The sequence below is a fragment of the Maylandia zebra genome, linkage group LG20 (assembly GCF_041146795.1).
Source record: "Maylandia zebra isolate NMK-2024a linkage group LG20, Mzebra_GT3a, whole genome shotgun sequence".
Lineage (NCBI taxonomy): Eukaryota > Metazoa > Chordata > Actinopteri > Cichliformes > Cichlidae > Maylandia > Maylandia zebra.
The window spans coordinates 2,910,182-3,160,827 of NC_135186.1; the positions used below are offsets into that span (position 1 = coordinate 2,910,182).

The following is a 250,646-nucleotide window of genomic DNA, read 5'->3' on the forward strand; positions in this document are numbered from 1 at the left end:
TGGTTTAAAAAGTGATGAAGTGCCTACGGTACTCTAAAAAGCTACTGGTCCTGAATGTGGGGAAATTATTCACAGAAACAAGATTTGGGAATTTGTGTGCAAACTTTATTTTTACAGCACATTTGGGCCTTCTTGTGAACTTTAAAAACATTTTGTGCAATGCACCAATAATTATGCATCATCTGAAATATTGCCCACCTTTTTTAATCTTGATCATTTCATGTGTAATATCAGACTTTATTGATTATTAATAAACATAAAGGTGGTTAGTAGTTTGCACAGATTTTTGTGGTGAAATTAAAAGCTACTGATCCACTTAGATAACTTTTAAAAAAGCCCTGGAATCCCATTTACTTTAATTCTTTATGTGATTAAAAAGAGATCGCATATTCTTTTTAATATGATTTTGGTGCTTGTAGGTAAGAAAAAACACCAGGGCTGAGATTTTCAGTCTTTCAATCAATAGACAGAAAATTCCAAAACTAATCACTCGAGTAATTTCTGAGGCAAAAATGCACTAGTTCCAGCTTTTCAAATTTGAGCGTGCATTGCTGCTGGACAAAAATAAGACATGAAATGATGCGTCTTTAGGAAATTTCGATGGGTTTCAATGTTTTTTTTCTTGGGTTGAGAATATAAACAGTAATGAAAATAACCGTGAGTTTGATTTATCAAATATTTGAGGTGAATGAGTGAGGGAATTTGGTAAACATGTTTACAATAGCATTGTACCTTAATTATAAATAATGTGTCCTGATATTTCATGATAGTCTCACATAAAGAGACCAAAGGGTATAAGTGTGTGGGACTGGCATTGCTTATTTTGCATGGACTCAAATATTGTTTGCATAATAAAATTATTATCTTCCTTACAGGGACAAAAATCTAGTGTCCAAAATGTAAATAATTAAGTTTTACACTTAAAGGTTAAGGTTTGGGTTAGGTGAGGAACAGAGTGTCTGTGTGAGAGAGTGAGATTTGGAGGGAGGAAGGGAAAGAGAGAACGAAAGAGCCGAGTATGACATCCATAAAATCACTGAGCTGCAAGAAGTAAATTCAGATTTCAGCCAATATTTGCAAAGACAACAGTTGTATATTTTCGTTAATGGTGAGCTTTGTGTCAAAAGCATAATAGATAATTGTCAAGACCAGTTTGGATTGTTTGCACAGCTGATTCTACATTTAAATGTATACATTACCTGCATGTAGTGGAGCCTTTTATAAGCTGAGGTCAATATTGTCAAATATTTGTTTGTGTCTTAGTGTCTTAACATATATTGGAAATCCACACTGAAGCAGGCTGCCATTTCGATTTTGACTATAGGTCCACGGAGTCATGTCATCTACTCAATTCAAGTCAGTCCAGCTGGTCAATTCAAATAAAAATAAAAAGGTCGTGTGCGTGTTTATGAGTGTAGGTGCCTATATTTAGCACTGACCTTCACCATGCCAAAACAACATGCAAGAACACAGAAAGTGTAGGTATAGATATTTTTAATAGCAACTGTCAACTCAAATGTTTCAATATACTTCATAGCCCATCCCAAAATGACTCTTTTACATATGGTGATTCTTTGACAAGGTATCTCAGACATGGCAGTGTAATTCTAGTAAGGTGTGAAATGTACAACCTTTAATGAAAATAAAACACTGGACTTGTCAATGTTTCACCTCCCCAGTATCTTACATGATTTATATATCCACTCACACATATTAACATGCCCACGTACTCACATACACGCACGTGCTCTCAAACACACACAATATAATGCACTTGGCAATTAAAATTTCAGTACACAAAAGTGCCATCGATGAAATGCATTGTGATATGTTTCCTTGCAATGTTCAGATGCTTTCTTTTGTCCTGCCAAGTGACATTCGGCGCCATAATCAAAAGAGAAGAGAGGAGTCAAACATCTGTTTATTCAAATGGCCTCGCTTTAATCAGTATCGTCCCAATGCTCGCTGAATCACAACAGGGATTTAATTCATTTCAATTGGTGTAATTCACTTTGAAGCTTAGAGGAAAGTATTTTACAATGATGAGTTGCAAAATGTATGCAGGCCATTCAAACAGATTGTTGGAAAGCGGAGCAGAAATGTGTAAATAAATACTGTGCAGGTAAAGATTGGAACACGTTTGTCTCAGCTTTGTTAATTAATGGCACCCTTAACACCATCATTGCAGCACGACAGCCAGACTTATGCTCTTTCATTTATTCTAGTTTGCACAGTGTCATTTAATATATAATACATTACAATTCTTTAGATATTTTAGAGCCACAATGTAGAATTTGAATTTGCACCTATACTGTACATATTCTGAAATTCATATTTGTATTCAAAGGGCACCAATAAAGGACTATTGGCACAGATTGACTTTATTCCATTTTTCTCTGATTTTCATTTATTCCTTTGTTGTACGCTGCAATTTCAAAATGTCTTTATGCAGATATGTATGAGTGTGTGTGTGCTTGCTTGTATTCATCTATGTGCATATTTTTGTGTGTGCACTGCATTTCTGTGTTTGTGCATTAATTTGCATATGTATATGTCTGTGTAAGTGTCAGTGTGTCTATATATATGTTGGTGTTTTGTTTTATTTATTTTTATTGTTCGCACTCTGCGGGGATTAAATTCAGTCTGGGTAGATGAGGAAGCCGGAGAAGGTGCTGTACTTATTTGTGTTTCCTCCGTGGACCTTCCCTCCGTCCAGCTGCACACACACCTCATCACCTACGTCCAAATGCAGGATCACACTGTTGGAGGCATAGTCGTAATTCTGATCAGCATCCTGAGCAATGGCGCTTGCTCTTACCTGTCACCGACAGAGGACATACACATTGACAATTAGAACACGGACAAAACTGCACAAACAGCTGCCTCATAGTCAGCGAGAGCTCCTTGTAGCAAAAAGTGTCATGCATCAGTCTCCACATTCATCACATTATGCTTATTTTTAAAACTGTATTCTTTAAAAAATATTCATTTATTTTAGGATGGGTTGTAACTCATTATTACAGCCTATACCTCAGAGTTACCTCCATCAATGATGCTGCTTAAACACATGGATGGGACACTGACCTGTAACCTCAGAGGTGAACACAGCTACTATGTCTTTTATTGATCAGCTGCTCGTGGGACTTGAGGGCAAAATGCTGAGTGATGGAGAGCTGCATGGTGGTGGAGACAAGCGGACTAACTGGAGACAACGTTTTGTCTATGGGGAAAGTGGTTCAGCCGAGAAACAGCATCACTATCCACATCATCTATTGACCTGTTGCTTATGATGCTGGACCAGCTCAATATGCATGATATTGAGTGGCTATGCTTAAGCTAGACAGTTTCACATTTGCATGCTGTGCTTGAGTTTGGTATTATTGAGCAGGCAGCAGTGGATCTTTACTTGTTTGTTAACACATTTAATTGGATTTGCTGTGTGTGGACAAATACACATGCCTAGATTGAGTTACTGCTGTACAAGAAATAGGATTTGTATTAAGTGTGTTATTTAAACTTGCATATACATGTAAGGGGGGCAGATAGTAAGTATATACCTTGCAATATGAATAATCTTCAGGCAATCCAGAGTTTAATTTAAACAATATTAAAGCGGTTTCAGTGTTTAAAAATGCACAGAACATCAGCACTCCTTAAAAAAATAAAATAAAAAAGAAAGAAAGCCCTCTAAGTAGGATGTATCAATAATTCTGTTGTAGCGGCTCCAATCATCAGACACATGTCAGCCATCAGTGGCCTTATGTCTGGCTCAGTGTCCATCTACAGTGGGAGCACTCAATCTATGTCAGCAGCCAGACAAGCCACGCACATATCCATGACAGCCACAGAATATGATCTGCAACTCAACTACCATCATGTCATTCCCGTCACCGGTGCCTCTTTCTCCCCAATGAGCATGCATCAATTCGAAAACAGTCAATCGCAGAGCAACACGGCTCGAATTACTGTAACTGAAAAAATATGCTTGTTTCCCACTGCACCAATCTGTTTTTCCCTTAACTGAACATGCTGTTAACCATCTGTCCAGCCTGGAGTTGGATTGTATTGCGGGAATAATATCTGTAGGTGGTCCTAAATGAGACGATACTGCATGTTGGTGACCAGTTGTTAAGCATGGCCCTGTCCGTTCTAAACCAGATTGATTAAGGAGCTGAGAAGTCAGTCTCTGGGGGCTCGCAGCATAAAAGACACTCAGTAAAACTAACCACAGCTATTGTTAGGCTACTCCAACAGTCTTGTTTCATTACATTAGATGCCCTGATGGAATACAGGTATATTCTCCAGTCCACCAGGGAATGCTTCATATATAGTATGTGGTTTATTGGGGTATTTTTACATTAAGATGACCTAAAAAGACTTTTATCTGAAAAGCTTGTTCTCACTGTTTTAGATCTATTCATATTTCTTAGCATGTGTTATTTAAAAAAGATGCATTTCAACACTTTGTTTCTTTTCATTTAATTCCTTTCATTTAAGCAGCTAGCCTGCTCCTATAATGTTTGCATTTTCCTAAATCTGTGAAAGATTATCTCAAAAAGACCTAATAACCAACCAACTGCATGCTTCTCGTAAAGCTAACTGAGTCTTACATTCTTTAAATTATTATCTGTCCATGTTAGTGCTATCTTCTCTATATTCAAAGCAATATCAACAAAAGCAACTTTTCTCACATGTATTTTTCATCATCACCAGTTGATTCACATTTAAATGCCTAAAAAGAAAAACATTTACATCATTTAGAAAATGTATATTAGGCATTTAGCAAATAACAAATACAATTTTTGTTAAGATTTGACCCGTACTTTTTTTTCTAATTTTAGAGACCCTTGTGCTAACCGGCCTGACCAATTAGTTTAATTAAACATTAGTTGTAATTTACCCTTTCTTAGACCCTCAGAAGACCATCTCTCAAACAACAAAACCAATACACTGTCATCCATAAAGGTTATATTGTTCTGCTTGACATGTGTAGTGACAGCCAATAAAACATTTGCATCACTGGCTGCTTCTGACAGTGATGCTGTTGTTGTGACTTCCTATTGATACCAGGGATATGTCATCCAGCTCATTATTTTGGCCAAACAGTGTCATGGAAAGCGATGCGGGGAGTTCTGTTCATCCCTCAGGCCATCTCATATTCTAACGACTTTTATAAAAATAAATTAAAATCTATAAATAAGAATAGCATTGATCACTCAGCAAATATAATTTAAATAGTATATGACATTATGTGAATAGATACTTCAGCTTGTGTTTCTGTGCTTGAAGGAATAATACAACCCATCCAGTGATGCAGATACCAGACAGAGAGGCATGAGGGAGACGTGGTGGGATTAGGGCAGGAAGCCGGCAGAAGAGATGGATACGGCTGGAGGACACAAACTGATCCTTGTGAAGCAGGCAGCATACAGTGCTGATCCTGGAGTTGGAAGGGTTGTGAGCCGTGAGGCAGGGGCCCCCGGGGCTTGCCTGTGGCTGTCTCTGTCTCTGCCTAGCCCTTTCATTATAGGGCCTCCAGTAAACACGCCTGGGAGCTGAGGGCCACGGGCGAGAAAGAAGGAGGGGGGGTGTAAGGAGCAGCTGCAGTGTCATTTTCTATACAAGTGGAGCCGCAGCACAAAAGACAGGCAAGGATAGACAAAATGAAGGGAGAGTGGAGAAAAACAAGGACCAGAGAGTTGAGGAAGGGGGGCCTAGAGTAACAGACTGATCAAGCGAGGCTATTTTGTGAGACCAGGGAGATGTGGGGGTATATGAAGTCTTGTTTTTATCTGTGGTGCTTTGCTCCACTGGTAATAAAACTGACAGGATTCATTCACTGTGATATACTGACCTCTTAGAGCGGAGACAATAGAAAAGTAGCTGTTAAACTTACCTAAGGGACTCCTGCACATGGCAGGGGTGTTGGGGTGGGGGGCACGATGTTGTGGAAATAGATTATTTATTGAATAGGTTTTCCCTCTCCTCTGGGAGCCCAGGGATTACATGGCGACAAGGGACTTAAGCACTGAACCGTGCCTTAGCTTGCTGTTACCTGCCATTCTGCATTGTAGCCAGTGGTCTGTGGCACCTGTGTGCACTGTGACTTCTTTTAATTATTGTGTTTAATCAGGAGCATATAAGCAGATTTTAAACAAAAATCAGAATTCAGACAGCAAATCTTACTGTGTATCAATGTCTTTCCCTCTTCGCCTCCTTCTGTGGGAGTTAATTCAGGTACCGGTCATTACAGCAAGTGATGACATTTTAACATTACCGTGTGAGATAACTTGACCTTTAACTGAGCTATTAAAAGAGCCTGTGTAAGATGAAAATACAAGGGAGAGATAAAATGAGAGTCGAAGCGGTGTCTATTTGTCTACATTGCATATTGCACCAAGAAAGTTTAATACATAGATATGTACAGAGTGGAGTGTTATAGAATTGTAAATGTGTAGGTGAGCAGCTCGCATATCAGTTAATGAGGGGAAAGGAGAGACATTCAGTGGTGTATTATCATCCTTCACAGCATAAAGCATGCCAACATTAGCAGGGTCTGTACTAATAGCATTTGTTACCAACCTAGAATATTAACTAGAATTTAACTCTTATATTATAGGCAGTGATTTGACGAAGGAGGGATTCAACCCATTTATAAGAGCGCTGTCAACAATGAGAAGGGCTTGTTGACAGTCTTCTGCAGAGCAAGGCTGGATGCATTGAATCGTTAAGTATCTTAATGATATAATAGATATCTAGCATATTTACCAATTTTTATTTCTTGTGTTCAGTGCAAATAATATAAAGGGCAGTTAGTCAGCTGGGCAAGAAAAGTGTTAATCAAAATTTCACGTCGTACTTTAGAATTAAACTCTAAGTCGATTACAAACATGGAAGCAGCTGAAGTGTGACCTCCCTCCTTCAATCACAAATCCCTTGGCTCTGAAACGGTGTCATGCTGCAATGATTTGTGAAAGTTAGATTGAGGTGTGTGCAGGTAGGCTTTACAGGGAGGGGATTTATTGAAGGTAATAGGTATTGGATCTATAGGAATCCCATGGAAGCCTCGCCCCAGTCAGCGCATCCTCCTGAGATCATGTCACATGACACACTCGGAGACTCCATGCAGCATGCTAGTTTTAAACATTATCAGTTGAGATAAAAGTGAAGCTATACAACTCGAATGTTTCCAGAAGGCATTTATTGGCATTCTGAATTAATTAATGCACTCATCTTAAAGTGTCTCTAACAAGCATTACATTTGCTCAACTAGTGCATAAACAGAGCTCGCAAGACCTGTTTTTCTCTCTCTCGCTCGCTCTCTCTTTCTCTAGTCGACCTTGATCACTTGTCAAGTCGAGACGTGTTGAGTGGGAGTCCATTGGTCATCATGCCTGATCTCATCCTGGCCTTCACCACCAGCCTCCCAGATGCATCGTCTACCAGCCCACTGTCTCCATACCTCCATTAAGTCATCTATCTTCCTCTGCTCCACCCCTGATCTTGCCATCAACTCACTTGTCTTGTTTTGCTCTCCCTTTTCAGAGTCTTTAAATGGACGTCTCAGCATGTCCCTGCCATGTCCGGTCTCTCGTGTTTCATTCATTCTTGCTGAATCTTTCTGAGATTATTCTCCTGGCCTGGCTGCCGCAACACAACATATAAGGTTATAAATGACCTTACCTGTTAGATAGGTAACAACACAAGTTGAAAGGCAAATTTGTGGCAATGGCAATTCGATCGACTAAAAAACAGAAAAAAAAGAAGAAGAAAAAAAGCAGCAGGCAGAGAAAAATATCCAATAAAGCTTCAGCACCTACGGCAATGGTAAAACAGGCTGTTTGATTCTATAGCCAGGAATGCAACCTGTCAAACACAGTGCCCTTTTAGTAAACCCTAGCCACTGACTGGCCTCAGGCACAATACCCGCCTGCCTCAGGGCTTCAATAACTCCAAACATGATCAGGCATTCTGCAGAATTTCATTTACACTCCATTTCCATCTACAGGCAGCTCTGTTTGGGTAGATCCCTGTTAGGTGAGTGCTCTATTTAACAGAACTGTTTAAAGAGGCCAGCTCACGGGTGTCAAATGGACCTGGGTGAGGTTAAATAATTGAGTTGAGTGAAAAGATAATTAATGGAGAATCAATGAACAAGCTGGGAAGGGGTTAGGAGAGGAAAGTATAGCGGGTGTTCAGGGGATCTCATCTAAGATGTATAAATTATTTAGCAGTCTAAAATGACTTGAATGACAATATGGAGCATTAGGCAGACAGCCTTAAACACATATTCACCTTTGTGGTCTCATGCATATATAACAGTGTATCAAATATCAAACATTGGGTGATGAATTATTTTAAACAATTAATTTTGCATTTTCAAAACCAAGTTTTAATCATCCTACTTTAGTACAGCTGCAATGATAAAGTAAACTGTACGCATGAACCAGCACTAAGCCATGTTGACCGACAGTCCTTGATACACTACATGTCTAGAGAGTAAGTTCAGAGCAGAGTGCATTTGCATTCAGAGTCCTTGATGAATGAATGAATGCGTAAAAAGAAACTTGAAGAATGTTTCTTGAATTTGGAGTTCTCTGATAAAATCCCTGTGATTTATCCCACCTCTCCTCTCCCCTCCCCCCGTCAGCCCCTCTGTCTTTAATTAGTGTCTGGGGAATGAAAGAGGGGATGAGTGGACTGTCAATTTTACATTCATTATTTATTTAGCTGAGGTGTAAACTGGCTGGTCCACATTCTGACAGACATTTCTCTTGTGCTCTTTTGCACTTCTGTTTAGGCGATAATCAAGTTCTGTGTATGATACTTACTAATTAGACTGTTCCTTTCGGCGGCAGCGGCTGCATTCTGCCACTTGTCATTTAGCCACAGTACATGTGGGAATGCAAATACCTGTAGCCGCAGTTTTAGACTGTATAGCATGAATTCGCCTTAATGAGGAGAAAGACTGCCGTTTCATTCTTTGGCTGTCATGTTGCCACCTGCTAAGTGGAATGTGCTCTGAATCTGAAGAGCTGAATGTTACAGAGGTGAATATGAGTCAATGGTAAGACGGGATGGTCAGCAGTAAATAAAAAATAAATAAATCTGCTGCATGGTCATGTGTGTGCATACATACAAATACATACTTATACATTCTCTATTTCAGCGTCTTCATGCATGCGCATCCTCACACACACACGCACACACTTGTACTCACCAGTCCGTTCTTCTTCAGGTCTGCCCACATGCTCGTCCCGTCACCACCTCTCATTAGAACATGGTAGGTGAAGAAATAGATGCCAGGCAGTGGGCAGGTGAATTTGCCGGTGCTCGGCTCATAGTAGTTACCAACATTTGTCACCACATCATCAAACTTCAGTATTTCATTGCCTTCGTGTTGCTTTCGTAGCCCTGCGTAAAAGGCAATTTTGGGAGTGTAGAGTGAGGGAGAATAGCCACCGGGGCCTGGACCTTGGGGACCCTGTGGCCCTGGTTTTCCTGGCTCTCCAGGGGGTCCACGTTCTCCTGGAGGCCCAGGAATCCCTGGAGGCCCTCGAAGCCCAGACTTTATCTTCTTTCCAGAGTAATCCTGGGGGGGTGGAGACGCAGCTGTCAGCTCTTGGCCTGGCTGAGACGTGGTGTAGGGATCACATACCATCCTGCAGCTTCCAAGCATTTCATAATGGCTCCCTGCATTTCCAGCATTCCCTCCTTTGGTTGTGTGGACCAGCAAGGGAATGGCAACCAAGAGTATTAGAACCATTGCTACACCTACAGCAGCTCCAATGACGCGTTTCCTGCGGCTGAGCCGTGAAGCGGCCAGCGTCAGGAAGTCCTCTTCCCCCTTGGCTGGAATAGTGCCGGCCAGGATGAAGCCTCTCAGAGAACCAGTATGATTTGCAAAAGAGACGAGGAGGACTTGGGTGTGTGTGGGGGAAACAGCGTATCACTAGAGCAACTATGAATGAGAGGACAAAATGGCAGAGAGCCACGAAGGAAACAACCAAGGGAGAAAATCCAAGAGAAAATTTAAATGTCCAGGGTTCAAAATATTATGACTATATGACTGAAATAATACAAACTTCACACGCCACAGTTTTTAGAGAAGTAAGCACAAGAATCTCGATGTCTCAGATTTGTGGTGACATGGTACAAAAAACACAATTTAATTGATTAAGTCTGCTTTGCCTTTTTCTGACTTCTCCTGGAATCCTAGAGTTCTGTTCAATTTTCAGCATCAAGCAGAAACGGTAGTTGGCAGTGAGATGGTGATTGTGAAACCAGAGCTTAATTAGAAGTATGCTGAAATGAGAGCTGGTGCCAAATTCATCTCACTGAAGAGGGAGTAGAGGTTTGTTTGTTTTGTTGGATGAAGAATAATCTACAGTTTGTGTTTTTAGTTTTTGTTTTTTTCACTGAAAAATCTTCTTTTAAGTCCTCCCTCCAAAGCAGAGGATTTCACTTCATGTGTATATCTCACTTAATGCCATGGCTGAAAGTTTAAAAAAAAAGTTCATCAAAGATCTCTGGCTGACACAATCATCCTATGACCTCCCACTTTTATCTGTTCACATTAAAAAGATGTTTTTCAGGAAACCAAAAGCGATTTTGTTGACTTGGGCGTGCTTTTCAAACGTTCCTCTTCTGGCTATAGCTGGATCTAAAAAGGATGGTAAAAAGAGCAGAGACACTCAATAACTGATTTGGTCTGACTTACTACACACATGTACACAATTTAAATGAAGCACAGCATTAAAAGAAAAAAAGTAAAACAATGAAATTAAAATAAAGTGATGGAATTGAAATGTTCAGTTTAAAGTAAATATAGGACTCATTTTTGTAGAAATATGCCAAACATATATAAATATTTTTACAGGTGATTATTTATTCATGCAAAATATCTGCAGCGAGTCTGTGGTTAAAAGTAAATTGCTAAATAAAACTGAAATATTATAAACTCACCATCGGCTCTTTATAATCCCTTAATTTCTGAAGGACAAAATCTGTGTGACTCAGTGTACTTCACGCGTCCCATCAAATGACTGAAGGACTTTGGACCGCTACCGTGCCAAATGGAGAGCTGGAGAGCCGACGGGCGCGCAGGAAATGCCAAGAAAGTGAGTTTCTCGATCAGAGCGTAATCCCCTCCTTTCTTTCCAGGTAGAAAAAAAGTCTAAACGATATAAACTTCGGAGGAATTTAAACCTTGCAAATATTTGCTTGAACACTTTTTTTTACGCAATTCCAAATGAAAGCGCACGCCGGTCTGACGCTCCTATCCAGAGGGTCTGTCCACTGTACCGCCTTTCGCAGCGCTTGGTCCATGGGCAGTCCTAGTCTACACCTGTTAGATTTCTCTCTCTCTCGCTCTCTCTCTCTCTCTCGCTCTCTCTCTCCCCCCCCCTCTCTCTCTCTCTCTCTCGCGCTATCCCCGTTTTGTTTTCTCTTTTTTCTTTTTTGGTTTGTTTGTTTTTTTGCTAAAACGGATGTTTTTTGTTAAATTCTTTTTTATACACACTCACAATAGCAAATATTATTATTTCATTATTATGGCTGTTGTATTATGTTGCTGTTGTTCATATTGTCATTATGCTGCATTTATTTACCTTCAAACTGACACAAATGTGGACTCAATCACACATATTGTTCCATCTGTATCTCGCTAGCCCGACATTCACCTGTTGTTAGAGGCAAACTCTTTGCAAGCAAAATGTTTGATAGAGTGTTGCAAAAGGAAGGCAGATGTTTTCATCTTCTGTGTGCCAGGCAAGGGAGGACAGAGCATGGTGACTAAGTAAAAGCTGCCTCGGCATGATGTGTGAGGAATGGAGAGGAGACACTAAATGTTCCCCAGACCATTGTCTGTGTGTGTGACTCGCATCCCACTGCTATAAAGCCTCATTAGTGAGACACCCTGCCCCAGACATTGTGCTGCTCTTTTTCTTTTACCTAAAAACTCACACACAGGCACATATAATACCTCCACTTCAGTGTTTATACACATGCATCCTAGTGGATGTACGGACAAAGAGATTTTACACCATTAATTCTGGAAAGGCAAGTTTTGCATCCTTGTATCAGCATTCCCTACAGTTCTAGTTACCACGGCATCACTTTCACTGGTGGTCACATTTCATTTCAGAAACATATTGGGCAGATTTTTAGTTCATATCATCATTTCCTTGGAGTCTTGTGTCACCTGTCTGACAGGCACAATCACACATCTGCGAGTTTAAAGTTTAATGGCCGAAGCAGTGGCAGCAAGGGGAATAGGTCTGCATTCAGTATTGATGATTCCCTTTTCATCAACCCCCACCTCCCTCGACCTCCATCTCCTCAAATACGATGACCACTATCTGGTAATGTAGGGATCATCACCTTATCCCACCGGACATGGAGAGATAAATAATCACCAAGTTTTAAGGTGGCTTTCTAAGGATGGTTTGGACTTAGTGGGAAATTGGTAAAGTGTCGGAAAGGTTTGGGGAGCGATATCAGGCAATATTTCTGTTGGGAGATGTTGGTGCAGCTGGGCAGCACCGGGACGAGTTAAATGCTGTGTCAGTCCCAGTTTGCAGGTCAGTCAGTCTGTCCCACTAGAACAGTGCTCAGAGCTCCTAAGCAGCATGGGGAAGATAATCATTGCCAACAGTCAGAGGCAATATGCTCAGGATTGGATTTTTAAAGCCTGTTAAAATATTACTGAGGTGATTAATATTGAAATATGTGCATGTCTTTCAGCTGTCTGTTCCCTCTCTCCCTATTCTCCTCTTGATTCATTCCTCTGACTATTCGCGCTCACCTAAAATTTCAATATTATGCATTATGTTGATGAGGTGTGTCTTCTTTTTATTCAGTGCAATTGCTTTATCATGTTACCTGTTCTGATTTCACTGTGACTCACACAGAATTGACTGACACCAGCAGCAAAAGGGCCATAGGAGAATAAGTACTGGGCTTTTTGAGTTATTAGTTTGTTTAATAATTAATTTCATATATTATGATACACCAAGAATAAATCTCTGTCTTTTGTGCACACGCCTGCATAATCCGAGCACCAGTTTTTCTCTCGACTCCTCTGTGTAAATAAGTAAGAGCGAGGCAGAAACGTATTTATGGCCACATTACTCACGTTATGTTTCTCTTCCGCTGTTGCTCTTTTGTCGGCATAGTTTCTTAAAGACATACTAATTCTTCAGTGCAGCGATCCATAGCAATCATCAAATAGTTTCACATTTACAAAAATGCTCGCAGACTAGGAATCAACCAGGAATAGATACGTTGCATACGACACGCGATACGTTTTGTGCAAACATCTCATACTGAGCATCAGTTCTTTCATGGATGATGGCATAATGTCCCCAAGAGGTGCATAGCTGTAGGAGGACTATTACTCCCTGGGGAACCACCATGCACATCTTCCATAGTTAACACTGACAGCTATTCAGCTCTCAAGGTCCTGTTCTTTGCTATGTAGATTGTACTCTAGTGGATCACTTTAGAGGTCATTAGGGGCATAAAGGTGGTCCGGGACAAGTGTTAAATTGTACAGATGAAAAAAAAATGTATAGTGAGAGAAGTCTTGTCTTTAAATCAAAAGCAACATAGATCAGTAATATAAAAGGGACGCTTTAATTTAGTCTGTCTGTTGAAAATGTGGTTCCAGTTGGATGTATGTTGGAGTAAAAGAAAAGCGCAATGCAAAAAACATGGAACAAAATGCATTTGAAAATATATGATGTGTGTTTATTTTTTGGCTAACTATCTGGAAAGCGTTATTTACTTTATTTCTTACCTGGGAGTGTGTGTTGTACTGTATTGAAAGGGTAGGCTTATAAGCTTAGCGTGGATGAGTGTGGATGTGCCTACATCCTGGTGCTCTGCTGTTTCATTAGGCTCTGATTATGGGGCCTGATGCAGAGTGACAGTGTGCAGATTGAGTTGCACAGCCACTCTAATTCTCTCTATTAATAACAACCCTCCACACTGCCGTCCTGAACCACATTTATTAATCACAATTTGTCATCTGTCCGATGCTCCACCCTCTCCTTCTCCCTTCCGAATACCCTCCCTCTCTTTATTTGTGTTCTCCTCCAGCCTCCCTCCCAACAGGGCCAGTTATCCCTTGCACCGCTCCACCTCCGCCTCCTCCCACCCTCTACACCAGCTCCATTCGCCATCAACTCAGAGACATGGTCCAGCATACAGAGGGATGTTCTCACACTCTCCACTCACTTTAATTGCACTCTGGATTGAGTGTGATTAATCAAAAGCTCTCCAGTTTTAATTGGCCAAATAACAGTTAACAACTTGGATTGTGTGGACTGTTTTAGTAACAATTTACTGAAGATTATAATAAATTGCAATAAAACAAACCTCAATTTGCAATTAGTGAGCAGTTATGATGCACGTTGCTGGACTTGCAACACATCCAAACCGTGTACAGTGTAATGCATCATTATATGGACGTTCAACCATTCGGTGAGATAGCGTGCAATGGCCTTTTGGAAAACATTGATTCTTTCTAGCATTAATCCCAGCCATCTGAAATTTCTATTTGCACAAATGCTGGCATTTAATCAATATGTATGCTGGAGATATGCACAAAGTATTATTGCATTATAGGTGCGAAAAGATCCTCATAACTAAAAATCACATTTCTGCTCATGTCTCATTCAAATGGCCCTTGACCCCACAAAGAAAGATGATTTATGAGTCAGCCGGTCCCCTAGGTCTTGCTCTGCCATTCCAATTTTCAGCGTAAGGTTATGCTCATTATATTGACACTTTTAGGATATTCATTTACACTGAAGTCCAATTTTACCACATATTAGAACTTTTCTCCTAGTTTGTATCTCCAAGAGTTACAGACGTGTGAAATCGGTCTGATTGTTCACTGCAGCAGATTTAAAAAGCAGTGCCTCCACTGCTGTGCAGCACTGTTCTTCTAATTACACCGCAACCAAACCAGCCCTACGCTGCTCAGCGCTACACCCTCCAGAACCAAGGTCCCTCTACTGTTTTCTTTGAGCAGAACCGGTGTTTGGGGGAAACAGAGGCGATTTTCATGTGCAAATGTCAGTCAGTCAGCTCCCAGCAATCACAGCCCCGTCTTCTCCAGAGATCGGGGCTTGAGACACAGCCTGAATAATTTAACAGCTCTGTGCCAGCGTGCTTTAGGGTCGCAACCTTCTAAAGTGATGACAGAAAGACGTTGGCTGACTTCCCCTCCCATTCACTCCCATTACCACTTATTTACCGTTCATGATTCCAGGCAGACAAAGCAAAAGGGCCACACTGGGGAAGAAAAATCATTGGCGCTGTATAAACTGTGTCATAAAGCGGAGCGCAACCAAACAATGACATTTTCAGAGCATCCCCAAGTCGGAGGCGATCCCCTCCTGTGCTACACTGTGAAATAAACACACGCCACACACATGATCACCCAAGCCAGCAGTCGCAGACAAAAGAGATGATGGACACACACAAAGAGAAAAGGTCGTGAAGTGACACACAGCAGGGACAGATGTCAGAGCAAAAACCTTACCGGTGTATAGGTGTGGATTAAGATTCAGATGGTCAAAGAAAACACACACACACAAAAACACACACAAATCTTTTATTTCAGGAGAGGAGAGATTACAGTGATTTTCAAAGTATGACAGAAGAAAGAACAGAGGAATAGAGGACATGTTGAAAGAAATTGATCCGTCCATCTGTACGGACACATTCTACATTTCTATCATTCAGAGGGAGACAGACAGCACCCGGCCTGACAAGGGTGGTCATCACTCGACTGCAGCAGAACTGTGACAGCACTGTGACGAGGATGAATAGACTGTCCAGTCACTCAAAATACCTGCTGTCAGGGAAATTATATATTTACCCACTCCATTTATTTCTTTCATTTATACCCTTTACAACCTTTATTTAATTATCTTTTCAGCCATAAAAACTTAATAGCTTTGTGTGGACTGTATGCAACATTTCCTTCCATAAGCACGTCTTTGTTGTTGTCCACTGACAAACTGTGCATTGGTCCACTGTGTTTATAACAGTACACATTTGGAAATGCAAGACATCATCAACTCTTAATGCTTTCACGGGAAGATATCATTGGTGTGAAAGGAAGCAGCGGTGGAATGTGATACAGTGGGACGTTCCCATGGAGATGTCAACTGTGATAGCCTATTAGTCCAGTTGCTGAGATGCAGGACTGCTGGGAGGCATGAACAACATTTCCTGCTTTTTCATAAACCCCTCCCCACCCCCAAATCTGTTGTCTTGCCCTGTTGAAATGCAGCCAGTCAAGTTAAACGTTCTGCATTTACAGGCAGCTTAAAATGTCTGTGTGGCCATGTGGTTTGACCTCATGTCATGGGAATGCTTTACAAGGGCAGGCACAGGGGAAGGGAGGACAGGAGAGAGCCCTCTGAATTATTGAGAGTGATTATTTGGTGACTTATGGCTGGTGGCTGTCAGGTACGGTATGACAAACTGTGCCAAGCAAGAATTACACTTTCTCATTTCTACAGTGTCTATTTATCTGCCTTTCTCTCCCTGACCACCCTTCCGCTATTGAACACTTATCCTACTAGCTTGTCTGTCCTTGTACTTGTGAGTTTTCAGACCAACTTTAAGGGCATGTCCTCAAAAGTCCTGAAGCAAGGCGGCATGACAACTGCAAGGTTTTCTCAGGCGTGGGCATGTTTTTTACGCATAGCGACATGGCTGCAGATGGCAATTTCCATTAGTATGGTGGGTTAGTTGGTGCACTAGTTAAGGCTGAAATATCTCAGCCATGACATGATATATATAAATATCTCTTTCCCTCAAATTTCCATGTAGTGTGTTATCAACTGGTGTTTGATTTTGTTTTGATAGATCAGTTACTTTGTGAAATTGGTGTCCCTGACTCAGGACTCACACCTGCTATCGTACCTGTAGATTTTTTTAATCTATTATTAAGTTACAGTTTAGGAAATCTAACTGATGATCATATGTACTTTTGCTTCCACTCATACAGCTCAGGGTTGCAGTGGGGCTGGAGCCTTTCTGAGTGGTCACGGTTAGAGAGGCAGGGTACAGCCTGGACAGGTCACCAGTCTGTTGCACAGTTAACACATAGAAACAGTTAGATAGTCAAATTTATGCCTACAGTTTAGAAGCACAAGTTATTCTCTCTTCGAAGGCAGAGAATGGAGTTCGATGGCAAAATAAGACCAGGGGAAGGACAGCTCAAAGGCTGTTAGGGACTTTTGCATATAGCCTGCCCACTAGAGCTCACCAAGTAGTGAGGAATTTAATCAGACTCCAAAAAAATCAAAACAAATGTGACAGCCTTTAAAAAAGAAAAAAAATGGCAAAAGATGGGGGTAACAACGATTAGGCAGCCAAATCAATCTGAACAAGCACTGGGAGCTGCAAGAAGTCTTTTTGATAGAACAAGAGGAGGCACAAAGGAAACGATCAGAGCTTCAACATGGAGCTGGTCTGACGCAGTGCAAGCTGTGTGTGGGGTCCACTTAGTGAATAGACAAACTCATGGATGATGAGTGGACACAGTGTAGGGACAATCTTGACTTTGGCTGAACCCATTAAGGCTGAGAACTTCTCTCTCAGTGAATAACAAAGTTTGGAGTTCTTCAAGACCTTTCATGGCGTTCGCTATATTTGTGCTTCTCCTTGAGTGGTTTTGTTTTTCTTTTTATTGTGAACATACCAGGAGACCCATTTTCCCATTTCTAATTGACATTCCCAGTTGCATAATGTTTCTAACTGACTGATCAGGTATCAGAGATGGAGTTCTTTGTGTAAATGCAGTCTGAATTATTCATACAGGGCTGTCAGAAAAAGTGAGAGCGAGCGAGAGAGAAGGGGCATTTTAGAAATCAGCTCGATAGGCCCCTGACCATGAATAATTGATCTGAACTGATTAAAGTTTGCAGTGATTACCCCTCACCTCCCCAACAGATAAAACGCCACATCTGTGTTTGCTGTCTCTTTACTAATTCTCCTCTTTCTTTCGCTCCTCTCGCTCAAACATGTTTCAATTAACCACACGTGGTCCTGCTCTGTGAGCTGGAATGCACCAGTATTCTTTACTACTTGTGTCTTCACAATTTTCTCCGGTTTTCCAAACAATATGCTGAGTTGCCTCTTCTTGTGTTTCTGTAAAGAAAGCAATGTGTTACGTGTCCATGAAAAAAAAAATGCAATCATCTCATTGCAGTCTCAAATATTAGACCTTGATTAGTCACTGAAGTGCTGAAAAACACATATTTTCTCCTCCTCCCCCCTCAGGCAGTGAATCCTCAAATAGCAATAGACTCTGTCTCAAATACAAGTGTAATTGCAATAGGCATAACCGTCTGATGCGGTCTAACACTTACTTACTTAAGATACTGTGCTCCCAGCAGAGCTACCCTCATCAGCTTCACTGCACATCATGCACAAACACACAAAGCACACTCATTGTGCATCTGGGTCGCTTCTCACTTTCCTCAACCTTCAAGGTCCAACTAAGGATGGCACTTTGATCCGTGTTCCAGAGCCAAAGAAAGAAATGCGTGACAGAGAGCGATTCGAAGGAGGAGAGAAGCGGGAAACAGGAGGGAGTGCAGAAGAGTGACAGCTAATGACAGTAGCTACAAGCTGTGACCTTTAGCGCAATCACACAAGCATGACGCACCAGGCTCAAGGTGACAGAGGATCTGGCTACTTTGGAGGGGGATATTAAGAACAACAAAGCTTTGTGTGTTTGTGGTTAAGCAGTCATGGTCCAGCAGTGGCAATGGAGATTATAGCTACACAGGTGATCGATAGCCATGTTATTTTTGTCAGAGGACCCTGGCTAACTGTGTGTAAATGCACTTAAAGGCAAAATAAACATACAATACAAGTAAAGTCCAACAGTGCACACACGCTCCTTCGCATTACTCAAAATACACACTCTGAAACATACACACTTTGTTTGCCACTAATTTTCTTGGTAATTACTGAAAGGTAAAGAAAAGAGAAGGTTCTGCCTTCAGTTTCCCTCAAATCCCCTCAGGATCATTTAAGTCTGTCTTTTTTTCATGTAAACCTGGATTAACGTTTTCAAGACACCCCAAAAATATCACTGCATGTAAAGAGATAAAAAGTTCAGATTTGCATAACATAAGAAACCAGTCCACTTGTCAGAGGGTGACTGTTAGGTTTTGTATTGTTGATTGTCATTTATGCTTAGAAATATTTAACCATATATGCTTAGAGGTGTATAATCAATTGTGTAGTGATAGGATGTATGATCTTTAGCAGGCTGCAAAGGCTTGGTGTGTATTCCACACTGGAATGCACACCTACATCCTGGGAGCATGGGAAGAGGTCGTACCTTGTCTTATTGTTTTATGGCAGGATAAACGTATCTATATCTGTTTTAGGTTAAGTGCCTTTTGTTTAGATGAACTGTTGGACTTCCAGACCAGCAGGTTTAGGGAAGTCATTTATGGGGTCACACTCTGACCCCACACACACACACACACACACACACACACACACACACACACACACACACACACACACACACACACACAGTATTCTTTGTTCACATGTATACCTATGTAAGATGTTATATGTTAATGACCCTATGCATATTCATGTAACCACAATAAAAGGAGTGCTATGGGGAACCTGGCTGAGAGTCTGACGGAGGTCAAGTGGTGGAACGACACTTGGCTCCAGGCAGGTCTCCCTCATGCATGAGTAACAAGAAGAACTTTGCCTACTTCGTGTCTTGCTTGCTGTGTAATTATTTTGTCTTCAACATTCCAGCGAATAGGTTCAAGCTACAAACCTATCAGTGACCACTTGTCAACCCTCTTTTAAATATTCTGTAGACATGTGTAGTGCTGTGAAAAAGTATTTGCGCCCTTCTGATTTGTTAGGATTTTGCTTATTTTAATATTAGCCAAAGATAACATGAGTGAATACAAAATGCATTTTTTGAATGATTTCAAGCTATCCAAATGTATCCCTGTGTGAAAATGTAATCACCCTTAAATCGTGAATTAAGCATATTTTTTTGGAAAGCTTAGTTCACCTTTTCTAGCTACGCCCATGCGTGTTGTTTTAATGATAACTAGTATAAATACAGATTAAAAAAAAAATACATGTGACAAAGTGAAGTAGGCTATAAGATCTCAAAAAGCAACACATCATGCCTCTGTGAGAGATCAAGCAGGAACATCTGACCTATCACTTTGGAAAGGGTTACAAAGCCATTTTTAGGGCTTTGAACTGCAGAGAATGATGGTGAGGGCCATCATCCACAAATGGAGAAAACTTGGAACAGTGGTGAACTTTCCCAGGAGTCGCCACCCAACCAAAAATTACTCCAAGAACACATTGATGACTTCTCCAGGATGTCACAAAAGAACCCAGAACAACATCTAAAGAAATCTGAACTTTTTGTCAGGTTTGCATCCCGTTGCATCTGGCGTAAAACTAACACAGCATTTCATAAAATGAGGATCATACCAGCAGTCAGACATGGAGGTGGCAGTGTGGTGGTCTGGGACTGCTTTGCAACTTTTTTCCCTGAACAGCTAATGTTCACCCCACTGTGTTTGCATTTGTGTAGTCTACAGTCATGCTAGCAGCACTTTGAAGCAAACAGCACCTACACACTATGTGATTTTAGCAATTTTATGCTTTTCTTGCAAGCCACATCATGTAATAACAGTGTGGTACATACATAAAGCAAACATTTACTTAATATATGTACAATACCTACTCAAAATTAGGATACAACACATGTCTGCAACTTCTCTGCCTTTTCTTTTTTCCTGCTCAAATACAAACATTGCATCAACATTTTTATGATTGTGGAAACACTCATTTTTAACTTCATCTGTTCCATCTGGATTTGTTTCTAATCTTTTCAAAGGAGCCAGTATGTCATTTCATGCTATGCTGTTCATACATTATTAGCATTCTAAAATGCTCATGATGACAGAGTTCATGATGACTGCAAAGCAGATCTGATTATGTTCACCATTTTAGCTTAGCATGCTGTCCTGCTAACATTGGTTACCTGCAGAAGTGCCAACAGCTGAAGCAGGATGACATTTTCTATGTTGGCTGCTTGGTCATAAACCAAAGAACTGACAGGTAGCAGTAATAGTATTGCACTAACTTGGTGTTAGATGAAGAGTAAAGGGGATGACCACAAATGACACAAACTCACATGCAAGCAGTGCTCCTGTATTCCCTGAAACCAATGAGAGCTTATATTAACAGGCACAGGTTATATCTAAGTGAACATCTCGAATAAATATTAAGCATCTTCATTGCAGCCTTCTTCATGAAGAGATCTTAATTATGTTGCTTGTGTTAAGGTTCAGATATTGAGGAGGGAGAGTACAAACAACCATTGGTCCAGAAGATCTTGGTCAAACAATGATTTTAATGAATACACACGTGTGGGAAGACACTCTGTACGTAGACAGCAAGTGATCTTCGACTTAATCAAAGCATACACAGATTTTATAGCATCAGGGTTTGATTTACTGACGCCCCCTTCATGCGTCACAGACAGGATATATACATACGTCAATATCAAAACAACAATGACTTTTAGATAGTTCAAAAGAACATCATCTTCTATTTTCATGGCCGATTCCTCCGGTCAACCTTTTGACTTCCCGTTCAGCCACCCATTGGGCAAGACCTCGTTCCTTATTTTCAGAGACACCAAGGGATGGTTCCTCTTTTTATAGAGACACTTTCGCAGTTCGAACCAGACATGACTAACCTCTTTCCTATAAATAATTCATCTGTGTGTGTATGTGTATGTCACCTCTCACTGACTGTCTCTTGTCCTTAAATGCTCTTTCTCAATTCACCTGCTGCACTTCTGACCTTTCACCAGACCAGAGGCTTACTGAGACTATTTATATGTCATCTACTAAATGTTCTAATCAAAAACCTCTAATGAAACCTTAATATAAAATGATCTGATATATAAGTGTTTTGTAAGCATGTACGCAGTTTTAACCTTCTATAGCTCCAAGTCACTTGCACAATAGATTGTCCGGACATCGCGCCGAACAAAGCTTCCAACCCCCAATTAATTGACTGAGCTCCAACTCTAAGCACAGATATGCATTGTGTATAAAAAATACAAAGTTAACATCTTAAGGCCTTCTTAAAGCTATCTGTTACATTGTTAAAGCAATGATCGTCTTAGCCTGCTGCTCAAAATAACTTTCTGCTTTCACTTCTGCAAACTCTCTGCAACTTCCTGTCAGCCTGCAACTTAGTCTTTCTGAAAGACACCCACTGTTTAAACCTCTGAATGCAATATAAACTACAGATTATATTTATTATTTAACAATAGCAGTAAAATAATTTCCCTGCTCCACACTTGTCCGCCACACCTTCCCTGGTTCATCTGCGCACTCTGGTTCAGTCAGAGAATAGACAACCTGCACAGTTGACCCCATTGATCTACAGGTTTTCTGCGGGGGGGGGAGGGGAGGAAAATGGGGTGTACAGATAGGATGTGTCCAGTTCAGGTCCCTGGTGGAGGTTTTCAAGTGGCTGGGTGCTCTGTCTGTCCTGTCAGCCCTGAGCAAACACCCCATCCTAAAAGGGAAGGAGGGAAAAAAGCTCTCAGATAGCATCACACACGGCTGGCCAGGGCCTCACTAGTAGTCCACTTGTCTGCTCTCCCCTCCGCCGAGCCTTCGCAAGAGATGGGAGGAATACTAAGAGAGCAGGCATAGATTTTCTGCTGGAGTGGGGGCGGGGGGGTGGAGTTGTGGAGAATGAGAGGAAGGCTGCTGGTGGGTGGTGGGCTTGACTGCCCACATCAAACTCCCCTCCTTTTCTCTCACCCCTCTCCCTTTCTCCTCCTCTCCTTCTCATCTGCCTGACTCTGGAGGGACCCTGTGTTTGTCAGCCAGGCAGTGGAGCGTCTCCCTCTAACCCCACCTCCTCCTGGTTCTCTGTCTTTTCCCTTTTCTTTCGCAGTTTCGCTCTCACTCTATAAACCTCCACCTCTCGCTTACCCCGTTTCCCTTGTCTTTTCACCATCCCTGTTTTCTGTTTTCCTCACGTCTGGTAAACAGCCTCTCTACTCCTCCATTAAAAGAAGGCCTGCGATGAAGTCTATAAAGACCAGAAAGGGAATGAGATATGACAGAGGCTGTTAAATAGGGTGGGCTAACTCAGTTTCACCTAAGGGAGTTAAAGAAAAACACTGAAAACAATCACTTTATGCTTAATATTAAGGAATCCCATTAAGGAAATTTTGGATGTAGAGCCCTTTACTGCCCTGACTGCAAATTAAGTCGCACTCAATCAATTCTGCACATGAGAATCTATTTTTCAGGTTTCATCTGTAAGTGTACTAGTGCACATGTGAAAAGAAATGGTAGAAATCCTTTAGTGCTTGCTTGATAAACAGAAGTTTTTTAAGCATATTAAGTTCATTTTACTATTTCATTAAAAATTTTAGCTCATTTTGAATTTGACGGCAGTAACGTATCTCAAAAAGGTTGGGACAGGGTCGTGTTTGCCACTGTGTAGCATCCCCTTTTCTTTTAATAACAGCCCATAAACATCTGGGAGCTGATGAGAGCAGCTGCTGGATTTTGACAGGGTACCTTTGCCCCATTCCTGCCTGATTAGGATTCTAGCTGCTCGACAGTGCGGGTCTTCTTTGTCATATCATTCATAAAATGGTATGTTTTCTCAGTTTAAACATTTGATATGTTTTCTATGGGTTTGTGAGATTTGTGAATCCTTGCATTCTGTTTTTATTTATATTGTTCAGAAATCTCCACATTTTCAGATCAGCGTTTGTAACTTAACTGCAGACATTTCAGGTTGACTCCAGGCGTCTATTTGGCTTTTAAAAGCTAGATCGAGCTCCAAACCTACATCACGCTGATCAAACATTGGATTTGTACATTATGAAGAAACACATTACATTATGTCGGGATGAAATATTATTTTATATTCATAATCTATGTTACTATGCATAATCCTTATTATTACTGTTTCACCATTTATGATTTATCATTGTTATCATTTCATTGACACATTTATTGAAACTGGTGAGGTTATATTAAAGTCTGTATTTCAGGTGTTAGCATAAGCACATAATCTTTCATTGCAGGTGCAACTGTAACATGTTATACACATATTGCATAAGTAAAGGGTTGAAGCTTGGTCAAGTTAATTAATGGTTTGAAGCTACGGGCAGCGCGATGTCTGGCCGATCAATGGAGCAAAGTTCAAGCTGGAAGGATTGCTTATATATATATATATATATATATATACAATTTAACAAATGTTTTCTATGATTGTTTAAGAAAGGAAATAAAGGCCGTGTGCCCTGTGCTGTGGATGTTTGCCTGGTAACAGGCGATGTAGAGGAAGGTCATGCACTTAGATTAACGACACAGACACATAGCCTGTCTGGGTGAAAGGATTGCAAGTGTTGTTTAAGTCTAGACAAGTAGAACAACAGGATGCATCTGGAGGAACTGAAAGAGGAACTGTTCTGTTTTAGTGACGCGAGGTACTGGTCATCATAAGTATAAATATTACAACCACCTATTGTTAGGGGGGAGATGGAGTCTGATGTTTTACAGAGTCTATCTTCACCACATATATGTGTTTTAATAAAATAATTTGTGTTGACCCACTATGGACTTTCAGTCGTATGTCTCTTCCTCAAAATTCGAACCGCGACAATTACTTTCCTATTTTTGAAATATTTAATTGATTTCTGTCATTTCCTGCACTGACCCTACACCATCCTACATTTCCAACAGTCAAGATGACTGAATTTTATTTTTGTATGTAGTAAGGCACTGAAAAGTAAAGCTAAAACACAGTTTATGTAAATCTATCTTTAGATCATAGCTGCAGAACTCACTGCCAAAGGCTTCACAATATCATGAAATGTTTCTTCTTCAACAGTGAGTTTTGTGGGTCACATGAGAAGCATTTCTGTAATTGTTAATGTCATAATAAACCTAATATGCTTCCACTGTACTGGTGTGAAAGGAGAAATCTAAAACCAAATCAGTCTATACTAATAAAATTTGAGGCAAATTAAAGAAAACTATGTGCTCAACAATGTGCAGACACTTAACATATATAGCTTTAAATGTAACTTACTTAGCTCATGTCTCATTTTCCTTACTGTCACCTTCCTCCATCTTATCTTATTCCTTTACTCCTCTCTCTCTGCTCCTGCCGCCGTCTCTGGACGAGTCATCCAGAGCTCGCTCCATGTGTGTTGAGATTAGTGGTAGAGTGTGGGGCTCTATTGATTTCTGAAGCTGTGAGATGACAAGTTTGATTCTATATCACAGGGTTTACGTCTGATTTGTTCCGGGCAGAAAGCACCAAACAAGTTACTCAACCGTACCGCCTGTGAAGACATTTTTACTTTATATCGTTTATGTCTCGAGAATAGTTTTGTTTGTGTATGTGAAAGTGTCAGTGGCAGTCCGTTGTGGCGCACCACTGAGCTGCCAGGTCACATTGCAACAAATGCCGAAACAAAGGAAGATGACTCACGGTGACATTTGGCGAAGGAGGCCCCCTGTGGATGAAATCTATCATGCCTCCAGATGTGGCCTGCAGCTGGGGTAGGTAGATCACAGACTGACACAAGGAGATGGAGTAAGGGTGTGGCAATGTCTGTATCACCTCATTAGGGAAAACTTATCACACAGAAACCTCTGTCCCTACCGTTTGGAAGGAATGGAGTCTCCTTCCAAAGGAGCTGACAAAGTTTTCTGATCATGGAATCGCTTTGTCGGGGAAAAAAGGCTCTTGGTGACTTTTGGCTGTTTACCTTCCTCCTTCTGTTTTGAGCTTACTCTGAAAGAAGATCCACATCGATATCTATAGCTGTGCTTTTTGCTGACTGACGTGTGTGTTGTGTTTTGCTCGCTGACTTGATCGGCCAGGTGCCTAACATTTTTTATCTATAAGGATTCTATGCATCGCTGGCTCTATAAATCAGTCTGGGGGGCCTTGTCACTTAAAGTAGACGTTAATAGCTGACAGTTTATTGACCGGCCTGCCTGTATTTGTTAAACCAGCAGGCTGTTTTTCCAAGACTACAACCTAAATTGCATCCTTATATACCAACAACAAACTTCCTTCCTCCCCCGCAGCTATTTATCTACCTTTCAATCCATGTCACCTTTCATTTCTTGCTATTGTTTTCAGCTGTCTGCTTGCCTGACCCCTGGTCTCCCTTGAAAGATGCGTGTGGATTTCTGGCAGCTTGCTGTTTTATTTATCTTTTTTGACCAATTCTGCAATTGGCCTATGAAGCTTTCTTTGAAGTTTCCCTGCATCTCTGCAACATCTTGTGCAACATCAAAGACAACACATTACACGGGGGCAGAGTTCAACCGAGAGCCACTGCAATTCAAGCATCATCGGCATGTTTCTCTTTTCTCCTTCTGCAGGGGTGCAGCACTGCTGAAGGAGAGGAATAGCGAGTGGTGGGCGGGTGAGTGTGGGGACAGCTTCCCTTCCTCCGTTTGTGTCCATCATGTGTCATGGCCGCTCTTGGCTTTCATGTTCTGTCTGGCTGAGTTTCCTGCTCCAGCAGTCTCTGTTTCCTTGCTGAAAATCGGTGTCCCTCAGAGGCAGGAGAGACTCCCTCCTCTGCATCCATTTCAGCTCAGCTCAGCGTAGCCGGGCTCGGCTCTCACCTTGCTGACACCAGCTCCTCAGCAGACACCTTTCCCCCTGCATGGGCTCAGCTGGCTGACAGGCAGCTGTCCGTACAGATAAAGCAGAGCAGGGCACACACTGTACTCTGAGTCACCATCACTGCTTACTGCTGTAACACCTTTGCTATTGACACCTCTTTTGGTTACAACATTTCTCTAGCAAGCATCTCACGCTACCTCCAAAAAAGCAACATCACTGAAACTGATAACAGGCGATTTTTATCTTCTATCTCTGACTGAAGATCACACAGAGCTTTTTTTATTTAAAAAAAAAAACATCCTGTAATTTAATAATTCTTTGATATTTTTTTTTTCCTGTAACTTCAACAGGATCAAACTAAACACAAAAAATGACAAGTATATTTCACATGTGGTCAATATTTAGACCTAATGCAGGGGACTTTGAGTGAAACACCTAAGAAGTAGTCTTTGTTTGATTACCATGGGAAAGAAAAATTCAATTCCAGGGGCCCAAAACAAGCCAGTGGCTGATGAAGACAAATGTGCAAACACATGTTGGCAGAATTGCTTTTTGGTTGACTGTGATCGGCTACGCTCAGGAGGGCGGAACCAGGAGTTGTGATTTATAGTTTTGCGCTGTCCCTGGATCACCACTGTCTGCTACCTCCCACTACTGTAATTACCACGTGTGTCCATTAGAATAGTCCTACTGCCCACAATGCATCACCTCAGCGGAGAGGAGAGGAGAGATATCGCTTCAGAGATAGTCTTGTTATTCAAACAGTGTTCTCTCCAAAAGCATGATACAGAGGAGGGCAAAAAGACACTGCAGATGATGTGATAAAGGTCAAAAAGAAACATACTGAAAGGTTGAGGGGTGTATTGAAAATGCTAGATTAAGGACAAAAACCTGTAGATCCTATAGGTGAGTCATATAAGGTAGGTATTTATCTACAGTGCTGCTGCAGCTGTTTAGCTAATAATTAATTGGTTTTATGTAGCTCTATCTTTGAATTTCACAATATATTTTCTCTTGTTTTATTTTATATGCCCTATATCGTATCCACATTGCTCCAGATCCAAGTCTGCTTTGACTAACGTCTGCTGGTCGAGTTTGCTTTGCCTTGGGCCTTATAGCATCTCCTAGTGGGCAAAGTGCCTGATGCTTTCAGGTCCCTGGAAAATGAACGCTTTGAATAATGTGATTCAGTCAATACTTTCAGGTACCTTGACAAGTAAGAGAACTTGACACCCTCTGATGTTGTTTATGAGTTGAATTTCTCTGCAGTGTTTCCATTATGGATCATTTCCCTTTGCTGTTTTATAGTCAGGCTGCGTTCGCAGTTCACCGGCTAAAGACTTTGTCAAAATATTTGTATCTGCCCGCATCAATTACAGTGCTTTTTTTTTTTAGTTGAGTGGTAATAAACCACTTTACATAAACAACTACATTCATTTTTCTTTCCTAAATGAATATTTTTTTTACCAAGTCTACCCAAAGAAGAACTGAATCTTTTCCTTTCTTTTTCTTAAAAAGTCTGAACTGATAATGAGACCTGGCACTAGGCTCTGGTCAGTGTCATTTATGCTGTAATTGGCCTGGGGATTAAAGGGCAGCCATGCATCAGAGAAGATGAGAACTAAGTGGCTTACAATGACAGAAGTGAGAGAATGAAATATATTATAGACAGCTCGCACAAATCACCATCTAAAGCGTTTATTAGTCCAATTATGACGGAGATCATTACACGAATGAAGAAGTACATGCATGAGTTCATGAAGTAATCAATTGAGGAATCAATTAAAAACCAAAACACACTTAAAGCATTCAGAACTAACTTGCCAAGTGTATCAACAGCAAAAGGTCATTGACAGCATAAAAGACATCACCAGCCTAATATTGTCTGGGTGAAAGGTTTTCTCCACATAATCCGACCAGTTCTTGTCTTTTCATAAAACTAAACCTGCTCACTGTAAATAAAAATAAAACAGCAAAATTTAAATTTCTGACAAACATAAATGCCCGTGAAATATCACCTGTTAACTCCCACCCAAGAAAACAGCATCGTGGTTGGCATCTTTCAGTAAAAGAGTGGAAATCTTTTTTAATGTGTTGTTTTTTAAAGGAAGAATTTGAAAATAAGTAATTTGTACAGCATGAAAAAATGAGTACAAATATGGATTTCAGGGATTGCTTCTGTTGTCTGTGTATTTGTTTCACATGATTAAGTCTCCCATCACTCATATTTTTTAGGCGTACAAATAGCTCAACAACAACCTTGTAGGCAGACATAAACTGACTGAGTTCACGTCCTTTGTGAGACTGAAATCCCAGCACTCCAAATCTCCAAACTATATATAGAATAAACAAGTTCTTGGCAGCATTGCAGCTGATTTAAGTGGTTGAATCACAGGTCACACGAACGACAGTGTTTACACACAGACGGCGCTCTGTTGTTCACGCTGATATCGTAGCTTATTAGAGAAACAACCACGGTCTCGATTGATCTATATGACCGAAAGCTCAAGAGGTTCAGGCTGAATTTGTGAGTCATTGATTTCTGTGGCTTATTAAAGGTATGAGTAGCTTACTATACAGAGAGATGTGAAAGCAGGATTACCAGGAAATAGGGGTATTGATTGGGTCAAGAAGCTAAGACTCATATTTCAAATTCCAAAATGGAAACTGGATTTGACTCAAGAGCAGTGTTGAGTGAAACAATATAAAGCATCCTTGATTATTCTGGTCATTAAAAAAAAGATTAATAAAGGCTGCTTCATGTATATTATACATATGATTGCTATTTGGAATTATGCATCATTGATATATCTAATTTTTAGACACATTAATATTTAAGCATTATTTTAATGTTGTAAGTGGTCAAAATGTAAACATTTCATAGCTGAATTGCTTATTCTATCATCTGCAGTTCTGGAAATACCTACAGGCAGGTTAGAATTACCAGAGAACCTAACTCCATGCATGTCTTTGGACTGTGGGTGGAAGCTTAAGTACCCGGACAGATCCCCTCGCAAAGGCCACTCAAAAAGGCTTCAGACTGGATTCAAACCCAGGACCTTCTCGCTGTGTGGGGGCCGAACTAACCAAACTAAAACAAAACAAACAAACAAAAAACCACAGAAAACCCTCTGTTTCTCCAAAATATGCTGCATCTTCTTTTTCTTTCTGGTAGCTTCCATCATATTCAATAAAATGTGCAAAGCTTGTGACTTTTTGGTAACTTTCTTTGATGGGTATGACATCAGACAGGCTGACCTTTTTCCTTTTTCTGTCTATAATTAAAAAAAAGTCTTCCCTTCATATGCAACTAGTAAAAGCCAGACTTTAGAAAAGCGCATGTCCTGCAGAACCAGTCAAAATGTGAGACACTGTCTAAAGATATGTGTGCGTTTGTATGTGGGGGTAAAATGCTGTGCAGTCCCACATAAAGAGGGACAGTAAGTGATTATAATGTAACCTGCTTGATAAATATGCATTTATTTTATTGTACTTCTTATCTTGTCCAGAAGGTGGCGCCGTCTCTGCGTCTTTGCTGTCGGATTGTTTTCTTCATGTGTGACGAGTCCGGAATAAGGAAGGACAAAATTCATTTGGCGATCTTTGCTCTAAACAAAGTGAGAGCACACTTTCAACCTGAATGCAACGCAGAAACAGACGTTTTCCTCACTCTCACAGCGGAAGTTACCGCGTTGCGAGCTTTGTTTCTTCAGTTTTTACGACATTTCGTGTCGTGGATTTCCTGCCTTGCAGTGCTAGCTAGCTGCTATATTTTGACAGAGCCTTGCTGCTGATCCTTCAGTCGTCGTGCCAGTTGTTTTGCCTTTGGGGAAATGTCGTGTGGTTGGGGAAGATCCTGGATGTTTGCTGCAGCCGCAGTGGTGACCGTGTTTCTGCTGGATGTTGTCGTTTTTGCTCGAGCTAAGGTAAAAGACCTGCTGGTACCCAGAGGATCTGTGTTTGTGGATTAAATGTCATCAAGTATCGCTTTGTTTATGGGAAGATGTTCAGTAAACTGCTCAGTTTTATTCAGTGAAATATAAAGATTGTATAGTTAAATAACGAAATGTAAAATAATAGTTCAAGGGCGATATTGTCAGCACAATTATGCAATTACATCTACTTAAACAATACCTGTTTATGTTAGTCTTACATTATTTTATCTAAATAATGATTATCTTGATTAAAGTTTTTGTCAGAATTTTCCCAAGTGCTTTTTTAACTAAACAACATAAGAATTTTCTTTAGAGACTATAAATCAGTTTTATTTGCGCACAGAAAAACATTATTAGGGTAAATATTATTATAATATAATATTATCTCTCTGAAAGATTTCAAAGACTCTGGAAAGAAAACTCGTGAGAGATGTGTCTAAATACCCCTGAACCACTGCCAGGACACTCGTGAATTTCTTAGCCAAGTTGGGAATTGTAGTCTTAAAGAAGACAATCAACTAGAAGTAGGAATACACTGCGAGGTTGCAGACTAACACAAACTCCAGTTCTGCAGAAGAGACGCCTTCAAAGCAGACTGAAGTCTGCCAAGGTCAACCTGGAGAATGAGTGTGCATAGAAAGTGAGTCCTTTGGTCAGATGAGACAAAAGGGAAAAGGTGTACAACTCACTGGGAATCTCATTAAGGTAGAAGGTATCATAAAAGATGGATACGTGAAGTGTTTGAAAGAAAACATCAAGCAGTCAGCAGCAAAACTGGGTCTGGGTTATGCTTTATTTTTCAACACGATAATCACCCAAAACATGCGTCACTCCTGTGAAGAGCTGCCTCCAAAACACCACCGAATTTGGAGGCATTTGAGAAATTGTCCTGGGATCACTCAGGAGGTGTGTGTGAGACTCGTTGGAAACTTCAAAAGTATAGTATCGTAGGCTAATAATTTTGGCTCTGGTATTTTTTGGCTAATGTGAAATAATTTTGTTTCTGTGCCCAAATTAAAATTATGTAAAAGAAAAGAAAAGCTGTGTTTTTAAACTTCTTGCACTGTCAAACAGCACTTAAATGCTCCAAAAGATAAAGTTTTCATAGAGGATCTCAAAATTTTGTCCTTATCTGTGTGTTTGTGCCATTTGACTTAGAATAACTTGAGTATATGTCAGAGTGTTTGTTTGTATAACTGCTTGTGTTAATAACAGAGAGACGTCTGAAGTGGTGCTGTGGGGGAAAGATGGGCTGAATCTGGGCCACTTTTACAAAAGTTCCTTAATTCTTGCAGAGCTTTGAGGATGTCCGCTGCAAATGCATCTGTCCGCCCTACAGAAACATTACCGGTCACATCTATAACAGAAATTTCTCCCAGAAAGATTGGTAAGAAGAATATTTTTATTTAGACTTTCATGGATTTTTAAAGAAAAGGCGTTACTCTTTCACTGCGCTAGTGTTTTTAGGGGTTTTCTTTCTCTTAGCTCAGTAGAAATGACAAACGTTTTCATGTTTTTCACAGCAACTGCCTGCATGTAGTGGAGCCCATGCCTGTTCCTGGCCATGATGTGGAAGCCTACTGTCTGCTTTGTGAGTGCAAGTATGAAGAACGAAGCAGCAACACAATTAAGGTACAACTGACTTTCTCTTGGATATGACGACATATCTTCCTCAGCTTTGATTCCCAAGCAAAGCGGGTTCATTGTGATTGTTTGTCATACAAGATGAGTCGTTGAAAATCTTGCAAAGCCTTTCTAGTTTATTGTTTGTTTGTTTTTTTTTTAAAGAAAAGATTTGTAAGAATAGTTTGCAAAGCTTATATGTTGGATTCAATGAGTTACTCTTGCTAAATATCGCAGGTGACCATCATCATTTACCTGTCAGTCGTGGGCGCCTTGCTGCTCTACATGCTCTTCCTGCTACTGGTTGATCCTCTTATCCGCAAGCATGACCCGTACACCCAGCCGCTGCACAATGAGGAAGACTCTGAGGTAACCATTCAAGAAGACAGCATCCAAGCACACTCCAGTGTATTTATTTGGGTTCTGTGGAGTTTAAAGTTCTTGATTTCAAACCGTCTCTGGTTTGTGTTCAGGAGATGCGTCCGCAGGCAGAGAGCAGCAGCCAGGCCAGAGGAAACACGGTGCTGGAGCGGGTTGAGGGAGCACAGCAGCGCTGGAAAAAGCAGGTCCAGGAGCAGCGCAAAACGGTCTTTGACCGCCACAAGTTGTTAAGTTAAACCTTAAGGCTGACCTTAACGCCAAGTTTAGAGTGCGTAACCTTCCTGGGCCGTCTGCTATTACACCAGTGGCACTGTCACAAAACCTCTTGTCATTGCTGTGCACCGCATCTGCCGAATTAATATTTAAACATTACACATCTACTACGACAATGTTTAAACTTGGTTTATTTACTAGATGTAAAAACTTGAGATGGGCAAAGCTGCAGTTTAAAGAAAACTGATGCTTGAAGCACTGCTGAAGACCTAAAGTCATCTCAGCAAATCCTTTCAGCAAATTGCACATCAGTGCAGCTTTGAATGTCTTAATAAAATAATAACTTTTCCCATTTTGCACTGGCTGTCAAAAGCATTTCAGCTTATTGTGTGTTAATATTTATAATTGTTTTTCCTTCAAGCATAATTTATGATGTGATCTCAGAATAAGCTAACTTAATTAGGACTGCTCTGTCTATACAGTTGCAATGCTGTTGCTATTGTTTTGGCACTAATTATTTATTGGTATTTAAATCTGGATGAATTTAATGTATGATTGTTGATTTTGGACTTTGTATACTCACATCTGAGCAGCGCCCCACTCTGTGCCTTTTCTCTCTTTGTGTGGGAGATCGTGTTTCTCCCAACTTTACAGCTTTCTAAAAATAACAGACGGAAAGGTCAACTAAGAAATTTCACCCATTGTTAACTAGTGCTTGCATTTGTATTAATTTTATTCTTACATTTTCTGACTGAACCCAGCACCATAGCCATGTGTGGGGTTTTTTTGTTTGTTTTTTTTGTTGTTGTTTTTTCTGCAGCACAATTTGACGTAACACTCTTTTCATGCAAAGAGAGAAAAAGAAAAGGAGGCATTTATCAGAGTTTTAAAGGGACTCTCAGAAAAATCACAGGAGAATGCATTAAACCACTAAAGCTGATGATAATGTGGCAGAATCCAGATGCTTCGTGGCTTCAGGGCCTTGTGTGCATCATTATCTGTCAGTGAATTCCTGCTCACATCCTATTACTGAAGCTCCCAGTTGGGAAATTATTAGTACAGCAAAAACAGGCACACTGGTTTGCATTACTGTACCTCATACACAGTATGATCTACTGAAGTTTATTGGTTTCTAATTTATCTTTTTAATTGATTTTTGATTAGTTGATTTGTAATTACTGTTTAATATCCCTTCTGTCAATGTATTATATGCATCTCTGGCCTAAGTGTGCTATAGAACCATATGTTTAGCTTGATGTGAAATAATAAAGGAAAATTCCTCAAAAAAAAGGTTTTGGAATTTCTTTCTCCTGCAGTTACTTTTCTCCTTTCATATCTGCTGTTCCTGTTAATGGCGCTAGAGGGCGACAAAGTACACAGTAAGTGCGCGTTCTTGCACTGGTCTGTGGTGCTTGAAGATTGCTCACATGTTGAGTGGTTTTCAGCTGCTGGGAAAACAGTCACCTGTGGCATGTTTAAGACATTTTGCCAGTTTGAAAAGGTGTTTTGAAATGTGTAACTACAAACGTCCTGGTTTGGGAATTACACGTTTTGAAACGGATACCTATTGTTCATTATTCCTTTAAATACCAGCCTTCAGTTATTATTTAGAAATGCCAAAAAGCTGCATTATAGTGGGGTTTTTTTTTAATAACTACAAGTCTGTGTACTACTTATGAATCCTAAATACGAGGTTGACATTAAAGTAAAACACACACACACACACACACACACACACACACACACACACACACACACACACACACACACACACACACACATATATATACACATACACAAACAAAATCACACAAAGACACACAGTCGTCGTCGTCGTCGTCGTCCCCCCCCCCCCCCCCCCCCCTCACTCTACCCTTATAATCATCCCCAAGCATGGCCTGCTGGTGGTTCATAATCTAAATTTAAACTATACCAAGGCCAACTGCTCCTCCAGTCACTCTGGGCTCCTGCTGTTTTTCCTGGACGCGGTGGGCTTATTTTGTCAGAGGCCCTCAGCCAGGCAGAGAGGCCTGTGGCTCTGCCCGGGTGAGATCGACAAAGGAGCGAGGAGGAGGAGAAGAAAGAGGGTGCCAGGGGGAGCCTGAGGAGGATCTGCTTTCACAAAGGGGAGACATACTGGACCTGAGTTTGGGATTTTACAATAAACGTTAACTTTCACAGGAATTTGGAGCCTGTCTAAGGTGAAGGCATCAAGATGGCGTCCAACACAGAAGCGGCCAAGCCGGTCATCATGAATGAAGAGGAGCTGAAGAGGAAGCAGAGGGAGAAGCTTAAGAAACTACAGGCCACTGGAGGAAACCCTCGACCCGCGAGATCTCTCTTCTTGCTCAACCTCAAAAATCCCTTCCGCAAGGCCTGCATCAACATAGTGGAGTGGAAGTATCCTTTAGATCTTTCAGTCATTACACACACGCCTCAGACAACTGTGTGTATTTTAGCAGAGATTTCAGTTTAAATATTTCTTTGAAATTCAAGGATATCAAGACATTAATACAGTCAGCGCAGCATGGAGCGCCGTTTTAAAAATACTGACAGCAGGGCAGGGAATTAATAGCCTTGTTCACCTGTGGTCAGCATGCTCAAGCCAGGTCTCTTTCAAATGTGTGATGAGATGATCCCTGAAGTGTTAAGACTTTTGTAATGTTTCTGATCTGTATCAAAGTCAAGTTTGCAGCCTGTGGAGTTTCACCTGCTGTTAATCTGAGATCAGCTGACAAAAGCAAGGTAGTCTCATTCAACTCGCTCCTTTTTTTTTAAATGTCCAAGTAGTCATTTCAGCGTCCAAGTAGGAGAAGATGAAAGAGCACAAAGCAGGCTTTTGATAGAATGTGGCCCCTCTAGGGAATTTTCTGCTTTTAGCCTCATGTCCATTCCTGGATCCAGACTGGAATGAGTTGATCATACCAATCCAGTGATAGGAACCTCTTGTTCACAGCGTTTAAACGCAGATACACAGACTTTGAGTTTAACAGTGACCTCATTTTAAAACGTGATGATGTGTAAAGATCTGTTCTATTTGACATTTCATTCTGGTATGTTGGACCACGTCATGAGTCATTCCTCCGGCACAGTTTAATCACATTGGTATGTGGTTTGGTAACACAGGGCTTAGGTGCTGTATACAGAGCCAAATTATGGAAAATTACTAAAAGTCTGAAGGCCAAAAACAAAACTGTCCTCATACATGGATCACAAAATTTAAAGAGCCGCTTTTTTCTTTATTTCTTTCCTGGTTAACAGTCTGTGTTCAAATGGTTTGGTCATATTCTTGGGCTCTGCAGCTGTCCTGTGGCATCACACTGAGACATGGTGCTGACCTGGCAGGGGAATTCTCACACAGAGCCCCCTAAGGGTGAGAATGAAGCAGCACAGCAGGCAAGATTGCATTAAAGTGGAACACTTTTCTGGCTACCCGGGGGGGCTGTTTCAGGGATGATGTTTCAGGCAGCATTTAAAGGCACTAGTCAGTGCCTGCAGAGCTGATGCAGAGCTGGATCCCTTACACTGAATCACAAACGTAAAATAACTTAGTCAGATAAATAAACTGACCTTTTTATTCTTGTGAAAGTTTAAGTCACCCTCCCACTCTCACCCACTAACATCGTAAGATACTAAACATAAGACAATAGACCTTTGTGGATATTTGGGGGGGCAAAATGGGATTTTTGTTGCTGTTTGTTGTTGTCATGATCCTGAGCATCCCCTTCCAGAACCTTTGAGATCATCATCTTATTGACCATTTTTGCAAACTGCATCGCGTTGGCTGTGTTCCTACCCATGCCTGAAGAAGACACCAACAACACCAACTTAAATTTGGTAAATAAACATTGAGCCTTTTTTTGTTGCATGTCACATGACTGTATGAGAAGTCACTGCGGTGAATGATGACTATATCGGTATTTCATTTTCAGAATATTCATAATACATAAAAGAATTGAAACACTAAATTAATCTCATGTTTTTGGGTTCATGAAGGCTCAGTTTTACCATCACTAGTAGATGACTGTGCAGCTCTGATCAGCAAGTGAGTGTAGTAACATTAATTTACTACAGCTTTGAATCAGTGACAAGCTGTGGGATGCCAGACGCCATTTGAATGTGTCCAGAAACAACTCGGTTCTTTATTTGGAGCGCCATCTGTGTCTGCATCTGAGTCATCGAGTGTCTCGTTCTGAAGTGTAAAAAAGCTGGTGGCACGATGCTGATGTGTGTACAGAAAAATATTATTTTTCAGCTTCATAGGTGTGTGTTTTAAAGCTGTGAAACTGTTGGTAGCGTATTACAGGTCACAGACTTTACAACCCAAAGACAAACAAGGTGCGCATGTGAGCAAAAGATATATCTGATCTTGCACCGTGCATACATGTGGCCAGTGCTTATTGGATGTGTCCTATTGACACCAATGTTATGATAAATAGATCACTTTTTCTTAGAGGTTTGGCATTTAGCACAAATGTCAGCCATCACTAGCCATCGGTTACTTTCCTACATTAAGTCAATAATACTCCACACATATCTCTGGGTTAAAGTTCATGTCAGTCTTTGTGATTTATAGCCATTTTACTTTTATTAGGAACCCAAATCTCACCTGATCTCTTCATTGGCCCTCTTCCTAAATCCTCCTTAGTTCTTACGGTGCCATTCCTCAGAGGTGAAAATGTAAGAAGAGATGGACCAACCCCCTCTTTTACTGTTAGAAGTAGGTCAGCCTACATGCCGCCACTCCACTGATGCAGGTGATACAGGAGAATCCGCCAATGTTGCCTCGTGTAACCACAGCCACGTATTCCAATAATATGATAGCTTGTAATGTTGATGCGCAGTAGCCTAGCAGGGCAGCTTTCCTTGGTGAATTCGTTTTACTTGGGGTAACACTGAGTAAAAGTCTATAAATGTGTGTACACTTGTTAATGGATGCAGGGTCGGTGATTAGGTATGTGGGGACCAGTGTTTGCTGGTTCAGCTAGAGATTATTGAGCTGATTTAGGGAAATAAACTGCACATACCTCAAATGAATTCTCTATTTCTGATTGTTAGCACTGGAAGTAGGACTGGGTTCCTACTGGATTCTTGAAACTTTATCATACTGCTGTCATATTAAGAGCCTTTTGTTCTACAACATTTATATTCAGATCCATATATAACCACGTCTAGTCTGAGGAAAAATCCCTGTTCTGTGTTCCTGCCCTGTGTCAACACTGATAATAAAAGCACAGAGATGGGGACAATTTGCAGATGATGCTTTCATTCAGCCACTCACATTTTATCTGTCTCCTGCAAACAGTCTGCTTCATCTTCGTCTCACTTGCTACATGGTGTCAAAATGTTTCATCATTCACTCTGCGGGCACTGAGCCGTCCCTCTGTTCAACCTTCTGGAGGTTATGTTTAATCTGCATCAGAATGAACAAACTGGAAACAAAAGATAATGAGCTGCGACAATGCCAGCAACAGTTTTGCTGATCTTTTTTATGCTGTTCTTCCTAGCATATGTTTCACAAGTCTGCCCAAGAAGAGAAAGAATTAAGCCTTTGCTGACCTCCAGTGGCTTTACTCATCTTTCTGTACTTGTGTGCTGCTCAGACAGCATCAAAACCAAGCTCTTCCTTCACATGTCATGTTGCTCTTTAAAATATTTAATCAATCATTTAATGCTTTATTAGAGAATATTATGTGAGAGTGAAAGTTTTTTTTGTTCTCATTTTGTTCCCGTTGCTGCAGGAAAGTCTGGAGTATATCTTCCTGGTCATCTTCACGTTGGAGTGCTTCTTGAAGATAGTAGCGTATGGGTTTGTGTTCCATGAAGGGGCCTATTTACGAAACTGCTGGAACATATTGGACTTTGTCATCGTCTTCATGGGGTAAGAGGATGTCTTAGCTGCAGGTAGACAGCTTATTTGTTAAGAATGTAATATATATTAAAATGTGATATACATAAACAATGTACCGGCTATGGCACTTACGGCTGTCTCATCTTTTCCTGCAGTCTCTTTACCTTATTTATGGATACCGTAAACATGGTGTCAGGTGTGCCAAAGGAGAAGGGTGGGGGCTTTGATATGAAAGCACTGAGAGCTTTCAGAGTACTGCGGCCTCTACGCCTCGTTTCTGGAGTCCCCAGTAAGAACCAATCCACACCTGCTACAGAGAGATGCTGATTCTAGATTATACACATTAAATTCATCTGATACACTGAACATTAGAGTGTATGGGCATGTATTATGAGTCTGTAACAGTACCAAGTTCTTATGGTTCTGTAACAAACTGGGTTTATTTGTTCACTTGCAGGCCTACAGGTGGTGATGAACTCCATCCTTAAAGCGATGCTGCCTCTTCTACACATTGCTCTGCTCGTCTTCTTACTGGTCACTATCTATGCCATCATGGGGCTGGAGCTCTTTAAGTGCAAAATGCATAAGACCTGCTATTACAAAGGCACAAGTATGTTTAAAAGAACACTGAGTGAGACTTACTTGCACCTGGGTCTTTACATTAAGCTGTTAAAACTTGCCCCACAGATATCTACGCCACAGCAGAGGGTGAACTGCCTGCCCCCTGTGCTCAGGCTGGTAATGGACGCCGCTGCATCATCAATGGCACGGAATGTCGGCCCGACTGGGAAGGTCCCAACAACGGGATCACCCACTTTGATAACATTGGCTTTGCCATGCTGACAGTATACCAGTGTATCACCATGGAAAGCTGGACCAAAGTGCTCTACTGGGTCAGTGGCTGAATATTGTCTCAAATTCAGTGTGCAGTTTGCAGCCAAATAAAATTAACTGATTTTGACTGACACCCTGGGTTTTAGGTGAATGATGCCATAGGGAATGAATGGCCCTGGCTCTATTTTGTTCCTCTAATTCTGCTGGGCTCATTTTTCGTGCTCAATCTGGTTCTGGGTGTGCTCAGTGGGTAAGATTACCCTCCTTCCATAAATCTAACATTTTCACGTAAACAGAGAAATAATAGAATAACGTGTGTTTGCTGTTCCACACAGAGAGTTTACCAAAGAGCGAGAAAAGGCCAGGTCACGTGGAGAGTTCCAGAAGTTACGAGAGCGTCAGCAACTGGATGAAGACCTCCACGGCTACATGGAGTGGATCACTCACGCTGAAGTCCTGGATGCTGATAGAGAAGGAAAAGGTGCGCTCTAGAAAAGAAAAAAAAAAACCTCTGAACATTTGTCAACAAAGAAAATCTCGGATTATAGCTGCTTTTTTCTTATCAGGACTCCTGCCTTTGACCAGTGGAGATTCAGACACAGACAGTCTGTATGACCTGGAGGGCAAGAGTCGAATAATCTATTACTAGTGAGTTTCCCACTGTGAAAATTTCTGCTGGCATTCAATATGAAACAGTAAGTTAGAGTTGTTTTTGTGCTTAGCCGCCTGGCTCGGCGTTGGAACCGTTTCTTCAGGATGAAGTGCCTGGTGTACGTGAAAACCAGGGCGTTTTATTGGGTGGTGATGTTCCTGGTCTTCCTCAACACTCTGACCATAGCCACAGAGTACCACCACCAGCCTGAAAGCCTGACTTCCTTTCAAGGTTGATCATTTACATATATATTTTAATAAACAATAGTTTTGCGTATATTCCAGTTACTTATTCATTTGTCCATCTCTTCCATCATCTCAACAGATGTGGCTAGCCGGGTGCTGCTGGTGCTGTTTGTCATTGAGATGTTTGTGAAGATGTATGCTCTGGGACCCAGGGCATATTTCATGTCTCTATTTAACCGTTTTGACTTCTTTGTGGTACTATGTGGTATCCTGGAGATGATCATGCTGTCTGCAGGTGCTGTGGCTCCCCTGGGTTTCTCTGTACTCAGGTGTATCCGCCTGCTGAGGATCCTCAAAGTCACAAAGTAAGCCGAGATCGCGTAAAATATCCCCGTAGTATCAGTATAAGCTATTATAGCGTAACCCGTTGCCATTTACCACCTCTCGTTTGTGTTTCAGGTACTGGAAGTCACTCAGTAATCTTGTGGCCTCTCTCCTTAACTCCATTCGCTCCATTGCCTCGCTCCTTCTTCTTCTTTTCCTCTTCATTGTCATTTTCTCACTCCTGGGCATGCAGGTTTTTGGAGGGAAGTTTAACTTCTCTGACCACAGAGCCAGGCGCAGCAACTTTGACAACTTCCCTCAGGCCTTGATCAGTGTGTTTCAGGTGAGACCAGGCACTCGTTTCGTAGGCTCTTCTTTAAACTTTTAAATACAAGAAGCACTCAGAAAGCTCAAACCTCAGAGGCAGTACAATTTCAAGGATAATTTTAAAGATCAAAGGCATTTTATGATAGTTTGACTTTATCTGACATTGAAGAAGAGGTCAAAGATCCAAAGTAATGTGATATTTGGAATCACCACATATCATTCCCTATATGCCTCGGATGTAATGACTGATTTGAGTTGTTAAAACAGATTTTTGCATTCAGTAGTTTAAATGAAGCTCATTTCACATTTGATTTCCAGTCCTATCCATTCATGCATAACAATAAGTCATCATTTTTCTGCTTTTTAAACTCTTAACCGTTTCTCAGATCCTCACAGGAGAGGACTGGACATCCATCATGTACAATGGAATCATGGCCTATGGAGGGCCTGTCATTCCTGGCATCCTGGTCTCCATCTACTTCATTGTTCTCTTTGTCTGTGGAAACTGTATCCTTCTCATACGCTCACACTATTATTTTGTTTTTTGCTTTTTTTAAACTATGCATGGAGATAATGTTAACATTCATGGTTCATTTCTTTTCCTGAGCTCTTTGCAAACAGATATCCTCCTCAACGTCTTCCTCGCTATCGCCGTCGACAACCTCGCAGAGGCTGAGAGTTTGACTTCAGCTCAGAAAGAAAAGGCAGAGGAGAAGTTGAGGAAGAAGCTACTAAGGTGAAAGGGGAAAAAAAGCAAAACCAAAGGTTTAAGCCAGCTGAGATAATCTGCTCGATCTAATTATTTTCCTTCTTGCCGTACAGGGCGAAAATGCCTGAGAAGACTGATGAGGAGAGAGAGAAGATAACTAAGCAGAGGGCCAAGATAGAAGGCATGCCCACCACAGCCAAGGTTACTGTTGTTTCTGGCTTCATGTCACTTCGTTACTCTTGAAATGTATGTAATTTGGCAGCATGAGTATCTAGAAGAAATTAACATCCTTGTTTTTCTTTTCTTTCTTTCTTTTTTTTTTTTTAGCTCAAAATTGATGAATTTGAGTCTAATGTCAATGAAGTGAAAGATCCATTTCCACCTGCTGATTTCCCAGGTAATACAAGAAAATAATTTGAACCTTTCTCAGCGGTGTAATTGTAGCAGAAGGAGGTCACTAACTGCAAGAATTTGTAATCCTTGCACCAGCTGTTTATCAAGGCTGCTGTCTTGGCTGTGTTACAGTATAAGTATAGTAACCTGTCATCACAGTTAGACTCAGCTAATTCCCCGTGTTGTGTTTATAGCACACTCCCCTGGTGACTACCATATGAAGCCTACAGCATCATTACGGGTCTTTGCTTCAGGCTTTCATTTGAATACCTCCAGTAATCTGAGCCTTTTCTATCTATTGTAGGTGATGATGAGGAGGAAGAGCCTGAAATCCCTATCAGCCCCCGGCCCCGACCAATGGCGGATCTGCAGCTGAAGGAAGAAGCAGTTCCGTTACCTGAAGCTAGCTCCTTTTTCATTTTTGGCCCTCAGAACAAGTAGGAAACAGACCATCATCCAGCTCAACACCAACCTGAAAACGATATCATATCATAATAAATGCTGCAAACATTTACCTGTGCCTGTGTGTTTTTACAATCTAGGTTCCGTAAATTATGCTACAAGATCATCAATGCTTCGTCCTTCACCAACTTAATCCTCCTCTTCATCCTGCTCTCCTCCATCTCATTAGCAGCTGAGGACCCCATTGATCCCAAGTCCCCCAGAAACCAGGTAAAAGCCAGGTGTAGGTGATCCAACTGAACAATTTCTGTTGGATGAAGGCAAAATGTGACTGTTTTTTCTGTGTGCTTCTTTCAGATCTTGGCCTATGCTGATATTGTCTTCACATCTGTGTTCACCATTGAGATTGTACTGAAGGTAGATTTAACAGTGTAACAGTAGTAAAGAGCATTACTGATGGATCCAGCTCTAATGTCATGCTATATTACATTATTGATTAACCAGCTAGTTTGTTATAATTTGTCTGAGACTGAAGTTTAGAGGAGTTTTCTTGTTGTACTGAAGGTCAACCACTTAAAAAAAGAGTCTCTATTCAACTGTTCTCTGTTTATTTCACTGACAGATGACGGTGTATGGAGCGTTCATGCACAAAGGCTCGTTCTGTCGTAACTCTTTCAATATTCTGGATCTGATTGTGGTCGGAGTGTCTCTTCTGTCTATGGGAATGGAGTGAGTTTTCATGATGCTCAAGTTAAATGAAAAGATCACCATTGTTATTTTATGCTTAAATCATACTAGTTTCTTAGATATGAATTTAAAGGCTGCTTTCTGCCATGTGTTCTTGTTGTGCGCAGATCCAGTGCCATCTCCGTCGTGAAGATTCTCAGGGTGTTGAGGGTGCTGAGGCCTCTCAGAGCTATCAACAGAGCCAAAGGATTAAAGGTAAAACACACGCACAGTTTGCTTGAGAGCTGTGAGCCTGAGTGAGAGTCCTCAGAGAGACTCTTAAGGAAAAGTCAAATAAGTGGAAAGTTGCCTGATACCCATAAAAACTGCCGTATTAAGTTTAGCAACTACAATTGTAAAAAGGTCAGGGGTTGGCAGCATTTTTTTAAGTGAGCCACATTGACTTATCCTTCTGAGACTCTCAGTACTCAAATGGGGACAATACATTTAGATTTTTCATACTTCATTAACTAATCATAAGTAGCAGGGGAAAATAAAAATGCATCCCAAACAAGAGCTAGATAAGTTAAGCAGAACACCCAAATCCACCCAAATGCTATACCTTTCCAACTAAATTCACCTCACCAATGGTTTAAATGCAACGCTGCATTGGTATCTGAAAAAACAGTGCAAAATTGAGTGCATTGAAATTGAGTTAAGACCCACTCCATTCAGTCCCCTTCATTTCATTGTATAAGGCCACCTCCCATTGGGTTTGGGGAGATAATTTTCCTTTTCTTTGTAGGTCATATTAAGACAGTTTGCTGGCTTTGGGGTCATATTTTCCCCAGGTGTGAGTTAGGTAGTTTCGTCTAGTGGTCCAACCTTCACCTGCAAAGTAACTAGTAATTTTCTCCAAAGGGAATCAATAAATGTAAGAGAATATAAGGGTAAAGTAAGAGAAAATGACCGGATATTTTCAGATAGATATGGATTTTAAGTGATCAATTAACATCATGTCTTTCACTTGTATGTCTAGAGTTCTCCTCAGTGTTTATTGGATTTTGTTTGTCTTATATGACAGCACGTGGTCCAGTGTGTATTTGTGGCCATCAAAACAATTGGTAACATCGTCCTGGTCACCCTGCTGCTGAATTTCATGTTTGCCTGCATAGGAGTCCAACTCTTTAAGGTAATTTTTAAATTCTGAACTAAAGCTGGGTGGCCTAAGATACCATAGAGGTGATAAGTCAAAACTGCTCTTTGGTAAATATAACTGCTGAATTGTGTCACTTCCTTTCAGGGTAAATTCTATAGCTGCACAGATGTGTCCAAAGTGACTGAGGAGGAATGCCAGTAAGGAAACTAACATCTTGTCGCAGATTTCATTCCACCATCATCTATTTGAACTAATGTTCCTTGTGTCTGCTCTCAGAGGTTTCTACTTGAAGCATATGGAGAATTCCCTGCAAGACACAGTAGTGGCTAAGAGAGAATGGCTTAACAATGACTTTAACTTTGACAACGTGCTCAATGGAATTCTGGCTCTGTTCACCGTTTCCACATTCGAGGGCTGGCCAAAGTAAGCACACAATCTGTTCTGGTTTGATCAGCTGCATTTGTGATAAGCTTGACTGAGTGAGGAGTTAGGTGGAAAGTGACAAACGAGTATTTCCATTGACTGGAAATACTGTAAGTCATTGATTTGACCATATCTCAGTTCACTGATTTATTCATTTTTCATCTGCATTTGTTTGCAGACTCTTATACAAAGCCATAGATTCAGCTGAAGAAGACATGGGTCCAGTCTTCAACAACCGTGTCGACGTGTCCATCTTCTTCATTATCTACATCATCATCATAGCCTTCTTCATGATGAACATCTTTGTGGGCTTTGTCATAGTCACCTTCCAGCAGCAGGGTGAGCAGGAGTATAAGAACTGTGAGCTGGACAAGAACCAGGTACACTGAGATGAGGCCAAGGACAGTACTACTGGTAGTCTAATTATTCAAAATAAAAACATGTTGCAACTCTTTTTTTTTCCTTTAATGTGTCTGTTGTCTGTTCGTTGTCTCTTCAGCGCCAGTGCGTGCAGTACGCTCTGAAGGCTCGTCCTCTGAAGTGCTACATACCCAAAAACCCGTACCAGTACAGGGTCTGGTACATTGTCACCTCCTGCTACTTTGAGTACCTCATGTTCTTTCTGATTATGCTGAACACTTTGTGTCTTGGGATGCAGGTATGTACATTTTGTTGCCTAATATATATTAATGGTCCTCATAGAAAATACTAAATGTCATTACTGAGTATCTTCAGTCTGGGACCGAGATCAATCTGAGAGATCCTGATTTATATGCTTTAGCAGAACATCTCTGGCTCCTTGCAGGAGCTGATGACACTGACAGACATTTTTCTGAGCAGATGTAGGGGGGGGGCTGTTTGTGCTTCTGTCACCCTTCATTATGTCACATGTTTTATGCTCTAAATAACTATAGGCCTAACAAAGAGGCTTCTGCACCTAATGATACCCACAGACTCTGAATAAGCTAAAAGTCCCAAACATAAAATTAACATTGAGGTCATCATGCATGAATCTTTACTGATTATTCATAGATAATTGCACCAACAACATGTACACTGCAGTGCACAGCTTGTGCACAGACACCTCTGCAGGATACCCACCTCAGTTTCCTTTTAGGTTAAACATAGTTACTTTGATAGCGTGCATTAGAGAAAAAATTATTTTCCCCTGGCAAACACAGGAGCTCGTCAGTGGCTGTGTCCATTATTTATGATGGAGTCTGTTGTTAATTACGGCCCTCGGAAATTCAATATGAACTGAGAGGTTCCAGACTATTTTTAATAGTTTGTCTGGTGACCAAGTAACAGTATTTTGTGTACTCTTCCCAAACCATGAGGGTTGTTTACGTGAGCATTCCCTATAATTCTTTGACAATTCATCCCACCATGATGTGCATGTGAGGTGCTTGTTAATATATATATTTTTTTTAAAAAGGTTTGTAAAGCAGCAGAGAATGGGATGTGTAGCAGACCTAATTATAAAAATGTCAGTGTGGGCCTGATTTATGTGTTGTAAATGTAATCTTATTTGAGTAGTTTAAGCATCAGTCCTATTACTAAATAGTTGACTGTTTAGTAATCGGACTGATGAATGTGGATTTGTATTTGGTTAGTGCTAAAATATTTAAATATATTTGTTTTGTTCCCTCTTTAAAACAGCACTGTAATCAGTCGGACCACGTCACAAAGCTGTCAGACATTCTCAACTTAATCTTCACGGTGCTCTTCACTGTGGAGATGATTCTTAAGCTCATGGCTTTCAAAGCACGGGTAAACGCTCTAACGATTATTGTCTGGATTCTTATCCACCCACTCCCACTGCCTAATGTGTCAGTATGCTTCACCTGTCTGTGCAGGGTTACTTTGGAGACCCGTGGAATGTGTTTGACTTCATTATTGTTATTGGTAGCGTTGTTGACGTCATCCTGAGTGAAGTTGATGTGAGTACATATAAGATTTACGTACATGCATATTTTATATCATTATTAAAGAACACCATTATGAAGTGAAACTGCTTTGTTTGCTATATTAAGACATTTTTAGTGCGATATGATTTAGAATGACCACATGTATTTATTTAGTAATCTTACCCAGAAGCATATAATTGTGGCCCAACAGCTGATTGGCACCAGGAGAACTAGTTCACAGGACATGGTCAGTACTGTTGTCGTCCTTTCCCACCTTATCCCATCCATCTCCCCGTCCTCGGTGCCTTGTGCAGCCTGGGATGCATTTCCATCACAAAAACCACCATGTGACATCTTGTGCGAGCACTTAAAAAGAGCACAATATCAAATAAGAATTCAGTTTTATTTTAGGTGGTAATGCTACTCGTGCTGCTTAGTGTTTCCTCTTGGTGATCACAGTTTTTATTTTTCAGTCATGGTTGCACTGCAATGCCAGACTTTTTCCATCCACGAGCACAAGCTTGCAGCAGTTTCACTTTTGTTGAATCAAAGCCCATCAATCCCTCTGCCACCCATGCACCTCACTACTCATCTGTCTATCCTCTACAGAGTGCCCTGGCCGATAGTGGAGGACTGTACTGTCTCCATGGCTGTGTAAATATCTGATCTCCACTGCTGCATGTGCTCTGCTGTGTGAGCACGCCACTAAAGTATCGCACTAATGTAACAGACCGTGTGTTGCTTAACCTTCTGGTTAAACCTTTCTGTTTACACTGTCTGCATCATCTTACATAGCGAATATAAAACAAATCTCAAGGGCGTGGCAATATTATGTTGCAGTATGGCTCGTACTGTTTTTTATAAACACGGCTATGTCTCAAGACTATGTACTATATTGGTAGGAAGTATTAATCACTGCTTGACTGCAAAAACAAAGTTAATATGTCCAAAATAAAGCGTGTGTAGCTTGTCTATTTTGCATGAGTTACAAGCGGCTTTGATCTGAAAGATTTGTAACTCATCAAAAGTGGAAAATGACTCTAATATTAACCCTATTTTGAAGTCATATTTGAATAATATTTAACATTATATTAAATGCAACACATACCGCTGCAACCTCTCACTTCTTCCTCTGCTTTGTTCAGGAGACGAATCCAATGCAAGTAATTGCGGTAAGCCTGAACTCTTCAGACATTTAAAACCAGTCATGTTTTTGTTTTTTACTTGAGGTTTCATTTCATGAAATTCCTTCTTTGTGTCCAAAGGCCTCTGAAAATGCTTCTGTTTCCATCACTTTCTTCCGACTCTTCCGTGTTATGCGTCTGGTCAAACTGCTGAACCGTTCGGAGGGCATCCGTAACCTGCTGTGGACCTTCATCAAATCTTTCCAGGTCATCATTGAAATCGTTGTCGTCGTGACTTTTTTATTTCAAATTTCCATTGCGCTTCCCAGTGATGACTTTTTAATAATGTCATTGTTTTCTGCCTACAGGCTCTGCCTCATGTAGCTCTGCTCATCGTGATGCTCTTCTTTATCTACTCTGTCGTTGGGATGCAGGTACAGAATTCAAACTGCAAAAAAAATGTCACTGGTTACACTTTGCTATTTTTTGTTATTGATGATTGACGCTGAATTTTAAATGGCATTGTTTCAACCTTTAGATCTTTGGAAAGATAGCATTAGTGGATGGTACTCAAGTCAACCGCAACAACAACTTCCAGACATTCCCTCAGGCTGTTCTGATGTTATTCCGGTGAGACCAGGTTCTGGACTTCAATTGTGTTTTGAACACAAAACATCATTTCATTGTTTGGTTTATGTTTACATATCCAGATGTGCTACTGGAGAGGGTTGGCAAGAGGTCATGATGGCGTCAATGTATGGAAAAAAGTGTGACCCCAAGTCTGACTTCCTGCCAGGAGAAGAGTACACCTGTGGGTCCAATTTTGCTGTCTTTTACTTCCTCAGCTTCTACTGTCTCTGTGCCTTCTTGGTGAGAATTCAACATTTTTCTTTATCTATTATATATATTCATATTATAGGGATGATATATGAAACAAACAATATTTATTTATTGCCTATTCTAGATCCTCAACTTGTTCGTAGCTGTAATTATGGACAATTTTGACTATCTGACCCGTGATTGGTCTCTGCTTGGTCCACACCATCTGGATGAGTTTAAGAAGATCTGGGCTGAATATGATCCCGAAGCTACGTGAGTGTGAAATCTCATTTCTTAACTCATTTCTTTTCAAATAAGCCTTGGGATGCTGTTTAATTGGGTATTACTCGCGATGTTCCTCTGATCTAACAGGGGGAGAATCAAACATCTGGATGTGGTGACGCTGCTGCGAAGTATTCAGCCTCCTCTGGGCTTTGGCAAATTCTGTCCTCACCGGGCTGCATGCAAGGTACAGAAAGGCCTAAAGTAGCACTGTGTGGGGCTTGCAAGTATGCAGGAGCCCATATTAAAGTTTTCCTGCTTTTTGTAGCGCTTGGTCGGTATGAACATGCCTCTCAACAGTGATGGCACGGTCACCTTTAATGCCACGCTTTTCGCTCTGGTCAGGACTGCACTCAAAATTAAAACAGAAGGTACGGTATACATGTTTTATGCAACATACATGTTTCCTTCAGCCTCATCTGCTACTACTGTAACAACGCTCCATTATCTTGAATCGTTCCTAACAGGTAACTTTGAGCAGGCCAATGAGGAGCTGAGAGCCATTATAAAGCAGATCTGGAAGCGCACCAGCATGAAACTGTTAGACCAGGTCATTCCTCCTATTGGAGGTGAGGCAGTAGTATATGTCATGTTTCACATTTACAAAATAATCCAGCGTCTCTGAACACACAGCGCACTGTGATTATGTTATGTCTGGTTATAGATGATGAGGTGACTGTGGGGAAATTCTACGCGACCTTCCTTTTGCAAGACCATTTGCGCAAGTTCATCAAGCGTCAAGAGGAGTATTACGGCTACCGTCCAACTAAGAAGAGTGCCTCAGGTCCAGAGATCCAGGTGAGCTGGGGTTTTCCTTTTCCGCTTACAGTGCAAGTAAATGTACTCTATACTGTAAATCAGCAGTACTCAGCTTTATCTCTCGGTGATATGTTCCTCTGTCCTTCATTTATCCACATTCTCCATGTTTTTCTAGGCGGGGTTGAGGAGTATAGAGGAAGAAGCAGCTCCAGAAATGCACAGAGCCATTTCAGGAGACCTGCAGAATGAAGAAGAGATGGAAAGAGCCATGGAGGAGGCAGGAGAAGAGGCCATTTATCAGGTGCAAAACAACGTCGGCAACGATACGGTGCATTCGTATTCCCATTCTGCAGCACCTTTGTTATGGCCTCCTTTATTTGTTTTATTAATAAAAAAATCTTTAGTGGATGGAGACTTTTTTTTGGCTTTTCATCCATTAGAAACCTTTCTGAAAAGCAGTCAGATGACATCAACATTTCGTTAAACCTGCCTTTACGTTGTTGCATACTATTTCATTATTAATATGTATCTTGCTTTGTATTTGCAGCGTTCACACCACCTGTTTGGTAACCAGGTAGAGTCGTTCTCCACTGAGCCGGCTAACACTCAGTCCCAACAGGTGACCAACATGCGGCCACTCAGTTTCTCTGAAAGCCAGCCCGAGTCCCCACCAAGCTCAGCCTCAGCCTTGGTGTCTGGTACAGAATTTTTCCCCACAGCTCCACCAAAGAGCAACACTAACAACAACGCCTTTGCAGAGTGAGTACCAAAGTGCTCTCCTGATCAGTATGATGGCGTACCAGTGCCGTTATGAGTGATCATTTTTGTTCCCTCTCAGATTTTCATTTGAAAGAGAAAGGACTCCGGATGAGTTTTACAATCCTTGTGAGGATGAGGAGGCAGGTATGGCACAAGCAAGAGATGATATGCTGCATATGTTAAATCGAAACCACAGAAGAAGTCCAATCAAAGATGAAGGTCTTTGATAAGACTTTTTAATGTGGCCATGGAAAATTCTGGACGGATAATAACTCCAAATTAATAAACTGAGACATGAGCCATAGGAATGCTTCGTAATTGCTTATTTATATATTCATTAATGTAATTATTTTACCTCTTTCAGCCAGCAGACATGCCTGGAACTTCACAGTGAGAACAGGGAGAACACAGGTAATATTTTATTGAAGGTTGACTCATCCAACAACAGATTATGCAGGCGATATATGAATACTTACCTTCTCTATGCAGTTCCCTTATGACCCTAACTATGGTGACAGTCAGAGTCAGAGTTCACACACTGCAGCCGACCACCTCGTCCAAGAGGTAGGTGTCAAAGTGGCTGATCAGGTCTTCTTTTCTACTCTAATTAAATGCCACGTCTAACATCTGCTGTCAGGTTTGTCAGAGATGGGTTACGTTAAAGCTAGTTCTGGACTGAATTAACCTGTACAATAACTGAAAGGATTTAACATAACACAATGGTTATTAATACACTAAAAATAATACTGTACGCGAGCACAAACCTGAATGTTGTTGTTTCTTTAGGCTCTAGAGAAGAGTGGACTGGTCTCCCTGGCCAGGGACCCGGGCTTCGTCTCATTAACAAAGAAAGAGATGGCTGAAGCCATGCACATCTCAGTATCTGACATGGAGGGTGTGGCTCAGGGCATCCTCAAAGAACGCTCCAGCAGCATGACCCCCGTTAAAAAGAGGCGTCCCATCCCTGTCCCTTCTCCTGCCCCAGCGGCGGCAACAGTGGTAACAGGCCGGCCAGATCCAGCTGTGAGGAGAAAGAAACGTCCGATTCCCACGGTTCCCTCCGCACAGGGACCGTCTGAAACCGACTCCGGAGTGTAGGGACTGTCACCTGGATTTTACATGGTTATCATGACAGTTTTGTATTTTTAGTGTGTGACTCCAACTCACATCACTTTACCAAGCTTGTTACTTCTTTGAAAATCTGTAACAGTCAGGATGGCTCAATGCCTGCAGACAGTTGGAAGGTTTCATGTTTTGGTTGAAACATTAACTGAGAAGTAACAATATATCTACTAATGAAACATCTAATACTTCAGATTTGACGAATTAATAAAAACACTGTACTTGTCTCAGAGTAAATGGATTGATGCACTTCTTTCTTTGTAGTGTTTGTTGAGGTTATCCATTCCATAGCCTTTGGGACAGCCACGTCAGTGAGCCGCGTGTCTTACTAATGAGGAATGAGGAAAGTCGGAAAGTGACCTGTGGTGAAAATGTCACTCAGTGAATTCATACAGAAGGTAACTTTACTGCATCTTTACTGTGATGCAGTTCAAACAAGACAATGGCACAGGACTCCACTAGGGGGAGCCAGTGGTTTCTTTGCATTCAGGCCCCAAAATATTGAAGCATCTTAAAGGGGCTCTGGTGCTAACAGTGCAAGATGAAGGTTGTGAAGCAGTGTCCTCTGATCTATTAGGATTTCACTGTGTTGTAATCTGTTAGTCTCGAACGAGATTTCTTTTGCTCACAAATGTTGTTATATGAACCATGAAAGGAAACTGAGGTCAATCTAATGGAATTATTAACTACTGATCAAGCTATAATAAGTATTTTATGAATTTCAAACACAAACTGAAGCAGTTGAGCGGTGCCTGCAGTTTTTACGTCACTCTAACGCTTCACACATAAATTTGTGATGAATAAGTGTTGGGAGAAATTTAGTAAAGATTTATCAGCATACCTGGGGTATGGTTGATTTAGCTTGATATGTCACTGAAACTTGTCGTTTTATTCATAACTGTGTGGATAGGATTGTTGCATTGTTTCATGTTTGTGCTTAACATCAGGTATCGACAGGACTGTTTTGTTTCATACATTATCCTCTGACCTGCTGTCATGCATACTTATTGTTTAAAATTATGGAGATACTAGTAGTTTGAGTTATCCTCCCATCATAATTCTAAAGTTCTAAATCTGTCCCACTAAGGGTTGGTTTTACTTTGGTATGTTCACCATTGGCAAAAAAAATAAATCATCCAAAAAATGTACTTTGAGGTTTTATTTAATGACTGATGTCTGACAACGAAATGATAAGTGTTCAAATAATCAAAACTAATGAGAGAAATATACTTGTGCAACGAGTTAATGCAGACACAGGCTTTATTGAGAAGCAAAGTGAACGCTTTCATTGGTGCCTCTGTAGACGTTTGTGTGAAAACAAGGACTATAAATAGCCTCGCCTACCAAAGCCCTATTCCCCCTTATGGAATATAAACTAGTGCAGCAAAATAAATGCTACATTGAGGATCGGTTCAAACATATTCATATGAAAGCTACTTTAAAAACAGCCCGATGAAATTACAAAACAGCACATGAGTTGCAAGAATGTATTATGAAGTAAACAAGATAAATGAGTTTAAATAATTCAAAATTTATTGAAGCAAAGCAATCGATAAAACAGGCCAAACAGTTTCAGCATGAACTCATGCTGAGTTTTCTGCCTACCAAAGTTGATTCAGATTATTACTCAGGGAATAAAAAACCTTCTAAGTAGCAGAGCAGTGATAGCCTCAGTTCCATGATCTCATAACAGCTCTGCCAGCTGCTGCTGCTAACTGCAGGTTTTATTTAGCTTTTGCACATGGGAATGTATCCATCATACTGTAACAACAGATTCCTCATTAAGCTTTAAAAAACAAACAAACACAGGCGCACATATGAAATTGCAGTTAAGTACAGAGAAGAGGAAACAAGCAAGAGCTTTAAAGCACACAGCTGGAAAGACGGCCATGAACAGTATAAAAGTTATGAAAACAAAAATTGGCTTTAGGGATGTTCGAGACACTTAACCACATGATACAAATTCTACAGCTTCTTAAAAAGCACCCCACACAATTATATTGGAAAACTGATAAAGGACTGGTTTTTATAAATGTACATACATCCTGGTCATTACGGTCTATAAAGAAAATAAAACAACTGAAGCTCAATAAGTCACTACTCTAATGTTTTTGTTTTTTTTAAAGGAAATAACATGTGAGACCTAATGGATACATCATCTGTGACTACAAGGTTACAATGAGCAATCCAGAAAAAGTAACCATGGAAACATCCAACTTCACAAAATAGCAGTGCTGGGAGAGCTAGTCTTACTCATTTGGATTTGGGTTGGCATCGGGATATTGCGAGAGGTCAAAGGTTAGCACTTTGCTTATGACGCAGTCTCCTTGCTGTTGATGGAAGAAAAAAAGAAAATTAGTTCATTGTTTCCGAATCAGCATTGACTTCACAGCTCAAGATGCTTAGGTTTTATTGGCCAAATATCAAACAGGATCTTTTAATTCTTAGATACACTGCATGTGGTTTATGATGAGAATGTTATTGCATGTCTGTATATGAAGAATATAAAGTGTTATATGAATCTAATGAACTCCATTCTATTGCTGTCTCAGCTCCAGGTTCAGAAGTTTAACGTCTAAAAACAGCCTGACTATTGAAAATTCAGCCATCTCAAGGCTATATTTTAGTATTTTGCATAAAGCTTTATATGCATAATACTCAGAAATGCATCTCGCCGGTTGGGTCAACACTTTGCTTAGCTTAAAACACGTCACAGGTCACAATACAATATTAGGAAGTACAATGTGCAATGAATATCCTGCAGAGAAGCAGAACTTTTTCTGTTTATTTTGTTTGTTTGTTTTTTTCTGAGCAGTTTCAGAAAGAAGAGAAGACGGGCTTCACGGGGATATTTGGTGTATCGTGGTAACACAAAGCATTCGCAGTCTAAACAGACAGATTTTACCATGTGCTCTTCACATTACTGCAAATCCTCCACTATTTTAAGAAAGTTCAAATGGTTCCTGAAAGATGAGAATTATTTTATAATTTTAAAAGGCGAAATCACAAACGCAGCCCGTGTGATACTCGGGTGATAACAGGTTAATGACCCTGCATGCTGGAGATACAGATGAGCCACCCAGTCAGAAACTGTGACCGTCAATACATAACTGTATCCAGAGAATCTTTGATTAGGAGTTTCTGTTGCAGACATTAGTTCATACTGATGAATCCTGGGTAAATTCCTTCTTTGCTTTGCGAATAGATTCAACAGCCATTATGCTCAGCAGGAGACATCTGTTGCAGTCAATACATGTCAGTCTCGTGACACTGGCGTATTGTGAGTGCTAGAGTAGAGTTTATATGAAAAATGATGCATGAAATGGGGACATTTTCTTAACAAACCATAAAAACTTATCTATAGCATAACCTTATATGACACATAATAATATGCATTATTTTATGGGCTAAATTTAATATCACAAAGCAATGCATATGCTTGATCTTTATCGACTTTTATTCAGTTATTATGGCTTCTTTTTTGTTGTGGTTTTGTTATGGTAGCGTTCTTGTTGTAAAACAATGCTGAAACTACACAGCTGCACTTTTTAAGTGGTGCTTCAAGTGGTACTAATTCAGATCTAAGCTGATTTTATCCGTCTCTAATTCAAAACAAAAAAAAAGACTCACCTCTGGATAAACACCTATGAGAGAGTCTGCCTTGGTGTAGAATTCCTCCTTCAGAGAAATGACAATGGCCTGGAAGTTCTCCATTGACTGGTCTTTGATGTAGTTGGCCACCTTGAAGGTACAAAGAGAAAGCATTAAGGCTAATGCACTAAAATCACAAGAAATATTAATTTAAAAACAAACAAACAGCTCATTATATCAACGTTTATTCTCTAAACAGACCTTGCCAATATTAGTGTTGTCCAGAGCTGCGTCAATCTCATCCAGCACAAAGAAGGGGGCGGGTTTGTAGCTACAGAGAAGCAAGAAAGATGTAAACAGTCAACTTCCGTCAAGTCATACGTGTATTAAAAATTCCTCTGCACATCTCCCTTGTTTCACCTGTGAATAGCGAAGAGCAGAGCCAGGGCAGCAACAGTTTTCTCTCCTCCTGACAAGTTGTCCATTGGTCTGAACCTCTTGCCTGGGGCCACACAGTTATAATTGATACCATCCAAATATGGCTCCTCTGGGTTTTCTGGACCTAAAAATGCCTAAAGAAGAAACATACGCTGATTGGTAAACGCAACTTGGGCACATGCACAAATGGATATATATAAAATTTACCATGTACCAAATTCCACACATAAAACTGCTTCCTGTCATGGCATTAGACATAGTTAATGATATGTAATGTGGCAAGTCTCTAAAAACATACCTGAGCACTACTGTTGCGTGACAGAGCCTTGTAGATCTCATCGATATTGGTAGACACCGACTCAAAACAGTTATTAAAGCGATCAAATCTTTCCTTCTTGATCTGCTCAAAGGCTTGCTTGGCCTTTTTGGCTCTTTTCCGAGCAGCCTCAAACTCTGAAAGAAGAAAGGAAACCAAAAAAAGCATATGATACAAGTTTAACAAGAGGTCTTCAACTTCCTGTCCCCTTCCACATTTCACCCCAGCTTCTAACATGAGACTGCCATCTCACCATCACTGGTCTCTTGGAATTTGTCCCTGACACTCTCAAGCTTCTCCATAGCCTTCATGTTGGGTGCACTGATCCTCTGCAGGATGCTCTGCTGCTCATTCAGACGCTGCTGCAGTGTGTTCGTCTCAGCCTTGATCTCTTCCTCTGACAGTGCATCCTTTAGGAAGATCGAAGAATAAATGTATTAATTTACATGCATCTACAAAATGTAAGTACAAAATCTGACTTCAGCTATAGAGATCACCTCTGCGGCAAATTGCTCATTTTCCTACTTGGTATATTTTAATGTGTAAAGAAAATTTTTATAATATTATTTGGACCCACCTTGAGGTCTTCAGACAGGTTGCTGTAGTCAATTTCTATAAGAGCCTCTTTGGCCAAAACACTGCTGGATGTCCTTTGGCTGCTGGACTCATCCGTCTGGGAACTCCCCTTGAACAGTAAAAACAAAAAGACGGCTGTCGTTTTCTGCTTTGGTCTTAATGGAATTACAGTTAGAGCAACGATGGTTTTGTTAATGTACCTCTCCCTGGCTGATATCATCCATTGTTCCAGAACGAAGAGGCAACCTGATATCCTGCATTTTGCAGGCTTGCAGCAGGTTGTGACGGTCACTGCGCTTCTGCTCCAGTTTGGTCTCGATGGCAGTGACCTCCTTCTGGAGCTGAGTCAACTCCCTGGAATAATAAAAAGTTGTTTGTAGAACAAACTCACTCAAACATAAAATCATATTAAGAAGATATTAAAAAAAAAAAAAAACTACAGTGCATATGTCTGCAGTCACTGACTTGTTTGCACCACCCAGTTTTTTGCGAATCTCCTCCATCTCGTGATTTTTATCATTGACTTCAGATTTCTTGGTGAGATGCTGGTTCTTCAGGTCCTGCAGCTGGGCCATTGTCTCATCAATGATTTTCATGTGTCTGTGCTCCTCCTACAAAGCACGCAAGAGGGATTAAAAGTGATGTCAAAATCAAGGGCAAAACATTTTCATCGTCTAACTTTGTTTTCACCTTTTTAAGTCTCTCGATTTCAGCCTCGTCCTTCTTCACAGTCTGCTCCCACATCATGACCTTCTCCTGGTCTTCCTTCAGCTGATTCTTCTCATAGTCCAACTGGATACCCAGGCGGGTCTTTTGAGTCTCAAACTCAAGACTAAGACAAAAAAAAATGAAGTTATGCTTCAACAAACAGAGACAGATTCACTATTAGCTAACTGTCCTGCATCATAAGCGACTGGATTACTGAACTCACCGCTTCTTTGCAATCTCATTCTGCCTCTTCACTTTCTCCTCCTCAAACTCTCTGATATTCCTCACTCCAATCTCCTTACAGAATTCCACAAACACCTCATCCTCCACCTGGGAAACAGAAACAATGTTGTGCAATGTTACATGTTCATAAACGGACTTCTAACTGCAGCTCACTCTGTGCCAGTCTCACCAGGTTCATGCGGTCGCGCAAGTCAGTGATTTCCCGCTCACGGGACTGGATGATCCTCTTGATGTCATTGATGCGAGGGCCAAAGTTTGCCAATTCACTCTCTAGCTTAGACTTCTCCTGTATCACAGAGTAACAGAAAAAAATTTAATGCAAGGGTCACTGTTTCTAACGGTAAGAGGAAAGAAAGCTGTTACTGAGCCGTACCTGCATATTGAGGGAGAGGTGACGGGTTTTTGTCTGCTCCAGATCACTCTGTGAGTACTTGAGTCTCATCTGCAGACCGTGGGCCTGAGACTGCACCTGACGGAGCTCTGCCTCCTTCCTCTTGGCCTTCATTTGCTCCTGCAGAGGAAAACATTAACATTAAGTGGATATTCATGAATTGTTCATTTAATAATTAAGGTAGTACAAAATAACAACAATTATTTTAGTCAGAGGTTAGTCAGCATAAAGTGCTTCATGGTGACTCTTACTAAAAATCTGTCGTCCCAACAAACTCTCTGATGTGGGTCATATATTTAAAGTCACCTTGAGCTCTTCAGTGAGTTTCTCCTTTTTCTCTTTGAGCTTGTCCACTGCCTTCTCATCCCATCGTCTGGCCTTAGCTTTCAAGTCGCTGGCACCTCCAGAGATGACTCCAGACTTCTGGAACAGAGTACCGTCCAGGGCTACCGTCTGGACACCGATGAATAAGAAGTTAGTAGGTAGAAGTGGTTATTATGCATTCTCACATCTATGAATCATCCAATCATCCATCTTTAAATTAGGCTAAGTACCTTGTGCCTGTATGGCCCTCCAAAAGCAATTCTTCGCGCATCCTCAACATTCTCGCAGACCAGAGCATTGCCACAAGCGTACTGCAGAGCTTTTTTGATGTGGGGAGGTTCATAGCGAATCACATCAATCACCAGCTTGGCTCCTCGCAGTTCTCTGAGTTTCTCATCGGTTGGTTTCACCTTTGAAAAGACAAGTTTTAAATTTTCTAGACAATATTTACAGTGTGAACGGCACTAAGGAAAGAACATTAATGACCTGAGGTTGGGATTATTTTAGAGTTAAGTAGCATTTTATATAAAGAACTTCTGCGGGGAAAAAAATGTTCAAATTGTCAGTGAAAAAAGATTATTTATAGACGTGACAACATTTACCCCCCCCCCCCAAAAAAAACAAAAAAAACAAAACATAGAGACAGAAGTATAATTTTGGCTTTAAAAATTGCAGAAAGCAATGTTGCCCATCCTGCCATGAATTTGCTCTTTCTATGACATTAAAACATGTTGCAGGAATTGTCCGCAGGGAAAATTAGGTTAGCCAAATATTTCAAGTGAGGACCAACTCTGAGAAACTTTAACAAAATATTATCTGGATACATAATCATCCAGCTGACCACCTTCAATTTCTCCCAACAGGGATATTCAGGGTTCACGCCTATTTTTCAGGGTCAAATTCAAGCACTTTTTAAGCACTTTCAAGGTCAATTTTCAAGCTTTTCCAGATTGGCAAAAAAAGAATGCATGATTCACTCGTTTAACTAAGTAAGACCAAGTAAAGATTAAAACAAATCATCTTAGGTCGACTTAAATGTCCTTTGTTCCCCTTGTGTAAGAACAGAGAAAAATGCACCACACAAAAATACTGAAAAAGGAAATGCTCGCCTTATATGCAAATACGGTACAAACTCAAAAAACACATTTCTCTTAAAAACTAAGATGTGAAAATGTGAACAAATCAACTCGTTAGAGATATTCATCTCCACTTGAAAAAAACAGCAACCCCACATAACAAGAAAACTGCACCAAACACCACAATAATACACAGCAAGGCCAAATGAATAAGTCTTCTCATCAGCGATTGACGCTTCTTAGCTATGTGACACAAAAATAGGAGACACATGTTTGTTTGTTTTTAACTAGTTAAGCACCCACGCCCAGAAAAATTGGGGCAAAGGGGAGAAGATCAAGTTTAATTGTTTAAAACACAAGGTCAGAAATATAAGTGCAGACATGAGGACTGTCACAGTAATATCCATATTTTGATTTATGATTTTCTGGAGTTAAATGTGAACCGAAGCATATTTTCAAAGGTGTTACTTTTTAAAAAAAATCTAAGGGAGGGAAATAAAAAAATGCAATTTTTATATGTTTGAGTCACAGTAACTTTTAACATAGTAACATCTGCAGTAATATTTACACCTCTGATGACATCTCACCAGTGTTAGCTTTATTTTGATACCAAGACTGTTTACGCACAGTTTGTAATTGCAGAGAAATGCTCCATTTATTTTGGTCATTTCATTTTGAAGCAGCTCAGAAAACCCCTGAGGGCCTAACAGGTTAAAGTTAATTCCCAATAAAACTTACTGTGAGATGTTTGACTACACTGCTGTCTGTATTATTGTTAAAGTCACCTTTAAAGTGTTTGTTCTACTAACATCTTGTACAGTAAGACAGGCATGGAGAACAGCGCTGACTGGGAGAGGCTTTGAACAGATGACACACTCAGTTCAATTCAACATATAAGACTTTAAGACAAACATCGACCTAAAATCTATTTATTTAATCTGTCATCTGTGGTATAATTATGTAAAATTATAATGTATTGTTCATCTCCCTTAAATAAACAGGCAGCCTTAAAGCATGAAACATTCATATATTAAAACACTTAAATCTGTCTGTTGTCTCAGTGGCTGATTGGGCCCCACAGGTGTCAATGTGAGCTTGAAGCCATTTATAATTTTTAAGTTGTTTAATGTGTATGTAATGTGCAGCCCAGGCAGAGAAATTTTACTTTTACACATCGAGACTCATTTTATTTCTCTATCTGATAAGAAAAATATTCGGTCAGATAGTTATTTGTAGTGAATGAAATACAGTTTCAAGCCCGTTTAAGCACCACATCTGAAATTCAAGCACTTTTCAAACCTTGAAAAGACAATATTATTTTCAAGGATTTCAAGCACCCGTAAGAACCCTGGATATTATTCTCCAGAGCAGAGCAGAGATTTAAAATCAGAACTCCAGCAACGCAGTAGCTTATCTAGTTCAGGACCCATCACAATTCACAGCTCATTGCCCACAAACCTAAAAACGTGACCCATGAGGATTCTTTGGAAAGTCTCCGTAGAACAACAGCTGATCCTGTTTTACCATTTCACTCAAATTAAATAACATTTTAATCAAATTCAAACCAATAATGTAGGTAAAGTAGTTCACCTTGTGAACTACGTCTGAGTCGATGGATGTATGGATGGACAGACAACGCTTTGTGCTTCCCCAAGTTTTACAAGACTGACAATTTAGCTCACAGGCTACACCCATCAAGGACATAATTTTATTATGAATTGTTCAAAGCTCTCAGTTGGAGTCATTACTTTTATATACTTACTTCAAGGTAATCAAGAGGAAGGAAGGTCTCCGGCTCTCCTCTCTGCTCCTTTATGTACTGAATGCAGTCTCTGCCAGTCTTCTCTGAGTCAACAATGATGGCGTCCATGTTCTTACCCAACACTTTAGTCACAGCGATTTGATATTTCTTCTGAGTGGGCTGACACAGGTCGATCAGACGACCATACTGAAAACACAATCAGTAAACGTTTGTTTGTTTAGTGCTCTTATGCTCAATGTTTAAATGCTTTCACCAAAAAGAAAAGAAAAGCAGACCCGGCATGGGTATAGTGCCAAAGGTGCCTTACCACAGAGCCAGGATAGAGTCTTTTTATACTCTCCATGATCTCGGCCTTGCGTTGCTGGCGACTGTTCTCCTGCCTGTCGATTCTGGCGTCTCCAAGCTGCTCCATCACCTAAACCACAGTCCAATAATAAGGGGGTTCATCAGAGGTGCTACGATAGGTGACGTATTCACTTCCCATAACGGATGTAAGAATTTATAGAATCCAGTATTACCCAAGCTAGGGTGCTAACATGGATTAATGACCCACAAAGCAATGATTTATTTAATCAAGTCTACTGATTGACAAAAAGAAATAATGCTTTGTCTTGTACAGTTCAGGAAAATATGAGCTATAGAAAAAGGCTGATGTCTTTAGGAGCAGAGTTACCACATGCAAAAATTAACTAACTCAATTAGAGTAGATTCAACTTGTTGTTGGTGCTGATTTCTTTCTTTCCTGTGCATTGAGTACCTGATTAAGCTCCATATTGATCTCATCGATCCTCCTTTTGGCCATCTCCACTTCCTCAGTCAGCTCTTCCTCCATACGCTTCTGCTCATCTAGTGATTGCCTGATGGGGAAAGAAGGGAAAAAAAGGATGTGAATCACACAGTAAACCAGAGAAACCTATAAAATAAGTTGCCACAGCTCCGCTCAAAACAATCCAAAATTAAGAGCAGCATACCTGCTGGTGGCAATATAATCTTCCAGTTTTTCAATACGTTTCTGGTTTTCCTCGATTTCACGGATCTTCTGTTTAATTTTGGCCTAAAGAGAAACAACAACTTCTATCAAATCAATTTCGTTCTGGCTCGTAAAACCTTTCCATCATCTTCCATTTTTCTCTCCTTTACCTCTGTCTCCACTTTCTTTCTCTCCTCTAAGTCAAGGCGGTCCTGGTCAGCCTTCTGGTCACGATTGAACTTCTCCAGCTCCTGTGCCAGCGTGGCAGCACGTTTGCTGGCCTCCTCCTTCAGACGATGATACTGCTTCACCTGGAAGAAGGGAGACAAAGAGTGTGCATTTTTCAATTTCATGAAACATTATCATTTTACTAAAATCCTGTAACTAATTTGGTATTTTTTCAAGATAAAATGTCTAAAATGTAGTTTTCACACATCAGACCTGATTTTCCTCCAAGGTGAGATCCTGGCCTTGACTCTGCGCCTCCTCCTCCATTCTTTCCTCAAACTCTTGCTTAGCCAGCTCCACTGCCCTCATCTCTTTATCCAGCTCATCCATGTCTGCCTTCCGCTTCTTGTACATCTTCTGGGCATTTTGCAGTGATTTTCTTGCTGCCTCAAGCTTCTTGATTTTGTGTGAGGTGTTCTCTTTGGCTTTGATGTACTGAGGCCTCTTTTGGTTCAACTCAGAGTCCTTCTCCCTGTAGTCAAGTCAACCGTTTAATGTAAGTCAAATGACTAATGGTGCATTAAGCTTTAAATGTCAAAACTTATTTTATTTAATGCCACTTACTTAATTTCTTTCTCAATGGTCTGTTGCTCCCTCATCAGCCTGCCTAGCTCCTTCTTCTTGTCCTTCAGCTCCTCCTCCACATGGTCCATCTTTTTACGGTCCTTATCAATCTCCTTGTTCCGCTGCCCAAGCTCTTTGTTCAGCCTCTCGATCTCAGTCTCATTGTGGTACAGTTTGAAGAGCTGCAACTGTACACTAGCTCTGGCTACTTCATCCTTAAGACGCTGGTAACGCTCAGCCTGGTAAAATGAAGGAAAAGAGAGAAGCGAGAAAATCATGATTAGAGATGTAACTGATTCCACATTTCATGACCAATGAGAATTTGAGGTTTTTCCATCAGATAACCCAAAAAACTAATCACGAAAATTCAAAAGTTTGTTTCAAGGCTATTTTTGAGTCATTTCAAATAAGAAATACACAGATTTGTTGCCGATTACAGTGTAACAATCTTTACTTCATCTTTGTGTTGTTCACCTAACACCAGACTTTCTCTCTTATATAAATATATGTGGGATAGATTTATATGCAGGATGTGCAGTTGTTACATTGCTGAAAGCTTATGTTGAGCTTAGTTAGAAGTTCCTAGTTTGTCTTTTACTGTTGAAATTTGGTGCATTCATATGAATGACAAATATTTGCATTATCTGGAATTATATATTACCTAAAATTTGTTAGAGTAGAAACAGGCTATACCACTCAATGGATCCTGTATGGAGGAATTCAGTAAATGCCAAATAACCATAGACACTGATCATGACACTTTGTGTCATATGCAGACTCAGTAAAAATGGCAAACCTCTTCTTTCTCTTGCTTAGCCTCTTTGCGCTCTGCAGCGATGTTTTTCTTGCGATGATAGTTAAACTGCGTGTCCTCCTCTGCTTTCACCATCTCCTTCTTCCTCCGGTCATACTCCTGGGCCAGCTCTCCTGAACGGGAGATCTCTTCAAACAGCGCCGTACGCTCTTTGGGGTTCTTCATGGCAATAGACTCAACGGCTCCCTTAAAGGGAAATAAAGACAAAACTGAGATTTGAAATAGCAAATAAAATGTTACCTGGTGTTAATTTAATCTCTGGTGTAACTGACCAAGTCACGTTCAAACCAATGATACACACACACTAAAAACTACTGCACTCTCCAATCAAAATAACCTAGTGGATTAGTACAGGAGTACTATGAAAGACTGCCTGTGCGTAAATTGCTCTTGAAAAGATCTTGACAACATTTACAAGAATGAAATCTTACCTGAAAGACCAAGAAGTTCCTAGCCTTTATCAGAATTCCAAGTTTTTCCAGTTCTTCACTGTATTCAGGCAGGCCCACTACTTTACTGTTGATGCGATACTCAGAGGAAGAACCTGGTGCATATTCCAAAAACAAAACAAGCATTAGCTCATCATCAACACACACACATTATATATATATACATTTATAAATGTAACAGATTTTAAATATTTTTGACCCACCAAATTGCAAACACATGTAAAAATGTTTTCTTAGACGATGAGTCAATTTTTGAAAACTGATATCCATGCAGCTTTACTACTATCCTTTTATTCAGCTGAAAAGCATTCAAATTTTACTAGATCAGTGTCTTTTAATTCACACAGACAACTATTCAAAAAGAAAGTTAATTATATATTAAAGGACGGTTGGTAATGGAGCTTTGTACCAATAATGACTCTTGTGAAGGCACGTTCTTCTCCATTATCTTCCTGGTACACCATGCTGACAAAGGCTCTGTTGGCAGCTGGCTTCCCTACAGGCGCTCCATGGATTAGATCCTTCAGAGTCTTCACACGCAGGTTACTTGTCTTCTCTGCCAACACGAAGCTGATGGCATCCATAAGGTTGGACTTTCCTACAAACATTATGATGACATTGAAATCTTAGTAAACTTTGGGACCTTTTTATATTAAAACACACATGTTAAGACCATGTTGCTGCTTGCTTCTATACATAAACAACAACTGTATATAGGCTTTAATATCCCTTATGTAAAACATAGTTTGTTACCTAATATTCATTTTTACATCCCATCTCATATTCTTATATCTCTGTTTTATTTAATGTTATTTTTGATTTATTCTAGTTGTACACTATGGAATGGGGATAATATGCATGTCCTGTAAATATAATAGGACAGTTCACCTTTTATTTGTACAGTCTGGTGCAAAACAGCAGTTCTGCAATAAAATGCATCTTATTGGCTATTAGTATGCAGTTTTTACACGTTGTGTTGGCCAGATAATTTTGATGATGCATTGCACTGTATTACGAGAAAAGACCGTTGAAAGACTTCGTCTTTCTCTAGTGTAAAGGTAGGTCCAACCCCAATGTTTACAAATATATTAAGTGCCTATACGACATAAGTGCTTAAGCAGTCTAAAGGAATTACTTCAATTAAAATGCAAATACGTTATTCTACAAACTGACAACGATTAATACACCGAAATAAAATTTAAATAACTACTCTAGTGGCAAATATGGATATGAAACAATACGATACATCACACTACCAACAGCTGAACCCCCATACAGTTCAGCTATGCACAGACTGAGAGTTATGATCTAAAGAGAAAGGGGCTGTGGAGCTGTGTTTACCGTTAGGCACAGCTAGCAGTTTGCATTTCGCATTAGCTTCGAGTTTATGTTAGCTGTTATTACATACCAGATCCATTGGGTCCGATGATTGCAGTAAACTTGTGAAAAGGTCCGATGATCTGCCTTCCTTTATACGACTTGAAATTTTCGATCTCTATCAGTTTTAAATAACCCATCTCGTTATATTTGTTTAGCTGGTCTGCAGTGAATTTTAGCTTAGCAGTTAGCTAATGCTAACAACCAATGTTTACCCGGTAAGCTGTTGCAAAGACGCAGTGTGCACGAAATGAATGAACCGCTCTGGTCAATCTACTGCTGCTCTATGCACAAGTTACATTATGATCTGCGCAAGCGTTTTAAAAATTAAAATGAAAAATATAATCTTTATCAAATATACTCGGTACGGCGGCGACAACAATGCGCCATTTTACAATCCAACAGGAAGACCCACAAGCGCGCGAGACACGAAACCTCACAGTTTCTCGCGAGACAAAATTTAGTTGTGTGGAGTTTGTCGTGTTTTGATTGTGATCGACCTTGGATATCACTTTTTACTACTATTAATGCTACTTTATTACAGAATATACACATTATTAAAAATAAAAAGACATTTCCTTAGCTGGTCCTGTCACTCTTGTTATGTGTTTCCAGCATAGCGATATGTGGCCACTTGTTTCCATGGTTACCAAGGGTCTCCAAACACAACAGGAGCAGATTTTCATTCACTGATATTGAAAGAAACTGAACAGATTTATAACGTCAGCGGTAAGTTGATCAGAGGTTTATGTCCATTTTTAAGGAAGAGACATTTGATTTAGTCTACTTCTGCCTTGCCTTTGGTTTTTGATGTTATCAGGTGATGACAGGAGCAAATCGCTCTGAAGATGAACCCCACCAGGATTTTATATTTCAATCGGCACAATCATTTCTTTAATAATTTATTTTCAAGCAAGATTATCAGCTCCGATAACAAGTCTCGTAATGCTGTCTCTTTAGGAAGTCACTAGAAACTTTGAACATGTTCAAAGTGGATTTGCCTGTAGACGAGTCCACGGAAAAGGCTGTGGAGAGGCGTAGGGCTGCAGAAACAGCACGCAAGGCCCGCATTTTCAACACCCGGCTTCGTGTGATGGGTCTCGACCTAGATACACTAAACCAACAAGTCCAGGAGAAGAAACACCAGCAAAACATGGAGAAACAAATGGACAAAGCTTTGGGTAAACTGAAGGACATGGATGAGTTAGAATTAAAGCAGTTTAATTGCAGACATAATTCCTGCAAGATGCTATAAATGCAAGTCCCCTAGTCCCTTATTATTTCAGGCCCTCTCCATTAATTAGCTTTGGTTGGTCATAGGTGTATTTTTAATGTATTACAGATAAGTTGAGAATATACCAAGATGAAGCACTGGTGCAGCAGAACAATGCTGAAGAGGAGAAGCGAAGAGTTTTGAATTCTGAACTCACCAATTACTGGGCTACTCATCAGCGACCAGAGGACTCTCGTGATGCTGATCTTAAATTTGGCCTGAAGGGGGCATTCAAGATCGCCATTCCAGAGAATGAGCTAGGGCCTGCCAGTATGCAAATCTTTAAGGTAGGGCAGCTCTGACAAAGCAGGGGATTTGTAAGCTTTAAAGACCGGGAGGGGGGTCCAGCTAATGGTTAAATATGTAATATTGTTACCTCTTATGGTCATCTGTCCTTGTTTCATGCACAGGGAGAGGGTGTCGGAGAGGAGCTGAGGATGAGAGAACAAATAAGAAAGACAGAACGAGATCTGCGAGCACAGATGGACGAGAATGAAAAACGGCACATGCGAGACAAGCACATAGGTGAAAAGAGACACACACAAGTACACACATTCACTAGCATTCCTAATGAGTTTACATCATTTACTCTACAACCTCTGTACATCACACACATGCTTCATGCTTTCCTGCACAAACAATCATACACTCCCATGCACAGCCCTTATTACCAGGTGACAGTGATGGATGCTTATCCCTAAGAGCTTTACTGTAAGTGTGAAGTGTGCAGTTAAAGAGCCAAATACAACAGCTAAGGCAGGTGTGGAAAAACACACATCAGATGATCCCCAAATCATGTGTGTCACAGAGATGCTTGCGAGCAAAGAGCTGGTGCAACAAGACATGAGAGGGGCTCAACAAGCTGCCCTCGAGGAGGTGTGTAAGAGAGCCAGCCGCATCGCGCTCGAGAACTACAATCAGGCTCTGGTACAGTATACAGATGGGCAAACAGATATGCACACACCACTCACTAATGTGAATGCTCAAGGCAAAATCTAAAAGGGGTGGGGGTGGGAAGGGGCAAGCTGTGACATGATGTTGTCATGTGGGAATTGCAAGCTGAAAATGTCAAATGATGCATACACACACTTGGTGCAGGATGGCGGCAATCATATTATTTGGCACCAGGCAACATGGATGGTTAAACGGCTTTGATGTATGCATGGTTACTGTCTGTTTTTAAAAGCCTCCATTTAGCTCTTCCCTCATTTGCCTGAATGCACTCGGCTGAATCCCCCATTGGGAGGAATCATTGTAAATCCTTCAGGTCACTGTACTTTTTCATAGTGTTTAGTGGTTTCACTAATAACCACTCATGATGCACAAGCAAATACAGCTGACTGAGTGGCTCTCTCAGGACGACGTTCGCCATATGGCTGACTGGTAGCTCTATGCTAGGAGTAACCACATTTTAGAAACTGGGTTTTGCAATGCTTCTGAATCATCAGTCATCAGTGGGATAATCAATTAACTGTCCCTGGATCTGTGTTAAAGCCTCACCATGTCCTGTACACACAGGCTAAAGAGCAAGCAGAGAAACTGGAGGAGCAACGCAAGAGAGAGGAACAGGAAAATCTGGCAGAGATGTGGCATACAATGACATCTGACATGATGACAGAGTGTGCAGAGGCAACAGAGAGACAGGTGGGAGGAGGGAGGCCACCACAGGTTCTACCAGACAGGTGGAAAGGAATGAGCCCCGAACAGCTGAAAAGCATTCAGCAGGAGAGAGAACAACAATGCCTTGAGAGACAGGTATTACACTCGGTACTCCACAGTAATATAGTCAAAGCTGCACACGGTATTCCATATATGTTATGTAGAATACCATGTCCACATAATCCCTTGAGTACAGAGGTGGCCAGCAGGGGAATTGGGCAGGGCAAGTACTTGTGCTTGGGTACTGCATGTGTGGATTTGAAATTAGTGTTTTCTTTTTTATTATTTTTTATTTAATTCAGCTCTGTCAGCAGCAATGCACAACAGCAGTCACATCAAAGCACTTTATATTGTAGGTTAAAGACCCTAAAATATTAGTTAAATAAACAACAGCAATCGAGCGACTTGGTGACAGTGGGACAGAAAAACTCTTGTTGAACCTTAGACAGAACCAGGCTGGGGGGGGGGGGGGGGGGGGGGGCAAGCCATCTGCCGCGACCATTTTGGGATGAAGGGAAAGAGTTTTTGACATCTGTGCCAACTTTTCTACACAGGTTGTTTTCAAAAAGGATTTCAGCTTTGAGGAGATTACTCACAAAGAAAATAATCCTAGACTTGAAAAAACAAAAACATAAGACGGGAATGTGAAACCTACAAAGTCTGTAATCACAAGTAAAAACAACCAAAAAAGCAACAGTGCAATATTACTAGTAAAAATATACCTGTATATGAGATCGATACCTTCAGTCCATAAAATAGAGAAATATATTAAGATAATTAAAACTTTTGACAGATGAGTATAAATGATCATTTAAAACCAATAAAATAAGTAGAATTAAAGTTCATAAAACAAAAAGAAATAAATAACTTTAAAAAATACATTAAAATACTAATGTCAGTCATTATTAAAGCAGAGTTAAGGGAGTCACCTGCTGACAACAGTCATGAAGGGGATGTCGTGTGTTGTCCAGTATGTTTAGCAGTTTGTGCAACATCCTGCTCTTAATAACTCCCTCTAGGGGCTTCAGGCTAGTCCCCAGCACAGACTCAGCCTTTAATCAGCTTGTTCAGCTTTCCAGCGTCACTGGCTCTGACGCTGCTACCCCAAAACAAACCTACAAAGAAGATTGCACTAGCAGTAACAGACAATAGTGTTTTACTGAATTCATTAAATGACCCAGACAGCCTCAGAGTTGCATTTCCAGTCCAGTCTGTTATTGATGTGAATACCCAGGTTTTTGTAGCTCTTCTCCCACAGTGGAAATGGTGTTCAACTTAGGTTTGTCCCTCCTTTTTGTTTTGTTTTAAACACTGCAAATGTTGGAGTACTCCTGATGTGATTCAGAAGGTTGTTTCAGCAGCGAAAAGATAAAAGCCACATCACCAGTGTTGCTTAAGACTGTAAATAATCCATGAGGTCTGCGGGTAGCTTACTGGCTTGTCAGATAGATATTGAGTTCGCAAACATTGCGTCACCTTAAAAAAGCACTAACCTTTAAAAATCAATTCTAAAACTAATTGGAAGCTAGTAAATGTAACAGGAGCACTACTAGTGTCCATCAAGCCAGCGGTGCTCAAACCAGCATCCAGGCACTGAAAGTTGGTTTGAACAAGTAATAAAAGGTCTTATTTTAGTGTGCTGGAGATATTAGAAAAATATACCAGTGTATATCAGTTTTCTCCTTATTCAGGATGATGGTATCTTTCTAGTCTTTCTAGTGTACTAAAATAAGGCCCCAAACTTTCCATTAGTGCCTGGACCTGGATTAACATGATCAACATTGATTTCAAGATGCAATAGTGGCAAGAATAAGCATAAACATAAAGTGCTAACACAGAAAAAAACATTTGGGTGGATCCAGTTACCAAGCCATAAGACCTCCAGCAGATTATTTGGCTCTGAAGCTTTGCATTTCTCAGTGTTATCTACAGGCATGTTAAAGTCACCCAAAATCAGCATGAAAGTTTGGGAACCTAAATCATAATGAAGCAGAATTGCCTTTAGGAGAACAAGTTTAGTGTGTTTTTAGATTTATTTCCTCTCTGCCTTCAGAAACAGCGAGATGCTGAAAAGATCCGTGAAGCAGCTTGGGACCTGAAGCTGCTGAAGCTGTCCAGAGAAGCCGAGAAGGAGGACCTGAGAGCAGCCGAGCTGAATAGAGAGCGGAGAATTCAGATGGACCGCTACAACATGCAGCTGGCCCGAGAGCAGCTGGCACAGTAAGCACTGCCCACATATTCATACACTTTCTGATTAGACACTAATCAGCAAATGTGTTTTAGGCTTAGGTGATAAAATATGGAAATAGAGATTTCAGATTTTATAAACATTTAGGGGGACAAGCTACTTACTGTGTTTAAATTTCTGTTTCTGCCCCAGGCAAGAGTACCTGAATAAGAGACTGTACACCAACAAACCCACCAAGGACTACTTTTATCAATTCAACACCAGCTCCCGCTGACTGCCAGTGACCTGACATTAGCTTGTCCTCCTGTGGCATTGGGCTAAATAAACCTGGTTAATCAATGAATCAGTGTGAACTGGATGAACATTAATCATAACATAAGTGACATAGATTTCCTCCCGATTAACACGGTTATTTCTGATTAGTGACAAAAAAATGGGAGCCTGTTTTGGTACAGATTGTTCCACGTACTTTATTTTTCAGTCATATATCCAGTTACAGCAGTAGCTTCATAATGCAGTTACAATATTGGCCCCAAAAGTGGCAGAAGACCCACAGCTCCAGTCATCCACCCATGACAAATATAGGCATCATCATATTGTGCTAATACTGCACCCCACACTCTGTGAAGAGGCATATCATCCCCAGCAGCGGCGCACACCCCCTGGCCTCCCTTGCCCCTTCTGTTTCGTCTTACTTCCACTTAAAATGTCTGTTTTTGAGTCCTAGAGAAGCTTCTCTACACAAACCAATTCATTTTCAATCGATTTTTCTTCTTTAGCTATATAAAAAAAGAAAGAACAACCACAGTGAGAAAGCAAAGGCCAGCATCCCCAGGTTTCCCCTACAAAACATGAAAAGCAAAGAGTGAGCGGCAGTCGAGTGAGTATCTGTGTGTGTACACTCATTCCTCATTCAGAGCTAACATTTGCCCCCAAACACTGACACACAGTTGTTTAGCAGCAGATAGTTGAGTTAGAATATTGGCATATCTTGCGTCATTCGTCGCTCCTGTATGAAAATAGATTTTTTTTAAAAGCTTTATTTGTCCTGAGTGTGTCTGTTTAACCAACAACAGGGAGCTTACACAAACCTCCTTCAGTGCCACTAGCCTCTTTAGACATCTCATATTCTACCTCGGAGACTACAGTTGATATTTGGCCAGTGGCGAGCTTTTGTTTGAGAAGGGAGAGTATCGCGTTTAAGTGTTCCCTGTGGCTCACTGCATTTCTGCCCCGCACAACTTCATCAGACAAAAACTCCACAGATATTCACTGCACTGCATTGCTGGATGATTAAGGGCATGAGCGCAATCCTAGCTTAAATTGTAATGTAACTACTTTCACTAAGTGACACTAAATTGACTCTTTTTTTTTCCCGTTTTCAAATTTCGATATGTTTGCAAAAACATCTACATAACAATGTGATTTTTTTTTTCCTTTTTTTTTTTTTCTCCTTTATTCAACTATGGAGTATGTTTTTGCTACACCCAAATCTCACTGTGATCGTTTGTCGATAACAGAAAAGTCTGAATTCATAGCAATAGTACAGAGAAGGAAAAAAACTACAATTTGCAACATTTTAAAATTAAGTGAAGTGGCTTTAAACCTGCACATTTTTCACATTTTCATATCAAACATGGTTCTGTAAGGGTTGTATTTACATTCAGAGGGAAAACAAATGGTCCCGGCTCTTCCTGTGACTTTACTCTCCTTTTACCTTTTTAGCTCAGATTATTTTCAGAAGCAAGTAAATACAGTGTCTGCCTAACCCTGAAAGGAATACATTCTCTGTTTGATATAAACAACTATTTTTTAACCTTTGTCATATATCAAATGGCAGCCTTTACAACTGTCAACAATATCAGCTTGCATTGAGGAAGGTTTGAAAATAAAACGTGAGAGAGTGTTTGCGCACTAGACGCCACCCTCTTATCTGAAATATACATAAATACTGCACCTCAGTTTGTTTAGTATGAGATGAGCAGGTATGAAAGGTTGTTAATTAGAGACAATGTTTTAATACAGCGTAGAAAGAGACAAAGACAGCGATACAGAAACTACACATAGGTCTCGACACACAAAAAAATTACAACATCGTTTTCAAAAATGACATTACACTTCTGGTGGGAAGGCGAGAGAGTAATGACATCAATCTGGTGCTTTATGCAGACCCAGCAGGCACAGGAACTTATAAGGATCTATAATACTGTAATATGGCTAAATAGATAAGTGTAGATGCAGCTATATACACCAGATGCTACTCAGCATTTTCACAGCAAGTTCCACTTAATGCATCCAAATAGTAAGAAACTTGGCTTCACTTGATTTTGCTGAAAACATGTTAATCTATGAAATGTGCCGTAGCTTTTTATATAAATAGTATAGAAAACAATATGAAAAATGATTACGTAACAAAAAATGACACAACAGCAACAACAGCAACAAAAAAATGATGTTTGGTATTCAAACACGCTCGTAAAATGAAAAAAATGTCACTGGCAAGTACAATCGGAGACATTAAATGGCAATTAGACAGACAAAATCATGTGGGAAGTACATCAAACATGATTCATATCTAAGATTCAAGATTTTTTTTTACAGCAGCATTAGCTGTCTTGTTCCCTACACTGGGTTCTACCATCATCCTTTACTTTTAATGCACTACTCTGCATCTTTACATGACCATACCTACACCCCCTGATATTTCTAACTGTACAACATTCTGTCTTTATGCATCTGCGCTGTTGTTTGCTGAGAGAACGAAAGAGGAGCGAGAGAAATGAATGTTAGTCATTTTCATTAGTTGTAAACTGCACAGGAAAATGAAGGGAGGTCAAAGGGCATGTTCATGTCAGTAGGGCTTATATCACTATCGCTGTCCACTACTTTGGACACTCCTTTGGTCAATATAGTCTAGTCAATCAGATGGCTGCCAGGGACATCTGAATATGATTGTTTATTAGTCGTCGGAGTACAGATCAGCAAGTCAGTAGGGAACAGGAGCATATGGGCACATACGTGTTGACATATTTTGGTCTGATGGTCCCCGGTGGATGTGTGGGGGTTAATCGAGGATGGTGACTGAGTTGGGCACGCCATTGGTGGCGGGAGAGAAGGTAGTGGGGTTCAGCGGGGCGTTCTCTGGCAGGCCGTGGAAACCTTCTGGACCGCCACTGGGACGACTGATCTGGCTGGCCAGAGACTCATCCATGTTGAGCTCTGTGGTCATGGCGCTGCTGCCATTGAAGTCGAGGTTGTCTTCGCTGTACAGCTTGCTCTTCTCACACAGGGACGGCTGGCTGGCTGTTCGCTTCTCCTCAAGATCACTGCAGCATGAAGAACAGAAGAGGTCAAAAGCAAGAAATGTTAACATGATACATACGAAAAATGCAGTGCTACATGCCAAAGGTTGAATATTATGTACTAATATTTTAAGTAATTTTTTTAAAAATAGTCGGTTCCAGGTTATAAATCGTGACTATTTGCTTTTCAGGGTCTCACATTACAGTGAGGTGAACATTATTGGATTTTGAACTGTTGAACATAATGCAATCAGTAAACAAATATATTACATTAAAATTAGTCTGAATGTTTATGGGAAGGCAGAAGGTAAGTGAGGCATTGGCAGAGGTAAAAATTAAGTGGGTTAAGGATATTAAATCATATCGCAGCATACCTTTCTAGAGATCTGCATAACAGGGGCAGGCATTAGGGAGGAGAGTGACAATGAAAGGAACAGAGAGGGTTAGGAAAACCAAGCAGTGCTGAGGGAATCAGGGCTGTGTTAGAAATCAATGTGCAGAAACGTAACAAAGCATCCAGGAAACAGCGTTCATTCAGATGACACACCTGTACTCTCCGAAAGTTTCATCCTTCATGGGCCGAGCTTCTGAGTCCATTGGGCCCTCCTCTTTATCTTTCACTGAGAATGTGACAGATTTCATTATAGTCAGATTTTAATCTGGCTTCTATCTAAAGCCACTGTAAGTCTCAGATCTCAACAGTGAAGTTTTATTAAAGGATGCTTAGGTGGAGCAAAAAAGCTGGACTATCTGTAGATAGTATCAGTTTATCTGTATTATAGTTTTAAGTTCTCACTGATTTTCTAAAAATATAACAGCCAATTAGAATGGCGGTAGGTATCATCAGCCTTATTATTTGGTTTGTCTTCACTTCTCTCTCATGTGAAAATTGCTAAAAGTCTGGGTTTTTTTTCAGTCAGACATGGACCATTATTTTACGTTTTTTGTCTTTTTCAGAAAGAGCCAGAGATTATTCCTTACTGTCAAAGCAAGGAAGTGTAAGCTTAGAGGTCTGTCTCATGTTTGACATGACAGCTGCATGAGAAAGCAGGTTGAGTGAAATGGGACAGATATTTACAGTTCAGATCAGAAAGTTAATCAAACTGTTTGGGATTGATTTAAAAGAACACGTAATATTCTCCCCAGTCAATATAATATATTTACTGTGGTGCAGTAAGCCAGTAAGCGTTTCACTTCTTTTTCTACAGCAGCGTCGGACAGCTTTATGGCTCCAGACTGGCCAGCATTGCCTACACAAAACTTGCTGCTCATCAAGCTTCAGTTTAATAGCTCCTAATATTAAACAGTTATTAGGGTAGGTCACACTGACCTGAGTACTTTCCCCCTTTACTCCTCTTAATGAAGCAGAGGATGAGCAGGATCAGCAACAATAGCCCAATGGCGCTCACAACGCCAATGAACCAGCCCTGTGTTGCAAAGCTTGGCTGCATCTCTGTTACTCCTTAAGAGAGGAAAAAAGAAGGTGGTAGAAAGAGGAGTTAGAGCTTTTTTGGTAACAGGAAGCAGCAATGAAATACACGGCAAATGGAAAGTATGAGACAGATAGGGAGACCAAGATAAAAGAAGGAGTAGAATCTAGAGCAAAGGAGACAGATCATTATGCATTCTGACAGGCTGGCATTTCACCAGGGAACCAAAGAATACAGCAAAATACAGCAAACAAACACAAGTAATGGATCATTTCATATGGCTAACCAAGCTCTCTTTTCACAAAAGTCTTTGAAAGCACTTCACAGGCAGAGAAAGAACTGCAAGACACTCTCTGTAGGATCAGGCTTTATATTTTTAGCTGCGGGAAACCCAGAGGAGAGAGCAGTAGGGATAAAAGGAAAGAGGATGAATGAAGGCTCATAGTACCTGTTCCTTCTGTCTCGATTCCAGTCTTGAAGAAGGTTGTGTTGTTGTAGATAAATTGGAAAGAATAATAGGAGCCAGGAGTCAAGCCCTGGATCTGGTAGAAAGACTGAGAGGAGTTCACCTTCTCTGTCGTCTTCCATTTATTGCCATCTGCAGAAGCACAACAAGAAACCTGTCTTTTTCTTTTCTTGTTCAGGATTGTGTAGCTACTCCCACAAGGTAATAATCCTTTTAAAAGGTTGAATGCAAAGATGCGTAACTTATGCACAGATTAGTGTGAATATTATACCGTTCTTGTTGCGGTATTGGATCTGGAAGCCAACATTCCTGCGTCTCTTTTCTGGTACCCAGCTAAAGTTCACTGCGTTTTCCCCCACAGACAGGCTGATGTTCATAGGAACTACTGTAATGCATTCAGACAAGTGCAAATCAAATTTTTGTTTAATTTAATAGCTTTTACATATTAAAAGACTGAATCGGCTTTATACCTCCATCCAGCATAGTGGCACCCTTCATCGTTGTTGGTACTCCATCCCCAGCAGCAGTCCGCCCCCTGAGGTAGAAACGGTAGTGGCTCTTATGGTCCAGGTTCTTCAGGGTGATGTGGGTGACTGTGGGGTCATCTATTGTCTCCACCTGCATGGGGCTGTCATCACTCTCTGTAACTGACCACAGCAGTGCCAAAAAACCATTTAATCACTTTTTGGTTGTCAACACATGTATGGATACTGTATTGTTCATGGTGACAAGTAACTGACTGATAAGCTCATTAGGATGCTTTCCTTTTGACATTTTTAGCACTATTGATTTCACTGGAGATGCATTGCTCGTTTTTCCAATGTCTGATTGCAGCATAGAAGAACTTCCAACTTGAAGGATTTTACTCAATGTTCACTTTGCTGGCAAGGTTGAAATAGACACATGCTCACTCTGTTGGTACTGCAGCAGATATCCAATAAGCACTCCATTGGGCTGTCCAGGAGGTGTCCAGTGGAGGGTCATTTCTGTCTCTGATGGGCTGTCTAGGGTCAGGGTCAAGGGAGGACCAGGGACTAGCAAAAATACAAAAAATGCATGATGATAATGTACTTAGTAATATCTATCATCACATCACTCTATCATCACCCCTTGCTACCAGTCTCATTTCTTTTTTCTTCATGCATATAGTTCTCCCTCTCCCTTTGCCATGTTTCTTGACCTCTTATTTGTATCATCTGCAATAAAACATCTTTAACCACTTTGTCATCACTTCTCCCTTTTCTAGCTTTATTTCTAGCCTCTTTAACCCATTTATTCTCACCTCCCTCTGGAGTCTCAAAGGGCAGCGCCTCAGAGAAGGGTCCTTCTCCCTTTATGTTGTATACAGTCACCTTAAGGGTGTAGTTGGAGAACGGCCTCAGATCACTGATCACTTTCTTCTTCTCGTTGGGCTCCGTTTTCACCACCACAGTGCTTTCTAACTCTTGTGCCCTGCGGCCTCGGTGGTGGCTCCTATGCACTTTCCTGGTATAGTGGATCTGGCAAAAGAGGACATCACAAATGAGGATTAATTTTTTTATTTATATTTGGAAAATTACAGTTTATCTCAGTTGCTCAGGCACATTTCTTTGAACAGTTTTGAAGTCACTGAATCTGAAGATGAATCTCCCAAAACTCAGTTTGGCAGGATAACAAATTATAAACATCCTCTGTTCTTTCTTGTTCTTTCAGGCTGCTACTGTTACAAGTCACCACAGTGGATCATCCCCCTTTATCTCATCGTATCCTCACCACCCTCTTCATGTCCTTCTTCACCTCATCCTTGATGGTCTTCCTCTTTTTTTCCTGCCTGGCAGCTTTATTTAATAAATCCACTCCTTTCTCTGCACATGTCCTCACTATCTCAGTCTTTCCTCTCTTAACTTTGTGTCCAAACCTGAGCCGTTGCTCTGATGTTCTCATTTCTAACCGTGTACGTCCTGATCGCTCCTAACCAAATTATTTTTGTTTCCAAATTACAGTTTTGAAATCATCCATCACAGCAGGTCTCACTGCCATCTTGTAGACCTTCCCTTTCACACTTGCTGCTATCCTTGTGTCACAAATTACCCTGACACTCCACCCTGCCTGCACTCTCTTCTTCCCTCTCATGTGCTCTGTCCTTTGCTTTGGATGGTTGGCCTCAGGTATTGAAACATCTTCTCCTTGCTTCACCACCACACATCCTTATTCCTCTCTAACATTGTTGTAATCAATTCTCATACTCATGGCTTACGCCAACAGATTTGGACATTTATATGGAGTATTCTGCATGGATGATTTACATGCCAACATATTTTGGAGGCAAAAACTATCTGGATGATAGAAATGTGACCTATCTGGAACACAAGGACATATACAATAATTAAATCTCAAAACACACAAAGCTGGGATGAGACAATTGTTTAAGTGTTCTGAAACATTTGAAAGACCTAACAAAGAAAACAAAATGCTTTTCGTGATGCTCTTCATCCTTTCGACAGGTTTAGCTCTCATTCATTAACTGAGCCCAAGCAAATGAGGAAAACTGTAACATTTATTGCATTTAGTTACATTTATATTATGACTCTGTTGATGTTCTCATTTGGTTCTCTAAGACTTTAAAAGCAGGGACAGAGCATTTACTAAAACATGAATCATAAAAAACCAAAATAAAAGGAGTATTTCTAGAGTGTGAGATATATTTTGAGGGGGAGAAAGGGCTTTACAACCTTGAAACTACAAAGTACCCTGACGCCACTAAGCTACAATCTGTCTGCCTCCACTTTAAAACCACTCATGTATTATTCATGCATACGTCAGGCCAAACAACAGATGAGATACTAGGGCAGTACCTTGTATCCCAGCAGGTGTCCTCTGACCGTGTCTTTGTCTATAGGTGCCCAGGTCACTTTGATTGTACTGCTGTTTATTATTTCAACACCCACATCCATCGGGGCCTCTAAAGGAACTGAGCGCCAATGACAGACAGGAAGGAGACGGGTTAGAATGCCAAGTAGAAGAAATCCCAGGAAAAGAAAAGTGTGCTGAAAAAGTAATAGTTTTTTTAAAAATATAGTACCATCTTCTCCTGAGTAGCCTATGACTGTGTCTGGCTCAGGTCCCCTCCCTATCTCATTGAAAGCCTGAACTTTAATCTCATACGCAGAGAAGTTCCCGACATTGTCAACACGGAATGGCGGCTCTGTTACATTTTTCTCGTGCCAGTCGGGCCCACCACCCACTGCTTGTCTCCACTGCACACAGTACTTGAAGCCAGGTCCGTGGACCTCGGTTTTGTTCATTTTCTGTAAAGATGGGAGCAGCAGCCAAATAAGACCATTTCTCAAATATTATCAGTAACCGCTTTGACCAAATGGTGCATTCAGGTAAGAGATATACCTTCCAGCTGATGACCAGAGTGTTCGGTTCAATGGACTCGCTCTTGACATCTTTAGGGTTATTATCTGGAGCTGGGATTAGCAAACAAGATGGTTTAGTGTTGTTTGGGATTTACTGTGACAGTTCATAAACATATAGCTACAGATCCATGGCTTTTACCTTCAGCAGGTGTGTTGTATATTCCAGATGGTTTGCTAGGGTCGCTCTTGCCCACGTCATTGATGGCAATGATCCGGAAACGGTAGGACATGAAGGGCCACAGGGAGAGAACGGCACGTTCTTTGTTTCCGCTAACTCTGGCCAGCATTTTCCAGACGCTCTCATTCGAACGGTGGTCCTCAAACTCTACCACATACTCTACGACAAAAGTCAAGGAATGATGGAGAAAGGACATTATCCCAAGGAAGTAATGGAAACATAACTAAACACTCAACACTCATAAAGCTGCATTTGTGTCTGCCTTTGTCCCGTCTTTCTCGACTCACCCCGAACCGACCATGGCAGATGGTTGCCCCTCCCCTGAACCTGGTTCTGCCAGAGGTTTCTTCCTGCTAAAAGGGGAGTTTTTCCTCCCCACTGTCGCCATACAGCTTGCTCATAGGGTGTCACCTGATTGTTGGGGTTTTCTCTGTTTTCTTTCTATTATTGTAGAGTCTTTACCTTACAATATAAGCACCTTGAGGCAACTGTTGTTGTGATTTGGTTCTACATAAATACAACTGAACTGGATTTATTGTATAGCTATAAGGATAGCTAGCTTTTCTAAGCGATTTGAGCACTCAAACCGTGTGCGTGTCTGTATTTTTGTTATTGTTGTAGAGACAATCTGTTTACAGGTTGTCATGTTATGTGTCCCGCCCACCCCAAAAGGATGCCACGCTTGCCTAAATCAAACATTGTGTTTCTAGCAGTAAGAACATATCTAATATGGCAGATCTCCAGCTGTGTGCTTCATGTGAGAAAGAGCAACTGTGGACAATGTCCTGACCTAATTCTTCCATTTTCCCTATTTCTATGTCTAATCCAATACTCTGAAGTAGGAGAAAGACAGCTGTGTCTGTGCATGTCTGTATGATTGTGTTGTGGGGGTTTTGCAGTCATGAGGATGTGTCCTCCTTGTGGTGACAGAGATAGGCTTAATATGTAGTTTTTAAGGTTAGGTGAAGTATAAGGTTTTGTACATGTCAGTGCTTAAAAGTGTGCAACTATATGTGTTTGTACTACACCTGTCACTGGGCCGTTGTGGTCATCTCCAGGAGTCCAGCTGAGGGTGACAGTACGATCCTTAGGATCAGAGATCTGTAGGAGGATGGGAGGGTCTGGACGATCTGATAGGGGACATCAGTATTATTACTAGCATGACTACCTATGCACTACATGCACAATAAAGGTTTTAAATGAGTTTGTTTTTGTGGGGGTGGAGTTTATAACTACAGAATGATTTTAGGCCTGTTGTTTACAGGGTTTGGACATTTGTCGGTTTGTGGTCATATGTGGTCAGTGGTCTTACCCCATAAGGTGAGGGTACCCCTGGCTTCTGCTACATCCAGTTTTGTGATGATCTCACAGGTGTACACTCCCTCATCATCTGGCTGCACATTAGTTATTTTGAGATCCGGTCCTTCCATTGTATACCTGAGGAAATACAGTCATCGTCATCATGAATTACAATTTATTATCACCATCCTTCCCCACTAACTCTTCATTCCCCACCCCAATAAACAAATGGCTCACAAGCATAATCATCCTTTCATGATTTCCAAAATGATCCTCTTTATTTTCAGATATAAAAATGTCTCACTTTTCATCACTGTTGGAATCAGCCAGCTTCTGGTTGTTCTTTCTCCACTGAATGAAAGGAGGGTCGAGTCTGGGGTCGACGAGGCCCAGGCAGGTGAAAATGGCTCTCTCTCCAGCCCGGACCTTCAGAGCCTGTGGGGGTGACAGTATCACGGTCCTATCTGCAGAAGAAAGCAAACAATACAATGCTGAGACAAGCTGCAGGAGGTACAAGTAATAAATAAAGTTGGCAAGAGTTACTATGTCTCTAAGCATGTGAGTGTCACTGACTGAATATTTCCAGCTCAACACTGATTGACAAATTGGAATTTGGCACAGTGCAGGTGTAGATCCCGTCATCGCTGTGGGTGACGTTAGCAATCTCGAGCCACCCATTGCTGAGAGGGTTAACTCTGCGATCTGCTAGAAGGAAGGAGCTGCCGTTGTTTCTTTCCCTGTGAAACACACACACACACACACACAGACACACACACTCATCAATTTAAAAACCAACACACACATCAGAAATTTGGCGGGTGATTTTTAAAAAAAAGGGTTTTCAGCAACTGCAGCGGCTGATAAATTTAATAACTTAAAAGCCACTTTTCCTGTTTTACTACAATGAGCAAAGCCTGATTGGATATTTGCCACACTGACAGAATTCACAGTCACAGCCCAGATGTAACAACACTTAGCTGTTAATTTATGCACATGAAGACCTACCCACGCAATAATATCACCTTTTTAGAATGTATTAATGGGAAAATCTGCCAGCAAACGATGGAATATGCAATACCGCCTCACCATATCACTTTTGGTTTAGGAGAGCCAAAGGTCTCACACTCCAGTAAAGCCTTCTGGCCCTCTGTATACGCATATGTATTCCCATCATCGGTAAGGATCTGGGGAGGCAGCTCTGAAACATCCCACAAAGACAAATGAGATACACAGAGAACAAACTCAAAATCCAGTTAAACAAACAGCACGTAACGACTAGCACTCACCAATGACATAAACATTGGTGTTTGTGAGGATGGTTCCATGTTTATTGGAGGCCCGACACTGATAGATGGCAGTATCTCCAAAGTTCACATCCTCTAGGATCAGAGATCCGCTTGCTGTCAGAGTACGCCTAGGGTCCTTATCAACTCCTGTTAAAGAGTACACGCTGTCAGTACATCTTAAGTGCCAGGAGATGGTGGTGGCGCATGTTAAGGTGTGTGCACTGACCTGAGATGGGGACCCCGTTGATGGTCCAGCTGATGATAGGAGAGGGAATGCCATCTGCCTGACAGTCTAATCTGACTGTCTCACCTGGGGCATATAGCTGACTGACTGGCTCCTTGATCCAATAAGGTGCAGCTGCAAGTGACAGAATATATCAGTTCCAAATAGTACAAGCAAAATACTATAAGACTGAGTTTCTACTACCTTGTAGGTATCAACAAAAGCACAAAAAAATGAAGCAAGTGACCACAACACTGCTCTTTGTCAAAATTGTTGATTGAAAAAAGGTCATGGAGGGAGCTTCACAACACACTTTTTATATATAAAACCCTATGACATCACAAAGAGGTCATACACTTACGCAAAATCACACACTGCATGAATATATCTTAAAATCACAAGTTTTTACAACTTAGAGAAGCCAAAGACTTCTTCAAGTCCTGCTTCAAACATATGGTTTAAAATAATTAAATACACCATTTTAGTATGTAATGGTTCAAGGTAATAGGGCAACGCTCAGGACCACATGAATTAGGAAAAAGCTTTAGTTTCCATCTCCAGACTTTTCAAGCAATATACCAGTCATGTTTTAGCTCTTTAAAACATTAATTTTTAATATGGTAAATGGCCTGTATTTGTATAGCGTTTTACTAGTCCCGAAGGACCCCAAAGCGCTCTACACCTTCCGATTACAAGGCGAACTCCCAACTGTTGAGCCACGAACCCCTTAATATCCATTATATGACTTCACAATGACACAAAAAGATTACACTAAACTAAATTTCCATATTACCAATGCTGACATCAGCATAAAACCTGGATGTTTTAGACCTTCGGGGACAGTTGCACACTCTGAGTGCCCTTGTTTATTATTAATTCTGGTTTGGGGGGTTGTTTTTTTGAGTTTTTTAGTTAATTACATTGATGCTTTCAGTTTTTGAATTTCTTGTGCAAAGTGTATGTGTTTTGTTGTGTGTTATCGTTTCCTGGTTTGTATTCTGTAACATTTTTTCTCTGCAGCTTGTGTTAGTCTCATTTTCTCCATTAATTTCAGTTGTCCTCTCAAATTCTAAAAATTCCTCCTTGGAAAGCATGAAAAGTGAATCCTCCACTCTAAACCGTAAAGAGACTAAACAGTTCAAAAGCCGTAATCTCTGGCGGCATGGGTGTACATAACTATAATTAGCACATCTGTGAAGGTACCATCAATGCCCGGCGATGTAAAAAGTTTTGTGTGACATATGCTGCCACCCAAACAACATCCTCCCCAGAGAAAGCATTCGGCGATATAAGGCCAAACCACATAACAACAGTCTCTGTGTCATGTCTGCAGTCTGGACCTGGCACGCATTGCAAACATTTGGTGCATCATTAATTAGTCAGGAGTTGGAAAACGTTTTTGTAATTTGCTCAGACTAATTGGTCTCCTCAGTGCCCAAGAGTTTACAGAGTGTTGTTAAAAGAGGAGGCGATATAGCATAGTGGTAAACTTTTTTGAAACATAAAAAAGCACATTTGTGCAAGCAGCTGTGTTACATTTTTATAGAATTTAAAAAAAAAATGAGGTTGCACTTTAAAATGAGCCCATTAGTTTCAACATGGAAGTTTACAAAGCAGAGCTATTCTTATGAAAGACACTGGGGAGCTGAGGAAATGGCAGGATCTGGTGTTTCTGCAGTTTGATTGTGTAGTGTGAACCACAAGGTGTCTCTGCTTCTGTGGCATCTCTTGTGACTGATGTTATTTTTAACAGGCTCTCACTAACAACCCAAATTTATGGCAGTTCCAAAAAAAGTTAGTGAGGGAGGTTTCTGTCTATGCAGCTACCCACAGAAACCCCGAAAACATTCTAATGGTCAGCAAACCACATCATATATATTGAGATTAAAATATCAACCTAGAAATATGTAATGGAAAATAATAGCATGCTGTGTGTTTTTTCACTATCTCTCAAGATATATATATGTGTGTATGTGTGTGTGAGGGAATGAGAGTGTAATAGAGAAACGCAAGAGATATACCTTCCACAGTCAACATGTAAATGTGTTTGGTGTTTCCTTGGGAGTTCTCAGCTATACACTGGTATTCACCCCCGTCACTTTCCGAGATATTAGTGAAGCGCAAGCGGCGGTCAAACATATCTTTGGTGGTCCGAGTTTCTGACAGCTCGCCATCCCTCCTCATCCAGGACACTTCTGGAGTTGGACTAGAAAGGATGACATGTATGGAGGGATTAAAGAGAAGAGAGAAAAACAATGAGAGGAAGTAGACATAGAGTAAAGCAAGCAGGCAGAGAGAGAAATGCCGGAAGGAATGATAAGGACCATTAAGACAAGATGGCAGCAGGAAGCAGAGTTGGCAGGAAGAAGCGAAAGACATAATGGAATAATGCGTAGGGTGGGGTGGATGGATGAGAGACAGGTAAGATTGAAGGCTTAAGTTTTCCAATTAAAGGGGTTGGAAGCGCACACACATGTGCACGCTGAGACACTCACAGGCCTTCGACGATGCACTCCAGGTCTAGTGTCTGTCCCCTCAGGGCATGGTACGTGCTGTGATGTCCAGTAGGTCTCATCATTTGGGGCCTTCTGTTCCGCAGTACCGAGTTGGCTGGACAAAGAGAGGAGGAACCACAAAGACAAAGAGAAACACTCATACATATGCATGGGTCATTTTTTTAGATTGCTCTGCTGCTGACACAGCAACCACTTTAAAGACTCTGAAGAACACAAGTAGAGATGCAGGGCATGGATTCATGTTGATAGACTTTAGCTTTCTAACAAAACATCATCATCTAGACTCTCTACACACACAGAGGTCTCATGTTAACATGTGCTCATCTTTCTGACCTCTAGTTGGGTCGCACTTGCTGGCAGCCACATCACAGTGTGAGCTGAATCTCATTATAATATGGGCTGAGCAGAGGAAGACCCCCTGCTGGTTCAGTGGGACCTACTGGATTTGGTCACTGCTTCGGTCAGCACAACATGCCACCACATGGTGATGTGTAGTTTAATTATGTGGCCTCAACTAATATACTGCATATGGCATTTAAATGTAGCATTTATGTCCTTAAGAATGAAAGAAGTTAGATTTTAAGAGGTGTATGAATGTAAACTGGTTATTTTTCAAAACAGCTCCGTAACTGAATGACTTTTACAACCATGATACGCGCTTGGAGAATAATTTAAACTCCTGTTTAAAGTTCTGAGTGTATCAATAGTTGTAGGATTCAAGGAACGCTGGTACAGATAAGCCAGATTTCCAGACATTAGGCCAGACTGACTGGGATCCTCTGATTTATTTTCTATCTAGCACCACAATGAGACTCACATTTACTGTTCTGAAAGACATGTTTCAACCACAGAGAAGCCATCGAATCGATTACCTGATGATCAATTGTTGTTTTGTTGTTTCTGATCCTGTTTTACACACAATCAGAAAATCACCAATGTAAACTAAATTGCCTTGAATTTTCTTATTCCTTAAGACCTTGACATTTTATTTTGGTTTACATTTTGAATAAAGCTGTTGTTAACTGGAACCCACCCTTAATTCAGGTTAGATCAGCTTAATCTGAGTCAGATGAGTTTAGATAATCTTCAACAAAACTCACATTGGGTGACTTTCAGAGAGGTGGGCTCTTTTGCCAGAATCGTGCGTGTTGCCAGGTACTGGACATTGCACGTGTAGTCATCCCTGCTGTCCGAACTTTCCAGATTGGCAAAGTACAGATTGCCGTCCTTCCCCGCCATCACCCGCTTACTAAGGTCGATATGACGTAACCCTGAAAGAAGTAAAAGGAGTGAGAAAAATGTTGACAAAATGATTGAAACTGCTTAAAAGAATTGGAAAAAATTACAATAACAGAGGAGCTTATTAACAGCAGGATATAGATTGGGCAGGAGATACAGATGCAACAGGATGAGAGGAACTGAAAAATGTAGATCCTGCATGGATTGTAAAAAAGCACTAGAGGAAAAATGTTGCAGAAATGTTGATGTCTCGATGCAGAAATAAATTGCTAACTTGCTTTCTCTGAAGTGGTAAATGCACAACAAAATCTTGGAGACAGGAAGCATGTAATGGAAGCAGAGAGATGGACAGATAATGTACTCACTTAAGTCCATCCAGTGAATGATAGGCTCCATAGAACTTTGTGGGGGGTTACACTTCAGAATAAAACTTTTTCCCTCGTCAGCCGTCTCATCAACCTTTTTATCTTTCTGCTGGGAGGGGGGAACTTAAAGGGAGGCAAGACAGAAAAAAGGTCTTAGTAAACACGTAGGTGATGGACGAGCTCATATAGATGTTCAACGAGACAATCTTACACAAGTCATCGTGAACAACGAATACAGTGCGGGTCAGTCGCACTACAAAAACGGCAAAATCAGCTTTACTGTACACGTGTAAAACAATATTATATTCCAGGAAATACTGTAATTTTATATGAGCTGGTGTTGATCATAAAGAGCTGGTCCTAGTGATAAAGTTCTCACAGGTTCAGGCTTAGAAGGATCACTTGAATATATGAATTTATCTTCATGTCAACGTGTAATTTTTTACGTTGTCAACTTGCAACAACAACAAATATAAACATTACTTTACTATATTTGATTATTTATAAATGCTATGTATCCCAGGCATATGATATTGCTGCAGGTAAGAGGATGAGTTATGCTTCATTCTTGTGAGGTGAGTTTTGTGCAGCGTGTTTCAGGCTGGAGTGTCCGTGGTAGTAAATGACACGCTGTTCATCATTTGGCTTATATGCAAAACATTGATATGCATAAATTAGAAACATTTTTGTCTTGGAAGTTGTACTCAGTTATATGTCAGATGCATTCTTTTAATTATAAAAAATACTTGGTTTTTTAAAAATACATCATATTAAAAACACAAATAAACTGATATGTAGTAAACTTTCTCTTATTAGAGAGTCCTTGTTTTCAATGAAATTGTACACATTTGATGTGAAACATGACCAACTTTTCCATTATCCCAGGACAATGTGCTCCTTATCTGTGTGTGAAAATAGAGACATTTTCCAAATTGGTAAAAACAAAACAAGTTTACAGGTGGAAGTAGTTGGTGATTGTAAAAATCATTCTGTGATGGCTCTAACAGGAAAAAAAACTGATGGTTCCCTTCAAAGCTGTGTATCTTTTCTTATTAATTATGGATGCATAGCAAAATTTTACATCCTATTTCAAATCATGACACAGCTACAGAAATAATAATTAAAACTAATGTTTAACAGACAAACTATAGCAGTGTCTGTGGATGAGCCAAACAGATTAAGAGTTCTGAAATTTAAAGGAAAGTAATTCTAAAGATTTTGTGAGAAGAATCTCTGGAAAGGAGTGTTGCAAAAGAGCTCGTGGTGTTTTGATCACTGCCTGTTGCCTATTTTCCAGCTGCTCGAATAAGCAGAAAACATCCTGCTCATTGTCAACACTGTCAGCTGAGAGCTGGCTATGAAGCAGTCCAGTAATCTGTCCGCCATGTTTATTAAGACAAATTTCACTTCTTTCCTTCCCCCACAAACATTCTTTTTTTACTGTGTGAACTTTAAGGTCACGTCTCACATCCACAGACAGGCCTAAAAAACTAAGCTGCTGGGCAGATTCTCACGCAAGACCACATATGTAGTCGACCTGATAAAACGCCCTTGGTTATTTCAGTATGTGGGTAACATAGCATGCAAATTGAGATTAAGGACTTCTTAGCACAAGAGTTGCATTAATAACAGCAAAGGGAGATTCTCTATTGTCAGAAACATTTCTAAAAACAGGCCTATTGGGTATAACACGTGGAGAGCGTATTGTGGGGCTTCAATAAGTTGTCTTGTTTATTGGGATTATGGATATCTCAACTGTTGTGCCTACATGCTTACAACCATTTTCTTCCACTTATTCACTTCTTGGTCATTGGGCGTTAGAGTCTATCCTAGCTGCCATCAAGTGAGAGGTGGCCTTGAACAGGTAGGCGGTCTGTTGGAGGGCTAACACAGACAGACAACCATTCACACTCACACTATGAGCAATTTAGAATTACCAGTCACCAAACCATACATGACTGTGGGAGGAGTCTGTAAGACAACAGTGCGTACCACCATGCCACTGTAGTGCTGTGTGTACATGCATTTAATTAGTCTTCACATAACTATAATTTGTCTGTGCTACTATTAGACTGCAGTCTGGTGTGTTGATTGTTGTACATGTATCTATGTAAAAGTGGTATAATATGTGTTATCGGTATATCTATTGAGATCAATAGAGTTACAATTTTTCTAGTAACATTTGCTCTTCAGCTGATGTGCATCAGCTTCTTCTGCTGTTATGCAACATTAAAAATACTGACTTCTGATGATTCTACAAAAACAGAAACAGAACCATTGTTTGTTTTATTTTTGTCTTGTAGAAGACTTAATTTGTGAGTGATACATGTTTGCTTTCCCTCCTCCCATCCGTTGATAACCTCACAGGAGCTACTGAAGAGTGCTTCTTCACATGACATCAACTCAAGAGCGTTTCTGGGGAAACCGTTGTCAGGGAAACTGTGGAGGGATGAGGTCGTCCAGGAGAGAGCCAGTCACTCAGGTAGATGGATGTGCAGAGGTACTCTTTACTTTTGCTCAGGGGTCCCCATGTATGTGTGTGGATGATTGTGTATATGATTATCACGTTATTGCGTCTAATTATGTTCCAGGTGGCAATACTCTTAGCTCTCAGTGTGAGCCCCATCTGCTAACAGATGAGCGCTGTATAAAGCAGGAAAAGCACTGTCTCCATTCACAGCTTTTTAAATCAACCATATATAAATCAACAAATACCGCAGCTTGCTTCAAAACTGAACCTTGAAGGCATTTATAGGAGAGCTAACAGGAAATGACATTTAAGAGATTTGTAATTCCTCTGGTGTGATGCAGTTTGCTCTTTAGCATAGAGATGTTTTATATCTTTGATAGTATTTCAATGATGTTGTTCTTGCCTCGAGGGCAAGGACAAACAATTACAAATTGGGGCAAATATTTCACGGCTATATCTTTCAACAAGCGGTCGGTGGTTCACGAGTCGTCGACGTGCTCTTACCATCCGTGTTCAGTATGGCCTCGTTAGACACAGCTGTCCCCAGCTCATTGGATGCGTAGCAAACGTATTTGCCTTTGTACTTGTTCAGTGTGTCCATGGTGTTGCTAAGTGTGTAGAATGCGAATGAGCCAGAGCTTTCAGAGACCTTCAGCTCCGGGTCACTGCCTGGGTCAAAGTCTTCCCCGTCCTTTGCCCATCGGAAGCTAAAACAAAAAACAGAAGAGCCTGAATTTTTCTTCTTTCAAATATTCTGTCCCTTTGATGACACAAAATGACACAAATAGGGTGTCCTTACATTTTGCTTAATTTAAGGGCACAAATGAATAGCTGCAAAATTTACACAAGATGCCCCAGTCAGACTTAGAACTCGTGCTATAATTGTGATATTCATCTTTTCCTTGGCAATCGGAGCACTTTTCCACTTCAGAGCAGCTAAGACACTTTGAAAATATTGCTCGAGGGCTTAATGACATTTATCCCCAAATGGAACAAGAAATCTGACTAGGAGAAGCTGTGCTCTCATGTAATGCTAATATGTAGATGTCAGCTGAACAAGGAGACGGAAGGTCACCGTTCCAGATAACCAATAGTTGGTCTCCCCTGTGAATAATATAGCATTTTCATTCGTAATCAAATCATGATCTTTATGTTTGTGTGTGTGTGTGTGTGTGTGTGTGTGTGTGTGTGTGTGTGTGTGTGTGTGTGTGTGTGTGTGCACGCGCGTGTTGACTAACATGGGTGAAGGGTTGCCAGAGGCTTCACAGTTCATGACGAAGTCTTCAGTGCTAAATACGGTGACAGACTCCGGCTGTGTTTTGATCACTGGAGGCCTCTTGACTGCATACATCAAAAGTCATAGTTAGTCGAGTCACAACACAGACATGTAAATGCACACACCCCAAACTGACTTGCAGGCTTTGCTTTGTTAAATTCACATGATGAGTGTCCATGATGCATGCTGCTATATCTCTAGCTTTAACACACAGATTGCATAAGACGCATCTCAGACTCATAGCAAATAGCACAGAATAACTAGAGACACCACTTATTTCCATATTTTAACAGCTGCAGAAAACTATATAGTCAATATCTCTTAAAAAGAGTCCCCTGAGATGGAGATGAAATGTAGGCCAAGGGAAAGAGTAAGAGCAAGAGAGCAGGAGGAATAAATGGGTTGAGATGAGAGAAAATTGATACAGCATAATGTAAGAGGAAGAGTTCATATAAAAGAGGTATATAGCACAGTGTCCCCTGTGAGACTGAGACAGAAAGAGGGAGGAAAAAGTGGGCTTGGAAATGAAGCAGGGATTTTTTAAAGAGCAAATGAACAGGTTTCCCTTTCTTTATCATTGCTGTGCACAGCAGCCATAAAGCACATGCGGCATTTACATATGCACAAAAAAACAACTTGCTGGGCACAACACCAACATGTCTTTAACATATGTTATAAACCACAGTACTGTGTTATATAGTTCTTGAAATCAATTCAAATTTAAATGTTTTTCTCATATCATATCTTCAGGAACTATTCACACTGTTCTTCTTTGCAGTGGAACAGAAGCCACAGCTTGATACTTGTGAGTAGAGTCTTTAATTTGACTTTAAAGGAAAGAGACAGCGCTGCAGCCAGAGATAAATTTATATTATGTAGGTAAATGGGTAAAGGAAGGCACAGGACAGAGGGGGGGCGCGGTAGATGAGAAAAAGGCGATGAAGATGGAGAGCTAAGCAGACAGCGGAGATAGATGAACGTGCAGCAAAGAGAGAGCACATGCAGTGCGGCAGAAAAACTGAGCAAAAAGACGCAGAGACACAGAGGGAACAAAACAAACAAGGGGCAAGTTTGCAGAGATTTGGAAAGAGACGGATAGGGAGACTGCAGAAATTTAATGAAAGGATTCCCAGTGATGCAGGGAAATAAGCCCATTTCCTCAGCTGATCAAATTGAAGTTTGGGCTGCGGGCGTTGCTCCATTATTGGCAGAAGAGGAGGAGAGGAGCTGGTGCTTAGTGCTTTAACTCCTCTTTATTTCCTCGCGTCTTTGATCTGACAGCCCTGCTGCCTCCTAACCGACAGCAGCTCTTCAAACTTCCTCCTCCCTTCTCCTGCAGGAATTCCACCTACCGGGAGCCAATGAGGCTAAACACATATACACACCCAAACCTACACGCAGGTGCTTGTTGAAAATAAAACACACACGTCCTCACATGCGATCACAAACGCAGGATAAAACACAGACACTAGCAGCATAACACTGAAAGGGCACACAGATGCCAGGACTCATTTAAGTTCAGCACTGAAGTATATTTTGTTTGATGCGTGTTGGATGGAAAACAAAAACATGCTAATAAATTAAATGTACGGTTAAAGTGTTTGCAGTAAACATTGCCAGCATCCACATTAAGACATCAATAAACGTAAAAGCACTTACGATCTCTTATGCGGTCTGTTAGTCCACAGTGGTGGGCAGAGTCAAGGAAATGAAGGAAAATATTTTAATGATAGATAGATAGATAGATAGATAGATAGATAGATAGATAGATAGATAGATAGATAGATAGATAGATAGATAGATAGATAGATAGATAGATAGATAGATAGATAGATAGATAGATAGATAGATAGATAGATAGATAGATAGATAGATAGATAGATAGATAGATAGATAGATAGATAGATAGATAGATAGATAGATAGATAGATAGATAGATCGCATTGAATAGTATTTATCACATATGAACAATGCAGCGGTGTAATATCTCCTTTAATAGGGCGTAGGTTTTAACCCTTGTCTCCTTGACACAGATCCTAAGGTATGCCATTTATTGATCCTAATCATTCATTCTCAGTGACTCTTATTGACATGGCACAGGCTTCCTAATTGAAGGCACCAGACACCTTGACCTTTTGCATCTCTGACCTGCTCCTCCCTCCTCCTCTTCCTCCTCACCATCATCCTCCCTTCATCCCTTCAACCCTCTCACCTCGCTGTCACCTAGCCTCCTCGGGGACCCATATGGGTAGATTTAATGCATTCATCAGCATTTGAGGGATGCGCATGTGTTTGTATACAGGCACTTTTGAAATTAGTGTAGGCGGCTGTGACTCACTGCAAGTAGTCTTAGATAAAGAGTTAACAACAAAAGCAGCAGTGGAGGAAATATCCTCTCTCTGTCTCTCTGCTGGAGCTTTGTGGGCAGGTTGACAGCAGCAGAGAAGATGAAGATCAATTTCCCTGTGGGGCCACAAACTCAGCTGTATTTCTAATGCCCACATATTACATCGAGGAGGTGAGTGAGGATAAACATCACTGGATTTTTTGTTGTATAACTCAACTGTTGATTGAATTACTCCCCAATCAGATTCTGGTTTGCACCATAGAAACCAGATCAATAGTAGGACTAATCAATACAGTAGGGGAGGATCAACTGCAAAGCAATTAGACGCCACACAGGCACAAAGGAGGCCTAACCAAAGAAACCCCAGCTCTAAATACTAGTGTCCTGTTATGTATTTACAGCATAACGGAGCTCTGTAACACTGAATACTGAGGTTACTGAAAGAGAAACGCGTGTTCATTCAGCTCATTTGCACTAATTAATCATGATAAAAGATTATTATTAGAGCCCTTTGATGAGGCAACAATGTAATTACCACAACAAATAGATCTTTGAACCACATGGAAGCATTCACAACCCACTAATAGGAATATTATGAATCAGTACTCACAATTGGGGGGAATATTTATGGCTGCTTGGCTGGGCTGGGTTGCAAGGGAGAGAAGGATGAGGACAAGGGGGAGGAGGCAGCTGGAGCACTGCCCCCTACTGCCAACCTGCTGTCGCTGCGTGTCAGGCATTGCTCACTGTCCCATCAAAGTCCCACCTGCTCACACACTTACAGTAAAATGCACACAGAGAGCACCTTCACTCACACACAGACTCGTGCAAGTGTGAGGCTATGTTTCTTGTGCAAGAGGCTTTGGCTTTGCCTCCTATGCCTTTGATCTTCTTGTCCTCTCCCTCTGTTTTCCCCTCTCCTTCAGTGTTCTTCAAACCAGGTCCACGCCCTCCTGCTGGTCTCTGCTCTGAAAGATAGAGAGGAAAAAAGGGAAGGACATGCACAGAGAGGCCATGTGTCAGAATGAAAGAAAAAATACCCAGAGCCATGTGGTTAGATCAACAGACAGACTGAGACATAGAGTTAACAAACCAATCAGTCAACAATGCTCATCCCATCGAAAAAACAAAACAAAAAAAAAACACCAGCCAGCCTATCGCCCAACCTGTTCCTATTAAGAAAAAAAGAAAAAAACTATTTGGTTTTAATTGCATGACCAGTGGCCCGTATTGAGAGGCCAGTCAGCAGGACAGATGGGCTGAATACCACAACAAGAAGCTGAACAGAGCCTCCCAGCACCCAGATGGGCTGCAGACAGACAAATGCAGAGTGATGAAGTGATAAATCTGACGATACGCAAGACAGACAAACAAATAATTGATAATTAGGTTGACTGGTCAGGGCTGCACTGCATGAACTGAACAGTTTGTAGTGTACTGGGGTGATAGTATTGTGCTAAGTATGCGATAAAGATGCTATCAGTCCTGGTGAGTAAGGAAAACCACCCCTTCCTTTTAGTCTATCTATTCTCCATCTGTATCCTTGGAGTCGGTCCTCGCCACAACATGCAGGCTGTCCTCCCCCGCGGCACCACGTGGCGCAGCCCGCTGACTGTTTACACTACTCAGTATCACACACAAAGAGCTGTTATAGCACGCCATGATTAAGACGTGCGTGTGAGACAAAAGAAAGTGGCGATAATAGAGAGAGGGGCTGATCTGGCAGCTCTGCAGCCTGATCGAAGGAGTTTTGGCTCCGCTCACCGTTGTTTGCTGGCACTGCCACAGCAGAGTGATGATGAGTGACCTTGGGGAGTGGGGGGAAGGTCAGAGAGAAGAGGAGATGAAGAGCATGAAGAGCGTGGTGGGTGGGAGGACGATAGAGAGTGGTGATTATCGGTCATTTTCTTGTATCTAGTGGATAATTGCTGGTCATGTGTTTATTGTGGATTTTGTGTCACTCAGCAGAGATTGCACTGAACAATATCCTACAAAAGGACACAGGAATGTGGGATTTGTCTACATCAAAAGATCTATTCAGATTAAATTAAAGACCAAACAGAAGTCTTTAGTTAGGCTGTTTAAACTAACAGCATTGGGATTAAATGAGCCATTAAACTCACTTGCTTGCTTTGTCAGAAGAATGGAAAACATGGAGAGAGAAGGGGGAGGAGGGGTGAAGTAGGTGGAAGACTTTAGCAAGGATAAAAAGTGGAAAGTGGGATTGAGGAGGGGAGCAAGGGAGGGGTGAGACAGAGAGAGGCAGAGTAAAAGAGGGGGGAGCAAAGGTTGATGGGATGGGTGGAGAGATGTGAGGGAGGAGAGGAGGGATGACAAAGGGTGACAGCTGTGACGCTAATCCATCCACTCACACACATAGACACACATGTGCAAGATCTTCAAATCAGTGTGCATCATTCACTTTCTTGATAGTCCTCTTCTTCTTCAGTCCTTCTGTCGGCTTAAAGCCTCTTTAGTTGTTGTTGTTCTTAGGAAACAGGGAGCCAATTACAGTGATCCGGTCTTAAATCGGCCTCTCCAAAATACCATTAGAGGGGGATGAATAAAGCAGGACTAGTCAGGGTATTAATACTGGTGTTAATGTAATCTAAAGTGGGAGCTTGCCTAGCATTCAAGGAGATGGCAAGGGAGCGCTGTGTGGAGCAAAGCAAGACGCTGATTAATGATTAGGCATGCTATACCTTGTCATTCTGCCAATCACAGTTCACCAAGGGAGTTTGCTACATGCACGCACACACACGCACGCACAGGGATACACACAAAAGAAGCTTGTAATGCATGACCAGACCGACAGAAAGGAAAGAGGACAGACAGACACTTGGAGTGGTCTGACAGAGGATATCAAAAAGATAAAAGGGCATGGTCCAGTGGGCTTTAGTCAGGAGGAGGCAAAGCTTGCAGAGGAATATTCCAGTCCTGTTGAGGAGGAGCAGTAAAGGGGAACACTATAATGGGATGGGAATGGTGAAGAAATGACTGTCACATGAGACTGAGGCTGCGAGGTTGCCATGTAACGAGGCCAACCCTGCCACCCAAACATGCCGCCCAGACTGAAGCCCCACTCAGCCCCACTAACACACTCGCATACACACACACAGCTTCCACACTGTGTACACAGCATGAAGCCTCGTGGTCGCTCCATTATCACAGGAGCAAGAGACTGTCATTGAAGCAGATGTCTGATTTCACTTCTTCAGGGCGTCTGCTGTGCAGCTGTCAGTGATCCAATCCCATCCCTGTTACCTGCTTCATTTGACAGGGTCAAAGGTCATGCCTGGGATGGCTGCTCGCAGCTGGGCTGAGATGAACCTTCACGGTGTTTGAGTGCTTTTAAAAACTATTATCACCACTGGGATGTCAACGGGCACCATCAAAAGTCATTCAATCACAGAGAGACCGGAGAGTGAGCAGCATTGTGTTGAGATCCGAGGGCAAGGTCATTTCTGCTTTGCTACAACGTTGCTGAAAATTAGCCACCAACAGGTCGTGTATCAAACAAGCCGAGTCGACCGAGTCGATTTAGCAGCTCCTTTAAATATTCAAGCTTTGCTTTGAGGCATTTTGCCTAGAAAATGCAAATAACTCAAACATTTTGCATTATGCTGTTAGTACTGCCATCATTAGTAAAGTTTAACCACTGCAGCGCTGTTGTGATGTGTAACCCCCTGTTACCCATTAGAGAGAAGATCCCACCCATCCTTCCTCTGCAAAATGTTCTAATTAGCATTAAGCAGACATGTTGGGCGTTGTCGGGCACTTCCTGTGCTTAATAGGCTCGCTTGTTTTTGAAGAAGGTGGGGCAATAACACAAGATTAAACCTCAGTAGTCTAATCAGGTCTTGAGTTTCACATATATTCTCATCTCCATTATGCCAGTCAGCCACAAGTACACCATTTCACTCGTCCTAATGAACATAGCTGGTATTCCTTCCCCTTAACGGGAAGAAAACCACCATAAATATAGATATATGCGTTTATCTTAATTTTTTTTCGTTTGCAGCACATTTTGATCAGATACAACCGCTCTGTTGGATTCACGAGTGAACATGTGTGGGTGTGTTCAAGCATGTGTGCAGGTCTCGTGTCCTGTCATGCCTTGCTTTTAAATATTAACTACCTCCAGCTGTGAAGACGTGTAGGAGGAGAAGATGCAGGACGGAAGGAGGGGGGAGAAAAATAAATGAATACGTGCCCCCCTTTACCCCTTCTTCTTCCCTGAGGGTTCTTCTGTCTGAAGAAGCATCCGATTTTTTTATTGTTTTGAAGAGAGAGAAGTGGATAGAGGGACAGGGGAGAGATGGCGTGATTTAGACAAAAGCAAAGGGAGCAGTACCTAAAGAAAGAGGGCGGATGGTTGGAGGCGTTACAGGAGAAGGGCAGTGAGAAATTGCAAAGGTCAGTGATGAGTACGAGTGAGGCGGGGTGTCTGTGAAACAAGGTGATGCTAGTGGGGGGTAGATGATCAGGCGTCCTACAGAGTGAATTATTCATAGATTTCTTCTTCCTGTCGGCACAATTTGCCCTAAATTCACCCAAATTCATAATTCATCTACTCCCCTTGCCATACATTTGGTTTGGTCCCAGACTGACAGCGACCGTCCATACCTGCTGCCTTTGGTGTGGCTGTCTGATTTTCTCCCTCAGACCCTCCCCTCTTCCTCTCTCTGGCAGGGTCATAGTTAATGCATGAGCCTGTTGCAGTGAGAACAGTCTTCGGCCCATTTTGTCGCTACAGCAGAAAAATACCACAAATCATGTGAAATAATACCAGCTCCCTGTTTCCGCTCTGTTCCCCAATTTTAACTCAGTCATTTGTCATTACTCACTCACCGCTGGGAAGATTGCCTTTCTCATAAGACTTTCTCGCATTTTGCAAAAGCATTTCTACTTAAGAGCCCACCTTTATAATAGGAACTGTCCAAGAACGATGAGCACCTATTTTCCTGTCACCATTTTCTTTTCATCAGTCTTCTCCTCTCTTTCAGTGTCAGCCCTCTTGGTAGCCGACACTAAAAGCTTTCTTCAATTCCCTTCTGATCGCTTTTCACAATACGTTTCAGAGTCCCTCCTCCTCTCTCCTCTTTTCTCTGCATTGAACCCCTTTTCACTCCATCACTTTAATAAACTGCTGGTGTAGCACTTTAGCTTGGACAATAGGCAGCGTGGTTGGTTAATTCAATATTTGCAACTTTAATGGAAAAGAGGCTTTATAGCACAGTGGTTTCCCACTGTGCTATAAAGCCTCTTCCCAGTGCCATCATGCCAGCACCCTTCGTTGAAAGGCCCAGTAACATATATCTCAAGACTGATGATCCACAGTCGACTCCAAATGGAAATTTAGTAGCTGGAAAAAGCTGCAGAGCTACAGCTTATCTGAAATCACGATACACAGACAGCGAATTTATCAATACCACTATTAGCATAAGCTCAGCAGTTGCATACTTTACTACTCCCACTGGTGTCAAACGTGGTGGCAGAAGGCACACCGCACAGCATCGCCATCATTTTCCAAAACGCGCACCTGTTTTCGAGGACCCCACCTCACTACAGGCCTCACCCCCCTCCCTCCGTTTTGACATGCATTAGGGTTTAATATTGGAGTGGCTCAACACAGGAGAAAATAAAGGTTGTCAGAGGAGCCGTGAGGGCAACCGCCCACTCCCTCCCTACCCTGGTTGCCATAACAACATGGTCTCCACACTGCATCCCCCCTTGTACATACAAATTCAGTTATTCACACACATGGACACTATCGGGTTTGCGGTATCACTTACATATGCACACACACGTAGGCACTGAGTGGTGCAAACTGACAGACTTTCCTCTCAGCACACACACACACAAGTGTGATTACTGGGTGTGCTCATATATTCACTGTTTGCACATATTTATAGCTTGCAAATTCAAGGATTATAAGGCTAAATAATTTACAAACTTATACAACAGAAAGTTAAATTACAAAACAGCAGTGCTGAGAGTGCTCCTCACCTCTCTATTCTCACTCTCTCTCTCTTTATTTCACAGTTATTCAGCGTATTACCAAGACTGCAGAAGAAGCTACCTCTGGCGCGGTTTATTTATTGATGTTTTTCCCCTTAAGATACAATGGCAATGGTGGCAACAACACCCCCCCCCCCCCCCCCCCCCCCCCAAAAAAAAAGAAAAGAAAAGAGAGAGAAAAAATAGTGGTGAATAATTCAAGGAGAAGGGAGTGGACTCATTAAGATATCCGTCAGGTCCGGAGAGAGGCAGGAGAGGTGGATGGAGGGAAGAAGGGATGCAGGCAGGAGAAAGGGAAAAGAAGGGCAGCAGCGACGGGAGACCAGATGGGTGGAGCTAACAACAAAGTTGAGAACAAAAAAGTCTGAAAAATTAAAAATTCATCGTGAATGAAGGCGAAGAGAGAAAGAAATAGGTTGCAGAGATTTCTTTTCTTAAAGAAAGGTGAATCCTAAATGACATTAAAGGAAGAGAGATCTAGTTATGGGAACCCGGACCAGTAAAAGCTCTTTAATGATCAACATAGGGGTGTTACCCCCTGTAATAGTGTATCAGATTCCCGGTGTGTGTGTTGGGGGGGGTGCATGTGTTTAGGTGCACATAAGCCCGTCTCTGTTGCTGCGTGTATCAGTGAAGATCAGTCTGTGTGTCAGCAGGTCAGCTAATCGCTCTTATCAGCTAATGGAGCCAGTCTAGCAGATGGAGACCTGCCTTTGACTCTGGCATGCTAGTTGCTGCGCACTTAAGTACAAAACTGATAAGACAATTTACTTGTCTTGCCTGTCAGTCAGCTGGTTGTGGGAAATGAAAGTGTATGTATGTTCAAAGGGGGGGTGGGTGAATTGAATGGAGATGTTTTTGTGACTGGATAGCTAAAAACATGAGGGAGTAAAACAGGTTCAACATGTGGTCAATGAAAATCACTTCCCATTTCCTTTAATTTCACCTGCAAATTAAACATAATAACATTACAAGAAAACAGAAAACCCAATCTTAAAAAACAAACAAACACACACAGATAATGCGAAGGAAGCAAATCAAATCTTTTCTGTACACTAAGGCCTGCTGTGCACTCTGTATGTGCAAGCAAACACTCACACACACGCTGTGACTTCGTACTCACACATACTCAAATATAAACCCTTACTGCTGCTGAACTTCTGCTCGTGGGCGTCATTTGCCTCATTAGCAACAGCATCAGTCAGAGTCTGTGCCTGCAGCACAAACGCCGCTAATTACAGACACACCCTCAGTGTCACGCTGAAGATATAAGATGTGTTGCATCCAGATACCCCCCACCCCTCCTACACACACACCACACTTCCTCTTAGGTAAGATAAAACACACAATGGTTCTGCAGCACACTACGAATAATTCCACACTTATGCACATCATATATCTTATAGGCACACTGTTGTGTAAACTGTATTGTAGGAGCATCCAGTGGTGATCGTATACAGCTTGTGAAGCTATTTCTTGTGCCATAATGGTTTAGTGTCCATACAGCAGAGAGTTAATGGTGTTAGCCAGAGTAAATAGGGGCAATCATGGCATTATGAAATTATGTGGAAGAGCTATTACGAGTGACCTTCTCTCTTTCCCCTCTCACGTCTCCTGCTCCATCCTACACTCCTTGCATTCTTTTGTTTGTTTGTTTGTTTGTTTTTTATCTCTGACAGTCAGCCTCTTCCTCCCTCTCCTCATCCCCCAGAGTGAATAACTTGCTTCTTTTTAGTTTTATTTTGACATGCATTTTGACCTTCACTGACACTTTTTGTTCCCCTGTGAGGACATATTCTGTTTGGGAACTGAGATTCAGGGGGGATACTTGAGTAATTGTGTTTGTATGCAGCTATTCATCCCTTAGAGATAAAAATAAATAAATGAATAAAAATACCAGCTCAGATGGGGGAAAAGGAAATTTTATGTTTGTTTGTTAGTAAAGCCTTTGGGGATCAAACTGGAGATAGGCTGGGCTGTGAAAAGGAGCTAACATTAGTATATCTGTCACTGTTAGCCTCGAAGCCAAACGCAGCAGCTTAGCTGCAGATCACAAACACGCTACAGCAACAAAAAAAGGGGGCCAGCAGGAAACCAGGCACTGAAGCATTGTATATGATGCTTGAAAAGCTAAACCATTTTATTTAGATGGGCACAAAACATTGACTCTGTGATAACTTTTCCATATAGGTCGTGTTGTTATTGAATCAGCCATCCATAAATGCAGTGAAAGCTGTAAAAATAAAAAGGGAAGGCTGTAGTGCTTTAGTTATCACATGAGCCTCAGGTGTGAATAGGAGCATATGTCTGCATATGTGTGGGTTGCATCAGTGCAGAGAGCAGGTGGAGGGAGGCCTGCTGTGTGCTGCAGGTAGTGATTTCTAAAGAAGTGCTGTGCATTCAGTCATTCATCTGACAGAGAAAAGGGTGTGGTCCCTCGGGTAGGTGATAAGTGGCCTATATAGCGCTGCAGGACTCAGCTGCCAGCCACTTGTGTGACACACAAGAACACGTGGCCACATCCATAGGGAAAAGCAGCATGCCATAACCTGAAGAGATGGGCGGGGTGTTTATGTCGCCTACTGCCCCCATCATAACAGGATAGATAGCAGAGAGCCCCGTACCTGAGTGAAATTCATACCAAACAAATCTGAGAGTTGTTTCTGTGTCTCCATTTTCCAGGTTTTGCAGGTATTTTTCTTTTTATTTAGCTTGAATTTCTAGTAGATAGATTTGCCCGTGGGCTTCTCTGCAGAATGCTTTATGCCAAGACTTCAGTCTTTGCCAGACGCATTTGTCAAGGTCTCCTTACGTTGGATGTAATCCGTTTTTTTCCACCACTTCAGGGAAATGAGCTGCTGGCAGGGCAAGGTCACACATAGTGCTTTGCTAACACGTTTGCACGGAAGAGCCCCAGTGGCCGAACGACTGTGTGAAAGAGGATGGATTTTGTTTCTAGCGTTACACTGGGCTTGTAGAGACATGAAGGAATCGCACAGGAAATTACAGGAATCACATGAATGAAAACATACACAACCCACACACAAAATGTTCCTACTCATCACTTCATTGCTAAAACAAAGCAAACAAGAGAAACCCTGCAAAAAAAATAAAAAAATATATAACACAAACTAAACTAGCTGCAGTAATAGAAGTAGAGGAGATGCAGAGTTACCGAAACAGCTTGGAAGATCCACTGATTGACATGTTTAAAATACCAGGTTACACAAAAAGCTTCTCGACAAACCCATTAACTTTGTTAAAAGTTGCACTCATTTTAAGTGCTACTCATTTAATCAAATAGAAGGTCTTCTAGGGACAAGAGCGGAGATAACATCCCTAAACAGCTAGTAAATATCTATGGAGTGGAAACAAAGTGGGAAAATAAAAGTGGCTGTGATAAGGAGGAAGAACAGGGTTAAAGAAAGGATCATGTTTGCAGTATTTTTTAGGTTTTTGTAAAACTTCAAACAGTTTAAAAAATGATTATCGAGTCATCAGCTGCAGTGCACTTTTTTTGAGGTAGCACTGCCTCCCAGCACTCAGTGCACAACTAAAAGCATATTTCATATAAGAGCCAGCATTACCAACGAGCAGTGGTATTGATTTGTTTGTTGTTCAATATGGAAATGTTTTTTCTTCCTGCTGGGCTTGCTTTTTTTTTCCTTTTACACACCCAACCTTTTCCCCACACTACCAAGGCAAGTCACTCGTTTGGTTTAGTCAATAAGGACTGAAGATGGTTTCAGCCGAGTCTGATGAATTCCTAACAGTTAACGTGAAGCTGATTTTATTTAGGAGGAGAAAGAACTGTGACTTAATCGTAGCAAGCTGTTATGTTTACAGGGTTCCAGACTGTAAAAACGACTCTCTTAAACACCCAAAAAAATCCTCAAATTTTGACATTTCCTTCTGCTGCCTCTGTAGGTTTATCATTTTTAATATTTATATGAAACTACAGATGGTTATTATGTAAGTATGTGCACAGGCTCAGACAAACATGCCCGACTAGAGCTGCTTGTTGCGCACACAGAAAGGCTCAGATACACACACCGACACACAGGCAGGTGCATGCAGCAGCAGACTAAAGGCAACGCTAAAGTCAGTTTCAAAGGATTTGCATGCCATTCAAATGGGATTGATTGAGGATAAAAGAAAGCAAAGCGATCTGGGAAACAGAGTTTGCATAGTAATATGACTACCAGGCTTCATACATGACCTCAGCTTAGTCGTGCACACCCACTCTGTGTGCGTCCCCGTGAAAAAGTCTGTTTACCTGAGATGTGACAGGTCAGTATTCTTGTGAAAGACGAATTTTATTTGCTGTAGTTTGTGTGTATGAGCTTTTATATGTGTGTGTCTCTCAGTGTGTGTGTGTGTAGGTGTCAATACCCCTGCCTCCCTTTTCCTTTCTCACCTCACTATCACCATGACAACCTCTTGACTCCAGCTCACTGGCACAGTGCAAATATTTCTCTCCCTGCCCCCTCCCACATGTTCATCCTCCTCACCCCATCCCCCCCATCCCCTGTCTCCTTCGTCATAGATGTGCACTTTTATACTCGCTACCTTCATCTTCTGTCTCCTGCGTGTCGCCTTCACTTGCGCTTTCCCCGATCTCCCGTCTTTCTCCAGTTCTCTCGTTTTGTCTACATGCTACCAACACTTGAAAGAGTTCATCATTCCCGGCTGTCAACTTTTAAGTCTTTTAATTCCACTCCTGTCTCTCTTACCCTTCTATTGTCAGTTCCCTGCTCCCTGTTGATTGCTTCGTGCTATAAGTAGAAAACCACGCCTTTTCTCTCTCTAAACTCCCCCAGACCCCCTACCAAGCTTCTGCTGCTTTGTGGAATGCAGCTATCCTGCACTACATCTTCATTACAGCCACCCTTCTAGGATCATACACAATGCAATTACAGGTAGCGTTCTATCAACCTCCACCATCAGCTTCTATCAAGCGTGCGAGAGGCAGGGGAGTCTAAGGGGAAATCTGCAGGCTGGCACAGCATCGATACGGTCCCTCGACCCTAAGTGGCTGACTAACTCCCTTCGCATCTGTTATCATTATCATCAGAAAACCATTTCTGTTCTGTAACTAAATCCAATCATTACGAGCGGAGTCCAAGGTGGGGATGTATCTGAGGCGGAGCAGCTTGCGCTCTCCAACAGAGAGGGGCCAGGCTCCATCAAAGGCTGCAGTGTTATCTGAGGCGCACAGCCCTGTTTCCTCTGCAGACCCCTCTGTAAATCCCCCTCCCCGCGTCTCTGCACAGCTCCAGCCCCTCCACGCACCAGTGTGTAGTGGTGCAAAGAGATCAAGGACGTGACATTTTGCGGCGCGTGCATCAATTTTCAGCGAGGCGCAATATGAAAGAGGGTAAACAGACAACCTGTTCTGTCTCGGCTGTGTGCGCATCAGCCTGTTTGCGTCATCTCCCGTCAGACATTTAAAGGGAGTGACAAGCATATCTGGCTTTATATCATCTATTCCAGGAGGCAGACAGAGTGAATAAGCAAAAAATAAATAAATACAAAAAGACAGAAGTGAGGATGCTGTTTCATCTCTTTTGCAGCTCCTATCTTCCTTGCTTCATTGCTCCTGCATCACATCACTTTTCTTTTCCCTATCCACTTGGGGTATTGCCCCATAAACAAAAAGGCCCCAGCCTTGGCCTTGTCCCTAAAATAGTCTCTCATATCTCTTTCCTTCCCATTTTGCTTCAGTTATGAAAGGTGACAGAAAGAGTTTGTCTCCAATTCCAATGAGAGCAGGAGAGGAAAACAGCGAGAGAGAAAGGCCACAGGGAAGCACCGAACACTCTAGCAACCTTCGCCTGCAGCTAAACAACAAGATGCTATGTTCATTGAGGAACATGTTCTGACAATGCACGTCTATATGTGCACGCATACCAACTGTTGATCTAAGCATGCAGAGCATAACGATACATGTTTTCTCATAGAGAAAAAGATCCGGGGTAACGCTCTGGTACACTAAATCCCCTGCAACAGTGGCAGATATCTAATTCATCTTCACCCCATGATAGTACGGATTAAAACCCGCTGATTCTGCTGGTTTCTATATAGGACACCCACAACACACGTCAGCAACTCCCGCCTGCTACAACTAGCCAGACAAACACAGGTTTTGCATGACAACATGTCTCAAATAACTCTGAGACATCTTTCCTTTATTGAAACTGAAAGGACAAACCAGCTGTCCTGACACTTGTGGAGGTGGACGGGCCCCGCAGGCAGGCCGAGGGGTCGAAGCACAGGAAGCGACGCGTGTGTGATGGCTGCAAAGCTGGTAACAGCCCTGTCACGAACGTTTTATTGTTGGCTTATTTGTCCCCCTTCTGAATCACAGACTGGTCAAAACAGCGTTCGCTGCATACATAAATAAAACATAAACTGTCTGGAGAAACAAAAAGACACGTAGGATTATGGAGGGGGACTAGCATCGAAAAACATCTAGAGAGACATATGAAGGTGGAAGATGCATACTGGGAATTAAAGTCATTCCAGCAGAGAGCGCATGCTGTCTGTTCAGTCTGCAGGTGTGCAGGCGAATTTGTGCTTGACAGGTGTGCATCTGCCTCTGCTCGCGGTGACATTTTAATCGCTGCGGGCTCTCTGTCCTTTACCCTCCCATCTCCCTCTGCTCCCTGTGTCTTTTCCTCTTTATCTTCTCTCAGCGCCTTTCCATCTCAACCTCCACATTCTCGCAGTTCCTACGCACGCCCTGAGCAGGATCAAACTTTAATTGTTCAATCAAAACGATTAAAAGGTGACTGATAACAAAGGTCTTCTCTTTCTCTGCCAGCTCTCTCACCTGCTTCCCCTTTCCCCTCCCAACCTGCGTGAGTGCCTGGAGGATGAGGTCTCTGCGTTTGCATGTAATTACCTCGTTAAGCTCATTAACAATGTCCAGACCCTCGGTCTATTCTCTCCAGTTTCTTTATCCATCTCCATGCGGTTTGTTTATGCTCCGCATCCGTTTCCTCTTCATCTCCCTGCATGTGGCACGCGCCCCCCTGAATAAAGCTGTGTTGTTTTCTTCTTGTTGCTCCTGCGTTTTCTCTTGGGGACTGTCCCTTTCATCTTTTCCTCACATTAACAATCCTCACGGCGTCCTGCTACACAAGTAAATCCTCTCTTCAGTAAAGATTTAAACAAATGGTTTACAAAATAGCTGCACCAAGTGCGCCCTGTGAGTTTGGCCACAAACACTGCTCAGCAGGAAGAGCACAGTGGCTGATGTAAACAGACAGTTTTAAAGCAAAATATAGAGTTGAGTTATTGCAACTTGGGCCTGTGAGAGGCTCTCTGTAGTGCTCTGCCCAATTACCCCTAATCAATTCAGAGAGCAGACTGAAACAACTGCAACACCAACCTGATTTTAAAAACAAAGAGGGGGGAATAAGAAGAACAGTTTCACATACAGGATCCTTTTCAGGTAGATAGTGTGTGGATTGTGTAGCAGGGAAGCGTGGCCTATTTTATTCTGGCTAAGAGCAGATACGGATGGATGATGAGAGGGATGTAGGTCAGAAATGGTAGCAAAAACAACAGAAGTTAGGTTACATTATATAAACCCTCTCTCGTCGCTGTGTAAAGTCTCTGTGGCATGCAAATTATTTTGCAACTTGGCCAAATAAATATAATGAGGTGGCGAAGCATCCCTGGATACACTGGGCAGAAGGCAGATAGGAGAAGTTGCCAAACAAAATATGCCTAAGCAGTTTCCTTCACTAACTCTTTAGACATCCCTGTTTAGAATTTCTAATAAATGCAATGAATAATTTCTAGCACAGTGTGATGGATTTGCAGTCTTATAGCGGGAGGGATATTTAAAGTCTTTAATTACATAAAAATGAAATCTCGCAGATAAACAGTTTTTGTAAGAAATGTCTTCTGCCTGCTCATGCAGGAAAGAAACCAGCAACCATTATAGTTGGACACCTTTCACCAAATCTCATCTACCAGATAATTCTTTTCTCTTTGATGTTTTCGGCGTTTTTTCTCCTCTGCATTTGATTTTTTCTCTCCTGCTGTTCATAATCAATTTTCCTTCTCCGTAGGTCTTTTCTTACGATCCGTCCTCGTTGTCTCACACTCTTTTGTCTGACGTTACCCTGTTTTAACCCTGTATGCCCCCCATCTGCTCCCCTCCGGCCAGCACTTGAATACATGCGGTGGGTGTAGTGTGTAATAGGATGGCACAGTAGGTAAGATTAAATTAGGCCTGTGTATGGGGATTACAACCCACTCAAAACCTGATCCTTTCCCACTCTCTGTAATCCAACCCTAATGAATATATCATGCCTGACACAGCAGATAAAACGCCTCCAAGAAAGTAGAGTCACAACATCACTGAGACATGAAGAGAAGACAGATTGTTGGGAGCAATTTTATCAAACATTTAAGCGATGACCACAGAGTCACAGAATCGCATTTTCAACAAGTTTTACTTGAAGCGAGGAGTGGGAGTCGCATCCTGAGTTACACAGTGTTTACGAGTACTTCAATGTGCAGACGTGCCAGAACTGTATGATCGTATCCTTATTACTTCTTATCTCATCTCAACCTTTCCCACCACTGCATCATGTTTTCAGTTAGTGTCACTGTTGGTTTCTTTTTCAACCACACTTTTCCTGTCTCACATGTTATTTTTGCAAGTACATCATGATTAACTGCTCTCGTGCAGACATAAGCAATGTTGGTTTTTACCAACATTTTCCATCACAGATACAGACAGTCTGATACTTGCATCGCCGGAAGTACTTGAAGATGCCATTTCAGTGCAAGTTTGTCCTCATGCTTGCGCTTCATGCCCCATCTATTTCAGTTATGGCTCATTCAAATGAGGTGTAGGAGTACCGCGAGAATGAGGCAAGTGAAAGCAAATCAATACACTTAAATGTCAACACTCCAAATAAATAAGCCTTCAGAGGGATTCAAAACACTCAAAGCACACTGTATTTCAAATGTGAGAAAATGGAGAGTGCGACTCCGTCACTGGACGGCATCCAGCACACTTACCTTAATGTCTGAAGAAAAGCGGATTGTCTGTGCTCCAGATTATGCATGTCGTGTGGCAAACGGGCTCCCCATCATTTCAAACATTCAGCCACGTCTATGAAATACTAACTGTGCAAAAGATACATTTGTACAAGTAAAATGTTGCCTGTCTGTCTAAACTGTTTAAAAGTGTATCCAGTTATGATGGGAAACAAATGAGCTGGCATGAAAGTTATGCCAAGGACACTGAGAAGAACGGTCCGAAGGGAAAACAAGAAGAGAGGCACGGAGTACAGATGAAGAATAAATTCTAGAAGCATTGAGAAACCCTCTCAAAATCTCAGAGGAGCTGCATGATGTAACTTAAAGCAACAGTGCAGATGTAGCCTACAGTTCTGAGATATATCACAAACCCAAATTTCATTAAAAATGCAGCCAGCTTCTTAGCAACAAATCAATAAATTAGTAAACCAACGAGGCCGTGTCTTCTTAATAAACAGCCAGTGTAATGAAAGCCACAATGGGGCGATGATATGTGAAGTCCCCAAAGTATCATAATGTGGTCGGAGATGTTGTCAGTATCGTCACACGAATGTGTTAGCTTTTATTAACACAACCGTGAGACGGATGAGAGCTCAATTTGGTAGCGTGGAGCCAGCAAAAAAGGAAAAACCAGGAAAATCAGAAAAATCAGTCAGGAAAAATCAAATTCAGTGCTTTCAAAAAAAAGACAATGCTTTCCTCCAGAGGACGTACATTTTATAAATGCATTTTTAAAGACAACTCACTCTACAAATGCATTTTTCAGAAGGTATGTTAGTCCAGAGCTACATGCTGATGCTACACGCTGAGATACCTCCCCGCCTACAAAACTTCTTTATGAAATGCAAATGAAGGGTGTTTGTGAGATGCTATAACACTCGGCCACTTCCACTACTGTGACTACAAAACCCAGAGATGGCAAAAGTACAGACATTCTGTACTTAAGCAGAAGTACAGATACTAGTGTTAAAAAATACTGCAGTAAAAGTTGAGGTGCTGATTCAACTTTACTCAAGTAAAAAGTAAAAAAGTACAGGCTCTGAAATATACTCAAAGTAAGAAATCAAAAATTAGAAGATGTTTCTACCAGCTATTCATGCGCTACCTGAGCCTTGTGCTACATTAATGTCATAATAACATAATATTAGAAGATGCCTAATTTTTAATTATAATTGTATTCAGCTTGAATCAGAAGGAAAATAAGAAAATATCTCTATTTTCTATTTTTTCTCTATTTTAAACTATATGAAAATCACTGATGTTGTTTTATATATACACACATATATATGTATATATATGTGTGTATATATAAAACAACATCAGTGATTTTCATATAGTTTAATGTAGCGTAATTTCGCAGCTATCTAGAAGCTATAGCACATAAATTTTAATGTGAATAATGAATAATCCATCAAAAGATACTTTACATTGTCTTTAACAAATTAAAAAATAATATTCCAACACTGGTATTTGATGAATAATTAATTCCTTCATCTGGTCACTGTGAATTGTGACTGATGCACACAATTAGGCAGAGGAGCATCTTCGACATTAAACAGAAGACTTCATAGAGACAGATACATGCAGTGGGGAAATACACTGGACAGAGGGTCAATTTAGTCTAATTATAGCTACTGAGGTGGACAATAAAGCCTCTTTCATAGAGCTGACTGTGGTCCACAAGGAGTGACGCTGAGGGGAATTCTCTATGTTGCTGAGACAAAGAGATAATTTTGCAAGAGACAGAAAAAGGATGAGGAGAGCATCCGGGAGGACAGACAGAGTTTCATATCTCCCCTAATTCATATTCAGTGTGCAGCTTTATTGCTTTGCAGCTTTTCAGTATGATTCTGTGTGATTTACATCTTTTCATTTCAAGACACATCGAGTAAAAAATTTAAGTCACAGGATTAGAACGATTTGCAACGTAATGATAGAGCGATAACGATTTTTTTTATTTTTAATTATCTTATTTAAAGAGTTTCTTTCCACAATATCTTGGGCCTCCAGCTGGGTTATTGGTTTGTCAGTAATTAATTTCTCTCCTGGGTTTCAGTTTTGCAATTTTAACTGCCAATATCATATTTGTTACCCAGGGGAATACTGCCATTTCTCCTCGCCCATACCATCACTTCTAAAGCTATATTAAAGTGATAAAGTAATTCACTCTGCCAAATTAAATTTGTTTCCATACATGACGCCTCTATTTGGGCCTTGGTCTCCGTCACAGGTTCAATTGTATAATAGGGGTGGATTTATGAGTCTTTGTCTGAGTCTTTTTCTGGGAAGGCTAATCGGAGCCTCAGCCATTACTTTGATTAAGATCCTGATGCGGTTTTGTCTGATCATTGTATGAATACTGATACGACAAGACATTCAAAGGCAGCAACATGAAGTGGGGGCTTTTTTCCACAGGGGAGGAATTTATTCTGGGGTTGTTTCTTTTTTTACAATTATATATTACATATCATAATAGTTTATAATTAATATTTGTGATGCACAATTTAGACTATTTGACTTGACAGGCTAAAATGAATTAGGCTAGCTACCATCATGCTGATATATTCAGTCTTGATAGGATATAGAGTCTATCTCGTCTATTCTCCGCGTGTTATATTTTACACTAGACATGAATAACTTAATTTAAATGACTTAACTCTGTTAAGACTATTCTCTACCTGTCCCCTCTGTCCAAGCTTATCAGGTTCAACAGTGTCTGATGGGCTTATCTGCTGCTCTGATGCTACAAAAACATTAAATTAAAAGCAGTAATTCAATGTTACACAGATCATCCTGGAACCATTTATGTTCTTCTTATAACGGTAGGACATCTGTGATTCATCGTGTACCTATTGGGCTCTACGAAATAAACTAGGCTAGTCACCTCTATTATATGAATTGGTTTTATATCAATTGTGCTAGCCTTATAGTCTATGCAGGCTGTCTGCTTACAGGCTGCATCTGGGATCTATCCTGTGGTAAACAGGTTAACTCAGCACATTTGACAGCTTCCTCCAACTCCCTTCTTTTTTTGAGCCTAGCCTTTTCAGCTCCTCTCGGCCTCTTCCTGTTCTCCATAATCACCAACGGACTTGAATATTTGGGAGGGGGTAACTCCTTCAGATGGTAAATCCCATCTGATCTACTGCGATGGTAGATGGTAGAATGGGCATTGTGAAGAAAATGTAATTTTCTCTTGAAAAAGTCATTTTTCCCCACCCAGGCGGCCCAAAGGAGAGGTGAATGGGAGCCGTCCCATTGGGAATTCCCCCGACTCTACAGACGGTCACGCCGTCCGAGGGATTAGCCATGTTTAAAGGTTTGAAGAGCGGGAACTGTGATTTTAGATCACAACGCCTCTTCTCTACTTTCCAGTACAACTTTCATATTTATCCCATCTCCTCCCATCCTCCTGCCTTTTAAATCAGTCCTTCACATCTTTATGGTTTCGCCCCCCCTCTGCCTCACCTTACCTTTGCAAAATTCCCTCTCCCCTTTGCTCGCTTCATTTCCTCCTCCTCACTTTTCCATAATAATTTACCCCTGCTGGCCTGTCAATCTATCTGACCCTTGGCTCCCTAAATCACCACAATGTATTCCCCACCAAACCCTGACAGCATGTCGACACGATCCTCTACTTGACACCCAGTGGGTCGACTCCCATCTGCACAGTCTAAATCAAACAGCCTCCGAGCTGCAGCTGGTGGAAGGGGAAGGGGGGGCTCACTCTCCATCTTGACAGCATCCTGAAGGAACAGGATCCTGATGCTGAACAGTGCACGTGCACACACACACAGCATCGAAAAGACACACACACACACACACACTAGAAGATAACTCAAGGGAGCCTTTCACCACAAGCCTTTGAATCTGCAGTTGTGAGTTTGTAACTTTACAACCGCTATTCTCAAAAGAGGATAAAAAGAAACTCAGACTTGAAAGTGTTATTGTTGACACTTCAGTCTAGGAGCGAGCGTTTCCTCATAACCCTTATTTTACCCCGTTGCTGCTTTAATGGCTGAATCCCCAGAAAGTGATGAGTGTGGTCTTTGATCAGTCGCAGACGCTTAAGTAATCAGACTGTGTAGGCAACATTAGAGAATCTTTAATTTGGCGCACTGCAACAGGACCTCTGCAGCGTGTATTTGCAGAGTGTTTGTTTGGGTTGCTGAGGATGTGCCTTACAGATGTGTTTCTGCTTGTGTGTGTTCGTATATCTGCGTTTGGTGAGCGGGATGACTGACAAATGTGCCCCAAGGCAATAACAGGTGGCTGAGGGGCTGAAGGGCCAGAGCTGTGCTGCTCTACTCTGGAGTTGCTCCTAGCTGGCATATTGAGAGCAAATCACTCCTCTCCTCCTACACAACACAGCTCCCGACTTCCACTGCTGGACTAAAGGCATTTGGAAATGGGCCAGTCCCTGACATTAAAAACCGTATACAGCAAAAGCATGAATATGTCACAAAGCACTGCAGGGCTCTACTTATAACCTTCTTCAATAATATTTAGAGCATTTATGTTTAAATAAACAAGTCTTCCTTTTGGTGTCTTCTCTTATGGCATTGCTTTTTTTGTTCGTCCTAGCTGGTGCTCTTCTCTCCGCTCCCTGAAAGGAGTGACCATGCTTTAAATGACGCAAAGTGATTTGCCTTTCAAAAGGACGTTCCTCTTCTTCCCCTTCAGCTTTTTTTTTTTTTTTTAATGTTGCTTACACCATCCTACTTTGCTTATTTTTATTGCACATCCCCATTCGTCCGTCCTTCTCTCCGCACATAAATCCCTGTTTCCATCCATCTCTTTGATGAAACAGCTCAATTAACCAGCCAGCGTCAGAGGGGAGATTACATTCTGCACCATGCTGTAGCAAGGGTAATGACGGAGTCCAAGTCTGGCTACTCTGACAACAATATCACTGCTACACAAGCAGCTCCCAGCGCAGTCTAGAGATTCGCTGCCACACAAAATCCGCTGCATTTAATAGTATGATAATATGACCAGCAGTGGGTCTCTGGAGCATCGCTGCCACAGTGAGGATCCACACACACACACACACACTCTCATTCACTCCAACGTGCCCCTTCAGCAGCAGCTGTATCGTGATCTATTGTGTGGATGTGTGCAGTGCAGTGCGTTTATGGATGTTGTACAGATGGTTACAGTCATTGTGAGACAGAGCGCCTTCCTTCCCCTCCAGTCCCTCGACTGGGTTCATCTGGGACAAGCTCCAGGCTACTGAGGCATCGAGGAAGGGGGAGCGTGTCGGTTCACGGCAGTACTAGCACACAAACACTTGTGATACCCGCAGATTTTTAATCACTGCTTTATTAAAAATCCAGTCACATCTCTGTGCATGATATGCATGCGTTACTTACAAAACATGAGACAGGCAGTGAAGAACCGTCAAGTGGGGAAAATCTCACGACCATCAGCAGCTGTCTCTGGCAAATCCATTTAATACATATTGATATACTGTATATGATCTGTAGCATTAACACAACTGGTGCAACCATCTGTTTTCATTGGGCTCAGAAACTATTGGTTCACAGGTCGCAGAGGCTGACAGCAGGCATCTGTATGGCATACAGCCAGGTGAGCGCCTCCATCCGTCGGCACACCTCCACTGTCTGCTGCGTGCGCTGCCCCACCCTTATTTTCACTCTGATGTCTCCTTCAGTCTAAATATCTCTCTCTCAGTCTGTCTCCTGTTGATTTCTGAATTTCTTTGCTTTTCTTTCACCACCCCACTTCCTTTTCCTTTTCTTCTCTTATTTCAGCAGGTTTAAATTACCCAGCCTGACACCAACCTGCCACAACACACTCACTGCAGGTGTGTAGGAAATAAGACTGGTGAACTAGAAAAACTGCTGGGGTCTGCTCCGCTTTGTCGTTTTCCATACACCCGAGTGAAAATCTGATGAGGACATGGCAATCATAGACTGTACTTAACATTAAGCCACCCAGATATCAGCTGGGGGAGGGGAATGCATGAAGGAGATGAATATTCATATTAAATTAAAAAGGCAGAAAGAGAAGCAAAGCGAAGAATTTTACAAATGTGATGCAGTAGACAGTTGCAGCAGAGGGCAGCTTTATTTTGCACTTGACAGAGTATTATAAATGTAAAACATGGTTCAGTGCACTTAAAAATATCCATTAATCAATATTTCATAGTTTTTATTTAAGACAAACGCCAGCTTTAAGGAACATTAGCTAAAAAGGTAAAGGAAATGTAACGCCGACCAGTAAAGGTTCAATGGCAATCGGCACTGTTCTGTGTTCAATATAATGAGAGGAGAGCCTGTTGCATGCAGCGTTCTTGCTCTTCAGTCAGCAAGCGATAAATCCAGCCACAAAAGAGAAGAGATTTCCTCTAAAAGTATTCCACACCAACAGGTTACTCCTGGCACCTGACTTTCCTTTAACAATTAAAAGTGATTCAGTGTTACAGTATATTTCCCCCAAAACACTGCAATACACACGTCTGGTGAAATTTTTACATTTGTCTAATTCTTTCAGTTAAATGTGTTTAAAAAATGTAATTTGATTTTTTCCCCCAAACATCAACAAGTCTGGTGGAAATACGATGTCCTCCCAATGTGAAGACATTTAAATAAGAAAGGTAAGAATAAAGTGATTTACACGAACCAGACGGTCGTCTTTTCACCGCCAGCATGAGACGAGCCAAAGGTGCGATTCTGAAACAAGCCACCTCCACCTAGCAGCCTAATTAATCCACTCACCAGCACACTCCTGCTCTCTCTCCATGTGATGACAAACTGCCCACCTCGTCACAAAAAGATGCTCTTACCTGCAGAGTGATGCTCCTTGGCTCTGTCGGCCCGTCCTTTTCGCCCTCTTTTCCTGATCTACTTGTGTCTTTTCTTTCTCTTCTCTATGAAAATGATCGTGCCCCTTTCCTCTGCTGATGCTGCAGTGATAGAAAAACACACCCTCCTTCGGCCTCTCTCTCTCTCACTCTCCCTCCCTGACTCTCATTGGCTGCCTGTTAGAGGTGACATCACCCTTCCTTTTCTGCCTGCCTCCCTCCCTCCTCCTCCTCTATTCCCTCCCATCACTCTCCTCACCTCACTCCTTGTGGATTCAGGCCATTCCTTTATTGTACCCCTCTGTCCTCCCCTTTCTCCTTCCACACGGTCAGGATTAAAGGGTCCAGCAGCTCTTTTTACTGTTCTTGTATTCACCTGGGCAGTGCCAGGCATAATAATAATAGAGGAAATAGCCTATGGCTCTCCAGCACTTGTTCTCCCTGCACCGTTTCAGAGGCTAATAGACTACAGGGTGAAATAACGTCCATATGAGGTTTTGTGTTTGTAATCTCTACGCTCCACTGAGCTCAACTTTCATAAGCTCTTTTAATTCATTGCACTATTAAGAATTTCACTGGACTTCAGTTCATTATAGAGTAATCGCTGGCACAGCTGAGATGAATGTTACATAACGCCGGTGAATAAAAATGTGTCAGGAATATCTGCCATTTCTTATTTGAGTTTGGGGGAAGAGGTCCTGATTCGAGGCTTCATTGTTGGGTAATTCAGGGGCTGTGTGGATGTGCTTGTTGTCGGGGCCAAGATAACTTGGTGATGATAGTTGATGATCATCTGCCGCACGTGATAAAGCAGGTCTTTTATTTTACGTCCTTTTATCTGCTGCATCCTGCTAGCATGAATCTGTGTTTCAGTCTTCTCTGTTCCCCCTCCAGCTCATCCAAAAATCAAGGAATGTCGAACTGAATGTTCTTTTATTTGCTTTTAAAGCACTGAATAAAGTGGCACTATTTTAAAACCTCCTCCATCCCCATTCATTCTCTAAAACCCTTTAGGGCTGCAAGGCGTTCAAAAGGAGGATCCAAAATGCAAACACAGAGGAGTCAGGTTAAACAAACAAAAACGTGTATTAATCCTGCAAAAGAACACAGGATTATGGGACAAAGGGGTAGGCTGGGGTTGGCACTGAAAAAAGAAAGAATTATCTTTCCATGGAAAGATAATTCTTTCCCACCCAGCTCACATTTAAAAACTCACATTTATGCTATAATCCATATAAATGAAATTATTCTATAGAAGTGCCATGGTTGATCGTGCAGGACTCCTGCTTGACTCCGTGTAAAGCAGACAGAACATTACAACATTTCTAACATTTCTTTATCTCGAGGACCCTCTAATACAAAGTACAACCACAAGTCAACAAGCTCGTTATAAAAAGGTGACACCTAACGTTGCAATCCTTTAAGCAGCTGTCCCTCTTAATTTCACACAGTTTCACAACCCTAGCTGAACTCAAACATGTGTTGCCTTCAGGCTGCCTAAATGTTTTCCCTCATGCTGTTTTAAGATTATCATTACTACTTCTACTACTACATACTTATTTTGTAATTCTCTTACATGTGTTTTTGAAGTAGCAGTCCCAGAGAAACTAATGCTGCAGTGCATCTCGCCCTTTGTGAATCAAAGAGAGAGACAGAGAGATGGGCAAAGTGGGATATGTGAGGTTGACGCTAGACAAAGAGAGAAGGCTGGAAAGGATGTGCAACAGGTGAGAGTGATTAAAGGCAGAGACCGAAATGTTCTAAAGAGTGAAGAGAGTGTGTATAGAAGATAGAAGGAGTACTCTGACAAGCTGATGAATAAAGAAAATGAGGATGAGAGGACGAGGAGGAGGGATGGAGGACAGTGAGTGAGTCAAGAAGCACAGAGGATTAGTAAGGAGGAAGTGAGGGCAGCTATATAGAAGATGAAGACTGGAAAATGGTCGGTCCAGATGACATACCCAGTTTTGTTTGATGTTCACATTTTCCAATCAAAATGCTAAAATTCATTGGTAATGACCTGGATGGACGGGATTAGAAATGAGACGGGACAGCTCAGGCTGAGTGTTTTTTGAGACAACGTCACAGAGGCTGAGATGGTTTGGACATGTGCAGAGGAGGGATACTGGATATACTGGACAAAGTATGGTGAATATGGAGCTGCCAGGCAGTGGGAAAAGAGGAAGACCTAAGGTACACTAATGACACAAGACCTGGACTGAAAATCAGCAGGAACACATATTATGGAGTTGTTAATCCAAAATATGAGAGTTTTGGTTCAATTTGTTATAAAAAGCTATAACAGTGAGTGTCTAGCGCCAACTGTAAAACATGGTGGAAGCTCTGTCTTGGTTTGGAGCTGCATGTCTCATGTTTGTGCACCAGTGTCATCAGCAAGAGTTCTCACTGGCAACAGCTTCATTTTTCAGCTGATCCCAAACACACTGCCAGTGCAGATACATGCACAGTAAAGCACACAATGGATCACTGTCAGTCATGGATTGATCTCCCCAGGGCCCAGACCTCAATGTCATCGAAGCTGTTTGGGATCGTCCTGACAGACAACGGAACAAAGAAGAGCTTTGAATGTCCTTCAAGAAGCCCGGAGAACTGAAATCCCTTTAAATAATTATGAGAAAGTTTTGCTAACAGAATTCACGCTGTGTTGGAGGATCAAGTGGTCACACCAAGTATTAATTTTCAAGCTCATTAGAATTGTACAAATTCTGTTTTTGCCTCATATACTGTATTTACATGTACATTTGCATGTTTCAATAAAATTGCTGCACGTATTTCCCATTTTCCTCGCAAAATTTAAAGAAATGAGGGGCAGCTCAAGACTTTTTCACAGTACTCTACATTTGGCAGAATCACTGACCCTTCCAGAAACATTGATGTAGCCAGTGTTGGTCAAGTTACTTGAAAAAAGTAATCAGTAACTAATTACTGATTACTTCCCCCAAAAAGTAATCCTGTTACTTTACTGATTACTTATTTTCAAAAGTAATTAATTACTTAGTTACTTAGTTACTTTTTAAAAACCCGATTTACAACCTGAAGAGGTGATAAAGCGATAGATCTTTCAGCCCAATTCTACTTTTTCTGCATAATCCATCATACAAAATGTAATCAAATGGAAAAGTGTCTTTTTTTTAACTTGTTTTATTAGTTTTAATCTTTTAACTTTATGCATCAAGCAAAAATTTAATTATATGCAATATTCTCTGACTGGAAGAAATTAGTTTAACATTTAAACCTATTTTCTGCACATTCCAGCACATAAAATAAAATATTTTTGTGTGTTTACACTCACTCTTTCAAATAGATGCAAGTAAAACACAGCAGAAAATAAATAAAGTCAAAGACTCAGCGGCCCTGTTGCTCTATTTTCACCTGTAAAGCAGGAGTGGGGGTAGGCGGAGGTTTACCCTGGTGCAGGTGTGCCACGGTCAGTTGAAGAATCCGCGACTTTCTCTGTGAGTTTCCCATCACGTCGTTGCGCACTCGGTGCTTGTTTAGAGGTTTTTCCGCTGTAAAAAGAAGTTTTCTTCCCACGCACAGCGGACACTAATGTTTTTGTCACTTTTTATGGAATCAAACTCAAAGTAAGGTCAGTACTTCCACGCTTTAAACGCTGCACGCTCATACTCTCTCCCACAATCGATATAGGATCCATTGTTGATCTGCACACAGCTGTTGTCACGAACCTCGCACTCGCTTACGTCACTGTCATGAGACATTCTCGCAAAAAAATCACGGTTTTAGTAACGCAGTAACGCAGCGTTCCTACGGGAAAGTAACGTAATCTAATTACAGTTTTTGCAATAGTAATCCCTTACTTTACTCGTTACTTGAAAAAAAGTAATCAGATTACAGTAACGCGTTACTTGTAACTCGTTACTGCCCATCTCTGGATGTAGCTGAGTAGTTTCTGAGCTGCTGTAGTTTCTCTTTGTGCTCCTCATCAACATGAGGGTGCCAGCGTGCCCATCTGCCGCTGGTGTCCGAGGATCTGCCAAGCATTCAGACAAAAGCCGCTACAGCAGCAGACAGGATGGGAATAATGATTGATGATGCTAGTTAGGTGAAAACCCCAGCCATTATTCCCAGGAGAGGCTGGATGGCTGAAGAAAGGCTGCAAGGTCAAAGTGAAATCTGGGCTTGGTTGGATGCCAGGAGTGGAGACTAAAACTGGGTTACAGGCTGAACAAGAACATGGAGCAGAGATGACGGTGCTACCTTAGAAAATCTGGGTTTGGTAACATTTTTTTAAACAGATGTTGAAAAGCGGTGAATAAAACTCTTAGGCCAATAAGCCAAAATGCAACAACTTTACAAGAAGCCCAAAAGCTGGATCATAATTATTCTTCTCTTTATAGTTCATTAGTGATTTTTAGTCCACAGCTAAATTCCAGTGCAGTAATATTCCAGAGGCAGTTGCAAGTGGAGGATGTTGGAAAATTTGCAGCTTGTATGAAGTTGCACTCAAGTAAATCAATAGGGATGATGTCTCTGCTCCCTCTTTCTGATCGTTTCACTTCCCTAAAAGCAGTTTCACGTTAAAGAGACTCGAGCAAACGGAAGAAATAAAATAAAAATCACCTCCACGACCTTTGCAGTATAAACATATCTGTGAGGAGACTTTTATTCTCAGCTGTCACTTCTTCATACCCGCTGGCTGGGCCTTCACTCAAACCCATTCATCTGTGAGAGACTTCCCACTTGCCCTTGCAAAAGCTCTCTGCTCATTTTCCTTCCTCCCGACTTGACTGTAAGTGAGTCAGCTAGCAGACTGGCGGGAGAGATGGAATGATATATGAGGAGGAGGATGGGAGAGAGAGGGAGAAGGAAAGGTTATGAATGAACAAGTTAAATCCTGGAGTTGCAGGAAAAACAGACGCAGTCAGCAAAAGACAGAGAAGGGTGAGGGAGCGGGGAAGGTGGGGCAATTTCATCAGCTTAAAAAGAAGCGAGCAGACAGGGGCAGTACAGCAAAGGGCTGCAATGTGGGTGTGGAGTTTCAGCAAGGGAGAGAGAGAAAAGAGGTACTGAGATGGAGGAGGGAACAAGAGATTAAGGGACGAAAAGGAGAATAGTGTGTCACCAAGGATGGCGTGGTGGAAAAATAAATACAGATAGTCCTTAAAAAAGCTACAAACACTGTAAAGTGTTTCCTGGTTGGCTCGAAAAGCAAAAAAAGCTTTAAAAAAAACATTTTTCTTCATGGTTAAATTAGGATAGAGTTAAAAAGAGTGAGACACATATCAATTATACAAGAAACAGATGGTTCTATATATAATAATAACTATATAAGATAATAATTAAAGGTTTAATCCTAAATGTGCCCTGACAAAAGCATCTTTCCTTTTTCTACAGGAAAAGGAAATCTTTTAAAAAAAACTTTATTATTTGCACGTGTTTAATTGATCTTCCCACTGTGTCATGTTAAAACATCTTCTGTAAAATGAGCCCAAATGTCATGCGAAAAGCATTGAATCCCTCGTCTATCACAGCAAGCTGCCTGAAGACAGTTTGACACATCAGCAGCCAATTAGTTGCACAATGCTCCTCCGGCTGTAACTTTTTAGTGCCTCTTACTTTTCCAGCCTTTTGTTGCTCCTGTCCCAACTTTTGTGGGATGTGTCGCTGCCGTCCCATTCAGATACGAGCTGGTGTTTCTCTTAAAATCGCAGAATGTGTGTTTAACCATTTGATATGTTTTCTGTGTTCTACTGTCAATACAAAATCTGGTTTTATGAGATGTGCAAAAAAAAAAAGTCCACAGTTTTCCCGTTTTACCTCAGTCTGTGTGAAAGGATGCATTGAAGGCAGTCTTGTTGTTTCTAGATCTTGTGTCTTTCTTTGCGTTGTAGTTTTAGCTTTCATACAGTTGTGCTCAGAACTTTCCAGTCATCGTGGGTATGAACGTCATGGTAATTTTCTTTGAACCTTTTTTTTTCAGCGTGTAATGATTGTACAGCAAACATCTTTAAGGACTTTAAAACACAAGAATTGGAAATTTTTGGGGGGATTTTCTGAACTACACAAAACTTTATGTATACACATCAAATCTTTTAAAAAGTGGTGCTGATGGTTCTTCAAACTCAGTGAAGATCTAAGAAGAACTTCTTTAGATTTACAAAAGTTGGGAAGGCCTGTGTGGAGTCATTTCCAAAGAAGCAGATTCCAAGATCATCGGTTCAAACAATTGTACCTACATACGAGTTATTCTGATGTGTCAGCCCTTTGCCGAGGCCTAGAAGAAAACCCAAACTGTTAGCTTGAGACTGAAGGAGATGGGTTAAGATTTTTAAGACAACCCTGCAACCAACCAAAGCTCAGGTTCACCGTGAAGTGAAAACTGGAGCACCAGTGTCACTGTCCTCAGAGAATAGAAGAAGCTCCTTCTCCACAGTCGACACCTTTAAACTCGACTGAAGTTTGTAGCTGCCCAAGTGAACAGAAGCATTTCACCTTCTTTATCAGAAGACAAAAAAAGCCAGGAAATTGAAATAAACTCTACCTAGAAGAGTGTTCAAATATCCAGTGAGAATTATGCCAGAAGCTTGTCGATGGGGATCAAAAGCATCTGATCGAGGTGCTAAAGCATGTTTAAACAAACATTACCATGACATTCACACCCATGATGACTGGATACATACTTCTGACTACAACTGTATGTGTATGCAGCGATTAGTTATCACTGTCAGTGGGTTTTAGAGGTGTTTCTGAGCCCAGGCACTAATCTTTACACTGCAACTCTATTTTCTAGTTAAATATGGTGAGATTTGAAGGTCTAAAGATCACAGCCATTGAAAATTGGGGTTTCAGCCTTGTCCCTCGCGCACAGAGATATTTCTGTATCCTCTGAACATTTTAATTGTAATCTGTATGTAAGATGATGAAATAAGTTTATTTTATGTTGAAAAAGGTTTTTAAATTCTTGAACTATTGCCCCTAGTTCTTCACTGACTGATGAACCCTTCACTATCTTTAGCTCTGACAGACTCCTAAAAACTTATTTTGTTCGTTAACGTCTTTCCAGACCTTTATTAACCTTCCCCCAGCTTTTTCAACTAATGTTGCTACTGTTAAATCCAACATATTTAAATATATATGTAAATATATATACAGTCACATGAAAAATCTTTTGGGTATAATTAAAAATCATCTTGCTCTCACCAGGTTCTACACGAACAACACGTGACATATTGCATTTTGTTAGTACGGTAGCAGTGCAGCCCATGAGTCAATGCCTCTCGGAACAATGCAGTTTCTTTGTAAGTTTATTAGTTTCTTCAATTTTATTTATATAGCGCCAAATCACAACAAAAGTCGCCTCAAGGCGCTTCTACGGCTCTCTTAAGGATTTACAAGGTTGAGGTCTGAACTATGACTGGGCCATTGCAACACTTGTTTTCTTGCTGTTTTGCTGGGATCATTGTCCAGTGGCATGACCCAGTTAGGGCCAGGATGTAGCTGTCAGACAGATGGCCTCAAATCTGACTCTAGAGTACAGAGGAGTTCATGGTTGACAGGAAGTTAAATCAAGTAGAAAATATTGAGGAAATTCATGGAAAAGCCGCAGAGAGTGACAGAAAAATGTTTTAAACACATTGACACGCAAAGGAAAATAGCAGTGAGTCAACAGTACTGCCAGCGCTGGGAAAAAGAAAGAGACGGGGGGGGCAATGTGACAATTTTATAAAGGAGGAAAAAATGGAGAAAGGTGACAGGTAACAAAAGTAATAAAACAAAAGACAAACCAAGAGTGAGAAGTGAGCAGTCAGAGCAGGTTTCACCAACTCTCATTCCCTGAGATTTTGACTACACAGTTCTTGGGTTGCTGGTGTGTCTGGTTTTTGGAGATCCATTGATCCATGTAAAGTCATTATGTGGCCAGAAGGTCAGCTGGTCGTCTCTGACCTGGCGTTAATCATTCAGTAATTGAGGGGAAATGACTCTGATTTAGTTTCCGCCCATGCTTGCAGTGGTATGGCTGCTAGATATGACCGGCGCTCCACTCATCAGAATCCATCTCATTATGCATGTTAACTAAATGTAAATAGCTTCAGACAAACCAGATGTGGTACACCAAAGGTTAGACCACCACTACAGATACAGATAAGACATTGGTACCAGAAATCGAGGCCAGGCAGTCAGATCAGAAATGGTCAATTGCAGCTTATGTATACTCAAATTCATGTCATTGATATTCAAATTGAGGCGTTTGCATAGAACTTGTTGCTGCGTGCTGTGTTGTTAAAGCAAAGGAATCACTGTGATGTTTGTTTACAGTCATTCACTTCAAAGGCTTCCCTCCCAAACCTCAAAAATAGAAACGACCCTTTACCATCTTGATCTTGTATTACTACTGACCATGTGGGAGTTGCATCATCTAATCATTTGCATTTTTAAGTCTAATGTAATATAGTAGAGATGGAAAAAAGTCCCACAAAGACATGGAGCTTATTCACTGATAAGGTTTCTGTGCCTTATTTGAAGATAAATACGCAGGTTTTATGTGGTGCCGTTAAATCATCCCGCAGTCTTTGCCTTCTGCGTGGCACATGTCTCTCTGTGGCTCAGTAAAATTACTTCACTACGTGATCAGTAATGTAGCAGGGCTGAATTTCACACGGTGGCTTGGCTTCTCTAAAATGCCACAAGGTGCCTACTGCTGTGCCCCTGAGGGGAGGTGAGGGAGAAGCTTGAAGGGGAGGTGGTCGCAGATGTGCGTAGAGCGATAGCGACCACAGAGGTAATAAAGACTATGACCTTTACAGTAGACAGACTGTCACTTCTGGTTTGGGTCTGGACTGTGCAGTCACTGCGCTGTGCTCATTTCTGTGACCCAAAGCCAGCCTATGTACGCCCACCTGAGCCCAACGTTTTTGTTTTTTTAATTCCTCCTCTTCCTCGTCTCCAGTCTCCCTCTGCTTCACAAACAGAAGCACAAAGATTTGTCACTACATGGAGTTCAGCTCATCTGCCTGAAATACACACTCACTTTTTGCAGCTCTCTGCAGACGTTGTCCTCAGAGGCAGAGCAGAGATAGCAGCCTAATCAGGAGGTGATGACAATGCCGACACATTCAACAACAGCACATAACAGCCTCCCCAACCCGCTGCACTGCTGTCAAAACTGAGGACTGCTCCTGTCCTCCTTGATATGTCAAGCTTCTCCTTCATCCGCACATTTGGTACACAGTGTTCCCATCACCAGCTGGAAGAAGTTCAGAACGTAGAGATAAACATGACAAAAAAGAAAGTAATTTTTCTCAATTTAAAACTTTCTATTGGAATACTTTGCAATTGGAACACCTACCCAGTGATTAATGCACAACTTAATGGTGAGCTGTTAGCACAGTGTTCACACTGCAAACAAAGCCAGAGTTTATTGATTATGAATATTCAAGCCTCGCTTTTCCTTGTGGCACCTCAGAGTATCATCAAACCCTTGATTTGGAAATAAATGGCTGATTAATTCTGCAAAGAAAGGGTTATGCACCGTCTTGAGTTTTCTTTAGTATAAATATCTCTAGGTAATTAGAAACGTTAAACCAATTACTCTAATGAACTGATTTTGTCCCGCTGCCCGTTTGGGCTCAGCACTGAAAGAAAACCTTTTATCTGTGAGAGCAGAAATATTGTGATTTATTCCACAGCAGTAAAATGAATTAGGCTGAGAGCTTTCTGGCTCATACACAGACATCGTTAATGAACTCCATTGGCATTCATTTCCTCCTCAGCTCCACTATCACTGATGAGGAGGGAGCACTTTTTCTTTTGACGTGCTTTAACTTAAAGTTTATTTTCTTAAAACAGTCAACACATGATGTAGTTTGTTGGGGTCTTTTGCTGTCTTTTTAAACAATCACAGGGTATTTTGTTTCTCAAAGTGCAACATAGAACTGTGAAATTTGAATTTGCCATACTGCAGACTGGCAGCACCAGATGCTCCCCCCCCCCCCACACACACCACACACACACACACACACTTTAAACTCTCACAACAGTCACCCCTAAATCACTTCCAGAGCATGAAATGGAAATAAAACAAAATGCACCGACATGGAGAACAGGCAACACCTTGTTCAGTCTTGCACAGTCTAATCATCCCCACCCAGTGGAGGTGCCGGCGCAATGCATTGCAACAGCTCATTTGGCAGCACTGCTGACATCTTCATCCCTAATATACGCTTACGGGAAACATATTGAGCCAGAGGTGCAACATCTTTTCTTCAAGAAAAATCAAATATCCCCCCGGTTAGCAGAGAAGTTAGCCCACTGAAATCTTCTGCCAGGCAAATTCCCTGAAAGCATTAATTAGTTTCCCACCATTTAATTGGAAACCAAAGCCTTAACAAAGCAACAGATGCTTACAGAATGTGAATCAAGTGTGGCAAATGGAAAATGGCATCTGTGTTTCATACATGCAGGAGATGTGGCCGGCCATTGTACTGTAAAACCAGGTCTTACTGCGGGGCTCTGAAATCCCTGCATGACAGCACTGTAATTTCATTTATCACGCCTCAGCACGCACCAAATCAGACATGGACGCTTACGATTCTACCACTCGTGTGCAGGTTTGTGGCGGGAGCTGAGGTGGGGGGAGGGTCAAAGAAACATTGGTGGGTGGGTTCAATTCGATTTCTGGTGTTGTAGGAGTCCTGAAGTGGAACAAATTTGGCGTGTGAGAGCAGTGAAAAGAAGGTGGATACACAGGGGATTACTGAGAGAAATGGAGGGAACGACAGGTGCAGACATGCGAGGGGTTTAGAGGAGCAGCAGGGAACCCCAAGGAAGCAGAACAAGATACTGTGGTGTGAAAAAGTGTTGCCCCCTTCCTGATTTCCTATTTTTGGTATGTTTGTGTTAAGCTGGTAAATGTTTCAGATCAAAGAAATTTAAATATTAGACAAAAATGACAATTAAACACAAAATGAAGTTTCTGAATTAAGGTTTTTATTATTAAGGGGGAAAAACTGGCTGGGCCATGCTTAGCAGCAACAACTGTAATCAAGTGTTTGGGACATCTGGCAATGAGTCTTTTGCTTTGCTGTGGATGAATTTTGGCTCATCTCTGCAGAATTGTTGAAATTCAGCCACATTGGGGGGGAACACTTTTATAATATTCTTAAACACGCTGGTACTGTGACTAAAAAGTTTTCTGAAAGTAAATGGTGATATTAGATTATTTCTCTTTTGAATTAATAACAGGGTGTTACAAGGAATATTTAACCACATATTTTTAAGCCTAAAATGTGGATGTGACAAAAACTGTGGAGAAGAAGGGAACTTGGGGATGTTAAGATGTTATTCTTAAGAGTTAAGAATGAAAAGTCCATGAGTTCAAAGGTCTTGAATAAGTGTGTGGTTCAAGGCATGAATTATCCTAGAAAAGCAGAAGATAATGGGAATGACAGGAAATTACAAGCACTAGAACATATTTAGAAAAAACAGACTGACCAGATGCTGCTCTGTTCCAGCGACTGAGTATTTGGCACGATGTCCTCGTAAACACGAAATGAGACATCCGATTTTGTTCTTCTTGTTCAGCATTGTGAAAAAAATTGACTTTAAGAAAAACCCAAACAAAAGTAAAAAAACAAAACAAAACAAAATAGCACAAAGCACCAGAGCAAATATCACAAGTTTAAACTTTGGTAATTCAGAGTGATGTGCGGCTGTTAAAACAAAAAGGGACAGTCAAGTGAAAAGAAAAGTATTCACAGGACTCTGTGCATCCTTACTGCTGCCATAGGATTTAAGAGGCTAAACAGTAGCCAGATGTTGCACTAGAATAAGAGATCGTGAGCATCTCTAAAAGACATGTTTGCAGTTTGCTATTCGTGAGCTTTCAGTTGGGTGTTGAAACAATGCCCCAATCTTTTTATCTCCCAGCCCAAGAGCTTCACCTCAGATTCCACAGGCCTCAGTGAGTGTGTTAAATATTAAAAGCTTATGACAGTACAATTACGAAAAGACTGAAGGGCTGCTAAGAGAAAGTTGTCACCGGACGGTTTAGGTTTGCAAAGTTGCATCTAAAGAAACCCCAAAACCTCTGAAATGCACAGAGCCAAACCCAGCATATCAGCACATCATACCTGGTGTCAGCACCGTGGTAGAGGGGTGATGGCACACAGGACCTGGAGAGCCTTATAGTCACCAAGTTATCAATGAACTCTGATGAATATTAAAGTGTTCCAGAGTCAAACGTGAGGCCACCTGACAGCTAAAGCGTGGCCCATAATGGTTCAGAACATGAGAGTGATCCGAAGCACTGTAGCATACCTACAACGTAATGACTGTGAGGGAGAGGAAATGAAATAAAAAACAGACTCAAGGTGTTGCAGTGGTTCAGTGAATCCAGACTGAAATGCTGTGAAAGTACCTCAAGAGAGCTGTACATGAATGAATGAATGGCTGTACAAGAAGCGAAGCAATTTTTCAAAGTGGGCCAAAATCCCTCCACAATAATCAGAGACTGACAAGTCAAATTAATCCAAGCTAAACAGTTATTCAAGCTACTGAATCATTTTTAAGTTTTCTTACTAAATCATCAACAGTATCGTTTACCATAACTTTTACTTCAGTGTAATATCAGTTTTTGGGAGGGTTTTTTGGAGGGGGGGGGGGGGGGTTCTGAGGTAAGACAATAAGAAAACAAATGAAAACATGTGAGTAGCACACAGAGAGCAGAAAGGCTCGAGATTAAGTGTTGGTGTACAGTTCTCTGTCCAGCTGTGGTGATGCGGTCTGGTTTCCAGTAATATTTTGGACTTGAGTCAATTCACACACTTGGTTTCTGGGTAGCCTGTGGTTTGAAATGGTCTAAACTAAAAAGAAAAACTTACACAATTTGTGCCCATTGTGTTTTTTTGCTATGTGGTATGTCAACACGTTTAACTGTTAAACGACCAAAGCTGCTAGACTCCAGAAATTGTGTTTTGCTTGTCTTATTTCAGCACCGATGTGGGAGAGGACTACAGTTTCCTTGTACTCATACTAAATATGACCATGCAATGACGATGAGAGTTAAACTTATAACAGATTTGTTTTGTTTAGACTACACAACCCATTTAAGTAACGACAAACCTAAATAAACTCTGTGATGATGCAAAACGACAAGATAAAGGACCAACAATGGTCAGGTTGACTTCAAAACTGAACACACAAGTCGATCACGTTTTCAGGTTGGTTAAAACCAAGGAAAGGTGGCAATCTGACAGTGAAGGTGAAAATGTGTGTATACCATCGTTTTGTTGTCTCTCTCTTTCATCAGTAATGAAAACCACACACAGGTTTGAGAATGGAGGCCAAACTGGGTCAAGCTGGGCTCCTCTTCTGGTTCCAACTGATCCCTTTACCCAGCAGGCACTCTGCTCACGATGGCATCAGTTATTACATGTTTAAGTGATTTTTTTTTTCCCAACAGTCAGTCTGATTCGTAGCATTGCAAGGGTTCAATTTGGTACTCGTGCTACACAAACTAGAGTGTCGGACTGGCAACAATTTTTTTTGTGTTTGTTCAACTGCTAAGTAGAATTATGAATAGAGACATCTTTGATGGAATTAATTTGCTGCAAATAGTGGTTAAAACACTGTTAAAAGAGACAATGAACGCATTTTTATGCATTTATTCATGTAGTTATTCCACTCTGATTCAAAGGCTCAAGGCTGGGTCAGCGATTTAATAGCCAAAAATACTCTAGAGTTTATGTGGTTAATGTTTTTTTTTCTTTTCTTTTTTAAATCTCCTTCAGGTTTTCTCTTCATTTTTGTACCATCCCTAAAAATGCCACAAAACTTTGAAAAGTGCATTTTTGTGAATAGCTCCAAAACTTTTCAAGTTGTTCATATACCCCTCATAAAAATGTTCCCCGTCATCAAAGCTTGTGAGGTCACAAATTTGCAACAGGAAACCACCAACATTTTTTCCCCAAAGGTTTTATAACCATCCTGTTCAAACAATCTTTTTTTTGTTTTTTGTTTTTTACACAGCCAGAGAACAAAAAAGATTGAACATAATAAACTCCCAAACCTTTTGTACAGAGAAATCAAACTAAATGAAGAAAACATCTCTTATATTAGTCCATGTTTTATCCTTTGAATCCCCTCTTGCATTTGCCATTAAATTGGGAAGGGAGACACAACGGTGTCAGAATGAGGCTCTCTGTGTTGTACGCAATGTCAATCAGTCTATTTCACTTGCTGGTTTTATCTGTTTTATGTGGAATAGAAACCAGCAAGTCTAGGCCATTCAACAAGTAATCCAGTAATGTCTATGTTGGTGTGTGCATGTGTGTGCGTTCAAAGGTTATCAATGTGAATGTGTAAGGAGTAGGCAAACCTAAAATTAAGTGTATGCATGTCTGTGTGTTAAGAGTCTCAGAGTTTAAGCCAGTCCGAATCCCTCGGAGCATTCCTGAATGGCCAACAGCAGCATATGTCTCAGCTTCTCGTAGCTCTCGTAGGCTGGAAGGTCCAGCTGGTTAAAGCTGAGGATGAAAAACAAAACATTACAGTTTTAAAGTTTTGCTCTTTTGAACCATCTACAAATATTTGTGCCATATCAACTTTCAACATGCTCACCAAGTGTGAGCAGATGGCAGGCGGTCAGTGGATCGATCATCACGGTGGATCTGGAACTTCTGGATGCCGTTCATGCCTTCCAAAGCTGCAAAACCCTGGAGGGGAACCTTGGATGTGCCAGTGACAAACTGCAGGAACTTGGCCCGGTCTGCTTGATCAAATGACCGCAAGGCCCTCCAGAACCATTGAATCTAAAGGAGAGAAAGAAAAAAAATTTATCCGAGTTACAAACATACATTTCTGTTTCAGTTATAGTAAGAAAATGTGATTCTTAAGCAATATGCAAGTGTCTTGTGGTCAAGAAACATTTTAAGATAATTTATAAGGCTTTTCAATATTCCCAAATCATATTCAGCGCTATGTGTGAAAGTTCAAATGAAACGCTTTATCGAATCAAATGTGTCTGCATCACTTCTGCAGCTGGAAACTTAAGTTCAAGCTGCATCATATTAACAAAAAAAATAAATAGTATTCGCTGTTCAGCTGCATGCTAGTGTATTTGTTAAGTCCTCCAGGAGGAATCGTGCACATATCTTACCAAACAGTTAAAAACACTGCAAACATTTCCTCATCCCTACCTGAATTGAGCTGGACTGGTACTTGTGATATTCAGTGTTAGCCTTGAGGTCATCGATGTCAATAGCTGGCAGGCCAGAAATGAGCAGTTCCAGCTCCTGCTCAGTGAAGATGGAGATCAGTCTCTTGGGGATGATCTCGTAGAAACCCTCAAGAAAGGCTGCGAGTTGCTTGCGGATTGCACCTAGTGAGTGAGAATTTGTTTATTTTTCAGTTAAGCACCTGAAAATTCAAAGCATCTCTCAATAATGTATGGTTGTAGCTCAACTTTGCATCTTTAATGCTGCTGCAGTGCTGCCACCTAGTGGCATCATTTAGATTGCATTATATGCTGGTTTAACATGGCAATAAAATGGCATCTGCTGATGACTTATTGTTTTTGCCTACACCAATTATTTTAGCATTTAATTTCACTGATGCAGCATTAGTATTAAGAAAAAACTCACCTGTCATCTTCATCTGGCACACCAGGTGCACATACTCCTTTTTGTTTTCCTCTGTGACCAAAATATTGGCTCCATTTGGTTTAAGGTCTCTGACTTCACATACCCCAAACTCCTGGACCTACACATACAGTCAAAGACAGTCAAAAACATTGCCCTAGATAGCAGCAGCATTTTTAAGGGTTCAGGTAATTAAACCTTAACAGCACTTTTATGAGAACTTCGAACCTTTAAGGAACATATTAAATTCCATCAAACAGAAAAAAATACATAAAGAATAGACACCAACCTCTGTGCTGAATGTCAGCTCATAGCCCAGGGTGGAAACATCATTTTCCAACAGGTAAACCAAGCCCTGAAAGAATGGGTAATCCTCGCTTTCCATGTCTGTATACCTAGGAATATCACAGAAATGTAATCATATTATTGCTGACTGGTTCTCCGGTTGCCACAACATTTAGTGTTGTATTTAACTAGGCATGGGTTTGTTGAGATCATTACACTAACTGGTGCAACGTGTCGACAATTAGGTCACTTGGGTTTAAATGCTAGTAGCTCAAATACCTGACGCTCTTGCCCAAGATGTGCTTGTAGAAGCTGCGGGTGAAGTAGCACTCCAGTAACCGATTATCATAGACTGCCTTAGCCACAACACGACCCACAAACTTAAAGTAGCTGAGATGGTTGGGGTTGCAGTGCGATGATGGGTTGATGGTATAGGTGACACGATCCCCTGGTGAAGTGCGGAACAGGGCATACATTGGGTTGAACATCTCCCGGGAGATGATCATGTACCATTCCCTCAGCAGGCCACCAGCATCCTGACCCTCCTCCCCTTCAAAAACAATGTACCTGTAAGGGAAGGTGAGTGGATCAAGTTGAGTGGGTTTGAATTGAGGAGACATGCAGATAGACAGAAAGAGCAATGAAGCCTTACAGCCTGTTCTTCATGTCCTCTGGGCTCTTACGATGCAGCTCCCTGTACGAGTCCTCAAACACATGATCTCTCCTCACATGTACTGCCATGTCCTCCTTCCTCAGGCCTTCATCCAGCCGCTCCAATTCCTGGCGGAAGTACCTACAGAGATAAATAAAAATTCCAGCATGTCAACGATGGAAAAAAAGGAACACTTCAAAGTACAAAATTTAAGCTGAAGATAATTCTCCTTACTTCCTCTTAACATCAAAGTCTAGGATGCGTATGTAGTCAACCAGTACTGCAAAAGGTCCATCGGCCAAGTGAGTGGTTGACTGCCGCAGGATCTGATTAAGTACTGTGCGGTGAGTTTCTAGAAATAAAGAGTAAGGACTCCCATTAGAACATATACCATAAGATAAGATACCTTTATTAGTCCCACGAGTGGCAAATTTCATGTTAAGGCTGCCGACCATTGCCAGCGCAATGGCGGCGCCATCTTACCCTCTGACCATACATACATTACACAAAAACATCACATGGGGAAGACAGGTCAGAGAGGTATAACAATGGAAAATGCACAACATGAGGAAAGATAAGGAGAAAAAAAAATACCCCCCCAGACTGAATTCCAAGAGATCAGTTTGAGAACAGAAAAAAAAACCCCACCTCTGCACATGAAAAACTCTTAATACACCAAAGAAACACATGACAAGCAACAAGGATGGGTAAAGGGTGAGAGACAGCCAGTGTAGACAGTGCATCCGGGCCTGCAGCCTATGCGCTGGTCTCCTTGATCCACCATCTGCATCGGAAGGGAATAAGCGTCGAAGGCGTTTGGAGGGGGAGGGGGGATGAGTGTCTTCCAGCCAACCCAGGTGGCCTTGCGTAGGATAGGAAGAACAGTCTAAGCACAGACTGTTATCAGGGTGTTTTTGTTCAGCTCTAGCCTTGAGATCACAGCTGGCGCCTAAGTGGTATCTGCATGAAGTGATGGTGGTTTTTACTTTAGTGCGAACAACTCGTATGAATTTCAAAGCAGTTCTAACAGTCCGACACTGGTCTCTCAATCTTCCGTTGGAGAGCTGCGAGCTTCTCCATGATTTTATCAAAATTACGCTCTGTGATGTTGTCGTTCTCGTGCTCAAAGAGCCGATTCTGAGAACTCGACCGCAGTGAGCTTCTCCAAGATGTGATCCAATTTGCGCTCAGAATAAGAGCTCTGAGTGTTCACGGCAGCCACAAGCTTCTCCAAGATCTTATCTGTGCTGCACTCAATGAGCCCATTTTGAGAACTCACGCCTCGTCCCATCGTTTCAATCCCAGCGGGCAGCCTTGTGGGGGTTTGAACAGCTGGTTCCGCTTTCTTAATTCTTCGATAAGTCAGGGCCAAGCCAGCTCCAATCAGCAAGAACCCTGTTATCATGGTTCCGAATAGGTAGATATCTTCAGCGTCTTCGATCGACAGTCCCGCCAGGCACACGACCCTCCAGTTATGCCACCCGTCCATCGTGTATCCGGCACGGAAAGTCCCTCCAGGACACTCAGGCTCACCCGAGCCCAGGCTTCTCGTTGAGAAAAGGGTGTCAATTGCATTCAGGGACCAGTTGATCAAATCCATAATTCCTCTTGTAGGTTTTAAAGAACAGACTGTGAGAGCATTCCAGTGAAAGTAATACAAAAAAACCACGAGACTAGACAAGGACACAAGAGGCTAAGCAGGGAAGCTAAGGGAGAGGAGGAGAGGAGAAAAGTGTGACCGCCTTCGTCAAGAGCCAGAAAGAAAAAAAAGAAAACTAAAACAAAGCTTTATCATTCTCCTTATTTGAATATTTTAGGCTTACCAGCAAAGCGGAGAAACTTCTGAGTGTCTGGTGGCAGATTTGAAGAGATGTGCATGGAGGATGGTTCCCTGGAAAAGAATGGGTCTAGAGATGAAGGTGTGGCAGGTGTAAGAGGTGCTGGAGACAGTGGTGGAGGTTCATCTTTGATGTGAGAAAGCTGGCTCTCCCGCGTATCCCTCACAGGAGGTTTGCTCTCTCGCTCTGTGGCATGGACTAGAAAGAATGCCTCCACAGCAGGCTGGAGAACTGGGAAAACAGCATTAGGAGAACATATTACTTAATCCCTGATAGCAATTAGTAGAATATAAAAATCACAGTAAGTACATTTCTGAATTTCCACCTACCCAGGACGGCATGCTGGTCATGTGATTCCTCTAGTTCTTTCAGACACTCCCCGAGCATATCCCATAATTCATCCAACAACAGCTGCTCACTGAGCAGAGGGAGATCTGGAAGTCTCTCTTCACTCTCTGATTGACCATTTCCTTCTTCATCTAATAAAGTTACAGTATAGACCGAATCATTGCATCAACGTTGCTGTCAGCTGTCATGTACATTTCATTTTGACTGTTAACAAGACTGCTCTCTAGTCTGTGATTAAAAACGTATTTATCTGTATTGCAGCTGCTTGTTAAAAATCACAGTAAAGCAGAGAGTGTTTTAAGGTATAATTAACAGGATGCTTGTGAGTCATACCCAGAGGTGCAGGGTCTTGCTCTAGAGGAGACGGCTGGTCCACATCCATTGGAGAATCATCTCTCTGTGCTGACTGGGATTCTGAAACCGACTGGCCTTCAGACTACAGAAAATAAACCAGGCAGAACCAGAGGCAGAAACAGAATGTGAACAACAGGGGGAAAAAACAAAACAAAATAATGATTGACATGATGGCTTGTTTGGAAATAATTAGGGATGCACAGATTTATTTGCCAATAATCATCTTGTTTACTGAAACTGAGCTATTGGCCAATAGAGCAGTGACTAATATTTATCTGTTTTGTGTAACAAATTTAGGTACATTTATGGTTACATTTTTAATAGGCTGAAAATTAAATAGTATATACAGAATACACTCATCCAGTCTGTTTTTGATACAGTATTGGCCAAGAACATCAGAGCATCCCTAATAGTGTTCAATCTTGACTGAGACTGTCATGCAAAATGACATTCCCATGATCCACTGACACAGCAAGTAAGGAAGGAAAGGAGGGCGGGAGGAAGGGGAGGGTGGGCCAAAAGCATGAAGCAACATCAGCCAGCAAACAGACGACTTCAGTGAAACAAATCAAACCATTTGGAGCAGGCAGCACATTCACATCTAGGCACCATCAAAACTAGACTACATCAATGCAAAGAATGATAAAGAGTGCAATGAATCACTGGCCCATCTGTCTCTCTGTTGGAGCAAAGCAGATGTCACAATGCATAAATTACTTGAAGTAGCAAACTATAGGGTGAATGTAAAATGTGTTTACAAATAATTAAATCCAATACAAAGGTTAGAATTGGAGTTTCCTACTTTTTAAAGGCATGTGCAATATAATTAATGGGTTGGCTAATAGATTAAAATGTCCAAATCCAAAACAGGCAAATTCAAGGCAAATGACTAATAGTATGTATCTTGATGACCACCACACCAAGTATGAATAAATTCACTGTGAAGGTCACACCGCATAGTCAATGATGACTTTTCATTAAAATGATGATTGACTGTGTGAGTAAGAATGCCTGCTGTCAGTGGAGCCCATGCTAACCGTGGCAGCAGCAGCCGTGCCAACAGGGGCAGCAGCCCCAGCAGGAGGATGTGGGGCAGCCATTGAGGATCCGGCAGCGACGGCGGCAGAGGCAGAAGGGGCGGTGGGTGGGGGGGCCTGTTGCAGCCGACGTGCCCGTTGCCCCTCTCTCACCATCTGGATGATGGCATCAGCCTCGGCCTCCAGCTGACGCACCGCAGCCTGGATGCTGCTTGCTGAGCCCAAACTGGTGGAGCCTTGCCAGTCACAAATGGAAGAAAGGGGTTTTAATCATTGAGACATGATGACTATATTGTACACAAAAACCAAGAAAGCACTGTATATGTAGCATGTTTTTTACCCAAGCGCCCTGTCTGTTTGGCCTTCTTGTTGGCGCGCCTTGTGTCCTCACGGAGCTGGATGATAACCTGCAGCACTCGCAAGAAAAACTTCTGTGTTGATGTCTTGGATGTTAGTGAGCTCATACAAGGAAGCTGCAGTTCACGTCCCCCAAGAGTGCGCTTCTGTGCCGCAACAATCACCACACTCTCTGACCCGTCAAACCTGTGTCCCAATCAACAGACACATACAAGGCATAGGAGTTTATAGTCATCATTACGATGCAAATTTAATGAGTATATTTTTTTTCTAATCTGCCAGTCATCTATGCTGACAAAATAATGCCACTGACCGATGAGAATTGTCATGAGCTAACCTGCTTGTCATCTTGCCCTTCAGTCTAGCTGATATGGAGGAATCCTCGGGAGGTGCGTCAGGGGAATGTGAATCAGCTTGTGCCCGTCTCTGCTGCTCCAAATTGTACTCTCTAAGCTCGGCCAGTAATGTCCCTTTAAAAAAAAAAAGAAAAAAAAAAAAAAAAATGTTCCAAAAGTTTGTAAAGAAAAAAAAACTGCACTGAACTGAAAACAGGAATATGAACTGGCACCTACGCTCTTCCCCAAAACCTACCGATCTGTTTGCAAAGAGTGTATCCGAGATGTCTTGCGCCGCTAAGCAGCAGTCTGAGTACAGTGTCTCTGGTGGAAGCATCTCCTCTAGAAAGCTGCAGCAGAATGTTAGCTGCATCTTCCAGACCTTCCTCTGAACACGAGTGAGATGTCAACACCTTTCGCAGAGGAAAAGAATCGTTTGTGAAAACACATCATTGCAAAAATAAATGTTGAAAACAAAGAACAGAAAAATATATAAAGACTTAAAGACATCTTAACAAATGAGATCATTATGAACAAGCAGTAAGACAATTTCCTAAAACTATCGACACATGTTATGCTGCATTACTTCTGCATGAATCCAGGTTCCAAGAACACACTGTCATGAACAAGCTGCTGTTTATGCTCCTAAACACAAAAAGCTACCAATAAGGGCGTAACCAGATGAGGTGATCTGTCCGTACTGCAGCCAAGCATGTATTTGACAAGTGCGATTGCTGTGTATAGTTCCCTGGCCTACTTGAACATCTTGGCCAGCACTAACACCCAAGGACAGCACTAAAACTTCCTTGATGGCTGCTTACAAATATATTTGGTAAATGGACTGGTTCTTATATAGCACTTTCTACTCTGAGCACTCAAAGCGCTTTACACAACTTGCCTCATTCACCCATTTACCCAAACACCGATTATGCCAAGAAACCTTTGGCACAAAGGTCACAAGAAAGGAGTTGAGAGTTGTTGTTTTTTAAATTTTTTATGTAATCTGACTTAAAAAAAACAAACAAAAAAAACCCTTTTCTGCTCTGATTTTTCCCCCCTCCTCACATAAAGTAATATTATCCAGCCATAATAATCTACTCTTAATTCTGGATGAAGAAAACACAGTCAACATTCTCAAAGTAGTCTGGTTAATTTATCTGGGAGTCCAGCATTTTATTTTTCCCTAATAGTGTTTAACAGACAAACCACTGCACTTTTGTTACTTCTTAAAACACATTTTTACTGAAGAATTTACTGTAGACTGTGAAAAAAGAAGACAGGCTTTTTTTTTTTTTAAACAACATCCTAAAATGTGTTTTAACATTTGTGTCTCTGCCACGAGAGAATCGCAAACATCAGGCAACTCTTCCACTAACAGGATATTAAAAGAAAAATGTGTTTTCAATATCTGAAGTCCTTGCCTCAAAAACTGAAATGCCTGATGATCTAGAGCTACTTAATGCAAAATATTACTGAATTTTAGTTTTGAGCCCAAAAACTAAATGTATCCCGACTTCAACTTAACTCCGTTTACCAACAAGCTTGCCTTAATTGACCCTTAGAAGTTATTCAGAGAAATATCTTGGAAAACCCCTCAACATTTCTTTAAATCATTTCATCATACCTCCACAGACAGTTGAAGCTGTTTTTCTGTCAGTCCAGTGGAAGCCAACTTTTCACTCTCTGTATTGCTAACAGCACCCCTCTGTTTTCCTGTTTTGAAAAAAAAAAACAAAAACATTTTCATTAATAAAAATGATCATTTTCTAATAAAATCTCTTGCATTGTAAGATTTAAATGTAAGATTTGATCACATTTTATTCAGGAATAAAGTACCACTACCTGTAGAGATTGTTCCAGTGGACGTGGGTATAGAGATTGTTGTAGAGGATGTCTGAGAGGTTGCTATACTTGTCCCTGAGGATGTACCCTGGGCTACAGCTCCTACAGAAGCCCCTGGGCCTGCCACAGTGGACTGCATAGCGCCCACTGCGGCGGTGCCTTGTGTTGTGACTGAGGCTGTGGCTCCTGAGCTGGTTGCCGTGTTGGGGTTAGGAGCCTGTGGAGTTGGGTGTCCAGCAGGCACCTCTGTGGCCTTGTTGTCAGGGAGGGCAATGGATATGAGGGAGAGCAGGCGCAGCAGCTTTTCAGTGAGCAAGGAGCTCCGTCTGATCACAGGGTGGGACAACATGTTCATCAGCTGGCCTAGAGGAGAGGTCTCCAAGCTGAACTGGGCTCCCTCTGCCTCTGCACTTCCACCTAGAGGCACCGTCTTCATTGAGGCTTTGCCCTTACGGCTGACATTCATGTTGTCAAGCTTGACCAGTAGGTCCCAAAAATCGGTGGAGATTCCTAGAGACTGGAGGGTAGAGGCAGTAGACCCCAGGGAGTTCTGGGTGTTGGAGACATTAGGGTTGGTCTGAGACTGTGACCCTGACCTAGAGCCTCCACCTCCACCCCCTCCTCCTGAGGAGCCTGAACAAAGACGAGAGTCTAGGTCAGAAGACGAAGCTGACAAGTCCTTACAACGCTGCTGCGTGAAGTGGCTGGGGAACACCTACAGAAGAAAAGAAAAAACAAAAGGACACTGAATAACTTGCGTAACCAACTTCATTTCAAGTCTTAGAACACAGAATGGACAAAGATTTAGATCAATATAGCTAAACCCTCACCTTGGCTAGCTGAATAAGTGTGTCCAGCACATGTCGACAGACCACTGGAGCAGCTTGTGGGTGGATGTGAACAGTGGAGCCTCCACCTCCAGCACATGTGACACTCGTTGCACCCGCTGACACACCTCCCAATGTCCCAGAACTTGAAGAGCCTCCAGCTGAATGCCTGTCAGCGTGCTTCCTACCTGATGCTCGCTGAATCTGGAAAATGTTTGTTCGGCAACCCAATGCTGCATCCATAGAAACAGAGAGCCAGGAAAGCTGACTGGAACTGCGAGACTCCACCCTGTTCAATAACTCTAAGGAGGAAGCTGGGGATGAAGAAGAAGAAGAAGAAGATGAAGATGAGGAGAGGGACGAGGTGGCTGTGCCTTTTCCTCCACAGCTTCCCTGGCTGGTCCTCTTGCCGCGAGAGTCCTCTAGACGTGAGGTCTCCACGCATACCTCACTCTCACTGCTTCGTTGGAGTATTGACAACAGGCTGCGAATGACCCACCCACGTGTCTGAGAATGGTAGCAGAGGTTCCTGAGCACACGGTGCAAACGGCTGGTGTTGAGTTTCGGTTCATCCACAAACAGCAAAACCAGCAGGCAGGACAAAGCCTCGTGGTCCAGAAGCAATCGTCCACGCAGGCGCAACAGGGAGTCGACACTTGAACTGGATGGTCTGAAGAAAAAGTAGTAACAGTATGTCACCTGTCAAAACTTCTGTAAGATTTCCTAAATGCCAAACCGACATTTTATTTAAAAAGGAAAACATTTCAAAAAATTAGATCACTGTTATTATACCTGTGGTTTGTTCCTCCACCCATCTGAAATGTCCCTCCTCTCTGCACAGCCAGTCGGGTGTACTGGACGCCACGATTGCTTCCTAACCGGCTAGTGAAGGCCGGTGAGCGCAAGATGGCTGAGAGGGCTGAAGATGAACTATGACCAAAAAGCCTTTCATGCATCAGTTGTCTCTGACGTGCCTCTTGCTCTCTACGTAATGCAGCAGCTTCAGCAGCAATGTCTGGAGGCATGACAGCCAACACGCTGTCCTCCATGTCTTCAAGAACACTGCGACGGAGCTCTGATGGCAGTGTCTGGATGAAAGTTACGGGATCTAAAGGTGTGTCTCCTTGGGGAGGCTGCTGGGCTAGTTCCCTACGCTGCTGCTCTGCTCGCTGCTGGGCAAGAACCTAAGACAACCAATGGCATGCTTAGTAAATAGAACCAATTGTCAGTGACTTCTTTTGTTCGAAATATCTATGAGTAAGCATTTTGCTTACTCACGCAATTAAAAAAAAAAAAAAAAAACATAACTTCTCACCTCCTCCTGGATGGCAGGTGGTAATGCTGCCAGGAATTCAGGGCTGACCTCTGTAACCCCTGGCCCTCCCAATACAGGTGCAGTAGAGGATGGCAAGCTTGTAGCAGCTGGAGGACGGGAGGGTGGTCTGATGCCAAGCTGATTCTGCAGCACCTCTCGGCGGATGTCCTCAGGAAGAGCTGCCAAGAAGGAGGGATCTACACCCTCTGGCAGGCTGATGCCTGCCATCACAAAGTAGAACAAAACAAACCCCCAAAATGAAACAAATAATATTATACAGTTTATTATTGCAGGGTTCACTACAGAATATCAGCCAGACTGCGACCAATCCAGGCAACGTAAAGCATCTGTTTGTGTTGGCAACAAAAGGGCTCCTCTTGCAAGATATGTCCAAAATTTCACATTAGAATTTTTATGGTTCTTCCATGAAGGTTGTATCACTTTTGGCACCTGACCAAAACAAACACACTGATGTTTTTCATACCACTAAGCTGTGTAATACTATAAACACGATAAACCAGAATGATGACAACAAAGCAGCTAGATGGAATACTAAAACAGATTAAAATAAGAGCCAGCATTTCACAAACTATTTTGGTTACTACTTTTTATCTTAAACATGCTAGTTAGTTACTCCTTTCCAATGACGTCACACACATCAATAAATGATAGAAGTCATGATTGATTGGGGAGCAATGTGTAATCTGTTGTCTCTCAATCAATAAATCCAACATTTTATGGCTGTCCAATCAGACATAGTAACCATCACAACAGATAAAAATGTCACGTAGTCTGACGGTGGCATACGCAGAGATTCTACCCTTCAGTCATATATCCACTAACCATCCAAATTGCAGTTTACATTCAAGTATCTCAAGTTTCAATGAAGACTTGGCAGGAATTAAATAGAGGGTACAAAAGATTACCATCAACAAGGAGCAGCAGCAGCAAAAATCAGTATCTGACCAAATGTGAAATATGGTCACAAAAACAACCAGAACACAGTTTTTTGCAAAGCATTATAATTACTCCAGCAAAGATAGAAATAAAATGTCAAAACTGTCATCAAATTATTGATATGTCTGAGGTAATCATAATGACTGTAATATGGCAAAAACATTATTGTGAGGTTAATGTTAACATGGACCTCTGACTACCATATTCTCATCAATTCATCCAAGTGAACATTTAAACCAAATGTAATCAAATCTCCTTCAGGTATTCCTGAGGCATGACAATTAACAATTGCAGAAGTAGCAGAGTACTTTACCTGCAAGTGGATCCTCCTCCTCATTGCTTGTAGAGGGAAGGGGCTCTTCCTGGATGGCCTGAGACTGGCTGTCAGCACTGTCACTCCTGGGCATAGTTTCCCCAGGAGATGAAACAGAAGTAGAGCTGCACATATTCAAACAAACAAAAAAAAACCAAAGACTATCATTGCCATCAAAATTATGTGCACCATCTATTGATCTCAAAGTTCTAACTGCATGAGATGCCTTTTGAATCCTATGTGGAAATTTAACAAAAGGTTGGAACAATTTTAAAGATACGTATAGACCGTGATTTTTTTTCTGTCAAACTTCCTCAACATCAGTCCAAGAGGTTCAAATGGCAGAATATACTGCTTTTAAACAGAGACTTGGTCAGTAATGAACTTCTAGTTTCTACCCACCCAGTTTCTGCATCAGTTTGCCTGTCAGTCAGGCCACTTTCCCCACTTCCAGACAGCTCCTGAGAAAGCTGGGTGGGCTGGGCAGGGTTGGGGGCAGCTTCTTCCTGGGTGGCAGAGGCAGGGCTGCTGGTATCCATTGGTGACCCTTCCAGTTGTGACACACCAGCTGCTGCAGGCTCAGAGTTCTCTACAATGTCTGGACTTAGAGAGGCTGTGAAAAGAAAAGGGAGCTTATCATTCGGGCTAGGAAGTTATCTGATCATTTAATGCACTACATCTAAATTCCTTGGTTTCATTATGTGTTATGATAGCTTCTATACCATTATTTAAATTACAAATATGCTTCCTTACGGTTAGCCAGTCTGTATAAATAGAGTTTTCAAAGTTAGTCTACCTTCCCTGCCTTCATCCAACGTTCCTCCACCACCACCTCCGACTCTCTCACCGATTGCAGGTGCTGGGGACATTTCCATCTGAGATGCCTCCGCTTCACTGTTTGGCCTCTCGGCTGTCGACAAGGGTGGAAGGCCAGCCCCTGCCAAAGCAGCCAGTGAGCTAGCATGCGACTCAGCCAGTAAAAGGTCAGCTATTGGTTGGTGGACCTGCTGACTAATAGCAGTCTCCAGCGAGACTAAGGCCTGTTCATGAGGAGCAGGTGTGGTTGGAGTGACTTCTCCAGATGGTGGGGCAGTGAGGAAGCCCTCTGAAACCCTGGGTGGATCCAGACATGACACAGTACCACCCTGAGCCTGCTCACCCTCTGCAATATTCAAAGAAACACTTGTGTGAAGAAAAGGGACAGTTTAAATTATTTTTATTTGAATAGATTCAAGTCTTAAAAACAATTTACATATCTGACAATGCCTCAACATGACTGTTGCATCTTAATATCACTTTTCTGCTATATCTGCCAGCTACTTGTGCACGTGTTCCTGTTAAAAATATGTAATTACAGTAAACATTTTCCATTCACACAACTGCTTCCAAAAATTTTTCAAAACCCTTTCAAAAAGGTGTTAATAATATTCAAAAAAGGAAAATCAGGGCACAGATATGTCAGAAATAACACTGTGGTGATTAGCTGGTGAATAGCTATTTAACAGATGACAAAGGCCTCTGCTGAGGAAGGCAGTAAGTTGTATAGTTATCTCCTTAACGGGGTGCACAATCCTGATCCCCAACAACAACACAACTTACTACCTCACCACAGCACAGACAATAAAAATAATACACTGAACAAAAGATATACATGTTGTATATCAAAAATGTAAATATTTAGAATAAGGTTCTTAAAACAATGTAGCGGCAATAATTCTCAAAAAAAAAACTACGAGTTAAGAGATCATCTCCTATGAAACAAATGAAGATGTCGAGCTGGTATAGCGTTGCCATAAGAAAGACAGTAGACTGTATAGTTATCTCCCAGATCTGGTGTGATCCTAAAACTATACAAACTACTACCTCATCCCACAGCACGCACAGCAAGCTGGCCACTTGCCTCTGGGTTGTCCAATCCACATAGGTCAAGGAATTTAACATTAAAACAGAAACAAAAGCAAAATCTTTATAAATGTCAGTACCTGCTGTGTTCTCTGCACCATTAACCGTCCCCAATCCAGAACCCTGTGGACACAAAATGCTGATGTTAGGAAAAACAAAACAAAACATGAGTGTATCTACCAAAAATGCATGCACTATTGTATCTGAAAATACATCCTTGTGCACAGACTGCAATCATCTGCTCACCTGCAGGCTCTGTTCTCTGGCCTGTTCTGCTCCAGAGGCCCTCCTTTCATTCTGTTTGGACTCTTCCTCCTCAGCTAGCTGCCGCCTTCTCTTCTCTCTGCGCTCTTCCAATTCCTCATCTCGCAGACTTTCCAGATGCTGCAGGATAGGCACCTTAACCACTAAAAGCAGATGGGGGCATTCAAATCAAAATAGTTTTCAATTTAAACTCAAAAGGTTTGTGAAATGTCACCAAGTCAAAGTAATTTTTGGTCAAGTTACTAAAACATTTTGTTTTTCACTGGTCACCAAAAAAATGTAATGAATTCTAACCATCTCACTAAAAATCAGATCACAACTATGTGAACTGCTGTCTTTAAATAAAATGCAATAAAAAGCCTATATGCTAACTATAGATTTGTCTGAAATTAACAGGGAATGTCCAACCACTTGACTACCATATCCAAATTATTCATGGTCCAGTTCTCAGGAATATAAATATTTTTTGAAGGTACCAAAAAGATGACACACACAATAAATAAAAGAAGTCATAAAATGTTTTCATTAATCATATGACTACCTTACTACCACTGAAAAGAAACCTCTAGTTTACCTGCAACACAGTCGTGCATACTCTCTGCATCCAGCACTTTGCACTCATCTGTCCATCTAGTCAAGGCAGTAGGAATGCTAGAGAGGGTCCCTAAAGAAACAAAAGGATAAAAATGTTACGCATTTAGGTTAATAATAAACCCGACCCCTACAATGCGCTGAAGTCTATGGTAATATATACCCGCTTGACCTCCAGTACTGCTCTGCTCATGGAAGAAGTCGTCCAATAACTCATCATCAGAACGAGCTATGATATGCACATCCTCATTTCCAACCAAAAGGCGGGCGCGACCACGTGATTGTAAAGGCAGAGAACTGGAAAGCTGTAAAATGTCTGCTGCTGCACTGGGACCTAGAAGTCTGAAGAAGAAAGAAAAGAAGGAAATGCCTTTTTAATGTTCAGGCAGACAAAGAAAGCTGGTGTAAAACAGGAGCTGCTTAATAGAGCCACATAAACAAACATGGTTTCAACCTTTGTAAGATAAGTGGAGGGTTGGGCTGACGGTTATGAGGGTAGTGGACATGGATTGTGTGTCCACTGTTGGCAGTGAGCTGACGTAGTGTTCGCTGGCTGCGGCCCATGCCCTGCGCCAAGCGGCTGCTAGTGCCTGCCACACCTAGGGTGAGGGATCCGTGGTCAGCATGACGCACCATCAGTGGGTGGGAGCTAGGGATGTTGCCTGGGGAAGGAGGGATGTCAGCTGATAGAGAAAAACAGAACACAGCACGCAGACATTAGGGAGAAACCTCTAGCATAAACCTAAAAACGTTCATGAAAAGTAAAATTTATTTAAATACATTTTCTGTATCTTATGATTTGTTATTTTTAACAAGCTACTGAACAGGACCACTTAGTAGAGCTAAACATTTTGGTATCAGCACAACGGGTGTAATTATTATTCTGCATACTGGTGGTTTTTGCAAGAAACATCAGTACGTGTATCAAACTGAAGCTTTTCTGTTAATCAGGAAGCTCAATTTTATACCAAAAAAATAAAAATAGATTTGCTTAGAAAGGACTCCTTTGGGATTAAGGGCGTGAAAACTACGTGACCTTACAAAAACTATCAGATTATCCCGCTTACCATTGTTGGAGAACATGTTGTCAAACTCTATGATGAGGTCATCATCCCTGTCAAACCTTTCAAAGCGAATGTGTGGTGCAGCATTGATATCAGGGAAGTCTTCGTCCAACTCCATCTCCGAACCTTCATCATCATCATCCTCATCTCCTTCTTCATCATCCTTAACAAATGGTACAGGAAATAAATCTTAAACATAAAGAAAAATCAAGGTTTTTTAACGAGCTTCACTGCATTAACCCCTACCTGATCTTCCTCCTCCTCTTCTTCCTCTTCCTCCTCTTCATCTTGGCTGTCTTCATCATCATTGCTGCCACTAGAATCCTCCTCCTGTGTGTGCTCCTCATCCTCTGGTTCTAAGATGTTCATGGAGTCTGATGGAAGAGCCCGTCAATACTTTACATGTACATCTCAACAAATAACAGAACAATAGTGTTCCCTTTCAGTCAATTCACTCAGTACAACACATAAGTATGAGATATCACACCCCACGTGTCCTAGCTAGAGAAACCTTTATTCACTCCTTAAAGGCACACAGATGACCTGTGATGACATGTGCATGACCCTGCCTGCACATATACCCCTTTACATCAGTCATCCCTCAGCTGTTATGCTCTTCACCTCGCTAAAACAATTCTGCATAGTTGCAGCTTGCTGCTGCTTGTTAGCTCTGTTGTCTGCTGCTTGAAGTTAGCTTAACTGCCCCTGGTGGTGCTAGCCATGTTCCCAGAATTTGTCTCCAAGCTAACCGCATCATGGAAACGCGTCACTGTGCATTACTATTGACAGTACATAGAGCTGGAAGGCGCTGAGGAGGCTGGCTTTGTTAACCCACCTCCTATGGAGTCTTCCCTGGCTGATTACCTGGCCCTGTCCCACAACCATCGTGTCGGTGACCCTGCAACTCTGCTGTCCAAGCACTGCAGATTCTCCGCATCGCAGTTGAACAAGATCTATCATGCTCAGGCTGGCATTGTCCGCGTCATGAGCCCCGTCACTATGCTCTAGACCATAGGTGTCAAACTCTGGCCCGTGGGCCAGATTTGGCCCGCAGCCTAATTACAATTGGCCCGCGAAGCCATACCAAATTACTATTAGAGCTGGCCTACTAGTATTATACAGCTAATATATATACTGTTTAGTATTAAGCTTTGCTTGTTCCATATTCAGTTTTTCAGCAAAACTTGTTTGAGTCCATAAGAAGAGATTCATTCTTAAATCTGGAGGAAGATTTTTTTTTTTCCATAAATATTAACGTTAGCCCGCGACCTTGTTCCAGTTTTGAATTTTGGCCCACTGTGTATTTGAGTTTGACACCCTTGCTCTAGACGTTATAGGCGATGTGCCTGGGAGAGCTAGAGTCGCTGGTTCCTGCAGACAGCCCACTGACGCCTCTCCTTAACAAGGTCAAGTCAAATGTGCCTCCTAACAAATGCGCAGAGTCATCGTTAGCCCCCCTCAGAAAGAGGGGCGTCCGCATCCTAGCTCATCTATATGACTGGGCTCTTGTCGCTTGCTCCAGAGCGACACAGCTGTCACTGAGTTTCTCTATGAACTTTCAAAAACACCTCACTCTGTTATCAAAGAACCAGGGATTAAGTTAAGTAACCCAACGCTAATCGACATTTAGCAGATTTCTTTCCTCGGTTTGGAAATATGCTAGCTTTCCAGTCACACACATTTGTCGCAGCACATAGTGGCTTTGTTTCATTGCAGCCTCGCTCAGTTTCAGCTCATATGCAGACTACATTTCCAAATGATACTATGGTTTTTGGGCATGATGGCATCTATGATCACGACTAGGACTGTTATAGATCCACAAGCTCTATTGTGGATGTTTTGACATTACTTAAGGAGCTGCTGGATAAGGCCCTTTCGTTTTCTACAATTAAGGTTTATAAGGTTTATATTTAAGCTGGGGTTCACCAGCTGAGACCCATGGTTAGGTCCAGTGTCGCTGAATGGGACTTGTCTTTGGTGCTAGAAGCCCTTTGCTGCCCCCCCTTTGAACCCGTTGAGTATGTGAAATTTCTTTCATATAAAAGACTGCATTGCTTTTCGCTTTGGTTTCTGACCTTCATGCTCCGTCTGTGCATCTCTCCTGCACACAGTTCTCTCCTGATGGCTTCAAAATCATATTGTGCCTAAATGCCAAAGGTCATTCCTGCAGCTTACAGCTCAATGGAATTTCAGCTTCTGCTCCATTTCTTTTGCATCTAAGGAGCAGAGGAGGATGCATTTTGTGCGCAGTGCATGTGCTACATACCGACATTGAGTGCACTCAGAATGTGCGTTTATGTGACCAGTTGTTTGTCTGCTTTGCTAATCCAGCCAGGAGGTAGAGCTCTGTCTAAACAGCGACTGTCTCACTGGATTATAGAAGCTATATCACTGGCGTACCAAGGGTCTCGCTTTGCCCCCGGGCTGCGAGAGCTCATTCCACCAGGGGAATGGCAACATTCCCCAGGTCACACAGGGGCGTGATATCTCGTACTTATGTGTTGTACCGAGTGAATCGACTGAACGGGAACAGAAGTTATATCTATAACTGTTCATTTTGTCAAAATGTTGTACCTTCCCGGTTGGCCTGAAGAGTTGATGCTTGGCTAATATTGGAGGGGGCTTCATCCATCAACACGTCCTCTTGCGATTCATCTTCACCACTGCGTCCAACTAATCAACAGAACAAACAAACGCTACATCAGCTCTGGGCTGTTCTGCCTGTTTGTAATCAAGAGTGAACTCAGTTTGAAATCATACATAATTATAAATAAATAAATAAATAACACTGCTTGTGCTTCAATGGTAAATGGTCTGTATTTATATAGCGCTTCACTAGTCCCTAAGGACCCCAAAGCGCTCTACATATCCAGTCATCCACCCATCCACACACACATCCACACACTGGTGATGTCTAGCTACATTGTAGCCACAGCCAGCCTGGGGCGCACTGACAGAGGCGAGGCTGCCGGACACTGGCGCCACCAGGCCCTCTGACCACCACCAGTAGGCAATGGGTGAAGTGTCTTGCCCAAGGACACAACGACTGAGACTGTCAGAGCCGGGGCTCGAACCTGCAACCTTCCAATTACAAGGCGAACTCCCAACTCTTGAGCCACAATCGCCCCAATGCTTCAATGCACTGACTTGTTTCCTACACCTATTACAGAAAGGTTAAGTTATCACAAGCAGTGCAGAGAACTGCTCCATACTTTTCATTGCCCAGCAACACTCACTGTCACCCCTGAAATGAATCCAGTTGCCTACCTATAATTGTGCTGTTGACAGTGCCAGCATCTCTCTCCAACAGCTCATCAATCAGATCCACCAACTCATTCTCTACCTGCATGGAAAGGAAATGATATACACAGTCAGCCTTCACATGGTGCACAAAATGAATGGGTATCCACACACTTATGTGCTGACCTTTAATTACAAATGTTACAGATCAGGGGATCTGAGTGTAGTTTGAGCTATTGTGTGCGTTGTGTGTAATGCAATGTTAATACATTATTTACCTGCATAGCCTGTGTGCTAAGAACCTCTGGCTGGCCAGCAATGACCACTGCATCTCCCTCAGTTTCTCCATCCATCAGATCAGTGTCTGTTCCTTGGACCCTGTGGCTGCCATCCACTGGCTCTGCCTCACCCGACTCTCCTACAACAGATGGCCCACATGAGCATCATACATTTGAAAAGTAGGCTATTAAAGCATTTCATCTGTCTCATGTGGATACCTTGGTCCTGAGTGTTGCTGTTGCTGTCCCTGGCAGTGCCCACAGGGTCGTGTTCAGTCTTGTTCTTGCTGGAGCCTCCCTTGCCCCCAAAGAGACTGCTAGGCTGGTTAACAATTCGTGAGAGAGTTTCCAGTGGCTTCAAGGCAGCATTCACTGTGTTGGCCATGTTGGGACTAAAGCAAAGGACACAAAGGGAAAATAAGGAGCCCTTTCAGATTAATTTCTTTAGTATTAATAACTGCTGAAAAACCAACTTGATTCTGAAACAGAACTACTCACAAAAATGTATTATGACAGAAGTGAACCTAAGTTATATGAGTAGTAACTGGTAAACCAGATAACTACTGGCTAATTTTTCAGGCTAATCTTATACCTGGACAAATCCAAGCTGTGTGGCACACGTGCCAAGTCATTGACCAGTCCTTTTTTAAGGAAGAGCCTTATAATGTTGTTCATGCCGTTATGTTGCGTCTTGGCTGCTGCTGTGCTATAGAAACTGGATGTTGAAGGGCATGACTCCATGATGGTGCTAATGATACACATCACTGCCTGAAGCCTGTAAAATAGGTTTGCCAAGATGAGAGAAAATGGGTTGGCATAGATTTAGAAAAAACAAACAACAACAATAACAAAACCCCACACACAGTCAGGGTTGTATGACATTTCTATTCCATTTACCTGGCATGTTTTTCAGCACCTTCTGGCATCGCTAGGGCTCGACTTAGGGCAGCCTTTACCTCATTCACTAAGGACACCTGGGCATCAGTGCCTGTTCCAGCAGCTGCTAGGCTGGCTAGAAAAAGACGTGCCAATGCTGGGGTGTCCTTGTCCTCTGAGTTCTGGGTGTGAGGCAGCAAGTGGTCGAGCACAAAGGCTAGGACACTGCAATCCTGTTAGGATACATGCATGTCAAAATGAGTTGAGAGGCTTGAGAATACAATGTGTGAATGGCTGAGAAGAGTTTGTTCAGCTACCCACCTCCTTAATGAGCTCAGACTGCCCAGCTGTATAACAGTAGGAGGCGATTAGCGTGGCGATTCCCACGTAGGAGCGCACTAGCTCAGCCAGTAGTCTCAGGATGGTAGAAGTAGGCATGAGAGGTTTGCTTGCCTTGACCTTAGCTGCTTTACTCTCATCTGAAGTGGTACCCTTCTCTCCCTCCTGCTCCTTCTTCTCTTCCCGCATTTCTTCTGGTGTGGAGGCTGAGGAAGTTAGCATAACACAATAAGTTATGCCTTGTATAAAACTGAACTCACTTAACGGCGTCCAGTGGACGGTCTGTGTATTCAACCTCACCTCTGGCGCCGGTGTCCACCTCTCAATTTTAAATTCATGTAGACACTGAGGGTTCTCAGTGTCTACACTGAGGGGCCGTGCTAACACCTGCTGCTCTCTGGCAGCAGCACCATGCTCTCCCGTGTTTTAAGTGCACCTTAGAACAACACGCAGCAACACTACACATGAGCGAGACAACACTACACATGAGCGAGAGGAGGGAGGTTTGGGGTCTTCACACACCCCTGTTCTCTGCTGGCCATCGGGGCGGGGGGGCTGGGAGGAGGTGTTGGTCGTCCGATTGGGATCTGGGATGCGGGGCCTCTCTGCTGCTGCGGAGCCTGGGGCTGTCTGCTTGCCTCCACCCCGGGGGAAAGGGTAACATCTCCTGGGTCTAGGTGCCGTTTCCCCCTCCAGGGGTGAGGGTACCTGGACCCGGGGTATAGAGTTTGTTTGGGGAGTGTGATTATGTGTACAGTGTCCATGTATGTCTATCCCTACGTTGAGTCAGTGCTGAGTATTTGTATATGTGTGCATGAGGGTGGGAATGCATGTTTGTGTCTGTGTGTGCCTGTTTGTCTGTGTCTATAGGTCAGGTCGGGTCTTAGACTCCACCTCTCTGGGAACTCCCAGGCCCTCCAAAGGCCTATCTCCCACTGCAGCCCCCTCTGGCTTCTGCTCCGTGGCTACTAGGTGACCCCTCATCTGGGGCTCTCAGTTCTTCCTAGGAGGGTGGCACGGATGCCCCTCCGGTGGTCCTCCTTGGGCTCTCGCACTCTGGGGCCTCTGGATGTCTGGAGGCTGGATCTCCATGCCTGCTTCATGCCCTGGGGGACGGGGCTATGGCTCTCTACATCCTCTAGCAGACCATTACATGGGGAAACCTTTTGAATACAAGCGCGCTGATCCACACAGGTGTGCACACGGGTGTTCACTGTTCATAGACATAAACTACACCTCTATTGGCTGCTATTTCCAAGCACATTATGCGCTGTCGGTCCTGCTTGCTGCACAACAACATTCAATATTTAGTGTTTACTGCTGTTTACACTTAGCTAGATTAAGATGATAGTGTTGTGTTTAGTATGTTGCTCTGTTTTTTTTTTGCTTGTTTTTTCTTCTTTTTCTCTCAACAGGTGATCCAGGAGATTTTTTTCTCCTGTTTCTCTTTTTAAGTGCCCTTTCTCACTGTCCCTCTTCCCTTCTGTTTTTCTTTCCCTTCATCTTTCTTTCTCCCTTTCCTATCCCTCAGTCATGTCTGTCCCATCTGTAACAAGTGAAAATAAAATAAAATAAACAATAACAACAAAGGTTGATCAAATGGACCAATACGGCAAGGCCGTGATGATCCATTTGGCAAAGTAAATCCGTTGGGTATCCTTGTTGGTCTTCAGACAACAATTCTGACGGCTAAAGAACCAAATGGGACAGGCAAAAAAAAAAAAAAAAAACTGAACTCACAAGAAGTGAGTTCACAGTGAAGTTCACCGAATTCACATGAGGCAATGTTTCAGCCCTGCGATTTATTTTGCACTTAAAATAAGAAAACTCTCTATTCGCAGGTGTTAAGAGCTTTTAGTCTCACCTTCTCCTTGTGGTGTACCAGACTGGGAAGACTCTGCAACGCCTCCATCAGCAGCAAATACTTGACTCTGAAAAGAAGAAATGGTTTTATTATCAACTTAGAAACAGATACAAATGGCACACTCCAGTGCACATGCACAATAGGATTATATGTCACTGAAGACTCACGTTGATATGGAATGCAGACTGGGAGTCAAAGTCACTTCCTTGACGGGTGAGCCGATACTGCTGGTAAACATCATCACCAACATCCTGCAAAATCTGGCAAAGGTCTTGACCACCGGGTACAGCTGCTGCACGTTCTTCTGGACGCTCGGCTGAGACACACACAAATGCATTAATACCCGAAATGTTCAAACGACTTTTGGTGCAAATTACACAAAAATTTCTCAAGTCAATATCTTGTTAAAATGTCTTACGTTCTTCAGGAGCATGGTAGGCAGCCAAAGCATTAAGCATGTCATAGATGACCTCTTTGATGGTGTCAGGGATCGGTGGTAATGGTGATAGTTTCAGAGGAGTGGTCTTCACCAGCTGCACAGCATTAGGTCCCTTAATTCGAAGGTTCTCAAACTCATCGTCAGAAGCTGGAGGAAAAAGAATGTATGCAAAGAACATATATTACAGGAAGCAATGTGTATTATAGCTCAATTATTTTTAATTTACTTAAAAGGAAACTTCACATATTGGAGAAGTTTGCACACTTACTGGTGCCAGCTCCACGAGGTGCAGGTAGAGCAATGCGGATACAGTTGCTAGCAGTTTCAGTAAAACATTCAGGGTTACGGCAGGCAGCCGGCCCCAGGACACGAAGCACATAATTGATTTCTCTGGAACCAAGGCTGCCTGATACTACTCCTGATGTGGTACTACCTGCTCCACTTGTTACTGCTGATCTCACCACCTGTTACAACAAAAATTGGCTTATGTTATTAGACAATATAGTTTAAATGATGCTATAGTTTAAATACCAGAAGCTTTTAAACATGTTGAGTTTTATTTAAAGTTTCAGTATGAAACTAGATTTACCTTCTCCATGGTGTGTCGCAGTGTGGCTGGATCTTCTATGATGTGTCTGAACAACAGAGTAACCAGTGGTGTGAAGCCATTGAAGCCAGAGCTCTGTGTCAACCCCAAAATCATCCGTGTGCTCTTCAGCTCAGCAAACATCATTGCATAGTGGTGATTGCGTGTGAGGCGCAAACAGAGACGCAGTGTAGCATGAAGGGTGTCTGGGTCCACAGGGACACTAATCATACTGACACAGGCCCGAATAAGAACGGTGGTCATGTCCTCAGTTAGGCCTTGCACAACAATATCAGATCCCTGAGAGTAGTCAGACTCCAGGGAAGATGAGGGGCCAGATGTCGCCTCCTTCAGCTGGCTGGTATCATCCTTAGGAGCGTTCATCTCCACTGCTGTTCCTGAATCTAAATCGCTCTGGCTTTCTTCCACTTTGCCCCGGTCGCTCTCCTCTCGCTCAGAATCCGTAACACTACCAGTTTTGGAAGGCTTGGGGATGCGAGGCACTTTCTGAAGAGTGAGCATAACTGGCCTCCTATTACCGGTCTCTTCATTTACCTGCCCAATAAAGTTGTGTTAGAAAAGGGAACCAGCCAAGTCTATTAACACAATTAACCTTAAAAAGGGATATTCTCTTGAAAAATATAAAAGGAATATGTATACCTGCACCATGGTGTTAAACTGCACAGTGTATCTCCGCCGTCCAGCTGTGAAGCGGACACTGCTCTCTCCAGCCCTCCATGCTGAATCAATGGTACTGTTGTTGGAAGCACTGTAGCTGCACCAACGGCCTGAGCGGTCATCAAACCATCGCCAGTTATTCCCATTTGGCTGCAAATACTAGAAGGCAACCAAGACAAATTGTTCATAACTGTACAAGAGAGATGTAGCAGAATAACACAAATACCCTCCAACAAAGTTTATGCAAGAAATCTTGATATAAATTTAAAAACAAACAAACTCAACAACTTAGATCAGTATTTGTGGATAAAGGTTTGTACAGGATTACATACATGTTGTCCAATTCCTATACACTCATTACCTGTAAAAATACCTTTGTGTATAGTTATAGCTAATTCTACACAAGACTCTAATAAAGAAATCCAAGAGTAATCAATATGTATACAAGCAAAATGCTGCTCTTCCCCCCACCCTTACCCTCATATATACTCATTTTTATTGCTGTGCCAAGGCTGATCTTTTCATTTTTTACTTCACTACTATAATTTGTAGCTGTGTTTTTTACATTTTGTTTTGGCTTTGTGTTGTTGTTGTTGTTGTTGTTTTTTTTACCTTGTTCATTTGTTCCCGGCGCTTTGAAGAGACTGCCATCTTTTCATAGAAATCAATGATCAACAGCACTGGTGTGATCCATCTGCAGAAAAAAGTCATCACAAAAACATATCAGCGCTATGATGATGAAAAGCTGGTGTCATATTTGCAAGTGATAAGATCTTTGTAGGGGTGTGCAAAACTCACTTCGGTGTCTGGATGTCTTTGTGTTCTTTAGCTGCTTGCAGACAAGGCTGCACAACCTCGAGCAGCTTTATGAGCAAATCAAGAATTCCACTGTTCTCAATCACTCTGGCACCCAGCAGCTTTAGTTCCTACAGAAAACGAAAACAAGTAATTCCATGAGATGCATAGGTAATCAGCGACACTTCATTTGTCTACTCAAACCCTTATAAGATTTCAACATTACTGTTCAGACTCATCTTAAGGTGTACAAAGGACTTAAGGACACTGTGCATACCCTTCCCTGGTTCACTTCAGATGAACTGGGGCACAGTGTGCATGTTGCATGATTTGTAGCCGCACCAAAGCGTGAAACTGTAATGCTTCCTCTATGACAAATTGCTGTTTGTATGTGGCGCTATAAAAGGTACATGAGAGGACAATGTGTCATGTCTTCCAAAATATGCCTCGATTTGATGTAGAGAAAAAAAATTCATGAATTCATCAAACTCTTTGTGCTTTTCAACAATCACTGTGCATGAAGTACAGAGAGTGAGAGGATGAGGAAAAATGAGTCTGAACTCTCAGACATAGTGAAGCACACTATAAAAACAATCTTGCCTAGTCTCAGAACTTCCTCCTAATCTATTTAAACAAAAGAAAGAAAGAAAAACGTGTACATAAATGCCGCCGCAACTTAGTACTTGGTAAAAACACTTTTGTAACATGGACAGCCCCCCAAAAGAACAAAAACAAAATAATATTCTTGGAACGGTCCTATAACCTCGGCCCACGTTCCTTTTCCAAGTGTCTCTTATTCCTGGAAGCATTGCACAAGCACAACCGTTTTGTCTCTAAAAATCCTCCCTAAAAACATCATTCCCAAAGCATAATGATGCACTCAATCTGTGTCACTGTAAGGATAGTATTATGGGTTTTTTTTTGTGGAATGGTATTACCTAAGATTACATTATCTATGTTTTGTTTCACTTTAATGAAGTGTGATTCATAAACACAAAATCTGAAATGTGGCAAGAGTTCAATCTTTATGTTGTGTGAAAGACGAATTTGCTGGCATTTGCCTTTCATTGAGGAGTCATGCCCGTGTGACTACTATACCATAAAGGCTTTAATGGTGGAATGCTCTAACCAATGGTTGTCATCCAATACATTTTTCATCCATATTCATTCATAAAGGAACTTTGGATTAATATTCAGTGGCCACTGGGGCTTGGGTTGTTTTTGGTAGTGGTGGTTGCTTCCTTCATTTAAAAATGAATGAGCCTACTGTGCCTTAGGATAATTAAATACTGCAAAAATGTATTTCTATCCTTGCCCAGATCTGTGCCTAGAGATAATTTAATCTTGCAGGTCTCTCAACGTAATGGATTGCTTTTCACTTACATAAACCATTAAACTGAGGTTTTCCATAACAAGGTGTGCCTTTTCCAATTCTGTCCAATGAATTCACTTAGGCGCACGTCTTCTTCAATCCAGTTTAAGAAATACTTAAAGACCATATGGTGTTAAAGTGTAAAAATGCTTCTGTAATTGGAATTTCTGCCATTTTCAAATAAAACATTTGTAGCAAAGAATTGATTAAGGAGTCTGTAATAATCCAAAATGTAGAAACCTTAAGCGGGCCTAACACTTTTCAAATGCACTGTATGGATAAACATTCTATGACAAGAACCTAAAATTCTGGTACCTCAAAGAGCAGCGTGAGCAGCAGAATTCGTGTTGCCAGCTTGGAGGCCTGGGGCAGTGTGGCCATCTGCCTGGTCCACTCAGACACCGTCTTTGTGTCACTGGTAGTCAGCGGCTCAGCTGCTTTGATCAGCACGTCTGCTGCCTCCCACACCTACACACAACATGTCAACAATCAGGCTTATACAAGTGTACAAATGGCTATTGTTAGGGTCACTATGATGCTTAACTTTTCTTTTTTAAAAGAAGTGACGACAATCACATCTTTCAAATGTACAGAGGTGCTTATGAACTGCATTACTGCCTTACCTGCATTCAAAATGTACTAACAACATTCCACCTGAGAAGGTTCAAAGTAAGAGACTTGCCTACCTTTTTCAAGTCCATGAAAAACCTGCATTTTAAATTTAAATAAACTTGTAGAGCAGGCTACAGTATTAACATCTACTGACCTGTTGGACAACTTGGCCAAGGATGAGATCCCTGTATTCAGGGCCACTTCTCTTTATGGCAGTCATTAGCAGGTCGCACAGTCGGTAGACTGTGTCAGGTAGCTCATCCAAAAGATGGAAGCAGCCAGGCAGCATGGTGTCAGTGAAGGCATGTAGCTCCTGGGGGTCCAGTGGCTCAGCCTCCATGAAGCGCTCCAAGCATCGTGCCTCCTCCTCTTCTGCCCGTTCCCTGGCTCTTCTGTCCTCCTCCTCTCGCCGTCGTGCTGCTTCCTAAAGGAGACACACCAACGATCAACAGTTATTTAGCTAAACAGTAAACTAATCCTTCATTCAGTTTCAATGAACAAAAAATGTTTTACACTAGGCAAGGCAAGTTTATTTGTATAGCACAATTCAACAACAAGGTGATTCAAAGTGCTTTACAGAGACATTAGAAACAAAAACAAATAAAAAGCACTACGCTTTTTTCTCGAAAAAAGAAACACACCTCAGGAGAGTCGGAGCGCTGCTCCATGCTAACCTCTTGCCCGAGTGACATGGCAATTGCTCTCATCATCTGGTCTTCTTCGGACATAGTTAGATCCTAGATGGAATAAGAGCAACAATGTTAGCTACCCAAGTCTCTCTCAAACATTGTAAAGGACTAAAGTACTGTGTGTGTGTTTTTGTGTATAAAGCTTACTCTTACTGCTCCACCAAGAAGTGGAGGAGGGTGTGTAAGGAGGTACTCGGTGGCCTGCTCCATGGTGCTGGTGTTCAGTAGAGCCTCCATGGCATGTTCTCTTGAGAAACCCATATCCATCAGCTGGAACACCACACCACAGAAAGACAGAGAGAGATGAGGTTGTGAAAAAAGAAACTATAAAAGGACGTTACATAACAATGTCACATAAGTGAGTGATAGCAAACTAGTTTGCATGCTGAAGGAAAAAAAAAAAAAGTCATTCTTTCTGAAACATGACAGAGGCCTCTATAAATTCTCTCTCTAATCTCTCTCAAGCCCCCAAACAAACCTTGTCCCAACACTATTATTATAGCACTGAAATTTGTCTCTCAAGTCCTTATTTTTTTCTTCAATATGACTCTTTCCTTCATTTCCTTACTCTCTCCAAGTTGTTTCTCAATTTCTCCCTTTCTCTGGCTGCAGGGTGGTGGTGGTGGTGTTACATTTCCTAAACCCAGAATCATCGGCATCTAGATATAAAATTACGCAGTTAACCTGTACTCTCACATCTACCTGCAGCACTAGCATAACAAGCTAAAAAAAATATTGCTGCTGGAATAATGTTATATAATGGAATAATGTTACATCAGACAACTTATGAAAAACAAACCAAAAAAATATCTGTCACTACAGTGAGAAGTTCCACATATTTTGAGTTGGTAGATTTTTTACACCAAATGCCCTTCCTGAGGCAGTCCCTCAAACTGTGACTAAAATCAGGTGAGAAAGATCAATTTGCCACAGCTTTCCCTACATACCTGTGTTAGCTGAGCCTGGTTAACTTGGGGCTCGCGGCGAGGCGTAGAATTGGTAGAATCATCAGCTGGTCCTCCTGTTGGCCCTCCAGAAGTTGATCCACTCACTGGCGGTGCCTCTCCACTTGATGAAGATGCTCCTGGAGTCGTGCCAGGTCCCAACGAACCGGCAGAGGTTCCCTCATCATCTGGGCGCACTGTTCCCTCCCTCTCTTTTGCCAGGCGCTCCTGAATAACAGGCTCCCCTCTTAGTATGTGGCAGAGAATAGCCAACATGGATTCAGCCATCCTACCCCCATACACCTTCAGTGGCTTCCGATTCCACAGATTGCGAATGCAGCTGAATGCAGCCTTTATGAAAGAGAAACTGTGTTACAATGATAAAACACCAACAGAATCCTTAGATTAATACAAACAAAAAAAACTACCATATTTAAAGCCTACAAAAAAATTAATACAGTATAAAGAATTTCTAGGGGGCATGAAGATCATGGACATTTGTTGCAATCCTTTTTCATTTTTCTCTGCACAGTACTAAAAATGCAGAAATACAACTGAGCAACTGTTTTTGAAAAAACAGGTATAAATGCTCATCTCTTTCATCTTTTCAAAAGACAAAATCTCTTAGAAATCACTTAGAAATTGGTTATTTTAGTTAATACTGACCTTCTGGGTGACAATAAGGAACCTTAGGGCACTGAACTGTGGCATGGTGGGTGTAACTCCAGGCATTTTAGCTGGCAAGGAATGGGGTGAGTCCAGCACAGTGCTTGGATTCACCATCTTCTCCACCAGCATTAACCAGGCATCCAGGAACTCCCCTGTCCCATCTGGTAGATCAGCATGCTCCAGACCCTCAGATACAGGTACCTTCCCTCCCATTGACAGTGCCCAGTTAAATGTCCTGTTAAAAAAAACAAAACTCAACCAATTAAACTAAGTAAATGTCAAAATAATATTTTTGGGGGATGGGCAAAAAAATGATGTCTGTAATTATTGAAAAAATGAAACATGAGTGACAGTGGTATATTGGTTAGCACCATCACCTGACAGCAAAGTTTTGGATTCAAATTCATTGGCCATCTAAGGCCTTTCTACATAAACTTGCATGTTCTCCCTGTACGTGTGTCGGTTCTCTCTGGGTACACTGGCTTCCTCCCATAGTCCAAAGACATGGACGTTAGGTTAACTGGCGATACTGAACTGGCTGTAGCTGTGAATATAAGTGTGAATGAGTGTCTGTTTCTCCATTAGCCCTGTGATAGAGTGCTTAACTGTCCACAGTGCATTCTGCCTCACGCATTACGACAACTGATTCAGCCCCCTGTAACCCTAAATTGGACAAGCGGTTAAGAAAAATGGATGTGGGGATAGATCACGAAACTAGGATTTCATTTTAATGAAAGTGTATGGTCTTAATTGAAGTAAAGCTTTATCTGCATAATTAGCGATCAGGTCAGTGAGAAGGAGTGTCAAGTAGAACGTAAAGTAGCAGAGGCAAATGCCTTTAGAAAGTTTCAAAAAAATGAATGCACAATTTTAGAAGAAAACCTGCGTCACAAATGGCGGGAGACAACCATTTATTTCAAGAATTCTATGAGAATTGTCAAAAACACTTGTGTGTCTAGTCTCCCCATTTCCAGCACAGTACATAAAAACAAAGATGGCAGAGAGCAGTCATATCAAGCATACCAAGTCCAAAAGTAAGATGAATTTCTGAGTTGTATGTTGTCTGCTTGGCAAACTCTACCAAAGTCACACCATTTGAGTTTGAGTATATGCCCATATGAATAAAGGCCTGGTGGCTGCTAGCTGCAGCTACGCAGTGGTCTTTTAACACACAAAAGTCACCCACTTCCATAAACAGCAGTCCTACAAACAACGAGGTACTCGTGTTCTTTAAAGTAAAGGCCCCGACTTGTGGCAAGAATTTCACTGCATGTTAAAATAAGCTTCTCATCACAAACAACATAACATTTCTATTTTTGCCCATAATTGTGCTCTACAACTTGATTGCACCATACAATATGACTCACTCAAATAAGGCATCATGTCCTCCAGAGCAAAAGAACTTTTGCAGCATAAGGTGGTAAGGGTACTTCCTTTCATCAAACAACATAGGAGATGTGAAACCCACTGAGCAGATGAAAAAAGTCAACCTGCCAGGGAAAGAAAAAATATATATTGTTCAATATCATTGCTTGTGATAAGCACATAATAGCAAAAGAGGTGGCAGTGCCAAATTCCTCTTACCTAAAGCGAGGGGTGGGTGTGTAGGGTGGAGGCTGCCAACTTAGACCCTTGGTGAGCAGCTTGGTGAGAGCAGAAGCAGTGGCCCTGGCAGCAGGTGTTGGGGTAGTGCCTGTACTTGTGGCATGGTGGGAGCGACGTTGGCGCACTGGGGAGCCCACGCACAGTTTTACTAGCAAGCCAAAGAGCTCGGCCAGAGCCCTACCTAACCGAGATGAAGCTGCAAAGACACACGTGGATAGGTAAGACAAACTTTGACTTTCAAAAAAAAAAGTGTTAAATATTGTAAGATAAAAGGAAAAAATAAAAAAAATTACAGACACAAAAATATAATATGTGTGCCTTGGACATACTCCTACCAGAGAGTAAGGGCTTAATTTGTTTGATGCGGGTGGCCATAGCTGGAGTAAGTTTGGACTTGGTCTTTGGGTCTGCTGCAGAGGGTTCATCTGTCTCCATGGGAGCCAAGGTATCCCCATCTAGACCCATGCCTTCTAATAGACCACCAGCAGAGGAATCCACAGACACTGCCTCTGATTCTGCTGGATGAATGTGGACAAGTATGTATTTGTTAAAGGGTGCTCCAAGGACATCCTAGTTTTTAATGAACAAGTTTAAATGGTTACATTACCAGTTCTCCTAGAGCCAGAGGCTGAAGATGCTGTCGTGTTGCCAGATGGCTTTTCCTCTTTGGGAACAAGTTTTTGCATGTCGGCCTGGCCAAACTCACATCCTGGAGGCAAACTGTTAAGAAACAAGCAATAGGTTGTTAGGGGTGATAACTACAAAGTTTAGGTAAAGGAGTAAAGGATAAGATTACTCACCTGTTAGGGGTGCAAAGGGACAGTAGCACAGTGCTCTCCCATACCAGAGAGCAGTAGAGCTGGCTGAGCTTGCTGAGAACACTCAGGCCAAGCTGAGAGCCCCACTGGTTTACTGAAATGGCTCTGATTTCACTCTGTTTAGAAGACAACAGAAATATTTAGAGTTGTTGAATCAATTTGGCTCTCACTTGTCAAACAAAGGCTGAGTTTTCATTCATTAGAAAAAGAAAAGTAAATTCTATGTTTTTGAGATCTAACATTTGGATTTCAATGTGTTTCTGTCCTCATAAGGCATCTGCATAGTGGACTGAACAGAAAATAATTAGCTGCATAGGCACTTGCTTCTAATAGTTTTTGGAAATCACAACATGGGTGGAGACCCACCTTCTGAACTGTAGTGTTTTGAGGTCAAGTAGTTTTATTTTTTCTCTCTCTCACACTCACACACACACACACACACACACACACAATCTGTGTTTACCTGTCCGACTCTGCAGGTATGGACAAACATGAGGATGTAAGCATGCGCTGCAGTAAGAGCATGTAGAAGGGGTGTTGCCCGAGCTGACAATGTGGCATCTGTGACGTGGCCTGCATTAGCCAGTTCTCTGAGAAGCACAGACCCACCAGGCACCTCAATTGGTCGATGAAGTGGCTCCAGAGATGTCAAAATACTGTCCAGTTGGCACAGGCCCTCTTGGAGTACTTTAGGCTCATGTGAGAGAGTCTAAAGGGAAGGATTGAGTCATTTTCAAATTGCCCACGAACTGCCTATTAAAACAAGTGTACGGAGTGCAACAGCAATGTGCATTCCATGTGTGCCAATTTCTTAAAAAAAAAAAAAGGAAATAAAAAATAAAGAAACTGGAAATAAATTCCAGTGATCTTTAGGTTATGCTCACCAGTATCGACTTGCAGACACCAGCAACTGCTTGGCAAGCAGCTGAGGTGGGAAAGTCTATGGGCAAGTTGGGCAGGCCCAGAATAGAGACCAGGGGCAGAAGCCCCTTCTGGTTGACAAATTCTTGACAATGGTCATCTGTGGTGTTGTTGCTTAGAATGGATTCCACAAACTTCATCTGGAGAACGTATGCACACCAAATTATGGACTTAAGTGATGAAGGTATCCACTGCTTTAACAGCTTACACCATTTCCCAATTATTACTTAAAATATATTGGACCATAAACCAGACAGTACAACCACTGTGCAAAGACTTACCACATTAAGAATATAATCCATTAGAGGAATGGGTATCCGTTCCTCAGTGCCAACCACCCTGCAAGAATGCACACATGATCAAAACTTCAACCACCAACCGTATATTTGAAATTTTGTCAATTAACCTGGAAAAGTAATTAAAGTCTGTAAAGACAGTTTTTTTCTTTTCTATTGTGTTATGAACTCAGAGTCATACAGTTCAAGTGGCACTGACTGTCTGCTGCTCTCTGCTTCCCCCTGCTGCTGGCTGAATGTGTGAAGGGCCTCCTCTTCCTCTTCATCCTCACTTGAAGCTTCTTCGGCAGCATGGCTGGAGCGTGCTGGTGGAACTGCAACAGTACCATCTGCTTTCTGGATAGATGGTTTCTGGCAGATGTACTCAGGAGCTCGACCTAGGTTGCAGATCTCCTCAAGCAACTGTAACAGCAACTTTGCTTTAGATACCTTGACATGTTCTGTTTCAACACTTGAAATATTTTTAAATCAAATTTGGACTACCTTAATAATGGCAGTAGTAGCATCTGTTTTCAAAGTGGGCTGGTGCCTCATTAGTTCATCCACAGCACTACCCAAGTTGGATGCAGTGTCACCTGAATTAAAACAAACAACATGTTATGCAATGAAATGTGGTTCACAGGCAAAGACAAAAAAACACCAAAGACAAAAAATAAACAACAGGGGAACCTCACCCAAAGGGTCAGAGCTACGCCGTCGTCGCATTGCAGGCAGGTAGTCAGGAGACAAAAGCACTTTGAAGAGTCGCTCAAAGGGCTGGCACTGAACGAAGGAGTGCAAACCTCTCGCATTCAAGCAGAGGGCACTGAACACATTGGGTAGAGAACCCAATACTTCGCGGGTAGCAGGAACCTGCAAAAGCGTTTGAAATGTTTTACTGTTTTTCAAGTTAAAGGCCCACTATTAGCCTGTATTTTTTTTTGTAAGAACAGTGGTTGCATACATTGAAATGCTTTCCAGTAATGTTAACCTGTTTATAAAATATATATTATGACTGAATTGTTGTTATAATAGTCAAATTTATAAATCAACACATGTGCAAGTCTGATTCCTGACGTTTGGATAATAGGTAACCATGTTATATCATCCATCCATATCTAAAAACAAAGAAATAATTAATTCTAAGAATCTATTGAGTGTACAAAGACACAGACATCAAAACTGATATTGAACTGCCACAAGTGGTCAAAGACATTAAGAAAAGAAAGAGCTAGAAACTCACATCTTTGATGAGAAGGGCATGCAGCATGACATCAGTCAGACCATTATCCTGCAAAGAGGAGAGCAGAGATGGCTCCTGGAACACAAACACCGTCACCACTTCTGTCGCTAAAAAACAGAAAGACAAAAACAAAAATGGGGGTGGTGGGGAAAGAAATCATAATCCAATAAAATATTAAATTGATAAAAATACAGGGAGTGCAGAATTATTAGGCAAATGAGTATTTTGTCCACATCATCCTCTTCATGCATGTTGTCTTACTCCAAGCTGTATAGGCTCGAAAGCCTACTACCAATTAAGCATATTAGGTGATGTGCATCTCTGTAATGAGAAGGGGTGTGGTCTAATGACATCAACACCCTATATCAGGTGTGCATAATTATTAGGCAACGTCCTTTCCTTTGGCAAAATGGGTCAAAAGAAGGACTTGACAGGCTCAGAAAAGTCAAAAATAGTGAGATATCTTGCAGAGGGATGCAGCAGTCTCAAAATTGCAAAGCTTCTGAAGCGTGATCATCGAACAATCAAGCGTTTCATTCAAAATAGTCAACAGGGTCGCAAGAAGCGTGTGGAAAAACCAAGGCGCAAAATAACTGCCCATGAACTGAGAAAAGTCAAGCGTGCAGCTGCCAAGATGCCACTTGCCACCAGTTTGGCCATATTTCAGAGCTGCAACATCACTGGAGTGCCCAAAAGCACAAGGTGTGCAATACTCAGAGACATGGCCAAGGTAAGAAAGGCTGAAAGACGACCACCACTGAACAAGACACACAAGCTGAAACGTCAAGACTGGGCCAAGAAATATCTCAAGACTGGTTTTTCTAAGGTTTTATGGACTGATGAAATGAGAGTGAGTCTTGATGGGCCAGATGGATGGGCCCGTGGCTGGATTGGTAAAGGGCAGAGAGCTCCAGTCCCACTCAGACGCCAGCAAGGTGGAGGTGGAGTACTGGTTTGGGCTGGTATCATCAAAGATGAGCTTGTGGGGCCTTTTCGGGTTGAGGATGGAGTCAAGCTCAACTCCCAGTCCTACTGCCAGTTTCTGGAAGACACCTTCTTCAAGCAGTGGTACAGGAAGAAGTCTGCATCCTTCAAGAAAAACATGATTTTCATGCAGGACAATGCTCCATCACACGCGTCCAAGTACTCCACAGCGTGGCTGGCAAGAAAGGGTATAAAAGAAGAAAAACTAATGACATGGCCACCTTGTTCACCTGATCTGAACCCCATTGAGAACCTGTGGTCCATCATCAAATGTGAGATTTACAAGGAGGGAAAACAGTACACCTCTCTGAACAGTGTCTGGGAGGCTGTGGTTGCTGCTGCACGCAATGTTGATGGTGAACAGATCAAAACACTGACAGAATCCATGGATGGCAGGCTTTTGAGTGTCCTTGCAAAGAAAGGTGGCTATATTGGTCGCTGATTTGTTTTTGTTTTATTTTTGAATGTCAGAAATGTATATTTGTGAATGTGGAGATGTTATATTGGTTTCACTGGTAAAAATAAATAATTGAAATGGGTATATTTGTGTTTTTTGTTAAGTTGCCTAATAATTATGCACAGTAATAGTCACCTGCACACACAGATATCCCCCTAAAATAGCTAAAACTAAAAACAAACTAAAAACTACTTCCAAAAACATTCAGCTTTGATATTAATGAGTTTTTTGGGTTCATTGAGAACATGGTTGTTGTTCAATAATAAAATTATTCCTCAAAAATACAACTTGCCTAATAATTCTGCACTCCCTGTATTGCAACACTGATGAAGCAGAAAGTTTAATATGAGAAAAATGTTGCATTTCTGAAGTCAGAAGAGGAAGACTCTGTAAAGTGAAAGAGTGTAACTGTGTACTCACCTAGGAGGAACAGTGAGGGGCCGTAATATTCTGCATTACTGATGATGTGCTTGAGTGAGGTAGGCAAGGACCCATCCATTACTTGGAGTTTTAAAAAAAAAAAAAAAAAAAAAAAAAAAGTGGGTTCACAATACAATACAGATGTACAGCAACATATGTAAACAAGATTAGTACAAGATGTATGATCTCAAGTTCATCGGTACAACAAAGAAGTGGATTCCAATGACTCACCATGGCGGATGCCATCAGAAAAGGCAGGGTCCTGGATGGCTTTCTTCAAGAAATTTAGCATTGACTTCAACAGAGCTGCCCTCTGGGGGATACACTGCATACCTAAAGAGATGAGAATCATAGAAACTGAAGAACGCAGGAGTGATAAAATTCATATATTCATTTGTCTGCGATGTGCGTACCTGCACGAGGTGTGTTAGTAGTGCTGCTCTGTGCTCGGTGGTCTCCCTCAGCTCTGGAACTAGAAGATGTTGATGGTCGAGGGCTGCTTTCCATAGCAACTTCTGACACTGTGAGAATTCACAATGTTTCCATATAAACAACAGGGGAATATTTTATATAACCCTAACAAACAGACTACTGCTTATAAAATCTGGCCACGACCAACCAAGGACTTGATTAGGAAAACCATAGCTTTAAGTTAGGCATGATTCCCTCTCTGAATACAGTATTCACTTTAATGTAATGTCATCACATAAGCAGGGGCAAAACAGGACTAAAAGCTCTTTGACAAAGAATTAAAAAAAAAAAAAAAAAAAAAAAAAAAGGTATAAAGCATCATCATTATTGTTATACATGAGTATTATAGTGTAAAAATAAATATGTACAACTGTATTTAAAAGTTCTAGAAGTTAAGTTTTAGAAATATTTCAATTTTCCCTACTAGGGAGGCCTTTCTAGTAATTGGCATTTGGTGAAATGGCCCTTTATTGATTCAGTGTTTTGGAGGAGCTACTAGAATTGGTTTGCATGTTTTAATGCTAAAAGCACTATACTTTTTTGTACCACATAGTGCAACAGAACATCACTCAGTGCATAGTACATTAGTCTTAATGGGTGTCACTTGTGTCACTGATGCGCATACAGTCATCTAGCAACAAAGGCAGCAGGGCATATAAACAATAGGGCTGCCACAAACAATTATTTTGATAGTCGACTAGTCACCGATTATTTTTGCGATTAGTCGACTAATCAGATCATGCATCCATTGGACGTGCAACGTACAGCTTATTGCACCAGCATGCATCTGCTCTTATATAACTATTATTAGCTTACAGCTTTAAGTGTTTAAGATATGTGCTAACTAAATATAAGACAAGATGATAGTTTATGCACATTTCATTAAAATTTAACAATGTTTCAGTGGAGTTTAATAAACTCAGCCGTCTGCTCCTTGGTATCTAAAATATAACGGGACACCGGAGTATATTCTCCAGCATCTCACACTTCTGATAATCAGCTGTCTGCTTGACGTTTATTCAGCTGTGTAAAAACTATAACTTTAATCTCAGCCAAACCGATTTACTCAGGAACAAATAAAATACTGAAAAAAGCCAAACAATAACATTTTTGAGTTATCTAAGTGACTTACATCATGTTTAACCTGAGCAGCGAAAGACAACGGTGGGTTTGAAAACGATTTGCCGGCAGTCTGGTGTTCTCACCGGCTCTAGTGAGCCTTGAACCCCGGCTAGCTATCGAGCTGGTGGGTAACAAACGTCTCCGAAAACGTCAGAGTGCTTTTGAAAATATGTGGTGTCCTGATAAACTGAGCAGATATTTGAGGTTTATACAGCTACATTCTCGCCTGAAAATATGTTAAACATTTATTTTGTGACCCAGAAAGAATAATAAGAGTAATATTAAAACTAACTAGCTGCCGCCATTGTTGGAAACTAAGCAGGGCCGCGCAAAGAATTCTGGGATAGGTTGGGCCACGAAGTATACACCCGACCCATCCTTCAAATCAGGGGAAATGAAGGGCGCATTTCTGGGCCACATTTGTCGGAGTCTTCGAATTTGGACCGTCTTTGTCGTGTCGCTGTAACGACCTGGCGGCTCTTGTTTGCTTCTCATCCGTATACACTCTGCATCTTTCACGTGATTCAGTTTATTTTGAAAAGTCTCCACAGGATCTTGAGCTTTATTGCGAAAGGTTTATGTGGAACAAGCGGACACGCGGTGGTTTTACCTTCGTTGTTGCTAACGACAACGCATAAAAACAAACGCTTGTCTGTCTGTAGTGTGGTTATATTAAATATAAGAGAAAGAAGAAATTAATATAGCCACTACAGTGACCATCAAAATAATGAAAAAACATTGCCGTAAACAGTTGCGACACCAAGAAACAAACGATAGCGTAAAATGAAACGATAGACGTTTTTATATCGTCATCCGATATATATCGTTATATCGAACAGCCCTACAACAAAGCCATATCTTGATGCACGCTCAATCATCCAGGTAAGGAAAACCCAAAAAATTTGATTCTGTTCATCTGGATCAAGAAGTCAAGACTTCTGAAGATGTCACTTGGATGAATGATGAAACATTTCTCCCACTGAAAACGCTACATCCAGATGAAAAGAATCAACTTTTTGGCAAAGAAGTCATATGTCCTTGTTCACCTGCCATGTTTGATCAAACACATTCACATAGTGCTTGATTATTTTGGAACACGTGATTTTCCTCTGATGCCAACTAAAATTCAAAAATACCAACATTCTCTCTGTAAAGGAGTTACCCCAATACGTTTAGAAGATCTGTCAGCGCCGCATTCATCCAACAACCCTCTTTTCAAATGAGAAGTGTTCTACTCAAAGACTGGAAAGGCCGGTGAAGCACTAAGAACTCACTGTTGAGTTTATCAACAAAAATTCTCAAGTCAGCAGCAGCATTCAATCAATAACAGGTTTAAAGTTGCCCTAAATCTGGTCCACAAAGATTCCCCTCATTATACAACCTGCACCAGCCTGAATGTTTGACACCATCCAAGGAGTCACAGAATTTGGTGACAACAAATTCTTACCATACCATCCGCATGCCTGAGCAATCTAGATTCCATCCAGGGTATGTGTTTTCAGTAAATAAAAGCTAGCACCATCTACAGCATGAAAGAAGGTTCTAGGTTCACACCTTCCTGGAGCCATCATGCACATAGCCTGCATGCTCTCCCTGTGCCAGGGTGGGTTTGCTCCGTTTGTTTAGAGACATCCATGTGAGGTCAAATCAATTTTAAATTGGATGTAGAGGTGAGACAAACAAAGCGCTATGATTTTGTGGAATAAATCTATCAATGCATGTGTCGTGTCAAGCATTTTTAGTGGTCAGTATAAATAGAAAAGCACTATGTAAATACCAGTCCATTGAGATCATTTTAACCACCACCCTGATGTTAAACATTAAAGAGGACATGAAACACTATACATATAGTGGCTAATATACACCATTGAGCCCTGCTCTCAAAATGTGACACAGATATAACACTGTCTGTGAAGCTGAATTTAAGAAATAAGTGCTTTTAGTTAAAAGTTTTAAAAAACCTTTTAGAGCAATCTTCTGTTAGTACGGAACATAACGTCATGTGGTTGGTTGGTTGTTTTCTAATCAAGTTTTTGGTATATTATTGAAGTTCAAAACATTCCATATCTTCACTTACTCTCCATGTCTGTGTCCATGTCCTCAGACTCTACTGCTGCACTAGGCCTCTGGATCTTTGGCTTGATGACAAAAGGGCACTCTTTTCTCGACAGGTCCACCTCATGCTATTTTAAGAAATTGATAGAGAGAGGAATGAGCAAATGCAGAGGACTGAGTGACTGTATCCAAAAGTGGCTAGGTCAGGAATATGCCTAACAAACCTCTAGTCTGCAGATGAAAATGGAAAGGCCGCTGTGGGACTGAAAGGCAGCCATGTCAAGGTTGGTGATGAGGTCCACAACCCGCACTGCTCTTGTTACAAAGGTGATCTGGTCCTGCTCGTCACCCAAGAACTTGATCACCTATGAAGTACAAGATAATCATTGATATATTTCTTAAAGACAACATTATGAATGGCTACGATGTACTATAGGGCCTGTATGTACCTTAAGGAGGGCTTCCATCATTCCACAGGACACAAGGGCCTCCCCTCCAGCATCATAGCTAGCCAAATGGTAAAGGAATGAAAAGAGTGCTGTTGCAAACTGGTGTGGGTAAGGTTCCATCAGAGGATCTAGAAAGCAAAGGGGGGCGGGGGGGTTAAAAGCTCTGATTTTATTTACCAAATTTCTTGCACATCACTCATTAAAAATTTGGGTCATAATTTCTGCTATGTTCTCACCAATCATTGCTTGTATGCAATTGCGAACCAACACGGGCAAGAAGCCATGGTATGAGGCAGTGCCGGTGCAGTCGATGATGTTGGAAAGCTTGGGCGTCCTCTCCAGATGGACAATTGAAGTTAAAGTGCGCAAAGAGGCCGCCTTGATATCCTGAAGAACAAAATCCAATACATCACTTCAGAGAAAAGACAATGAAAAAGGACAGATATTGTGCAGACCTAAGAATAAAGAAGGCACTGAAAGTAATCATCTTCTCACACATTCACAAAACACATCAAAAGACATTTTATTAATACAATGAAAGTACATTTAGTGTAATGACAGTGATCGAGCTTGAAGGGGGAAAAAAAAAAGGGGGGCAAAAAAAAAAAAAAAAAATTACTTTCTTACCACAAGCTGTTTGTCTGTAATCTGCAAGACATCCACCAGCTCCTCTATCAAGCCATTATACAGAATACTGTTGGCTGACTCTTGGAGTGCATTTGAATACACTGGTGGGGAGAGGCAAAGAAAGAGAGAAAAGGTTAGAACATAAAACTAGGACCAAAATCATGTCACTTTCTTGGGAAAAAGCTTTCTGCTCACCCAGTATAGAAATAGCATGCAGTCGGGCTTGTACAGCCTGCAACCTCTTCTTGTGATTTGAGAAACCATGGGCTAGTCGAATATGAGTAAACAGTAGGGTCTGTTTGTCTTTTGGGATGTTGTACATCATTGTCAGTGACTCCATGATTTCTGATGGGCTCTCTGAAATCTATGAGACAAAACAAGCTATGTATTAGGTCAAGAAGCCAAGATGTGGCTTTTAAGCTGTTAATGATGCAATTCTAATTTGACTGTACCTTGTCAAGCTGCTCGATGTGAATATAATGTAGTGTGTTACTACTTGTCTGCGGAGGGAATATGACATTTGGAAATGATTGGGACACAGTCAGGTGGTCAACAGAATATTCCAAATATTATTCAGTTTTTACTTTGGTTGCTTTAGTAAATGTTGATGCCTATACCTTTCTCTCTACTTTGACCTCAGGGCCCGGTTCAGCATAAAACTCAAAGTGAAGTGTGGTGGCACTGGGAGGATACTTCTGCAGTGGGAATATGCACATAATTTATAAGTAGGCGTAATTTAATAGTTTTTGACAGCATCTATTTAGAAACATAAAACTTTCTGGCCAACAGTAATATGTAGATTATAGTTATGAAACATCATTCACTCACAAAAAAAAGAAGGAAAAAAAAAAATCTTACCGTCATAGGCAGATCCCTGCAACATTCAGCCAGACCAAAGCCATTCTCCTTCCCACCCCAACTCTGCAGAAAAGAAAAGAACAAAGAGACTAAACAATTCAACTCCACTTCTTGAGGGACAGCTAGAATCACAATGACAAATGTTCACCAGACCTCAGCCAAGTGCTGCAGACGGGCCAGGAGAGGAGTCCTCTTTTCAGATCCCAGTCTTGTGATGTAGTTGGATCGCTTACTGAACACATAGAGTAGGTTCAGCACAGACAGGACCACCTGCATGTCACATGATGCTAACAAGGTGGTCAGGTGCTGTAAAGGGGGTGGATGGTAGATAAAACAAGAAATATTTAAGTTTGTGAACTTCATTTTCTCTGATATATCCACAGCACAAAAAATAAACAAATATGTATCAGTAGTACTGAAGAGCTGAATTGGTTGAACCATACCTCTATGGAGCTGTAAAGGTGCCTAGAGAAGCTGTACTCAATAAGCAAAGCTGTGAAGTTGAGCACTGCCAAAAGCAAGGCTTTGAGCTGTCCATTCTCTGGACGGTCACACACCAGCAGCCATGACATATTCTCTACTGTCTGGCCTGCATCACACAGAATACCATCAAAGCGGTCCAACAGATCCACCCAATGGTAAAGCTCACACTGTTGAAAGAGATAAAAAAAACAAAAAACTAATTTCAAACAAATATTACATAACATTGATTTAATTTAATGTCCAAAAAAAGTTTTAGATTTTGTATTCTACTCTCAAATTAGTAGTACTTCTGGCCATTAGGATTCTGTAATGACAGCAAGTCAGACCAATGGCAAGTGCCAGTGACATTCATACATAATTATTTTTATATTTGCTTGTAGCTCATAAGTTTTCATAAATTTAATAAAGTCAAAGTCAATTTATTTCTCATTCCCCATTCCCTTTTGCATTCTGTTAATCTGTATTATTACTACACTTGCTAAGACATAATTTCATTTCAGGGAGATGTTTCTAGGAGTGTGGTGCGGAAATGATGTCATGAACTTGTGTCAACAGGTATTGTGAAATTTCTCAAATATATTTGATGATATTCCACACAATTCTAGAGTGATGGGAACCTTGTTATAAGAGTTTGTGTTTTATAAAAGACTGAAGGAGTAGCTTCTCCTTCAGCCTAATCTTCTTACCTTGCCAATATTCCAGGTCTTGATATGCTGCAGTTCAACCAATAGCTGCTCATCGTTGCATGCCTTGAGCTTCTCTATAAGTATCCTGCAGTCAGCAGGCTGTTGGTGCAGAAGGTTTAGGAAAATATTTGGTCAAGCACAGTTCCTGGATCCTTAGGAGTCTTCTCAAAACACAATATAGCACCCTAAACAGATGATCTATGCTGATAGACAGTGAAAATCTCCATTTACACTGAACTAACAACTCTGGGCAAACACAATAACCCACAATACTTTCACTCAAGTTGTTTAAATATGAGAAGGAAGAGAAAAGAAAAAGATCAATTAACAAGTCAAAAAGCAAGTCAAAGTCAAACTGAGCACAATCTAATGAACTGGGCTTAAAATTGTACATAGAAATACTATGTGTGTATTTGAGCTACTTTAAGCTGGTAATCACACTCTTTGAGAAACAAAGTGAGCCTGACATTAGCAATGCTAGCACCACAGCATTCTTTAATGCCAGTACCCTTGTGCAAAATGTGGTTGAATGCCATTTTATTCTGAAACAGTTTAGATACAGGCATTTATTTTCTAAAACAAAGTACTGCTAGAATTCTCTGCTTTAGCAGGGCCGTGACTTGTTTTACTTTCCACCTAGTTGTTTACAACTTCCCTTCAAAAAAGTGAGGGGTGCTGCAGTCTGCCTAGTGGTGGAAGACTGTTCAACATCTTTGAACCAACAGTTAAAAAGCATAGTGAATTACTTGGTTTAACTGACCAATACTTCCATTTCTGAATAGCACAATCCTACAAGACGTGTCCTGTCACTGTTTACTTATCACGGCAATCAGCTGAGCAGGCATTATCATCAAGGTAAACAACAGTATGGCTGTTAAATGTATTAAGTCTTCAGCTCTAACCCCTTACCATTCTTAAAAACTCCAACATTAAAGTATTTCAGTTCAATTTAACCAAATTCAGTTCAGAGAGTTCAAGATCCTTCTAAGATAAATACCAGAATTTTTCCTGCAGAAATGTTTGGTGCTCAAAACAGTTACAGCCAGACCCACAGTAATTAATAGAATTGGAATAAAGTTATTTCTGTATCCAGTTTTGTTAACTGGGGTTTCATTAAACAAGGATAACAGCCATTCCTGCTTATCAAAACATTACAGTAGAGCTGGGCGATATGAGATTTTTTCATATCACGATATGTTTTTTTTCATTTCAGGCGATAACGATATCTATCACGATATAAGCCAAATAACTATATTTGTAAGATTTAAATGTGCCGTTGCTCACAAGTAAAATGTGAAATAATCAGCAGCTTGTTTTTATTTAAATATTTATTTCCCATAATAAGTTCAACAGGGTAGATGTACTTAAGGAACATGAGACTTTTTCAGATAAATAAAGGCAAATATTGCAAACTACACAAAAGGCAGCCGCTAAAGCGTTTAAGTTTCAAAATAGAACAAACGAAACAGACTAAATTGTCAATTCCACTTAGAAACAAAATATTAATTCTAAAAATAAATCTTAGTTTGTTTTACAGAAGAACAGACAAAACTGACTAACTTTTGTCAATATCAAATAAACTGAGAACTAAAAGGAAATTCTCAATCTCTCCTTGTTGTATAGCTGAGCTTTTCAAACAGTTTTAACAGTTACTTTAGTCTGACAAAAGCCGAATGACGAATTAGCGCTTCCAGTCAGAGACTGAGGCTATGTCCACACGTACACGGGTATTTTTGAAAACGGAGATTTTCCGTTTTCGTTTTAAAAAAATAATCCCGTCCACACATAAAGGCAGAAATGAAGGAAAACGCTGCTATGAACATGCCAAAGCAGCAGGTGGCGCTAGATTCCTAACCGTGCAGAAATGTTGGCCAATCAGAAGTCTAGAAGCCTCAGTGGGAAAAAGTAAACAAAGCTGGGGCATAGAAGCAGAACCGAGTCGTGTGTGTGGACGGACAGTAACTGTGTGTATATGTAAGCATTTAAACACTGCAGAGAGTAGAATTAACAGTAACAGTATTGTAGAAGTTAATTTCACCGAAACAATAACGTGGCGCACAGTGTGACGCATGCTCCAGTTCATTGTATTTCCAGACTTGCTTTCGGCACAATTTACAGTGCACGCTACTCTGTTTTTTGTCAGACTTGAAATAGTCGAAATACCTTCACACTACGGAACTTCTATGGCTCTTCCGTTCGACAATCTCTCCGGCATTGGAACCATCATCTGTTTTCTCTTCGGTCACGCTCGGTTGATTTTTCTAGTCGGCACACTCATTTCCTCCATTACGCGCTGGCTCCATTACCCGCTGGCTGCTTCCCAAACAAACACACGTGCGGCTTGGCACTTGTGCTGTACGTAACAAGTCACGCGACGTGACGCTGCGGCTGTGATTGGTTCGGCTCTGCGCTACTTAGTTTGGATTGGCTGACCTTTTTTTTTAATTTTAATTTTTTTTTTTTTATTTTAAGAGGACAAGAGCGGCGAGGTCTATCGCGATAGCTTAATTTCTCTATCGAGTAAAAGTTATATCGCGATACATATCGTTATCGTTCTATCGCCCAGCTCTACATTACAGATAAGAAAATTCCCAGATTTTTACTAGAGAAGTTATCCGAGTTGTCAACTGTATCGTACACATCATGCTTGCAGTCATAGACACCCCCCGCGCATTTTTGGACATGACACACTGTAAATTTCTTACAATATAAAAATAAAAAGCATCTTCAACAAGTTCTTTTAGGCCCTGCTCCCATTATGAACTCTTATCACAATTGGCTAGAGAAAAGTCATCCTAAATATCCCAACTACATGCAATTTAGGCAGCAGTGAGGTTAGGAGCTATGAAAGAAAACGCAGCCAGCATCAAATATACTCACAGCTTCCGTAGGTGTTTTCTTTAACTTGCTTCTGTCGACCTTCATTGTCAATAATCTCTATTTGCTGCTCCTGTTGAGAAATGTTAATGTAACCCATAAAGCAACATCTAATAATGAATTTCAGTGTGCTGTGATGCAGATATTCTTCTATAGCACTTGGGTAAATATACATTTGGACTTTACATATCTAAATACTCCCAGCCAAACAGTTATTCAGATATTGAAATATTAACATTAAAATGTCTTAAAAAAACCCAAAAAAAACCCAAAAAAAAAAAAGACTAAAAAAACAAATAAGATACATACTTACAAAAAAATATTTGGCAATGCCCACTTAAGGGCATGTTCCAGTTGCTCTATCTGTAAAATCAAAACCTTACATCAAAACAGTGTTCCATATGTTATTTAAAAAAAATGCTCCAGGTAAATATGTAAATTATTTGGATAATATCCAGTACATAATATAACACAAAAAAGTACCTGCTGGCTATATATCTAGGTAAATTCGTACATTATGTACTTGAAATACACATAACAAAATACAGACAGTCGACTACAAATCTCAACATTTGGCAGGGCACTCAATGAATAAGCAAAGGTAGATGATATGGCGATAATCCTCGAAATTCTGTTACAGCGAAATATGATTGATCACCACCAGTGGTTAAAAAGGTGATGAAAACATTGACATTTTCTCAGGCTCTCTAAAAGTCTGATGATCACAAAGCAAACCGGGCAGAGCATTAGCTGACGGCTAGCGAGCAATGTACGACACAAAGTTAATCAAATTATATTGGGTCCCATTTATTGGCCTAAAACATTAGCCCGACGTTTCATCACTTTCAAATTCAGGGGAGATTTAAGCCAAACAGTGCGCCTCTCTGTTTGCTTTTCCATAAACTCAAACGACTCGAAGCTTACAGGTTAAAGTTATAGCTACCTAGCTAACAAGCTAGCGTCGGTAATAGCTTTACGTTATTTACCTAACGTTAACAAGTTCCTATTCAAAGCCCACTCTGCAGTTATAGGTCATAAACGTGATGCGTTTTGTTTGTAATCAGGTAGCAACACGTCTAAGAAAACGAGAACCCCTGTAAAACTCAACGTAGCGACAGAATCGATCGGCAACGTTTGCTGCGGAGATGTTAACCCCTGACCAGCTAACACCGAGCTACCGGTACCGTTAGCAAACGATCTTCCTCTGAAATTCTAAGTCACCAAACGTTTTTTAAAAAGTCAGCCAAGTCATAATCAAGTCATGCGTGTCATCAGCGATAACCATTCACAATGTAACTAAACAAAATTCAAACCGCTAGGACCATTTGTGGCACAGCTGTCAAACCAGACCTTACAGATTCACCATCCTGTCCTGACCTGACTCTTGACTAATTTAGGTCGGGGCTGCACAGGCCGCAAAAAGGAGCCCGCACTCCCTAGTTCTGTGCTGGCCCTACTCCAGTTAAGATGAATCTGTAAACAACTCGGTGACTAGCGACAAAGAGAGGAATGTGTGCAAAATACCTGGAAACACTAACGTGACTTTTTTTTTTCTTAGGCTCGGAGTTCCTGGCTCTAAAGCTACAGTCGTTGCACGCGCTAGCTAGCGAGCTAGCTACCGTTAGTTGAGCAGTGAGCAGAAACGCAGAACAACTCGCTGAATCATTGTCGGACTGGTCTAACGTGACACTGCGAGTTTTGTTTTTAGTTTGCAGAAGGGAAAATTGACTACCGAATCAATTAAGAAGTTTGTTCGTCCGTCCGGAGTATTACAGTATCCCCGCCTGTTTCCATAGCACATAGGCACTAGCTCTTGGCACAGTCATGATGAGTGTGGGTAGTGTGCAAAAAGTGAATAACGCTACGGCTGGGAATGAGAAGCCACTGCTGTCTGTATCGATGCAGTGCGTATTTATAACGGGGCAATGGGCCCTCTGTGGGATGCACCACCAAAACATCTTATCATATTAAGTCGACACAGTTCTTCAAGTTATTTTCATGAAAGCATACCAGGCACACCAGCGTAAGCGCCGACATATTCATACGAACTTACATGTGCATCAAAATATTGTGCTAGCCACCGTGAACACTTAGAAAACACAAGCACATTGCATCAAAACAACTTTAGGTATTTGATCCATGAATATTTACAAAATAAATAAATCAGAATTTTTAAAAGCCTGTTTACAAAACCTGGACAAGTCAGGAGTATACACTTTATTTCAGCTAAATAAGCTTAGAGGTTGCTAATTGTCTAGTTCATTGATATTTTTTAAGATTACTCACTGTTGCATTATGTGTGTAAGACTTCTCTGATGAAGTAAGCAAGTACTTAATTCAAACCTTTAAGAGCTAACATACTGATGTTAGAACACCGACCTTGCTCAGTTACTCAGTGCTACATTATAGCTTATATGATTTAAGTGTAGTTTTCTCCATATGCCTAATTCAACAAAATTCAGTGTCATTAAAAAAAAAGAAGAAGAAAGGGGGGGGGGAAAGGGAAGCATTGTTTTCTTTTGGCACTATATTTGTTTACCAAATTAATCAGAATTATTCATGCATTATTTATTGATAGGCAAATTCAAATTACACAAAATGAGTGGGGACTAAATTAAACCCCTGCCATATCTAGGCATTATCTTAAGGGATGTTTTTGTTTTAAATATTTTTATTGCAATATCAGTGGATATTTTACTGACATTGGTTGTATATTGGTGATTATTTAAAATAGTATTTACAGGGTTTTTTAAAATTATAAATATGGATGTCTGCCAATATTGATTACAGCACGGACATAAAACCAAAAAGTTTCCAAAAGCTCCACACACCCTGTGAGAGGTTATGGTTTTTCCCTAAATTAATATTTGGGTATGATGAGCAGCACAAACACTGTCACAGAGCCCAGTTGTTCAGAGCTGAACAATGGCTGAAAAATAGAAATCACAGTAAATCTCACCAAGACCATCTGGTTAGACAGATATAACCACATGGAACCAGAAAAGAAGGTCACATTTTCTTATTTAGGAATTTCAATAACTTCTGCTAGTTTGAGTTGTGGAAAAATATTTCAAATACACCAAAGTGTTTACTGTCAGAAATACCTTGCTCCTCTTCTTCTTATTGCAAACTAGAATGTGCCAAAACTCTGCCAATGGCTATAGGGGGTGTTTTGTTTTTGACATTTAGTGCTTTTTGTGCCATATGATGACAAAGAAATCATTATTTTTTTTAAAAATACTGAACTGTTTTTATGTCGTTCAGCCCTTCAAACTACCAAAGCATTTAGCCCGTGGAAATCTCCTCTAACACAACAGATAAACATCAACCACTGCCATCTCTGAATACCATCTTATTTGCCAATAGGCGATGCAAAAATCGACTGATACAGATATTAAGTTGTTACATCAATTTATCCCTGCAGGTATATTCTTCATGTATAGTGTGCATTACCAGCTCAGTTCAGTCAAAGCAGAAAAAAAGAAAGGGGGGGGAGGCAGTACTCACCAGAATCTGATCTGGTTCAGTGGTTCCACCTTTCTCATCCTTGATTTACTACGCTGTTTCTTTACACAATCTGAAAACATATGACAAACAATGAAATTAGTTTTGAATGAAGAAAAGAAAATGGAACTGCTTGGACACTTGAAACACCATCTCTATTTCTCCAAACGTCCGTCATGTCAGTGTTTCAGGAAGAATTCCATTAAAACTGAAAGATTTTCTACTTTGTAAAATTAAATATAGTTAAACACTTATTTCTGTTTCACTGTACCTCCAGTTTTCTAACTTTGGGGCCTTAACAGTTTCCTTTTAGACACAGGTTTCAGGATGTATGTGGTTTTGCACATGTGAATGACATTTCTAACTTATCTGTATCTTCCTTAAGTCATTATTTTTAAACAAACTGAATTCTTTGATAACTTGTTACTAATTGGACAGTGTGCATAACTGCTATGGGAGTTATTTTTTCTGTAAACATGGACAACAATCAACAGATCCTTACTGTTTAAAATTTTCTCAAGTTCAACTTATTTGTCTGCCATTAAACTACACTGTTCAGCACAGACTTGCTGTTGATGTGCATGCCTTATTTATGCCAACCAAACAGAACTTTATTTATGAAAAATCCATGAGAGAGAGTAGTAGTCCGCATAAAACAATTTCCATTTCGGCAATCTCTCTCATTAAATCATATGGTACTTTAATATCACAACCTCCATATCACTGAACAGAATTACCCTAATTACCCAGATTTTAAAGTACATTAAAATATTTGCAGAAAAACTTGTCACATCTCCACTTTCAAACTGTTTTATACTTTAATAAGCTGATCACCTTTAATGAGCGAGCTGAGGCCTGGCATTAATGAATTATCCCGGCAATAGTTTGATTCAATAATAAAGAATACAAAAACCCATGAGGCACTCAGGGGAGATTTAAGCCAATGACGGAGAAGTGGTCTACTTCTTTGTCATACCATCACAATTAACAGCGATTAAGAGTATGATGAGATGGTGAAGGGAATCTGACAGGTAACAAATATTCACATTTCAGCAGCTCGGTATGTTTTCACCAAGTGGTTTCACCGCTTGATCTCAAGACTTGTATATGTAAATGAGACAGTGAGACTCACCGGCATCACATTTATAAATAAAGGATAAATAAAATTTGCAAATGTAGCCGAGTGCAATATTTTCTTTGACGAAATCATGCCGATTCTACCGATGAACGCACATTTAATCTAAAACCAACCTGTAGCATTTATAGCTGCTGACATTATGGAATGTTGAAGTCATCATCCGAAACACAAAGTGAAGTAAAGGCTATTATTACTCCCAAGTTAACTGAGTTAGCTCCAAGTTGAAAGCGTGTTCATTCAGCTCCTATCCCATTGTTTCTAAGTGTTGTTTAAGTAGCTTGCTACGCAGTTAAAGATCAGTCAGTAGTGGCGCTAACGTAGACAAAGTTAACAGCTAGTCATCTGATGTTAGCTAGGTTTACTAGCACTTTTGGCTAACATTTGCTACTTCGGCTTTAATTCAGCTTTGACGGCTAACGTTAGCACATCACGAAAAGTCAATCTGCAACACACACTTTGACTCAAGTTGTCTTCATTCCCGCCAAGAGAACAAGCCGCAACAGAGGGAGAAAACTGGCTTTGAATTACTTGCACAGAGGTGCAAATACCCACACACAGTGAACATGACTCTGCGTGTTAAGTGTGCGGCTTCTGTGTTAGAGGGTTTCGCGCGAGCTAATCGGCTAGCCGTTAGGGCTCCGAGTCCGCACAATGCTCTATCCATGGGATCACGGCTAAATTAAAAATGGCGGTTTACACTGCAAAAGACGCATACATTACCATTAAAAATACACTATTTTGGTGGCTCGGATCCCGTGACGAGAAGCAATCAGCAATTTACGGACGATAGACGTCCATCACCGCTTTGCTAAACCCTGTGTCAACACTTTAGAATAAGTCTTTCTGCCTACCTCGAATGCGTGTTACATTTGCTTCTCCATCTTGCACTAACGAGTGGTATGGCAGTTTAGTTCTCGCGAGAATACCTGCTGTTGCGTTTACACAGGGCACTCCCTTGTAATTGCTATTAAAAAACCACACAAAACAAAAACAAATGCTAAGGCATTTCAGATTGGAAGTAAATGGCATTTCCAGTCTCGACTTTTTAATTAAATGTGCAAACGAAAGCACACAGCAAAAGTCTCCAGGCTTTCTGAAAAATATAGTTTAATATCAAAGTGCATTCAAACTTACTGACATTTGTGGAAAAAAGACTGGACATTGTATTAACAAATGTATTCAACCCTAAAATTAAACTGTGGGATGTTAAGATGTTAAAATAATAATAGTACAGTAATTCATAGATCAAAAAAACCATGAGAAAATATGTTTACACCCTTTATTAAAAATACCCAAGTAGGTTGCTAATCTCTACAATTAATGAAACTGTACTTTTATTGGAAAAAAATCATTAAGTGTAGATGTTTTTAATACAACACAACATTCCTTGTTTGTGTATTCAAAAACGTTCCTAAATGACACCTTCATGAATGCACTGACACCTTGGTTCTCCAGCAGACATGAGAAATCAGAAGACCCACCGGTAGTGCTTTTGGTGATTCAGCAATCATCAAATAAACTCAAAGAAAAAAAGAAATTTTGCCCAAGGTATATTTTATCATTTCCAGGTCGTATTTAAAACACATCATGTTTAAAATGCACAGTTCACACCAACACAAGAGTGAAAATCAACAATAATTAATATAAAACTAAATGGATGAAATTTAACAAGGGCATTTTCCAGCACGCTTCCAATAACACTAACAAGACAACATGGACTTAGCATGAGAGTTACTGCATACAAATATAAAAAAGAACTATTTCAGATATTTCCCAAATACAGTAATGTATAATGTACAAGTCATGTTACGAAAGATCTGAAAGTTTTTGAACTATAAAAGAATTTAAATTACAACATATATTTACATATCAACTCATGTCCTGCACCTTCACAAAGTTAAATCTACATCTCTGCCAACACTTTAGGACTAGTACATTCTGTGATACAAAAACACATTTCTATTTCTGACCCAAGAGTCCTGCTAACATCCGGGGCGCAATTTACGGCAACATGCAGGAACCATTTTTTTTTTTGTTTGTTTGTTTTTAAGTCTAAAATTGTTCTGCATTTAAGCAGCTATATTAATTACAAATATTACAAGTATTTACAGTGACAACAAAGCAATGGCTACAGTTTTTGTACAAGCATAAAGTGGTTGAAAATACTTGACGTGGGGACCAGAAGATGAGATTGTAAAAACATACAACATTAAAACAGGATAAGAGATGGCAAAAGTTCTGCCCTGTTAAATAAATATGAAAAGAATAAATAGAATAATGGTGGTAAGTCCTGGCATTAGTCTAGCACGTCAGCTGTCATAGGTAGAGCTACAATATATGGAGATCTATTTTCTATACAAACATCAGGGGCAAATTTCTCAAAAAGAATTAATACATGTCGCATATTATATGCACACACTTGAGTTTTGTACAACCTCTAAAATGGCCTAAACAAAAGAAACCATTTGCCTTTGTCAATTACCACGTTAAATCAATATCCACCTGACATTCTGAAATTCAAATGTGACGTCAAATAGGTGGTAATTAACAGTTAATTACCACGTTAAGTGCTTGTCCAGCATATTACAGTGATTCACTTAAAGCCACACATGTGCTTCTGAAAATACCTTTATGCAGATGAGGGTGAGCAGAACTGGGCAGAGTAACTGGTGTAGGGCAAGAATTTTTTTTGTGAGGTTCGGCAACGAGTAAAAACAGTAAACAAATTTATCTGGAATAAAAAATATAGATTACTGTCTCTTTTTCCTTCAGACCTACTTCAGGTCTTTTCTTCATTCTCATTCTTCAAGTCTTCAGCCACATTTCCAACACCTCTCACAAGAGAAGTTTGCCATTGCGGTGAATTTTCAGGATTTTTCCAAGTCTCTGTTTTGCAGTCGCAAGTCCTTTCTTTGGACGTTTCCCTAAATCAAGGTATAAGGGAAACATTAAAAACAAATAAACTTTATAAAATATGAAATCATGCTGTCAAAACTAAAGTTTACTCAAGTTTATGCTCACCTTGACCAACTCCTGTTGTGCCCTGACTGGATAAACCTGCAGGGGATGCACCGGAGTGAGAGCTGCTATTTTGTGGAGACAGGGAAGGTCTTCTTGATGTAAGAAATACACCCGGAGCCATGGCTCCACTGCCTCTAGGTCCTCCTGAGCCAAAAGGTCCTGGTCCTGCTGTATATTCATGGTCCAACAGACTAGCAGAGTAATAATCCACTCTTCTGTCTGGGCTGACGTCTGCTGCAGACTCTGGGGCAGGTGTTGGAGAGGGTGGGGCTGGCTCGGTCTGAACAGGAGGTGGAGTGATGACAGGAGCAGGGGGACGCTGCTTTTTCGTGTACTTCCTTTTAGCAGGCTTTTGCTGCTCCTGTTGCACAAACAACAAAGTTTTTCATCTTTTCCAAGGAATATTAGAAGACAAGATTTTTTTTATTAGTTCCCCCCCACTCACTTGTTGTGCCAGCTTGGCAGCAGCTGCAGCAAGGCCAGTTTCTACAGAGGCAACTCTAGCTCCCTCCCTGGCTGGACGATCCTGTTTGGGAAGGGTGGGCATCACCCTGGCTGTATATGAAAAGAAGTTATTGAGTGACTAAACATCAGAAAGCTAAAAAGAAATTTGATCGATCCTTCTGCTATGTTTACCTTTTGGACTCCATGGTGTGTCATCCCAGTTTTTCTTCCGCTTCATCTTAGTCTTGTTGGTGTGATCCTCCTCATCAGATTCCAAGGATGGGTAAACTTAAAAAAATAAATAATTAAAAAAAATTATCATAATTAAATTTTGGCTTGATCAGGAAAATTAATCAAAGTTGTACTGCTCACCATAGTCTGAATCTTTAAAACAAGTTCCCAGAGTCTCCTGTTCATCTGGACTTTCCTCGTCACTAAGGTGACGGGCTGGTCGTTTAATTGGACGTTTTCCAGGTCGCTGAATGACAGGTTTCTTCTCAGAATTTGCTGTCTTTTTGACCCCTCCTGTCACCCATACAGCCTTGCCGCCCTTTTCCTTGACGACCCCTAATCCTTCTGTCAGGCCTCCAGATATAGACAAAGGAGATGAAGAGGATGAGGAGGAGGATGACGAAGGGGGGTTGGCCATGGAGAGCATCCCTTGAATGGCATCACGAGTGCTGGGAGAGGCTGGGGCTTCCTCACTGAGAAAAGTACACAGCCCATCACTAATCACCTCGCAATATAAAACTCTTACACAAAGTGGGACCCCAAACCCATTGCAAATTTGTAAAACAAAGGTTTTCAAGATTACTTCATCAACAATATGAGTCATTTTCACCCGCCTCCACTCTTGACAAAGGTATACAAAGTTTTCTGGGTGTTTCAGCTGCATAGCTTCACACAGTACCATTTTATTATGATTATTTATAAGTACCAACACACAGATGATCCAGGCAATCTTACCCGATTGCTGTAGAGTCCAAGCCTGCCACTTGCTTGCTAGCCTTCAGTAAGTCCAGAATGCCCCCTGCACCACCCTTCACTCCATGAGCAGCCAGTGCCTCTTCATCAGTGGTGTAGTCCTCCTGAAGCCACATCAATTGTTTAAAAACTGAACATCAAGTTCTTGTCAACACTCCATGGCTTGTCTTATGAAATAAAGCTTTTGTTTGCTCAGCAGGGGATAACAAAATCAATATAAGCGATTTATGATTTATGAAACATTAATTATAGTGTAGTGAATAGTTTCTTTAAATCTTTGGGACTGACCTTTTCTGACTGTTTTAAGTAAAGAACACATTTGAATTGGAACTCAAAGACCTGAAAGGATGGCCGTTTCAATAATAATCTCACCTCAATGTCAAAGTCAACTTCTCCGGGCTCTCTGATGCGATTAGGGTCAGAGCAGGGTTTGGCTCTGGGCAGCTTTCTAGGAAGACCTGAAGGTACATTTTAACACTATTAAATTACAGCTTTGAAACTACTACTGAATTATATTAGAAACCACATTTTGTTATTAGTCCCAGCATTCAAACAGCTTTACTTAAGTATGATAAATTTTACTTGCAATAGATGAATAAATGAATGAACAGATTAAACACATGTATATATTTCGTTCAAGAATGCATAATACACTTACCACTCAGCTTCTTCTTCTTACTCAGTCCAGCTGTCTTCCGTCGTGGAGGTGGGGTCTCATCAATCTGCAACTCATCCTCAGATTCCAAGTCGGACAGACTGGATCCCTCCGTCGCAAGATGTTTGTAGTTTCTAGCACTTCCTGCACCATTACTGCTGCCATCCTTCTTACTGAAGCCAGAAAAAACAGCAGGTAAACACATCGACCTGTAGTAAGATCACAGAACCAACAGGAACCCTTGAAATGGCTGTAAAGCTTACCCTTGAATTTTTCCATTGGTCAACACAAGTTTCAGCTTGCTTTTATTTATCTTCCCTTCAAACTCCTCTAATGGTAACTCCAACTGCAAAGAGAGATCATCACGGATATATTCATTTCATTTTCATATATCAAGGATATATGAAAATGAAACTTGTTCACTGAAAATGCTGGATAGGCATTCCCATTATCATCACAAACATCTGCAAACATCATACCTTGTTCTTGTGTTTTGACTTTCCAGGTTGAAATTTCTTGAGTGTATGTTTGGTGTGGATCTCAATCAGATCGAGTTCTCCTGCTTCTGCTTTAAGTAGTCCCTTTTGACTCTTCTTTTTGGTTCCTGGGGGCCCAACACCCCCTGTCATCTCCTTGGGCTTGGGCCCTTTCTTTTTTCCAGGGGGCCGTCCTGAATTCTGAGAGGTGGTGAGGGGAGCTTTGGAGAGTGGCGAACCAGGAAACTGAGGACCAGTGCGGCCAATGTTTTGCTGAAAGATATCCTGAAAAACAGATTATTTTTTAAAATCATTAAAACACAGAAAGAGTAAGAAAAACATTTAAACATTAACATTTGTAGAATGTAGAAGCTTTCAGTGATTTCATTTACCTCTACCAGACGAATCTCCTTGGCCAGGTCCTTCACCAGCGCCTGAGTATTGATGGTTTCTGGAATCTCCACTTCATGATCTGCTAAAGCCTGAGTGTAGGAGATAATCATCAATCATCTCCTTACAACATTTTCCAAAGCTACAAGTGATACTATGCTCTTTTTATGTTACTATGATTATTATTCTTATCATTATTTCACACATTACAAACTGTCACAATGGGGAAATGGCCATATATCATTTTACTGTAGAAATGTCACTACATCAGTTACACAAATGATGTTACAAGGAAAAGTTACAGGCTCAGAGCCTGAGGGCAATGCCATGATGGCTGCCGAGGGGTAAGATTAGTGTAATGACTTTGGTCATGCAGCAGTATTTCCTGTCAGTGATCGGTAACTTCCTGGAGTCTCTGCTGGTTGTCTGGCAAGTGCTCAGAACCAAGACATAATGGCAAATGGCCTGCATTTGTATAGCACTTTTCTAGTCCATAGGACCCCAAAGCGCTTTACACTACATTCAGTCATCCACCCATTCACACACACATTCACACACTGGCAATAGCAAGCTACATTGTAGCCACAGCTGCCCTGGGGCACACTGACAGAGGCGAGGCTGCCGGACACAGGCGCCACCGGGCCCTCTGACCACCACCAGTAGGCAAACAGACATAACACCGTGGCGAAGCCACAGGACGTCATTTCTACACTGATTAAACAAACAAGCTTCAGAGGTATAAGCAGTTTACGGCCATCTGACAGAGGCAGACATGAAAGTGGCTGATTTTCTCATTTAACTCTTTGCTAGGGAGCAAATAAAAACACATCCCAAATTAGCAGTTTTCTTAACAGCATTGCTGCAATTTAATGTTTTGCTTCTAAACAAGAAAAATACCATGCAGTAACTTTTATGTAATCATTTATGACACTATAGATTTTACTGCATTAAAGTTAATGTATTAAAACAATTGTAGAGCTGTATTTCTGATCCAATCAGTAGCATTCTCTGGGCCAAAACAATAATAATTAAAAAAAAAAAAAAAAACTTCCCATATTTCAAAGTCAACTTTAGAAGGGAAATAAACCAAGCAATAAGAGAATCAGTAAAACCGGACTAAAATGGGACATTACATTGCAAATGTTTAAGGTTTTACCTCTTTGCGGGTCCAGCTGCGGAAGGCATTGTTTAGGGCCTTCGCCCCATGAACCAGGTAAGTGGCAGGATGCCTGCGATTTTCTCTCAAACCTGTCAGACCAAACACCACAAAGTTAGCAATACAACAATTATTAACAGCAAACACAGACCAGCCAAGTAGTTCAAATAAAAACATAATAAAAGCCAAAGCCCTTACCTCTGAAAGTATCGAGAAGGTGCTTTCCTACATACCAGCACACAGTCTCAAAGTTGGGAAATTTGAACAAGTCTGCTGTGCTTAGTCTCTTCTCTATTTCATATGCCCTAAACAATACCACATCACAAAAAGTTATTTATTGCCACCAGGTTAAAATATCTCTGCAGACAAGGAAAAAACAACAACAACAACCCACAAGTATAGTAATTTTAACCAAATACAGAACTTCAGGCTTGAGGAACAAGAAGTGAGGAACCACAACAATTAAGGGTGCAAGTTCCTTCGTCCGCCATGTCTAAACACTGACATTTCAACATTTCAGTCAAAAGGAATACAATTATGCTCAATTAAATATACTTGACATACATAAGTTTATCAAAAAACTAACCGCAACTGCATGTCAATGTTGAGACTATGCAAGAAGTTTCCTCCAAAAGCCAGGCAGTCCACTGGAGTGAGCACAGCATGAATCCACCCTGGTTAAAAAATAAATAAATAAAAATCCACACTATAAGCAGATCATTTTTTCTCAGCTTTGGCTCGTCTCTCTAAAACAAGGCTTTTACACAACTGTGTATAAATATAAAAATGTAACTTAGGCATTATGGTGCATACACAAAAACAGTGTTGTAAACACCATTGTACTCTTTACTGCTCACAAAACATTTTGTGGCATGTTATTGCTTTCATAATCTAAATCAAAGAGAAAGAATGCACACCAATCATCTTCTTCTTCACTGGTAACTTTTAAAAGCTGTTTGACCTCTGTTTGGATATTGAACTATAAGCTGAATTGTTGCAATATACTTGGTAGAAACAAGACTGCGCCACAGAAACATAGACAGTTTCTATTTTACTTATTTTCTACAGCTTTTTTGTGTTGTCATCATGTATGCCCATGTAGAAACCAGATGAAATGCCTGATGTTCATATTGTAGCTGAGTTAATGTAATTAGTTTGAGATATCTGACAAAACAAAACTCTGCTCTAACAAAAAGAATTACCCAAGTGCTTACCTGTTGGTATGAACAAGGTGTTTCCCTGTTTGACAGAACACTTATAGCACATGTCAACCTGGTCCCCAAAGAACATCTCATTCTGGTTAGATGATGAACTCCATCGCTCAAAAAGTGCCAGGTTGGCAGGGGTGGGGGAAATTAAATAGAAGATTTTCTCACCCTGAGTAAGCACAATAAGGGAAGCTTTAAAAAGATGCAAAACTATTCGTTTAAAACACAAACACAAAAAATGAATGTGAACAGAAACCTTTGAAACAATTAACACTTACCCTGAGGACATGGTACCATACTGAGGTGCCTCCAAAGTCAATATGGAAGTCTGTGTAGCTATCCTTCACTCCCATTAGGCAGTACTTTTGCACATTGGGACGCTCGAAAACAGACTCTTCAGGCCAGAGGTTTTCCACCCAGGAAAGTTTCCTCACAATCTTAGGCGTCTCCACCAGGTTTGACAGTCTAAGATAAATCCAAAACTTTTATTTAGTCTTCAAAACTCCACACCAGTAACGACAATGTGTTACTTAAACGTATATTTAGTAGAATGACTGTCTTTTCATACCTGGTCTCAGAGAACTCCAGGCTGATGACATTGAGGACCCTGTCTCTGTTGGGGCTGTTGTAGTGCTCAACAAAGTCGCCCAAACGCATCTTCAGATCACACTGGCGTGAAACATCAATTACATCAATCTGTTTATCCGAACCTGAATTTAACAAAATGCACAGGTTTCAGAAAACAAAGCAAACAAAAACGAATTTACTGATTACAAAAACACAACCTAACCATAATTTAAATTGTAACTGTAACTTTACCAATGTAGTGCTCCACATCACTGACGCCAAATGATGATGGAGGTAGGGTCATACCCAGGCCATCCCGCCGCAGAACCATGACAGGTACACTGAATGAATGCTCCTCCAGAAACTCAACTGTAAGTTGGGCCCCTGAAGGCTTTAGCAATATTTCATCCGCACTGTCACAGAAAAACAAAAAGTACGTTTTCACTCTGATCACAAGAAAAAAAACAAAAACAATAATAGGACAGAGTGATTTACAGTGTTATTACATTAAAGATCAAAAACCCAGGATGCTAACTAAAATAGTGACACATGGAGTAAGCAGTAATAACTATAACACCAGTCTCCCTTACTAACACACACACATACACAGAGGACTAGCGACTGGCTGGCAACCTAAAGTCCTTGCAAAACCCAGCAACCACTAAATTCCTGAAATTATAATATTTATTCAGTCAGTAGTCGGTGTTGCTGGTTCACCAACCGGTTTCAAGACCAGTGTTAGATAAAGACTAGTAGAATGTAATGCAATCAACTTTAATAGCAATGTATTTGGGATGTTATCAACTAGTCAACCAGACAACTAACTGTCACTATAATCTATCTAATAGAGCAGGGCGATATGACCAAAAATATTAATCACGATATACATTTGAAAATTTGCCATAACGATATAACTGACGATATCATTGACAGAAGACAAAATACTTTACAACTCCACAACTTTATTAGTGCAAAAAAAAAAAAACATCAATGTATTTTCACTTAAACAAGCAGCTGTTTTTTATGTGCATTAAAGTTATATAAAATTGTAACAGTGCAAACTCCTCGCTGACAGTTTAACCAAAAGGCATTTCCAGTGGAAACTGGCCGACATATCCTCAGCATAACCATGTATAATATCCACAAAACTTAAAAAGAGGTTATATACACACAATACGGTAATATTATGTTGAAGCACAGTACGTATCACTCCGCAAGGCACCTGCCTACGATAGCTGTAATGCACCGACAATCCATCAAGCGGTGCGGGTTTGTAGCTTAGCAAAGTCGTACTACAACATTTGACAGATTTTCGAGCGCCGTGTACATAAAATAGTTTCGAGGTCAGTAAACACAACCAGGATTCATACATAAGGCGCACGGGATTATAAGGGGCACTGTCGATTTTCAGAAAAATCAAAGGATTGATTTTAAGTGTGCCGTATTTTCCAAAAAACACAGTAACAACGACGGCCTGCTAGCATGCTCTATGTTGTGTATCTGACGGACGAAAGCCAAACCAGTTCCACACCACTGAAGCTGCAGCATTTTTACAAACCAATTCTGGTTCGTCCGTTTCATTCAACGATCCGCTTTCGCCCTTCTCATTCTTTGTCGCCGCCATGCTTTTTCCGCAATGTGCGTATGAAAACAAAGGCACTACGCATGCGCATTTTACCCATAATCTATCGCAATATTTCATTTTTTATTATTGCCCAACATTATACCGGTATTACCGTGAACAGTATGATATGGCCCAGCCCTACTATCTAATTGTTTTACATTTTAAATGCTGGTAAATTGTTGTGTCCTAAATGTTATGCAGCCATCTGCCACCCGATGGAGCATCGTCATTAAACTGTTCATCTTTGCCTGATTTTTTTTGTCAACACTATTATTTCTAGTTATATAAAGGTGAGAATAAGCTGCAAAAATGAGCTTTCTCACAGGTGTGAAAAGGCTTTTCCTCAGCGATAAGGTGAGGAGTTCATTTGGGAGGGGCTAAGAGTAGAGCTGCTCCTCCTCCACATTGAAAGGAGCCAGTTAAGGCGAGCTTCTCTAGGGTAAGGTGTTCTGGCCGGCCATGTCCTACCGAGAGGAGGCCCCGGAGTAGACCTGGAACATGCTGGAGAGATTACATCTATTGGATGGCCAGGGAATTCATTATGCATGGCACAGTCTATCACACTTTTCAGTCGCTGTTTATTTGTTTTTCGAATGTTAATTTGTCACATTTTAATAAAACGTGAACATGTTTTGAAGTAACGTTTTCATATCATATTTAACATTGGTTTAAGTGTTTTTCTTCTTCTTGTGTGTTTGGAGTACTATGTGCAACATTTTTTTCTTTGTTTAGTTGACTAAGAAATTAGTTGCCAAGGTATTATAACAGCAATAGTACATTAAGTTCTTACAATGTGAAAAACACACTACAAACCATGATTTTCTTCAAACTTTTGTTTTAGCAGGATGGCAGGTGAGACTTACTTCGGGAAGGTTCGGCTCCGTAGCTCCCTAACAAACTGTGCGCTCCCTGTCTTAACAGGCTTACTTGGGTCTCTTCCTCCAGTGGCACCTCCATCTACTTGCTTATTGCCTCCCCGGCGTTTGCGCACTAAGAAAATGGAGAAAACAGTTTTCAACCTGTACATTTCTATGAAAAAGTCAACTAATAATAACACCAACCCTGAGAGTTTTACTTAAGAAATGATAACTTACTAACAGAAGGCCCATGAGTGACCTGACAGTTGGGGCAGTGGTACAGGTCAATCTCAGCCGCTTTGTCTTCCTCTACTCCAACACAGCTACAAAAAAGCATACTTATATCAAAACAAAGAATGGCTCCATTACCCAATATAGACACAGAAATTTTACAGTGAAGACAACAGATGTAACCACATCATAAATCTAATAAAGTGGGTCAAAGCAGGAAAACATCCTACCTTCCATGAAACCAGTCTTGACAAATGTCGCACTCTATCATGAAGCGTGTCACATCATATGGCAGACGACACAGACAATACACGGGAACTGATGCCATGTTCAGTGTGTTTGTGCAAGATATTTATGTAAAGTATTTTCAAATCTAATGGAAACGAGTGAGGAGAGACTAATTAATCAACAAAAGGAATTATTATTTATGTATTAATGGTAAGGCTGGTGAAATCTGTCACTTCACGTTCTGATTCTTCTACTTGATGCACATGTCCAGAGGTTTACTTGAAAACCTGTTAAAATAAAGGGAAAAAAAGAAAAACAAAACAAAACTTGTTAGCAGCTCACCATAATGACCCCACACTCGCTAGTAGAGAGCTGATTAGAGCAACATATAAATCCTGTTCCCGTCATAACGAATAAGTTTAGTCGTTTACTTGAATGATCAGCATTTTGTTTCGGTGGTACATGAATTAATGAGCATCGGTGCATATTGGTCAAATACTAATCTTTGCAGATAAGCTCAGACTCATCCCGGACGAAAATTCAAGATCGCTTCTGCTCAACAGCTGTTAACGCTAACGTTAGCTCCGTTTGTAAACACTCTATGCATAGTGAATGTTGTGCTGCTAGCTTTATCAACGCACTTATACATACAGCAAGTAGGCTAACGCTAACGTTAGCCGCGTTAGCAAGCGATGTAGTTAGAGAAGAAAATTATTTGCCAAGATGTTAACTTAAGCAAAAGTAGCTACGAAGCGTGAATGAACCCTTATATGTATCTGATGCAGCTAGTATATTTCAGCCAGGAAAACGTTGTTGCTGGTTAAGACGTTTGGATTTTTCTTTCCACGATAGCAACTCACCAAAATGTAGCTGCGGCTGGGCCAACTATTGAAAAGCCGTTGTAATCCCTACGCAAGCTCGGGGTTAGCTGCGGCCTTATTATGCAACGTAAATTATTACCAATTTGCTTCACCACATTTTTGCTTATCAACTTTGTAATGCCCAAATATAAAGGCCAGGTCCAGAAATTCACAATGGACCAGAAAATTGTAGCACGAAGCGACCTAAACTAACAAAACAACAACAAATAACATCGTATTTAACTGCATCGACGCCATTTCAAAGATAGTAACGTCAGACCGTTGTTCGTCGTTGTCTGCCGTGGCGGGGACAATAAAGTTGTAGACAGTCAAAAATTGAGTTGCGTTCAGGAAACTACGTTACGGTGCGGAAATTCAGTTCTATGCGTCAGGAGACGCTGCAAACATGTATTTTTTCCGTCATCTCATAGAAACAGAAATGTACTACATAATTATCAGCATGCGAGTACATACGATTTGTCAAATAACTGCACACCCTCATAACGTTTAATTGTAATTTTTTAAATCTCTTTTCCCTTCACACTTTATGTCAGTCAGAATACAAACTATAATTTGAAACGGATATTTCTTTTCAAGTAAAATAAATAATTATTGCCAACATTCAGTAACCTGATTTTATAATTTAAAAAGTTTGTATTTACGTCATTATTTTTCACGTTGTCATTTTATTGAACCTGTGTTAAGAAATGCAAACCACACATTATGAGTGCAACTGGTGGAGTGTCGTGATCAGGATTGTGATTCAAGTGTACATATATTTTATAATTCAATTATCTTTTTCTCTTTTTAATTTGCCTAAGGCCCTTCGTCACTTATAAAATTTATTTATAAAAAATGTTTTTATTCCCTGGCACTCTTTCTCACATCCTGGCATTATGATTAACAGCGATTCCAGGTCAGGAATGCACCGAAGGTCAAGTGGTGTTAGCTGCTGTGATCTGTGAGGCTCTGGAGAATGGAGAAAAACGTCTGGCACTAACAGATATATATACACTGCCAGTCAGACTAGCAGTTTGGATACACCTTCTCATTTAATGTTTTTTCTAGATAAATAACGAAAACATCAAATACATGAAGCAAGACATATGGGAGATATGTAGCACAAAAAAATGATAAATAATTATATTATGTTTTATATTTTAGATTCCTGAAATTAGCAAGTCTTCGCTTTGTTGACAGCCCTGCAAACCCTTGGCCTTCTCTGTCAGTGCGCCCCAGGGTGGCTGTGGCTACAATGTAGCTTGCCATCACCAGTGTGTGAATGGGTGTGTGGATGACTGGATATGTAAAGCGATTTGGGGTCCTTAGGGACTAGTAAAGCGCTATACAAATACAGGCCATTTACCATTTACCATTCTCTAAATGAGCTTCTCTAAGTGAGAGAATGTCAAGAGGGTGCAGTAATCAAAGGAAAGGGTGGCTATTTTGAAGAATCTAAAATATAAAACATGTTTTGACTTTTTACACTTTTTTGTTTACTAAATAATTCCATATCTGTTCATTCAGTTTTGAGGCCTTCAGTGGGAATCTACAATGTAAATAGTCATGAAATTAAAGAAAAAAACTTTTGATTGGCAATGTAGCCCAGGTTTTACTTGTTTTACAAATGATTATTGTGTTTTATCATCACAATAACACATATATATAGCATATATATGAACATCCCACGTGCCCAGTGAACTTACGGTACAAATAAACCTCCTATACACTGGTGTCATTTGATGTTTGACATCATTTATTTTGATTAGTTACAAAACATAAATAAAATCAACAGATGAATTAGTTAGAATTTACAGAGGCTAAATCACCCGCAACATACATTATTCCTTTAGTTTTCTTTTCTGCCCAAATGTACTTTTTAACCATGGTTCTCAATCGTGTCATTTTGGGAGCCCCCAGATTTTCTGTTTAATTTGTATTAATTTTATTTTAATTTCATTTAATGTGACCTAAAGCTCAGTGGGAAGGTGAGGTGTCATTACTTTATGTACCATCTGGGCTGCAGTGGTTCAAAACTAAAATATGATGGCAAAATAACCAAAAATGATCTGAATATGATCCGGAATGAGCTTCGCCTGTCAGAGTTAGAGCAAGACAGGGAGTCCCATGTAAACATGGATGAAAACCAGTTTTCTAGTTTCAAATAACCTCTGATTTGTAGCGGGGGGAACACAATTTTACAATTTGTACAACCTCATTCCAAAATACAAAAATAATCTTTGTCTTTTCGATAACATTTTGGTAACACTTCAAGGACAAAGTCAGCTTCTCTTCATGAGTCATAATCATTAAGCTGTAGCTTGTTAGATGCATGTTAGTATCAGACATGTCAACACACACACCTTCACTAATAATGAACTACAGTACATCTCTGTGAAAATGTGGGTAGTCTTGAAAAGCAACACATACTGAGTACTGTAAATTTATATTCTAGATTATGCCGCTTCTGAACAACCATACCACTTGGCATGAACTATTCCTCTTAACCACTCGTGTTTCATGCCTTTGATTTACATTTAGCAGTCTTTGTCTGTTAAATCACATGTTTTCTGTGGCACACAATCTATTATTAATAAATCAGAAATACCGCTTTGACTACTGGCTATTTATTAGACCAAAAAAATGTATTAACACCTAACCATCGATGGTCTAATGTGTGTATGGCTGATAAGCTGTCAGAGTGTACAGTAATATATCTGCTGATGATATATTACTCTGAATGTCTTCAACTACAAAATGAGTTTAGAAATCAAGAAATGAAGGATGTTTGACTCGAGTAAACCTTTAGTTGTGTGCATAAAGCACAGTGGCCCACATTGCATCTTCTGATCGTTGAATTCAAACAGGCTATATTTAATAATTAAATTGCTCACAATTGAAACAAGGAATTTGTACAATGCCAAACAAAGCTGACACATGAGCATGTGAGGATCTCACATTGGTGTTGATCAAACTTAGAACTGGTGTATGACTGAAGCGCTCACTTGTTTTGTTTCTGTTGTTTTCCTTTTCTTCTTCTTCTTCTTCTTCTTCTTTTTTTAGAAAGTAAGCCTAAAACATAGGCAGCGTAAACAATTCCACTTGACTACAGTGACATTTGAGAGGCTGCTTTGATGCATGAATTAATGCACTATACCAGGACTATTACAACACTTTGTCACACAGAAAAAAAATAAACTCACACGCTCACAAAAATGCAGTATTTTTAGAAAAAGGCAATATGAGAATACCTTTATAATTTAGTTAATGATAACTTGGCAGTTTTTTCTTTTCCTTTTAAATCGTCCTCTTCAGCACTGGTATAGATGATATGCAGCAGAAATAAAGGAAAATGTCAAATGTGAAATCATATCATATTGAAAGCAAATGTATATGACTCGTTACCTCAGTGGGCTGCAAACAGTAACTGTGAGATTCATGAATATACAGCGAGTGCAAGCAGTTTGCACTAGGCAAGTCAAGCCAGCCATAAAATCATGCAGTCCTGGGTTGAATGCACCCAAATATTTACTGAACAGAGATGGCAGATTTGAATTTACCATCATATTATGGATTCATCTGGTCATATTAATTTTGTTACAAACATAAAACAATATAAAATCAAGCACATGCTGTACAGGTACACGACACCTCGACAGTGTGTTTGTTTGCACTGCAGTTAAATGGATAGCCGGATAAGTGCTGACCTCTGAAACATGCTGCTGTCAGTTTGGGGGGTTTTTTCTGATTGCCTTTGAAACACTTGATCTGTAGGCTTACAGTTTTAAAATATGATGAACAAAATCCCCTATGCATCAGGTATTAATCATTGTGCTTCTACAAAAATATTTTATGCCTTAAAGACAAATGAAAACAATACGTGCTGATCAATTTAGATGATCATTACTAATTGCACTTTTAAAAATTGATAGTCCTTTCACTGTAAGCATTGACAAATCCAAAGAAAAATGTCAACACCGTCAAATATTTTGTCCTTCTCGTCTCTGCTTAGGGAGATTTCAGGTCCCGCTGAGTTGGTTTGCAAACAAAAACGTTAATGTTATTTTGTGTCCAAAGACAGAAGTGATATGTACTCAAATAATCCACCCACACTCATAAATGCACACACTCATACATCAAAGACTTTATACAGCTCAATACTGATTCAGAAACCCCAGCCATGCTTCACATTACCCTCTGCCTGTACATGCTACAACCTATCACCTTTCTTTCACATTCATTTCCCATCACATCCACAAGTACACTAGAACCCATATGTCATTGCAGTCACAACTCTCGCACACGTACACAGAACTAACACTCTAAATGGATCTGCTTTACGTCCATCTCTTGGACCTTCATATTGGCCTCACACTTCACCTGGTTTCATTTCTGTCCCAGAGGAAGAGTAGAGGTGGGGGGTGTTTGGTGAATTTTGGCACTGGTAGGTAGAGCAGCAGTAGAGCACGATGAGGAACAGGTGGAAGAGGGTGAGGAACAGGAGCAAAATGCCCCACCAGCAGCAGCAGCGCTATCTGTGGGTGCAGCGGTACCACTACCAGGCAGCAAAGATGTAGCGGTGGACACTGGTGATGTGGGCATTTGGGAAGGCAGCAGCGGTTGGCTTTGAGGCTGGGCGATGGGTGGTGTCTGTGATAAAGACTGAGACTGCATGGGAGTTTGCATCAGGGGCTGTGGTATCTGCTGGCAGAGTTGGGACTGTGGATAGCTAATCTGCTGGAGGGGGAGAGACTGATGAAGGTGTAAACTTTGCTGCATCTGCGGGACTTGAGCCAAGTGTGTTTGTGGTGGAGGTCCTGGAGAGTGCAGGGTGGACAGGCTTCCTCCACCCGTGTAATGGGAAGAGGGTGCCACAGTCAAACTGGCAGGGGTTGTGGGCGCCTGTGCCACTGGAAACCAACCTGGGGGAGCCACCTGCACAAATATAGCAGTAAATACTTAGAGACTATGACTACAATAACAAAACAAACCTTTTGGTACTTTTGGCTCAAGAACTGTCTAAAACTCTTAAAGCTTTCTGACTTAGTTGTATCATCATCACCAAAAACCATGAAGAATTGTTTGGTAATTCAAAATCACACTCAAAAAAGATTTTTTTTCCTCTCATAAACAATAAGCCACAGTTTTCAGTAAAATGCATTTGAAATATATAAAGTTTATTTATCCAAATAATTAATTATTAAGAAAGACATGCCTGATATACCAACAACACTTTTCATGTGTAGTCCTACCTCAGTTCCCTGGCTCCAGCCTCCCAACTCCTGCACCTGCTGAATCTGCTTAATTTGATTCAGTGAAGGCTTAGGCGGGGTGGTGCTCACTGTCTCCTTTGTCCAATTATCAACAAGTTTGTGCAGCTCGTCTGTGAATGTACTTTTTCTTAGAGGACTGTGATCTGTGGAAAAACAAGGCGACTCGTCATGGCACCAACTGACATTAATTATGGTATGCTGACCCGATTTTAGCACTACGAGGATAAACCGTACCTCTTTTAGCAGGTAGCGTAGTAAGGTGCTCTGGCTTGCAGTACAGTGACAGCCTATTCTTTTCACTACCTGAAAAGCTGCTTGACTGCTGAATCCCTGGATGAGACATACAAGACACAGTTTCGCAGAGAGCAAATCTAAAAAAACAAAACAAGAAAGTGAGGAAGAAATAGTAAAAGCCTCACCAGCATGTGTAACTCCATTGTTGTCTATGTGAGAGTGAGGCCTGGCCCGAAACTTTGTTTTGGTTGGCCTGGGCCTGCGAGGTGAGAGGGCAGGGGGCGCTGCAGGAAGAGGAGGGGTACGAGATAGGGAGGCAGGCAGACTCTGTCTTTGGTCTTTGAGGGAACGAAGCTGTCTGTACAGCTCCTGGAGCTCTCTGTTCTGCTGAGCCTGAAGGGAAACCACCTCTTTGATGTGCCTACAGAGAAAGAGAACGGTTATGTACTGTGGGAAAGAAACAAAAATAAACGGAGACACAAAGAAGAAAATTCAATAAATGGAGAGGCAAAAGTCTTGTACAATAATAAAACTTCTTTCCCTTGTTGACTTACTTTTCTCTGAGCTTGTGTAATTCTCTTCGCAGGTCTTCATCCTCTAGCTCACTCTCATCATCATCATCACTGCTTCCAAGGGGTGAGTGGCTGTGGCCAGGACCTCGAGGAGCGTGGGCCATTGATGGCGTTCTCTTACTTTCTTCTTTATCTCCTTCCTTTACCCGAGATTTCCTCCTCTCCCTCACCAAATCAGGAGACACTGGCGAGCTGTCAGTCTGCCTGTCATCTTTCTTAGTCTCAGTCTGGGTCACAGAGAAACGGCCAACTTTTCTGTGAGTGCCACCACCATGGCCCGACGGGCGATCCTTTGGAGGAGAGGTCTGGGGCACTGGAGTCACCTGGTGATTAATAATGTGAGAAATCTTCATTGCTTGTTTAGACCAGGGCTGCAACATTTTGTCGGCATAATTCATGACTCAACTATAAAAATTAGTTGATGCAAAATTTTACTGTCAACGCTTCATATACTAATACCAAGTAAATGTGTTTTTGTAACTGCAATACACTACAGGAAGCTATGGGGGAAGTATCACCTATATCGTCTGCCAAGACTGCAGACAATACTAAGGAAAAAGAATGTAGTGCGAACTGCAAAACAGGAGGTCAGCAGAAAATGGAAACAGAGATTTTAAAAAATGTGAAAGCATTTCACAGAAAACAAGCAAAGTTAAATGCAGACTGTGCAAAGCAGCGCTTTCCTTTCACAACAGCAGTACTGCTGTGCACGAACATTTAAGGCCCGCCCCCTGGAGCTGTGACATCAACTCTGAATGGGTCAGTTTTAGAAAGTTAAGTTAGTTCGTCACACTGATACCTTGTTCATGTAAATGTTCGTACCGTCATGTTTATGTTAGCTTAACTGTCAGAAACTGCTCAGGATGATACTTGCTAAGCGCTTCCTGGGTCATTATTTTGACCCGGAAACATATGAATATGAAATATTAATCGATGACTAATCAACTAATCAAAGAAAAACTGGCAGATTAGTCGACTACCAAAATTTTTTGTTGCAGCCCTAGTTCAGACTGTGCCAAAGACTGAGACTAACAAGAATCAGCTAATGTGCTCCTACCTGAAAACGTCCTTTAGAAGGCTGCGGTGGATTAAGTGGTGCTCCTGCCTTCCCATCTTTAAACAGCTGACTGCTTGAATCTGCTTCTGATAATGAGAAAGGGATGAAAACAAAAGGGATAGACAAGGACAAAGATACAAAAACACAAACACACGTATAAAAAACACACAAATGATGATACAGACATACAAGAAAGGAACAGAAACAGAAAAATGCACATGACAGTGAGACATACAAATGCAAAAGGACAGACACGGAGAACAAACACAAAGGCACAGTGTTAAGAATTGGCCATTCAAATCACAGAACATTGTGACTTCTTTAACATGCATGCAAATCTGTAAACTGTGTAAACATACTTTCTGTGGATGTCAATTTTAAAATGAGGTCTTTGTGAATTTAAAGTTGTTAAAAAAACTTCGTGAGGTGTGGGGAGTAGTGGTAAATGCATTCATTAAAAGCAAAAACATATTTTAAAATACCAGTTAAATACAGTATAGCCCACCCACACATCCACGCTCTCATTCTCACCAAGTCATCACTGCTCCACCCACTCATTAGACAATGTAGCCCAATATCACATTTAAGATCTTTGTCAGAGCAACAGTGATATTGGTCAGTGTGTTTGATATTTGGGATTGCGACATTAGAGTGTGTACATGGATCACCACAGCCATTTTTAAGGGAAAAATAAAACATAAAAATTAACATAAAATATATACAGCCTGGTATATGTGTTACTTACAGGTAATGGTCCATTATTAGTCACGCGTGTAGAACATAACATACATGCTCATGCATGTGCTCTTGTAACAGAAGATCTAAGCTACTGCTACACACTTTACACACATAAACACGATTACATGCAAGATGACTGGAATACTTGAAAAGCATGATAAAACGTAGCCATATGGAAAACCTAAACGTGTGCAAAAGAGCCCGGCAGTAACTTACAATCCTTTGGTAATGCACACACTGTATTCTAACATATTATGACCTTCACTTACTTCACTACAGCTACATCATATGTTATTGTTTTGGAGCAGTGCTACTGTGTATGAGTTTACAGGATAAGCCTATATGTATTCTGAACTACAAACAATTACATAACATCAGCTTGGTAACTTAGCATCTATGCTATCTGTGTAATGATGTGAGTTGCATTACGCTGTCTACACTGAGTCAGCAGGTGCAGTTGAGATGATTGTTGCTGGCAGTGCCTGTGGACTTGGGACAATGAAGGGAGGTGTGATGTGAAGGAATATTTCCTTGGCACAGGCACAGCTTGTCTTTACTCCATAGTTCATCAGCACTGGGAGGACATCAGATTTGTGATGCCAAACTCTTCCTACACTGTGCCAATCTCCCACCCTCCTCTACGCTCCACTGTTCTCGCCCCTGAGTGAGCAAGTCATGCAAAAAGAAAGACTGCCAAGAAAATGAAATTTAGTAAAAAGGAATTTAGAAAAAAAAAAATCAATAAATAAAAACAAACAGTAATGTATGCAGTGATGTCAACACTAGGGACTTACAGGGGGGACTATAACCAAATAAAAAAACATACATAAAACAGTATTATTTAGCTGGAAACATTAATGTCCATTAACATTAACTTTAAAGCCTTAAAGGTTAAAAAAGTTATTTTGCTATGTTAAAATTAGTACTAGATATTAGATTTAGGTCCATGCCCCAACATCCCATTCTCTCTCTCTCGCTCTCGCTCTCTCTCGCGCGCGCTTACTCCCTAAAAGGACGCTACCTTGCTGGACTCTGGGCTTCTTGAACAAGCTGGCGGAGTGACGCAGTTTGCATGCCCAGTTTTTGAATTTTCGAGTCCAGGATTTCTTGCTAACAGGATTTCTGATACTAGGACATGTCAGGTTTAGGCCAAAATATCCACCTCCTGCATTGTGCTGCTGCTGTCCGTGCCGGAGGGGGATCGGTTGCTGATTGGGGGGCCATGATGCATCTCCAATGGCACTGGTGTCAGAATGTGAGGGTACAGCCTAGAACAGTTAAGACAATTAAGAGTGGCTGCATGGAGTTGAGCTATAAAAAAACGCAGAGATACTCAAACATTTATATAATACAAATAATCGCGGACAGCTGAAACATAGTGGAGTCACATTTACACACTGAAACAGAACAATAATTATAATTCACTACAGTGAAAGACAAACTGAAGGAGAATTTACTTGAAATCTAATCTGTGGTATTCACTCACAAGAATGGTTGGTTCTCCTGGTACAGGTGGGCGTTGGGGCCCAGCAGAGTCATCCTGATTGGGAGGCAGAAGAGGGGTGGGTGGGCTGGATGAGACAGAGGTGGTGAGGAGTGATGGGCCAAGCTGCTGCTCCACTGGGTCCAACTCCATAGAGTTGGGCACCTCTTTGGAAGCTTTCTCTCCACCTCCTTCTCTCTCTGGGTCAGGAGAAGTGGAAGATGAACGGGAGGTGGTGGAGGAAGTAGTGGAGGATGAGGACTGTGGAGAAGTATCTGAGATGGAGGCAGGTGGGGGGAAAGATGAGTGGTGGATTGACTGTGGCTCTGATGACTCATCACCACCTGCTGATGTGGAGGCAGCTGATGTTGGGCCAGAGGTAGCCCCCCCAGCCAGTGCTGTCCCACTGCTGTACTCCTGATACAACAAATTCCTTAGCTTTTCATCCAAGGTTTTTATGCGGTTGTCTACAAATTCAATTTTGGGGGGGCCTTCGCTGTCTGACTCGGCTACGGAGGAAGGTTGAACAGGGGATGGCGTCATTACGTGGGAGAATGTGGGTAAGGGGGTTTCAGCAGTTCCCAGATGCAGAGGTGGCAGAGAGGAGTCAGAGGAGGGATGAAAGGGGGCAGAATAACTCCCTGTGTCCTCTGTAACACTTGTCTCTCCCGTGGACACCTCTGACTCTGACATCTGTAAGGAGGACTGCTTCTGTAGTGGAAACTGCAGCTGTTTGAGGGGCGTGTCCACAGCTTTAACCATCTCCTGTTGCTGCTCAGTATATTGTGATTGTTTCTGTGCCTGTATGTGTTGTGATAACAGCTCAACAGGCACTTGGGTTTGTTGTGGGACCTGCTGTTGTGGTACTGGGCAAACATTTAGCTGTGTCTGCTGTTGAAGAAACTGCTGACTAACTGATAGGGGCAGCATTTGGTTTTGATCTGGTTTCAAAATTGCAGCACCCATAAACATCTGATGCTGTTGCTGCTGTAGCTGCTGCTGCTGTAAGTGTAATGTCTGTTGTAGGTTTAACTGTTGCTGCTGCTGCTGTTGATCAATGTGGGCTTGTTTGGGGGGCAATGGACCAGCAGGACTCATAATCTGCTGTTGTAACTGCTGTAACTGAGGCTGCTGCAGCAACTGTGGGGAAAACTTTGATGTCTGCTGTTGAACAAGGGGTTGTTCGGTTGGCTGCTGAGGAAAAGGTGGCAGAGGCAGAGACTGCTGTAACACCTCTGAATGACAATGCTGAGACATTCCCTGCACCTCAGTCAGCTGTTGTTGAAGTGGTATTTGTGTTTGAATTAGCTGCTGCTGATGCAACTGCTGGAGAGACTGCTGAAGTGCTCGTTCCTGCTGTAGTGGTACTTGTTCGTGGTACACCTGATGTTGGGACTGCAGTTTCTGTTGTGGTGATGGTACTTGCTGCTGTGATGCAGACTGTAGCTGTTGGTGTGGCTGTTGTGGGGCTGGTTGGGCTACTTGGGTGTATGTCTGCTGCTGCTCTATGCCAAGTTGGCTTACAGTAGAAGGGATGACTACAGCAGGAGAAGGGGAATGAAAAGAGGCTGAAGATTGGTCCACGGCAGACATACGGGGCCTTGAAGCAGAGATCAGAGTATCATCTACACTTTGACTCGCAGTGGAACAAACACTGGTTCCAGGAGAAGTCAGGTTATCAGGATGAATAGTGATGGGTGAGGGAGACACAACAGCAGGAGCAGTGGACAAGCTGGTGAGGTTAGCATCAGGAGCAGCAGCAGATGTTGCTATAGTTAAAGGAGCAATAGAAATTTGGTCAGCAGAAGCTGAGATAAGGCCAGTTGAGGTGGTGACAGGGACAGAGGCTGGTCCAGGCCTGGTTTCAGGTGCTGTGTGATGAACAGGGGCTGCGGTAGCAGAGGGGCTCATGGAAGTAGGTACTGAAACAGTGGAGTCTGGGGGGGAGGTGGCAGAAAGGGTGGGGTAGGAAGGAGAGCCCATTCCACTCAAGGACTCCAGACTTTGGGATCCTTCACTTTCTACAGCCGCAGAAATGAACACGGAGTTAAGTTTTTGTTATGTGGCCAAATGGGCCATGTTAATAAGCCAAAGTAATAAAACCGACTCCAGGAGTGCTCACCTTTCTCTCTTTTAGGAGACTGGGGAATCCTTGTCTCTGCAGTGGGTGATGGTGTGGTTGCTCCCTGACTGGAAAGAGAGTCTCTGTGGCGGATAGTCTGGTTGATAAAGAACCGCCAACGTCCCACTGGGGAGGAATGGGGCACTGGGTCCACTGAGAAACCGTAAAGATTGATTACTGTTTTCTACTAAGTTGAGAAGCATCACATAGAACATATTCCCATTCTACCAGAACATTTGTATATGCCTAAACTTACTGGAGTAAGTGGGAGTGCTGACTTGTAACTGGTCAGTCGATCCAGTCTAGTACGAAAATAAGGATTTATCATTTTGTATATATATTCACGTTTTCTCAGATTCAGCATTATTCAAACAAAACAGAAAAACTAAAGAGGCTAGACTGATAGTACCTCTGAATGTGTCTGAAGCATTTCATGGGCTTTCTTAACTATCGCTCTGAGCTCCTCAACAAATGTTTCTTTCTCCACATCAAGGACAAAGTCCTCCTCCACCTGCAAAGTTTTATCAAATGGCAGTCATCAAAAATTAAAACAATACTTTTCAAAATAAGTGCAAACTACAGGATCATACAGTAATGTACCATGTAATCTGCTATGTCCTCGGGTGCATCCCCTTCAATGTCAAACTTAAATGTCACCATCTTGTTGCTGTGAGTCTCCAACTGACAGTCCACCATATTGTCCCCACTGCCGGACACCTATTAAGTACAAGACAAATAATCACATTTATTCTTTGCTATTAATCTTTTAATATCCATAAATATACTTTAACAAATATAGTAATAAAGTCGGTGTTGGTGTTTCCTATATTTTTTCACCTGAAGCATGCTCAGTTGAAACTGGTGTTTCTCAGACTTCTGGCTGGAAGCTCGTCTCTGAGACTTAAGTTTCTCTAATTTTCCATTCGCCAAGAGCTGCAAGGGGTCTTCACCACTGGCTGGTATACACCTAAAGGTGTCATGGAGATTAGAAATTGTATTGTAAATCTTAAGTGTGTATAAATGTATAAACTCAATTATGAAAAAGTAGGGATACTGTATAAAATAGAAAAAAAACCAGAATGCAATGATTTCCAAATCTCAAAAATCAGGTCATTTTGAATTTCATTGGAGCAACATGTCTCAAAAAAGTTGGGACAGGGCCCTGTTTACCATTTGGTAGCGTCCCCTCTTCTTTTAACAATAGTCTGTAAACATCTGTGAACTGAGGAGACCAGCTGCTGAACTTTTGGGAGAGGCATATTGTCCTATTCTTGTCTCATGTAGGATTCTAGTTGCTCAAACATCCTGTGTCTTCTTTGTGGTATTTTTAATTTCATGATGCATTAAATGTTTTAACCCTTGTATGGTGTTCGGGTCTGTGAGACCCGTGTTCAGTTTTTTTCAAAAGAAAAATTAAACAATTAATTATTTTTTCACGTGTAAATGTGTTGTGTCTTTCCACTCACTCCACTTGATTATAACTGATTTATTTATAACATTTTATATAAAAGAAAAACGAGAAGCACATTAATTCATAAATGTGATCTAACAAAGGTAAAGGGAAAAAATTAACCATGTTTGCTGTTCATATGTCTTGTAATTGGGATGAAGTAAACATCTGTTGAGTAATTTAACATAAAATTGTTTGATAGTGTTAATTTGGAAAGCCAAAACTCTAGCGGGTCCACCAGACCCATGAACACTGGCTGAGTAACAAAAATACGAACACCACACAAGGATTAAATGGGTGACAGATCTGGACTGCAGGCAGGCCTCTTCAGCACCTGGAGTCTTCTACCAAAAAGCCAGCGCTGTTGTAAAAGATGCAGTATGTGGTTTAGTGCCGTCTTGCTAAAGTATGCAAGACCTTCCCTAAGAAAGATGTCATCTGAATGGGAGCATGTGTTGCTCTAAACCTGTATACATGTTTCAGCACTGATGGTGCCTTTCCAGATGTTCAGGGTTATTATTACATAGGCACTAATGTAACCACATACTGTCAGAGATGCAGGTTATTGAACTGAGTGCTGATAACAAACTGGATGGTCCCTTCCCTGTTTAGTGTGGTGCCTCAGCATTCATGTTTTCCAATTAGAATTTCAAACTTTGTTTGTCACAGACCATATTTACACTTTGCCTCAGTCCATTTTAAATGAACTTTAGCCCAGAGAAGATGTCTGTGTTCCTGATGTTTACATATGGATTATCCTTTGCATAATAAAGCTTTAACCTGCATTTGTGAATGGCTGTCCAGAATCATCACTGCTAATAAGAGCAAAGTTCCTGTCTATGAAGCAGAGATCAAACACCAGTGTGTCCGATTCCAAATGTGGCACGTCAGTCAGAGGCCCAAACAGAAGCAAACTTCTCATCGTTTTCAATACCGGCAGTTCTATGCGCGAGGAATCTGACCCTGAGGGTCAGACTGTCAATGAGAAGAACATCCAACAAAAACCACCTGAACTATGGTTTCTGTCATAGTGTTATTGCAGGTCAGCACACAGTGCAATGGACTTTTCTGGCTGAACCAGAACAACCAAAACCAAATACTCCTGACCTGCCAAAGAAAGATCACTGAGACTATGCATTGTTACCCAAAATGAGCCTTTAAAGATAAAGGCTTGTGATTTGGCCACAGTGTTTAAAATCTAGTGCAACCCAGGGAAAAATGCAGAGGAGTTTTCCACAAATGATCTAAAAGCAGCAGCCATGCTTGAAGCAGTTTAAAGGCTCTCACTCAACATTTAATGTGAAATTGTAAAGGATTCAAATGTAAAACATTATTACATCATAAGACTCTTATGATTTCTAAAAAACAATCTTTTTGCACTACTACTTAGCTGCAAAATGAATTCAATTTAAAAGAAAAACCAAGTCTCTGAGCATGTTTTAAGTCCTTGTATGGCAAATTACAGCTTCACTCAGTACTGAGATTACATTTATATGGAAATCAGACTGCAATGATATCACTTACCCTGATGAAGAATGACGATCTGCACTTGTCTTACAAGGACCATCCTGTAGAGTGACATATATACAAACACACACACACAAACCATGCCAGCATGAAGAAAAGAATGCAAAAATAGATTAGCTATGTTAACGGCAAGTAAAGCAATAGTGTGATTATGACAAATGACATATAGGACACGTTCTATGAATACACTTAGGAATCAAAATTTGTTAGTATGAATCAAAAAGGTGCAGTCAAAGCTTATTGTCAAATATTTCGATTTAGCAGTATGCTTACTTATTGTGCCAGCATGTCAGTAAAGTTATTATCAAATTTATAAAGCAAACTTTCATACTTCTTGTACCTGAGCAATGCCCAGCAGGGAAAGGTCACAGTCTTGCAGCGAGCCTTGGGTCAGTTTGGGTTTGGGGGCATTAGAATCAAGTGATTGTAGAGTAGTAACAGGCAGAGGGGAGGTGGGTATAAAGTCGACTTGCGCTGGTAAGGTTACCTGGGCTGCTGGTGAAGATGTGGGCAGCTCTGGAGCAGGGGCAACAGCAGGATAGGTGGATGGCAGGGATGTAAGAGATGATAGTGTAGAAGGACATGAGGTATGCAAAGGGCTTAGGGGCACTTGCTGCGTAGGAAAGACAGCATGGGGCAAAATAGGCTGCTCAGATATAGGTGTCTGAGTGTGTATCTGTGTTTGAGAGTGTGCTTGGGCCTGATTGCTGGCTTGTGTTTGTGTGTGAGCTGGTGGCATCTGCTTGGGATGGTGCTGTGGAGAAGGAGGGGCACCTAGCACTAGGTGGCTATACAGAGACAGGGTCTTGCCCTGGGACTGAGGCTCAGCCACATTATTGGGGCCTAATTGTCCAGGAGCAATGGTCATTAGAGGTGAAGTAGGTTGACACTGTGAGGGAAGCTGACTCTCGTCAAAGGTTATCAAAGCTGGTTTCAGAGGAAGTGGTTGCTGAACGGGAGTTGAGCTGGGTAGTGCCGGTAGCTGGGTCTGTGGGGGTGGCATGGCGAGAGATTGCTGCACGTGAGAAAGCTTCTGCAGCTGTTGTTGGTACTGCTCAGTATACTGAGGAACAGCAGGCTGGCAGATGGACTGAATTACTGAAGGGTCACCCTGAACAACTGAATGTAGTGATCTTTGGCCTGGGACTTGTGCTTGTTTGGTCTGTATAGGATGAAGAGGGGCAGTTACTGAATTGAGACCATCTGTTTTAGTTCCACAACTTCCAGCTGAGCCAGGTGACAGAATCATCTGCTGATACTGGATTACTGGGTGCTGTTGTTCCAGCTGTTGGGTAATATGAGTTATATCAGACTGTACAGGTGGTATGGCTTGCTGGGTAGGGTGAGGGACATACTGACTGGTCAAAGGACCAGCAGCAGACTGCGCATGCAACTGGCTAGCTTGCTGGCCTTGAGTTTGTTGTTGGATCTGGGGCTGGGTGAGCGCTGGCATTGGAGCATTTTGCTGAATAAGAGTTTCATGTTGAATCTGACTGGGGATTGAAGCAACTGCACCTGGAGGCTGGACAGTAGTTTGACTTTGTTGGCCCATCATTTGAACATCAGCCTTTGGGACCTGGCCATGCAGTGGCTGTGACTGAGTAAAGGTTGTGGTCAGAGGATGAGCCTGGATTGGCTGAGAAGTTACCTGACTCTGTGTGGGAGTAACAGGCCCAGGGTAACTACTTTGGGAAGGAACCTGCTGGCTCTGGATGACTTGTGTGTGTCCCTGAATCAATGATAATGGGGTAGTTACCTGGCCCTCTGTCATAGCTTGAGGTGCTTGGGCTGCAGACTGAGCTATAAACTTGGCTGGGCTCTGGCCTTGGTTCTGGGGCTGAGCCTCACTTTGTCCTTGCTGTGTAAGGATTTGAGCTGGGACACTTGCAGGCGTCTGAACAGTAGTAGGAATGGTCATGGGCACTTGGCCCTGAGATATAATATAAGTTTGGTGATGAATTACCTCAGTACTGACTGGTGCGCCAACTGATATGTGAGGTTCCATTACAGATGTGTGCTGCTGTGGTTGGGCAACAAATGCCTGCTGCTGCTGCATCAGTGCTACTTGCTGCTGTTGCTCTATCATCTGAGAAGCATGAGGTGTAAACTGAGTAGAGTTCAGTTGTGGGATACACATCTGCTGTATATCGGTTGGTTGATGATGAATCTGCTGCTCACTGTTGCTTTGTGGTATAGGGACAGCTTTGTGTTTTTCAGTTTGCTGAAGTTGAATGATGGAAGCTTGCTGCTGCTCTTTAAACTGCTGCTTCATTAGAGCCTGTTGCTGTAATCTTTCTGCTTGCTGTTGTAACAGGACTTGCTGTTGACGCTGCTGCTCTAACTGTTGTTGCAACAGAGCTTGCTGCTGCTGTTCTATCTGCTGTTTGAGTTGCGCTTGTTGCTGCTCTTGTTGCTGCAGCTGAGCTTTCTGTTGAAGCTGCTGCTGCTGCTGTAGCATTAACTGCTGTTGTATCAGTGCCTGCTGCTGTTCCATTTGCCGGATTAAGGCCTGCTGTTGCAGTTGTTGTTCATTCTGCTGCTGCATCTGCTGGGGATGCTGCTGCAATAAAATTTGTTGCTCGTTTTTCCCACTTTGTTGCTGATTCTCTGTTTCCTTTTGTGTTCCAGTTTGGCGCTGTCCAATTTGTTGATATAACTGACTCTGTTGCTGTGAAGGAGGTTGCTTTGGTTGTTGTTGCTCTAACTGATGCTGAAAAATTGGTTGCTCTTGCGGTCCAAGACCTTGTTGCTGCTGCTCTTGTTTCTGCTGAATGAGAGTTTGTTGCTGTTGCTGTTGATCCAACAGTTGCTTTTGTTTAAGCGCTTGCTGCTGCTGCAGCTGGGCTTGCTGCTGCTGTTGAAGCAGTGCTCTTTGTTGTTGCTGATCAAGCTGTTGCTGGACATACAGCTGATGTTGCTCAAGCAGTAAAACTTGTTGCTGCTGCTCTTTTTGCTGCTGCTGTTGTAACAAAGTTTGCTGTTGCTGAAGCTGTTGTTGTGATTGTAGCATTATCTGTTCACAGGGATCCCCTGTTGATTGCATAGCTCGCTGCTCCATACCTGTTTGTGGTGTGAACACATGCTGCTGTGAAGCTGGCTGGACGTGTGGGGCAGACTGCTGTACACAGATCTGCTGCTGAGTCTCAGACTGATGTTTCTCGATGGACGTAGCTGAAAGGCTGTGTTGATGCTGTTCTGTTGCAGGCTGAGCGGCAGTAACTTGTTGTTGTTCAAGCTCAGCTGACTGCCCCCCTATTTGCAGTTGTGGCTGCTGCTGCAAATGAAGGGTGGAGGTCTGGGGATCCATTCCCATCTGTTGTTGTGGGACAATAGTCTGCTGGGGGATCACGACAGACTGTGTTTGTTGGGGTGCGGCCTGGGAAATGATGTCAGTGATCTGCATGGGAGTGGCAGGGTGTTGGGTCTGCTGAGCGTGGGGCACAATTGTCCTTGCTAGTCCAGCAGTATCACTGACTGGCATGGATGCAGTGAGAACATTAATGGGTGCCTGTGGGGAAACAGGTGGTATGTATGACTGTGAAGGGGCAACTGATCCGTGGGGAGCGGCGGTTTGAAAATCATCTGATGGGAATGTTTGTGACTATTGAGTGATAATGGGAGAATGATGTTTGGAGTTGAAAGAAGGGGGAAAAGAAAGTAGCAGAAAAATTGGGTTAAGATTAAGCTTTGGAAAGAAGCATCAATTATCAACACATTTAATTTTAATCAGGGTGTCCCACAGTGCTTTATAGCAGAGGTTGGCTGCCTCCCCACAAAATTAACCAGAATCACAATTTCACACTCCAAGCTAATATAGTATTTAATGAGAGAGACATCTCACCACCTCTGACAAACAACTTCCTGGGGGAAACCCTGTGTAGTGTAAAACCAGATGGCGAATCTCAGATGATTATGAGGATGATTTATGTTGGCACAAACAGTTATTAAATGGAAAAGAACACATTAACATTAATGTTAGCCTTCATTGCCCCTATGTTAAATTAGGCTGTCAGTTTGCACATTATCACCATTTTCACCTGAAAGTATTGTTGAGGTACACTTGGTGATACCTGCGGAACCACGGTACCGGAGTGAAGAAATGTCTGACCCATGGGTCCTCCTCCACTTTGTCCTAAGGACATGCTTGTCATACTAACACTCGGCCCAAGAGGTATAGTAGCAACACTTGTACTCTCACCAATGGGGGGCATCTGAGGATGAGGCAATGCACCAGTGCTCTGTTGTGCAAGAAAAATAATGAACACATATATAAATATATATATAGTATTTAAGTTCAAAAAACAATAATTTTATCAGTAAGATATAAAAATACACCTACAGATGCAACTGTGGGTAATGAGGTCTGTGAGTGGGTATATGAGTCCCCCTGCAGAGAGTATGCCTGGCTCTGTCCACTCGCATAAGATTCACAGCTTGCAGATCCAATGCTCTCCCCTTCTGAGTAGTCAAAGACATTTAAAAAATAAGACACTATAAAAATTCAGACTACACAAAAAGTACTTGTTCAAATCATATTCATGTATTTTAAAATTTTCATTTAAAATTTCACCATTATAATTGTTTCATATAGATACATTTTGATCAGCTACTGGCACATGGGATATGTCACTAAGGAGCACACTGTACCTGGCAGATTTAGGGTTGCCCCACTGAAAATATTTTGCTGCCTGACATGTTGGTCCACTTCAGGAAGCTCCTCGGACTCCTGCACTCCACCTCCTCCTCCGTCTCCCGTGTGTCCAGCTACCCCTTGCACCAGCGAGGATGGGTAAGATGGATGAGTAAAGGTGTAGGAAGTGAGAGTGGAGTCTCTTCGTTCTTCAAAGCCCTGCTGCTGAAGGACCTGCTGCTGTCGACGCTCCCTTGACTTTTTGATTAGGTTCACTCTGTCCCGGATGGATTTTCCGACCACTTTGGCATCACTTTCATGAAAGAAGCCTGATTTCACCTGTAATGTAGAGAGGCAAAGAGAGAGTAATTAATTAATGGGCAAATGTCAGGTGAGGAAATCTAGATCAGCTGGAGAAATCTTGAAGTGGCTGATAGATAAAGTGAAGGGCTTGTAATTCCTAACCTGCATTTAAGCTTTTAAGTATCAAATCAAGGCCTTTTCCCAGTCAACAGTACCTGACACCTACGGACCCGATCAGCTTATCAGGCATTAATTATTCCTGCCTTACCATCTCTAGAGCCACTTCTTCAGCACTATCATTTTCCAGGTCATAGCTGAACTCAATGGCCTCATTGTCCTTGTGCTTCCCCTTCAGCTTCTTGGGGTCTTCAACCCAAATTCGGAGAGCCAGGCAGTCCTGGATGCCTGTGTCCTCCTCAGCTAGTTCCACCCGGACGCCTGTGTCCTCCCCAAAGAAAGCATGGTTCAGCAGGTCTCGAATGGAGAGTCTGTCAAGAAAGGAGAATTCGATGATAGAAGAGACTGGGACGTTTAATGATCACATTACCAGTCACTCTGCATAATAGAGTGGATGCCATAGTGTTATGAAAGCAAATTCTGCTTACCTCTGGCTTTTGTTCTGACGAATGCAGCCTTCAATGATCTCTTTGATCTCTGGGTCATTTACTTTGTCAAAGCTGGCTGGCTTTATACCCTGAAAAATAAAAGAAACAGGAAATTCATTGTATTCTACAGGAACTTATGTAATTAGGATTTTAAGTCCTGCATTTAACAATTAAAACATTTTCAGAGTTGAGCCAAAAAGTTTAGATCACAATTAAATAAAACAACAATCAATTAGATCCTTATGCATCATCACCACAAATGCATAGAGTTTGCTTGCGAATATTTCAAAGACTCACACTTGTGACTTTGCGATAGATCTGAGCAGCATTTTGGCACTCAGAGTAGGGGTACTCTGAAGTAGCCATCTCCAGCATACACATCCCAAAGGCATATACGTCCACAGACTCATCATAGTGCTCCTCATACATCTCTGGAGCCATGAACTCCGGGGTTCCTGTTAAAACCAAACAGTACTCTATGACAACCCAAACATCGAAATATTATTTCACTACAGATTAGAGTTTGTATTTACAGTGATGTAATACCATCCACAAAGCAGAAATTTCCTCAGACTCAGTGTAAGAATTTTCAAGCTGATAATAATCTACCTACTCATCATCTAATTTATCTTTACTGGGCACTGCTTCTGCAGGCTAAGAGAGCTGGCATTTCATCATCAGTGCCCTCTTTCTACATTCACCACTAACATAGAAATAAACTATATGTCTACTGAAGTTAAGTGAGACTTTTGTAAAATCTCAGTAGTGCTGAATGCAGAGGAAAGGCCTTAATCTTGTAGAGACAGGGCATGAGTGATCTAAAAAGCATTCAATCTATAAACTGCAAGCAGCCTACCTATAACACTCTTTGCAAAGGAGGTCCTCATAAGAGTGGCCAGTCCCAGATCACCGATCTTGACTGATCCTGTGGGGCCTGTTATAAAAATGTTGTCACACTTGAGGTCCCGATGGACAATTGGTGGAGTCCTGGTGTGAAGGAAGTGAAGGCCTTTCAGAATTTGCCTACACCAACTTCTAAGGACCTTGGGTTTCATCACCTTAAAGCGCTTCAGGTAACTGTGGATAGAGAATAAAAGCAATCAAACTCAAAAGGATATTGTAATAAACAACCAATAGACAAAACGTGTAAGTCAACACACTGACAGCGATAGCGAAATATTATGAATTACTTATATTTCCTGAATTTGAACGTGTTGTGATAATGTGATGACACTTCACCTGAAACACATTATATATCTCTGTATAAAGCAACACATCTGTCCAAATTAATAGTACATTAACTCTATGCACAATAAAAACTGTGTTTTGCGGTATGAATAATCTCCATTCATCAAATTCATTAACAGAAGTGAGTACCAAGGTGTTGGCAAGACAAACAAATGAATGTGGATTAACAAATTTTATAGATTAACTGAAATAATTCTTTTTTTTAGAACATAATAAACATAGACTCAATAATAGCTATCTGTAGCAGATAGGTTACACTAACGTTTTGAGTGTTCCTGATGTCATGAGTTCAGTGACTAGTACAATGCACTTCTTTCCACGAAGTACAGACTCCCAGGAATCATAGAAGCGGACGATGTTGGGGTGCTGAAGCCCCTTTAGCATCTCTGCCTCTTCTTTGAAGCGTTGCTGCTCTGCCTTGGTCAGCTTGCGATCCTGAAATAGGAGGTACATGTCATGTCATGAGCCTCAGCATCTGTTTCACTCCCTTACTCCGTGACTACTCACAGGAAACCAAAACATAAGCCTGCCCTGGACAGCACTCCCATAATGAAGCAATAACACCTACTGCCACTAGATGGTGCTAGCAGCATATAGATGTAGCTCTGCAAAGACAACACCCAGTCACTGGCTTTATAAAACACATTTCTACTGCATCTGCCACACATCCCTAGTATGGCGGACAGAATGGCTGTTGCAGAAATACAGTTCACTGGCACAAGCAGCTTCCTATAGGAACAGAGATAGCACTGACTAATCCCTCAGTTACACACTGGTATATAGTCTTTTGCAATCCCTAAGATTGATCGCATAAGGTTTTTTCTTCTGTTGTGAATATATAAAGCATGTTTGTTTTCTTCTTTTTACATTTCCAGACATTATACTGCTTTTTCTTAAAATACTAACACTTTAATTAATATAATTTGCTGTACTCTATTCACATAGAAAATACACGAACATGAATTTCCCAGCAGGTGGGAAAAATGTTTCAGAATATGCTATGTTGTGATAGTGATTTGAGAATTTATTAAGAGTCACATAAAACTGTCAATTAAAGCATTTCACAGTGAGAGATGACTTTGCTGGCTCCACTAAGTGAGTGTGTATTTTTAGACTCTGTCATTAACAACTGTTGCTATATCCATGTATACAAATCCATCTTTTCAGGTATGCGGTCATTTGAGCTTTATTAACCTAGGGACCTGCTATTTCAGGGAATTATCACAGGTTTAACAGGAAAGTTACGTGTCATGGTTTTGTATTATTAAAAAAATCTAATTTTATGCCATTTATGCAAAGAACTTACGAAGAAATAAAAACAAAACAATACAGTATGTTTCACTTATTATCAATGGGGATTGGGTGGCAGCCACTACTGTGTCACAAACAGACCTCACTATAAATAGAAGTCATCATAACACTTGGTTTCCACTAATCGATTTCATTGATGTTAAGCTTGCTTTTTTCCCCACAAACCCCGCCTCCCCACAGGGAGGTGGAGTACTGCAGATATTTGGACACAGATCAACAGATTTTCATGTAATGTCGATATGCAGCCTTCTGTCACGTTATATATTGATATACATTTTTCTGCCTACACTAAAAGCTCTGTACTTATCTTTTCAGAGCACTTTTGCTCTCTGTGTTGATGCTGGTTTGGTGTCCTTTTCTGGAAATATTAAGCAATCTCTTCACCCTCCCCTCTCAACGGAGAAGAAGCATCAACAAAAAAGCTGCTCCTTTTTGCACTCACTAAGAATTAGTTCCTCAGAATAGCCTTGCCCTTACACCTTCCTGCCTTTACTACTAAGTCTGTCATGTTACTATGTTTGAGCATTCTTATGCAAATGTGAGTCTCAATGCTGCCTGCTTCTACCTGTTCTCATATTTTTGCGTGTGCTCACGCTGTGCTGTATTTTGTCAGGGAGTACTGTCTGTGTCCTCGTTCAGAGCTCCAGTCTACCTCATTGTCTGGCACACTGTGAAACAGTGTGACTGTGTCTGTTGCCTCCTCAGCGTCTATTTTGTCTCCCCACAGAGCATTGCATCATCAGCCACCCTTAGGGTCAGCAAAGGTTATTAAGAGTTCAGTTAATATCTGTCTAGACGTACTCACACAAGCCTGCTGCCCACTGTGAACCAGCTCACACATTCACACTAATATTCTCATAAATGGAGGCACAGCATCAATGAAGAAATCCCAGCTCTGATATTGTTAGATTAATTGGTGATTATAAATCGGTTATTGGTGTGAAGGGCTGTCTATCACTCGGTGTTGGGACGGTGATGCAGTGACATTGTGCCCAAGGTGAATGCTGCCCTTTCTTCCACCACCCTGAGATGCTGAATTAGATTAATGGTCAAAAATATAAATGGATAGATATGACAGTACAAATAATGCATTGGTAAAACAGCAATTTGCAGACATGGAGTTTGCAAACAAAATGACAAAATAGACACCAGAGGGAAAGAAAAACAGTTGCAAAGCAATTTGTTAACCATCAATTAAATGACAAAGCAACATAAACACACAGACAGTTCCACATTTCTGCTTTCAAATAGAGAAATCATAAAAATTCGACATTTACACATATACTGTGTAAATAAATGGGAGAGGCCAGAAACCTATTGTACTCCTAGTGTCAGTCTTCTATGTATGATGTATGATTTGAAGATTGTGGAACTACCAAAAAGACAGCAGTAACTCTGGATAACTCTGGTTAAGCAGTTAGAGAAGTAAAGCTGAGAGGGTTTGGACATGTGCAGAGGAAGGATAGTAGATATACTGGATAACGGATGGTGTTACAGAGAAGGATGCTAGGAATGGGGTGAGACAGAGGCAGTTGATCCACTGTGGTGATCCCTAAAAGGAGGAACCTTTCTCTTTCAGAAATATTTTGATATTCAGTTTTTACTTAAAGTGTGTCATAGATGGGCCCACAATGGTAATTGTAGAATCTCAGACATGTGTCTGGGGGTGGGCGTCCGGGTACACACCGGCTCACTCCTTGGCGGCCGCTTGTCGGGGCCTGGGGCCTGGGGCTCGCTCGGGCCCCTTTGGAGGTGGGGTGCCCCCGGCCTCTCGGCCTGGGGCTCGGTCACTCAGGCGCAGCTGGGGGCCGGCGGAGCTCACGGGCGCGTCACTGCAACTCCCCCTGACTTCTGCTCCGCGACTGCTGGGCAAGCCCTCATCTGGGACTCTCCTCAGCTCTTACTGGGACAGTGGCGCGGCTGCCCCTCTGTTGGTCTTCCATGGTCTCTTGTGTTCTGGGGGCCTCTGGATGTCTGGAGTTTTGATCTCCTCCATACCCGCTTCACACCCTGAGGACGGGGCTGTGGCCCCCCCACACTCCCTAGCAGATCATTACATGGAGAAACCTTTGGAATGCAAGCATGCTGATCCACACAGGTATGCACACATGGGTATTCACAGACGCGGACTAAAGCTTTCTTGGCTGCTGCCTCAAAGCACACTGTGCGCTGTCTATCTTGCGTGCTGCACAATATCGTTTATTACTTAGTAAATACTGATATCTATGACTAGCTAGTTTATTGTGATGGTGCTTTGTTTTCTCTATTATTATGTTGCTCTTTGTTGTTTGCTGTCTCCTCTGTTTGTTTTTGTTTGTTTGTTTGTTTTTTTTTCTCCATACAGGTGACCCAGGAGTTCTTTTTTTTTCTCTCTCTCTTCCCCCCCCTTCTCACCGTCTCTTCTCCCCTTTGGTTTTCTTTCTTTCTCTCCCCCTCTCTCTCTCATTCATTCCCCCTGTCCTATTTATTAAAAAAAAAAAAAAAAAAATGACAAAGGATGAACTGAAGCTCTGCCATCACGTAATGTCGCATACTGCTGTTTCTGATGTCATTTAAAATTAAAAAAAAAAAAAAAAAAAAAAAAAAGAATCTCAGACATGTGAAGTAATTATTTCACCCTGCATTATAATGACTGATTTTGGCCATAGTTACTGCACAAAATATTTAAGTATGTAATAATCAGAATCAGAATCAGAATACTTTATTGATCCCTGGGGGAAATTATTTTTTGTTACAGTGCTCCATTTTAAACCAACATTAAGACAAGACAGACAATACGCTAACTAAGAATAGTACAATATATACATATATATACATACATACATACATAAGTCACTTATAAATAAATATTTGGAAAAGAAACATGTGTAGTTATAGCAGCAAACAGTGTGTTAAGTGGATGCGTTGTACAGGGAGATGGCCACAGGCAGGAATGATTTCCTGTGTCGTTCAGTGGTGCTTTTCGGTAATCTCAGTCTCTCACTGAACGAGCTCCTGTGACTGACCAACATGTCATGGAGTGGGTGGGAGGTGTTATCCAACATTGTCTTTATCTTGGACAGCATCCGCCTCTCCGACACCACCTTGAGGGAGTCCAGCTCCATCCCCACAACATTGCTGGCCTTACGGATCAGTTTATTAAGTCTGTTGGCATCTGCGACCCTCAGCCTGCTCCCCCAGCATGCAACAGCATAGAGGATCGCACTGGCCACAACAGACTCATAGAAAATCCTCAGCATTTTCTGGCAGATGTTGAAGGACCTCAGTCGCCTCAAAAAATAGAGACGACTCTGGCCCTTCCTGTAAAGTGCTGTGGTGTTTTTAGCCCAGTCCAGTTTATTGTCAATGTGTACTCCAAGGTATTTATAGTCCTCCACAATGTCAACACTGACCCCCTGGATTGAAACAGGGGTCAAGTGTTTCCTGGTCTTCCTGAAGTCCACGATCAGTTCCTTGGTCTTTGCCACGTTGAGCTGCAGATGATTCTGCTCACACCACGTGACAAAGGAGTCGACCACAGCCCGGTACTCTGTCTCATCATCCCTGCTGATGCATCCAACCACCGCAGAGTCATCAGAAAACTTCTGAAGATGGCAGGTCTCTGTGCAGTGGCTGAAGTCTGTGGTGTAGAGGGTGAAGAGGAAGGGGGAGAGGACAGTCCCCTGTGGTGCCCCTGTGTTGCTAATCACCTTGTCAGACACACACTGTGGGAGACGTACATATTGTGGTCTTCCTGTCAGGTAATCAACAATCCAGGACACCAGAGAAGCATCCACCTGCATCGCTGCTAACTTATCACCCAGGAGGGTCGGCCTGATGGTGTTGAAAGCACTGGAAAAGTCAAAAAACATGACCCTCACAGTGCTCGCCGGCTGGTCCAGATGGGTGTAGACACGATTGAGCAGGTAGATGATGGCGTCCTCTGTTCCGAGACGAGGCTGATAAGCGAACTGAAGGGGATCCAGATGTGGTCTTACTATGGGTCGCAGCTGGTCCAGGATGAGCCTTTCCAGGGTCTTCATGATGTGGGAGGTCAGTGCCACGGGCCTGTAATCCTGGGGGCCACTGGGACGAGGCGTCTTTGGTACAGGGACGAGGCATGATGTCTTCCACATCACCGGGACCCTCTGCAGACTCAGACTCAGCACAAACAGTTTATGAAAGACTCCACACAGCTGGGGGGCACAGGTCTTGAGGACAAGGGGACTCACTCCGTCTGGTCCAGCAGACTTGCCTGAGTGAAGTCTCCTCATTTGCATCTCAACCTGGTATTGAGTGAAGGTGATGGGTGGGGGAGGGGTGTCAGGAATCTCACAGGAGGCAACATGTGAAGAGAGAGGCTGGCACAGTGGTGTGGCTCTGGATTCCAGGCTGACTGCAGGTGAGGTTGTGGGGGTGGGAGCAGACACTGTGGTGTCGAATCTATTGAAAAACAGATTCAACTCGTCGGCTCTATTCTCACCTCCCTCAGCTCCCCTGCTGTTGGTTGGCCTGAATCCAGTGATGGTCTTCATGCCCCTCCACACCTCTCTCATGCTGTTCTGCTGGAGTTTCCACTCCAGCTTCCTCCTGTAATTGTCCTTAGCCTCTCTGATCTTGTCCTTTAGTAACACCTGGACCTTCCTCACCTCCTCTTTGTTGCCCCCTCTGAAAGCCCTCTTCTTGTTGTTGAGGAGGGCTTTGATACTTTGTAATGCTCCTCTTATTTTGTTAAAACTTTCAACATCATGTATTTTTTTACATGGTGCATCTGTGGCAGGGACTTCAGTACTATAAATCAGTAAACAGAATAAGATCTAAGCACCATGTGCACCGTGAGATTTTTTTTGGATCAGACATCTGGTAGAGCAGAAGGTCAAGCCGCGGGTTATTAAGTAGCCTCATAAAACACCAGGGTAAATGGGAAGGATATAGCTTACAAAGTACATAAGTCGACGGCATGAAGCTTGGATCATGAATGCACCATGTGAGTCTTAAACCATCTATTTTGGCAAGCACTGTATAGGTATCACATATACGTATATTACACTGGGGTTACATTCTTATCTGAGATGGCTATAGCAGGATAAAGGGGACTAATTTGGAGCACTATCCGAGGAGCGTTATTCATACTGAAGGTGTATATTTATACATTTATCAGGGTGCATGCACCGTATCTTGTTCTGCAGTTAGCGTTTTAAGGTGGTGGATGGCTAAGATTAGATTACTCTAAGCTCCAACAGCCCAAACTAACAAGACAGATTGCTGCAAAAGGGTTGCCTGCATACCAGATTAAGACTCCAGATCAGTGGGCCAGGTTTACAAAGATCTATAGAAGCCTTTAGCCAACACGCAGGCCTTTACCACTACAAGAAATGTGTTCAATTGTTTCTTGTTTTACTGTAGTACTACTGTTGTGGAGTGGTAGAGACTATACTTTTATACTATGTGTCTACGTTTTTGTTTTCAAAACAAACCAAACTTTTTGCTAGTCCCACATTCTTCACAGATTTCTGGTTCGACATGTTGTCAAACCAGAAACCTACTCTTCAGATGAAATGGTGTGACAACTGACTGCTATCTGACCAAACAGATTTTTTTCAATGGGCTGCCTTTGACAATTATCATACCATAAAAAATGGATCACCAGTGCTAACCTTTTATTGATTTCTAATCAAGCTATACAGTTAATGGTAGTGTTATGCGGTCAATGTTTCCAGCAATCAATAGCAACTGAATCTCTGGTTGCTGGTTAGGTAATAAAGACTCTGGGGGGAGGATACAGCCCCAGGGACACTTGTCAGCTATCAGAGACCCAGCAAATATGTGCCTGGCCAGTTTGATTAGATTGATCCAATCGGTCTAGTCAGTTCAGCTGTAGTCTATTTGATTTAGCCTGAACTAATTTTAGTCACCCATCATTACTACGTCTTTGCTTTTCCTGATCAGACTGGTCTTTCACAATGAGAAACAACAAACACAATCCCGACTCCTCCCTTTATTGTTTTTATTGTTGTCGTATCAGACCAACCCAAAGAAGTATATCCAGAATAAACACCTTTTGCAAGTCAATGAGCATGTTGACGTTCACTAAGATACTTTGATCACTGCAAAATTGACAGTTTTTAATAGAACATATACAATATGACAGTTAACAAAAAAAATCCAAATGTGTTCTCTTATCACTTCCAAACTGTCAGACTTGACTGCATGCAGTCTTTACCAAGCCAGCACACATGGTACAGTGTTTGGAGAAGGCAGCCTCCTAAGCTGACATTTACTTTTTTTTTTTTTTTTTTTATAATTGAAGTCTTTATTTGTTTTTAACATTTCACAACACTAAAACAAACAAAACAACCAACAAACAACAACAGAAAAAACCCCAAAATAAAATATAATAAAAAAAACAAAAAAAAACAAACAAACAAAAAAAAACAAAACCCAAATCAGTTAACTCAAATCTTTAAGTCATTCCCTTACTGAGTGCCTACACTGACATTTACCTTTTGATATGGAGCTAAAATTCTCTGAAACAAAACAAGTAAAATCACCAAACCCAAAGTGGTGACTATTGTTAAACTCAGTACTAAATGCTTCTAGTCTTGTGAATGTAACTGGCCTGGGGTGTGCTGGACCTGTCTGGGATGACTGGGTTGAACCAGTCTGGTTTCTGCCTCCCGAGTTATGCTGTCTGTGCAGGATTTTTGTTCCAGCCTGACAGGCACCCACTGTAATTAACTCCCTGGATCACTCTGCATGCTCACTCAAACAGACAAAAAAGTGATGGGGGAGAGTATGGGTGCAGGGGGAAAGTGGGGTGAGAGAGAAAGAGAGAGGGAGGGTGACAGGCAGACACATACAGTGATATGTTGACACAGACAGACAAGAGGGCAACAGCTCCCAGTTATGGGATTCAAACAAACACATTCCCCTGTATGGATGGCAATATACGACTGAAGCAATAGCAAGGTTGATGTATAGCTCTGCTCTGTGAGGTGTGGAATTCCCTGGGAAAGGGAAGGAAAGAAGAGGGATGGTGTCCACACTGTGAACTTTAATTACCCACTCATTCAAGCTGCATTTGGACAGCTAATCCCCCGGCTTCCCTTTCTTTATGGTCACAGGAGGACAGGAGTCTGGTGCTCCCAGGCTGCAGTCTCACAGTAAAGTGGACAGCATCAAACAGTGTACTGGCTAGTCATGTACAAGTCATTTATCATCCTGTCCTGTGCTTTTTCATTGCCATCACGGCTTTAAGTCATTATTATTATGATCACTTTTGTCTAGTCAATGGCAACCTGAAAACATTGAAACCATGAGTAGACTTTGGTGATTTAGAGTAAATGGGTCAGATCATGTGCACCGAGTGACTAGAATGTTGCACTGAATGTTGCACTGGATGCATCTATAGGCGTGTGACCAGGCCTCTGTGTATGTGCACGTTTGTGTGTGTTCATGTGTCTCCCTGCGTATGGTAGCTTAGCATTAGCTACATGGCTGCTCACTGGGAGGGATGCCATGGTAATCCTGTGTTTGGCTCATTGTGTCCCCCTCTGTCTTTCCTTCTCTTCCCCTTCACGATCACCTCCTGTGTCTGTCACTTTTCTTTCTCACACGCTGCCTTTTTCCCTTCTCCTAGCTGTTGCTCTGTGTGTCAGAATTACAGTCTGTTTGTTTTTCTCAATTCACTATCTGTTTGTAATACAAAATCTAATTATACAGTAAATTATCTATTATCTTCTCAAATGACTTAATAATTTTGGATTGAAGCAGCCTGTTTTATAACAATTACCCCCAAAACTTGCTGTTCTCAGTAGGACTGGATGGGTGAAGTTTAACACTGATGGCTTTTCATCTTCAAAAAATGATCACAAAAATGTTGTTGCTGATGTCATGACAAAAAACTGTCTGGTGGCAAAACACAATTCTAACATTGATACCGCAGGTGAAACATGCTACCTTTGCAAGCTCTGTAAATTTCCCCCCAAAAAGGGCAAGTCGATTATTTAAGTAGCTCTGAACAACTGCTGATATGAACCTGTTTCAGTAAGTGTTGGGAGTAATACGAGCAAAGGTGATGAGGGCATTCCTGCTGCTTGTTAGTCCAACAGAAAGAGCCTGATCTCAAGGATTAGCCAAGACTCTTGTTTTGGAATTAGCTCCAAACCAAACACATGACTGACTTTCCTCACACAAAGCCAGCAGTCAGATCAGATGGCTAACTGTAACACTGCTGTCTATTGTGAGGCTAAGAGTCAGAGGGATGCATTTCTTTGCTCCTCCACGAGGCTGCCTCCCACCATATTTAATATTCACACCATATAACAATGTTTCCCATTACTTCTCCACATAATTACGTTTGGTGGGCTACAGCGTGTAAAGGCTTTGACAGAGGAGCCATATTAAACATTTATAATAATTCGACATTTTCCTCCCACTTCAATTACAATGCATGAAAAAGACTTTCTCAGAGTGATGTTTGGTGCAGTCACCCCTACATATGCTACAGTCCTCCTATTTACTCTGTTCTCACAAAATACATCTCATTCATAATTCCATTTCATAAACAACAGATAGGCTGTGCTTTGTAGACCTGGTTACACCTAAAGGAATAATACAAAAACAAATAATGCAAACATTAATTTATCTTCTCTTAGTGCTTGTGATACATGCATTAGACTGCATGATTACAAGAAGAAACAGCTTGTTTAATAATTTATTTCTATAAAGCAAGGCAGATGCCGTATATCCCCTTCATGATGTGTGCTGTTATTTGTTTCTTTCCTGATTACTACACCTACAAGGTTCAAGGTTCAAGGTTCTTTATTTGTCACATGCATAGTTATACAAATAAAGAACCTTGAACAACAAGCATTGATACAAACCTGAAAAACAATAATCGCCTTCATACAATTCAGGTAAATACATGGCATAGTCTTTCTGATAGGACACCTATCACAACAAGAAGATATGCTGACAGTCTATTCTATTATTCATACAGTCCTAGAAAAGGCAATGCCTCCACTTTCACTGTGTGCTGTCACTCAGCTACAAGTGATGCTCCTCGTTTTCACCTCAGTCTCCACGGAACTGCAGTCACACAGTCTGAATAGGAAGCAGACTACGTGCTGAGATTTCCAGATCTCTGTTCATTTTACAACAGTAATACTGTGTTTAAATTCTGAAGTGGATAAATAAAGTATAAGTATTACCAGTAAACCTACGGCATTGTGTTCTTTAAGTGCACTGATTATAATAATTTTTAAAAAAGCAGAAAACAGACTGTCTTACCTGAAGTTCACACCAAGCCACCTCCACCCAAGTCTCGGTGTCTAGGCCTTTATAGACGGTCTTGAAGGCTCCTCTGCCTAGTTCTATGTCAAATTTGAGGAACCTTCCTCCAGGAGAGGTAGCAACAGCTTTCATCTCTGCCTCCTCTTCCTGTTCTCGGTCCCTCTCCTTCCCCCTCGGTACAGGTGCAGATGAAGGAGCATCTTTCCCAGGCTCATGGACTGAGCTGGTGCAAGACGGTTCATGTCCCAAGGTTGCACAGGATGAAGCAACCCCATGCTGCTGAGGACTACTACTAAAGACTGAGTCTGATGAGCGCAGCTCCAGGTGGGGGGCACTATGTGATGCCAAGGTGGGTACATCCACCTCATCGTCTTCCTCACAAATCTCCACACTCTTCCTGAAGAAGCGCTTCTCCCTTCTTAGTCGTTTCTGACCTGTATCGATGGGTAGGGAGGGTGTGGAGAATGAAATAGGTCTGAGTACGGTCTCCTCCTGGGAGGCTTCTCCTCCACCACCGCCTCCTCTGATTCCTCCATCTTCTTCTGTTGCTGCTCTCCCTGCTTCTGTCTGGGAGGAGGATGAGTCCATAGGGGTGCTGTCTGTCCTCTCCCTTTGTTGGTCGACCCTGCCCTCCCACTCCGGGTCCTCCTCCTTCTGTCCATCAGGTTTCTCCGAGGAATCCTCGGTGCCTGCGGGCTCTCCTGGGTCAGTAGCCATGGGGAATGGGCTTTCCCACCCCTGCTAGACCTCCTCCTCCAAACCTTTGTTCCTCCGTCAGTCCCCGTCTCTCTCTTTTTCTGTGGTCACCCTCTCACTTCTTTTAACGTGTTAAGAGACTGCTGTCCTTGATCAAACGGGTCACTCTGTCACTCTTTTCCTCCGTCGTCTTCCTCGGACTCTTTTACTCTGCTGCTTTACAGAAGCACAGAAGCAGGGTGAGATGTTTCTATCTTCACTTTCCTTCTCAACATTGCCTACATTTTCTTCAGGAGCGACTTGTTTGGTGCTAATCAGAAAGAATCAGACATCTCAGGGCTCAAACAAACACAGGAAACCAGGAGGGTTTTCTTCAAGCCAGCTGGGGTAAGCAGCGCTGTTATTATTTCAAACTCTGATGCGGAAATCTTCAAGTAAACCTGCAAGACAAAAACAAAACACAGTCGATTGACATATTTAAATCTGTTGAGAAAAACACTGGTACATTATTTATATTTAATAAGATACACTTGGAATAGCCCCAACAGCCCAGTGTGAATGGATGGAAAGAATGACTTCAAGATATCATCATAATCACATAGAGGGTGAACCTTAAGAAAGAAACATTTTCATCTGTAATTTTAACACAACAAACGCCTCATTTGTGTACAATTAAACCGAAAGAGTCTCTGAAGAATATCCCGTGAGCCTGGTCAGTGATCACACATGGTTTCATCAATCGTCAATCACATGTTTACCAGAGTCTAGCGTCTGAAGTTGTGCTCAACAGCTCCATTAGCGAACAGAAAGCTGCAGTTAGGAGTATACAATCCCAACCATTAAAAATGGATGATGAACTATGGGCCAGTTCGGTTGAGTGTGAATAATTCATACTCAGAGGGATTGTTGAACTGTATGAGAGATACTATCACACATATGCAACAAAAGCCTCATAAGATTACACAACTGTGATTATGATTATCACCACTACAGTATTACTCATACCCTGGGAACCATTTAAAGCAGTGTAATCTTTTGAAACTACTGACTGGCCCTTAGGTAAAGTGAGGCAGAAGTGAACAAAGCAAGTTTCTTCTGAAATAGTGATCTTCCTATAAAAAGTACCAGATTGCTGTTAGGCTTTTTTGGTGATTTTTGTGTCATTGTGTGGACAGAAGTGGGCAGCTTTCCAGTGGCATCTTTATCTTCACTTCTCCTCTATCACTCCCCACCTGTCCCATGGTATTGTATCTCCCCTGCCTTCTTACAGCAAATGATCTCTAAGTGGCTCATAGCCTGGAGTTACTTTGGAGAGTGCATCTTAGAGCCAGGGTTTAACTACTAATAAAAGTTGCAATAAGGCCCAAAGTCACCTTATGACTAAGCATTTGAAGTTACAGGAAGCATACTAATGGATACCAACAACAGCCGTAGACAAGGATTGTTATGGGAATGTAGTGAATAGGAAGTGCAGTCCAATTCAGGATATTAACAAATATAAGTTTACACCTTCACACATATTAATTTGAAAGTGAACATGTGAAACCTACTGCAATTATGCACCCAAACAATCTGTGGTTACAGCGACTTGGCTATGAAGAAACCCACCGAAGCAGCCGGCCTCAGACCCTGAAATGTCACAGTAGCAAATCTGAACTTGTCTTTAAGCTCGAACAAAGCCCACGGTTACCACAGGGGAATCATCTGGAAGCTCACAACAGCCATTATCTCTTTTATTACAATGACATTAACACTCACATCAAGCCTATTGTGTCTCCAGGCTCAAACGCAGTGAGTCTGAAGTGCAATGCTAGTAGCTGTCAGTCAAACTAATGCGCAATACACTGTCTGTTGACTAACTGCCTAAGCTCCCGATGAACAAGCAATTCAAGTTTAGCAACATTTCCAAGGAACAGATACGTAAGCTAAGAGAGAAGCCATCATCAGCATTAAGCAAGACACACCCAAATACTATAACGAAAGAAAACAAACATTGTAAAAAATCATCAAATAATAACCTTCAAATGTGATGTAATATGTTGTTATTTAGGCTGTTTTCTAGGAATCCGATTGATGAATAAAATATTCAAATATCCACCAAATGAAATACTTCCATCTGTCTTTTTTCTTGCACTTCTCCAATTAAACAGATTAAGTAATAAAGAAAATGGATCGATCAGCAGCACCACTCAAGTGAGGGTTCTTTTTTCTCTTTCCAAAGTCCAGCAGCTACTAGCCAGTTGTTAATAATAAATATAAGGCTATTCTACAACCCAAATTCCAGTTGGGACGTTATGTAAAATGTACATAGACTGCAATGCCGTAAACCCATATTCTATTTGTAGCAAAACACAGAAAACATATAAGTTTGAATTTGATGGTAACAACACATCTCAAAAGAGTTGGGACAAGACCAACAACAGTCTGTAAACATCTCTGAACTGAGGAGACTGGACTTAGAGGAGAGCAATTTTGTACCATTCTTGTCTGATATAGGATTCTAACAGTCCTGGGTCTTCTTTGCATGGCACAGATTTAACCCACATTTGTGGATGGCACAGTATTCATGTACCATTTCTGGCAGTGTTTCTGAGCCAATTGAGTGGTTTTCATAACAGAATGCATTTAAAACATGCTCATGATCTTTTTGAAGATCATGAGCATGAAACATTGACTTTTTGGCCTTGTTCCTTGAGCACGGATTTCTACAGATCTGTTGGTGATATTATGTACCATAGATCAGCGGTCCCCAACCCCCGGGCCTCGGACCGGTACCGGTCCGTGAGTCGTTTGGTACCGGGCCGCGAGAGTTGAGGCTCAGGTGTGAAATGTGTGGTTTTCAGTTTTTTTATCGGTTTTCAGCGTTATTTTGTTATCGTTTTTACCGTTAACTCGGTTTTCCTGGGTCTTTTCACGTGTGTTATGAATAAATCTTCTTTTTTTCGGTACCGGTACTACTTTCATTTTGTTGTATTTATCCGCGACACCTTAAAGGCCGGCCGTGAAAATATTGTTGGGCATAAACCGGTCCGTGGCGCAAAAAAGGTTGGGGACCGCTGCTATAGATGATGAGATAATGACAAAATATTCAAAATTTTACATTGAGGAACATTACCGGTATTCAGAAATTGTTCCACAATTTTCAGATGTGATTTTTAGTATTATTATTTTTATTTTTGTAGATTGGTAAACTTCTTTTTTTTATACTCCAATCATGTTACTGATCTAATTAACATAATTAGTTGCAGGACGTCCCTTACATTTAAACTTTACAGCTTTTTCAGAAAGGGCTTTGTAATATTACCCTTTTCTGTATTTTCTAAAAATTAATTACTTGACATTACTAAGAAATGTGTTTGTTATTATTACTTTTAACTTTTTTTAAAAGAAAAACATCAACAGTGTTTGAATCAAATAGTCCTCAATTAAGTTGATAGAAGATTAACTAATGTTTGCAGCAGCATCTCCCCTGCACTTCCCTCTGATTCACTAGCTGCAGGTAACGCTTCTGGTGAGAGGCTCTCAGCCTGTAGCTATGTTTAGAAGAATCTGACAAATAGTCAAGAGTGTACTTCTTAAAGTTAACAGGGGAGAACAGAATGTGGGGACAGCTGCTAGTTTGCTTATCCTTACCCTTTAGCAAGACTAGGCACCCTACACAGTTAGGTCCATAAGTTTCTGGACAGAGACACTGTTTTTGATAATTTTGCTGCTGTATGTGACAGAAGTGTAGACTATTTTGCAAAAGTATTTATTTACTGTTTAGGAGCTCAGTAATTTACTAATTACAGCCATTATAACGTGCAAAAAACGACACAAAAAAATAATGAAGAAACTGAAAAAGTAAGCAGTTTCACAGACAGATGAAACCAAGATGAGCTTCTACCAGAATGAAAGGGAGTGAAAGGTATGGAGCAAGAAAGAAAACAGCTCATGAGCTAAAGCACATTATTTGCAAACATGGCAGAGGCAATGTTGTGGCATGGAGATGTATGGTTGCAAGTGGAACTGGTCACTAGTGTTTATTGATAATGTAAATGCTGATAGAAGTATCAGACTTGGATTTTCATCCAAGTATTAAAAACAATTGTTAAATCTAACATTATCTTACTTAGTTTTTCATTTCTTTTTTCGGCCTACATATAAACAGCTGTAATTCCTAAGCAGTTAATGCAATATTTTTCTTAATCCCCTTGAAAAAAAAGCTGAAAGTATGCACTTCAATTACTTCTTGACTGATCTGGTGTACAGAAGCACAGCTGTGTCACTGTTTCAAGAACAAATGGAGCTAACAGTATGTGTTTACAATTCAAAATTGAGGTCCTATTATTTTGTATCCAAATTTAAAATGATAAACACAGAAGAAAAAGAGCAGAAAATCCTCATGCTTTAAAAAGCTGAGTCTAGTAAGTATGAACTGATTCAATTACCATAACCCTGTTTCATTTTCAGTCGTCTACTCATTTAAGTGCTGCACCCTGTACCGGACTATCACTAGATAGACTAGATAGACTATCAAAAAGCATGCATCTAATCGAAGACTTGCTGCACAGTGATTAAAAAAAACTACAGAAAACTGGGTATGTTTGGGTAACCCACAGAGGACATACTGTAGTGTACAGTGAGTCTAAAAAGGTAAAGGCTAACAGGATGTAGGGAGCATAAAGGGGGAAAAACAACAGCCGATAAAGAGAGGGAAGTTGCCCTTTAAGCAAGAGCTTATTTGCCCATGTCCCCAGGGCAAGGAATTCCCATGAAAGCCACATACCGGACAGAGTTATCACAGCACATCAAACACGTTCAACCATCACTGTCTCTCACACCCGATCAGTCTCCCTTCCAAACACACCCACATAGACTCACGATACAGATATCAGACAGCAGGTTAGAACAAACTTTATCCCTCTGTCCCTTCAGCACTCTTTGTATCTTTTATACACAGACAAAAACCACACACACAGACACACATCGAAAGCAAACTGTCACTAGCACCCAAACTGCATGTCCCCTTTCAATGAAAGAATGCCGAAAGGAATTTCCTGACACCAGCCAAATGACCAAGCAACTGCCCGTGTGGGCAAGCGTGGTAAACTAAAGTTAAAGATAATAAAACCAATGCTGCAGCTAAAACTATGACATCTTGCTTTGGCAGCAAAATGACTCTGGTGCGTAGCGCGCATCAAGTTCCCGTGTCAGAGCCGTTGTCTGTTCAGTTTTCTATCAGTGCCGAAGTACATGAGAACTAAACAACTGACGTGCAGCAATCCTCCTGCCCTGCAGGCTACGGTGAGGCTCCTGCATGGGAGAACACCTGCAGCTGCCTAATCATTATTGAAATGTGCACCAAAAATCAATGTGACAACTTTGCTTCAGTGATGTGACTTCTGTTCTATTCTCAATACCCACTGAAGCCTCTGTTTGTTTTCACTTATAACTTTTACCTCTATGCTTAAACGTGTGAAGCACAGGAAAAATGTGCTCTGTGCAACTTGTGTTTACGCTCATTAAAGACAAAAGCACAAGTCCTAGACAAACATATATCTTTAAACACAACAAATATGCTGCAATCCGGTTGCATAACTTCCATAAATCACTTCACAGGGAAGCAGAATAATCCCTCAAAACAAAAAGCCGCTGAAAAATTAAGCAGGCATACAAAGGAAGAGCCAGGGGACTGTGTGCGTGTGTGCGTGTGTGCGTGTAAGTGCAGACGGCTATGTTTTTGCAATTGAGGGGGACATACAGATGAAAAAAGAAAAAAAAAAGAGCGACTATAAAGTGGCGAGGGGTACAGCAAGGGATTGTAGTTGGTGGGAGCGGGCGGTCAGCAGAGGCAGAGGGAAGGAGTGAGTTGAGTGGGGGTGGGGTGGGGGCAGAAGGGGTGGGAAAAATGTGTGTGAAAGAGAACAAGAGAGCGAAAAGGGAGGGCGGTGGGCTGGCACAGACAAAAGGTGGGGGCGGCCTGATAAAATATGTGCCAATGTTTGTGTGAATGAAAGCAGTGACTATAGCTAAATTTCTGCACCAACAAAAGCAGCTACAGTTGTGCACGGAGAGGAGTGGAGACATACCTTTAGTGTTTAGAAAAGGCTGAAAACATGAGGTGATTATATTAGCGCAGGAATAGTTTCCAATGGCATGTTCTGTGTCACTGCCCGACTCGGTGCAGAAGGCTGAGGGAGAGCAGGGTAAAGGACCATAAACATATAAATGTACTTTAAGTGCACGCCTAAAATCAGAAATAAATTCTTAAAAAATATTTAAATAAATAGAGCTCAGTTCTCCATTCATCATTGATCCCATCATTTTTAAAGCAATAAACACCAAATGTCCCGCCGTGACAACGTCTCGACTCTTAGGACTCGCTCTTGGTCTCATGTGAGCGGTTATCTCACACGGTTAAAATAAGACAGAAGAGGCCATGTGAAAATATTACCACTGGATTTAGAAACTGTGAAATTTTCCGCTATTTTTTATTTTTCATTTGCATAATGTAGATCAAAAAAAGTTAATTAAGCAAATAAATGGGAGATTGCGCTCGCTGCTCTGGAATGGAAATGATAATAACGCATTACTACAGAGACACAATTACCACGGGGCAAAAAGGTTTTCCATCAACTCGTTCTTCATTTAAAATAACAAAACGAATGCCTTGTAATCAAACTTCCAAGGCTAAACTGGTAGTTTCAGATGCAGTTTAGGCATGAAGTTATTATAGCAAAGTGTATTATCAGGTCATTTGCATGTGTCTAGTCTAGTCAGAGGCAGAACTTTGCATACTATCCCTTTGTTGATTTTCTTGACTGAATGAGCACGGTTACAGTGTACCAGGGAGTCAGAGATTAGTAGAAATGTTTAGAAGATCCAATTGGCAAGAAAAAATCTGGCTGCATTTAAGTGACTGATTCATTGAATATGTCTCATGTGCAGATCAAAACCTAACCACATAAAACCACTTCCCGTCTGCAACACTAACTTTTCCACACATAACCAATACAACAACTTGAATCTGTCCAAATTCTCACAACTGCAAATTCGTCCCACAGAGATTTAACCTCCTAGGACCTGGCGTCCACATATGTGGACATCACATTTTGGGTTATTTAGGCCAAAATACTCAATGTTGCTCTACAAGGGCCTGATATCCTCTTACGAGGACGTTATACTGCTACTGTTCTATCAAAATTTTAAACGAATATCCTCATATGTGGCTCTCATTTATTAATTTTTTTTTACATTTTTAATTTATTAATTAATGCCGTGGAAGAGTTCGGGTCTTAGGAGGTTAAAGAGGAGATGGAGGCCGAGTGATATGGGGAGACAGGCTAGAGGTAACACAAGGTCTGAGAGCTGCTGGCCAAATTTTGAATGGGCCCAATGTCAAGCGGAAGCTATTTAGAACAACACAGGTCTCAGCTGTTGGCCACAGATAAAATATAAAGGCAGATGTGTCTGTGTTTAACGGGTATAAATACTTTTTAAATTTCAATACAAAATAAAAAAAAAAGTTGAGACTAAAGTGATTATTTCTCCACCTCGACTACACAAGTGCTTCCGCACATGTTGCTTTCTTCTCTGGAGCCCAATGAAAAATATCGAATCCTGGTTACCAGGATCAAACACAATTATTTGTTCTCTTCCCATTAGGGAAACGCAAGGCTGAAAACACAACAAGGACTTTTGTCCAATCCAGGTCAAGCATGGGAGAGTAGAGTGTAGGTAGCACACACGGAGTACTGTTCACCGAGAGAGGGAATATGTTATCTAACCCTGTTTTTTTTTTTTTTTGTTCTCTTCCATTCCCCTTTGCGAGCAGAGCTGTCCAGTTCTGAGAGATTCCTATGGTCCAGGTGCGGGAAAGGCTCCTTAATCAGCCAAAGTTGAAACAGGATTACATGTCACTAAATTGGCTTACCACTCCTGGAGTTCCTATGAGCCTTCCCATTCCCTCAGTCACTGAACTTTCATGGATGCTGGAGTACTCTGAGCTCAGCATAGTGTTGATTTCAGGAGTTTAGCAAGTGCCCTCTCTAATGTTTTGAATGCACCACTACTACTCTCATCTGGATAAAACCACTGTTTTGCTATAGATCAATGGTGAAGTTAAGGGAATGCATACATTTATAAATATTATATCAATACCTTTTGCTGCTGATGGGAGACAGCAGGGGTGATTTTCATTTTTTAACATTAATTGGCAAATTGCTTAAAGCCCCCATGATGTGGCCGGTCACGCAGTACTCACTGGTTCGTGTATGTTATTCATAGGTATATAAATACATGGTACCAACACAGTGATGCCTGGATGTGCATGCACCATGATGTACAGCTATTGGCTAGCAGATAGCTCAGCTGACTTTGGAAACGCCACGCATAACATAGAGTACAATCACGATACAGGGCGAGAGCATAGTGACTGAGACGGCTGACACCATCACAAAAAATAAATAAATAAATCATCAAACCTCCAGGACTTGCCCTGAGCACATTTCAAATCACTCGAATGATGGGCTCACTGTTGGTGTGTGAGGGCCCGCAGGTCTGCACTAAGTGTTTTAACACCGCGTGAATTAAAATGGAATATTATGTGTCGGGATGATAAACACCTCCTGAGCGATCTCTTAATGCCCAAACAGACGGACAAAATAACAACAGCACCTCACCGGGGCACCACAGTCCAGTAATCACGCAAATTACTATCTGCACTGTAAATGAAAATAACAACAAACATCACTCACCCAAATGCAACATCGCAGCTCGTCGGTCCAGCGTTATTTAGACTGAATAGCTAGCAAACTCACAGAAAACTGGATATAGTCGGCTATCTATCTACAAACCTTGGTGTTATTTACAGGAGATTTACACTGGACTTTCTGCCTACAAAAATATTTTACACACGCTCAAAAAATGTATAATAAAAAAGCTTCGGCAAAACAAAAATAAAAAATCCGCTGGGTTCGTTTGTTGCTGTCGTTTTTTTTCCTCTTTACATTTTACAGGCTTCTCGCGGTGTTGTCAGGTTGAAAATCCCCACCGGAGTCGTCGATCCTCGGTCTGTGTGAGACACGGGCGCGGAGCACTTGGGATACGTGTATCCAGTTTAGACGATGCTTGCCGTCGGTCTACAGATTTTCTCACTCGCTGCTCGGTTTGTCGGCTCAAAGTTGACCAACCCGCCATTCATGTGTATCCGGAAAATATCAGCAACTTATGTACATAATTTACAACGTACGAGTCCAACGGCCTTCTGCAGTTTCTCGCGTGTACTGAGCGCGCGCCGCCTGCCAGTTCTCACTTGCCACAGGGCTCATCATCAGCCAGAGGACGAACACAAACCGACAGTTAGCTTACTACGCCACTAGAGGGCGATACGCCGCGTGTTTATGCCCGCAGTTTATCGTGTGGATATGGTGATGCATTCAAATGCTCGTCGTAAAAAATCTGTTTCAGGGGAGGAAGCAGGGTTTTCAGCGGTCTTGCAAAGGCAATTGAAACATTATGTGTGACTGACAGAGACACGGCTGCATAAATCTATATACTATTATAAAAAATAATTAATTCAAACACTATGTTTATATGTGTGTTTGTTAGCTTTTCGTGGAAGAAGTATTCAGTAGAACTACAAGAAATTTCTCAATTAAAAATCTGAAGTTTAAAACCAAAAGCATGAATAGAGGTAAAATAATAAAAACTTAAAAAGCTGAAAACTCTAAATAAATCATGTGCATGTTATACTTTCATTTGATACATTAGATCAGGAATGACTAACTCACGTTACCTCGTACATACATCCCACTTTGAATCATTAGGATGTCTTTATATAAGAAAAAGAAGCACAGTTTCAACAGAACATGACAGCTTTTTTCCCTTTATGATATATAAATGCTGCTATAGTTAAAAAAAAAAAGAAAAGAAAAAAAGTGTCAGCACTACTCGTTGGCCTTAACCGTATGAACTAACAGTGTCAAGCCCCCCACCCCCCCCCGAAACCCCAGATAGTTCTATAAATTTCTATTTCTATCTCTGTCGTAAAAAATAATGTATTGCTTTATGAATTTGGTGTAGCAAGAATGAGCAAACGCTTGGCCTTTATCAGTAAAGATAATTCTGTAAAACTTATATGAAAATACAGTTAAAAGTCCATAATTTATGCCTTTCTCGTGTTTTCCAACATTTTTATTGGGGTCGGATTGGAGTCTTTTGACACGCCTGCATCACATTATTCATGCTTTCATTGCAATTAGTTGGTTAAGGTGAAGCTGATTTTAACTATAGCTTTCATTCTCTGTTCTGTAACAATTCACCACATTATCCATATAAATTAAAATAGAAACTTCTAACTATCAGATAAGAAGTACGATATTGCACATCCACAACACACACCTTAGTACAAGCGCAAAGTAGCTTTTAATATAAATACTTACTATTAAAGAGAAATGCTCAAGTACCTCAAAGTTTATTTTAATGCAATAGTGGAATATAAAAATTAGTTTATACTACTCGTTTAACTGCATATGGACACATGCATGCATATACATCCATGTTATACTGTTTTTCTTGCAAGGTATGACGCTAATGACAAGATTTCCACGAGAGCAAAAAGTCTTTCCGGTCTCTATCCAGCACTAAATTTAGTTCTACTTTTGTGACAGTGAAAACAATTCCCAATCTAATTCTAAAAGATAGAAGTCAGGCATTTGGGGTGCAGATTTGCTCTTCTACCTCAGGTTTTCAACCCCAGTTTGTGCCTTTGAACGTCAAATAACGCATATTGCGAATTCACGATTTTTCTCCCACGACTTGAATGCCTCATAACACATTTCAATGAAACAATGAAATTGATCGTGTTTGACATTACTACGTTACAGTGTACCGATTCAACGACCATCGCGATTCTTTGCTGTCACTGAACTCCGTCAAAGCAGAAACGGTGCATTCAGTCCGAAGCTTTTATCCCCAGCAGAGCGTATGCTTAGTGAAGCAAATGCCTTCAGCAGGATGAACTGAGTAACCCCAGTGAGACTTTGCCTTTTGTCGCCCTCTGGTGAATTTCTCCAAGCATGGCAGATGACTCAATATTAGGGCCCACGGGGAAAAAAACAAAAAAAAACAAAAACACACTGATATTAGAACATACTTTATTCATCATCATTGTCGTCACAATAAAAGCACAGACTGTAATCTTTTGTAGAAAAAAAAATTACACTTTGGTAGCACAACCTAATTCAGAAAGGCGACTGAAACAGACTTAACCATACAGAGCGATAGAGAAGAACTAGGTCTTTACACTTTATATATATATATATATATATATATTAGACTTTCAAGAAGCAAAATTAATCCGTTCAACATAAAAAGAAAGAAAAAAAAGACAATCAATAACCATACCAATAATCTTTAAGCAAAGCAAAGAGTGTAAAGATGCCTGCAGGCCTGGGACAGCTTCAGAACCACTGGCAGTGTTGTGATGAACCCACACAAATAGTTTGCTTTCTGTTTAAGTATTTAAAAATAAATAGTTTTATTAAAGGACAATGACAAAGACTAATTTTAAAAAGAAAAAAACAGACGAAAAAACAAAACTGTAAACTTGTGATGAGCAACAACTAGTGTACATCATGTTCTACGGAAACAATGGCAGCTAAGCACTATTACTAATGAATTTGACATTACACAACAAAAACATATTAAAGTATGAAATATAAAATACGTCCACAGACCCAGTTTTTCTTTCTACTCTGAATTAGGGTTTCCAGCATGAAACCACTAACTTAGATGTTTATTTTTTTCTACATCATAGTATTAAACACTTATCTATGCTGTTGCTCAAGTACAAAAAACAAAACAAACCTATAGGCAGTCCTGAAGAGAGAGAAATGTACCTATTTCCAACAATGGCTTTGGAAGACCTATTCTAGCTGTATTCATCCACTCATCACTGTTACACTTTGGTTATCTGACACTTGCAGTGTTTCCTGTAAGATTTTTTTCCAGCGCTCAGGGAAAGTATACCTGGGTGATGACTGAAGTGAATAAATCACACCGTAAATGTCAAAAAAGCGGTGCCTTACTGGAAAAGAAATGTAAGAAAATATGTACAGAGGGCACTATGAATTAAGTCATTGGCAAGTTTGCAGCCTAGCTGGCAGCACGTTCTTTTCCCTGATAAGTATCATACACATTGCGTGTGTGTGTGTGTGTGTGTATTTACCCAGCCCTAAAGCCTGTGCATTTTATCTCTGCTCACTCTCTCTTTTCTCCATCTGCCATCACACTCATAACCCTAGCAGAACATTCATTATCAGTCAACATTATTATTATCAATTGATTTTGTTATTGTAACGGAAAAAAATACATTTATAGAAACTTAAAGGAAACCACAAGTTTAGCCTTATATATGTGGACATAAAACTTGGAGGACAACTGAGTTCACCTGATAGCTCTTTCTATAATCCATACTTGTCCATTGGTTTTTATAACCAACAAGATAATTAGTCTTCATCCTCTCATCAAAGCTGTGTACACTGACAAACTGTTTCATGTGAGAGCGGAAGCAGAGGAATTGCGTAAGTCCAAAAGCTCTATACATTTGCATAGTGAGAGTATAGGGCTGCCTCGATCTACTAACTTTTCCATATCTTTTTTTTTCTTCTCAGGTGCAGTAATTTTCATAATGGAAACACTGAGTTGGACTTTGAAGTTTCCCACAGCCTAACATAATCTTACTTGATTCCAAAGCATTACTTCAGCTCAAAAGTGGCTCACAAAGCTTAAATCAGAAATCCTCTACAGCAGGTTTCAGCAACTTTAAATATATCAAGTCAAGACGATCTTTGCACTGAGCTCATGCCTCTGCCATGAGAGGACAAATAAAAAAGTTATTTGTGGTCCAGAGCTTTAATTTTGTCACCCATTAAGCAGTTCCTGGACCTTCTGACAGTTCCTCCAGGTTCTGTTGCAATGCATATGAGGGGTACCAGGCAGAGTTAACTTTCCAGTGGTGGCCGCAGAGGAATACAGCCATCCATCTCCAGTGACTCGGGCCAGCCTTCATATTTGTTGCTGCTTTTACTGTTTTTCATACGCTAAGGGGGAAAGACAAACGTAAATGATGTCAGCAAAACAGACTGGGATCAGGTTCCTATAGCACAGTAGCTGCTGAATAATTGTACACAGAGTGCTGAACAGCCATTGAAAACCCCCCCCCCCCCCCCAAAAAAAAAAAAAAAGAAAAATCTGCATTATCATGTGGTAGTCCAGATGCAAAAAAAAACCCTAAATCAAATGAAAAATGCAAATATCTTATTAGCCAATCACATGGCAGCAACACCAAGCATGTAGGTACAGAGTTGCTACCATGGCCAACACGACCTGTTGAACTTTAAACTTCAGTAGGTTAATCTTTTTTTTTTAAAGCAGGTTAATGTTTAAACTTCTGAAACCCAAAGAAAGATGCCTTAAGTGACATTGAACGTGGCATGGTTGTTGGTGCCAGACAGGCCATTGCGAGTATTTCAGAAACTGCTGGGATTTTCCTCAGCAGCTCGACGCCAGAGAAGAACTGACACATTGTAGAAATGCAGCATTAACTTAAATTATGACTTGTTAAAATGCAGGTTTACAGAAGAGGATCTATAAAAGTTGAATTTTAAAGAAAATGGACTACAGTGGTAAAAGACCACCCTGGGTACCATTCCTGTCAGCTAAGAACAAGAAACTGAGGCTACAATTCACACAGGGTCACTGACATTAAGTTAACAATAGATGATGGGAAAAATGTTTCCTGGTCTGATAAGTCTCGATTTCTGCTGCAACATTCAGACCGTAGGGCCAGAATTTGGCGTAAACAACATGAAAACATGAATCCATCCTGCTTTGTATCAACAGTTCAGAATGTGGTCGTGTGCTGGCCTTTAGTGCAAACAGAGCCTCTGCAGTCTTAGTCTCACAGTCACAGCTCTCAATCCAACAGAGCACCTTTGGGATGTGGTTGAATGGAAAAACATACATCATGGATGTGCAGCCTACAAATCTGTAGCAACTGTGTGATGTTATCACATCAATATGGACCATAATCTCAGAGGAGTGGTTATAGATAATGCTGTTTTGTAATACTGTTGTGACAGTTGCACTGTGATCTAGTCGCACAGGAAGAATATTTTCTACTGAACATTGGCGTCACATCAAAGACAGCACACCGACTCCACCTTCAGCCCTCGATCAGCACTAATAGTAAAAGGAACAAACCTGCTCAAAGGGACTCTTATTCTCAATACCCTTGGCTCCAACAAACACCCAGCTGTCTCTAAAGGCCAAATCCTTCACAGCTGTGCTCCCGAGCTCCTCAAAAAGCCGTCGAGACTCTTCATTCAGCCTGACATAGTGAAAAATACAAACAAAAAACCAAAGACAACAAACAAGTTTAGAGGGTTTTTTTAAACATGCTCTCTGCACAATTTTATTTCAAGGAAACCACAAAGTTACAAACACCATTTGCTTAATAAGGAAGATATGGTGGTCTCTGCAATAAATTCTCATCATGAACACTTTAATAACCATCATCCAAGACATCAAGAATTAATTGAATCAGTCTGATTTAATTCAGTTCTACACTTTGTAAATCTAATTTAAATCGAATCATGAAGTCGGTGTTCACATGTAGCACCCCCGATAAATCTTAAAAGGTGAAAAACTTTTGTGTCAAGCCTGCCATTCACTGTCACATTATCATATATTCTTCCTTGCACTGCTCAGTGACTGTTTAACTTGTTAGGCTTCCCAGATAAATGCATTCAAATTTATTTTATAGCAGAAATTAAATACATGAAAATGTGACAGCACATGAGGCAAAATCCTCTTTGTTTTACTCTACTAAATATTTATAACACAATACTTCATAATATGAACTATTCCCAGGTTTCTATTAAAATTGGCTAATGTGAAAGGGGAGGAACTGGGAGCACAACACAAATCCTTACTTTGTAGCTGCATCATCAAAGGAGGCCACAAACACAAGTGTTCCCTCATGAAGAGGCCGGAGAAACTTCAACAGGTCAGAAACATCTGAAAATGAGCATCAAATGAGATCTGAAGTGCAGTTTATGGGTTGTTACTGCCAAAGTGTATGGACTACAGGACTACAGGATATTAAACATTAATGTCTGGTTTTTATTACCTCCTGCCCACATATCAAAGGTTTTCGTCTCCAAAAGCTCGCCAGTCACCCCTGGAGCAAAGATACATCAGTAAAATGTTAAAACAGCACCATAAAAAGGAGCTAAAAAACAAAAACAATATAGTCTGCTAAAACGTGAAGAATAAGAGTCTTACCATTCACCAAGGCTATGTTTAGTCCCCTGCCAACATTGTTCTTCACACTGCTCACTAACCTGTTAGACAAAACCACAAGGCTTATACATAGCTATTTAAACTCTTATTCACACTATGTAACACTTATATGGGCCAAGACAACAGGCAAAACGGTGAGAGGGACCAGCAGAAAGAAACAATACTTGCATTCAGCTCCCCAGACAGGCTTGAAGGCCTGGTTATGACAGCACAGAGGAAAAAACACAGAACAGTGTGAAAACAAAACAAAACAAAAAAAAGGGGGGAAAAGGAGGGACTAAGGAGAGACAAAGACATAGATGAAGAACCAGAAATAATTAACACTGAATCTCACATCTTGTCCTCTAGGCAGATTTTAGGGCCAATGACGTTGGCAGCACCAGACACCAGACGGAAAGCCAGATGTTTTGGAGGACAAGGGGCTGAAAGTCCACATTTATATTTTCGTGGGTGGGGTTCTGTTAAAAAACATGTTGATCATAAGAAGGAAGATAAGAATGCAACTTTGTGAAAGTATTAATTAATGAGTAAGGTTATGCTGTACAGTTTGCTTACCTGGTGTTGCGTCTTCACTTGTACCTGAAAAAAAGCAAACAAACAAAAAACAACTGATTTCTTGATTAAACTTACCAATGTTATATTCCGAAAATCCAGCCATCAAACATGCATCAACTTTAAACCAACACACATAACTTGTCTGTAGCTTCGTCACTAAGATGGCAGACACATTAAAAACTGATTGCAGTTTAACAACTGCTTGTTTTGACCAGTTAGCAATACAAACACAAAAGATTTAACTCGCATAAAACACACCTAACAATCCAACGTGTAAAGTCATATTTTCCTCCATGTTTGGTAAATTTTATTTGCTTGTCAGTTAACTGGTTTCCGCTTGATTCCTCTTACCGCTGAAGAAATGCAGCACAGAGGACGCACTCTCCCCTCCAAATAAGGTGTTTGCCAGCAGCCAGGTGAAACCCACCAGCAGCACCACAGCCACAGCTCGCAGGGGGCCTGTCACAATGATCAGGACACATCAGCTCAGGCCAGAAACATATGGGTTTATCAATAAATCCCCATTGAAAATATCAACCCACCTGTTAATCTCATGCTTCACTCTTTCATAGACCTGGGGAGAAGAAAAGCATTGACATTAGAGTGGCTTAAGTAGTTTAACAAGACAGGAGACTTTTTAGTAAAACGTTCTTATTTAAAATACCATTTCCCAGCTTCTAGTTATACCAAATATTATAGTCTTTGCCTGTAGTCTACCTTTAGTTTTAAAAGATGATAAAATCTGAAAGAAACACAGTCATGAATAAAAAATGTAATTATTTTAAATTATTTAAAAGGGTATTTTTCCTCTGTGTGACGTTTCTCTTCCTAGCTTTATGTTTTTATTTATTAATTTTTTTTACAGTGGCCCTGCAAAATGGCTCTGCAGAGATGACGTTTAAAGGTTTTAAAATGAACCCAAACAATCTCAGAGACGAGACACTGAAGAATGAACCCTTAGCGATGTTGTCAATTACATTTCTACTAGAATTAGAACCGGAAAAGTTCACTTGTTTACCTTTACAAGCGAGGATCGCCTTGTTTTGCCGCCTTTGCCCGGCTGTAACGAACAGTAACGAGGAGCTGTTGCTCTTGTCACCCTGGACTTTTTGCTATTTCTTGCGCTGTTTCCTCATTGAGTCGTCCCTGACATAAATACGCTTTCAGTAAGAAGACAGGCTGAAGTTGGTATCCTCTTTCGACGAACATGGAAAAAGACCTGGTTTAATTTAGCCCATTTGTCTTCCGGATATAACCTACAGCCCACCCCGAGCCTTTTCCACGGACCTCAACCCGTCAGTACAGAGTCTGCGTGAAGTGGCTCACGTGACCAAAAAAAAAAGATTCTAAAAATTATTTTTAGTGTTTTGTTTTTTTTACTCAAATTCTTACAATATACATCACACTTAAGAAATAATAAAATAAATTAAATAAATAAAAAAAGGAACAGTCTTTCTGTCACATCGGCACATCTGCTCCTCTTATTAAACACGCGACCAGCGCTGCAAAATCAAGATGGCTGCCCACAGTGCCGTACTCTCCGCGTCCAAAATAATGAATCCTTTCTGGGTTGGACGCCTTGGAAACACTGCTAAAGTAAGACAAGACACGCAGCCCTTGCTCTTTCGCTTGTGAATGGTGTTGCGTGGCTCTAATTTAAACTCCGTTATAATTTTTTTAACACAAGGTCATGCTGTTAACATCATTTGATTAGCAAAGCTAGCGGGCTTTTCCACATCTGTGGGTTGGTCACAGGTTTTACGGCATCCGTACACGGGATCCATTTAAAAACACGCTCTAAATCATTTGCACTTTGTATTTTCCAGGTATTTGGAACAACTTTGATCAGACACCGGAATAAGACCTCGCTTACTGTGAGTGAGTCAGATCGGTACATGGGATTGTTGTCAGTTTCCGGGATGTTTTGCATTGGAAGTTGTCTTTTTCAGTGTAACTGAACTGTGTGTAACTGTGTGTGTGTGTATATGTGTTTTTCCACTTTGTTGTGGGGTGAAGGTTATGACACTACTCTGTTTGCCACTATTTGGACCAAACCTGTTCTTCTAAACATCAAACTGACTCTTGTCCTTCTGCTTTCCTCTGTTCACCTTCAACAACAGGGAGAAAACATTGTAAGTAGCTGACTCGTGACACGGTTCACTGCAATTCACTGCATCATGTCTTAAACGAGAATATTTTCTATAACGGGGTTATGATATAGGAAAAAAGATGTGTGATGAGAATAAAAACACTAGCATGATCAAAATAATATAACAGTTTTTAAACATCATGTTGCATGGATGCATGGAAATTTTGTTACCATCAATTTCAACTGGAATTTCTAACCATCTTGAGTCACAATAATAAACACAGTAATGACATCATCAAATCTATTTAAATATTTGTCAAACCTAAAAACACTATTAACTGCCTGAGAATAATCTCTCAAACATACTTACTTGGTGCTCTGGACATGTGCTGGTTGATTTTTGGCCAGTGATTTGTAAGCTGTGTCCATTGTCAGCATTTTCAGCAATTCCTACTGCTATTAATACTACTACTACTATTACTATTATTCTTTTCTTTTGACTTCAGAATTCCTACTGCTTCTGTGTATTAAAGTATTGCATGATATTGTCAACCCACCACAGTGAACATTACTACACCATATCTATTTGTTATTATGTCATTAGTAATGTGGACATAAGCAGACACCAGATACCAAAAACTATCAAATTCACTGTGTACCTTATTTTCATGAGATTATTTGTAGACTTAGAAAGGTAAACTTTTTTTTTCATAACATATGTTTACTGTAGTGGATGATCTGTCTTTAAAAGGTGCCAAACCTTCAATTTTCTCTATTTATTGAAGTTGATTCTTTGGCATTTAACAATCTTCCAGCCCCCTCCAGCAAAGTATGGAGGCAGGCACACTGTGACCCTCATACCTGGTGATGGGATCGGTCCAGAGCTTCTCAATCATGTCAGAGAAGTTTTCAGGTTGGTTAGATTGAATCGCAGTCCTGTTGAGTGATTACATGTCATCTACAGTCACATAAGAATTGAATCCATTGTGTGGTTTGTGAACATTGTGCTGCAGGTTCACCTGTGTGCCAGTTGATTTTGAGATGGTGAATGTCAACTCTGCTTTGGAGACCGATGATGACATGAATAATGCCATCACTGCCATCCGGCGAAATGGAGTTGCCCTGAAGGGTAAGCAAACAGCTTCTTCTTTTTTTTTCGATCAACGTATGAAAGCATGAAAAACAGAACATAGCTGTAAGTAGAGTATAATTTTTAATAAGACAGTTGAACTAAAGTAACTGTGTAATTGCTTACCTCTTTTGATAGGTAACATAGAAACCAAACATACCCTGCCAGCGTCTGTCAAATCCAGAAATAATGTGCTGCGGTAAGTTTAGATGAAATCTTTAGTTTCCTAGATTAGGGTCATTTTTTTGTGTGAAATAGCTCTCATTTCTTACGTAATTTGGTCTTTTGTGTGGACTACCAGCACGAGTTTGGACCTGTACGCCAATGTGATGCACTGTCAGTCCCTCCCCGGGGTCCAGACTCGCCACAAGAACATTGACATCATGATCATCAGGGAGAACACAGAGGGAGAGTACAGCAGTCTGGAGCATGAGGTCAGACGCAAGAGGAAAAACAATCAATACTACTGTCTGCTGAAAAACATGTTTATGGTCCCTTAAACACTTCTTATCTGTCTCTTTTTAGAAAAGGGAATTGGGTGCCATCTATGCATCATTAATTTTCCAAATCAAAATAACTGTGCAAAATCTTTTGATTTGGTCATATGATAGAATTTAATATAGACAATATTGACTTCAGAATGCAACAGATAAAATACGATTATCTGAAACTAAATAAGACTTCTGGGCTGCAAAGAAACATGAAAATCCTGCATTAATAATAATAATAATAATAATGGATTGGATTTATATAGCGCTTTTCAAGGCACCCAAAGCGCTTTACAATGCCACTATTCATTCACTCTCACATTCACACACTGGTGGAGGCAGCTACGGTTGTAGTCACAGCAGCCCTGGGGCAGACTGACAGAAGCGAGGCTGCCATATTGCGCCATTGGCCCCTCTGGCCAACATCAGTAGGCGGTAGGGTAAAGTGTCTTGCCCAAGGACACAACGACCAGGACAGAGAGCCCGGGGATCGAACTGGCGACCTTCCGGTTACAGATACACTTCCCAACCCCCTGAGCCTGTAGTCTGCTGTAGATCCAAATCTACAGCAGACTAAAATGGGCATTGGTGTGCCGGGATGTGTACCTGCTGTGCACGAAGCTACCACTGTGCTCAGAGGTTTACACTGTGAATGTTGTCATTTTGGGCTTTCAAAGTGTTTTTTTTTTTTTTCAAGGTGGAATGATTATACAGCATACATCTTTAATGACTTAAAAAGAAGGAATTGGGTGCACAAGTCCAAATTTATTTCAGTTTCTCTAATGCACACATGGTCAAAGGTATACATTCAGGCTCTAACATAGTCCATTATTTGTTTATTTGTCCCTTAGTTATTTGTCTGTTTCAGGTTCATGTTAGGCTTGAGCCTTGGTGGTTGTACCTGAACAGTTTCCTCTCACCTGTGGGTGACGGTTTGGGTCTTCCTCCAGATCTTGGTGGAAGTGATGACATCTCTGAATAACTTGTACTCATGCACAGTTGTTTGAACTGAGGATCCTGGAATCTGCTGTTGTTTAAAATTCTTCAGAGAGATCTTCACACCTTGTGTAAATTTACAGTTTTCATTCTTAGATCTTCAGTGAGTTTTTTCAGAGTACTGATCAGTCCAATGAGTGCTCAGACAAATCATTTTTGCTCTGGTAAAGAGAAAGAACCAGTAGTCAATCATAATGACTAAAAAGAAGTTGATACTCCTTGACCTTGTCGAGTTAAAAGACACTGAAGAAGATTCAGCACCACTTATTAAAAGATTTAAGTATATGTTTATATTTGTGCCCATATTTATGTTCTGGCCGTATGTAAATCAGAGAAACTAAATAAAAACCTGTGCACCCAATCCTTATTTTTGTAAGTCATTAAAGATGGATGCTATACAATCATTCCACCCTGGGAAAACAGAACAGTTCAAAGAAATCATTCCGTTACATTTATTCTCTATGATGAATGTATATAAACTTCTGAGCACAGTAACTGTAGTTGTTGAGCCATGTTTGCTTACACAATACAGTTATAGATGCTGTTTTACAATTTGTACAGAAACATATGTTATATTATTAACCACTTAGTACTAATTAAAATGATTATTTTTTATTTACTGCTAATTTTGTTCTGTGTTTGTTGCACTTAATCGTTTTTTTCAATGTTTAGTGTTACCTTGTAGACAGAAGTTTTACTTTATGTAGTATTACGCGTAGTCTTAGAGACGACACTTTATTCCCACTACAGTCTTATTGATCTTTCTAGTACAGTTTAAACTCATGTCACTGTATTTCATTTGTTGTTGTCTTCTTGTCCTACTTCCAGAGTGTATCCGGGGTAGTGGAGAGTCTAAAGATTATCACCAGGAATAATTCCATCAGGATTGCTGATTATGCCTTCAAACTGGCCAGGGAGAGAGGTCGCCGCAGGGTCACTGCTGTACACAAAGCTAACATCATGTAAGTTACCTTTTGGGAAACGTATCCTGTCAAACACGTCTGGCCTTTTGTTTACTACGGTGAGTTTCTTAGTCCTGGATATGCTGAGTGTGGAATTTCTGTTTCAACAGGAAGCTCGGTGATGGCTTGTTCCTGCAGTGCTGCAGAGAAGTGGCCTCGGGTTATCCAGACATCACATTCGACAGCATGATTGTGGACAATACCACAATGCAGGTAACAGATGATGACATTTTAGGGAATCCGGGGAATGTTCTTCTTCTGATTTTATTTGTTTTACTTAACTCCATTTGTGCCGTTTAGCTCGTGTCCAAACCACAGCAGTTTGATGTGATGGTCATGCCCAATCTGTACGGGAATGTGGTGAGCAACGTGTGCGCAGGGCTGGTGGGAGGACCTGGCCTCGTGCCTGGGGCCAATTATGGTCGTGACTATGCTGTCTTTGAAACGGTGAGTGTTGGAGGCTTGAATAGGTTTGTAGGACACAGTTCTCTCAGAATTTTGAAGGATGGAAAATGTATGAGTCATGTCTGTCTGGTGTTTCAGGCCACAAGAAACACAGGAAAAAGTATTGCAGAAAAAAACATTGCAAACCCAACTGCCATGCTGCTAGCTAGCTGCCTGATGCTGGACCACCTTAAGTAAGCTTTTCCGGATAAAAATTCTTCTTCATTGGTTTTCTGTGTGTGTGTGTGTGTGTGTATTGGTGTGACTGTATTATATTTAAATAATGTTTTTCTTCTTTGTGTCTCCAGCCTTAATGATTATGCAAGTCTGATCCGGAATGCAGTCCTCACCACAATGAACGAAACCAGGGTGAGCCTTCCTCACTGATGGGTTCCTCACCTATCGCGCTGCCATGAAGCTCACAGGCCATTGTTGCGTGACATAGGATTTAAGGCCGCAGTGACAATTCTGGCATGCTTCCTAGAAGGCATCACAATACATTCACACAAAGCAGCATTGTGCCCCTTTTCCTTTCACAAAGCTCTTGTGCAGCTCTACACTCTATGGGATCTGATTGTTTCTTGAGTAAATTCCAAAACCTGATCTGCCGATCATGTGCAGCATCGGACTAGTTACTGTGGGAAACTGATTACACTTTGCACGCACAAAGAAAATACAAAGCGTCTATCCAAATACAGTATGCGGCATGAGATGCAATCCACAGTGCTACGATTTCATAGCATACGTTAAGGTCTTAAATAATTTAATACGGATTTTGGACCATATCTGTTAGCACCCTGTTCTTTTGTTTGTTGTAGCTTATTTATGATTTTTTTTTTCTCTTTATTTGCAGTTGCACACAGCAGATCTCGGGGGTCAAGGAACCACATCAGAGGTGGTGCAGTCCGTCATGAGGGTCATCCAGAGTAAAGGACAGTTCACGGCAGAGCTGTAAGAATGACCGGGAAGGTTCATGCACCCACGCTCTTATCAGGTGGTTTGAGTTTAAACAGGTGTACCTTCTGAGAGAGGATGTCCGTGTTTCCATAGCATCTCGTTTCACACAGCTTACTTACCTGTTCACAATACAAATGAGCCTGCTTTCTCACTTCAAGGTTTCACATGACCTGTTTAAAAAGGTGGGTTTTGATAAAATTCCATTATCACTCCTGCAAGCATCGGTTTTACTGCTGGAGCTTATTCAGCTGAATATGAATCTCCTTAGAGATTCGTATGAAACATGAAAGGGCCTACTTTAGATATTTAAATATACAAGTATAGGCACGCATCTTCCACTATACCTTCTGCAGCAGCCATTATTTATTTTTCACTTTGTGATTACATCACAGACTTTAAATTAACCAAAATGTCATTAATGCTTAATATAAATGTAAAGTGCCCATTATGTCCTGTTACATCGTTTATGTTCTTATCACAGCAACTGTACTTTGAAGAGGTGATACACTATAGAGGAGCGTGACTGCTGTCAAACCGGAACTTTACTGCTTGTGCCATAATGGCTTTTTTTGGTCTAGGGATGATATCACAATATTATACTGTTGTTTTTGGGTCTGTCCAAGAAAATGCTCATAACGCCTGATATGAAAAGAATGGTTTCATTTTGTTTGTATGTGTGTGAGCATAAGATGTAATCAATAAAGTAATTATATGTCTTAACATCTTTCTTTTGAAGAGAGGTTTGAATTCTCAGCATATTTGAGACGTATTTTGAGTACTACGAAGAATTAGGATGCACGTGGCTGACATGCACTCTAGAAACTAATTGGATATAAATGCAGAGAGAGCAAGCTGCCAGATTGTTAGATACACCTAGCTGAAATTAAGGTTGTCCACTGAAATAGTTTCTTTAACAGTTCTTTTTTTTTTTTTTTTTGTTGAACCTGTTCTGGAAATGTTTAATATGCTTTAATGATAATTTCTCAGGCTTTAATTTGTGAGTCTGTAGAACTGTACTGCTTTATGCTGACAAGTCATACTGATTGTTCTAATAACTGGGATTTGTTTTGAGTAGCTGTGTCTCATAAATGGTCAACTGAGTGTACAGATATGTGCTCAAGAGGAAGCCTCGTTGTTACTTTGACTCTGTGCTTCTGAAGCTTTGTGTTCTGGCCTCTTTCTGGGGATAAAGATTAGTAAGTAAGAAAAGCTCGCTGATCTTTCTGTTTGTTTTACAATTTCATGCTCCATCAACTTCTTAACCTTCAAAATTAGATGGTAGGTTGCTGTTTTACATGTTGCCACCAGGTGGCAACACAACTCTCTATAGCTGCCACTCAAAAAACTCACAGCTGCTTGGATGTGTGCTTCATTACATACACTGTCTTGACAGTATGCAGAACACACAGTGTGCTCTTTGTCTGCATTGCGTAAACACAGTAGGGGAATCATGGATGCAAAAATATCTGGCAGGAAGATTGTTGGATAAAAATGGGAATATTAAGATAATTCTTGTGCTTTTTTATGTAATTTCTAGGAAGCAGGTTCTTGGGCTTAGACCACGTGTTTCTTAGAAAAATGTGAAGGATTTTGGCTTTACTATCATCACTGCCTGAAAATGTTAGAAACCAATTTATTATAGTTTCATGTGGTCGAACCAAACCCTTTGCCACTGATTGATCCAGTTATTTAAAATTCTCTGCTCACACAGCTTTGAGATACACTGTCCGGTCCTGTGAGGCAGCAGATCTAGCACAGCACCGGCCTGCTGCTTACAGAATACAAACAATCGTGGTTTAGCTCACTATCGTCAGCAAGGCCTCCAGTCATAGGCGCACATCCCAGTGTAGTGATAGTAGACAATTTATCATCTGTGCAGTTCTGTGGGAAACTTACAAGCTGTTCTCCCTGTGTGCACATTTGCATACTGAGGAGAAAAATCCTTTGTGATGAGGCACATCCTTTTTTAGATTTACTTGTCACAGGGAATCAAGATGTGTAGTGTGTGAAATGTGCTGCATGTAGTTTAACTCCTGCCAGTTGGCTCTTTAAATCTCTTGCTTCGTCTTTATTTTTGTCTGTTCCACGGACACAACTGATGGACAGACCTTTACATGTGCTCCGTTTTACTTGGATTCACTCTTAAATGTTGTAGTTTTTGTGCGAGGTTTCCTACCTTGAACTAGTTTTTTTGTTTTTGTTTTTTTGAATGGTCTTGTTCCTCTCAGGGGAACAGGCTTTTTACCTCACTACATCTCCCGTCACTCCTCATCACTGTCGATATACTAGACACTGTCCGTCTTATTACCTCTCCTGAGCTGCTCCTCTCTGCGCCTCCACTGGAGCCAAAGCCATTAAGCAAATGATCTGGTGTTGTGAGGGGTGAGAGAGATGTTGAAATAAACCACCAGACATTTGACCTTTATGGGCTACTATTCAGACCTTGTAGGAACTCTGTATAAAATCTACACTGTAGGTTTTTTTGCTGCAAACGCTGCACGTAAAAGGCTGGTGCAACCATATTACATAAAGTATCATCTTGCCATCAAAATGGTTACTTTTTAATGCCCAGATTTATGGTGATCAGTGTCTGAGGTGCGTGGAATTTAATTTTCAATAATCGCCTTTGGAAAATTCAACACAATCTTTTCTGTGCTGAAACGTTGTCCTTGGTTAGAAATAATCTACAGATCTCAAAATAGTTTCAGTGAGAACATTCAAATGAAATTATCCACTTCATGGCAACACACCTTAGTTGTTCACACAAAGCATAAAGGTAAAAAACAATATATGCAGTCTTCATTTTAGATGTCACAAAGTATTTGCGGCTCCCAGTGTTTTCTTTTGCGTGGGAACCGGCTCCAAATGGCTCTTTGGGTCCTAAAGGTTGCTGACCCCTGGTTTAGGCTGACGTACAAATATCTCAAAACTCTGCTGGAAATATTTCTGTGTACAACCAGAAGCACATGCAAGGTAAGATTTCAATTAGTTTCAAATCATTTTTCATACTTAACATGTTCCACATGTATGCTTGTGCTTGTTTATTGGTTAAAACATCTGTTTCAGTGTAACTCAAAAAAGTTTTTGTTTTTAAAACTATTTTTTAAAAGTGCTAAATTAACTTGAGGGGCATGGAGTTTCTGGTGCTTTTGAACAGCATAGCTTTGTGCAGAGCAGTGTTACTGTGAAGTGGCTCATGGTAACCTTTGTTGTAATCTAACTCGCGTTCATATCAGTTTTCCTGCTAAGCTAGGAAACGAAATGAGAGTGCACACCATCCATTTCTAGATCGCCGGCCACACTAATGTGAGAAATTTTGCTAATTTGCTAATACAGGCATGTTTAATCTTGATATCATTCACTAAACCTCCTGCTGCCCGGTTAACCAACTTATAATTATCTTAGTCCTCCCCCCTCATTTCCTTTTCATCTGTGTTTGAAATCCTTGTTTAATATCTTTCATCCACCTCTTTAAGATGCATGTTAATCTGAAAATTTTAGTTAAACCATGTGATATGACGTTGGCTCTAAAACATGTGAGCTCATTAGCCTGTGGCCCATGATAGTGCCCTAGTTTGCTTCAGATCATTTCCACAGTCCTTAATGTGTCCCCATCACTGTCCACACATATACACAGCTTACACACTGACTTACAGTAATTCTCTGGCATCTTAATTTAACCATATTAATACCTACCTAACGTATCCCATTATCTTACTTAGGTTATCGTTTCCAGAAGCAAAGGTACGCACACAAATATATGTGCAGTCAATGAAACGTTACGTCAGCTCTACTGCGCTTTGCAGTGCAGGTGATCGTAATCATTCATTTTGCCTCGGATCAGCCACTGCTGAGCACAGCTGCATCTAGTCTAGTCTGTTCTCTGTTAATGGGACTTTTTTCCCCCGCTCATCAGCTATGGCTTAGCTACATTAAGCTA

General features: G+C 41.2%; 11 protein-coding genes across 37 annotated transcripts; 4 read left to right on the plus strand and 7 right to left on the minus strand.

Annotated features, from left to right (window-relative positions):
• Positions 1–1,477: 1,477 nt before the first annotated feature.
• On the minus strand, positions 1,478–11,301 carry c1ql4a (complement component 1, q subcomponent-like 4). Its single transcript, XM_023152874.3, has 3 exons — positions 10,966–11,301; positions 9,221–10,663; positions 1,478–2,818 (listed from the first exon to the last, which is right to left on the minus strand). The coding sequence occupies exons 2-3, from the start codon at positions 9,764–9,766 to the stop codon at positions 2,639–2,641; spliced, it is 726 nt and encodes a 241-aa protein (XP_023008642.2). The 5' UTR covers positions 9,767–10,663; positions 10,966–11,301; the 3' UTR covers positions 1,478–2,638.
• Positions 11,302–30,269: 18,968 nt separating this feature from the next.
• On the plus strand, positions 30,270–34,179 carry tmem9 (transmembrane protein 9). Its single transcript, XM_004558745.6, has 5 exons — positions 30,270–30,665; positions 31,970–32,061; positions 32,198–32,306; positions 32,535–32,666; positions 32,771–34,179. The coding sequence occupies exons 1-5, from the start codon at positions 30,573–30,575 to the stop codon at positions 32,912–32,914; spliced, it is 570 nt and encodes a 189-aa protein (XP_004558802.1). The 5' UTR covers positions 30,270–30,572; the 3' UTR covers positions 32,915–34,179.
• Positions 34,180–34,843: 664 nt separating this feature from the next.
• Positions 34,844–52,736, plus strand: LOC101479917 (dihydropyridine-sensitive L-type skeletal muscle calcium channel subunit alpha-1). Of its 2 annotated transcripts, XM_004558744.5 has the most exons (45): positions 34,845–35,291; positions 36,623–36,728; positions 38,633–38,772; positions 38,898–39,031; positions 39,200–39,352; positions 39,430–39,635; positions 39,723–39,826; positions 39,912–40,057; positions 40,143–40,224; positions 40,299–40,459; positions 40,553–40,778; positions 40,873–41,080; positions 41,451–41,571; positions 41,686–41,800; positions 41,887–41,974; positions 42,101–42,170; positions 42,471–42,603; positions 42,709–42,838; positions 42,926–42,985; positions 43,191–43,297; positions 43,423–43,510; positions 44,319–44,426; positions 44,538–44,590; positions 44,670–44,816; positions 44,995–45,196; positions 45,316–45,474; positions 46,476–46,586; positions 46,673–46,756; positions 47,333–47,377; positions 47,869–47,895; positions 47,989–48,114; positions 48,216–48,281; positions 48,386–48,477; positions 48,558–48,717; positions 48,812–48,939; positions 49,039–49,135; positions 49,217–49,319; positions 49,416–49,517; positions 49,613–49,746; positions 49,883–50,008; positions 50,255–50,466; positions 50,546–50,610; positions 50,831–50,877; positions 50,956–51,030; positions 51,253–52,736. In XM_004558744.5, the coding sequence occupies exons 1-45, from the start codon at positions 35,107–35,109 to the stop codon at positions 51,562–51,564; spliced, it is 5,544 nt and encodes a 1,847-aa protein (XP_004558801.1). In that variant the 5' UTR covers positions 34,845–35,106; the 3' UTR covers positions 51,565–52,736. The 2 variants fall into 2 exon arrangements, with proteins under 2 accessions (XP_004558800.1, XP_004558801.1); XM_004558743.6 differs by having other exon boundaries at positions 34,844–35,291; positions 49,217–49,517.
• A 363-nt stretch (positions 52,737–53,099) lies between these two features.
• Positions 53,100–65,841, minus strand: LOC101479638 (structural maintenance of chromosomes protein 1A). The gene is made up of 26 exons (XM_004558742.3): positions 65,447–65,841; positions 64,448–64,636; positions 64,021–64,133; positions 63,572–63,775; positions 62,776–63,014; positions 62,425–62,683; positions 62,154–62,294; positions 61,985–62,067; positions 61,771–61,870; positions 61,321–61,428; positions 61,014–61,199; positions 58,406–58,585; positions 58,158–58,304; positions 57,834–57,971; positions 57,630–57,746; positions 57,441–57,547; positions 57,200–57,341; positions 56,975–57,120; positions 56,710–56,863; positions 56,511–56,618; positions 56,187–56,343; positions 55,916–56,070; positions 55,600–55,751; positions 55,441–55,510; positions 55,219–55,329; positions 53,100–53,918 (listed from the first exon to the last, which is right to left on the minus strand). The coding sequence occupies exons 1-26, from the start codon at positions 65,553–65,555 to the stop codon at positions 53,838–53,840; spliced, it is 3,696 nt and encodes a 1,231-aa protein (XP_004558799.2). The 5' UTR covers positions 65,556–65,841; the 3' UTR covers positions 53,100–53,837.
• Positions 65,842–65,896: 55 nt separating this feature from the next.
• Positions 65,897–70,878, plus strand: ribc1 (RIB43A domain with coiled-coils 1). Its single transcript, XM_004558741.3, has 8 exons — positions 65,897–66,144; positions 66,376–66,596; positions 66,758–66,975; positions 67,099–67,213; positions 67,497–67,615; positions 68,207–68,443; positions 70,401–70,567; positions 70,728–70,878. The coding sequence occupies exons 2-8, from the start codon at positions 66,398–66,400 to the stop codon at positions 70,807–70,809; spliced, it is 1,137 nt and encodes a 378-aa protein (XP_004558798.3). The 5' UTR covers positions 65,897–66,144; positions 66,376–66,397; the 3' UTR covers positions 70,810–70,878.
• A 101-nt stretch (positions 70,879–70,979) lies between these two features.
• On the minus strand, positions 70,980–114,359 carry l1cama (L1 cell adhesion molecule, paralog a). Of its 6 annotated transcripts, none has more exons than XM_004558737.5 (29): positions 114,226–114,359; positions 92,944–93,301; positions 91,646–91,660; positions 89,949–90,051; positions 89,215–89,417; positions 86,241–86,363; positions 85,737–85,907; positions 84,616–84,730; positions 84,142–84,326; positions 82,124–82,255; positions 81,898–82,044; positions 81,698–81,809; positions 81,185–81,348; positions 80,916–81,075; positions 80,625–80,749; positions 80,341–80,442; positions 79,274–79,471; positions 79,115–79,185; positions 78,795–79,020; positions 78,568–78,683; positions 77,016–77,232; positions 76,645–76,767; positions 76,204–76,380; positions 76,005–76,118; positions 75,716–75,865; positions 75,168–75,299; positions 74,385–74,457; positions 74,212–74,223; positions 70,980–73,861 (listed from the first exon to the last, which is right to left on the minus strand). In XM_004558737.5, exons 2-29 carry the CDS (start codon positions 93,071–93,073, stop codon positions 73,600–73,602), a joined length of 3,858 nt encoding a protein of 1,285 aa, XP_004558794.1. In that variant the 5' UTR covers positions 93,074–93,301; positions 114,226–114,359; the 3' UTR covers positions 70,980–73,599. The 6 variants fall into 6 exon arrangements, with proteins under 6 accessions (XP_004558794.1, XP_076734241.1, XP_004558795.1 ...); XM_076878126.1 differs by having other exon boundaries at positions 92,944–93,296; positions 114,226–114,355; XM_004558738.5 differs by lacking the exon at positions 114,226–114,359 and adding an exon at positions 107,397–107,506.
• A 13,511-nt stretch (positions 114,360–127,870) lies between these two features.
• On the minus strand, positions 127,871–179,447 carry huwe1 (HECT, UBA and WWE domain containing E3 ubiquitin protein ligase 1). 13 transcript variants are annotated; one of them, XM_076878763.1, is made up of 82 exons: positions 179,367–179,447; positions 177,381–177,450; positions 174,187–174,236; positions 173,877–173,946; positions 170,997–171,095; positions 170,271–170,477; positions 169,981–170,133; positions 169,828–169,890; positions 169,587–169,664; positions 169,422–169,469; positions 169,165–169,333; positions 168,970–169,070; positions 168,579–168,729; positions 168,343–168,470; positions 168,118–168,258; positions 167,916–168,021; positions 164,659–164,766; positions 164,477–164,578; positions 164,246–164,326; positions 162,385–162,491; positions 161,837–162,014; positions 161,646–161,737; positions 161,362–161,564; positions 161,148–161,205; positions 160,830–161,006; positions 160,409–160,654; positions 159,928–160,061; positions 159,735–159,847; positions 159,463–159,645; positions 159,107–159,323; positions 158,890–159,012; positions 157,520–157,757; positions 156,857–157,204; positions 156,057–156,179; positions 155,862–155,957; positions 155,375–155,644; positions 154,924–155,076; positions 153,240–153,367; positions 153,054–153,135; positions 152,424–152,600; positions 151,767–152,318; positions 151,446–151,641; positions 151,157–151,324; positions 150,906–151,054; positions 150,739–150,805; positions 148,857–149,080; positions 148,557–148,768; positions 148,252–148,434; positions 147,879–148,051; positions 147,660–147,799; positions 147,409–147,484; positions 146,716–146,814; positions 144,388–144,515; positions 144,145–144,304; positions 143,532–143,760; positions 143,241–143,419; positions 143,061–143,150; positions 142,469–142,629; positions 142,303–142,345; positions 141,168–141,482; positions 140,723–140,933; positions 140,321–140,445; positions 139,051–139,271; positions 138,528–138,919; positions 137,739–138,405; positions 136,909–137,623; positions 136,691–136,779; positions 135,323–135,479; positions 135,069–135,201; positions 134,715–134,917; positions 134,528–134,610; positions 133,317–133,419; positions 132,965–133,114; positions 132,621–132,866; positions 131,032–131,149; positions 130,798–130,938; positions 130,425–130,712; positions 130,150–130,255; positions 129,864–129,981; positions 129,420–129,601; positions 128,842–129,032; positions 127,871–128,747 (listed from the first exon to the last, which is right to left on the minus strand). In XM_076878763.1, the coding sequence occupies exons 4-82, from the start codon at positions 173,919–173,921 to the stop codon at positions 128,645–128,647; spliced, it is 13,512 nt and encodes a 4,503-aa protein (XP_076734878.1). In that variant the 5' UTR covers positions 173,922–173,946; positions 174,187–174,236; positions 177,381–177,450; positions 179,367–179,447; the 3' UTR covers positions 127,871–128,644. The 13 variants fall into 13 exon arrangements, with proteins under 13 accessions (XP_076734878.1, XP_076734877.1, XP_076734876.1 ...); XM_076878762.1 differs by having other exon boundaries at positions 134,375–134,610; XM_076878761.1 differs by having other exon boundaries at positions 141,117–141,482.
• A 333-nt stretch (positions 179,448–179,780) lies between these two features.
• Positions 179,781–191,529, minus strand: phf8 (PHD finger protein 8). Its single transcript, XM_004558736.4, has 22 exons — positions 191,217–191,529; positions 190,359–190,643; positions 190,135–190,220; positions 189,904–190,030; positions 187,669–187,829; positions 187,418–187,559; positions 187,128–187,314; positions 186,856–187,018; positions 186,228–186,315; positions 185,840–185,946; positions 185,642–185,733; positions 184,488–184,577; positions 184,099–184,380; positions 183,883–183,965; positions 183,623–183,792; positions 183,337–183,422; positions 182,947–183,068; positions 182,353–182,684; positions 182,173–182,268; positions 181,982–182,091; positions 181,537–181,897; positions 179,781–181,439 (listed from the first exon to the last, which is right to left on the minus strand). Exons 2-22 carry the CDS (start codon positions 190,454–190,456, stop codon positions 181,351–181,353), a joined length of 3,072 nt encoding a protein of 1,023 aa, XP_004558793.1. The 5' UTR covers positions 190,457–190,643; positions 191,217–191,529; the 3' UTR covers positions 179,781–181,350.
• A 1,420-nt stretch (positions 191,530–192,949) lies between these two features.
• Positions 192,950–233,041, minus strand: wnk3 (WNK lysine deficient protein kinase 3). Of its 8 annotated transcripts, XM_004558730.4 has the most exons (26): positions 232,477–233,041; positions 229,810–229,911; positions 223,040–224,178; positions 212,721–212,893; positions 212,067–212,287; positions 211,508–211,665; positions 211,211–211,299; positions 210,874–211,093; positions 210,320–210,641; positions 210,012–210,130; positions 209,710–209,910; positions 206,013–209,273; positions 205,670–205,713; positions 203,533–203,662; positions 203,296–203,412; positions 203,105–203,206; positions 202,952–202,997; positions 202,696–202,848; positions 200,577–202,594; positions 200,112–200,358; positions 198,353–198,438; positions 197,278–197,618; positions 196,909–197,144; positions 196,724–196,819; positions 196,469–196,632; positions 192,950–196,151 (listed from the first exon to the last, which is right to left on the minus strand). In XM_004558730.4, exons 3-26 carry the CDS (start codon positions 223,757–223,759, stop codon positions 195,603–195,605), a joined length of 9,813 nt encoding a protein of 3,270 aa, XP_004558787.3. In that variant the 5' UTR covers positions 223,760–224,178; positions 229,810–229,911; positions 232,477–233,041; the 3' UTR covers positions 192,950–195,602. The 8 variants fall into 8 exon arrangements, with proteins under 8 accessions (XP_004558787.3, XP_004558788.3, XP_076734951.1 ...); XM_004558731.4 differs by lacking the exon at positions 229,810–229,911 and having other exon boundaries at positions 209,743–209,910; XM_076878836.1 differs by lacking the exon at positions 229,810–229,911 and having other exon boundaries at positions 207,636–209,273.
• Positions 233,042–234,859: 1,818 nt separating this feature from the next.
• Positions 234,860–240,950, minus strand: fam3a (FAM3 metabolism regulating signaling molecule A). Its single transcript, XM_004558728.5, has 10 exons — positions 240,660–240,950; positions 240,184–240,215; positions 239,993–240,100; positions 239,642–239,665; positions 239,421–239,544; positions 239,069–239,127; positions 238,914–238,964; positions 238,717–238,801; positions 237,986–238,112; positions 234,860–236,823 (listed from the first exon to the last, which is right to left on the minus strand). Exons 2-10 carry the CDS (start codon positions 240,194–240,196, stop codon positions 236,725–236,727), a joined length of 690 nt encoding a protein of 229 aa, XP_004558785.1. The 5' UTR covers positions 240,197–240,215; positions 240,660–240,950; the 3' UTR covers positions 234,860–236,724.
• A 138-nt stretch (positions 240,951–241,088) lies between these two features.
• idh3g (isocitrate dehydrogenase (NAD(+)) 3 non-catalytic subunit gamma) lies at positions 241,089–247,426 on the plus strand. Of its 2 annotated transcripts, XM_004558726.3 has the most exons (13): positions 241,089–241,237; positions 241,468–241,515; positions 241,762–241,773; positions 242,546–242,643; positions 242,744–242,859; positions 242,998–243,058; positions 243,161–243,293; positions 245,172–245,305; positions 245,416–245,518; positions 245,606–245,752; positions 245,849–245,943; positions 246,058–246,118; positions 246,603–247,426. In XM_004558726.3, the coding sequence occupies exons 1-13, from the start codon at positions 241,157–241,159 to the stop codon at positions 246,702–246,704; spliced, it is 1,191 nt and encodes a 396-aa protein (XP_004558783.2). In that variant the 5' UTR covers positions 241,089–241,156; the 3' UTR covers positions 246,705–247,426. The 2 variants fall into 2 exon arrangements, with proteins under 2 accessions (XP_004558783.2, XP_004558784.2); XM_004558727.3 differs by lacking the exon at positions 241,762–241,773.
• Positions 247,427–250,646: the final 3,220 nt, after the last annotated feature.

Excerpts from the sequence above, each read along its gene's own strand:
- LOC101479917 (XM_004558743.6), top strand. The coding sequence starts at position 35,107 with ATGGCGTCCAACACAGAAGCGGCCAAGCCGGTCATCATGAATGAAGAG. Across the intron at positions 40,225-40,298 it reads AGTCGAATAATCTATTACTA|CCGCCTGGCTCGGCGTTGGA; the intron begins GTGAGTTTCCCA and ends TTTTGTGCTTAG. Across the intron at positions 42,171-42,470 it reads TCCACCTGCTGATTTCCCAG|GTGATGATGAGGAGGAAGAG; the intron begins GTAATACAAGAA and ends TATCTATTGTAG.
- l1cama (XM_004558737.5), bottom strand. The coding sequence starts at position 93,073 with ATGCCTGACACGCAGCGACAGCAGGTTGGCAGTAGGGGGCAGTGCTCC. Across the intron at positions 82,045-82,123 it reads CAACGGGGTCCCCATCTCAG|GAGTTGATAAGGACCCTAGG; the intron begins GTCAGTGCACAC and ends ACTCTTTAACAG. Across the intron at positions 78,684-78,794 it reads AGGCTACTCAGGAGAAGATG|TTCCTTTAGAGGCCCCGATG; the intron begins GTACTATATTTT and ends ATTGGCGCTCAG.
- wnk3 (XM_004558729.4), bottom strand. The coding sequence starts at position 223,759 with ATGGCTACTGACCCAGGAGAGCCCGCAGGCACCGAGGATTCCTCGGAG. Across the intron at positions 212,894-223,039 it reads TGGCTTGGTGTGAACTTCAG|GATCGCAAGCTGACCAAGGC; the intron begins GTAAGACAGTCT and ends CTCCTATTTCAG. Across the intron at positions 202,849-202,951 it reads CAGCACTCCCACTTACTCCA|TGGACCCAGTGCCCCATTCC; the intron begins GTAAGTTTAGGC and ends ACGGTTTCTCAG.
- ribc1 (XM_004558741.3), top strand. The coding sequence starts at position 66,398 with ATGTTCAAAGTGGATTTGCCTGTAGACGAGTCCACGGAAAAGGCTGTG. Across the intron at positions 67,214-67,496 it reads CATGCGAGACAAGCACATAG|AGATGCTTGCGAGCAAAGAG; the intron begins GTGAAAAGAGAC and ends TGTGTGTCACAG. Across the intron at positions 70,568-70,727 it reads GCCCGAGAGCAGCTGGCACA|GCAAGAGTACCTGAATAAGA; the intron begins GTAAGCACTGCC and ends TTTCTGCCCCAG.
- idh3g (XM_004558726.3), top strand. The coding sequence starts at position 241,157 with ATGGCTGCCCACAGTGCCGTACTCTCCGCGTCCAAAATAATGAATCCT. Across the intron at positions 241,238-241,467 it reads GCCTTGGAAACACTGCTAAA|GTATTTGGAACAACTTTGAT; the intron begins GTAAGACAAGAC and ends TGTATTTTCCAG. Across the intron at positions 243,059-243,160 it reads TCCAGAAATAATGTGCTGCG|CACGAGTTTGGACCTGTACG; the intron begins GTAAGTTTAGAT and ends GTGGACTACCAG.
- c1ql4a (XM_023152874.3), bottom strand. The coding sequence starts at position 9,766 with ATGGTTCTAATACTCTTGGTTGCCATTCCCTTGCTGGTCCACACAACC. Across the intron at positions 2,819-9,220 it reads ACCTGAAGAAGAACGGACTG|GTAAGAGCAAGCGCCATTGC; the intron begins GTGAGTACAAGT and ends TGTCGGTGACAG.
- tmem9 (XM_004558745.6), top strand. The coding sequence starts at position 30,573 with ATGTCGTGTGGTTGGGGAAGATCCTGGATGTTTGCTGCAGCCGCAGTG. Across the intron at positions 30,666-31,969 it reads TCGTTTTTGCTCGAGCTAAG|AGCTTTGAGGATGTCCGCTG; the intron begins GTAAAAGACCTG and ends TAATTCTTGCAG. Across the intron at positions 32,062-32,197 it reads AATTTCTCCCAGAAAGATTG|CAACTGCCTGCATGTAGTGG; the intron begins GTAAGAAGAATA and ends TGTTTTTCACAG.
- LOC101479638 (XM_004558742.3), bottom strand. The coding sequence starts at position 65,555 with ATGGGTTATTTAAAACTGATAGAGATCGAAAATTTCAAGTCGTATAAA. Across the intron at positions 61,871-61,984 it reads GATTATATTGCCACCAGCAG|GCAATCACTAGATGAGCAGA; the intron begins GTATGCTGCTCT and ends TTTCCCCATCAG. Across the intron at positions 56,864-56,974 it reads AAACTGGGTGGTGCAAACAA|GGAGTTGACTCAGCTCCAGA; the intron begins GTCAGTGACTGC and ends TTATTATTCCAG.
- huwe1 (XM_024806449.2), bottom strand. The coding sequence starts at position 173,921 with ATGAAGGTCGACAGAAGCAAGTTAAAGAAAACACCTACGGAAGCT. Across the intron at positions 155,645-155,861 it reads AGCGCTCCGACTCTCCTGAG|GAAGCAGCACGACGGCGAGA; the intron begins GTGTGTTTCTTT and ends TGTCTCCTTTAG. Across the intron at positions 138,406-138,527 it reads GGTGGAGGAACAAACCACAG|ACCATCCAGTTCAAGTGTCG; the intron begins GTATAATAACAG and ends CTTTTTCTTCAG.
- phf8 (XM_004558736.4), bottom strand. The coding sequence starts at position 190,456 with ATGGCATCAGTTCCCGTGTATTGTCTGTGTCGTCTGCCATATGATGTG. Across the intron at positions 187,019-187,127 it reads TATGGTACCATGTCCTCAGG|GGTGAGAAAATCTTCTATTT; the intron begins GTAAGTGTTAAT and ends GTGCTTACTCAG. Across the intron at positions 182,092-182,172 it reads CACACCATGGAGTCCAAAAG|CCAGGGTGATGCCCACCCTT; the intron begins GTAAACATAGCA and ends TTTCATATACAG.
- fam3a (XM_004558728.5), bottom strand. Across the intron at positions 238,965-239,068 it reads AAACATAGCCTTGGTGAATG|GGGTGACTGGCGAGCTTTTG; the intron begins GTAAGACTCTTA and ends TCTTTGCTCCAG. Across the intron at positions 238,113-238,716 it reads TTTGATGATGCAGCTACAAA|GCTGAATGAAGAGTCTCGAC; the intron begins GTAAGGATTTGT and ends TCACTATGTCAG.